Source organism: Sus scrofa, chromosome 1 (assembly GCF_054392235.1).
Source record: "Sus scrofa isolate SSC_HxYL_T2T_F1_AM1 chromosome 1, Sscrofa_HxYL_maternal_Yorkshire_Landrace_v2.0, whole genome shotgun sequence".
Taxonomy (NCBI): Eukaryota; Metazoa; Chordata; class Mammalia; order Artiodactyla; family Suidae; genus Sus; species Sus scrofa.
In genome coordinates, this window is record NC_139383.1 from 130,129,070 (window position 1) to 130,389,757 (window position 260,688).

Sequence of the window (260,688 nt, forward strand, 5' to 3'; positions counted from 1 at the left end):
AAAAACATTTTGAAATTGTTCGATCTAAATTCCTCACTGGGCCATCAGAGATTAAGGAGTGCAAAGAGAAAACACTAAATGGTGATTTTTCATAGGCTTTTCTCTTCCCAATTTCATTTTGCTCAGGTCAATAAAGCGAGTTTGTATTCCCTGCCCACAGTTTATATGGCGAAGAGCTGGCCTGAGGTTATGTAAACGTTGGAGGAGCCGATAATTCAGGGTGAACAAAAGACTGCGTGGATAATCGAGAATTAACAACAAAAGAACCCCTCTGGTCTTAATGCTCTGTGCATTTTCCCCCTATTTAGTCTCTGAATTACTAAATAAATATACAAATGCTTCTCTCGCTCTATTTTTTTTTTTTAAGAAAATGCAGGAAGGGGATATTGAGGAGTTTAGCACTTTGTGTTAAAGACAAAGCAAAGGTTTAAAAATCAATTCTTGCCCCTCAGGTCAGGGCTTGGAAGTGGCCAGGCTCCCGCCTTGGACAGCGGCTCCCCATCTCAGAACCAGCTCCCGCGCGGCCTTCCCAAACTGCTGCTCCCGCGTCCATGTCCGCGCGGGGGAGAACCACCCGCGTCAGCATTACCTGCTGCGCGTTGTTTACTTCCTCGTGGGGTGCCAGGCCTTGTTCTCGGCCCCTTACATGCATTATTTTTATACTCCTCTTACAACATATCGGACAAAAAGGAACTCTCATTTCTCCCATTTTCCAAGTGAGGAAACAGACACACGAAAAGTTAAGCCACTCTCCCAAGGACCAGGGCAGGAGACTCTAACTCGAGTTCCTGGACTCAGGACTCCCACTTGAACCTCTCCTTTTCCTACTTGAGTAGAGGCGCTTTTCAACCTAAGAAACCTCCAAACTTGGCCACAAGTGAAAGGGGTCCGCCCCGCCGACTCGCACGACCCCGCCGCGCTCTGCCAGTCCCGGGGTGCAGACGCCCGACTCCGGGCGCGGGTGGAGGAGCGGCACCGCCCTCGGGTATTTAACCCCAGTCCGGCGCACCCGGAGCGCCGGACGCTCCCGCTCCTCCCAGCTCGCGCCTCCCCGCCCTCCTCCCCGCGCTCTCCCAGCGCGCCCCACCCTCAGCCCCGCGCTCGCCTCGCGCGCAGGCACCGGCCGGGGAGCGCGGGGAGCCGGGCGCGGGCGGCGCTCGTCTCTGCCGAGCCGCCCCCTGGCCGAGGCCGCCGCGCACTGCCTGGCCCGAGCGAGACGCGGCAGCCCGAGCAGGACGCCGGCCCGAGCGCCCCGCGGACTGGCAGCTGTGGACTCCCAGCTGGCAGCCCGCAGCATGGATTCGGATTCGGGCGAGCAGAGCGAGGGCGAGCCCGGGACCGCTGCAGGTATGAGTGGTCGCAGCTTCCCGCGGGGAGGGCTAGGGCAAAGAAGAGGGGAGCCGGGCGGGAAATCGCGAGTATCTCCCGGAGATACCAAGCGGGAGGCCGATAACCAGCAGCCCGATCCCTTCCAGGCCGGGACTGGGATGGCTCTGCTTTCGGGCTTTCTCTCCATTGCACTTGGGCGCGGGAGCGAGTAGGTGCGTTTTCGGGTGGCCCTCCTCCCTGCACGAGCCCGTCCGTGGGCTCGGGTCCGGGGCTGGGTGGGGGTGGGGCGGGGTTCGGGAAATCCGCCTCTTGTAGTTTGCTGCAGCGAGGGTTGCAACACGTCTGCTTTTTGAAATAACTTTCCGAGCGCTGGCCGGGCCCTCGAACCCCGGGCGCCAGGGACGCTGCGGAACAGGTGACCCGCTCCGAGGGCATGGCAGGAGACTCCGGGAAGGAAAGGCCCCTGCGGGTGGGCGGGTAGGAGTCAAATCACAGCTTGTGGTTGCGGTTCCCGAGGCTGCTAGAGGAGCTGGTGCAGAAGCGTTCGCCCATCTCTGCTCAGCACACGCGGAGGAGGTCCCCGCAGAGAGTCCGTGAACACAGACCCGGCGGCTCGTGGGGGCCGGGCTTCTCCTTTAAGGGGCGCCGCCAGCTTTTCACAATCGATAGTGTATCGAAGCGATGGGTGGATGCTTACTTAGGAAAAAATGAATGTCCTCCCCCGCCTCTCCCTGATACTGAGCAACAGGAGGAAGCCACCCACAGCCTTGGGTCGATTTACCGCCAGGCTCTGCCCACCTCCATCCTCTACACCTCCCGCTCACCGGTCCACCGGCAGGAGACCTGATCGCCCTCCCACGTGCCTGTGGCTCCCCCGGTGCCCGTGCGGCCCTGAAAACTAGCCCTGGCCCGCCGACCTGAGACCTGAGAGTTGGGACCCTCAAGGTCCTGGACTAGTCCCCACTCTGCCCAGCGTCAGACCGGCGTCCTGAGGGTGGGGACCGAGTAACAGGAGGCACCATCAGCCCAGGCGTGGGTGCAGGAAAGGCAGGCTCAGGAATCAGGCAGGACAGTGCCAGGAGCTGTGCCAGGAGCCATACATATATTATTTCCCTTCATCATCACAGCACCTAGCCAGGTGGTTATTATCTCCATTTCACAGAGGTTTAGAAAGCCTAAGTGGCTTACCAGCAAATTTCAGCCAGGGAGTAGGAGCAAAGGGCAGAGTTACTCCTTTCTACTGCATCATACCCCTCAGCCTCTCTCAGCTGGGTGGAAAGGGATGAGGATGGCAGAAAAGAAAGATGGCATCATCAAGATGCCTGTGTGTGAGGATTCCTGTGTGTGTGCAAGGGCCACCTGCTTTGTGTAGATATGTGTGGACATAATAAACATGAAGCCCTTTGCCAAGCTGTATGTTTTTGTGACTATGAAGCACCAAGATTTTTTTTCCACAGGTGGCTTATGGATCTCTTCACATCATTTAAAAGTTGCAGTGGGTGTTTTGTGTGCATCTAAGTATATCTCCAGAGCTCAAAAGAAGAGGGGGGTGGTACATTGACACTGACACTTTACTCTCTCATAATCCCAGGAACTAACATGATCTCCCTGCCCCACTCTCACATCTCTTATGCCTGATGGAGAAGGAGAGGAGGAGAAGGAGGCTTTGACAAAGAGGAGGGGAGGAGGAGAAGGGGAGTGGAGGGATACACTCAGAAGAGTTGGTACTTGGGTGAAAGGGAAGGGAAGGAGTTCTTAAGGGCCAGGGTGCTTCTCCCCCAAATTTGCAAGCAAAGAGTATCCCAGGGTGTTCATGACCATTTGTGTCAAAAGACCTGGGCACAGCTAGGAGTGGATGTGACCACTGAGGTTGGATGGGTCTGATGAAGAATAGGGCAGCCAGCTCTGAGACTGGTCACCATTTGTTTGTGCCCTACTGTTTTCTATAGTCATTTCTTCTTCCTCTGTGTGCTTGAATCTTACAAGTTGAACATTTACTTGAGTGTCACAAGTTATTCTGCTACATGGCATTCAGTCTCACTCATTATTTTCAGTCTTAAAGTATTCTTCTTGACAAAGCTTCAGAATTAGATGCTACTTCATCATCTTACTGTGGCTGCATCCTACCAAACAGAAACTCTTGTTGCATCTTCATTTACAGGTTAAATTGTCCACATGGGTTGACCAGTGTCCCATTGTATCTGTGCAAACTGGATGGATTTGTAACTGAGGACCGCAGAGAAAGTGGGACTTCTGGGAGTATCCATGTGTGTGTCTGTGTGTGTACCTACCTCACAGGGATTTGAAATGAAGGGCTGCTTCCCTCTCAGTGCCCTCCCCTTACCTGAACTTGTGGAAAAGCCCTGTCATAAAACAGACCTTATTTAAGGTCCAGAGCCTGGACTCTGGAATCAGAAAGACCTGGGTCTCGATCTCTATCTGATGGCTAAATAACTTAAACTCTGTAAACCTCAGCTTCCTCCCCTAAAATAAAAATGGAGATAACACCACCACAAGGTAGGGGTGGGGGTGGTGTAAAGATTAAATAACTCATAAAAAGTGTTCAGTGTTCCTCCTGGTAATCATTCGATAAATGATAGCTGCTATTTTTATTATCACCTGATTGGATTATTTGCTGTAAGAATACTCCTAAATAATGTTCCCCAGGGCTTTGTAAAACATCAGTCACTAGGCATATGTAAAACAATTAGTTTTATTGTCATTACTATCACATTAATTTAACTGCCTAAGGAGATTTATTTTGAATTTTCTCCTTTTCACTCCCTCTTTCTCTCTCTGGGGGCCGGGGTGGGGGGTGGGGGGGAATACGCGCGTGCATGTGTGCACAAATGTGTTTGCTTGTTTCATTTTTTAAAGTTACCTCTTCTCATCCCCATCATCTTTGACATCAAGGCATAAAGATGGGAACATTCGAAACTAAGGCTTTCACCATCCTTTTCTTCCAGCTCTAGGGAAAGTTGCCCAAAGTAGAAGATCCCTTACCCAGCCGGCCTACTAACCTGGAGATTAGCCACTTTCAAGCCACTCCAATAGAAGAAGAGAGGTTAATCCCCTCCCACATACTGGTGCACCTTTTCCCTTCAAGGTAACAAAGGGGAGGCACTCACTGTTCTCCCCTCCATTTTTGCCCATCTGGTAGCCTTCCCAGTCAGAAATTGACAGAGGAATGAGGAAATCTCTGAGCACCGCATACTCTTTACTGTAGCCCTTTCGGGAGACTTTTCCAAAGATCTCCCCAGTATCTGCTGCGCAGCTTTCTCATCGAGCAATACCCTGCATAGGGAGGTAAAGGAGGAAGGATGAGATTTGTCTTAATCTGCATTCTCTGTTTTTCGTGAAGCACAGGATGGTGCTGCTATATCATCCTGCTGCCTGCAGTTCTCCTCTGCCTTTCTGTTGTTTTATGGTTCTTTCTATGTTTAGAAAAAAGGAGAGAGGATTTATGAAACACTGGATCCTTTCCAGAGACCCAGCTTGGCAGTCTCTCCTTTGACAAACCCACCATCCATCTCTCAGGGATCCCAGAGCTTAGTATATTAACTCGGCAATAATTGAATCTTTCCTAAGAAGCAACAAGCAACTCAACATTAGCGGTGACAGCTTTTCCCCTTTCTGTCTTATGAGACTGAGATAATACATCCAGCTGAAGGCAGACAAGATCCTTCCATTGGAGGGAAATGGTCTGGAGCAGTCAAGCTGATGGGGTGTCCCTGAGGCTGCATAGGTGCTACAGAAAAGCATTTCCATGTGATGGAGTCAGGAAATGGGAGGGGAACTTCAAGATAATAAAAGAAGTGGGAAAACAGCAGGCCCTTGACTTTGCCCTTCCTGTCCTTTCCATCTCCTAGGTGCTAAGCTTGGTCCATGTGGACAAAGTGGCAAGGAGTGGGAAGGATTCAGTTGGTGGCCAAGAGGAGAAAAGGCATTACAGAAGTCAGACACCACTTGAGCAAAGGCATAAATAAACAGGGAGGCGACTGGAGTGGAGGGCGCAACTAGGGAGTACTGGGTAATAAAGTTAGATGATGTGGGGAGGGCCGCTTAGTAGAGGAGGTCTTAATAACTTGGTTCTGATGGTGCCAAGGGAGCCCCCATTGAGCTGATAGTAGAGTGGAGACGTGATCCACTGAGAGGTGGGTTTTCAGAAGCCACATCCATCCAGCAGGACAGATGTAAAGTGCAGGGATGGCCTGGGCTTGGAGCCTCAGCTACCAGGGTGAGGCCACAATATCCAAGGGGGTGGTAGCACTAAGTGAGGCAGAAGAGGAAGGATGCAAGTGCCATTCCAGAGAAACAAACAACAGAAGCTGGTGACAGATTGTACAAAAGCAGTAAAAGGAGAGAGAGAGTGGAAGGAGACTGGTGTGTTGAGTTGGGCTGAGTCAGGGAAATGCAGGAGATAGGTTTTCCCACCCCACCAGTGCTTCCTCTCTTTCCATCAGAAACTTAGTGATCACATAAATTTTGCTTCAAGGTGCTTTTCCCTTGTAGATTGTAAATCATGCTGGGGCATTGGTTTCCAGGGATCTTGAAGTTCTGAAATTTATTGATTCTCCTTTTAGGTAATTTGTGGAGGCTGCTCAGTAACCTTGGCTGACTGACAGATTGAGAGTTGATGGACTGGCTGACCAAGCTCAGGGACCACCTGGGGATGATTACTCATAGCCCCAGGTCTTGTTCTTGCTTGTGGACCTTTTCAGGGGCCTCTGCCTTATCCATACAGTGGGCCATAGCTGCTTGGAGGGTCTGGACCATGTGCTTTCACATTCCCAAGATTTTAAGCGCATAATGGATGAATGAGCATTTTGAGAAGCCTCCTGAGGACTCTGCACTAAAAGGCCAGACAGGGAGCCAGAAACCTGTGTGTGCTATAAACTAGAACTGCCAACACTTTCTTCCAGTGTTTAGTTTTGCTTCAGTGTTTTAAGATTTCTTGCACTGTCTGGGACTCTGTGTTGGGAAGTACGGGGAATGCAAAGAGAGATATAGACACAGTCCATCCTGTCCCCCAGGGCTTGGGATCAGATGGGGAGATAGGACACATATATCTAGGGCCAGAACTTAAGCCAGTGCAGACTCTGACCCTCTTGCCCTGGGATTATACCTTGGCCAGGTCTCTGTTTAAATGTTCCCTCTCTCCCTCTTTTTTTTTTTTTTTTGCTTTTTAAGGCCACACCTGCGGCATATGGAAGTTCCCAGGCTAGGGATCAAACTGGAGCTGCAGCTGGTAACCTACACCACAGGCACAGCAAAGCATGCTCCAAGCCACATCTGCAACCTATACCACAGCTCATGACAATGCCAGATTCTTAACCCACTGAGTGAGGCCAGAGATCAAACCTGCATCCTCATGGATACTAGTCAGGTTCATAACCCATTAAGCCACAAGAAGAACTCCTATATGTTCTCTCTTGACACCAGCATCTTTCCATTGTGTACATGTCTCATTTTTTATACTGGCCTTAGCTCCCTAAGGGCAAAGCTTAGGTCTTTTTCACCTCCCGCCAATACCATCTGTGTGCCCTAAAGACAGTAGTATGCTGCTGGCTGGCTGGCTAAATAGATGGATGGATGGGAGATGTTGTGGGTTGGTTCTCCAGGAAGCAGACTGTGAGGTGGAGGTTAGCATGCAGTGTGTTTATTTGGGGATGCTCCTGGGATAAATATATGGAGAAAATAATTGGGAGGAGAGACATACCAGACAAAGCAGAACAAGAAGCTGGGCTTCAGTGCATACCCAGCAATAGCCTCAACCTCTGGAGCTGGAAAACCCTTCAGAAATGAGTTGGGGTGAGGGGTCTGGCCTTTATATCTCCTAAAATCATGATCAGTCATTAGATTCAGGCCCTCCCTGCATCTTGGGCAAAGCTAGTCCCTTCAGCTGAGAGCTATCTGCAGGCAGCATTCCCAGCAGCTGGTGGAGTGCCTGGTCCAGGAAGGGGAACCTGGGCAGAACACCACAGCATCCACCGCAGGTGGCTTCCAAAGTTCTTCAGGAATGTTTCATGAGGGATGACAGCCCTATCTAGTGGCAGAGTTCAGGGGATAGTTGTTAAGCTATAAACTCTATTTAGACCTCATGAGGACAGTTTAACTTGCCAGATGAAAGCAGCCATTCTAGACCTCAAAGATCTATACCCAGCTGTTCAGTCCATGCAATCCAATAGATATTGACTGGTCACCTGTTTTTGGAGTGCTGTGGTAGCAAACAGAAATGGAATTAGATGTGATCCTGCTCTCAAGAGGCTTGCAGCCATGTTAGGAAGACAAAACACCCACCCAAAACTGAATTGCAAGACTAGGAGGCATCAGCAGTAAACAGGGTAGGATTTGGAGCACAGGGTGTTGTGGTTTGGTGTTCTGGCTGGAAGGCTTCTGAGAGGAGATGGGCCTGGAGGAGAGCCTTGAAGGGGTGAAGGATTTAGATGAGGGAGAAAAAGACCCAGAGGAAACAGAGAAGGTGGCAAGGACAGGAGCCTGTAAGAAGCCTGGCCTGGCCTGACCTAGCGGGGCTCCCTCAGAATGATAGAGAGAGAAGAGGGTGGACATACTCAAAATGTAAACTGAGTGTTGTGGTGGTTGTGGCCAACATGTAAGTTTCTGGAAATGGAGGGAGAATGTGTATGAATATGTAAATATAAAGCTCTATCTCCTACGTTGTTTTCTCTTAAAATATATGGCACCTGCTTTTTTATTTGTCAGCAAAACTGAATTATAGTCACACTTTGTATTAGCACTTTTCTCTAACTGGTTCGTTTTCCCCCAAGTTATCATTGGCTCCTGTTCGAATTCACATGTAAATTTCTATAAAGACACCATATACATCATTTTGTTTTGTTTTTCAGTCATTTGGCTTCCAACTCTTTTTTCTGTAAAATGCCTTTGTAGGTGGGTGTTTATACTGTATTCTGTACAAGTATGGAAATAAAGGATAGACAAGACAAATTTTAAAAATAAGTTTCCTTTGATAACCCAATCCAAGAAAACATATAAGGAAAGTGAATATACTTTTCCCCTCACATGTATTAAGACATACCCAAAAAACATACTTTTTTTTTTTAAACATCAGAAATGGTCTTTTTGGCAACTGCATGGCACAGATTCTGAAATTACTTCAGAACAGTCTTCACATTCATATTGGGTTTCCTAAACATCATTGCCTGGGAATAAATTTGAGCCTGCTCATGGAAAATCTAGTGTGCAGACGATAAAAATGGAAGGCTTGGCAGCACAGAAAGTGCTAGACACACCCTAATAGAAACCAGTATTTTGTAATTCAGTTCTCCAGGAAAAAAAAGGAAAAAAGGAAAAAGACACTTCGATGGTGTCCAATACTGGTTTAAACAGTTGAAAAACCACAAGAGCAGCCGCTAGCTTCTAGGTTGTCTTCTTGAAAGTAAAATATGCTTTCTGGGAAACTTTTCTAGCCCTGAAAGGAAACATTTTGGTGATACGAAGCTTTATGAAGACTCTCACTTGATATTTTTACAGTTGAGGCATCCGGTTTCCCGTGCAGGAGGAAAGTCTGTAAAGGGTTGTTCTGGTGGGTACCCCCAGGTGGGGCCTGGGGGTTATGCTGGGAAAGTACACACATTTTCAGAGAAGAATATGGGTGGGGAGTGATGGGGGTTCCTGCAGGGCATCTCTTTCCTCTGCAGCATCTCTTTCCTACCACGTTTGATCTGGTCCCTTGGTTTCCTTGGAATAATACTAAGAAAGGCAGGGAAAGAAGATTGGGGTTTGGGTTACAGGGTAGAGAAAGTAGGCTGAAGAAGTTGTGGCAAATATCAAACAAGAGAAATTATGAGGATGGTCCTGCCCCAGAGGGATAGTACTGAATGTAAAATAATAGTGCTGTTTTGAATTTTTACTTATTTATGTATTTATATTAATTAAGCACAGGTATTTGAGGCTGGGTTAACTGTTTATATGATACTTAAGTCTTATACAGGTCTTCTGGACCAGGTACTATAAATAGCCCCATTTTATAGACCAGGCACAGAGAGGTTAAGTAACTTGCTCGGGGATTTACAGCTTGTCAGGGGATATGAAGCCAGACTAACTCCAAAAATGGTGCTCTTGTACCAGGCAGACTGTGTAATTAGATGGATGGATGCCACACACTCCTTTACATCCCCCACCAGCTCCCACAGGGCCCTCTGACCCTTAGGTTCCTTCATTAGGCTCCTTCTGGTAGGTTAGGACATTACATCTCCAGAAGGCTCTGTTTTCAGCTGCAGACATTACCTGCATTAGCCCGATAACACATGTACAAGGATGGGCTGTCATGGGCTCCATTTGAGGGGCTGGTGAGGGTGGTTTGGGAGGGAAGATGAGGAGAGCAGCACAAAGTAGCTGTCAGGGAAAGAAGGTTCTGGAAGGATCCTGCAGTCACATGCATGTTTAGGGTCCTAGAGACCTGGTGGGTGGTGAATGTGGCAACACCAAGAGGAGAGAAGGACTGAAAAGCAGGGTCAAGAGAGCTGCTGAAGACAAACAAATGTTCCTTCTATCAGAGTGTACTTAAGCTGGGTCCTAAGGCAGTTCCCCCCCTCCACCCACTCCAGCATTTAAGTTCATTTCAAATACAGAATCCCCAGGACATGGTGACCAGTTAGATTCAAGGGCGAGAGAAAACTCAAAGATGAGACTGCAGCACGGTGACTGCAGCACTTGAGATTCTGAGCTCGACGAGATGGGTTGGGGTTTCTGGCACTGGCTCTTACTTACTGCTTTTTAGTAACGTTATTTTCCAACCAAAGGAATGCAAGCTAGAATATATGAAAGCAGGACAAAGAAGAAAAGTAGATCAAGCCCTTAGACTTAGATGTGCTTTTCTCAAAGAAAGAGTGCAGTCCAAAAGCAATCCTGAAAAGATGCAGAGGGCTTTATTTAGGGAGGGAGGGGGATTTATAAGAGAATAAGAATCCCCCTCCTGAAATGTTTACTTGTGGACTCTAAAAACATTGGACACCACCAGGCAGCATCCGAATCAGAATTGGAGCCAGACCCTCTGGCTCCTCTATTGTTCCCCAAAAACATATGTAATTTTTAAAAAGGATCCGAGTTATTCTGGGTTTGGGGATATCTAAAGGACCTCCTGCTGGATTTCCTTCCAACACCATCCAGTGTGTTCTTGCTGCCTCCGACCCCTTTTCCTCCTGAGCTTTCTCCCTCCTGGCACAGCTGCCCAGAGGTCAGACACCACAGGCCCGCACCAGGCCCTTCCCTGTGCCTGGCCCACCTTCCCAGTCAGGAGAGCCCTACGCAGAGCCCTCCGAAGATCTGTACATTTTTTAATACCCCAGAGGAATTTGGTAGGTTTTACAGATACTCAGTGACAACTGCAAAGGTTAATTTACTTTGAGTTCAATAGCTTTCAGCTTCAGGAATAGATTTATTGGCTTCTAGATCCCCAATTATGTGTTCAATCTTTGTTTAGATTGACTTTTTATTTTTGTAAGGAAATGGGGGAATTTGTTCATCTGTGTTAGCCTCGCTTACCCCTGGGATTTAGAATTCAGTGATCTGATCTCAGTCAAATGAAGCAGGTAGAGCTAAGATAATACTGAATCAACTTTTAGAGCGCCCAGAGCAGTATCTGAGGAATCAAACCTGAAGTTTCTTGACCTTTTTTTCTTTTTGATTTCTCTGACTGTACATAATCCTGGTTTCCCAGCAGCCTTCCTCAGGTCACCTCCCACATCCCTCATTAATACGTTTTCCCTACCTGTGTCTCCTAAGGCCAAGTTCTTGGCCTTGTTCTTTTCTGACAGTACACTTTCATCTGGAAAAGACCACTGATTTTTATAGCATGAAGCTAGCATCCCCCAAGGCTGTGGTTTAACCCCTTCCTCTCTCCAGAACAAGAATCCTGCCTTTCAAGGTCCTTTAGACTTCACCTCCTCACTGTCCAGAAACACCTCAACTCAGCACAGTCACACCCAGACTGTTACCTTTCTGTCACCTTCTTTCTACTCTTCAGGTGGTCTCGACAGCGACCACGTCATTTAGAGTTAAACTGTGAAGTCATTAAGAACAATGAAATATCCTACATATGTGATTGCATAGCAAAACCAGGACATGGACAAAGCAGTATTATTATTCATAATTTTCAGATGAAGAAACAGACTCAGAGATATCAGATTACCCCCAATCACAAAGTAAGTAGTGGATTTTACTGTTTAAAGCTGTTCCCAGAAGTTCCTGTTATGGCTCAGTGGGTTAAGAACCTGACATAATGTCTGTGAGGATACGGGTTCAATCCCTGGCCTCACTCAGTGGGTTACGGATTCTGCATTGCCACAAGCTGTGGTGTGGGTCGCAGAAGTGGGTTTGGATCCTATTTTGCTGTGGCTCTGGCGTAGGCTTGGCAGCTACAAATCTGATTCTACCCCTAGCACGGGAACTTCCATATGCTGCAGGTGTGGGCATAAAAAGAAAAAAAAGCTTTTCCCAGGACTCCCCTCGTGGGTCAGGAGGTTTGGGATCTGGCATTGTCACTGCTGTGGCTTGGGTTACTGCTGGGGTGTGAGTCACTGCTGTGGTGTGGGTTTGATCCCTGGCCTGAGAACCGCTGCATGCTGCAGGCATGGCCATAAATAAATAAATAAATAAATAAATAAATAAATAAATAAATGTGTTTCCCCCAAAAGGGGGCAGAAACAAACCCAAATATCCAACTTAGACAATTAAATACCCAATCAAATAGTTATTGAGTGATTTGACGCATAACGATACCTCTGCACAGTGGAATATTATTCAGCTGTTAAGAAAAATTAATTTGAAAAACATATAATGATACAAGTGTTTGCATTATAATGTATAAAGAAAGCCTAGTAATCTGTGATCCCAATTATGTAATATACATATATGCATATACATTTATATATACATACACATACACCCCTATAACATACATATAGACACTCTTTTTTTTAATAGAGAAGGGGGGGAAACTTGATCCCTCAATCACACACATGAACTCTTTTTTTTTAATGCTGGAGCAGAATTAACAATGCTATAGGATGAGTTTACACGTGATTTTAATTGCCTTCTATGTACTCTCCTTGCAATTTTCTCCTCAGTGGGTATGTCTAACTTTCAGCAGTATGTATTGTTACTGTAAAACAATAAATGAGATCCAGTGGCCTTGTCCACTGCTCATCCTTCTGATGTTCTTGCAGTTTTGTCCCAGGTCCCGATCTTTTTTCCTTAAAACTCGTTCTTTCCTTCATTCCCCAGATCCTCTGCCCCCTCAGACCAGCCCTCCATGGGTGCTTCTCCTGGCCCCCAGCTGGCCCACTGGTGGGAGCAACTCCAGGCTTCCCTCCTCAGTCCTCTTCCTACTCACGCATTGCCCTGGCCCTGGCTCTGTCCTCTCTGTGGTGTCCCATCAACACCCTTCCCTCTGAGCCCACCCAGCCTGGGCCTCAGGGGTCCTCATGCCAGGATGAGGAAGTGTAAATAGTCAGGGAAGATAAGGAGCTTATAGATTTGAAGCCAAGGGCACCAGAGTCTCACAGGCCACATGGACCTGCAGAATGAGCCTGTTGGCTCAGCCATTTAGCTCTAGACTGTGGCCTTGCTGACGCTCGCTTACTAGCAGCATGTGCAGCTGGCACCAGTGACCCCCATCCCAAACATGAATGGCTTTCACTTTCCACTTGTTCATCTACACATTGATTTTGTGTCTTTATTATTCTCGCAATCCAAAAAAAAGAGGAGGCATTTAAAATTATTACAGGGTATTAGCTTTAAGGAAGTATTGGTCTGCCACTCCCAAGTGTGGTCTGTCTTTTCTTTCTTTCTTTTTTTTTTTTTGCCTTTTTCTAGGGCTGCACCTGCGGCATATGGAGGTTCCCAGGCTGGGGGTCTAATTGGAGCTGTAGCCACCAGCCTACGCCACAGCCACAGCAACGTGGGATCTGAGCCACATCTGCGACCTACACCACAGCTCACGGCAATGCCGGATCCTGAACCCACTGAGCAAGGCCAGGGATCGAACCCGAAACCTCATGGTTCCTAGTTGGATTCGTTAACCACTGAGCCACAATGGGAACTCCTGGTCTGTCTTTTCAAAAAAATTCATTATTGAAAGGTTGTCTGATATTAAACATTATATGTATTTCTGAAGGAATTAGAAATGTATTGAGAATTTCTTATGCATCATGGAGCTGAAAATAAGAGATGTCATGGCTCTGATATTCTTTGCTTCTTTCCTATCTCCACCTTATTTTATGCTAGTCCATTAAATAGGGGTAGCCCAGTCAGGAAGGTTGTAGGAAATAGAAGTGCTCACCCTCTAGACTCACGTTTATCACAGTTTTTTTAACCTAGTTTTTTGTTTGTTTATTTAAAATTGCATATATCGGAGTTCTCGTTGTGGCACAGTGGGTAACAAATCCGACTAGGAACCATGAGGTTGCGGGTTCGATCCCTGGCCTTGTTCAGTGGGTTAAGGATCCGGCGTTGCTGTGAGCTGTGGTGCATGTAGGTCACAGACGCAGCTCGGATCTGGCATTGCTGGTGCTGTGGTGCAGCTGTAGCTCCGATTCGACCCCTAGCCTGGGAGCCTCCATATGCCACAGGAGCGGCCCTAGAAAAGGCAAAAAGACAATAAATAAATAAATAAATAAAATTGCATATATGGAAGTTCCTGGGTTGGGGACTGAACCCACACCACCACAACAACCCAAAACACTACAGTGAAAACACCAGATCCTTAACCTACTGCACCACGAGAGAATTCCTAACCTAGTTTTAAATTAGCCCCAACCATCCTTAATGATTGGTATCCTCCATCAGCCAGGATTTTGTCTATCTTTATTTTCTTGGTTTATATTATAAAAATTACTATTTTGGAGTTCCCATCGTGGCTCAGTGGAAACCAGTCTGACTAGGAACCATGAGGTTGTAGGTTCAATCCCTGGCCTTACTTAGTGGGTTAAGGATCCAGCGTTGCCATGAGCTGTGCTGTAGGTCGCAGACACAGCTCGGATCCTGCCCTGCTATAGCTGTGGTGTAGGCTGGCAGCAATAGCTCCGATTGGACCCCTAGCCCGGGAACCTCCATATGCTGCTGGTGCAGCCCTCAAAAAACCAAAGACAAAAAAAAAATATTATTTTATCCCCTTTCAAATATAAAAAGATAAAATATATTAATGATGCATTTTCACTCCCCCAGAAAAGTTCCTCCTTCCATTAAAGAAAATCACCTTGGAGTTCCCGTCATGGCGCAGCGGTTAACGAAGCTGACTAGGAACCATGAGGTTGCGGGTTCGATCCCTGGCCTTGCTCAGTGGGTTAAGGATCCCGTGTTGCTGTGGCTCTGGTGTAGGCTGGCAGCTACAGCTCCAATTAGATCCCCTACCCTGGGAACTCCATATGCCGCGGGAGCGGCCCTAGAAAAGGCAAAAAGACAAAACAAACAAAAAACCAAAAAAATCACCTTAATGTTCAATGGAAAGTAGCATCAATTTCCTTATTAAAGCAGCCATATGTTCTTATTACAAGTGACTATAACTACTGTGATTTTTAAAGGAGAGATGAGAAAATAAGAGAGGCAGAATGATCGAGATGGAAGTGAATTCTTAGAGATTGCAGATGTTTATGTGGAGAATGATGGATGGTACATCCTAAGACCAGAAAGTGTAGTAACCACACAAGCATTATCTCTAGAGAGCCATCACCTGGCTTTCCCTTCACCTGAGGAGCTAAGTTAGTGACGGACCAAGGCTCATGGGTGAAGAAGTCCAGTTCCAGTCATCCGTGGTTTTCTTTGTTGGTTTCATTTTCATTAAAAAAACAAATGTCTCCACATAAAAAAAATACCTCTGCCAAATGATTATATCCCAATGACAGGTCTGAGGCAAGTCTGAAGTGGGGTGAAGGTTGGTGACCATTAGGGGCTGAGACTGTCATGCAGGCAGAATGGAGGCCAGAAAAGGACTGAGAACAGCTGGTTAGGTGGTCAGGGTGTCAAGCCATGTGGCTGGGAAACCAGAGGGACGTGAGGCCATCCTCTTGAGAGTCACTTGACCTGCACAGGTCTGCCAGTCATGGCTACCCTGCCTTCTTGGGCCTTTCCACCTGGAGAGTAGCCCCTTTTAACATTAGAGTCCAAAACTTTGAGGAGAGATGACTTCCAGTGATGGCCTACTGACCTCTCGCCTTCACCTCAGAAGCAAGTCCTCCTCCTGACCTACCTTCTAGCCATGGCCCCAGAGCTCTGCCCCATCCTTGATGCTTCCCTTCCCTACAGCCCCTCCCCCCCAGGTGCTCCTCTGCATTTCCTCTGCCTTGGTCCTCCTCACCCACCCCACAAGCCCTCCTGAGTGCTGGAGGGACTAAGGAGTGGGAACTCTGAGATGTGTGGCTGTGACTGGAGACTTGTCTAGAAGCAGAGATCTTAAAGGTTTCCAGAGAGAAAAACCAGGCCTTTAGCCATGCAGTGCTTTTCTAAATAACAACACTGAGGCCTAAACAACTGTGGTGCAATGTTTTGAATTCTCAAAGTGAATAATTGCCGATGTAGCGTTCTGAACCTACTCAAATGGGCAGGTAGACTAAAGTCATTTTAAGGTAAGTTAGATTTCAAAAAACTTACCTCACCATGTTCCCTTCCTTAGGGAGATGCTCCATCAGGAGTCCACCAACTGAGGCCTCCAGGTGGTCTAGCCTGTCAGCTGTTTTTGTGTGTCCCACAAGCTAAAAGCATTTTTCTTTTTTTAATGGTTACGCTGTAAATGGTTATATAGCTACCTTTGGTACTTTCAGCCTTTTATTCTCTGACCCTTTAAGGTAGTTAGCTGACACCTGTGCTGGACGAAATGTTTCCCCTGACATGGGGAGCAAGTTAAGAAAGAGGAAGCCATGAATCCCAAGAAACAGGAGATGGACACAGGAGGGAAGTGATGAAGAATGAAAGGAGAACTGGGCCAGCAGCCTGGACCAGGCTAAGAGGGAAATGTACCCAGATTTAAGCCAGGGCACAGGGCACTCCCAGAAGCATCTCCAAGAAAGACAACTGAAGTGATAGATTAGTTGATGTGTCTGAACCTCTTGAGGAGACCTTTATACTGTGCTAAGAACTTTGAGAGTGAATTAGTGCTAGATAGATAGAAAACAAATGAAAAGAAAAACAAGGCAGGAGTTCCCTGGCAATGCAAGCGGCTTAAGGATCTGGTGTTGTCACTGCTACGCACAGGTTCAACCCCTGGCCTGGGAACTTCCAGGTGCTGTAGGTGTGGCCAAAAAGAAAGAAAGAAAAAGAAAAACAGGGCAGTGTTTCACTCCTGGGAAAACAAGATTAATAAGAAAGGAAATGCAGTCATGGAAGTGATGGAACATACATGACTCAGTTATGAATGGCATTTCAATCACAGCAATAAAATCACTGAAGTTTGATTTAACCAAATATTGAAACAGAACCAAATTGGAAGGTAGAATGGAAAATGGATGGAGAAGAGAGCTATATGAATGGCATTTCAATCACAGCAGTAGAATCACTAAAGTTTGATTTAACCAAATATTGAAACAGAACCAAATTGGAAGGTAGAATGGAAAATGGATGGAGAAGAGAGCTATATTCTCACCTTCCATGATAGGAAATTAAAAGCAAATAAAATCAAGGACTAACAGTATAAAAGCATGTAATTTAGAGAGGGCTCTTACAGGAGTTCCCATTGTGGCACAGTGGTTAACGAATCCCACTAGGAACCATGAGGTTTTGGGTTCAATCCCTGGCCTTGCTCAATGGGTTAAGGATCTGGCATTGCCGTGAGCTGTGGTGTAGGCCAGCAGTTGTAGCTCCATTTGACCCCTAGCCTGGGAACCTCCATATGTCTCAGGTGTAGCCCTAAAAGGCCAAAAAAAAAAAAAAAAAAAAAAGAAGAAGTGGGGCCAGAGGATGCTACATTTTGTTATAAGCCTTATAGAATGATTTGACTTTTAAAATAATGTACCTGTATTACTTTGAAAATAGAGTTTAAAAAATAAAATGAAAAGGAAAAGTGACCAGGGCAACCATGCCCAGGTTGGGAAGATGCACAGTGGGGGTGACCTTGGGCTCCCGTGTTGAGGAAGCAGACTTGAAGTGTCCCAAGGCCCCACCTGCTCTTGTATCATTGTTGTTCCTGACATGAGAATGAGTAAATTTCAATAACATGGCAAGACTGTTAGCATTCACTCATGCAACAAACATTCTCTGTTTCAAATCCCTGAAGAAACCATGATTCCTGCCTTCAAGGAATTCACAGACTTGTGAGATATAAAGTCACTCCACCAGCTAATGGATGATCAATCTCCATGGTGATAAGAATATACTAGAGGGAGAGGTAGTTGTGGAGAAAAGTCACGCAGAGATCAGAAGTCCTTCAGGGAAGTCCTGGAGGTTGAATAGGAAGTGGAGGTGAGGAGGGAGATGTCCAGGCACAGGGGAACAGAATATGCAAAGGCACAGAGGGGTCCCAGGTATAATGGAACAAGACAGGTGACACCTATATATGACCTGGAGTCAGGAGCTCAGAATTTGTAGAGGATGAAGCTGGGGAGGTGAGGAGAAAAGATTGATCATCAGGGAGTTTCTTGGTGGCCTAGCAGTTAAGGATCTGGCATTGTCACTGTGATGTGGCATAGGTTCAGTCCCTGGCCCAGGAACTTCTGTATGCCACAGGCGTGGCCAAATAAATAACTTAATTAAAGTTATAAATTAAAGAAAGAAGATCATGCAGTTTAGCGACCAGCATGCCATGCCCAAGAGCCTGGACTTTGTCCTCAAGGTTATGGAAAGCCAGTCACTGTTCTCCCTAGAGGCACAGCATCATCAAAGCCAAGTTTCAGTGCAGCGTGGAAAATAGAAGGGAAGCCAAGGTAGAGAGATGAGTGAGGAGATGGATGGTCATTTGGATGAGAAATGATGAAGGTTGGTACTAAGATGGAATCAGTGAGACAGAGAAGTCGGATATATTTGAAGATGTTATGATGGAAACTAATGCCCCATTTGATGTAGAAGGAGAGGGAGATAAAGAAGGCAGGGGGGGCCCCAGGTTCTTGTCTGGATACTGGGCAGGTTGCAGGGCCACATGTAATACAAGGAGAAAGGTGAAGGGGGTGGGATAAAGGGGATGAGGGAAGTTTTGAACCCGTGGAGTGTAAGAGGTCTGTGGAAATCAAGGCGGAGAGGTCTTGGAGGCAGTAACATGTGGGTGGGGGGCCTCAGCAGAGACTCTTGGGCTGGGAGACATTTCAGGAAGGGCAAGGGGTGACATCTCACACTCAGGGAGAGTGAGTGGCAAGGGGAAAAGGGCCCTGAGTAAACTCAGAACACTAGACTTCAGGCATGGGCAGAGGAAAGGGGGCCCTGGAAGAGGGTGAGAAGGCCCAAGAGGGGGATGAGGAAAGCAGAGACCGACCCTGGGAGGCTCACTTGTTACTAGGGGTCAGGTGATCAGAGGACCAAGGACTGTGTGTCCCAGGGGGTACCACTGGCATTTCCTGTCCCAGAAATGACAGGGAAGTTGGCATATCTGGCCCCACCTACTAATACCTATAGAGCCTTCTGAGCTATGACAACCAAAATGGCTTCCCATGTTTCCAAACAGTTGTCCTTGGGGACAATTAGAAGGTCGCTTGGTGACCTTGTGAGGGCCATTGCCATTGAGTTTGGGGTGAAAGCCAGGGAAGGACAAAACTACCTCTGTCCTTCTGTGGCCACCTCTCCTCAGGCCTCTTCCTGGCCCCCATCTCTCCTCTCCTCAGTCCTCACCCTCTTCCCCATGACATCCCTTGCTGGGATAATCAGTGTTGGGTTTTGAGGTTTAAAGCTATTACTAAGCTCCTTCTATGTGCCAGGGTCACCATGGTGGACACACCTCTCCTAGAACTTCAGTGAACACACAGGTGACATCAGGTGGAAGGTCCTTGAACGGGCCCTGCATAAAGCATTTGTTCAGGAGAGGGCTTGGAAGGAGGACAGAAGGGGGTGCTTGGATTTGGGGAGAAGATGCACCCAGCAAAACAGGTGAGGCTGGCGAAAGGATGACCACTTTCTCTTGGGCACAGAGAAGTGGGATGCCAGGGACTTGAGGCCTGGAGGGAAGAACTAGTCCTGGGGTTTTGGATGCAACTCCGGTTTGCAGCTGCGTCAGCACAGGGCAGCCTGCTGGGGCTGGCTGTCTGCGGCTTGGTCTGTGGGCGCTGAGGTCAGCACAGGGAGAAGCCTTGGGCAGAGCCTGCTGACCACTGCTCTGTGGCAAGCACAGGCTGACGCCTGGCAGAGGAGTCGAGGGCCCCAGGAAACGGGGCGGGGGGAGGCATTTTGGAGAAAAGTCACAGAAAAGGAAAGCTGGAGGCTCCAAGGTCAATGCCCCAAATTTTCAGAGGGAGGGAAAAGCAGGAGGCATTCTAGTGCTGAAGCACTGACAGATGCAGAGCTGGGAGAGAGCTTGGTGGACAGAGGGGAATCCGTGTGAGAGGAGAAGAGCTGAGAATCCCTCCCACCCACGTGGGCTCTCAGGAATGCCCAGGGCTGGCTTTCTATGGACTTAAAAACTCAGTTTCTGATTCTGAAGAGGCTGTCATTAAATTGAGAATTTAGGAATTTGTTTAATGTTTGTTTTATATATAACAACTTAGCAGAATCATCTAGTCCAGCTCCCTCATATAGTAGAAGAAAGCAGGGCGGAGAAGACCTGGGCCCACACAAACAGCAAGTGCCTGGGGGTGTGGGGGCAGCATGGGCAGGCCTGGGGGCCCAGCTCTCTTCACACCCTGCTGCAGGTTCAGTTCCTAGAGTCAGGAGCAGGGCTGAGTTCTCTGGTTTTCCCTGTATTTGGGGACTGACTCCATGGTTATAGCCCTGACAATTTGACACCCTACCCCCACCCCCCGGAGATCCTTTATCAGCACCTTAGAGTGACTGTGCCCAGTGACATGATTTGAAGCAATGAAACTTTTTGCTGATACAGTTTTACATGAAGCATATATAATTTTATTTGGAAGCTTTGATTGTCTTTGAGATAAGTATGGGGAAAGTTTAATTTGGAAAGGAAACCTCAGGAGTTCCCGTAGTGGCGCAGAAACAAATGGTTCCTAGAAACAAATCCATCTAGGAACCATGAGGTTGCGGGTTCCATCCTTGGTCTCACTCAGTGGGTTAAGGGCCCAGCGTTGCTGTGAGCTGTGGTGTAGGTCACAGACACATCTCGGATCTGGTGTTGCTGTGGTTCTGGCATAAGCCGGCGGCTGTAGCTCCAATTAGACTTCTAGCCTGGGAGCCTCCATATGCCGTGGGTATGGCCCTAAAAAGAAAAAAAGAAAGAAAGAAAGTAGAGGAAGAGAGGGAGAGGGAGAGGGGGAGAGGGAGAGAGAGAGAGAGAGAAAGAAAGAGAAAGAAAGAAAGAGAGAGAAAGAAAAAGAAAGGAAGCCTCAGAGAAAGGCACATTTATGAGTAACTTCCAGAAAGGCAAGTCTCCACAGCTCTGCCTCTGTTCAGGGTGATTCCATTGGACTAGGGTTCTCAGCAGAACTAAGGAGCCCAGCCCCAGGGGACCTTGCAGGAGCGCATGCTGTCCACCATCCCACCTCTCATCCACAAACTACACGCCTCAACATCACTAATCCACTGGGACAGATATGACCCTGTTACCAGTGATAGCCAAAATGTTTCTTGACTCACATATCAGATCTCAAAACCATGAATAAAAACCCGGTTACTACAGAATACATGTAAGAGGTATTGTAAGCAATATATTACATGTGCCCCTTTCCTGCTGTTTCACTCTCAAATTGAAATCCAAAAATGTCATTGTACGAAATTCATATTTCACTAAAAGTTATTAAGTAGAACATTGAGCAAGGCATAGTGCTGTCTGCCAGATCCTCTCCCATCCGGAAGTACCTTCTGGTTTCTTCTCCCTTTTGTGTTCCAACCCCTCTAGTATAGCTAACCATTTATCTTTTTTTTTTTAAGCTCACTAAACTGAGGGTGAATATATTACTCTATTAATCTAATTACAGCATCTTCTAAGAACCTCAGTTCTTTAGGCTTAAATATCACTGTCTCAGGCCATATTTTGTTTAATTTTTTCCCAGTATAGATTGGAGTTTGTTCCATTTTATTGTCTACTTTTTTAAAAAAATGTTTTAGGTTTTATATCTATCCAAAAATTGGAGAATTCCAAAGACTGACATTTTTATTGCATCAGTCTATTTACTAATTTCGCATATTACCAAGTTGGCATCCTCCCACAGCTCTGAATGTGGTGTCCTACTGGTGTCCTTGTTAGCAGTCTGGTGGCCTCTGAGCCTGGGTTTTTGAGCGCCTGCCGTGGTGAACAATTTGCCAGCAGAGAGAGAGGATCACCCAGAGAGACAGACGTGGCCTGTACTATTCTGATCCCCAACAGCTCCTGTGTATTAAAATAGCTTGTGAGCATGAAGGGACGTGAATGGGGAGGCTCTGGGGGTGGAAGGAGGGATGAGTGCTGCTGCCTGGGAGAGAGGGTTCCTGCTGGGGTTGAACACTGAGGATGTGGTGGGGTGATGCATCTGGGTCCCCCAGGTGATGGTGCTGCTTGTGGGGTGCAGACAGACAGAGCCTGACTGGCCAGGCAGGCAGCTCTGTGTGAAAGGCAGGGCATGGACCTCATGCTGAGTTCAGCACATCTTGGGTTTGTTTTTTTGTTTTTTGTTTTTGTTTTTTTTTTTTTAGTGCCTTTGGTTTAGCCTACAGTTTGTGAATACACACCTCGTTCCAGTATACATTCTGAACAGATAGAATCTGGGCCATCAAGAATGAGAAAGGAACAGGCCAAATCATTCAGTCACTCATTTAACAGAGATTTGTTGGACTACTTCTACACGCTGGATGCCACCTTCACTGTGAGGGTTCATAGGTCCTCTGAGCATCAGTCCTATAAGAACACAATGACGGTCACAGCACAGCATGGGGAAAGGAGTGTGCTGGAGTTGGGGGCAAGGGCTACCCTTCCCAGGAAGGAGTGAGAGGTGGCCATGGGCTGACAGTGTAAAGAGGCCTTCAGTTGGAACAGACAAGCCAACTGGATTGCTGGTACTTGTTTGGCTCTCTTCCAGTTGACTGTCTTCAGCCAGTTGGGCTAGGGCTCAGCCTTCCTCTTGAAGGGGTGAGCCGCCCTTTGGCTTCTGATCTCAGTAAGACTTCTGACTGACGTGGACAAGCAGGCCTCCAGTGGGAGGGCAGGGATGAGGGGAGGTGGAGCCAGGGGGTCTCTTTGTGGGGCTCCCCCTTAGCGTCACCTGCCACCTCCTTGCTCAGGAAGGAGCACTGGGAGGGAATACTGCCATGTGCCAAGAGAGACCTTAGACATTCTTTCCCTCTACATGCAGCCTGGTGCTGGATCATTTGTTACTTTCCACAGACCCTTTATAGCACAAACTGGGAACAGATTGGAGTCTATGAGGAGGGAACTGGGAGAGGAAGGGGTGGCACTCTCTGTCATCACATGTAGTCTCTGTCTGATGTAGGCTGTTTATTGACATAGAAAGATATCCTCAGAGTGTTGAGTGAAAATGCAGACTAGAAAACAGTGTTCATTGATCCCATGTCTGTGACTATTAAAGAGCACATTTACTTTATATGTACTTGGGAAAATGTTTGGAAGAATATGTACATACTAACCATGGTGCGTGGTGGAATTGTGAGGAACTGGTTTTCTTCCTTTAGCTTATGTCTTTTCTGACTCTTCTCAGTGCTCATGTATCATTTTTTATAACGAAATTATTAAAGAAAAAATAGTTTGAGAAATAGCTCCTCGGTCTCCCCCTCTTAAAATAAAACTAGGAGACTAGTATTAAAAATTATACCAATGGATGATGTTTATCTCTTTATTCCTGAGAGTGATCTACCATTCAAAATGACTGCTTATTTATAAGTGGCTGCTTTAGGGAAAGAAAGAAAAATCTAAAGAGCTTTAAATAGTTGTTAAATAAAACATTGTAAGTGTGTGTTGTTTTAGGGGATTTTTGCTCTTCTACACCTGAATAAACATTAAAGAAATTGATTCTCCACTCATCCCCACTCTCGTAATACACACAAATCACAAGTGGCATTATGGGCAAGTTTTACTAAACCTTAAAAAAACTGTAAATCCTTGTCTGACACATAAAGTCTCAGAGAATAGAAAAAGAGAAAGAAACTCAATCCCTTTTATGAGGCTAGTTTACTCTGACATCAAAATCAGACGAACTGTACTAGGAAGAAGCTATAGACCAATATAACCTTTGAGCATAGTTGCAAAATGCTACTAGAATTCTAGTAGTTTATTAATTACATGTGCATCATGACTAAGTAGGACTTATCCTGGGAATGCAGTGATGTTTTAAAGTCTTTTAATAATTGGTTATAAATTCACATATTAAGAGAGTCAAACCCTCCCAAGGGAATGGAAATAAAAGCAAAAATAAACAAATAGGAAATAAAACTTAAAAGTTTTGCACAGCAAAGGAAACCATAAACAAAATGAAAAGACAACCTAAGAACTGGGAAAAAAAATATTTGCAAATTATGCAACCAAAAGGGCTTAATTTCCAAAATATACAAATAGCTCATATAACTCAATAATAAAAAAAGCAAACAACCCAATCAAAAAATGGGCAAGAGATCTAAATAGATATTTCTCCAAAAAAGACATACAGATGGCCAATTGGCACACGAAAAGATGCTCGACATCGCTAATTATTAGAGAAATGCAAATTAAATTACAATGAAGCAAGTTCCCATTGTGGCCCAGTGGGCTAAGAACCTGACATGGTGACCATGAAGATGCAGGTTCCATCCCTAGCCTCACTCAGTGGGTAAAGGATCTGGTGTTGCAACAAACTATAGCATAGGTCACAGATGTGGCTCAGATCCTGTGTTGCTGTGGCTGTGATGTAGTCCTACAGCCACAGCTCCAATTCGATCCCTTGCCCAGAAACTTCCATATGCCACAGATGCAACTGTTAAGGAAAAAAAAAAAAAACCAACAATGAGGTACCACCCCCACATTGGTCAGAATGGCCATCATTAATAAGTCTACAAGTAACAAATACTGGAGAAGGTGTGAGGAAAAGGGAACTTTCCTGCACTATTGGTGGGAATGTAAATTGGTATAGCCACTATGGAGAACGGTATGGAGGTTCTTTAAAAAACTAAATACATACAGAAGTCCCATACGATCCAGCAGTCCCACTCCTGGGCATATACCCAGACAAAACTATAATTCAAAAAGATACATGCACTCCTGTGTTCATAGCAGCACTATTCACAATAGCCAAGACATGGAAACAACCTAAATGTCCATCAACAGACGAATGGATTAAGATGTAGTACATATGTAGAATGGAATATTATTCAGCCATAAAAATGAATGAAATAATGCCATTTGCAGCAACATGGATACAACTAGAAATGATCATACTAAGTGAAGTAAGTCAGAAAGAAAAAGACAAATAGCACATCATTTACATGTGGAATCTAAAATATGGCATAGATGAACCTATCTACAAAACAGAAACAGACTCATAGACATAGAGAACAGACTTGTGGTTGCCAAGGGGGAGGAGAGCGGGAGTGGGATGGACTGGGAGTTTGGGGTAGCATATGCAAACTATGACATTTAGAAAGGATAAGCAATGAGATCCCACCATATACCACAGGGAACTACATCCAATCTCTTAGGATAGAACATGATGGAAGATGATATAAGAAAGGCAATGTATTTCTATGTATGATTGGTTCACTTTGCTGTACAGCATAAATTAAAAATTATAAATCAACTATACTTCAATAAAAAATTTTAAGATAAACCATATGATCATTTCAATAGGTACAAAGAAAGTGTTTTATAAATAGATACACATGTTTACCTTAAGACAAACCTGGAACCTTAGCCAACTAGGAACAGAAAGAAGATTCCTTTTTTTTTGGCCACATCCCAGACATGCAAAAGTTCCCAAAGGCCAGGGATCAATCACACCACAGAAGCCACCCAAGCTTCAGCAGTGACAATGCCAGGTCCTTCACTCTCTAGGCCATCAGAAGATTTCTTAGCTTGATACTACTATCCATTAAAATCCACAGCATATACTATGTGTGGTGGGGAAATTTTAGAAGCAACCCTATTAAAGTCAGAAACAAGTCAGGGATGCCAAATAGCACCCTTACTATTCAACATTGTGCTAGAGTTTCCCACCAGTGCAATAAGACAAGAAAAAGATAGAGGGGGTCGAAGGAAACAATCATTTTGTGCAGGCAATGATTGTCCACATAAAACAATCCAAGCAATGCCACGTAAAATCTATTAGAACTAATAAAAGAACTCAGGAAAGTTTTTTGTTTTTGTCTTTTGTCTTTTTGAGGGCTGCACCCGTGGCATATGGAGGTTCCTAGGCTAGGGGTCTAATTGGAGCTGTAGCTTCCGGCCTATGCCACAGCCACAGCAATGGCAGATCCGAGCTGAGTCTGTGACCTACCCCACAGCTCAGGCAACACCGGATTTTTAACCCACTGAATGAGGCCAGGGATCGAACCCCAACCTCATGGTTCCTAGTTTCAAAACTGCGCCACAACAGGAACGCCTCAGGAAAGTTTTTCAATTGAAGATAAATATAAAAGAATCAGTTGGGTTCCTATATATCTTTAATAACCATTTAGAAACTAATAGAAAAAAATTATACCTACAGTAGCAACCAAAACCATATAGTACCTAGAAGTAGGCTTAGTGAAAGACATGCAAGAGCTTTACAGAGGTGACTATAAAACATTACTGAAGGACAGAGGAGATATTCTAACTAAATGGAGAGATAGATTATGTTAATGGATAGGAAGTTCACCATCATAAAGATACCAGGTTACCTCAGATTAATACAAAGTGTTAATGGCATTTGGTCAAATGATCCTAAAATTCATTTGGAAGAATAAAGGCAAGAATAATCAAGACAATTTCTAAGAAGAATAAAATAGGAGGAACTCTCCATGGCCAATCAAGACTTATTATGAGTTACAGTAATTAAGATAGTGTGATATTGGTACTAAAATAGACAAATCGATCAACAGAATAGACAAACTCAGACCCATACAATATGGAAACTTGATAAGAAAAAGATTGTCTAGGAGTTCCCGTTGTGGCACAGCAGAAACAAATCCAACCAGGAACCATGAGGTTGCGGGTTCGATCCCTGGCTTCGCTTAGTGGGTTAAGGATCCAGCTTTGCCATGAGTTGTGTTGTAGGTCACAGACACGGCTCGGATCTGGCACTGCTGTGGCTGTGGCAGTGGCTGGCAGCTGTAGCTCTGATTCGACCCCTAGCCGGGGAACATCCATATGCTGCAGGTGCAGACCTAAAAAGCAAAAAAAAAAAAAAAAAAAAAAAAAAAAAGAAAGAAAGAAAGAAAAAAAGGCTGTCTAACAGATCAGTAGGAGAAAGATGAACTATTCAATAAATTGAAAAATTAAGAGTTCCTATCATGGCTCAGTGGTTAACGAATCCAACTAGGAACCATGAGGTTTTGAGTTCGATCCCTGACCTTGCTCAGTGGGTTAACGATCCGGTGTTGCCGTGAGCTGTGGTGCAGGTCGCAGACGCGGCTTGGATCTGGCACTGCTGTGGCTCTGGTGTAGGCCGGTGGCTACAGCTCCGATTCGACCCCTAGACTGGGAACCTCCATATGCTGCGAGAGCAGCCCAAGAAAATGGCAAAAAGACCAAAAAAAAGGAAAAGAAAAGAAAAGAAAAATTATGAGAAAAATGTATATAACACAATATTCATAAATAAGTTTCAGATGGATTAAAGACCTGAATGTAAAAAGCAAAATCTTTAAGACTTTTGGAAAACATTTAAGACTCACTTATTACTTCATGGCAGGAAAGGCTTTTTTAACACAAAATACAAAAACAACTAACCATAAAGGGAAAGACTGATAATTATTTTAATGATGGTAAAAATTTTAATTTCTATACAGCTAAAGACAGCATAAAGTTATAAGGTAATGCTACAGACTGGGAGGAAACTTTTGCAACACATGTGATCCACAGAGGATTAGAATCCATAAAACATAAAACTTTCTACAAATTAACAAGAAAAAAACATACAGTACAATTTTGGGGAAAATGAGTATATGAATAAGCAATTCACAGATGAGAAAGATCTGAATGCTCACTATACACACAAGCATATTGAATCTCAGTAGCAATCAGAAATGCATATTAAAACAAGATAACCATTTTGTACCTATCAAATTGGCAAAAATTTAAAAAGTGGATTAGCTGAAGTGTTGATGAGGAGGTGGATCCACAGGAACTCATACACTGCTGCTGGGAGTGAAAATTAGTGTAATGTTGCTGAAAGCATCTGGCAGTCTGTGGTACAGGATCTGGCAGTCATGTTTCTAGGTGTGGAACCTTGGAGGCTATTGTGTGTGTGCATAAGGAGACACTACTGTGGACTTTTTTGTTTGCAGAAAGTGGAAATAATGTAAATGCCCATCAACAGAAAACATGGGTATAGAATATAAGCAGGAGTTCCCGTCGTGGCGCAGTGGTTAACGAATCCGACTAGGAACCATGAGGTTGCGGGTTCGGTCCCTGCCCTTGTTCAGTGGGTTAACGATCCGGCGTTGCTGTGAGCTGTGGTGTAGGTTGCAGACGCGGCTCGGATCCCGCGTTGCTGTGGCTCTGGCGTAGGCCGGTGGCTACAGCTCCGATTCGACCCCTAGCCTGGGAACCTCCATATGCCGCAGGAGCGGCCCAAGAAATAGCAACAACAAAAAAAAAGACCAAAAAAAAAAAAATAGAACATAAGCAACAGGGAGTTCCTGTCATGGCGCAGTGAAAGCAAATCTGACTAGCATCCATAAGGATGCAAGTTCAATCCCTGGCCTTGCTCAGTGGTTAAGGATCTGGCACTGCCATGAACTGTAGGTTGCAGACGAGGCTTGGATCCAGTGTTGCTGTGACTGCGGTGTAGGCCAGCAGCTACAGCTCCAATTTTTTTTTTTTTTTTTTTTTTTTTGTCTTTTTGCCTTTTCTAGGGCCGTTTCCTGCGGCATATGGAGGTTCCCAGGCGAGGGGTCTAATCAGAGCTGTAGCCACCAGCCTATGCCAGAGCCACAGCTCGGATCATCTGTGTGGGTCACAGATGATCCGAGCCTCATCTGTGACCTACACCACAGCTCACGGCAACACCAGATCGTTAACCCACTGAGCAAGACCAGGGATCAAACCCGCAACCTCATGGTTCCTAGTCGATTTCGTTAACCACTGAGCCACAACAGGAACTCCTACAGCTCCCATTTGACCCCGACCTGGGAACCTACATATGCCACAGGTGCAGCCCTAAAAAGACAGACAGACAGACAGACAGACAGACAGAAAGAAAGAAAGAAAGAAAAAGAATATAAGCAACAAAATGCCTAAGTAGATAAATCTTGCAAGAGTGATGTTGAATGAAGGGATACAAAAGGATTTGTGCAATGTGACACCTTTATCTGAAATTTAAAAACACTTTGAACAATATAGTGCTGATGCAGGCATACTCACAAAGCAAATGTATAAAAACAGGGATGAGACTAAGACACTTCAACTTCTGAAGTGCTGTTAGATCTGAAGAGAAAGAAGGGAAAGAGATGGAGCTGAAAACAAAGAGGGCTTCACTTCCCACTCCTCTGTCTTTGAGGGCGGAATATTAAGATTTGTTCCATCTGGGTGGTGGCCACACAAGTAGAGTTTGTTAAATTATCTTCTCTTTTGTCTATATATTTAGAACATTTTATGGGTTTTTTTTTAATTAATTCTTCTGAGGAAAAAACCCACTTAATCTCCATGTTAAAGTGGGCAGTAATTCAAAGAAGCATTTAAACTAATTGATGTTTATCCTCCCATGAATGGCAATTTAGTGTGTAGGGCTGAAGCATAGGACTCTGGAGCAGCCTGCCTGGTCTATATCCCTCTCTGCCACTTCCTACATGGTAGCTCTAAATGAGCTACTTAATCTTCCTTTGCTGTAGTTTCCTTGGATGTAAAATGGTGCTGCTGTTAATGGTGGTGGTGGAGGTGATATTAGTGCCTGCACGTTGAGTTGTTGCAAGGAAACGATGCATAATGCACTAAATACATAGACTCTATTATTGTTATTGTGTCTGAGTATGACCTGCTATTCAGAGAGACACTAGTTACTTGTTGATGCAGGAGAGCTGGGGGAGGGGATGAATAAGCTTTGCTTATTAAAGAAATCATGTAAGTAGATGGTGTTTTTAGCGATGGTTGCTCTTCTACTGCAGTGAGACAAAAATATCTCTCAGATCTCCAAAATTAACCTGTTGAGTTGGAGATGATTCACACACACACACACACACACTCTCACACACACACACACCCCCCGCCGGAGTGACTTCACAATTATTTGCTTCAGTTAGCTCTGTGTCTTAGTCTCATCCCTGTTTCTAAGTAAAATTATTACTCATTCATTTTTCAGAGCTAGCTGTCAAATCAGTACGAAAGACAAAACCAATATGCAACTCTGTTGAAATATATAGCATGCCCTCTAAATATGAAGCTCCATCTACCTTCAAGTTTTGATGAATAGGTGGTATTGTTCTATCACATCATAAGACTGGCTTTTTTTGTATTTTAAAAAAAGGCTGAAATATAAATCTCATTGGTAGATGTGGATTTTAATTGAGGCCTACTTAATGTCTCAAATAAGTGATAAATCAGTCATTAGGGAGCCAGGGATAATTTTCTATAAGCAGAAGCAGGAAGGCAAAGATTGCAGGCTTTGTCTAGAGTTAATTTGAACTTTGGCCCAACTGCACCTCTCTTCCTTAGCCTCCTAGCTTTGAATGAATTATTTAAATCTGCTGTGCCTCAGTTTCTTCCTCTATAAAATGGGACTCACAGTCCTTCTCTTGCAGAAATCTTGTGAGGATCAAATAAATAGTATACACTACTTAGGGTACATAATCTGTGCCTAGTAGTTAACATTATCTCTAACATGATCATTACTGAATTATGAATTCCTCAGTGCTGATGGATGAGTGGATTGAGGGCATCTAAGATGAGATAATGAGCTGGAAAATCTTACAGCTGATCCTGCTAATGTTTCTTCACTTCACCCAAAACAATAAGTTATTGAAAGGCACGGGAATTTTTTTGAAATGTAAAAAAATACGTGGTCTTCATCTTGAAGATAATCAAACGCTGCTTTTAAAGTGTAATTATTCAAAGCGAGGTGTTGCAGCGATCTGAATCTGCTTTCCTACAAGAAGCACCCTATTTTGCCTACCACTGCCTTTGTATATCCTTGCTTAGCACCCTGAAACATCCAACACAGCTGTGAAATTTCATTATGTCTGGTCCCTGCAATGTCGAATCCTCACTCCTGACTGCAGGATGAACGAACCTCTAGGATTGAGCTGCCACCCAGACCAAAGCAGAACTCTGAGCCTGCTCCCAGGCCTAAGCCAAAGACAAGATTTCAGGGGCACTCAAGCCTGAACCAGAGACAGAGGGGAGGCAAAGGGGATGAAGACTGGCTAATGCGACATCCCTCCTTTGTGCTTGTCTCTGGTAATTCAGTCCTTCCTCCTTTTGCCTTCCACCCCAGCCAGTCCTACTGTACCCAGTCTACCTCGCACTTCCTACCTTCATTTTTTTTTTTTTGAAAAGAAAGATAAATTTATTGAGATAAAGGATAAAAGACACTGCTAGTGCAAGTGAATGACTTCCTGATTATCAGGGAGAGCAGACTCAGAGCACGTGTTAGTGTCTGTTTTTCTAGCCCAGGGACAGAGTTGAGAGGAGAGGTCTTACTAAACATTTGCTGGTTGGTTGGGGGATGGGTACAATGTCCCTATAGGGGCAGGATGAGGAGTGGGCCAAATACCGACCCTCGTTTTAAAATAATCCATTCTCCTGGGAGGGAAGGAGAGGTAATTTGGTGGTGGGCCCCGGAACTGGGAGAGAATCTCTAGGAGGTGTGGCTCTGACTAATAGAGACTACACTTTAACCAGCTAAATGGAAATTTGCATTTTAAAGGAAGAACCTATTTACTGCTCAGGATCTTTAATTGGCTAATTACTTAGGGAAGATCGATTTTTTCACATCTCTTGCTTGATGGCTTGGGACAGGGTCTGAACAAGGAAATGGGAAGCTTAGGGAAGGACCTGTTGCCTTGGAGGTGCCCACTATACAGGCTCATATGAGCATCTCCATCCACCCAGAGGCCCCGGGGCACCTGGAACTCAGCATGCCCAGGACTGAAGCCATCTTCCCCACACACCTTCCAGATGCCTATTTCATTTGGTGGGGCTTACTGCCCCCAACCCCACTCATTTCTCAAGCTAGAGGAAGCACTCAGCATCAGCCCTGACTCATCCCTCTTCCCCAAAGTCACCCAGGCTGTTCGTTAATGCCTCTCCCCCTCACCCATAGGACAAGCTCAAATGAAAATCACAGTGTGTCTAACCATCTTGCTAACTGCCATGGCTTCCTACTGCCTTGGGGAATATCTTGAGGCAAGTAAAAATGTGTGAAATCCGTACTTCAAATCATCTTATTAGAATTTTTGAAATTTTTATGGCCCATTTCTTGTCAGATCTAATTAGATCATTACTTTTACCTTATAATTTGCCTGCAGAAAAGCTCTTAATGATGAGGAGGCTTATCATCAGCTCTGCCATTTTCTTGCTCTTCCTTTGGGCTGGCATGATTAGCATATTGTCTTCGGCCTCAGTTTTATTTCTTGCAGGAACCTTTTGAAATCATTGGTCCATTTCATAAGGGTTAGTTTAGTTAGAACTAAATAATAATAATGAGTGAGTCTATTTAACCAAGCACACATGTAAACATACGTCAAAATAAATCAAAACTGCTGAAAGGGAACAAACAAATGAGAGATACACACTAAATACTCCCTGACCCCCAGGGAGCAGGGGGATCTTTCCCTCTTCCATTAGAATGCCACATACCAGTGGGTGCCAGGGTCAGCCTGTATGTTAAACATTAGTAAAGCTTAATCCATCTCATTAGGAAACAAGAAAATGGGGAGCTCCTGTTGTGGCCCAGTGGTTAACAAACTCAACTAGTATCCATGAGGATACTGGTTTGGTCCCTGGCCTTGCTCAGTGGGTTAAGAATCCGGCATTGCCGTGAGGTGTGGTAGAGGTTGCAGATGAGTCTTGGATCCCTCGTTGCTGTGGCTATGGTGTAGGCCAGTGGTTACAGCTCCGATTCGACCCCTAGCCTGAGAACTTCCAAATGTTGCAGGAGGGGCCCCCAAAAGACAAAAAAAGAAAACAAGGAAACGGAATTAAGGGTTCTAATGTTTTCATTTTTCCCATCCCCTCGTGGTGGCTGGGAGGCAGCTGCCCTTCAAGTTTTGGTGACCCACCCGCAGAACCCACAAGCTGCTTGCTTCTTATTGCTGGTGGTGGAAATTTTGGGACCTCAAGTCTTCTCACCAGCAAGGGTGAGCCCATTGGATATGTCTTCAAGGCAAGCACTCTCTTTTGGAAGGTGGGGAAGGGGCTAGACCTAAGAAGGCCTCAAGGATGTGCTGGATTAACTGGCAGTCAGAAAAGTCTATGTTTTAGCCCTCCTAGGTCATCTAAGTTTTACTGTGATGCTTTTAAAGTATCCCAAAATAACTTAAGCCTGAGAAATGCCATCTCATTCAAGTATGAAAGGGATTACACCTAACAGGGCATTTTTCATGAGCTACTAAGCTTTGATCATTTTCTGTGAGGAGAGAAGGGGAATCAAGATTTTTGCTTGTCTCTAACTCAAAGGCTTCATCATCCCTTGACCATGTCATTTCAGTGTACCTCCTCCAGTGCCATGTTTTTTCTTTAATATCTCAGCAGTATGCAAACCACAGTTTTATACAAAGAAGGAAAATATTTTTCAGTTTGACTCCACTAGAAATCAACAGTTCCATTAGTCTTTCTGAAAACCATAAAAGTGTTAGGTTTGCATTTCAAAAACCTACTAAATGTTCCTTAATAGTTTTGTCCCCACAGCTACATAGGGCCCCAGAACTTAAGCAGAGGCAATGTCTTCTCTAGAAGGTATTTATTGTTGTCATGAATATCCCTCCTGCAGACCACAGCCAACTCCCTCTTATCACTCACTCAGAGACCAGATAAGGAAGCAGGAAGGAAGAGGGTGGTATCCACCTGGTGCCTGGCCCCTCATTGGTTGTGAAGGATGGAGAGTGAGGAACAGGACTGGTCCAGTCAGCCTTGCTGGTGCAGGAGCAGGTGAGCGGAAGAATGGTGCTCATCGTGAAAGTTCACAAAATAGTTTGTGAGGCTGCTCTGTCTCAGGGAGGCCTGCTTGAGCTTTACATCCAACATGTAAGTATAAGGGATTGAGTCCCAGAAACTTGGACTACCACAAATCACCCTCTGCCCAGGTCTTACCTCTCCCCATGCCCTGGGGAGCCCCCAGCTTTCCTTGTACTCTGGGCCTCCTGCGTTGACAGGTGGTACTTATTAAGCACCACAGATTGTTTTTCTCAGGGTACCATCTCCACCCCTAGCTTCTACTTAATATTTTTAGCTAACTCTCTTCCTTGCCATTATCCTAAGCTGTTTACCAAAGTGAATGATAGCACATGAGTGGGGGCTATTACAGATAGTTTTATAGTTCTGAGAGCTATCCATACTCACATATATATTTTCCACACACCCTTTAACCAGAAGTAGAGAAGTTACCGAACTCAAAGAGAAGAAGAAAAGAGCTAAGTCTGTCCCCCAGCCCCTCTTCCACACTACATCCTGGGTTGATGCTCAGAGCTCTTCCCTGGGCTGTAGCTGACAGCTGAGAGCCTGTCATCTTTCATAACCATCATTTATTTTTCCCACAATGTATTACCTTGCTCTTACCATGCTGAAGCTCATCTGCCTCTTTTCTACCCACTCATCCTTGGCTTGGTGAGATCTTCCTGCTGTGTATCACCACCAGCTTGGCATTTCACCATCTGGGAGAGATTATGTTTTCTAGAAATGTGGAAACATCACTTATGCTATGGCTGCACATCATTTACAGAAGCATCAGCTCAGACTGGCCCTGACACGTTACTATGCAGCGACAGACCCACTTGAATTCTCTTTTGCTTTCTCTTTCCACACTAGTTGACTCCCATTGTCATGCTATTTTACCAGCATAGTTCTGGTACTTCTCCTTTCTTTGTATATGTTGCAAGCATGCTTATTCTCAGAGCACTTACTTTATAATCCTTCCATTTGAGCTCTTCCATCAATTTTGGTTTAAAGAAGACCCGGTTTCTTTTCTACAAAGATGAACTCTGCAGCTTCCTCAGTCTCGTCTCATTGTGCCAGTCAGGTAAGCTGCATAATAATAGCTGCATAATCATATCTTATTTCCATTCTCAGGTACTGTAAACAATCCATTATTTTTCATGGCTAGAATGAGAACTTTTGCTCAAACCTAGTTAAGAGAATCATGGCTGACTAGAAGAGCCTTCTTAAGGCTCTTGGGAAAAAGAACAGTTTTTGCCATGACCTATTCTAGATCTCTTGGTGTTTCCCCCAAACAAACATGTGCATGCTAGTTAGGGCTGCTTCCCCAGAACTCCCAAGTGCACCCTTGACCTTGGCTTTTAAAGTTCACATCTTTCTCTTAGCCTGCAATGTTCCTCCCTAGTGGGTCACCAACATGGTTCTTCTGCAGAAGGAGGAGACAGAAGGATTGGGTGGAAGGAAACAAGCCCAAGATTTCCACCTGCAAAAGGTCTACCTCATCCAGCTCTCCCTTAGTACATGCACTCTCCCTTAAATCTTGCATGCATGTTGGAAATAGTAGTGTCTCCACACCCCTCCCCACAGATCCCTGGGAATTGTCAGAGTGGATCAGATTGATGTTATTTCTCTGAATCCTATCCTGGCATTTCCTATACCATAGGATGTTATAGGGAATATATATATATATGTGTGTGTGTGTGTGTGTGTGTGTGTGTATATACATATATATATATATATATATATATATATAAATATGTGTGTGTGTGTATTTTCTAACATCCAGTACGTTTGAGAAGGGGTAGACTAAACAAAACTACACAGGTATCTTTACTGTAGGGCCTCTCAAAGCCTTTAATAAACTACCTGGTATGGCACATCATCAAAAGCCAACCACAGGGCATAGTCATCTACAAACTCATTTAGCTGATCACAAAACCTTCTCTCTTGGAGCATCTGAGAGGACTAGTATTCTATGAGATACACGCTGGGGCATGCTGTGATCAGTGGGTCCTACATTCATGGTGTGAGAAACACTTAGGGAGCTCGTGATTACTGGCCATACTCCTAAAGATTTTAATTTAATAGCAATGGTTTGGGTTAGAGTGTGGGAATCTACTTGTTTGTTGTTTTTTCTTAAAGCTTCCTTTATCATTTTGATGATACATAATTCCTTTACCCCAGCATCTTGATCATTAAGACTTCAGAGATTGCATACCCATGACCCTCCTGAGCCCTCACCATAGCAGTTTGTACCACAAGTCCCTTTAAACATAAATAACACATTCTTTTACAAGGGAGATGGCTGAAAACGTATGAGGGAAACCATCAAAGTCCTTTGTGATTTGGGGGAAATTACTGGCTTGTTTCAATGACTTTAGAAACCACTTCCTGACAATGTAGCCTATCCACATTCAAGTCCACCTTCACAGCCCATAGAGCTTCCCCCCAGCTGTTCTCAATCATGCCAATTTGGGCTGTTTCATATACCTAAGTGTTTTGTTTCATTTGTCTACATCTTGCCTCCCTGCAGGACCATATTCAGAGTAGGACCCAATTAAATATTGGGGGGAGCAGGAAGGATATTCTTCATAGCACTTCATACAGAGTTGAACAAATTGTAAATGCTCAGTAATTGCAGAGAAAGCAAGGGACAAAAGACACCTTGGTCCCAAAAGGACAAAAAAGAGTGAAGATTGACTTTAGAATTAAAAAGCAAGTAGAGAATGATTTTAAGTGTCGCAACAAGAGTAAACAAACAGCTTAGGAGAGTTCCTGGTGATCTAGTGTTTGGGATTCTGCCCTTTCACCACTGCAGCCCAGATTCAATCCCTGGTCTGGGAACTGAGATCCTACATCAAGCTATTGCACATTGCGACCAGAAATAAATAAAAGAGTGTACATACAGCTTACCCTGCTAAGATGGTATTATCTTCAATATTAAGTATGTATTATTTTCTTCCTTCTTCTGGAATTCTTCCTTTGTTGCTTCCCTGTTTTTCATTTTTTAGGTCAATGACATATACATCACTAGTAGCTCAGGAATAGGGTGACCAAATTTTCCCAATTTGCCTGGACTTTTCCAATTTTAGTACTGGAAGTCCACCATACAGGAAACCCCTCAATCCTGGCGAATCAAGGCAGTTAGTCACTCTACTCAGCATGAAGTGTTTCCTGAGCAGATAAAACTGGGAAATGCTTTACCACATTCCACTCACCTGAATTAATTCCCTATAGCTGCTATAAGAAGTTACCACAAACCTAGTGATTTAAAAACATCAATAGTGGGGAGTTCTATAGTGGCGTAGTGGTTAAGGATTCATCATTGTCACTGCTTTGGCTTGGGTTTGATCCCTGGCCCAGGGACTTCTACAAGCCACAGGCGTGGCCAAAGCAAAAACAAAACAAAACAAAAAATCTACACAAATTTATCATCTCACAACTGTGGAGATCAGAAATCCTAAAATGGTTTTACATTTTAGAAATCCTAAAATGTGTAAACAGGACTGCATTTTTTTCCTAAAGTCTTCCTTTGCCTTTTTCAGCTTCTAGAGGCCACCCATATTCCTTGGCTCATGGTTCTCTCCTCCGTATTTGAAGCCAGCCATTGCATCCCTCTGACCCTCTGCTTTCATCATCACATCCCCTTTTCTGACTCTCTTTCTCCTTTCACTTACAAATAAAGACCCTTGTGATTACCTCATGTGCACTGGATAATCCAGGGTAATTTCTCCATCCCCAAGTACTTAACTGAGTCATATCCCCAGAGAATGGATATAGTTCTCAGTGCTATACAGCAGGACCTCATTGCTTATCCATTCTACATGTAACAGTGTGCATCTACCCAAACTCCCAGTCCTCCCACTCCCTCCTCCCTCACCCTTGGCAGCCACAAATCTGTTCTCTATGTCTGTGAGTCTGTTTCTGTTTGTAGATAGGTTCATTTATGCTACATTTTAGATTCCACATATAAGTGATATATTTGTTTTTCTCTTTCTGACTTACTTCACTTAGTATCTCTAATAATCTCTAGCTGTATCCATGTTGCTGCAACTGGCATTATTTTGTTCTTTTTTACAGCTGAGTAGTTCATTGTATATATGTACCTCATCTTCTGAATCCATTAATTGGCCAGTGGACATTTAGGTTGTTTTCGTGTCTTGGCTATTGTGAATAGTTATGCAAAGAACAAAAGATACATAGGGGTGCATTCATCTTTTTGAATTATAGTTCTGTCTGAATGTATGTCCAGGAGTGGGACTGCTAGATCATATGGTAATTTTATTTTTAGTTTTCTGAGGAATCTCCATACTGTTATCCATACTGTATCAATTTACATTCCCACCAACAGTGTAGGAGGGTTCCCTTTTCTCCACATCCTCTCCAGCATTTGTTATTTGCAGACTTACTAATGATGGCCATTCTGATTGGTGTGAGGTGGTGTCTCATTCTTGTTTTGATTTGGATTTCCAGATGAGGAGAGTTTTGATGGATCAGTTTATAAGTCCAATTCCTCTTTTTCACCTCAGTAGTCTTCTCTAACTCACCTGCCTGAGAAACAACCTGAGGTCAAGACATGGAGACCTCCCTTCTTTCTACTGTTTCAGTAATGGATTTCCCACCCCCCAAAAAAATCATATTGGGGAGTTCCCATTGTGGCTCAGCGGAAACAAACCCAATAGTATTCATGAGGATGCCAGTTCAATCCCTGGCCTCGCTTTGTGGGTTAAGGATCTGGCATTACCGTGAGCTATGGTGTAGGTTGCAGATGCAGCTCAGATCTGGCATTGCTATGGCTGTGGCCTAGGCCGGCAGCTGCAGCTGCAGATCTGATTTGACCCCTAGCCTAGGAATTTCCATATGCCACAGTGCAGCCGTAAAAAGAAAGGGGGGGGGGAAATATTCTTACTGGGACAAATTACCTTGGGGTGTAAAATCTCCTAGTCAAACAAAGGGATGATGTGAAACTCTGGTGTTGGTGATGGCTCTTTTAATCAAAGCACCATTATCTGCCCCTACCCATCTCATTTGGAGGTGCATTTACTTTTTATGTTTAGTAAGTACTTATCAAAAGCTTAATACTTGTACTGCAAATAATTAGAATGATAACTCACTCCAGAAGGAATTTTTTAAAGATTGGAGATTTGGGTCACTAGGATCTTCTTTTAATTTAAACTTCAATTTGTGGAGTTCCCATTGTGGCTCAGTGGAAATGAATCCAACTAGAAACCATATGGTTGCGGGTTCGATCCCTGGCCTCGCTCAGTGGGTTAAGGATCTGGCATTGTTGTGAGCTCTGGTGTAGGTTGCAGACGTGGCTTGGATCCTGCATTGTTGTGGCTATGGTGTAGGCAGGCAGCTGTAGCTTGGATTCGACCCCTAGCCTGGGAACCTCCATATGCCATGGGTGTGGCCCTAAAAAGAAAAAAGAAAAAAAATAAACTTCAATTTATATGGATCCTTTGGTTATAGAGAATTATGACTGATAGACCAAATTTTTTCAAGCAGAAAAACATAAAGTTCTCTGGATGTTATAGAAGAGAGACACAACCTCAAGGAATAAAAAAGAACAATGTAACAGTTCTAATTTTTAAAGGAGAGCTTGCTCCTGTCATTTTAAAATGGACAATAATGAATGTTATATCACTGAGGTATGTAGGTTACATTGGACATTTTTAAAAGAACAATTTAACATGTTAACTTTAAAGTATTTACAATTTAGAATATCTAGACATTTATCTATTTAGAAATTATAACTATTTAACCATTAGGTGAAAATACTTACTGTCAGGTTAAAAAGTATTCAAGTAGATACATAGCTTTTGAAAATTATTTTGGGGAAATAAGAGCAAAAGGTGTGATGACCACTGCTCTGCAGAAAACTGCTGGGAATGCTGATGGTGAAAAGAGCAGGGTTTGGAATCCAGCTAGCCAGGGAAGCCTTGGTAAAAACTCCAGCTTTCCCCAGCTCTTAAGGTTAAAGCCATGAAGTGGCTGCCCCAGAGCCAGTGTTCCCACATCCCAAAGTAGCTGCTATGGGCCCCCAGTGCATTAGGCTCAGAGTCCACTGGAGCTTGGACACAAGTCCCTGCTCCCCCAGAGCTTACATTCTAGTGGACACTGAGTCAGTTGATCCATTACTTCTGCATAAATGTATGTGTGCTGCATTTCTAGAGAGCCTCTTAAAATACCTGTTCAGGCAGTTTTTGGTGTTGACAAAGAAATTACTGCTTTTTTGATATTCCAGAACCGATCCATCTAGATTCCACTTTTCTTGTCAGAATAATCATCTGAGGAGGAATACAGGGTCAAAGATCACAAGTCTTTAAGTTTCTCCTGTGGAGCTGACTTCAAAGCATATGGCACAGTCTTTTGAACAATGCTGTTAAATATTTGGGGAAGACAGATTTGATGTTTTTGGAACAAAGGTTATTTACATAAAGGTCTGATGACCATGGTAGATGATCAGTCTGAGCAGGAATATTACTTGTTTCAAACTCTGGAGGGGCATAAATCTCATGGTAAAGAATCAAGCATCACCATTTATTCCCTTCACACTGAGGCTGAAGGGGAAATCCTGGTCTTATCAGGGTCACTTGCTATGAAGTTGCTTGAAGAGTCTACCCTCTCAGTCTTTTGGGAGAGAGTTTCCTAGGGCTATGGGAGACCCATGCTGCCCACTGCGTTAGTTTTGCTGATCCTACTTTAGTGACCTCACTCCAGGCCATGACCATGGAGGCCTGCACCTGGAAGAGGTCCATGAGCAGAAGTGACTGTTGTGGAAAGACCCAGGGCTGGGCTGGGAGGGAGGGAGCCAGACCATGAGGGGACATGCTGGAGGAGGAAGCACTGGGGCCTTTGTCTAAATTGTGCTTGAGTGTTAACTGAATTTGTGTCTATGAGACCTAAGCACTCAGGGATTAATGACGTTCCACTGAGGGGATGAGTCTGGAGTGGGTAGAAGGGGTGGAATATGAGATGGGGAGGGACTGGACAGAATAGCAGAAGCTGGCATGTATGGCCATCTGTCTGTCCATGCTGCCTATCCCATCTGTCACTTCCATGTAGCCAGAGGACTGGACAAAAGGATCCTAGAGGGCCCTCAGTTTTCAAAGAAAAATTCATTCTTCTGCAGTATTTTCCTGGTCTTTACCTTAACAGACATCATCCCATCCCTGTGCTCAGAACTGAGCTAGGTGCTGAGGAAGACATTATCTTTGTCCTCCAGGAACTTGAATCCCCTTCAGAAAATAAGAATTATACACATACATACTGTCATAGTGAGGGTGGCCAGTGGGCTTCATTTCAAATGTCAGCTCCAGCTAATTGGTGACTTCATGGAGTATTTCATCCCACCTAAGACACTACTGATTCTAAGATACCTTTTCATGTGCTCTTAAAAAAAAAAAAATGCTGCCAATTAAATTGCAAATGATTGCTTTTTTATTGCTTAATATTGTATACTTATTGAAAGATCCTGTTTTAGAATTACTTAGACATAGTGTTATTTCTTTTAACATATGTTGTTCTCATTCCTTCATAAAATGGAAAGTAACAGGGAAATAAGTTGGCTTTGGTTTTCCTACACTTTCTCACATTCAGGGTACTACGCATCTGGAGACACCTTTGCTTGGAGCTGTTGATGTCTGTATTCCTACACAGGGTGGTTCTCTGTGCCATTGATAGCACTGGAGAGGCAACATTTCTTGTAAGAGTACACTTCACTTTTTTTCCAAATCTCTGTCTCATATTGTTTACGTTAATACACACATAGGTAATGCAACCAAAGCAAAACGGCCACCTGACCACAGTGACTATAAGACACATCCCAATTTTGAAGATATCAAACATGAAAAAAAATTCACCTTAGTAAAATATGGATTCTGAGACTCAGTCAAAAACACTACAGTGATCAAACATTTAGGTCTATACTGGGAATGGGGTTGGCATGGGTGCTGCATTCTTATCATTAAGCAATGATTTCCTTCATTGCAAAACTTGCAAATTTGCAAAACTTGAATGGTTCCAGTGCAGTAGTCATTGTAGAGAGTTCTTTGTGAATGAATAGAGTCAAGAAGGCTTTCTGCATAAAGTAGGTCTAAAAGTGTGAGATTTGGCTTGGGTGTGAGGAAACCTTGTTCAGAGAGGAAAGAGCACAATTTAAAAGATTCAAGAGGGTAAACAAGCATGTAATGTGGAGAGGACAGTATGGTAACCAGGCTGGGGTGGGGTTTCATTAAAGAGTTGTGGGGTATGAAGGCATGAATTTTTGCTGTAAAAATGTGAGTTCAAATTAGTATGTTTCACTTGTAGAAACAAAATAAATGGTTCTCATATTTCTGTAACTCTTCCCTCTTCTCTTACCAAAGGTCCTGATGTTTTTAGTTCAAAGAGCCTTGCCCTTCAAGCCCAGAAGAAGATTCTGAGCAAAATAGCCAGCAAAACTGTGGCCAACATGCTGATTGATGACACCAGCAGCGAGATCTTTGATGAGCTCTACAAAGTCACCAAAGAGCACACCCACAGCAAGAAGGAAGCACACAAGATCATGAAAGACCTAATCAAGGTGGCGATCAAAATTGGGATCCTCTACCGGAACAACCAGTTCAGCCAGGAGGAGGTGATTATTGTGGAGAAGTTCAGGAAGAAGCTGAATCAGACTGCCATGACCATTGTTAGCTTCTACGAGGTGGAATACACCTTCGATAGGAATGTGCTCTCCAAGCTCCTACACGAATGCAAGGACCTGGTACATGAACTGGTACAGCGACATCTGACGCCCAGGAGCCATGGGCGCATCAACCACGTCTTCAACCACTTTGCTGACATGGAGTTCCTCTCCACCCTTTATAGTCTGGATGGGGACTGTAGGCCAAACCTCAAGAAGATTTGTGAAGGAATCAATAAATTGCTAGACGAGAAGGTCCTTTGAATGTCCTCCCTCTTCCTGGACTTGGCTGCATTCATGTTACAGCACCCAGCGTGTCCCGGGTGAGAATCAGGAAAACGAGAAGAAGCCCTTGTCAAAGATGCTTGTGTTCTGTCCTCGTCATCTCTCTGATGTTGATGCTGGAATAAGCACAGATGTGCTTATCCCCTGAGCTTCTGATGAGGTCTGTACTCAAAAGCCCCTTTGTTTGCAAGCTCAAAGGACATTTCACCTGTTCTATGCAGAAAAGCTGCCCTGCTCATCAAGGTGGGCAGGGTCATCTTGTAAAGTGGAAGGAGCCCTGGTCCAAGGGTCAGAGGACATGGATTTGGTTCCCAGCTCCACCAGTTACAATTCCGTCCTCGTTCTCTAGATCCTGAAACCATCATGCCTGCCTGCCTACCTCCCAGGGCTGCTGTGAGGATTGAATGAAACTATGTATGTTCTCACTTTTAAAAACTCGAATATAAGGTCCTGCTAGTTTCTCTGTGGGTTGTGGCAGGGATCAACCCGGAATCTAGACTATTAAGCAGCAGAGATAAGAACAATAGTTTCTAATGGGCTGGGTTTGCAGTCTGTCTCTAGATGCGCTATTTCAAACAAAATAAAAATGAACTCAAAGGTTTGAAAAACTACAGCTGCAAATGGGAAAGAATGTTTTTTGAGAGTTGTGTTTTTAGGTCTTAGATGTGCAGGTTTATGGTCCTGCAGAGGGAAACTTTCCAGGGGTTGAGGGAGTGGAGAGAGAGTTTCCCACCCATCACATAGAGGCAGAGAATTGTGCACCCCTACCCTGCCCCTATCTGAGGCGTACCCTCCATGAGGTATAGGGGGTAGGGGGGTTTTATTCCAGTATGCACAGGAGGTTTGGGCAGAGTGAACCCCTATCCGTCTTTCATGGTCTTTCACAGTCATTTTGTGCTGTTTTCTTTGGTTTGTTAATAAATTCAAACAACCCTTCAAACAAGATGTTTTGGAGTTGTGATTCAAAAATCAAATTCCTTGGAGTTGGATTCAGTGTTAAAAGGAAGAAGAAAATGAGGAGCAAGAGCTCTGCACTCAGACCCTAAGGGAAAGTAGCCCCAGAGGGAGTATATATAGGGTGGTGCCTGTGCAGAGCTGGTCCATGGACACGGTGACCGCTTCTCTGAACGTCTCAAAGCCTCACTTTGACACAAAGTAGTTAGTGCTTTATTTGCCTGGAGGACATCACCTCTGTCCTTCTATGCTTCCCTTTTACCTGAGGATAAGGTAAAAATACCACATCAGGTCAGCCCCAGGTTTCATTGCACTCCGTGGTCTCTCTAGCAGGAGCATCAATAGATGGTTTGGGGGAGGCTGTGAAACAATGCCAGTGAACCTACTATGGCTGTTTGACCCCAGCTGACTCCCAAGTCAACATTATATAAAGCATCTGGTTAAGTTTTTCAGCCACCAGCACTCAAAATTAGTTCACAGGAAGGATGTCCAGGGGTAACAGGGACTAATGAAGTTAGCCCCTGTCTCCATGTTTGACAAACGGGGCCCAGCCCCTCCCCACGGTCCTGAGGAGTGAGCAGATGCCCAGGGCCCGTCTGGACTGAGGAGGTCATTGGTCATTTGGGCAGTGCCAGTGGAAGCTGTCCGGGATAGGTTCCTTCCTTCCTACCTGCCCACTAGGCAATGAGTGGCCCAGAAGTAGCCAAATTACAGAGCCCTCAATGCCTGCCTTCATGTACTCATCTGATTAAGGACCACTTCCTGGTATAACAGATGGTTCTTCTTTTTTCACTAAGCAGGTGGACCTACTCAGAGAAGTCAGCTCCGCCAAAAGGAATGGGTGCAACTGTCTTCTATCTACCTAAAACAGATAGGGAAGAAGGCAGGTTCCCCAGCCAAAGAGGGTTGCAGGTTCTCCCCTCTCCACAGGCCACAGCCCACAGCACAGTGAGGGCAAAGCCCACGAGCTTCTGAAGGAACAAGGTCCTTTTTGTTCTGATCAGAAAAGGATTAGCACTTCCACCAGCAATTCTCAGCAAATGCAATAGCAGTGTGGGTGGAAACATTCTACCACCTCAGGCTTCCCCACTGTCTCCAGCTTATCAACAGTAGCCAGGGGCAGTTGGGCACAAGTAACCCATCACTCCTCTAAAAAGAGCCACAACCTATAGCATGTATGCATTTCAAACACACCACTGACATGTAAATTCAAGTGACAAATGAGTTTCATCCAACAACTGAAAAGTTTACAAATTTCAAACATTTAACCAACAGCCTGGTAGCCAAAGAAAGAATCTCATTATTGGTTTATCCTGAGGACTCTAACTACATCTGCTCAGAAACTCTGTACTAAATTTTCAATAGTGAGAATCCACAAAAGCCAAGTTAAAGTATCTACATTCAGGTGGCACCCTAAAGAAAACTGATTTCAAAAGAAGAAACGGTACAAAAACACTCAATTGATCAATTTCCATGCAAACTTCAGAGAGCAATGCCTGGCTAAGCAAGTCAAGGGCAGAGATGGGACTCCCTCTTTAAGGGGAGTGGGGTGGTATGGCAGGAGCAGTTTTACCTGGAAACATCACTGAGTCTTCAACTATCCCTTGGCACTCAACTCTGTCCCCACAGGAGGACAGCAGGGACTTGTACTGAAGTTTCCACCCACCCCTGACTGTGTCCTCCATGTGTCTGAACCCTGCAGAAACACATTCCCTGCCGGCTGTGCCCACCATGTGTCTGTATCACTTTTCCTCCCTGTGTTTGCATCTGTGAATCTCGACACCCTCAGCAACTCCAGGTCTCTGCTCAGTGACAAATCAAAATGAAAAGACTTTTCCATCTGTGCTTCTCCTCCCAACTCCCATCTCCCCCATATGTACATTTTTCAGAAGCAAATCAGTACATTCCCTGGCTGCTCCAATGCAATGAACTTTTTGTGTGGGTATATATATACATATACAAAATAAATACATGAGTTCTCAAATCAGGCCTACATATGCTCTGCCCAATATCTTTGGCGCTTGTTTGTTTGTTTGTTTTAATTTAACATGGTCCCAGATGTCAAGAGCAAAAATAATCAGTAAAAATTCTAGACCAACCAATTTCCGGCTGCAAAGACACTGAGTTAGTAGGAACTGTCCAGCAATGGAATATGTTGACAATAAAGTTATGAATCAGATGGCCTTGGAGGAGAAGATTGTGAAGGCTCTCCCTACTTAAAACTGTGTGGTCAGTGAGTTCCTTTGTTTAGTCTGACCCTGTTACGGGGGCCACAAGTCAAACCAGGCCATCTCTTGCTCTTTCCTTAGAGGGAGGTCTATGCTTGATAGGGGAAAAACTCTTCTACAACGCTGTTTTTCAAAATGCATCTGGAAATCCCTGAAAGTTCTGGACAGGGTGCAGGAGACAGGGAGTGAGCTGGAGCAGGTAGAAGTCCATGAGTTCTAAAAGAAGTTTATAAATTTTGTTCCAGCAATGGGGTCAGGTTATCCTTACATGTATACATTGCAACAGTGGGAAAATAAAAAAAAGAAAAAAAAAAAAGAAAAACTCTATAGCAATCAAAAAAATAAATAAATAAATAAATAAATTTTGTTCCATTCTGACAACTTATAAAAAAAGTCAAAATCGATATCAGTACCTTCTGGGAGTTCCCACTGTGGCACATCAAAACGAATTTGACTCGTAACCATGAGGTTGCGGGTTTGATCCCTGGCCTAGCTCAGTGGGTTAAGGATCTAGCACTGCCGTGAGCTGTGGTATAGCTTGCAGACACGGCTTGGATATGGCGTTTCTATGGCTGTGTCTTAGGCCAGCATCTGTAGCTCCCTTTTGACCCCTAGCCTGAGAACCACCATATGCCACAGGTGCGGCCCTAAAAAGCAAAATATACATCAGTATCTTCTGCGTCACTAGGAATGACTACATTATAGCCAGATAATGCCATCTGCCTTCAGGGTCTGAGTTTGTATTTATATTGTTGTTCGTGCTGATGGATCAACTCAAGAGAAATAAAATAATTGAACTTAATGTGTTTCTCTAATGAGGCCAGGGCATCCCCAGGGGTCTGCAGTCATAGCTTGGGCATCTATGAGTTCTCCATTTTGAGAAATCCTGCTATGATGTATGAAAGTATAGGCTTGCAGAGAATGAATGAGTGTTACTCTGCCCTTGACGGTGACTCATTTGTGTTGGGCTCTCAGAGACTGAGGGGTAAACCTGTATCTGGGGGACACATAGGCCTTGCAAAGAAACACTGCAAATCCACTTGCACTTGCTCACACTCTCTCAGTTCCAGCAGTACCTGCTGGTGTGCAGAGGCCCAGGTGTCAGGAGTGTGGAACTCATTGCTTGTCTGAACTTAAGGCAGGTGACATTCAGATTTCCTCCCAGTCTCAGAAGGAGAAATGGTCAGCCAGAGCAAGCTCTCTCTCACATCCCACCCCCAGCAGTGGTACATTCTTATTACACTGGTATAGTGGTATGTTCACATATATCTCAGTGCCATTACTAACCTGTCCTTTCCTTGCCTTCTCCTTTCTTTGCTGAGCTGGGAAAGTCTCTACAGAGGAGGGGTCCTGGCCATACACCAAGGCAGCCAGAGTTTGGGCAGCCAGGGCCCCCCAGGCTGTGGTATAGAGTTCCTCCTTGCTGACTCTAAGACCTTTCTGGACCAGCTCCTGGGACAAGAGAGTCTGGGATTTGGCTCTGTCATAAGGACTGGATGGGAGCCAGAGCTTGGCACAGAGCAAGTGCCGAGACTAGCAGGAAAGCCACAACCAGGCTCTGTTGTGGAGGGAGAGAGCACTCTTCCAGCCTCTGTCACTTGTGAAGGAAGAGCTTACAGGCTTGTCCCTGGGGAGTAATTAGACTTCTTCTGCCTCTCAGAGCAGCAGCTTTCCTGCCGAGAGGGTCAAACTTCCTCAGTGATGGGATGCCCCTGCTCCATGATTCAGAAACAGTTACAACTTGATTTTAGAACTGGATTATTGAGTTTGGGTTAGGGGTGACCAGGGAGATGAGTATTTAGGGGGTTGTTTTCTTTTCAGCTTTCATAGGCAGCAGGAAATATACAATATGGAATGAGCCATGAGTCAGGAGGTTAAGTCTCAGCTTTCCCAATACATGGTGATTTCCTTATACCTCTCCTCTTTGGGCCTCAGTTTCCTCAACTGTAATAGCAGAGAGTTGCACAAGGTTTCTAAGAATCCTTCTGATTCCATAATACCACGTTCTGAGCATCATAGGAGGGAAGAAGCTCTGGGCATTTCTCTGTTGTTGATTTCTTAGAAGGGAGGTTACTCATTAGTCAAACAAAGCAATACTACCCAATGGACTATGAAACGCCACCTCAATGATTCCTTTCAAGATCTTTGAATGTGAAAAGCAAAAACAAACAAAACAAAACAAAACGAAAAACCCCACTTAAAACAAACAAACAAACAAAAAACCAGGAATAAACCTAACCAAGGAGGTGAAAGACCTATATGTGTAAAACTATAAAACACTGAAAAAGGAAATGGAAAATGATTTAAAGAAATGGAAAGATATCCCATGCTCTTGGACTTGAAGAATTAATATTGTTAAAATGGCTACACTACTCAAAGCAGTCAACAGATTTAATGAGATCCCTTTCAAAATACCCATAATGTTTTTCACAGAACTAGAATAAATAATCCTAAAATTTATATAAAACCACAAAAGAACCAAGCTGGAGGAATACCCCTTCCAGACTTCAGATTATACGACAAAGCTACAGTAATCAAAACAATGTGGTATTAGCAGAAAAAAAAAACAGACATATAGATCAATGGAACAAAAAAGTGAGCCCAGAAATAAAACCACATGCCTATGGTTAATAAATCTATGACAAAGAGAAAATAATATACAATGGATAAAAGACAGCCTCTTCAACAAGTGGTGTTGGGAAAACTGGACAGCTCCATGTAAATCAAACAAATTAGAATATTCCCTCATACCATAAACAAAAATAAACTCAACATGGTTTAAAGTCCTAAATATAAGACATGACAGCAGTACCCTGGTGGTCTAGTGGTTAGGATTTGGTGCTTTCACTTCTGCAGCCTAGGTTCAAACCCTGGTCTGGGAACTGAGATTCCACACCAAGCCACTGCATGACAGAAAAAAAAAAAAAAAAGACATGACACCATAAAACTCCTAGAAGAGAACATATGCAAAATATTCTCTGACATAAAACTGTAGCCACATTTTCTTAGATCAGTCTCCCAAGGCAAAATAAATTTTAAAAAAATAAACAAGTATGATATAATCAAGTTTACAAGCTTTTGCACAGTGAAGAAAACCATCAATAAAATGAAAAGACAACCTGTAGAACAGGAGAAAATATTTGCAAATGATGTGACCAACAGGGGGTTAATATTCAAAATTTACAAATAGCCCAAACAACTCAATATTGAAAAAACAACCACCCAAAAAAGGGGCAGAAGATCTAAATAGACATTTCTGCAAAGAATACAGATGACCAAAAAAAATACATGAAAAGATGCTCAACATAACTAATTATTATGGAAATGCAAATCAAAACTACAATGAGATATCATCTCACACCAGTCAGAATAATCATCATCAAAAAAAAATCTATAAACAATAAATGTTGGAGAATATGTAGAGGAAAGGCAACCCTCCCACACCCTTGGTAGGAATGAACATTGGTACAACCACTATGGAGAATGGTATGGAGACTCCTTAAAAAAACTAAAAGGGGAGCTACCATATGATCCAGTAATCCCACTCCTGGGCATCTATCCAGAGAAAACCATAATTCTAAAAGATACATGTACTCCAATGTTCACTGCAGCACTATTTACAATAGCTAAGACATGGAAGCAACCTAAATGTCCACCAACAGATGAATGGATAAAGAAGATATGGTACATATATACAAGGGAATATTACTCAGCCATTAAAAATGAAATCATGGTCATGTTCAGCAACATGGATGGACCTAGAGATTATCATACTAAGTGGGGTAAGTCAAACAGAGAAAGACAAATATATGATATCACTTACATGCTGCATCTAAAATATATATATATATATATATATATATATATATATATATATATATATGTACTTATTTATAAAACAAAAACAGACTCACAGACTTCTAAAACAAACATGGTTACCAAAGGGGAAACTTGGGGAGGGGAGGGATAAATAAGGAATTTGGGATTTACATATACACACTACTTTGTATAAAATAGATAACCAATAAAGACCTACTGTATTGCACAGGAAACTCTACTCAATATTCTACAATAACCTATATGGGAGAAGAATCTAAAAAAGAATGGATAAATGTATATGTACAACTGAAATCACTTTGCTGTACACCTGAAACTAACACAACATTGTAAATCAGCTATACTCCAATATGAAATAAATAATAAATTTTAAAAATAGGCAGAAGACATAAATAGACATTTCTCCAAAGAAGATATATAGATGGCCAATAGGCACATGAAGAATGCTCAACATTGCTAATTATTGGAAAAATGCAAATCAAAGCCACAATAAGATATCACCTCACACCAGTCAAAACAGCAGTCATCAAAAAGCCTACAAATATTAAATGCTTAAGAGGGTATAGAGAAAAGGGAACCTCCCTACATTGTTGGTGGGAGTGTAAATTGGTGCTGTCACTATGGAAAACAGTATGTAGATTCCTTAAAAAAAAGAAAAACAGTGCTACTATGTGATCCAGAAATCTTATTCCTGGGACTATATCCAGAAAAAAAAATTCAAAAAGATACATGCACCTCAATGTTCATAGAAGCACTATTTACAATAGCCAAGATATGGAAACAACCCAAGTGCCTGTCAACAGATGATTGAATTAAGAAAATATGGTACATATACACTATGGAATATTATTCAGCCATAAAAAAGGAATTAAATATTGCCATTTCAATGTGGATGGACCAGAGAATATTACTTAGTGAAGTAAGTCAGACAGAGAAAGAAAAATACTGTATGATACCACTCATATGTGGTATCTAAAATATAATACAAATGAATGTATATACAAACAGAAACAGACTCACAGACATAGAAAGCAAATTTGATTACCAAAGAGGAGAGAGAGAGGGCAAGATGAACAAATTAAGGGTCTGGGTTTAACAGATACAAACTACTATACATAATATAGATAAGTAAGAATGACTTACTGTATACTACAGTGAATTATATTCAACATCTTGCAATAATCTATAATGGAATATAATCTGCAAAACAGAAAAAAGCTGAATCACTATGCTATTCACCTGAAACTAACACAACACTGTAAATCAACTATGCTTCAATTAAAAAAAAAAATCTTTTAGTCTTTTTAGGGCCACACCCACGGCACATGGAGCTTCCCAGGCTAGGGGTTGAATCAGAGCTGTAGCCACTGACCTACACCACAGCCATAGCAACATCAGATCCGAGCCATGTCTGAAACCTACACCACAGCTCAAGGCAACGCCGGATCCTTAACCCACTGAGTGAGGCCAGGGATCGAACCTGCGTCCTCGTAGATGCTGGTCAGATTTGCTTCCACTGGGCCACGATGGGAACTCCCCCCCAACTCCAAATTTTTTTTTGAATGTAGATCTAAGTTCATGATTTCAGAAGGGAAAACTTTAAACCAGGAAATGTAAGGTTAAAAACCATAATGACCCACTGAACTAAACAATGTGGGCCCAGGTAGTTAGCTTAGCAAGGCCCCCTGGGATGCAATCCTAGGACTGATCTTTTACTAAGAATTACATTTCAAGTTGAAACATATCCAACTCTGGTAATGTAGCTCTGTAGAGATCTCAATAAGTCATTACTGATTTGAGTCAAATATCTTAGGAAATTAGCAGAATTATTTAAAAATGTATTAATAAAGCCATTCTCCCTTCAGCTGGTACATGTTATAGAATTCTCAAAATTTTTCCACCCACTAAATTGTCATCAAAGATTAATATATATCTTTACATAGTTTATTCTATTGCACCCCAGTGTTGTGAACTTACCTTTTTAAAAACAGCTTTATTAAGATAGAATTCACATAACATACAATTCACCTATTTAAAGCATACAATTCAGTGGATTTAGGTACATTTACAGATATGTGCAACCATAACCACAGTCAATTTTATAACATTTTCATCACCTCAAAAAGAAACCTGATACTCTTCAACTATTACCGCCCACCCCCAGTACAGACCTTACTCGCAACATAAAAATTGCTTTTCCTTCCCCCCTCCCTTGCCAAATGCCATAAATAATAATTTCTTAATATTGGAATTGCACTATGGTTGTAGTTTCAGAGCAAATAAATCCTGATGACATCCAGGACTAAGACTCATTATGCTGAACCCAATTGAACCTCAAGCATCTTCTGTGTTGTTCTATGAAAAAAAAGTCTCATTGCCCTCTCCATAGGGGTGTGTGGGGCATAGGGGGGGTAGATTCAGCTAAGTGTAGGTAAGAATGGATATTGAAGTCTCTAACTAGTATTGTAGAATCATCTGTTTCTCTATTTGATTCTATCAGGTTTTGCTTCATAGATTTTGATGGTCTGTTAAGGGCATAAATGTTTATATGTATCTTCTTGTTGTACTGAACTTTTTATTGATATACAATGTATTTCTTGAAACATTTTTGGATTTAAAGTCTATTTTGTCTGATATTAGTATAGCCACTCTTGCTCTGTTTTGGTTACTATCTGCATGAAGTATCTTTTTCCATCCTTTCACTTTTAATGTATGTGTGCCTTCAGATCTGAAGTGAGCCTTTTGCAAACAACATACAGTTGAAGCTTGTGTTTTTATCCATTCTGCCAATCTCTGTCTTTTGATTGGAGAGTTTAATCTACTTATGTTTAAAGTAATTGCTGATAAGGAGGGACTTAATTCTGTCCTGCTATTTGTTTTCTATATGCCTTAATAGTGTTCTGGCCCTCATTTCTCGCATTTCTTTCTTCTTTTGTGTTAAATTGATATTTTGTAGGGAAATGTTAAAACTTGATCATTTCCCTTTGTGAATATTCTATACTATTTTCTCTGTGGTTACCCTGCAGATTTCATTTGACATCCTAAATTATAATACTATAATTTGTATTTATACCAGTTTAACTTCAAAAACATACAACACCTCTGCTCCTTTACAGCTCTGACCCCACACTTTTCAGTTGTTGTTGTCTCAAAATTACATCTTTATGCATTATGTCCCCCAAAACATAAACTAATAATTCTTTTAAGTGCATTAGTTTCTTAAATCATGTAAAAAACAAAAAGTGGAGTTACAAGTTGTTACTTTAATACTAGCTTTTATAATTGCCCATGTATTTACTGCTATTGAGATATTTATTTCTTCATACTGCTTCATGTTACTGCCCAGTATCCTTTCATTTCATCCAACAAGACTGCCTTGAGCATTTCTTGTCAGGCAGGTATAGCAGTTACCAGTTCTCTCAGATTTTTTTTTTTTTCCTGGAAATGTCTTAATTTCTCCTTCACTTTTGAAGGACAGCTAAGCCTGAAGTAAGATTCTTGGATGATATTTTTTTGTTGACTCTAATACATCTAAATCTAATCATGTGGTAATTCTGGAAACCAGATACTTCTTCCCTGGATTTGCTGGATTTTGTTGTTTTTGCTGTTGTTATTATTGTTGTTTTATTGTCATAGGCTGTCTCTCTGCCAAGGTTGAGTTTTAAATCTAAGCTCTTCTCAGGTATTTTCTGAGTCTCACTTTTCCTTGGGCATATGCATAGTCACTTTCTAATTTTCACCATATATGCAGTTGCTTTTGAATGCCTGAGTCTTAAGATATCTGGCTTCCGAAAAGGAAAAAGTTGGGGGGGATATGAAGAGGGGAAGATGCTGGCTCTTTAAGTACCCTAGAAGTCAAATCAGCTAGAAGATGAAGGACTTGCAGCAATGGTGGGAGGTGCGACCATGATCAATTACACCTCTGTGATCAGAAACAGCAACAGTGACCAGCACACAGATCCTCCATGTTTGAAAGACAGGGACTCTGATGTCTAGGAGTTGTATATAAGGTGCTCCAGAAACATGCGTACTGCTAACTGCTATGTGGCTGGAGATAGGGGATCAGTAGCTGCTACTGTGCTAAGAAGCTGAAACTGACGAAAATAAAACATTCACATCTTCCCTTGGAAGTTACAAGACTTATTCAATAAACTTCAGAGTTCCAAAATAGTTAAGTAAGGCAAATTCTGCCAGTGCAGTTGTTGTTGTAAAAGGATCATGAATTGCCTAATTTTCTACCAATGCAATCAAATTCCTAAGAAAGAGATGGATCTTCATACTCTACGTAGTGTACATACATGTATAAATGTATAAGCATCTTCTTTTCTAACTCCCAAAATACGAACAAGGTGTTTTTTGTTTTTTTTTTTCATTTTTTAAATTCTGTTGATAAATTTCCTCTAAACTCTCTGAGTTAACTACAAACAACAGGATTGCTTGAAAGATTCTTGGCAAAAGTCAACACCTCCAAGAACTTGAAGAGGAAAACCAGCCCATGAGCATGCATGCTTGATGCCTCTGAGCCTGGAGTGTGTCCTCTGATCATGACTATTGGAGGGAAGAGATGGTGATATTTTGCTTCCCACCTCTCCCTTGCTGCCTCTCATCCACTGAATGATGTTGGTCTCATTTGTGGACTAATAATCACTGGGTTGATGGAAGGGAAGACTGTAGGCTTGACTGGGCTGCTGAACTGGGCTTTGTAAAGAAAAGGTTCCCCCCAGCTCTCCTCCCCCACCTTGTAAATGCCCAGGGAAAAAAGGCCCACAGGGGAGTGGATAACCCTCACATTTGTGGCTAGCCAATTCCTTGCCTGCCTGTGAGTTCCCAGAGGAAATGCAAACAAATCAGACTACACTTGGCTGCTGGCCAATGAATCTTTGAACTTCTTCAATAAAAAGTCTTTAAAACTTTGATTCTGACCCAAATCTTTTGCTCCAGCATAAAAAGTGCTAGGCTTCAAGTTTCTCTGTTGAGGGAAACAGTGTGTCTGTGGCATTTGAATAAGGATGTTGATCTCAGAAATGGTTTCTTGAGTTCCATCAGGTTCTATAATAAGCTCACTGTCCCTCACCCTCAGCTTTCAAGCCTTCCTGAATATCTGGTGTGCGTTTACCCAAATCCCTTACAGCAGTTGTTGGGTGAATTTACTTGTGAATGTTCCTAACTCTGCCTTCTTTCTTTGTAAGCCCCCAATTGTGCTTAGTATAAGGGCCCAGAGTTTGTTGAGTTTCCACTGAAACCAGGACAAGAGAGAACAAATGCTCGAGCAGGAGACCTTTAAAAGGTGTTGGTCACTTGTATTCACACTCAAAGTGGTCCTGAAGCTACCACAATACAAAAAAATTAAAAATAGAAATAAATTTAAGGAATTGCTGAGATATAAGGTATTCTTTTTTTCTTTTAGACTAAATGCACATTTGATTTTTTTTCATTTCCTCTTTGTTGCCGCTTACTTCCAAAGCAGATTATATCGCAGATATCCACTCTCCAAAGTCACATCTAACACTCTTATAAATAGAAGTCCCAGGAGGAGAAAGAACCAAGTTTTCCCAATCCAGGCATCTCTCCTAGTCTCAAATCAGTACCCTCATCTTCCACACCTTCCTGGAAATAATAAATGAGTTCACTTTGAGCCTTCGACAGGAAGCCTGGAAGAAGTTGTTATAGGCTTCAAGTACTCTTCAAGGAGATTAAACCCCAAAGCCTCTGACCATGTCTTGTTGCAATGCCCCTTCCTCCCCCTTGACCAGCCTGAGTTGCTCACTCCCTGCTAGAGAAGGAATGTCGCCCATTCCTCACCTGGCCACCACATAACCTGTTCCCCATGCAAATAAGGTATCTTGCCCAGGACAAATCTGAAGATCAAATTGAGTCTCCACTCAGGTCTCATTGTGGGGTATAAAGACTATGGCAGAGTGAGTCAGGTCCTCTTTTTTTAACCTGCAAGCACATGAGTTCTCTCACTTCCTCTCTGAAAATGTAGTTTCACCTCAATAAATTTGTAAAACGTCTTCAATTCCAATGCTTTGTTATAGTGAGACAGGGACTGAGGAAACTGATGGTATCAAAGTCAGTTGCCAGCAAACCACTAAGCAGTGGTTTTTAAACCCGTCCTATCACCAATTTACCTATATAACATGGACATTTAAACAGCAGCTGAACCCTCCCATGTGTCTTGTGGCCACTGGACTTAAACCTCCTCAACCTGAAATCTGCCAGCTCCAAATATGCAGCACATGTGGGAACCAAAGCCATCAAGAAAATTCCCCCAGAGTCTCAAATAGCTGGAAAAGTAACTGAGAGGAGGAGAGGATTCCAAACTCAAGGAAAGAAGAGAGAATCACAGATCAGACCCCAGGCATATTTTTCAGATAAATGGAGTGAGCAATAATTGTTAACCAATTTCTATATTGGCTCCCTTAATTAACACCTTCACAATCAATCCCAAATTGTTCATTTCCACCTAAAGATTTTTAGTGGCAATAGATGGGAACCAACTCCATTTCAGAATTAATTTCCTTTAATGGCACACTTCCAGACAAATCACAGGGTATTGAGTGTTGTAAAATAACATTTTTTTGTTCTTCTTAAAGTGACAGTTTAAATTTATATGTACATATCAAAAAAAAGAAAAAAAAGAAAAGAAAATAATAAAAAAAATAAAAAGATAAATTTATATGTACATAAATGTGCTGAGCCCAGTATGTTAGGTCACCACTAAATCATTTATAGAGATGAAGACTATTAATTAAAGGGGGTAAAAAGAGGTTCTAAGAATGCCTGCTCCTTGCATTTCCTATTTAGGCATCCTTTTTCTCTTTTCGGACTGGTGTCTATATACATATCATCTCCCTCCACCCCACCCCTGCCATTCCCACCCTTGCCATTCCCATCCCGCCTGTGCCCCCTCCAAAAGGTTTACTTTAGCCACCCATAAAACAATTCCATTCCATAATATTTGTGTATTAAATGCGATATTTAACCTCATTCTGTTATGTTTTCATTATCTTGTTAGCATTACACTCATATATTTACATGGAAACTTCTAAAATTGGCCAGAACTCTGTTGGGGCAGATAAATTATGATAGCAGATAAAATAACATATTCATAGATATTTATGATGTAACTTTCTAAAGCACTATGAAGTCAACTCCTCATGTGAAGATAATATTGAACTTGTTAGACAATATTGAACTTGTTAGATGCCTATCTGGGGTAAAAGCTGTTTTTAGGGACTTGGAAGAATCCCCCACTGTAGGTCACTTTGTTTGACACTCTGGGGAATCTCTAGATGGTTGTTTAAGGGGAGGCTGATCCAGGAGAAGGCAGCCGAGGCTGCATATAAAGGCGTGTGGTCACTGTTACCTGCCCAGGTAAAGAGTGGTTTCTGTGGTTCTCAGGTTGTAGAGAGTCCTATCTCAGGCTGCCTTGAGGCAGATGCAGATTGACAAAGCTGTACATTTGTTTCTGCTTCTTTCCTCACCTTTTGCTTCCTCTGCTTCTATACTTGTTCCCTACAAGAAGAACTAGAACATGACTGCTTTGGAGCTCCCCGTCATTTCTCCATCTCGCCATCACTGCCTTTTCCCAAACCATTAACCCAAATGCCTCCTCCAAGCTGTAGTTTTTCCCCTAGTTAATAGGACTTAGCTATTCTGCTGATTAGTAAACCTTGCTTGGAAACGCACTTCAGAGAAAAAGTAACACTCTCTGCTGTTTTCACAGCAGGGTTTATTTCCAGGTTCTCTATTCTGTTCCATTGGTCTGTCTGTCTGTTTTGATACCAGTACCACACTGTTTTGATGACTGTGGCTTTGTAGGATTTCTTGAAGGCTGGGAGAGTTATGCCTCCTGCTTGGTTTTTGTTTCTCAGGATTGCTTAGGCGATTCTGGGTCTTTTGTTGTTCTATATAAATGTTTGGATTGTTTGTTCTAGTTCTGTGAAAAATGTCATGGGTAATTTGATAGGGATTGCATTCAATCTGTAGATTGCTTTGGGTAGTATGGCCATTTTTACAATGTTGATTTTCCCAATCCAGGAACATGGAATATCTTTCCATTTCTTTACATCTTCTTTGATTTCTTTGATTAAAGTTTTATAGTTCTCGGCATATAGGTCCTTTACCTCCTTGGTCAGGTGTATTCCGAGGTATTTGATTTTTTGAGGTGCAATTTTAAAAGGTATCGTATTTTTGTATTCCTTTTCTAATGTTTCATTGCTGGTATACAGAAATGCAACTGACTTCTGAATGTTAATCTTATATCCTGCTACTTTGCTGAATTTATGAATCAGTTCAAGTAGTTTTGGGGTTGAGTCCTTAGGGTTTTCTAGGTATAGTATCATGTCATCTGCATACAGTGACAGTTTGATCTCTTCTCTTCCTATATGGATGCCTTTTATTTCTTTTGTTTGTCTAATTGCTGTTGCTAGGACTTCCAAAACTATGCTGAAGAGCAGTAGTGAGAGTGGGCATCCCTGTCTTGTTCCAGATTTGAGTGAGAAGGCTTTCAGTTTTTCCCCATTGAGTATTATATTTGCCGTGGGTTTATCATAAATGGCTTTGATTATGTTCAGGAATGTTCCCTCTGTACCCACTTTGGCGAGGGTCTTGATCATGAATGGATGTTGGACTTTGTCAAATGCTTTTTCTGCATCTATTGAGATGATCATATGGTTTTTGACTTTTCTTTTGTTAATATGGTGTATGACGTTGATTGATTTGTGTATGTTGAACCGTCCTTGTGAACCTGGGATGAACCCTACCTCGTCATGGTGAATGATTTTTTTTGATATGTTGTTGGATTCGGTTGGCTAAAATTTTGAGAATTTTTGCGTCTATATTCATCAAAGATATTGGCCGATAGTTTTCCTTTTTGGTGGTATCTTTGGTTTTGGAATTAGGGTGATGGTGGCATCATAGAATGTCTTTGGGAGTGTTCCTTCTTCTTCAACCTTTTGAAAAAGTTTAAGGAGGACGGGCATCAGATCTTCTTTATATGTTTGGTAGAATTCACCTGTGAAGCCATCTGGTCCTGGACTTTTATTTGCAGGGAGTGTTTTTATGACATATTCAATTTCATTTCTAGTGATTAGTCTGTTCAATTGGTCGGTTTCCAAATAGGAAGAGAAGAGATAAAACTGTCACTGAACGCAGATGACATGATACTATACATAGAAAACCCTAAGGACTCAACCCAAAAACTACTTGAACTGATTAATAAATTCAGCAAAGTAGCAGGATATAAGATTAACATTCAGAAATCAGTCGCATTTCTGTAAACCAACAATAAAATATTAGAAAAGGAATACAAAAATACGATACCTTTTAAAAATTGCACCTCAAAAAATCAAATACCTTGGAATACGCCTGACCAAGGAGGTAAAGGACTTATATGCTGAGAACTATAAAACTTTAATCAAAGAAATTAAAGAAGATATAAAGAAATGGAAAGTTATTCCATGTTCCTGGATTGGAAACATCAACATTGTAAAAATGGTCATACTACCCAAAGCAATCCACAGATTGAATGCAATCCCTATCAAATTACCCATGATATTTTTCATAGAACTAGAACAAACAATCCAAAAACTTATATGGAACAACAAAAGACCCAGAATTGCCAAAGCAATCCTGAGAAACAAAAACCAAGCAGGGGGCATAACTCTCCCAGACTTAAGAAATCCTACAAAGCCACAGTCATCAAAACAGTGTGGTACTGGTATCAAAACAGACAGACAGACCAATGGAACAGAATAGAGAACCCAGAAATAAACCCTGACACCTATGGTCAATTAATCTTTGACAAAGGAGGCAAGAGCATAATATGGGAAAATCAAAGTCTATTCAGTAAGCATTGCTGGGAAACCTGGACAGCTGCATGCAAAGCAATGAAACCAGAACACACCCTCACACCATGCACAAAAAAAACTCAAAATGGCTGAAAGAATTAAATATAAGACAAGACACCATCAAAGTCCTAGAAGAGAACATAGGCAAAACACTCTCTGACACCAACCTCATGAATATTTTCTCAGGTCAGTCTCCCAAAGCAACAGAAATAAGAGCAAAAATAAACCCATGGGACTTAATCAAACTAACAAGTTTTGGCACAGCAAAGGAAACCCAAAAGAAAACAAAAATACAACTTACAGAATGGGAAAAAAAATAGTTTCAAACGATGCAACCGATAAGGGCTTAATCTCTAGAATATACAAGCAACTTATATAACTCAACAGCAAAAAAGCCAATCACCCAATGGAAAAATGGGCAAAAGACCTGATTAGACCGTTCTCCAAGGAAGATATACAGATGGCCAACCAACACATGAAAAAATGCTCAACATCTCTGATTATTAGAGAAATGCAAATCAAAACTACCATGAGATACCACCTCACACCAGTCAGAATGGCCATCATTCACAAGTCCACAAATAACAAGTGCTGGAGGGGGTGTGGAGAAAAGGGAACCCTCCTACACTGCTGGTGGGAATGTAAACTGGTACAGCCACTATGGAGAACAGTTTGGAGATACCTTAGAAATCTATACATAGAACTACCATATGACCCCACAATCCCACTTGGGCATATATCCAGACAAAATTTCCTTGAAAAAGACACATGCACCCGCACGTTGATTGCAGCACTATTCACAGTAGCCAAGACATGGAAACAATCCAAATGTCCATCGACAGATGATTGAATTAGGAAGATGTGGTATACATACACAATGGAATACTACCCAGCCATAAAAAAGAACAAAATAATGCCATTTACAGCAACATGGATGGAACCAGAGACTCTCATACTGAGTGAAATAAGTCAGAAAGACAAAGACAAATACCATATGATATCAGTTATAACTGGAATCTAATATACAGCACAAATGAACATTTCCACAGAAAAGATAATCATGGACTTGGAGAACAGACTTGTGGCTGCCCAGGGGGAGAGGGAGGAAGTGGGAGGGATCAGGAGCTTGGGGTTATCGGGTGCAACTTTGAATGGATTTACAATGAGATCCTGCTGAGTAGCATTGAGAACTATGTCTAGAACTATGTCTAGACATACATCGCAACAGAACAAAGGGTGGGAAAAAAATGTATACATGTAAGTGTAACTTGGTCCCCGTGCTGTACAGTGGAAAAAAAATTTTTTTTAATTTTTTTCATCAATGAATATTTCAAAAATATAAGTGAAATTATATTTAAGCCCTCATTCACTTTCAAAAATGTCATCATTTCTACCATAGATTATATGGTCCCCCCACTTGAGAGAAATAATCCAGAGTAACACGTAATAGCTACTCTGTACGTTGAGGAACCAGGACAGTGAACATCCTTACTGAGGAGATCCCCTCCACACATCTCATGGGGCTCCTGAAGTTACCTCTGTTTCTATCCCCACTGCACTCTGCTACCTGGATATTTCCTCCAAACCGAGAACTCCTTAAGGGCAAAGACCCAGGCTTATTCCCCAATAACTAGCAACGTGACTGACATATAAAAGGTGTCTCCCCTCTGTTCTCTAGTGTGGGGTCCAGGGAGAAGTGTGGGAAACCTAGTGTGATAACTGGCACTTGCCCTCTCTCCTCCACTGGGCTTCTGGGATGGGCAGCAGCACTCCCCTGGACCACATGCAGTAGAGCCTCACATCCAGCCTCAGACTGCCCTGCCCCAGAGAGAGATATGCATTGCATCTCCTGACCTCTGGTCTTGAGGCCCTGGGCTTGCTCCCAGCACTCTGGACAGGAGCTAGTGGCCACATGATTCTATACTATGCCCTGTTGAGAGCAGTCAGGGAACCCTGGCTGAGAAACTTAATACTCAGAGTATCTCAAGTTGATGTGGCTAAAATACTTTATTTCATTAAATAATTATATATGTACCTGTGGGGGTGTATCTGTGGATGTATGCTAAGTTAATATACTTATAATTTATTTTTGGTGATGACTGGTCTTCTACTATAAAACAAAACCCACCCCAAAAATGCCAGTGAATAATCAATCATTAATGATTGACTTGTTAGTTTTCCTCTGGCTTCACAATTACCTGCTTCAATTAAACAAAATAATCACAGCATTATAAAATTTCCTGACCCAACTGCCAAATTAATCTAAAATAAAAAGAAATTATTGTTCCTGTCGTGGCACAGTGGAAACGAATCTGACTAGTCTCCAACTAGGATCCATGAGGATGCGGGTTCAATCCCTGGCCTCATTCAGTGGGTTAACGATCCAGTGTTGCCGTGAGCTGTGGTGTAGATTGCAGACGCGGCTCTGATCTGGCATTGGTGTGGCTGTGGCGTAAGCCAGCAGCTGTAGCTCCAATTCGACCCCTGGCATGGAAACTTCTATATGCCTCAGGTACAACCTTTAAAAAAAACAAAAACAAAAAAAATTATTTTAATTTCTCAATTTTCTTTAGACTAACTGGACTTTTGTCATTCAGAATGGCTTCAAATCTGGAAGAAACCAAGAAGATAAAAAGTAAAATGCGTCTCTCCCTCTAGTAGAAAAAGAAGAAACTTCACAGTGACAGGCTCGTCAATCTGATCACAGAAGTTAGGCTCCCTCATTCTGGCAGAACTCCCAAAGGGCCAGCTGCTCCTCACCAAAGCCAAGAGGTGTAGAAGAAAAAAGAGAAAACAGGAAATAAGAAAATAGGCAGAGGATAACAATCATAAAATCACAGTGCAACTCCTAACTTTACTGCTAGACCTTAGGCAAGTCACTTAAACTCTCTGAGCCTCGGTTTCCTCATAAGTAAAATAGGAAAATATCTGCCTTCAAAGATTTGGGAAGATTAAGCTCATGATAGTATTTGGAACAAGCTTCTGGCCCAGTGGCACTCAATAAAAATTTCCTTGTTGTTGTGATGACAAATTAATTTTTTCTTGGAGGCCTTTTGGATCTAATTAGGGGTAGACAGTCATCCAAGAGAGCAGATAAATTATAGCGAGAGGTAAGGCTGAGAGGTGCTTGCAGAGTATGAGTTGGAAACCACCTAACGTGAGGGTATTTTAAACCAACTTTATACTCTTAAGACAGAGAGGACAAACAACTTTCATTTTTAGCGGCGACTCAAGACTAACTAGCAGTGGATGCCTGAAGTGCTATGGTAGAAAGGATTCTGAAGTTGGGTGTGGACTCCAGGGCAGGAGGGATATGACAAATTTCAATGTCTGCCCTGCTATCAGGAGAGGAAGTGATGGCACGTGCCATTCCTGATCCTCTAGGCACAAGAGACAAAACTGCAATAACTTTTGGCCAACTTCACAAGAGAAACTCAGACAAGTAATAGTACTTCTTCTTCTTCTTTTTTTTTTTTTTTTTTTTTTTGGTCTTTTTGCCTTTTCTAGGACCGCTCCCGTGGCATATGGAGGTTCCCAGGCTAGGGGTTGAATGGGAGCCGTAGCCACTGGCCTACACCAGAGCCACAGCAAGGTGGGATCCAAGCCACGTCTGCAACTTACACCACAGCTCACGGCAACACCAGATCGTTAACCCACTGAGCAAGGCCAGGGACCGAACCCTCAACCTCCTGGTTCCCAGTCGGATTCGTTAACCACTGTGCCACGATGGGAACTCTGTAATAGTAATTCTTAAACCAAGAGAGATTCACTTTATTAAAAAACAAACAAAAATGCCAACACTGATAAGATCTATGGCATTACAGTGCCAACCCTTCAGGGATATCCTATTTTATTGACTTCTGCCCTTGAAACTGGAGGAAGAGGTTAAGGGATATTCTATGGGACACCCCAGGTACTGATAACACTTTCAACATGTATAAGCTTCATAGCCTTGGAAGGAAACTTTAAGAAACAATAACCCTCTCCCCTGCTCCCTCACTCCCCACAAAATCTATTATGCACTAACAAATCACTAGTTCAGTCCACAGTGGTCTCCCACCAAAAACATTCCCAAATACCAGTGTCAATACTAAAAAAGTTTGGCTCAGACTGTCCTGCCAAGGAGTTTTTAGCCTGGAGCTGCTCTAGCAAAGGCCTCTGCTTGTGCCTCCTGGCCTGTCTGGAAGTGTCTAATGATGCTAATTGCACTCTCTAATTATGGGTTCATTACCTGGCAAGACCTAAAACACATACAGGTTTCTCTGTCTACACAGAGTGACACATGCCTCTTCCTTCCAAATTCTACACTTAATGTAATCAAGTGCCTCAGAAATTCCTAGAATAGGGTCGGACTGTAGACTTCATGAAATTAAAAACTGGTTAGGGCACTACCTCTTCTGGCCAAGAGTAACAAGGACCGGATTTACCCTCCTGCCTTAAACAACTAGAAAACTGGAGATATATGAAATTATGATTAAAAACAAAAAACACTGAAAAACAACCAGCACAAGACTCTAATCCTCCTGAGAGAAGGGAAACAAAATCAAGGCAAGCCTTCTGATTCTTGTACCTGACTGCCTGGAAGCAGCTTACAGGGCACAGGACAAGAAGGAAAAATTCTAAGAGTTCCAGGAGGCCAGGATGGCCAAAACTGGGGATGCAAATGGTTTATGTTTCCACCAGCCAAAGTACCCTCATGATATAGAGTTAGAAAGGTGTTGTCTTATGGGGGATAAATTAACCCTAGACTAAAGACTGCTCTGGACCAAGCCTAATACAGCTTAAAGGCACGTCTTAAAATGATCAATCTGATCCAAGCAACTTAACCAAGTACCAGAACAAACTCCAACATTATGTAGAAGAATACACTAAAATGCAGCACCCAATAAGCTAAAATTCACAATGTCTGGCATCTAGTAAAAAATTACCAGGCATGCAAAAAGGCAAAAAACTATGACCAATAAAAGGAGAAAATACAATCAACAGAAACAGTCACAGGTCCCATGTGTAATGGTTAGTTAGCACTCTGGACTCTGAAACAGATACAAAGACATTATAACAGCTATTAAAAACACACACCATGTGTTTAAGAAAATAAAACATGAACATGATGAAGACAAAATATGAAGATATTTAAAAAACCTGAATGGAACCTCTAAAGAGATGAAAAACACTATGTCTGAATTGAAAAACACTTTAATAGCAGTTTAGACAAAAATAAGTTAGATATAGGATGGAGACAAAGACAAGAAAAAATAGAAGACAAAAGATACCACATTCTTCCAGAGGTTGAGGGAACTTTTTTTTTTATTTCTTCCTTTTAAGAAGACATAATTCTCTTAAAATTGCCATTAATGTTTAAGGACAATGGATTTAATGTCAGGATTAGCAGGAAGGAAGGAATATAATAATCACTGATGATTTTTTCTAGACTTGATCTTTGCAGGTCTATAAATTGAGGTCTTGGTTGAATGTTAGTTCCAAGACACCACTATCCAAAAGAACTATAATGCAGTCTCATATATGAATTTAAACTTTCCTTGTAGCTACATTAAAAAGAAACAGGTGAAATTTTAATTTGATTAATATATTTCAGCAATGTTAATATAAAATTTTAATATTTTACATTTTTGTACTAAATCTTTAAAATCCAATGTTTATTTTGTGCTTAAAACACAGTTCAGTTCTGACTAGTCACATTTCAAGGGCTCAGTTACCACATGTGGCTAGTGGTTAACATAATGGGCAGCATAAGTCTAAGTGGTTGCATCAGTCAGGGTAATGCTAGGTGTTGTAACAAACCCCAAAATCTCAGTGGCTTAACACAGCCCAAGACTTATTTCCAATTTGGGTTACAGCCCACGAAGGTTGATGGGGAAAAAAAGCTGCCTCACTCAAGCTGCTTTTAACCAGTGGCTCCACTGTCTCCTTTCGGAGACTTTCAGTGGATTCTCTTTATCCAGCCACCTAATAGCAAAAAGTAAGAGTGTGCCTCTGATTGAGTAGCAGCTACTACTGCATAGTCTCCTCGTGGCAAGTCATCATCATACAAGAGGCCAGTAAAACCACATACACTTAATAACTCTGCTTGTATTAAACTGGCTAACATTCCATTGGCTGTGCCAACAAAATGGTAGGAGAAAGAGATGGGGAATGAAATGTGCTGAACAAAGAACCATCACATCTCATCATGTCTTTGGAAAAGGAGAAACTAAAGTTTAGCAACTGGTGTGTTTCCCTCTCCACAATCAGTGGTAGTAGCTTTGTTACTCCCATAGTCTCCAAGGAAGATACAGCATAGATTAGTAAGCAAAAACAAGGTATGAAAACACTGATAATTATAGACTATGGCTCAAACTTCATCACTAGGGGCTTTTAAAGACCTAGAACTTTTTTTCCCTTTTTTAGAAAACTTAAAAAAAAAAACTTAAAAAAAAATAATAATAAATAAAAATGGAGTTCCCATCGTGGCGCAGTGGTTAACGAATCCGACTAGGAACCATGATGTTGCGGGTTCGGGTCCCTGGCCTTGCTCGGTGGGTTAAGGATCCGGCATCCATGAGCTGTGGTGTGGGCTGCAGATGTGGCTCAGATCCAACATTGCTGTGGCTCTGGCACAGACCGGCAGCTACAGCTCCCATTCAACCCCTAGCCTGGGAACCTCCATATGCCAAGGGAACAGCCCTAGAAAAGGCAAAAAGACAAAAACAAACAAACAACTTGTAAAATAAAGCACAGATACAGAAAGCTGTAATACACAAATGGATAGCTTCATAAATTATTAGTAAGTGGAAAACCACTGAAATACTAGCCAGATCAAGAAATAATGCTATACGAACCACCCCAAAAGCCCCTCAGTGGGCCCAATTCCAATTACAATCTCCTCTTTGACCCAAAGTAACACTACTCTATATTTATTACAATCACTTCTTTGCATTTCTTTTAGTTTTAATACCCAACTGTGCATCCCTAGACACTATAATTTAGTCTTGCCCGTTTTTAAGAAACTTCATATGTCTCTTTTAATCTTAAGATTCTGTTCCACCCCTTTCTTTTCCTTATCTGTTGAAGGCCTCTAGGGTTTTCCAGTTTGGATTTTGCTGACTGCAAACTTGTAACTTATTCCTCTCTCCTCTGTATTTTGAGTTACAAGCTGACAACTTGATCCAGAGACTCGAACAAACTCAGATTAGAATCACTTTGGTAAAGATCGTAAGTAATTTGTATTCTTTCACTGGAAGGCACAAAATATCTAGTTGCCTTTCTTTGTAGTATTACCAGTCTTTGGTGTTGAATACCTAAATCCACTAACTCACTGAAGGTTGCAAAGTGTAGAAATTCTATCATTTGTTTTTCATTTATCAGCAGGAATAGTTTATTAAAAGATGCTTGTCTTTACCTGTTCAGTTATCCAATGGTTTAATCTCTTTATTTGCTAGTTTTCAAGACAATTTATTTCCTACAGTTCTCCATTATGAACTCAAGGATTTAAGCATATTTAGATTTTAATGCCTACCTACACTAAAGCTTAAATTATCTCATTTTTGGCTAGTGGGAGCCTCTTGAGTTAGCTGCTATACTTTTTGTTTAGTACTTCAGTGGTCTTTGATAGATTCTTTGTTCCCTCATATAAAAGATTATTTTGGGTTCATCTTATGTAATTTCTACCCCTGACAAGGAATCATCAATCAGTTCTTCAAGAAGCCGTGGTTTCTTTTAGTGGGCAATACTGTTATAATATTTCAGGACCAAAATCTGGGCAGTAGGAGTGTATGTGTGTGTGTGTATCCTCAACACAAAACGATAACTACAAAATTTACTCACCCTCTTCTAATCATATCTCTATTTACTTTCCTCCATTCCAAGAATTCAAGTCTCAAGGATAGAGACTATGCTAAAATAGAAATATCCCAAAATTAGCCATTTGTTTTATCCTGTATTACACAGTCTCAGATAATACTACCACTACTGATATAATTACAAACAATATTTTTAATTTTGCAAGTACTTTTCCTATTCCCCCTCTTTCGGTTGTACTATATCTGCATTATCAGTGTAGATAGCCATTACATACCATACCTTCTCCCTTTTAATTCTCATTTATCCCTAGTTCTAGGAACAATCATATATTTAATGCTTACAACCAGTCTTTATGAATCTTTCTAGTAACGTCCTCAGGAAGAGTTCATAGGAACAATATTCCTTGACTATGTGCATATTGACAGTTTATGCTCTTCATACTTGAAGATCAGTTTTACTAAGCATAAAATCCTTGGTTAACATCTTCCTTTGCGTTATCTAAAATAAATTATCCTATTTTTGTCTGGCATAAAGCATGTGTACAAAAGTCTGATAATAATCTAACTTCTTTTCCTTAGAAGTCATTATTTTTTCTTACATGGGCAACAATTTTTTTTCTATTTTTAAAACTTTAGTGACCTTACTATAATGTCTTGTCTTGGTATTTATCAGTTGGTAGTCTCAAGTAATTTTTTTTTAAATTGTACTTTCGGGAATGTCCCCTCAAATTATCACATTTAGTATTTGTTTTGATTTTTTCTATGCTTTTGATTTTTTTCTTCAGAGCTCCTATAATGCGTATGTTGGACCTTCTTTGCCTATCTTCAGTATTTGGAACTTTCTCTTGAATATTATCCTCACATTCATTCTCTATTTCCCGTAGGTCATTATTTTTTATTTATTCACACTTTTTTTTTGTCTTTATAGGGCCACGCCCACAGCATATGGAGGTTCCCAGGCTAGGGTTCAAATCAGAGCTAAAGCTGCTAGTCTATACCACAGCCACAGCAATATGGGATCTGAGCCACATCTGTGACCTACACCACAGCCACGGCAATGCCAGATCCTTAACCCACTGAGCAAGGCCAGGGATGGAAGCTGCATCCTCATGGATACTAGCTGGGTTCGTTAACCACTGAGCCACCACAGGAACTCCTGTTTATTCACATTTGTGTTTTCTAGTTTAGTTTTCAGTTCTGAAATTTTTTAAAATTTCCATTACTTAATTTCTGAGTTTATATCACACTAATTTATGCTGTTCTTTCACATCTTAAATAATTTTTTAAATTTCATTTAGCTTGTTTTGAAGCAGTAGGTCAACAGTTTTGATCAACTCTGTGAGCATGTTATACTAGCGTGCTTTTTTTCCCTGTAGTAATATTAATACTCTTCTTAATCTCTCCCTCTCTCTCTCTCATGTTTATTTGGAATTTGACCATAGGAATTTTCCTGTTGCTTACATTTTTATAAAACTATTTTCCTACATATTTGGGAGAGATGGTTGAGAATGCTTTTCTAACTTCACTAAGCTTTTTTCAGTTTTTTCCTATAATGTTAAAAAATACATCAACCTGCTTTCCGATTTTCTGTTTAGGGCCACACATGTGGCATATTGAGGTTCCCAGGCTAGGGGTCAAATTGGAGCCACAGCTGCTGGCCTACACCACAACCACAGCATCATGGGATCCAAGCCGAGTCTGCAACCTACACCACAGCTCACAGCAGGCCAGATCGTTAAACCACTGAGCGAGGCCAGGGATTGAACCTGCATCCTCATGCATACTAGTCAGGTTCATTACTGCTGAGCCACAATGGGAACTCCGCTTTCTGATGTCTTCTGACTGTACTAAATTTCCTTTCATCTGGACCCCCTCTTTCCTTCATCTTTACTGCTCCCCTCTTTTTTTCCATAATGATGGTAATAAAATGATAGATCATGATCACATGAACCACTATGCACAATACCTCATTTCACAGTAGTCCTACAGAGTAGATATTGTTATCATCCCTATTATGCAGATGAGAAACTGGGACACAGAGTGTTTAAATAATTTTCCCAAAGGCACAAATTAGTAATTTGGAGCCAGAATTAAAATTTGACAATCTGACATCAATCTGAAAGTTACCCCTAATTATTTTTACAGTACTTCCCACTCGGACTTGATGGATCTTCATCTATCAGATCCTACCACACTATTGTCTTAAGAGCAGGACTGTGTATTTCTTTGAAGTCAGGTTATGAAATTATATGCAAAACAACCAGTCCTGGCAATTAACGAAAAAGGGGAAGTTGAAAAAGACAGATAGGCTCAGATTCAATCATTGCTCACCTTTACTAGCAACTTAAGAAAACAAAGCTCTTCAAGAATGACCAGCTAGTGTCTCTCATTGGCACCATGGAAGGATTCCAGAGAAAAACTGGTGACTATAGGAAAGCAACCAGATCCCAAACGGTCCTGACTCTCAGTGTTTTTCTTGTTTTGTTTTGTTTTGAAGTTAGCACTTCTATAAGATCCCTAGAGTAGTAAGATTCGTAGAAACAGAAGGTAGAAAGGGGGTTGCCAGGGCCTGGAGAGAGGAGGGATGGGAAGTCAGTATGTAATGGGTAGAGAGTTGCAGTTTTTTAAGATGAAGAGTTCTGGAGATCTATTGTACAAGGATGTAAACACACTTAAAACAACTGATCTGTACACTTCAAAATGGTTAAGATGGTAAAGTTTATATTAAGTCTATTGTCCTACAATTTTAAAAAGGAGAAAATAAAATTTAACAACCTGACATCAGAGCTTATGTATCCTGCTCCATTTTGATACCTCACCAAGCAGTTTCTCCTTGGTATGTTCCCCTAGTCTGAAAGGGAGCCATGACCAGTTGGATTTCAAGAATTCATAGGGGTTAGACTGCTCCAGATCTTACTATGCCTTTCGCTCACTCCCTGTAAACTGTAAAAAACATCCAGTTTCAGATGCTAATTTCTAATTGACCCATTGTCCTTTCCAGATACTGTTCATTATTTTGGAGTTGTCCTGTTCTCAGGTCTATTATATGATTTGCTTCCGCCTACAGACAAATGATACATACATACTTTGGCTACAATGACTTGTCTCTACCTGCTTGTATTCTGGGGCTCATGAGTACACTGTTGCTTAGTTTTGCTGTAAAAATTGAATTATTGAATGTGGGTTTTTGTTACGCTATCTAGTTGCTTTGCTCATTTTTATGTGGAGATTCAGGGAAATTCAAACACTAAGCTGCCTCTGCCATAGGACCTACAATTTTTTATATACTCATACAAGAGTCTTCTCTCGTACCTACCTAATCTTTCCAAATAATGCCATTACTTACCTCCTACTCAATAGCTAATTACTTCTAATCAAACTCCATTACAGGAAGGAGTCTGGGGAAAACACAACCAAAAGCAATCCCCTTGAGGAAGAGTGGGGTGAGAAAACATCTGAAACAGTGGTTCTCAAACTTGGCTGAACATTACAATTACCTGCGGAGTTTAAAAATTATTGAAGCATAGATCAGACTTCTCAGATTATCTGACTATGGCCTAGAGTATTGGATTTTAAAAAGGCCCCCTGTCTCATGGACAGCATAGTGATTATAATTAGTAATTTCACACTGTACATTTGATAGTGTACAATATGATACTACTTAAATGTTCTCACCACACACACACAAAAGTAACTATGTGAAGTGATGGGTGTGTTAATTAACTTGATAGTGGTAATCATTTCACAAGATATATTACATCATCATGTTGGACAACTTAAAAAAAATCACACTGTACAACCTAAATATGTAGAATTTTTATTTGTCAATTGATGTGGTTTTTTTTCCCACACCATGAAGCAGTTCCAATTCTGGGTGGACACACACTGGCTATCCTACAAATTAACTCAATTCTGACACTGTCTACCTGGAGACAGCATTAGATCTTACAAGTCAAAGGCTCAGTCCCACAAAAGTGCCCCACCTCAGACACCAATCACAAGTCTAGGTTGTCACTTGTGCTGCTGACACACTGACTATAAACTGGAAGTTCCCACAATTCACTTCTCAGTTTCACTTAACTTGCTAAAGTGGCTCAAAGAAATCTGAAAAACATTTAATTACGTTTACCACTTTATTACAAAGGAAATTATAAATGGTATGGATGAACAGCCAGATGAAGAGGTACAAAGGCTGAGAAACAGAAGGGTCCCAAGCACAGGAACTTCTTTCCTAATGGAACTGGCATGTGTCAAACCACTCCCCAGGATGTGGATGCATTCACCAACACTGAAGCTGATCAAATCCCTTTGTTCAAGAATGTTTACAGAATTTAATCTCCAAACCCCAAACCTTCCCCTTGCTTGAAGTCAGTGGGTAGAGCTGAAAGTTCTAAATCGAACGACTTGGGGTCTCTGGTGACCAGCCCCTTTTTGAGGCTACATGGGGGCCCCATCCCAAAGTCATCATATCAGCATTAACTCAGGTGTGCTCAAAAAAGGCTCCCTATGAGTAACAAAAGATAGTCCCATCACTTTTGCAGATGAAGACTGGTCCAGTATTTGGGTTCAATGATTTCATCTCTCCCATATCTCACAAAAACTATTCTATTTAAACCCATCAACCATATTAGTCAATAAAGATGAAAAAACTAAATTCTTTTATCTTGGTATCATCATGAGGACCAGCTCATTCTGGTCACTGATTTTGCCCTTACCTTCATTAAATTATGTGGTAGCAAATAATTTGTTATGTTATTTGTCACATAACATAAGGTGTAGAGAAGATATGCAATTAAATATATTTCTAATTACTTTTCGCTAACTGAAACACAAATATCCATTTGGCATAACTTCCGCCAGATACCATCAGGCTAGGCATTTAGTTACATTGGCAATTTATTGCTTTAAGGAAGGAAAACACACTTATCCACTCAGAAAAAGTTTAAAATAACTAAAGGAGGAGAGCCTGTCGTGGCGCAGCAGAAACGAATCTGACTAGGAACCATGAGGTTGTGGGTTCAATCCCTGTCCTTGCTTAGTGGGTTAAGGATCTGGCGTTGCCGTGAGCTACAGTATAGGTTGCAGACGTGGCTCAATTCTGCATTGCTGTGTCTGTGGTGTAGGCCAGCAAGTGTAGCTCTGATTAGAACCCTAGCCTGGGAACCTCCATATGCTGCAGGTGCAGCCCTAAAAAACAAAACAAAACAAAATTAAAATAACTAAAGGAAATTGATTCCTTCTCTTGTAAAAAAAACAAAAAACAAAGAAACAAACAAACAAAAAAAACCCCACAATCTAGCTATAACCACTTCCAAGGACTCACTATTTTTTTAGCATGACAGGTGTTCCAATAAACTTGTTTGACTTTCCCCACCCCTACCCCATTTCCTCTGTATCCAGGCCATAATCTTCAAGTTCTCATGGTTCTCAGGGATTCATTTTTGGAGGTATCTTCCTGTCTTTCATCCATACACCTACCATAAAATTTCCCATGTAATGCAAATGAAACATTTCCTTTTAAGTAACTTCTTTTGCTGTGTCCTTTTAAGTAACTTCTTTTGCTTCTTTTGTGTGTTCTTTTTTGTTTGGATTGTTCTAACCCAACTTTCCTGACACTATCGATCTAATTAATATCAATATAGTTGTCTCTCCCATTATCAAATTTCTCACTTTTCTAAAGAAATAGGTGATACTAATTTAGCCAGTAAATCTGCCTACATTCATTAGCTTCCTAGCTTTAACTTCACTAACCTAATGTCTAGTGCTTTCTGTCTTAGAACAAATTCTTCTAGACCAGTAAGAATTCATGGACATCTGATATATTACAGTAAATTTCCCCTTTGACAAGTCATAACTTCTCTCTGTAATCACACTGCATTTTCACAGTGATCTCTTAAACAGCATAGCAAGTTCTCATGGGACTTAGTCGTAGGCTGGTTAAGAGTCTCATCAAGGCACTATTATTTCTTCTCTACCATCTCAAACAAATTGGCACAAGCTATTTTCACTAGAACCCTTTTCTGCTGACTTATATCTATAAACCAGATCAGATCACTTTTATTTCTGGGCGAATCATAAGATTACTAAAATAAATCCCTGGATATTACTGGTTTCAGATTACTTATTTTGAAGGAGCAGGTCACTTTAGTCATTCATTCAATAAAATGAGTGACAGTTATGTACCAGGCAAAAGGGACATAAAAATATACACCTGGGCTCTAACTACCTGGTTTCTTGTAGTCTCTCATTACACATACATGTAAACAAGTAACTTTCATGTAATCATTAGTCCTGGCCCATCCATTTGGCAACAGGCCACCCTTTCTTTTTAATTCCTGCAGTGGCTGTGAGACATTTAAACCTCCTTTGGTGCCCCAAAGATGGGGTTTTAAGTCTCAGAACATTTTCCTATTACACATTATAGAAAACAAGAGGCAGATCAGTGAGATTTAAACACCATTTCTGATTTAGCTTTGTGTTTTAGGATACATAATCAGAGACAGTCAGGAGATTCAGAGTCTTTGGACACTAAGTCACCACCTGACTTACCATGTTTCTTGCATCTTGAGGAGAGGCAATATAGAAACAAAACACTCTGCTCTGAATGTTCTGGTCAGCCTAGGATGAAAGCATGGAACATGAACAGGCACCTGAGTATTGATCCATGCTCCAACCTGCTGGAAGCCCATAAAGTTTTTTCTCAACATTGTAGAGAAACAGTAGTATCTTTACTTTTAACCAATTCAATGAGATTCTTTGGAGCTATAATAAGTAAATTACTCTTTTCATTCCATTCCAATTGTTTCTGCTCTTTTTAGCTAATGCCTATCAAATTACTGAGTAGTTTTACTTATTATTCAGCTATTTATATAATAAGGAATATACAGACCAAAGAACAATATAGATCACTTTGCATTTATTACATGTTTAACTGAATTTTTTCAAATTACAGAATAAGATAATTAATGCTTGGTAAGTTGTTATTCACTTGCATTTTTCGCTCCTAAAATTTTAACACAGAAAAACACCTTAAAAGACACGTGAATAGGTTCAGTGCACTTCTGGTCGCTCAAAATCATGAGACAAAGAACACGATCATGAGACAAAGACCACATTTACCCACAGGGGAAAAAAAGCTCAATATTTTAAAATATTAGTGATATAAACTATAATAAAGGAAAAAAATACTGCATTTTCACAATTGTTTCAGTAAATGATAGAATATTTTTTTTAAACAATCCTACTTTGCAGAGCATATGCTGTGCTTGGCATGCTTGGCACATCAGCACTTTGTATCTCAACTTCTATCTGCAGTTTTTTCAGGAGGACACTTACTCAGAGCCCACGTTACCCTGAGACTAATCTGCCTTGACTCCACAGGGACTATTCTGGTGGGAGCTTGATCCTTCTTCCTCCACCTGCTCTTAAGGCTCTCCTGTCTTCCCTTCATTCTCCTCAGATTCACACTTCCTGTCACCTGGATTCCCAGCAAAGATGTCTGGCACTTAACTCACACAACTGGGTCTTTCTCTCCTCCACCCCTCTCCCCAACAGCTGTTATCCCAGATGCTGCCCCTTTATTTGATTAAATTATGACTATAAGGTAAAGAGACGATTTATTAAGAAAAATTGTTCTTCCTACTTCAGGTATATCTCTTACAATGCCAAAAAGATTGGTGATGCCTGATCTAGAACTTAAAATATTGAATTAGTTTAGGCAGAATATACTCTGCTCTGAAATTCTTTAAAATTTACTCCTTCCTATAACTGTTTTTAAAACCACAAAATATAAAAATGTAAATATTTCACTAAAAATTTCAGTAGAAACCCTGTTATCCCATTTTTTTATGTAGTCAGCTCAAAAAGAACAAAAGTGACACCATGTTCCCAGCACACCCAAAATCATGCTCCCAGCCCTAACCTACCATTACACATTTCCCATGGTGAGACAGCGTTTCAGACCAAGCATGGCTCTCATGAAAACTGCTGTTGCCACCAATGAACACCCTTGTAACAAAGCAGCCCAGCAGCTCAATGTAATCTCTCCCAGCTACTTGTTCATCTGCTTTCTGGGCTCCTTATGTCCACTGCTCTACACTCAACCCAGCCTTGGTGATCATGAAATCACATGGAAGGAGAGACACAAAAAATTGAAGCACCTCTTTTGCCACACTCTACATTCCTCTGCAAAGTGACAGGACACTTCCTATCTCTTAGAGTAACAGCAGAACCTGGTGGGTAGGGTGGTTGCTGCTGACAGAGGTAGAAATAAAGAAAAAGCTGATGAGTCTAGCCACCAGAGTACACCAAACCCCAACATTCACATTCCCTTCATGACAGTCTGGGAGCTTGAAGATGAATCTGAAGTATTCTACTCAATGGGAGAAACCTATGGAGGAAATTCTAGCCACTTTTCACTGCTCTTATAGGAAGGTTTTACTGTTACATTTTTTAAAAGCATGAAATTAAAAAGTGTTTTTTTAATAAGTTGAAAATTAATTTTTTAAACTGTTGCTTTCACTTTTAGGGAGATACATGCTAAGCACAAATGACTAATGAAATCTCTCAGCTTTGGGGAATTCCCTTAGCATCTTTATAGCTATGATTAATGAGAAAACCTAAAACCACAATTCCACACCTGGGTGATAAACAATACCAATTAACCAGATATTAACTGCAACGACTTAAAACTACATTACCTGAATAGTTTCCATGGTGAAGTACCAGAAAAAGTGAAATAATAAATATTTTCTGTAGCACCATAAGGTTTTATAAAATGTTATTTCAGCTTTTAACATTAATGTACAATCTCAAAGTTCTGGTCTATCATTCATATCACGCTTAACCTCTTCAACTGATTAATAGTTCTGCCAGAGGCCATATAGGCACAACTATAACCTGAAAATGATATATTTTACTGAAGAACCTGTATGATATACTTAGTCACTCTTCTGGTTGTATCACTGAGTACTAGTAGATTCAAAGCCCAGGAAAGGTGTTTTGCTGTTTACACTCTAATCACAAATTTTAATTTGCCAAAAAAAAAACCCAAGTGGTAACTAAGATATTTGCCATAACTATAAAGTCCTTTTATAACCTGTTTACTTTAGTACTGTGTGCTCTTATAGGTTTTTTCTATCTGATATTTTATAAATGGCTCTGAATTTTTAAAACTAGAATACAGTGATTCACTTTGAATTTTAAAAATAAATGCAAGTTGAAAACAAATTTTGTAGTCAAACTGTCTGCAATTACGTATAACTAGTTATCTATAATAAAAACTGTATCACAGACTGGATCCCCCTCCAATATCCAACATGCTCATGGATCTCCCTCAATTACTAGTGTGTGCTGTGCCAATTTAGTTCAATACTGATCTAAGCAAAACATAACTGAAAGCAATGACTTGCCTACCAAAAAGCATACACTGCACTCCAAAGCCAAATATGAATTAGGTTTGGGATTATCAAGTTCATGCCTCCTCTCCATTAATGCAGAGAACGGAGACTTGGCTTTACCACAAATCAGCTAGCACTGGAGTAAATTTGCTATAAAATTATTTATAACAAAATAAATATTTTCAGTCCTCCTACCCTAAGTGATATACAAATCATTAGCAGTTTATAACATTAGCTTAGGTCACTTTTTTGGAACCTAAACATACTGTACAATCCTGAGTAAAAGGTTGGGATACAGTTTCTTGGGGATCTTTCTTGATCAGGAATTCATAAAGAAAACATAAAACCACAACATGAATAATCCCCACTTTCATTAGAAGTACCATGAGTCCTTTTTACTTTGGTAAATACGTTTATCTATGTAAACCATTTATTTTGATGGGGTAAAATATAAGCAGAACTTCTGCTAGGATCCCTCCATCACCTTTTGACACTGATAGAGTAAATAGTCAGGAAGAGTAGAGCAGGAGGATCTGAACCACAGGGCTAATATGTCACCATGAACTCGGAAATGCAGCAAGCAGGGGCTGGATGGGAGCAGCTGACAGGCCAAAAGCCCTTCACTGCCTACAACAAAACAAAATTAGAAACTCTTTTAATAAAAAAGACTTCAACAGACATTTTTCCAAAGAAGATATACAAATGGTCAAAAAGCATATGAAAAGATATTCAACATCACTAATCATTAGGAAATGCAAATCAAAACCATAATACATTACTACTTGACACCCACACCCATTAGGATGGCAACTATCAAGATAAATAAATAAGCATTGGTGAGGATGTGAAGAAATGGAAACACTAGAGCATTCTTGGTGAGAATAGCACAGTTGCTTTGGAAAACAATGTGACAGTTTTTCCAAAAACTATATATAGAATTACCATATGACCTAGCAATTCTACTTTTGGGTATATAACCAAAAGAATTGAAAGCAGGGACTTAAACACAGATATCTATTTACCTGTGTTCAAAGCAGCATTATTCATAAAAACCAAAAGGTGGAAGCAACCTAAGTGTACATCAAAGGATTAATGGATAAACAAACTGTGACACAGTCGTATAAAGAAACAGTATTCAGGCTTAAAAACGAAGGAAACTTTGATACATGCTATAACATGGACGAATCTTGAAGATACTATGATAAGTGAAATCAGTCACAAAAGAACAAATATTGCATGATTCCAATTTGATGAGGTAACTAGAGTAGTCATATTTACACAGACAGAAAAGAGAATGGTGACTGCCAGGGGCTGGAGAGGGAGGGACAGTGGGTGTTTAATGGGTACAGAGTTTTAGTAAAGAAAGAGGAGCAAGTTTTGGAGATGATGGTGGCAATGGCTACACAACAACATGAATGCATTTAATGCCACTAACTTGTACACTTAAACATGGTTAAAATGGTAAACTGTTATATATATTATACCACACAAAAAATTATTTAATAAAGTCTGAACAACACACTCATCTGAAAGATATGTGAAAGATACTGAGTATCTGAAAAATATTCCTAACAGGAAATGTAGCTCTAAATCTTGACACTTACTAAGAGTTGATTTGTTTTCTGATTGTAAGAAAGCCCCTATAAACATAAGACTGCCTTTTCAGAACTCTACAAACCTATAATGTCAACAACATGAAGTCTTAGTTCCTGCTGCAGGGTCTTCAGAGTAGAAGGCAGAGCAGCTTGAGATTCTGACATCTTTACATTTTGTTTCACATCATTTGCGAAGGATAACCAAAGTTTACCAAAGTCTTCAGTAGAAATTTTTAATGGTCTGCAAATAAGTTTTAAAATTAGATTTATGTCCATAAGAATGAAATTATTCCAAACAAATACATTTCAAATGACTCATGGAAATTTAAAGGAAAAAATCACTGTAAATCTAGATTCCACAAAATTTATACAGGATCAATACTTACCATCATCCTCCAACCTGAAGAAAATGCTGAAAGCAGATGTTATTAAAGAACAAATGTCTTTTTCAATAAATCACCCAGTTCTCTCTTTTTCTACGTTATTAGTCATTTCAGTAAAATTTCACCAAGTAAGTCCATGAATCATTCAAATATAAAACTTTTCTTTCATGTATACTTTAGATTTGCAGACGAGACAGTCTATCAAAGTCACATACAAGAGTATGAATAGAAACCAGCACCTTCCGCAAACTGGACCAAGAGAAAGGATATTAATAAATATACTGTGGTGCAGTGGGCCAGCTTGTGTCTTAGTGGAGGCAAGCCCTGACCCAGCACAGTGGGTGAAGGATCCAGCACTGCTGCAGCTGTGGCGAAGGTCACAGCTCAGGCTCAGATTTGATCCCTGATCTGAGAACTTCCGTATGCCACAGGTGTAGCAAAAAGAGGAAAAAAAAAAAAGATACACTGAAAGTGGTTCAGGTGGAGTTCCTACTGTGGCTCAGCAGGTTAAGCACCCGACATTGTCTCTGTGAGGATGCAGGTTTGATCTCTGGTCTCTCTCAGCAGGTTAAGGATCTGGTGTTGCTGCAAGCTGTGGCACAGGTCACAGATGTGGCTCGAATTCGACCCCTAGCCCTGGAACTTCCACATGCTGCAGGTGCAGCTGCAAAAAAAATAAAATAAAATGGTTCAGGCAATTGAAGATCAAACAGTTTACGCTATTTACGTAAACTGAAAGGAGTTATAGGAAATTTTCATATTCGAATTATATTTTTATATAACATTTAATTTTTATAATAAGTATGTGCTGATTTTATAATTAAGAAAAAATATTTTAACATATAAATATTTTTATTAATAAGCAAAAGAGAACTGTTTATGTCATATATGTTGTGCTTCCTCAGGTTACTAACACGCATCATGGATATACCGTTACAGTCACAGAACATAAGTTTTGTTGGTTTTTTTTTTTTGTCTTTTTGCCATTTCTTGGGCCGCTCCCGCGGCATATTGAGTTTCCCAGGCTAGGGGTCAAATCGGAGCTGTAGTCACTGGCCTACGCCAGAGCCACAGCAACGAGGGATCCGAGCCGTGTCTGCAACCTACACCACAGCTCACAGCAACGCCGGATCCTTAACCCACTGAGCAAGGCCAGGGACCGAACCCACAACCTCATGGTTCCTAGTCAGATTCGTTAACCACTGTGCCATGACGGGAACTCCACAGAATATAAGTTTTTTGAAGGCTGAATTCTATCTTTTTGGTACCATGGTATAAATAAATAAATACTCTGTGACAGACTGATAAACATGTTCTTACTAAAGAACTTTAAAGAGGAGTTCTCTTGTGGCTCAGCGGGTTAAGGATGTGGCAGTTGTCACTGCTGTGGCTCAGGCTGCTGCTGTCACCTGGGTTTGATCCCTACCCCAGGAACTTCCACAGGCCACTTCCACTTCTTTAAATTAAATAACTTTAAAGAATAGGCAAAAATTATAGTAGTCTAATATAGGTGATGTGTAAAGGTTTAAAAAATATTTTTTACAGATAGTCACTGGTATTCTTCATTCCTTTTTTTGTCTTTGTAAGGGCCGCACCCACAGCATATGGAGGTTCCCAGGCTGGGGTCAAATCGCAGCTGTAGCTGTCAGCCTATACCACAGCCACAGCAATGCCAGATCTGAGCTGTGTCTGTGATCTACACCACAGCTCACGGCAATGCCGGATCCTTAACCCACTGAGCGAGGCCAGGGATGGAACCTGCATCTTTATGAATATTAGTATGGTTCGTTTCCGCTGAGTCACGACAGGAACTGCACATTTAGACTGTAATTATTTGGGCAACAGTGCACAGTGCCTAGTATAATACTAAATACTATTGTATGTCTAATGTAAGTTTAATAACTTTGCTGAGTAACTTACTTGCAGATCTTTAAAACTTAATGAAAAGACTTTATGAAAAAATTAATCTAATAAATGAAATACAAATGAGAGAAACTTTAAAAGCTTTTTAAAAAGTCGGGCAAGGAGTTCTCTTGTGGCTCAGTTTTCCATGATCACTAGCCAACCCCAATCTAGAATGGGTCCCACATTATAATCACCCATCCTACCATTTACTTTCTCTTCATAGCACAATTCACAATTACACATGCATTTATATGACTGTTCGATGTCTCCTCCCTAGAGGTAGGGGTGTGTAGTTTTGAACTGCTCTCCATCCAGAGAAGAGGCTTAGTAAATATTTGCTGAATGAATGAATAATTTGAATTAATTTTATAGAAAATATTTACCTAATGAAATCTAATAGTGATAAGGTTACTGAAAATTCAAGCTGAACAGAATGAGTATCCATCACTTGATAATTTATAAAACCAGAAAGAGTCCCTTCTATAAAAGGTTTTTCCATCTGCATACTGTACTGAAAATTTTTGGTGCTTTCTGCTTCTATTACAGGCAAGCAGCATCCAGGTTGCTCGGTGATCTGTAAATAAAAGTAACATAAGTATTAAAAAAGGAATCAACACAGACTACCATATGAAAACCAATTTTCTATGCAATTTAAGTAGTACAAAAGCATACTATTGTGAGACATTAAGAACAAGGCAAATTATGAAGATAACTGACAACTTCATTTGAGAAAAATTCACTAGCACAGATAGTTAATAAATAATAGTACATGGGTACTAATAATACATGGGTCGAAATTATGTAGCAAATGTAATTACAATGAAAACGTCTATGGAATTTAACAATAAAAAACAGATTAAACTCTAGTCATTTGGCTCTCAATACCAGCTAGCACCAGATTTTTAAAGCCAGGAGAGTTAAAAAAAATAATTCAGGTATCTTCCCCTCTCATTCTCCACCCTTACTCAAACTCTGGTGGTAAGACTCGGACAACTGAATTGGGTTTTGGTTTGTGGGGTTTTTTGTTTGTTTGTTTGTTTGTTTTAAGGGTCATACCTGTGCCATATGGAAGTTCCCAGGCAAGGGGTCAAATAAGAGCTACAGCTGCTGGCCTATACCACAGCCACAGCAATGCAAGATCCAAGCTGCATCTGCAACCTACGTCACAGCTTGCAGCAATGCCAGATCCTTAACCCACTGAGCAAGGACAGGAATCGAACCTGCACCCTTATGGATACTAGCTGGGTTCCTAACCTGCTAAGCCACAATGGGAACTCCAGTTTGTGTTTTTAAGTTCCACAGGTGATTATAATCTATAATCAGGAACTTCTGCCCAGCTCAGGCCCAGGTAATATACCACACAATGCATTCTAGTCCATAGAAGAAAAAAGAGTCAGTTTCCTCATTATAACTTCACCAAAGACATTCCCACATTAATGCAATTAGGATGTTTCTAGAAATCACAACGGTAATGTCTGAGAGCTAGGGAAGAAACAGAATTGACACCTGAGTACTCAGTACAGTGCAAAGGCACACATTATTTATATTTTCATTTTTGGAGTTCCTATTGTGGCTCAGTGATTAATGAACCCAAGTAGTATCCATGAGGAAGTGGGTTCGATCCCTGGCCTTGCTCAGTAGGTTGCCATGAGCTGTGGTGTAAGTCACAGATGCGACTCAGATCTGGCATTGCTGTGGCTGTGGTATAGGCTGGCAGCTACAGCTCCGATTAGACCCCTAGTCTGGGAACCTCCATATGCCACAGGGGTGTTCCTAAATAGACAAAAGACAAAAAAAAAAAAAAAATTTCACTTTAAATGTGAGGAAACTGAGGCAAAAACAGTTATATAGCTTGACTGTGTAAAACAGCTAATAAGCAACAGAAGCAAGATCCAAAGCCAAGCAGTCTGAGTCAAGAGCCTACATTCTAAACTACTGTGCTCTATTGAAACTCACTTTGCATTTACGGTTTCCCCCCATAAAATCTTTATTATGTTTGTCTCTTTTGAATAATTCATCCCTACTTAAAATAATAAAAAACTCTGTCACATCTTTCATGTTTCTGCTAAAGAGGAAAGAAGGATGTGGGAGAAATTTATAAGCCATCAAAAGCATCAACAGCAGAAACACTAAGCATTGTCTATTTAAGGTAGAAATAATGAACCATTCATTGTCTTACCTTGAAATTTTCTGCAGGAGCAATTTCCAAGTTAGCACTTTTTAGTTCCAAACCACTCTTATTAAAAACGGACCAGACCAGCAACAAACAATCATCTTGCCAAATTTTGTAAAAAGACACTGATACGGTTTCATCATTACAGACTTCCATAAGATCTGAATGCATGTGTTCAGTAGTTTCTTCTAACAAAGAGGAAGCTAAAGAGATTTCATTGGCAACTGAGGCTGCAGTAGATTGAGGAGGGTGAAAAACTTCCATGTTGTTATCAGCAAACAAAGAGGGTGTAGACAGCCTGCAATTTGAGAGTTTCTCAACCAAGGGAAGTTCTGTGAGTGGCTCAGAATCCAAAAGTTTTGAATTGAGAGAAAATTTATTTAATTCTTTGTCTCCTCGGTCCTGCAAGTTATCCAAATAATAATCGTCTTCATAATTCATATTTGATGAAGAACTAAAGGAAGAATGGGTCGTATGTTGAGCACTCGTTGTTTCCCCACTTTTGGTTTCCTTAACTTTTGATTTCCTTCTGAACTTGTGAGAAATAGCATCTGCTTTCCCTAGCTGCAAAAATAAAATACAATAATATTATAAAAAGAAAGCATTCAACTAAGTCACAAGTTTTAAACATTTTTCTATAATTTCAAATGAGCAACTTACTACCTTGCTAAAGTTCTATCTATAAACCATGGATTAACAAAGACTTGGAGAAGAATAAAATGTTAAGCCCTAAAATTCTGACAGCTACATAACTCTGAACTATTAAGCAAAATCTATTCCTTACCAAAAATACACAAAATGAGAAAAAGAAATAAAGTCAAAAAGTCAATTATGAACAATTCTAAAAACCTATTTGATTTCAGAATACTAAAGTACAAATTACACAAATTAAAAACAGTGAGAAAGCTAGCCATTTTCGAGCTTCCCAAGTTGGTTTATAGAAGTAAAGGAACAGGGATGCCTCAAACTTTGGTTCCATGATTTATAATTATGTTTTCATGACCTATGAGTCAATAAACAGGAGAAAACCTGATTTTACCTTAAGAATCAACTAGCAGTGGCTAACTATAACACATACCAGGAAAGAATTCTATAAGTTTTTAGCAATGTTTGTGACAGACTTGGGATGGGAACAGCAAACTTACCATCCTTGAGCTAAGCCTCTCAAAGAAATATCTATAAATCTATGTAAGAGTGATGGCTCAAAGAGCCCCCTTACACAAAGTTCCATCTAGAATCAGTGCAGCAGATGGTGCTATTTAAAGTCTTTCCTTCTGGGGGCTTTAACATTTAACACTACATGGCCACTTTTGGCAAGATTCTAGTTAACTAGAATTCGAATTCCCTTTTCTTATCCTCTCATCCCCTCACATCCCAACATCTCTGCCAACTCCTAGCAAATAAGTTTGTCTCCTACCTTTCAATTCAGAAGTCATGATACAAGAATTAACATCATAGTAACAGAAAAATGAAAACAAGTTGGGATATGGGGGGAGTGGAGGAATTCCATTTCCTGTAGCCATGGGACTCAAATTTGACATACATTAGACTGCTCGATATTATTCCTCAGGTCACTGATATTTTGGGGTTTTTGTTTTTTCTTTTCTTTCTGTGTTTTATTTTGGATAGTTTCTATTTGTCTTCCAGTGTAATGATCTTTTCTTCTGCACTGTGTAATTTGCTGTTAGTTAAAAGCTACACAAACCAGAAGACACTGGAGTGACCTTTGTTAAACTACTTAAAGAAAAGAAACAGTCAACCTCCAACTCATAGCCCAAAGAAAATACTTTTTTAAATTAACAGTGAAATAAAAGGAAAAGGTGGGAAAAAACTTTGACCCCTATAGTGAACCATGTAAAAAAATTAACTCAAAACAGACCACAGACTTAAAAACAAAAGATAGTTAAGGAGTTCTCCTGTGGCACAGTGGGTTAAGGATCCAGCATTGTCACTGATGTGGCTCAGGTTCAATCCCCAGCCCAGGAACTTCTGCGTGCTGCAAACACGGACAGAAAAAAAAAAAAAAAAAGTCAAAATGAAATGCTCAATATAGCCTTGACCTATGTAACTGAGAACTTTAAACATAAGAAAAATTCAAAGAGAGAATAAGATTGCTACAGAAAAGCAGCCATCCAAAGGGACTTATGATATAGATGGAGCATATCCAGTGACATAGTGAGAGAGGAAAAAATTGGGGCTGAGAAGTAAGAGAATACATGCTAATTTTATACAATTATTTGCTTATTTGCTTCTCCTCTTTTTTGCATGATGCCATCTGAATTGTAACCTAGTTCCTCACAGAATTCAGGGTTCCATTAAACAGGGAAATATACTCTTTTTACACATTTTTAAAAACAATTCTAGTGATAGCTGAGGGGAAAGCGTAATAGGTAACCCACAAAGGAATTAACCTAACAAAGGAATTAACCTAACTTAAATAGAAAAACATCCTAATTACATTTGTGATTTCAAGCCCACCACAAAAACGTTTGGCGATTAATTTGAATGTTCTCCTAAGAAAGATTTTAACTGAAAACTATGCACTTCGTTGAGAAGGCAGGAATCCTTCAATACCAGCAATGAAGTTCACAAATCAGGGCTTCATAAGCCTGGGTGCACTCTGACCACTGAGAACTTGCCCCATCAGCACCAGATCATTTACTGGCACCCTCACCATGGCCTGCTGGAACAGCTCAAAGACCCAAGATCAGTTACTCTGCTGTTGAAATACAAATGCTAACGGAAGCATTAAGATATGTTACTTACTAATACTTTGGGGCTGAATTTATTTTTTCTTAGAAAGGAAAAGAAAGAAATACAGGCAAAGAGTGTAGCCTAGAGTCTGGTCTAGTGTTGACAGAGACGTAGGAAAAATTCCACCAAGGAAGGAGGATGATAGAGCTGTAATGATATAAAACTGAAGAAAATATAACATCACAATTTTGTACTAGGTGGGATCATCTGCCCACAAAATGGAAAATTACAAATGGAATTCTCAGACACTCAAAAATAGCACCTGTACTTCCCTCTAATTTTTCAACCTTTCACTATGACAATAATATGTCAACATAAAAAGTTTTAAAAATCATTATCACTATAATGTCTGAATATAATTTTCATTTTTGTATAATTCCAACTTCAATACTTTTATCTTAACAGTTATAAGTAAGGTACAAGTAACTTTATATTCTGCTTTTTTTGCTTAACATTATCAAGAGTATTTTAAATTTTACAATTCAGTATTTATCATTTTTAACTTTTTAGTAATATTTGGAGCTAATATAATTAATGTATCCATTCTCCTATTAGACATCTAAATTGATTCCTATTTTTCACTATTAAAAATGACATTTTTGGAGTTCCTGTTGTGGCTCAGTGGTAACGAACCCGACTAATATCTGTGAGGACATGTGTTTGGTCCCTGGCCTCACTCAGTGGGTTAAGGATCCGGCGTTGCCATGAACTGTGGTGTAGGTCACAGATGCAGCTCAGATTCCCTGTTGCTGTGGCTATGGTATAGACTGGTAGCTGCAGCTCCAATTGGACCCTAGCCTGGAAACTTCCACATGCCATGGGTGTGGCCCTAAAAAGAAAAGGAAAAAAAAAAAAAAAAAAAAGCCATTTTAAGAAGTACTTTTTCCAAAGACATATCAATATTGTTGAACTATTATTATTGACAATACTTCCATCAAGTCTCCTTCCCATTACAACCTGTCCTCTCTGCCCATGGGGGTGAGTTTACACGTGGTCACCTCTGTACACTTACCCTTGCCCTAACTGACTGCATTAAAAAGAATACCTGACTCAAGCTGAGCCAATTAGACTTTCTCTTTCAGAATATAAAGGGTATGTCACTGGTGGCTCTGGAGCTGGGGAAGCCATTCATACCATGTGTATAGGTAATAGCCAAAAGTTTTTGTAGGGCCAATTTTTTGGTACATCACAGGGGACACAGATTCTCAGTGGAATATAACTGACTACTTACCAAATTGATTGTACTTTCTGATCCTAGCCCGACAAATAATGATGATGCCAGCAATTGCTTTTCTTTTTCCTCTTTAGACTGGGTAATGACTTGAGATTGATCCTTTTTTGTTATAGGTTGATCTACATTCTCCACTATTATACTGTCTTGAGGAACTGGAAGAGCTTCTGTTTCATCACCAGTTTTGCTTTCCTTCTTGGGAAGATAGCCCTCTTTCCCCCACAATTTCTTTATACCTTCCAGCTTCAAGCTATTTGCCCTGGGGAGATTGATAATGACATCAAGTCAAGTTAAATAATTTACCTTCTTGAGGCATTTTTAAAAACACATCATTGCCACGATCTTTTACAAATAGCTTTCATATTATATTCTATGTGCCAGAAATAATACCTAGATCTCTAGATTTTATTTTGGTTATAACCAACCTTCCCCAGCTCTCCAGATGAAAGATTTAAGGCAATAGAACTCTAGACTTAGTTAAAATTTCAGATTATTTAATCTTCATTTAACTGCTTGAATAAGTTGTCCAAAAATAGTACTGTAAATTAGTTCCTTTCACCCATTGACTTTGCAAAACTATCTTCAATTATGATGAGTTAAAGATCAGAAATGATGCAAGTTTCATAGCTATAATCACTCAATAAAGGAATTAACGCTACATAGATTCCCTATATAAAATCCTATTGAGGAAAAAAAATCATTGAAATCCACTATGTGTAAATTTACCTTTAATTCAAAATGTTTTCTTAATGTGAACACTACCTACATTTTCAACTGTTACAAATGTACATTTATAAATATGAAATGAGGTTTGATCTAGAAAAGAAAATAGTTATTAATATTTCTGGAAAAAGCATGAAGGTTATTAGTTTTTTATACCTAAGCTAAAGAACAGTAAAGCAGGGATAGAATTTGGACTCACCTACTGTTGTCCCAAAAGCTACAGCTGTAAATCTGGAGTAACTAATGTAATCATAAGTGCTAGCTGAAATAGCCAAAACTGCCTCTATTGTTTTCATATAAGAACTATGCTTTCTTGGCACTGGCTCATTTAAGTAACCCTGTCATGATCCCAATATGCATTTTTAAAATTTGTATTACAAGACAAGCAGATCATGAAATAAATCTAAAAGAGAGACTCAAAAATATCTATACTGAGGAGTTCCCGTCATGGCTCAGTGGTTAACGAACCAGACTAGCATCCATGAGGAGGTGGGTTTGATCCCTGGCCTCGCTCAGTGGGTTAAGGATTCAGCATTGCCGTGAGCTGTGGTGTTGGCCAGCAGCCACAGCTCTGATTGGATCCCTAGCCTAGGAACCTCCATATGCCACAGGTGCAGCCCTAAAAGATCAAAAAAAAAAAAAAAAAAAGAAGAAGCTATGAAGAAAAATATCTGTACTGATTATTATTCCATTTTAATTTGTTGAAATCATCAGTTTGATTTTCTGTAGTATGTCAGAAGGAAAAACAGGTCATTATGCTTCATACTGAGGGAAGAACTAATGCTATTCAGGACCAAATGATTTAAAGAAAATTTAATATAAATAAAAAATGCCCTATAGGGAATTAATCCATTCCTTCTCAATGAATTTTACTGCTGAATGTTCCTTTATGAATATCTTCATTTGTTCCTTTTTTTCAGGTACCAAAAGAGTTTTCTAAAAAGTTTAAAGGAAAAAAACAAACAAACCTGTTATCTATCAAACTTCTTCGAAGAAAAATGGTTGATATTGTGCAAGCAGACAAAAAAAGTGGTTATGGGAACCCTAAAATGAGTGCCAGCATTTCTAGGATACTCAACAACTCAAATGGACTCATGAATGCCCACAGCAGGATTACAGTGTTTCTGTAACCCTGTTTACCAAAACATATTCTTTAATTATTAAGGGGGAAAAAAAAGAGCAATTCCCCAAATGATTCAAATATTAGTTTAACTAAAAATAGGGAGGTATGGTGGACACACTGGGATGCTCCATCCAGATATCCCTTCAATTAAGGTCTTGTTGCCCCAGCTGCTGGGAGCATATCACCTTTAGGAATTTATGCCTCAGTCCCAGTCACCTCACTAGAGACCATGCCCCCTTCCAGGCAGCCCACATCTGATCACTGATGAACAGAAGCAGAGTCCTGGCTACCCATTTTAGTCCATCTCAGAACAGCTCTCACAGGCCAATCTAGTTCTAAAGCTTCCTGTGGGGTCAGAAGATACTGCTGCTGACACTGCATTGCTTCTTAACTTCTTTCGCCCAAACCGTCTTCTTTCCCCTTCCTTCCACAGCTGTTGGAAGTCAAGGGCACTCCTTATTATTCTGCATGCTAAAATTCTATCTCAGAATGCACTTCCCAGGGAATTCAACCCACAATAACAGGCAAAGTGGGAAAGGGGAGGAAAAAGGAGCCTCAAGCTTTTAAAAAATTTTTCTGGTTTACAATCATCTGTAAACGTACTGATTGTTAATATAAATTTTCTGTCATGTATTGTATTTAGAAAGTCTAAAAAGCAGGAAAATAAGAGAGCAACATAAAACCATTTCACACACAAAATATGCTTCTTTATGATATGAAACATAATGTAAAAGAATTTTTTCAACATGAGGCATCTTTGCTTGAATTTTGACAAAAAGTAATAATATCATCCATAATTTTATATGGTATACCTTTATATTGTTTTTAAACAGACCAAACAGAGATGTACATTATGGCCAAGCAACTTTCAAAAGATTAGGGATAAACTTTAACTCAGCTCTTAGAAATTCCCATTTGAAGTAGGGTACTGCCCTGTAATAGGGCTTAAGGTAAAAAATTCTAAATTGGGCTTGCTTTATTCTCAGCTTGCCAGAGACTGAAGAAGAATGATCATCTCCTCTCTAAAGCTGATTCATCTTGCCAATTACCACACAAAGTTCCTAATCTGAAATAATGTGTTAGCTGTGGTACTCTTTGGAAAGAAATTTTAAATCTATACTTCTTATTGCGTTGCCTTTCACGATAATACAGCGAATGTATAATTCCTTAGCAGCTTTGTAATTGAGCACCCTGTGAAGCTTTCCCAGAGTGGACCCCACTCGTGTCCTCCACTTGCCTTTTTATGTATAGAAAAATTTTACTCAAAGAATCAATTTAATCAGAGAAAAGAGAAAATACAGAGAAGAAGGAAAACAGTAAAGCAAGACAGAATAATGATAGTTCAGCCATTCAACAAAGTCAAGGACATTTCTTTAGTTTGAAAAGACTACAGATAATATTCTGAGCCTCAGTCCTATAGACTATAGATAATATTCAGTCCTTGGAGCTGTTTGGCAGGTGCTAAAGCTCCCATCAGGTGGAAAAAGTCAACTGTATGCTACCCACAAGCAGAGGCAAGAAGATATTTTGGCAACAGCTTTGTCAAATGTCATTATCTGGAAGTAGTACATTTACACAGGTAGGATTTACAAGGCCCTGCCAAGTCCTCCAGATCCTAGTTCAATACTAAAAAAACAGTTGCTGTCATCTATTGTGCAGGTAAGAGACCAAGGTTCCTCTCTTGGTTTGAAGGGTTTCAGTTCCCTTGCCACTCTATTTTCTGTTTGAGGTACTTAATTGCTATCACCACCACTATCACATGCCCACAAACCCAATCTGCTCCCCATGCTTGGAATACCAAAATTAAATGTCTGAGAAAGAAAAAGGTGTCAACAGAGCAGGAAAAAAGGCTAAGAAAGAGAATTTGAACTTATGCCATTTCATTCAGCAGATCATTCTACATTCCTTATAATCCATGTGCCATTCTTCTGATAAATACTTCCGACAACCATCTCACTGGAAGACTGACAAATGCAAAGATGAACATAAAATAAGGTGGCTGACTCTGTCCAAAAGTCATCTTTCAAAGCTGTCACCTATGAGATTTTATCACATTTTATTCCAATAATGCTGCAATTATTCAAAACATCTTTGAACTCTTTTAGAAGAAGCTCCTTCACAAACAAGAAAGCCATTTTCACTACTTTACGTCACATCAGTTCATAGACCAAAATTATCCAGATTGAGCACAAATTTTATGTGGTAAATTCATCTTTTGGATAATAATAATGATAGCAATGACATTATTAATTACAGCAGTTACCATTTATCACTTACTATGTCCTGGGCTGTATGAGACATTTTACATATATTATCTCATTTTATTAACTTAATCATGTTTCTAGTAATTTATTCATATTTCCAAAATCAAAATCTACCCAAAAAGGATGAAGATTTAGCTCCATGTTAAGACATCTAGAAAATCCTATCACCAATCTTCAAGGTGTCTAGAAAGAAGCTCTGAAAGCATTCTGAACAAAGTATATAGCTTTCTCAAATGAAGTCAGTGATTTATTTTATGTCTATCTATATATTCGTCAATCTTCCAATGAGATGGTTTATAAGAAGCAGATTATGAGGAATGCAGAATTATATGCTAAATACTCACCTAAGTATATAAGTTCTGATACACTTCTTTAAAAATATGAGTGTGTGTATGCACAACATGTAGTAATCTATTACTATGTGTAAAGCTTATATATACTCTACCCTGTCTTGGAAGTAAGCAAGCTCTCTTAAAGTACAAGGACAGACTGTACACTGTCAACACCTAGAGAGCAATAAATAGAAACAACTGAAACAACAACCCATATAGAACTTAGCTTTCAGGAATCTTTCAACATTTAAAGATATTTATATAGTAGAAAACTGACATAACACTATAAACCAACTATAATGGAAAAAATAAAAAATATTTCAAAAATAAATAACGATACTTCTATTGCAAAAAATTAAACTTATTTAAACACTATGTTCTCAATTTTAATAAGAAAGGAACTTACTCTTTTAGCCCTGTCTCTGTACTATTTCCAGATATATCTGAACCAAGAGAAATGCCAGCAGGAGACTGTCGTCCAGTGAAACCAGATGAAGAAAAGGAGAGTCCATATGGTTCAAAATTGAGAACTAGAATTTTAAGACAATAACAGAGGTTCATATTTAAAACAAAGCAAAAATTATGAAAAAAAGAAAAAATTATCAATGTTGCCATTCACTACTGAAATAAAACAATTGAAGACCTAGAACTCAGTGACAATTTTTAAACTAGAAGGGACTTTGGAAACAATCTAATCAAATATTTATAGTAATAATAATAAAGCAGCTATGATTTAATGAATGTCCACCTCAGTCTTCATACAATTAGTTGATCAAAGATAAACAATCCTTCATTTTTATCTTTTATTTCTCTTAAAAGCTAAAAAAGAATTAGGAAAGACAATTGATAAGCCAGGTCTATTGGTCACTGCTGTCATGTAAAAACATTTAATGAGCTATGAATGAAGAACTGATGGCTTTTTTTTTTTTTTTAACAAAATGCTTTTGGGCACATTCCTGTACCAAATGTACTGATTGGAACCCTCATATGATATCTCCCTTACTGACAAATAGGTTCATACTCCTTTGAGTCTGTATACCCAAATTAACTCAATTAGAGCCATAGAAATTCGTATTGTTACGGTGGTAGAGGAAATGACGGTATCCATGCCCTTCTTCCTTCTAAGTAACAGAACCCTCAATTCTTAGCTAGGTACATGGCCACCCAAAAAAGAGATTACATTTCCTGACTCCTTTATTATATGACTTAATTATGACCAGTGAAATTATTAACACATTTTGTGCACAACTTCTGGAAACAGTCATCCTGGAAGAAAAAACTTTCTCACACCCTTCTTCTTTTATATTCATGAAGCCATCATCAATCCTAGGCTGCCTACTTCTGAATTTCTTTAATGGGAGAGAGCAATAACCCTCTACCTTATTTAGGGCCCTGCTTTGTCTGTTTTCTAAAATGCTATTTAGCTAAACTTAATCCTAACTGGCACATTATCTTTTGGACTGTCTGGACCTTCTTAAATCATAAAAGGTATCTTAGAAAATAAAATGTGAACTTCCATTAAAATTATTATCCTCATTTTACAAGTGAAATTGTGGCAAAGGGAGTGCCATGAAGTTGCCCAAGACTACAAAGACAGGAAATGAAAGAGCCAGATAAGAAATCAGATACAATGGTTTCAGAGCTGCACTCTCAACCACTAGATTATACTGTCTCCTCCAAAGGAAAGAGCACCTAATCCAAAGAATACTACATAAATTAGCTTGTTTGTTAGCTAAATGATACAGAAGAGGAATAACTGTCCAACAGAAAAAAAAAAAAATAATGGGCTAATGAATAATCAGGAGAACCAGTTCTTGATGTGGGTTGGGTGTTAACTAGGTGTATAAATTAGACCTTTACTTCTTTGGTCTGTAAAGAGAAGGTTGGGCTAGATCAACAGTTTCCCAATGCCTATTTGATAACTAGGATAACCAAATCAAGCCAACTTCACAGAATTCACACAATCTCCCACATATCTTTTTATACACACAACCAAGCTTTCAGAGATACAAAAAAGAATAGGAGTAAGACTCAAAAATCTGTATCATTTATTAAAACTCTCCCTGTGATTCTGATTCTTAATCATGTCAGGAAATCACTTGTCTAAATCTTTCTAAGGTCCTTTTCAGTTAGAATATCCTCTCATTTTAAGCTCTCCACTCATCTATCTAGCTTAACCTTCTATCCCATATTGGCCTCTTTTAAATAGCATCTGTTACAGTCAATCATTCAGCCTCTGCATTAACACTTCCAGTAACAGAAAAGAGCTCAAGAAATGTTTCAAGAGTTTAAGCCAAAGAGCAAGTAAAGATAGGAGTTTAAGCAAAGAGCAGAAAGAATTCAAAATTAGAGAGATAAGACTAGATATGGAAGGGGACAATATCTGAAGACTAGATAAAACTCTAATCCTGAGACAAAAGAATTGTAGATTGTCATTTAAGAAAGGCCAAGAAGACCTCAACATGGGGAATGAAGTTCAAACCACATTATTTTCATTCTTTAGTGAGAATATCCCAAGACCCTTAACAGAGGTAAATGATGGGAAAGGACAAAAATTGAGGGGAGTTAACCAGATGAACAACTGTAAAAATGAGGAACAGGAAGAGAATAATGGTATGCAGAAAGAGTCAGGAGAAGGAAGAATATGGCTGAATTGCAACTTAATGAATATGTAGAAGTTAACCAGATGAAGAATAGGGACAAAGGGCAATTCATAAGGAGAAAGCATGAGCTGGAAAGAGAGTCTTTGGGAGTTGCGAGTTATTGAAAGTAATCCAGGTGGGAGATAAAAACCTAAATTATCCTGGGCTTAAGTGAGTAATTCAATATTTAATCTGTTTGTACCCTTCATGACTTCAGAGGCCTTGACTAAACGTACACTCCTTTACATTACCTTTTACTGCAGTTTTATACCTTGGTCATGTGGCTATATACGTCTCTGACCATCCCCAGCTGTTATTAACTTGTATCTTGAGAGACTAACAATCTTGGCCTGATGTGGTTTTTTTCTAAAAGCCACAGTTCTGTAGACAGGAGACTACACTGCTATTTCCCCTTACTATCTCTGATTTTAACTAACATGGGGGCTACAAAATATTTTAAAAATGTTGTAACAGAATAATCCACACTGATTCCTAAATGCTTTTTCTGAGTAGGAACTGGTAATAAAAATTTATTCCCCACTATCCCATCTATTTTTGCCAATATCTTACAGTATCTTCCAAGAAGTTTATTGTTAAGAACTTGGCATTTTTCTACCAAAGAGAGCTAAGTACTGTATCATTCATAAAAGTAACATTTAACTACTACTCTCTGCAAATGATTTATAAAAACCTCAAATAAGATCAGTAGCAGAACGAACTAATACTTGAAGGAGTCTAAAATTAATAGCCTTTTAGGCAGAAAATAGATATCTACTTTTCCCCTACTTTTTTTTCTGTCTTATCGCCATCCAATTATAAGATACATGATTTTGTAACTTATTCCTCAAGTATTTATTAAGCATTTGCTATGTCCTATCTCATAACTGATTTCCTTTCCCATGATATGAGTCTAAGCTCATGAAATTTCAATTTTACTTTAGAGAACTTTTGAAAAATAAATTTGGGAGGAGAGTGGAGGAGCCTAATTTGAGAGTTTAACCCCATTTATAATGATGATTCTATGATTTAAAAACGTACTTGGCAAAGGAATGCACTAGCCTGGTAAGTTTCAGGGCTATCATATTTGCATTAGCCACTTAACTTAAGGAAAGAAGGCAGGCAGAGCCAAGACTTAGACTCCTGTCTTACCTCCCTTCCCCTTCCCTGCTCTACCCTTCAATTGCAGTAATAACAGGAGCTGATGGCCACCGGACATTTGAAAACAAGGAAATATGGCAATTAGACCATGTCTCCCCCTTTGGAACTCCAAATTTTCACTCCATGCCCTAGATGAGATAAGGCCTTTATATGCACGACAGTCAGAAACTGGGCACTTGTAATTCTGAACTTTATTTTCCCCCCACATATTCTATCAATATATGAGGAGTTAAATAAGAAGGAAACTGATTACCCTTTGAAAAGAAATTAAATATTCTAGGCCACTAGGTATCACTGTGTTAAATAATATGTCAAAAACCTTAAAAGAGCAAATACTTTTGCAAAAAGATAACATTAAGCCTATAATTAGTATTTATACTCTTTGGTTTCATTTTAGGATCAACCATTCAGTTGTAATCACATGCCTAGCACAGAGCCTGGAAAATAGTAAATACTCAACAAAAGTCATTAGATAATGAATAAGGGAGGGGGGGAAGACCTTTCAGCATTGAACTTCTTGGTATTAATATTTTTTGAATTCCTATATAAATAAGTCAGTGGTCTCCCTTTATTCATATATATATATATATATATATGTCCCATCCACTATCAAATATCTCAATAATCTCCACTTTACTAAAATCATAACAGAAGTCTTTCCCTGACAGGATACATTCAAATGTAAAGTTGTTCTCTGCTTTCTTAGCTGTTCCTAAATTTACCCATCAGACATCTTCTTGGAGGAAGCATTTTAACACAAGCTATACAAGACTACTCAGGATGATAATGAAACTCACTACTCCACAGTAAACAGAGCTTTTTTCCCTGAAATTTTTCTGTAGATATGCTTTACACTAATATCTGTCAGCCCTTGAGCACAGTGACCAACATGATAATTCCACCTTCAAGTTCTTTTACAATTCCAGGATGGCTGCCAAATCTTAGGTACTTATGTACATGAAACCTATGACTTCAGGAATACCTCCAGGCTAACACTTCTTTTTTCTGTTTACACCAACAAGGTCAGGATGAACAGGTCACAAGCAGATTTAAAGAGGGAAAATAAAAGTAAAGATCCTCAGTTATTTACTTACATGACTATAAGTTGCATTAAAAATTGTATCTCTACAATCTAGTTTATCATAAATCCATGAACACTTACCTTTTTCCTGAGAAAGTTTTTCCTCCTGCCGTTGATGGTGAGGTTTATAAGGTGCTGCCCCCTGACCTAGTTGTTCAGCCACAAAACCATCCAGAAAAGATAACGAGGCATCTACCTACATTAAAGTAAAGCAAAAATTAGGAATTAAAAAAACTGACCCTCAACAGTAGACTGTACGTTCATTTAAGTAATTTCAGCTCACATTTCCTAAAAATAGTTTTTAAGTGAAAACCAGAACTTTAATTCTAAAATTGCTACTCAATTCTCTTGCTGTCTAAAACATCTATAACCAAGTCACCCAGCTAAGAACCTAACAATGTAAGTCAATTGCACTTATTAATTTCACTGCATTGCAGAACACATTTTTGAGCATCTAATATGTTAAGGCATCATGTTAGATGCTATGATTGAGACAAAGACCTGCCCTCATGCGACCTGTAACCTACTAGAGAAAAACATATGCCCTATGAGCTATAGTGTCTAGATTAGTTTCGTTCTGTTGGGGGCTAAAAACAAGGTGTTGGCAAAGGCTAGGTCCTTCTGGAGATGCCAAGGGAGAACAGGAATAAGTTCCTTGTCTCTTCTAGCTTCTAGTGGCTGCCAGCATTCCTCGGCTTGTGGCCACATCACTCCAATCTCTGCTTCTATTATAACTTTGCCTTCTTCTCTCTGATCTCTTGCCTCACTTTTGTAAGGACCCTGGTGATTACACTATGCCTACTCAGACAGTCCAGGATAATCTCCCCATTACAAAACCCTTAACTTAATCAAACCTACAGAGTCCCTTTTACCATAAAAGCTAATATAAGTTCAGGTTCCAGGGATTAAAATGTGACTATCCTGGGGAGGCCCATTATTTAGCCTCCCACAGTGCTCCTGATTTAACTATCCTATTCTCTTCTAACTAAAAATGCTTTTTCAGGAGTTCCTGTTGTGGTGCATCAGAAACAAATCCGACTAGTATCCATGAGGTTGCAGGTTTGATCCCTGGCCTCACTCAGTGGGTCAGGGATCCAGTGTTGCTGTGAGCTGGTGCAGGTCGCAGATGCGGGTCAGATCCCGCATTGCTGTGGCTGTGGCAAAGGCCAGCAGCTGTAGCTCCAATTCAACCCCTAACCTGGGAACTTCCATTTCCCATATGTATGGCCCTAAAAAGCAAAAAATTTAAAAATTAAAAAATAAAAATAAAAATGCTTTTCCACAAATCTGTGGAAAATTAATTTCAATAAAGTACAAGAATATAAATATACAAAAGAATGGTTATTTGAAAAGAAATAAGGAGATTAAGAAAGAATAAGGGGGAGTTCCCGTCGTGGCGCAGTGGTTAACGAATCCGACTAGGAACCATGAGGTTGCGGGTTCGATCCTTGCCCTTGCTCAGTGGGTTAACGATCCGGCGTTGCCATGAGCTGTGGTGTAGGTTGCAGACGCGGCTCGGATCCCGCGTTGCTGTGGCTCTGGTGTAGGCCGGTGGCTACAGCTCCGATTCAACCCCTAGCCTGGGAACCTCCATATGCCGCGAGAGCAGCCCAAGAAATAGCAACAATAACAACAATAACAACAACAACAACAACAACAACAACAACAACAACAACAACAAAAAGAAAAAAAAAGAAAGAATAAGGGGAAAGGAGAAAAGAAAAAGTGAGGAGAGAAAGAGAAACGAGATATACAAGAGGACATAGCAGTAATGACTTCAGAAACCACAGATTTGTTTCTTCTGATTTAGTCAAGTGTAAGCAAACAGCTCAGATAATTTAGAATAGCAGGTAATTCTCAAACATTTAAGTGGCATGTCACACTCTGAATCTGGAAAGGTTTCATTTCTATTAGACTTGTAAGAGATGAAGCTATGTCATCACTGTTATCTTTTACTGGAAGAAAGGGAAACAGAGTTACTAACTAGCTTAACTATATAGTGGAGTTTCCATCGTGATGCAGTGGAAACGAATCTGATTAGGAACCATGAGGTTGCAGGTTCGATCCCTGGGCTCACTCAGTGGGTTAAGGATCCGGCATTGCAGCCTGTGGTGTAGATTGCAGACGTGGCTTGGATCCTGCATTGCTGTGGCTGTGGTATAGGCCAGTAGCTGTAGTGTAGGTCCGATTCGACCCCTAGCCTCGAAACCTCAATATGTCGCAAGTGTGGTCCTAAAAAGAAAAAAAGAAGAAGAAAAAAAATACTATGTATAGCCTATTTAGTCATACAGTCTCCAGAATGTCTACCAAATGTTAAAGCAAGGGCTCTGTCCCTTGAGGAACTAATGAAAAAATTACTGAACAAAGGTTCAAAATGAATACAAGTCATGAAACTCTGAGTAAGAATTAATGGGAATACTACCCATCTTCTCCTCTTCCTCAATTATACAATGTCTAACATAAAAATTTATACAAATCTGAATTCCTTCTGGAAGTTTTCATATTTACAACAATCTGAGGGAGACACTAGTACAAACTCAGAGGTTAGCATTAACTAAGCATTTTGGTTAAAAGGGGCAGTGGCTGAAAGTAGATGAGAGAAGGGAAGGTGGGTGATCAGATTCTGAAGTGGTAAAGATTTAGATTCTGAAGTGGTAAAGATTTAGAGAGACAAAATAAAATAGAAAACTGCTTTCTTCCTACATTCTCAAGGAAAAGAGAACAATACTAAAACGGCATATTAGAGAAGTTCAAATGAGATAAAAATTTTAATCCTCAAATTATTATATATTAGGAGATTGTCACAGAATATAAATCCTTTCACTGCAGTTCACAAGAACAGATTAGTCCTCCTGACTATTTAGGATCACTACTGAATAGAAGTGCTTCAATTCTCTCTCACACTAATGTGAAAGAAACTCCAACCTCCATATTAAGGACTATAGAAACTATATTTTCATATATTCCAGATCTATCATAAATGCAAGAATTATTCTGCTTAAAGACAATGCAATTTTTTAAAAGGTGGAACACAGATGTCTTACCACCATGTCCTCACAACTCTTATTAACTGGAAGCAAGCTTTTCATAAATTTCACATTCCCATGCAAATGTTTTAATTCAAATGCATGCTGTCTCAAACAAGTATCCAAAGACGTGGTAAGTTCCTGGATTAATCTCTCAACTATATTAGAAGAGTGTGCTTGGGGTGTCAACTTGGTCACAGCAGCAATTATCCAGGCTTTTGTTTCTGAAGAAATGGAGTCACTCATAAGTAACTTGTAGAGCTTGGTTATAACTTCCTCTGGTGTTTCCTTATCTAAGAGGTAGGAATACTCCCCTAAAACCTGTAAGTAAAACAAAGAGATGTGTCTATGTACAAATATCAAACCATACAGCAACTATACTCAGAAATCTAAACAAAGTGCCTACTGCTGAAGTGAATTTTATCTACTTTAAACATATTCTTGGGAGTTCCCGTCATGGTGCAGTGGAAACAAATCCGACTAGGAACCATGAGGTTGCAGGTTCGATCCCTGGCCTCGCTCAGTGGGTTAAGGATCCGGTGTTGCTGTGAGCTGTGGTGTAGGTTACAGATGCGGCTTGGATCTTGCATTGCTGTGGCTCTGGTGTAGGCCAGCAGCTGTAGCTCTGATTGGACCCCTAGCCAGGGAATCCCCGTATGCCACAAATGCAGCCCTAAAAAGCAGAGGAAAAAAAAACAACAACCATATTCTCATGGTAAAAAATTATTAACGATACAACTGTATATTTTAGGTTCAAAATTACACTAAGAATTGGAACTGAATATAAAAAAGTTTTCCATATCTTTACCATTAACATAAAGCAGTATACCTTTACAAATTAGCTTTCTTCTGAACTTACAGGTTTGGATGTTGGTATTATAAGCACTTTCACATTCTGTTACTATTTTCCCATAAGCATTTAAACAAGTGGTTCTCACATGCTAGAATGCATAAGAGTCACCTGAGGTGTTGTGTAAAAATACAGATTTCCAGGCTTTACCCTCAAATAATCTGATTTAATATATCTACAGTGGGGATCTACAATATACATTCTGTATAAGCATCAGCTGATTCTGATGTAGATGGTCTATAAAAGAGACTCTGAGGAACAGTCATCTATGTTCCATATTCTCTTTCTTCATCTCACTTATTCAGGTGATGTATATAATCCCATTGGGCTAAGAATCATTAATAAACTCATCATTCATGGAGTTTGAGATCTTTCCTAAGTAGTACTTACACAGTATTTTCATGTCTTTGGTATAAAATTGGGACCAGAAAGAAGAAAAAGTGAGGTGAGGTGATAAGCAAAGGAAGTTTTATAGCTAGTTAACAAGAAGAGGAAAAAAAAGAAATAGGACTACATAAATTCAATCCTTAAATTGTAAGATAATTTTTTGACTGGTTTAATAAAAGACAGAAGATAGCTCTGGAAGAGCAGGTTACCTAAATCCCAGTTCAAAAATCAGTGGACTTAAGCTTCTGGGAAAAGGGAGTAGAAGAAGAATTTTTCCCCTGTTCTTCCTATTACGTTTACCTAAAAGCCCTTGATGTTATTTGTAAAACACATATTAAAATACTGAAAGGTGGAGAAAAGAAAGCAGATCACTAAAGACCTTGGGACCTAAAGAAAGCAGATCACTAAAGACCTTGGGACCTAAGGATACAGTAAGTTATCTGTTGCCTCAAATAAACCAGACTGGGTATTGGAGAACCAGCAAGCTAGAAATGCACAGACCAAAAAAGCCCCAAGAATAGCCTGCCCTCTAGCCAAAGAACAAGGAAGACAGAAAACTTTCACACAAGTACATGACATAGAAAAAAATGTAACCCCATCCATACCAGAACGCTCGAGTGGAGAATCAAGACTTCCACCCCTAACAGGCTGTAAGAGGCACCCCAACTCCCAAGCAAGAGTGGTGACAGAGAGGCCGAGTGAAAACCAAGAATTTCATCCCCACACCAACATGTAGAAAGAACCACTCCTCTGCTGTGTCTGTATAGATCACATAGGAAGCCAGCACTTAACTTTCACCCAAGTCTAAAGAAGGAGCCCACCCCCTCTTCCTTGGTGTCAGAGGAACACTTGCAGAGACTCAGGACTTTCACCACTGCTCAGCGATAATGAAGCCACCCCTTTGAAGTGTCAGTGGAGGTCACATAATTAGAGATCTCTACACTCTGTCTCAACACCATGACCGAAAGAATTTAATGGACATCTATAAAACACACCACCTGACAATAAGCAGAATATGCATTCTTTTCAAGCACCCACACCATGTAACAAGAGAGATCATATCTTGGGCCATAAAATAAACCTCAATAAACTTAAAACAACTAAAACTATAGAGTGCTTTCTCTGATAAAAATGGAATCAAACTAGATCAATAACAGGAAAGACAAAAGGAAATTTTCAAATCACTTATAAACTAAACAATACCTTTCCATACAATCCTCCCAGAAAATATAAGAGGAGAGAATACTCCCAAGCATTTTATGAAGCCAGTATAACCTTGATACCAAAACCAGAGTAGTGAAAAAATGAAAACTATAAACCACTATTCCATTTGAGCAGAGATGCAAAAATTCTTAACATGGGTTCAAGAAATCTACAAAAAAAAAAAAGTCTAGATTAATAAGTGAGGTCAGCAAGATTGCACAGTACAAGATCAAAATACAGAAATAAACCCATGCACTTAAGGTCCACTAATCTACAGAAAAGGAGGCTGGAGTAAACCATGGAGAAAAAAGACAGTCTCTTTAATAAGCAGTGCTGGGAAAACTGGACAGCTACATGTAAAACAATCAGATTACAACATTTCCTCACATCATACTAAAAACATAAACTCAAAATGGATTGAGTATCTAGATAAAAGACCTGAAACCATAAAACTCCTAGAAGAGAGTTTAGAAGAGAACATAAGCAGACATTCTTTAACATAAATTGCAGCATTATTTTCTTGGATCTCTCTCCTAAGGCGAAAAAAATAAAAGCAAAAATGTACAAATGGGACCTAATTAAACTTTAATGCTTTTGCACAGCAAAGGAAACAAAACAAAAAGACAACCTATGGAATGGGAGAAAACATTTGCAAATAATACATCCAATAAGGGCTTAATTTACAAAATATACAAATAGCTCATATAACTTGATATCAAAAAAACAAACAACCCAATCAAAAAATGGGCAGAACTGAAAAGACATTTTTCCAAAGAAGACATACAGCTGGCAAATAGGCACATGAAAAGATGTTCAACATTGCTAATTATTACAGAACTGCAAAACAAAGCTACAATGAGGTATCACTCACACCTGTGAGAATGACCATTATCAAAAAGTCTACCAAAAACAAATGTGAGGATGTAGAGAAAAGGGGACGCTTGTAAATGTTGGTGGGAATGTAAACTGACGTAGCCACTGTGGAAAACAGTACGGTGGTTTCTCAAAAACCTAAAAATAGAGTTGCCATATGATCCAGCAATCCCACTCCTGGGCATATATCTGGAGAAAACTATAATTCAAAAACACACATGCACCCCAATGTTCATAGCAGCACTATTCACAACAGCCGAGACATGGAAACAACCTAAATGTCCATCAACAGATGAATAGATAAAGAAGATGTGGTACCACATATACAATGGAATACTACCCAACCATAAAAAAGAATGAAATAATGCCATTTGCAGCAACATGGATGACCTAGAGATTCTCATACTAGGTGAAGTAAGTCAGAAAGAGAAAGACAAAAACCAGATGATACCACTTATATGTGGAATCTAAAATATGACACAAATGAACTTATCTACAAAACAGAAACAGACTCACAGATAGAACAAACTTGTGTCCTACTGTATAGCACAGGGAACTCTATTCAATATCCTGTAATAAACCATAATGGAAAAGAATATGAAAAAATGTACATATGTATAACTGAATCACTTTGCTGTACAGCAGAAGTCAATACAACACTATAAATCAACTATACTTCAATAAAATCAATTAAAAAAAATAAAATAGATTTTTTAAAAAATTAGCCAAGTGAGATGTCAGGGAGAATAAATAGACAAGTAAATAGTTAAATGACAGATGGTAATCACTGGGGAAACTGATAGCTGAAGGAGTTAACTGAGTAGAACTGAATGATTTCTGAGGAAACATATTGTTAGTATTTGATTTTTATAAAAAATAATGTTATAACCATTTATGATTCAATATACTTTGCTCACCCAACTCATAACTTGAAGAAATCTCTGTGGATAGAACACATTTTCCATATCAAGTAAAGAGAGATAAGACTGAACTGCATAAAGTCTTAATTGTTGATTTTCTGTTTCATCATCAAAACCTACAAAGAAATTGATATACCATTTTAATTTCCACTAAATCCCTAAGGACTCTGTAATGAAAACATTTAATTTTAAAATCTTTACTTTGTAGAATGCAATAGTTCACTAACCTTCTGCTAGCAGCCTTAGAAAGTTATTGGGAATATCAGGATGCATCACATCTCCTCCCACTGAAAACACAGCATTCATTGTCTGAATAAACCATGCATTATCAGGAGCATATGTGTCCACAGTGTTAAGAACAAGTGCACTTCTAAATGCCACTTATTAAAATTATCCTTTATGTATCAACCTTTAAAAAAATAACCCTCAGTTCATCCTAGTCTGACATTTATACCTTTAACCTTTACCAACAAATTGTTCAACAGTTCAGTTTTATATAAAATAGGTGCTCAATAAAAGCTTATTTAATAAACTTAATAAGCCAGTTCATGTTGCTTTTTCTAGTACTGTATCTTGCATGTAACAGGCATCCAATAAAGAAATGTGAAATAACTGAAAGAAATGTTCCAGTTAACTATGGACAAATACATAATAGAAAATGATATGCACTTCAGAGACATGTGTCATGTCTTCCTGAGCAAGTTGTTCACCCTCTTTCATAAACTGTTCCTCTTCAGTTCTAAATTCTTTCATTCTGCTGGCCAAAGCTATAGCACTGGCTAGGGCAAAACTATAGGTAAGCAATTTCCAAGATAATCTGATTAACATTATTCATTCATTCATTCATTCAATCATTCAATATTAGATTTAAACAACGGACATCTTAAAATGAATGATGAATATCCTTATAAACTGCAGAGTTCTTCTGACTTTTTAAAAACAAATAATAAGAAAAGTAACAAGTGAAAGGAGTTCCCAACAATTTCAAGTGACAATTTGAACTGAACAATAGTGTCAAGGGTAAGTTTTAACATCCTGATCCCTTCCCACTCCCCCAAAACTAGACCTTTTACACAGAAGAGAAACTGATTAGGAAATAGAGTCAAAGATAAGAAAGGACTGAAAGAGGAATCAGACGGAGATTCCTATGTCTTTCTGCTGACCAATGGAATAAAGAGAACCAGGAAAATTAGTCATCCCCTAGGAAGTCTATACAAATTCTTGTTTTTGACAAGAAAGGCTTGATTAGCAGAAATGGAAGTTACTGCTGGATCTCTGAACTCAGTCTGCAAGTGATCATGTCTATACTAATCATTTTAAAGTCACTGTGTAACTAAAGGTATTTTATGGCTCTCGGTCCAAACAAAGGATATTTCTCAGCCAGTTCAGCTATTTTGCCAACCAAATTGACAATAATATATTCTTCTTTGCTCTGTTGTAAATATTCAAGCATTTTCTGGACAATCACTGTTATATTCTGTGCATTAGTAATTCTGTAAAGAAGTTCCAGTGTCTATTTAAGAAAGAGAAATAAAAACAGTATTATGAAACTACAAATGAGAACATCAATAAATACTGTAATATACAAATTTATAACAGTTGATTCTTCCACTTTTAAGTAGCTCTACTAGGAAGTCAGTTAATATATACTCAAGAAATGAACATTTTAGCTGGAAGAGAACTTAAGAAAGGTAAAAACTATTATTTAAAAAAAAAAAAAAGAATTATAACCAATCCCAAAGTCCACATGCCTTCCATTGATATAATTATGATCTGGTATCACTACATGACAGGCTACACAAAGACTAAAAAGTTAAAAGGTTTATAATCTATTTTCTAAAAATGTAACAGCTTCCTAAACCTACATTACTTATGCTTGTGTGTGTACGTGTGCACACGCACATGTGTGTATACACACATACACATAACAAAAATCCAATCTTGCAAACTGCCTTTTCCGCACAACCCAAACAATAGAACACAACATTTGAGTGGTTTGTCAGCTAAGGGCAAGTGATGGACAGATGGACAAGGTAGCTCAAGTACTTCAAAGGCCAGGAAGGCCTACATTTAGAATCTTGGGTATCAAGGAAGAACTGTTTTATAGTTTCTTTCTCAGTGCTGAGGAATATACCTCTTGCTATTTCATCTAAGATCAAGGAAGACCAGTACCAGAGTAGGCTCCCATTGGGTTGGCTTTCTGAGGCCCCATGTTAAGGTTCTAAAATACTACAGTTCCTAGCAATCAGTATGAGACAAAGGACAATAATGAGAAAGTATTGTATGTATAGTGGAATTTCAAGATCAAAATCTTTGGTGCAAGAGAATTTCCACATACCCTATTTGTCAAACTTTTTTGAAAGGGTTCTTTCTCATTTTTCAATCCTTAGGTTCAGGGCTTCAAGTACAAAGGATAACGGATTTTGAATTTATTTTTGAACTGTTTCAGTTAATCCTTGACACAATTTAAAATCTATAAATACATACGTTTCCCCATCAATAGCTTTCAACTTATGAAGCTGCCTCAGACATGCTTCCTGTACACCCGACACTGTATGTCACATATTTTAAGATAATCTACACCAAATTTACTTCCTAGTCTTACTCTACAACCATGAAATTTAGTATTTTGGGGACTGAATGGGGTATGGTATCAGGAATGCACAGCTAGAAGTCTTTTCAGTTAGCTCCTTCTTGCCTTCTTTTCCCCTGTTATGAAAGAAAAGTAATAATTATCAGGTATAAGGAAATCCCAGCCCCAAGCAACAGGACACTCCATACCCAAGGACTAAAGTTCTCAAATAAAATTACTGATGGAGGGTTAGAAATGACAGTGGCATTAAGGAGATGGTACTACAGTGGCTTCTTAAGGCACCACTGATCCTCAGTACCTTCCCCAAAGAATTCAAACCACTTTTTCCACTTCAGGTAATAGATCAAATAGATCAGACTTGGTAATTGCAAAAGTTGTTTTGTTTCCCTCTGACTCTCATTTTTAAATAAGAGCCCCCAAATTAAATAGAGCAATAAAAAAAACTGTACCTAAGTTAATCCTGATCAATTTAGTACTTAACCACACAAAGAAAATGCATGCTCTATATCTGTTCAAAGTAGAAGAGCAATATAATTATTTATTACTGTCCCTTGGCACCTTCTCATTTTTGTACTATGTTTACACAAAGAAACTCTTATATCTATAAATTTCCTGGGTTCAAGAGCTCCCATCGTGGCGCAGCGAAAATGAATCCAACTAGGAACCATGAGGTTGCGGGTTCAATCCCTGGCCTTGCTCAGTGGGTTAAGAATCCGGCGTTGCTGTGAGCTATGGTGTAGGTCACAGACACGGCTCAGACCCCATGTTGCTGTGGCTGTGGTGCAGGCTGGCAGCAACAGCTCTGACTGGACCCCTAGCCTGGGAAGCTCCATATGCCTCAGGAGCAGCCCTGAAAAGACAAAAAATAATAATAATAATAATAATAATAATAATAATAATAATAATAATAATGAACAAATAAATAAACTTAAATAAATAAATAAATAAATAAATTTCCTGGGTTCATCCCAGGCAGGTAACAATTTTCAGAAGATTAAAAGTATGGATTATATATATATATATATATATATAAAATCCATATTTATATACATATATATACATAGATGGCAATTTCTCAAAATATTATTTCAAAACTAGTACCTTTTAAAATTCAAAATTCATAATCTTATCTTTTAAAAATTACAATTGTTTAATACCATATTCTCTCAATAAATTACTTTTAACTCATTGCTTTTAAGTAATTTAAATGTTAAGTAGATTCTTTTTATCTCTATTTTTTTTTTTTTGACTTTTTTTTGTCCTTTTTAGGGCTGCACCTATGGCACATGGCAGTTCCCAGGCTAGGGGTCTAATTGGAGCTACACCTGTCAGCCTACACCACAGCCACAGCAACACTGGATGCGAGCTGCATCTGTGACCTACACCACAGCTCATGGCAACACTGGATCCTTATAACCCACTGAGGGAGGCTAGGAATCAAACCCAAAACCTCATGGTTCCTAGTCAGATTCATTTCCCCTGTACCACCATGGGAACTCCTCTATTATTTTTAAAATTAGAAATAAAACTATCTACTTTTCTTAACTAGGTCCCATATACCTTTATTATTATTATTTTTTTTTTTTTTTTTTTTTTTTTGGCTGTTCCTGTGGCATGCAGAAGCTCCCAGGCCAGGGAATGAACCCAAGCCACAACTATAACCAGACCCACAGCAGTGACAACACCAGATTCTTAACCCACTGAACCATGAAGGGACACTCCATATACCATTTTAAATGAAGGTATAGAGTAATTTCTCTGTATCAGAATTAACGGACATATCTACACAGACATCCAAGTAGATACTAAAACAATTCTATAAAAGAAAAAAGTTGAAAAAAATCAAGTAAATTAGACACCTTTCCTTCTAAGAAGTTCAAACATTTCAGGAGTATATTTATTCATTTTTTTCAACATTCCTACATATTTAATAGGGAAGTATTGGCCCATTTTACAGGTGTTAAGGGGAAAAAAAAGGAAAAAACTCCAATAATAACAACAACAACAAAAAGACAAAAAAAAAAAAAAAAAAAAAATGGGAGTTCCCGTCGTGGCGCAGTGGTTAACGAATCCGACTAGGAACCATGAGGTTGCGGGTTCGGTCCCTGCCCTTGCTCAGTGGGTGAACGATCCGGCGTTGCCGTGAGCTGTGGTGTAGGTTGCAGACGCGGCTCGGATCCCGCGTTGCTGTGGCTCTGGCGTAGGCCGGTGGCTAAAGCTCCGATTCGACCCCTAGCCTGGGAACCTCCATATGCCGCAGGAGCGGCCCAAGAAATAGCAACAATAATAACAACAACAACAACAAAAAGACAAAAGACAAAAAAAAAAAAAAAAAGGAAAAAACTCAATTATCATAAATTACATGCTAAAATTTTACTAATAGGAAGATCTGGATATAGAATTTATGTTTCCAAATGAAACAATCCTGGACCAAAAAGATACTAATTAACCCAATACAGGTAAAAGGACCTAACTCCTCTGACTCATAATTTAAAACCATTCTTGTGGTTACTGACACAAGTGCTTTTTAGAAAAGTTCCTTTAACTTCAATAGAAAGGATAAAATGCATTCAAAAGTTAAAATACACATGTGTGTATATACACACTGCCCATCATTTTACTCTCTCTCCATAACACCAAATAAAAATTTGAAAACTGTTACATTTCACATACACTATTCAAAATACCAGTTTACCTCTCTTTTAATAATGGGATCAGGATGGTCTAAGCATTCAATTATTGTCATCTGGTGTTGAAGAGCCAGAGTGGGATCCTGTTGGATAACATAGGTAAGAGCCTTCAGTCCTAGAAACAAAAATAACATTATAGAAAGTGACTTAAAACAAATATCCAGGAGTTCTCGTCGTGGCGCAGTGGTTAATGAATCCGACTAGGAACCATGAGCTTGCAGGTTCGATCCCTGGCCTTGCTCAGTGGGTTAAGGATCCGGCATTGCCGTGAGCTGTGGCATAGGTCACAGATGCAGCTCGGATCCCGCGTTGCTGCGCCTCTGGCGTAGGCCAGTGGCTACAGCTCCGATTAGACCCCTAGCCTGGGAACCTACATATGCCTCTGGAAGCGGACCTAGAAAAGGCAAAAAAGACCAAAAAAAAAAAAAAAAAAAAAAATCCAGCAAATTTTAAAAAGCTCTTTTTGTAATTTTCATCAAAAGAACCAAATATCTGGGAGTGCTTGCTGTGGTGCAGTGGATTAAGAATCCGACTGCAGCCACGTGGGTCACCGCAGAGGTGTGGGTTTGATACCCAGCCCATCACAGTGGGTGAAGGGGATCTGACATTCCCTCAGCTGCAGCTTGGATTCAATCCCTGACCCAAGAATCTCCATATGCTGCAGATGCAGCCATTAAATAAACAAACAAACCAACTATCTTACCTAGATACTTGAGATTTATTTTAGGTGACAGAACGAATTTTCCAATGCACTTGGCAGCCTTCTCAAGTAATTCCGATTTAGGATAAATAGAATAGACTGTATGTACACATTCAAATAGAATAGCTAGAGAAATAAAATATTAAAATGTCAGGGATCATAGTAAGGCATAATAAATGTTACATTTGTGTAGAACTCATAACAAAACAAACTTATTCGAAGGACTGTTTTAGACAAAAATCTTATTTGTGGAAAATTTTCAAATATAAGAACCTTATTGTTTTCAGGCTCATACAGTTATTCGGATTATGTTACCACAGTACAATTTAAAGAGGACTGCATGTATTAATAGATAAGAATGATATATTCATTCATGCAACAAATATTTCATGAAACCTCCCACGAGCCATTGTTTTACTAGTATGGATAACAGCGATGACAAAAACCCCTGCCTTCAAGGAGCTCACATTCTAATGGACTCTAAGTGATATATTTGTTATTCCTATAAAACACAGAGTTTCCATTGTGGCTCAGCGGTAACAAACCTGACTAGTATCCAGGAGGATGCATGTTCGATCCCTGGCCTTACTCAGTGGGTTAAGGAACTGGCATTGCCATGAGCTGTAGTATAGGTTACAGACATGACTCAGATCCCACATTTCTGTGGCTATGGTGCAGACAGGCAGCTGCAGCTCCAATTCGACCCCTAGCCTGGGAAATTCCATATGCCACACATGAAGCCCTAATTAAGGGAGGAAAAAAAAAAAAAAAGATATCTCCAACACTCCTTGAATGCTTCAAAAGAATTTATTCTCAGGAAGTTTCTACCACTTTATACACAGAAACTGTATATGTAGTTTATTTCAATGTCATTTATTTCAGTATAATCAACATTATAGTGCTCTAACATTTATTACAAAATAGGGCCACTACTCAAAAATCCTCAAGTCACTTTTTAAAAATTAATCTCCAAGGATATAGAAAATCTACTAAACATCTTGATAGTGTCCAAATTTGATTTTCTAGTATAGTCAAAGATCTAATAGATGACCAAAGTCGACATTAAAAATTTTTTCAAACTCTTTTAAAGACCATGAGTCAAAGAGCTGGAGCTTTGTCATGGTAAAGAATCATCACTGAGGCACCATTAAGTCCTGCATGTCCTATGGAATCACAGTATGAGAAGTAAGACATAAAAACAATAGACTTAAAAACAGTTCTACTACAAGCTGAAGCATACTGTGTCTTTGACAGAATCACTCCTGCTCTTTTACATAACAAGCGAACATTTATTTGCGTACAAAATATAAGACAGATCATGAATATTCAACTAGCTTTGTTACACACTGCTAAGCTGCCTATCAATTAATATACATAAATTTTGGGTAAAGAGTTTTTTTTTTTTTTTTTAAAAAAAAACACTTTCTAAGAAAGGAGAGAAGAACTCAGAAATAAACATTTTTAAGAAATAAACATCTAAGAAGGGAACTGACTTTAATTAAAGGAAAACCGGAGTTCCCGTTGTGGCTCAGTAGTTAATGAATCCGACTAGCATCCATGAGGTTGCGGGTTCGATCCCTGGCCTCACTCACTGGGTTAAGGATCTGGTGTTGCCGTGAGCTGTGATGTAGGTCGAAGATGCGGCTCAGATCTCACATTGCTGTGTCTTTGGCATAGGCCAGCGGCTACAGCTCTGATTAGACCCCTAGCCTGGGAATCTCCATGTGCAAAAGGATAAAAGACAAAAAAAACAAAAAACAAAGGAAAACCTACCAAGTATCGAACCTAAAAAGATACTTCATATATCCAGATCTTTACTCTGTGCTACAAAAAAAAGTTAACTTTATGACTTCATGGACTAAACAGAGAAAGCCTAGTCAACTGACTCATCAGCTGGGGCAGAAGCAGACAAACTACCATGAAACCCAGCCCTCTGCCTATTTTTGTAAGCTGTGAACTAAGAATGATTTTTACATTTTTGAGATGTAATTAGCATATAAAATTATTAGTTTTAGGTGTACAATTACATTTTTAAAAACAAAGGCGAATATATGATAGAAACCTATATGACCTACACAAAACCTAAAATAGTTACTATCTGGCCCACTTTTCAGAAAAAGTTTGCCAAACTCTGAACTAACATGATAGTCCTAAGTAAGATTCAAAGTGATGATGTTCCATTTCTATCATAACCAACATATTTTCCTTGATAGCAGAACTCTCCTGCTATCAAGATGTTTTACTAACAGAAGCTTCTCATTGCCCATCTAAAAAGTAAACTTTTATATTTATATTTAAATGCTTAAGATTTCTGAAAAGCTAGTTAAGGTATAATTAACAGTTCAAAAGTTGTATATGTATTAGTCAACTATGGCATAAATGAGCTAAAATAAACTCAACAGGATTTTGTTTGTTTATTTCTGCTGTGTCCAGGGCATGCGGAACTTTCCAGGCCAGTGACTGAACCTGTGCCATAGGTCTCTTACAGCGCAGCAGGTTAAGGATCCTTGGGTCGCTGTTGTGGCACAGGTGCAATCCCTGGCCTGGGAACTTCCACTCGCCACAGGTGCAGCCAAAATATAATAATAATTTAGAAGCTAAGACCCTTTATTCTCCAGCTCCACAAAAATCTGAGTATAACTCCATAAATGAAAAAGTAAGTCATTCTGCTGTCTCCTCACTGGAGTGGTTAAAAGAAAAGTGTCTCTGAGAATTTTTAAAAGTAAAAATGCAATGTGGAGCTTGGTCTACTCTTCCAGAACAACCCAGGTCCTAATCAAAATATCATCAAGTAAAAATCACCAAATTAACGTTTAACATTTTTAACACTGTGGTTTTATCATAAATATTTTGAGTTGGATTATACACAAAATGTAGTGTTCTGCTGAAACTCTTTACTTTCATTTTAAATAAGTTATCTATTGTCACCATTCTGGTAGGGAGATGGGGGGTACCGTCCAATGAAGGTGGTAGTCCAGATTCTCCACTCTGCCTTTTTTAACACCTGGAGAGGGAGGGAATGCTGATTCCTTCTGGGTGGGGGATAGGAGTATCCTGCCTGGGAGAGGGAGGGGCACCCCATTACTGCTCCTTATGTGACCTCCACCTGTTCAGTGGTAAAAGCCCTAACTATCCACTAGGCTTCTTCTAACACCACCTCAGGAAAGATGAGAGGGGTACCTCATTATTACTCCTGGATAATGTGAAGTCCAGGCTTCCCACATTGTCTCCACTGACAATGCCAGGGAAGGCCCCCCTTAACATCTGGCAGGGATGAAAGTGCAGCTGCCTCTCTTGGGCTTCTCTACTACCAGTACCGTGTGGGGGTCAGGGACCTCATTATACCTGGTGAGGGTGGAAATCTTGCCTCTCCACTCAGCCTTTGCTACTATGGGTGATCCACAGTTTTTTCTGTGTGGTGCTTGACTGCAATAGAAAGGTTATTTTCTAAAGGTTTTCTATCTTGCTAGTCTGCCCTTTTCTCCTTAGTCCTTTGGGTAGAGAGTAGGCTGTTTTGGTGAGTTTTTGCCTGCACTTTTTGGCATTCTCAGGCTGCTGGCTCTCCAGTACCCAGTTTGGTGTATATGAGGCAAAAAGAAAACCCAGGGTACTCACCTTGGCTTCTTTCCTTGCATGCCAAAGTCCCTAACCAGCCTACCTTCATTTTTCTACCTTTCAAAGTCCTATGTTTATTTTACATATAATGTCCAGTTTTTTGGTGTACTTAGAGGAAAAACAGGACAAGCACTTCTGTCTAATTTTGATGGTTCTATCCCTTGTACTCCACTTGATATAATTCTCCCAATTTACTTAAGTTTACTTAAAATGTTATTCTCTTCTTATCAGTACCATGCCCAAAACTATTTCATACCTCCGGATTCATACAGTATGAAATCCAAACTCATTTGGCTGCCATGAGATGACCTCAGCAAATATAGTGTTCCCACTGCTCCTACTATGAATCGTCCAATTAGGCTGGCAAGGCACTATTCTCTAAAAGTGTTTAAAACATCCCCACTTCTGCACCTTCTCTAATGTTCCCTATGCCTACAACCCTCGTCAACCTCCCTTCTAGCTATCTTAATCCTATCTAGTTTTAGGGTCTTATTATATCAATAAATCCTTATGTAATAAATAAAGCCTACAGTGAACCCCACAGTGATATATATTGCCTCTGGACTTTTGTAATATTATTCCCTGTAGCTCCTCTTTGCATTCTGCCTTATACTTTAATAATTTATCTCTTTCATTATACTACAAACTCTTTGAAGGGAAAGATTATGTTTTATACTCCTTCATATCCTCTACATCACTTTATACAATAAGTGGCACATAGCAGATAATCAATAAATGCCTCTGGTGTGACCTATTTCTTTCTTTCTTTCTTTCTTTCTTTGGGGCCACATCAGCAGCATATGGAGGTTCCCAGGCTAGGAGTCCAAATCAGAGCTGTAGCAGCTGGCCTACACCACAGCCACAGCAACACCGGATCCGAGCCGTGTCTGCAAACTATACCACAGCTCACAGCAATGCTGGATCCTGAACCCACTAAGTGAGGCCAGGGATCAAAACTGCGTCCCCATGGTTACTGGTGAGATTCATTTCCACTGAGCCATGACGGTAACTCCTTATGTGATCTATTTCTTGATTTGAAACTTTCACAAAAACACCGTTTAGAAAGTATTAAGACTGAAACACCGTAACCGATAAAAAATAGCTTTCTTTTCTTTTAATTCAATTAAAACACATCACTCACTGATTAACGAAGTGCCAGATACTGGGGTATGCTGGCCAGTAAGACAGACACAGTCCCTGCCCTTATAAAGTTTATAATTTAAAATTCACATTATTAAACAATAAAATATTTATAGTAAGATTACTAGAGAATGCTCTGCCATTGATAAAATCAATGTAAGCTATAAACTGTATCAGTACAAATACGGGGGGAGGGGGAATGTACAACAATGGAAACATGAATAAAGGAAATAAACAAAACAACAGAAACTATAAGTTTCTGTGGCAAGGTGAAACACTAGACTGACAGCCTACAAAGAAACAAATTGTTGGCATTGGTCCCAGCAGTCTTAATAAAAGAAGAATGTCCTAATGGAGAACATTAAAAAATATTTCCTCAGGTATACAGTATTTTCTAAATTGAAAGGAACAGGCAACAGTGGTTATCTCCAGGAGGGGGACTGGGTGGTAGGTGATGAGGGTCGAAGGGACACTTACTGTTCACTGTATACCCTTTTGTATCTTTTGAATTTTGAACCATGTGCATATATTACCTATTCAAAAAAATAAAAAAATTAAAGCTGAAATGTCAATTACCAAAGGAAAAAAAAAAACTTTTTTTAAGGAAAAGAAAAGCAGACTCTTAACTTGATTTTACACTTGATCTTAGCCAAAAGGCCAAGAAGCGATTCTTAACTGATTTTAAACAGAATTCCTTGAGAGCTTTTCAAACCCTTATTCTAGACCACGACTAGATCTCAAGCAAAACTTCTTATACTTTAGCTGTCTGCAAAGATTCTGACACTACTCGGGATTTTCTGACACTTCCTAGACAAATCACCTGCCTCAATAAGGATCCCCCTTATTTCTGGCGTCTAATTTTCTCATTACATAGCAGGATCCTAGAAATTAACTATTCACTATACTATACACTCATAAGGGCAGAGCCTGTGTCTACCTTATTCTTCATCTCCCACACTTAGCATGGAGAAATGCATAAATCAATCAGTTCCTCAATCTATACTTTACAAATCAAGTTACTGTTTTGTAGGCATTCAATAAATATTGGTTGAACAAATGAATAAGACACTCTTATTGCCTTACTTACCATTTATACAGGCAAAACATAAACCTATCCTTCAAAATTTACTATCGCAATTCATTACCATGCGCATTATCTTTCCCATGTTAGTCTTGTACATGCAATCCTTTCTTCTAATGCCTATTGCATTTTTGTCAAGCACTTTTATTAGAGTTAAATCAGTTTAGTTTCTGCCCTCTAGTCTGCCCTACATTACTACAACCATTGTTCTTTAAAGACCCACAATTTAACACTGTCTGAATGAACAAGTAATGCTCTTCATCCCCTACTCACAGTATTTTACCAGATTAAGAAACGACTTGTGATTTGAGTTAAATCTCTCAATACCTCTTCTGCTCTTCTCCAAAGCATGCAAAATTCAAACTATTTTACTTCTATCTCTCTTTATTTTTTGGCCATGCCCACAGTATGCAGAAATTCCCAGGTCAGGGACTGAACCTGTGCCACAGCAGTGACCCAAGCCAGAGCAGTGACAACACTGGATCCTTAACCCATTGAGCCACCCACTTCTATCATTTAAATGTCTCCAAATGTTCCAATTTCTTCAATGGAGCTTTCTCAGGCTGATCAATAAAGAACTAAGAACTCTCCCCTCTGGCTATTAAAACTGGAAGTGTTTTTGGTTACTTTTTTCAGTTCTCCTTCCTCCTCCCCATCTCACTCTTGTCTCTTATCACTAAATTACCTTTTTAAATTGTATTTAATGTAAATAGCTAGTGTGTCTTCATAAAACAGAACATTACTCTACATCCATATATCCTTATTTGTACTGTACTCATCTTTCAGCTGTTTTCTTAAATACTATTTTTTTCAGAAAAGCCTTCCTTGTTCTCCCCCTCACCTAAGACTAGCTGCTATATTCTTCAAAGTACCTTATAAGTCTCCACTGAAGCATTTATAGTACCTGTCCTGTTCCATCTATCCAGGCTGTGAACTCAATGAGAACTATTTTATTCACAGCCATATTCCAAGCATCTTGCACAGGGCTTGATAAAAAACAAAAACTTAAGATCTGGTGACTAGATGACTAAATGCTTTATTTAAGAACTGTCTTCTTAAGTACGGAATAGATGAAGTGGATTATTCTTCATAGTCAATTAGATGTTTGATGAACATTTTTAATAAAGAGACAATTTTCTTTAAAAATTAAGTCTTAAAAAGATAGACAATTATAATGAATTTAGGTTAACTTGAAAACAATGCCATAGGCCCTGGTGGCCTAGTGGTTAAGGACCTGGCATTGTCACTGCTGTGGCTCAGGTTTCATCCCTAGCCCAGGAACTTCCACATGCTATGAGGGGAAGCCAAAAAAAAAAAAAAAAAAAAAAAGTCATAATTTTAAATCATTTCTATTACTTATTCAATGCTTCCAGTGAAAAATAATAACCCAAAAACTACCTTAAAATTAACATTTAAAATTATATTGGAATTTATACTTTCTAACACAGATTGAGCTACAATGCTGAAAACCTTATTAGTCATTAACCAGCATTTACATGTTACCTACCATATGTGACATTGTGGTTTAACTCAGCTCTTCGTAAGGATTCATCAAGAACATCATACATTAATTCACTTGTCCTGTTTAAAAGATATTTTATTTGCAGTAGAATTATAGTATTATAACCCAATAAAACAGTTTTTCAAACTTCTCTCTTTAAAACTGAGGATCTACAGAAAAGAAGTGAAAGAAATTCATTTTATGAAGTTATAGGAATTTCACTTCTTAAAGATTCCATTTCTTTTTCATGAGTTTAACATTCTGCTTTATCAAAGTTTCCTAGTCAATGAAGAGGTAAGTCAATCAACTCTTTCCTCACCTGTACCTAGTTTACAAATCAGGTTTTTGTTTGGTTGAATATACTTTTATAATTCTCTTTATTACTACAGTAATACGTCACATATTCAGATTATTCCAGACAGTATATTATCTGTATTTTGAATACTTAGTTTTTAAAAAGTATTCAAATATCAGTCTTTCTTTGAGCAGCACTAGGTTCCTCAGAAAGAAAATTTTAACCTTCATTTATATTAAATAATATATGTATAACTGATTCAGTTTGCTGTACACCTGAAACTAACACAACGTTGTAAGTCAACTGCGCTTCAGTTAAGTTTTTAAAAATAAAATTAATAAAATTATATTTTGTGTAACAGATTTGTACCATTCCTATGTCTTTATGGTCACTGATCACAATTATGGTAACAGGTTGGAGGCAGATACCATAACAGAAATGCAGTGCTTTATAGAGCCCCAGCACTCTGGAACCAAGACTTTTTTCCAAGGATAAGTCCCCTCCAAGAAGCCAATATGAAAACTTTGGATTCTCAGCTTTTTTTTTTTTTGTATGTTTTATTAACTCAAAAAGCACCAGTGGAGCTCCCGCTGTGGTGCAATGGGATTGGCACTGGGATGTGGGTTCAATCCCAGGCCCAGCACAGTGGGTTAAGGATCTGGTGCTGCCATAGCTGTGCCTTAGTTCACAGCTGTGGTTCAGATCTGATCCCTGGCCTGGCGGCTCCATTTACTGAGGGGCAGCCAAAAACAAAAAACACCATCAACATAGACTATAAACAAACAAAAAGATTAAAATAATCTGGGGCTACACAAATTATATATCATGTATGTTACATCCTTCTCAAAAAAGTCTTCTTTTTTTCAAATATACAGCTGCAAAATTCAATTTAAAGTACATGTACTTTTTTTAAAATTGAAGTATAGTTGATTTACAATATTATGTTAGTTTCAGGTATACAGCTCAGTGATTTCAGATTCTTTTCCATTGTAAGTTATTACAAAATACTGAGTACAGCTCCCTGGGCTAATACAGTACATGTACTTTTATTCCATCTTAACTATTAAAGTAGAAATATCTAGTAAGAATCCAGAACCATATTCTAAATTCCTTCATTTTATTATGTAAGCATTTCTTCCACAGATAACCACCATATAGTAGATACTACAAATCCTTCCCTCCCAAAATTTGTTAATACTACACTTATAGCATAGTTTCCCAATTTTAAAAGCCAATGTCTGGTATAAGAGTCATAATTAACCACATGAAATGTGGAAACATTTGCAGCCATGACTGAGCTAAACGTTAATAAACTAAGAAGCAGAATGCTATAAAACACAAGAAAATATTCAAACAATAGGTATAAAAGACCATAAATACTAGAGACTTTTCCAGTAAATTAATTTTTTCAACTAAATATATTAGAATCCTGTTATAAAATAACCTAACATTTTTTACTCCGCCACAGTGAGCTATTCTTATCTTAAGAAACATATGTTAACAAAAAATCTTGTTAGCATTGGGACAACAAAAGAAAAAACATTCTAAATTTCCTTAACACTATAAAAGAGTTCCACTCTTCACGTAATTAAGCCTAATTTCTATTCGGCTGAGTTCTCTGAACTCTATTCAACATTTTTGTATGCATTCGAAACTCATCCATGAAAAAAAGATAATGAATTAATTCACTAAACGCATCCAAAATTACTTCCTGACAACACATGATGGCATTAAATCTTCTTGGACCAGTGCAGTTTGAGTGCATTACTATGAAATCCTCAGTTTTGAAACGGAATTCCAGTGAACTCCAACTAGAGCTCCACAACAGGAAAAACATTTCTAATGTGTGTATATGCTCTATCACCTCCAGGTTTTCACCCTAGGTTTCAATTAAGGTTGAGATTCATCAACACAGAAAAAATAAAGATAGCAATACCAAGAGTGATACAGCCCAGGTAGTGCTCACCAAGAGCTCACTGAAGATGTGGATGCTGACATGACACTTAGGAGGCATTACTAGGAGCAAGGGCCTAGAGGACAATCCTTTAGTAAAGTGAGATTAAAAGATTAGCAGAATTAGCATATAAATGTACCTACTGCATAAAGCAGAACCATATCTCTAAAGTCAGAACCCAATTAATAATATTTTCTTAAGAAAGAAACACATCAGGGACTCAGCAATGGTCCTGGCTACTAGGGGTACTAAAATCTAGTTGGACTTGCCCTCAAACAATTCGGAAAAAAAATTTTAAATAAGAATAGTATGTGTGCACACATGCATATACAGGGAGAAAGAGAATGATAAAGCAAATATAAATGATTGATGAATCTATGTAGAGGGAGCTCCTGGTACTATTCTTGGAACTTTTCTGTAGGTATGAGAAACTAGCAAAATTAAAAGTTACAAAAAATATATGTAACTGGAAAGACACCCATTAAAATGCAATGAAATTACTGCTTAAAAAAGAGTAATTCAGGAATCTCCTGGTGGCTCAGTTGATTAAGGATCCAGTGTTGCCACTAGTATGGCTCAGGCTGCTGCCATGGCAAAGGCTCAATCCCTGGCCTGTGAACTCCCACATGCCTAGGCATGGCCAAAAAGAGAGTAATTCAGACAAATTAACTTCTCCAACTACAGCAACAGGGTCAGCAAAATACATAGTCTGTTTGCTTAATCTGTCCAGATGTCTGTTTTTTTTTATGGCTGCAGGCTAAGAATGGTTTTTACATTTTTGAATAGTTGAAAAAAAAACTCAAAAGAATAATATTTCATGATAAAGATTATATGAAATTCAAGGTTTTTTTTTGTTTTTGTTTGGTTTTGCTTTTCTTTTTTGGCTGCCCTGAAGCATATGGAGTTCCCAGGCCAGGGATCAGATCCAAGCCGCAGCTACAGCAACGCCAGATCCTTTAACCCACTGTGCCAGGCCAGGATCAAATCTGCATCCTGGCACTGCAGAGATGCTGTTGTGCCACAGAAGGAACTCTGTGAAATTCAAATTTTAATGTCCATAAAAAGTTTTCTTGGAATGTGGCTGTGCTCATTCATTTACATACTATCTATGGCTGCTGTTGAGCTATATGCAAAAGCAGAGTTAAATGGCTATAATACACAACGAATAGCTCACAAAGCCTAAAATATTTACTATCTGGTGTTTTACAAAAGTTTCTCAACTTCTAAACTAGAACAATTAAGAAAGTTTCACAGAAAATATGGAGCTTCAAATTATCTTTCACTAAGAGTCAGATTTAGATAAGCAGAGAGCCAGGATTATCCCAGCAAACTGAATTTATATCCTTTTACAGTGGTTTACTTATCACTATTAAGTCAATTAAGTAGGGGGGGAAATAAGGTTCATCATGAAACCTCTAGATGACTGAAGCCTAAGACTACCAAATTAGAATAGTTTACCTTTGATCATCTTTTCCTAGAAGTCCAAGTATTCTCAATAGCTGAATTTGTAACCATGGTGCTGGTACACTGTGGTAATTGAAATCTACTGGGAGCTTTCCTCCAACTACTTGCTTCAAAATGGTTACAAAACTCCCAGTCAAGTCTTTAAATGCAGATGAATTCTCCTACATCCAAAAAATAAAATAAAACAAAAAAACTTTGTTAATAATAACATCTTAAAACATACCTGATTGAAATACCATACAGACACTTAAGGCATGCTCACTTCGAAGTTTCATGTTCACATTTAATGAAACAGCCCTCTAATTCGTATAATTTCTTCCACTATGAAACTCCCTCTGGCTACCAGGTTCAGAGGTAAATCACTCCCAAAAGCTTCCACCACTCCCTATTTACCCCCAAACGCAGTTTAATCACACTTCCAAAGTTCTATAGTTATATCTTAGAACCTTTAATAGCTAATATCAGCAATTAAAGCAAAGTTTAAAAGATGTGGCATACTAAAAAAAAAAGCATTAATACCTCCAGTTTTGATGAAAATCAAAGCCTATGGGCAATCTCTGAACTTTGTTTGCAAAAAACTTCTCATGTAATTGAACTAAATGTGTTCCAGGTGGAAGAGCACAGCCAACATTACTCAGACATTCAAAACCCCCCAAATCAGTAAGCCTGCTTATTAAAAACTAATTAACCCTCTAGTATTTAAACATACTTATGATTCTGAATAACTGTGCCTTGATTATGTGACCAATCTCTTGGACTGGGGAAATTTTTTTCAAAATTTTTTTTTCTTTTGGCCACCTTTGCAGCATGAGGACATTCCTGGGCCAGGGAGAGAACCCATGCCACAGCTGTAGACCAGGGCTACAGCAGTGACAACACCAGATCTTTAACCTGCTGAGCCACGAGGGAACTCCCTCATTTTTTAAACTGAATAATAGTTGACATATGCTATGACATTATTTTCAGGTATAGAACATAGTGATTAGACATATATACATTATAAATTTATCACCAGTATAAGTCTAGTAACTCTCTGTCTAGACTGGGGAAATTTAATTTAATACACATTTCTCAAAATGAAAGTTAGAGTCTTCACTGTAATTTTTATTATATATCAAGGACAATTTTTGGAAGGGAAATAATAGCTCTTTCAAAGTTCAATAAATGTTAGGGGAAAAATAAGATTTAATATCAAATATCTATTTATGCCACACTATTTTGGAACACACAATGCATAAAAGTTAAGAAAACCTCCAGTTCTATCATTTTAAATTGATTTCAATAGAATGTTCCATTTCACTATGAGGTATGATGAAATCTCTCACAAACATATACTTAAGACACAAAGGGTTTCAGGCAATACACTGAGGTTGAATTAATGTAAACCCATATCATTATTTAGAAAAAAATTTTACCATACCATTCAACCCTCCTTCCTCCTCTAACACAGCGGGAATATATGGAGTCAACAATGTAGTCTATGCCTTGCACATGCCCACCAGCTCTACTCATTTCCATAAGCTGTTACATGCCTCCTATACGGTTGTATACAAGGGAGTCACTGCTTGAAAAGCCATAATCAGCAAATTTCAACCACCTTCTAGAGCAACCATTTTTCCATGTTTTTTTTTTTTTGTTGTTTTTTGTTTTTTTGTAACACGGAAAAACTTTAGGCATTAAAAAACAAACTAAATCTAAAATGTGTCTACAACTAACGCTATCAACAATGTGCAAAAATGGAGTTCCCGTCATGGCACAGTGGTTAACGAATCCAACTAGGAACCATGAGCTTACAGGTTCGGTTCCTGCCCTTGCTCAGTGGGTTAACGATCCGGCGTTGCCGTGAGCTGTGGTGTAGGTTGCAGATGTGGCTCGGATCCCACGTTGCTGTGGCTCTGGCGTAGACTGGTGGCTACAGCTCTGATTAGACCCCTAGCCTGGGAATCTCCATATGCCACGGAAGCGGCCCAAGAAATTCCAAGAAAAAAAAAATGTGCAAAAATGACTATTAAAAAGGTCAATAATACAAACTTAAAATGTTACTTAAGCATTTTACTGAAAAATCTGAGTTTCCTAATTCTATATTTTTCTAATGGTAGCTATTCAGTATCTGCTCAAATTTCCAACTTACCTTAATCATCCTTAAGTATATGTGCAAGGAAGCAGCCATGACTCCAACATCTCTGTCACAAAGCGCTTTCCGAAACTTAATATGGATATGCTGTACTTGATTAGGAGCAATGAGGTGGAATTTATATAATGCCAGAACAGCTTTTCTTCGTATAATCTCCCTAAAGATAAAAAATAAAATCTAAATAAACAAACCATCCAGCTCTCCCCTGCCAACACCAAGTCACACAGTGGAGGCCTGAGTGCATTCAAGATTTGGCTCCACCTGTAACCCACTGCCACAGCCAGAGCCAAGGAAGGCATTGCTGAGGTGTAATGGATGCTAACACTGCTCTATAAGAGGGGCTGAAGATTGCTCTCATCCATAATGGCCTAGAACATGGAATTTGCGAAGCTGCCAAAGCCTTAAACAAGTACCAAGGCCATCTTTGTGTGCTTGCATTCAACTGCAATGAGCCTGATGTATGTCAAGCTGGTGGAGGCCCTTTGTGTTGAGCATCAGTTCAACCTGATTAAGGTCGATGACAAGAAACTAGGGGAATGGGTAGGCCTCTGTAAAACTGACAGAGAGGGAAAACTCGTAGAGTGGTTGGTGGCAGTTGTGTGGTGGTTAAGGACTACTGCAGAGTCTCAGGCCAAGAAAGTTATCAAGGAGTACTTTAAATGCAAGAAATGATCAAATAACCTAAGTGGGCTTTTAAAAAAACACAAATAGGAGTTCCCGTCGTGGCACAGTGGTTAACGAATCTGACTAGGAACCATGAGGTTGCGGGTTTGATCCCTGGCCTTGCTCAGTGGGTTAACGATCCGGCGTTGCCGTGAGCTGTGGTGTAGGTTGCAAACTCGGCTCGGATCCTGAGTTGCTGTGTCTGTGGTGTAGGCCAGCGGCTACAGCTCCGATTTGACCCCTAGCCTGGGAAACTCCATATGCTATGGGAGCGGCCCTAGAAAATGCAAAGAAAGACCAAAAAAAAAAAAAAAAAACCACACAAACAAATAAACAAATAAACCATCTGAATTGACAGGCATTCAGTCTGAAAAGATTATGAACCAGCTCATTTAAAAATACTACCTATTATCTTAATCTTTAAAAAAGAGAGAATTATATATTTATTATTAATTTTTTATTCTACTCTGCCGAACTATAGAAAGTGGTTATCTCAGAAGTTTCCATTGTAGCTCAGCGGTAACAAGCCCGACTAGTATCTATGGGAATGCCGGTTCGATCCCTGATCTCACTCAGTGGGTTAAGGATCCAACGTTGCCATGAGCTGTGGTATAGGTCACAGACTCGGCGTGGATCCCACACTGCTGTGGCTGTGGCATAGGCCAGCAGCTGTAGCTCCTATTCAACCCCTGGCCTGGGATCTTCTATATGCCTCACATGCAGCCCTGTAATGCAAAAAAAAACCAAAAACAAAAACAAAAAAACAAAGTAGTTATCTCAAGTAAGACCTGAAGACACTTTAACTATCCATATTATATTATTTCTCTAGTTATAAATTTTTTTGGTAACAAGAATATATATTACTTTTGAAACCAGAACAAACCAAGAAAGATAATTTTTTTTTTTTTTTTTTTTTGTCTTTTTGCTATTTCTTGGGCCACTCCCATGGCATATGGAGGTTTCCAGGCTAGGGGTCTAATCGGAGCTGTAGCCACCGGCCTACGCCAGAGCCACAGCAACGCTGGATCCGAGCCTCATCTGCGACCTACACCACAGCTCACGGCAACGCTGGATCCTTAACCCACTGAGCAAGGGCAGGGACCGAACCAGCAACCTCATGGTTCCTAGTCGGATTCGTTAACCACTGCGCCACTACGGGAACTCCAAGATAAATTCTTTAATTCCCTAATTCCATTTTTGAAAGCCATATCTCTAGAAATTGGAAAATGAATCAACAGTTAAATTTAAATGAGTAAGAGGTAATTTCAGCTGGCAGTATTAAACAGTCTATTAATATTAAAAGAAGCTTTTCTTATTTCTTTTTTTATATCAAGGGCAAACATACTCTAAATATTTTAGGATGGCAGGAAAGCATAAGGGAGACAAATTAAGATATTACTCCTCTCCTTGCCCAGCTGAAGTTTCAGAAACCTCATAACAGGAGTTCCCATCATGGCTCAGTGGTAACAAATCAGACTAGTATCCAGGAGGACGCAGGTTCAATCTCTGGCCCTACTCAGTGGGTTAAGGATCCAGCATTGCCATGAGCTGTGGTGTAGGCTGTAGAATAGGCTCAGAGCCCATGTTGCTGTGGCTGTGGTGTAGGCTGGCAGCTACAGCTCCAATTTGACCACTAGCCTGGGAACCTCCATACACAGGTATGGCCCTAAAAAGACAAAAAAATTTAAAAAATCATAACAATGAAGAAAAAAGTATACACAAGCCTTGCACTTCATTTCTTTGTTTTTTAGCCATGCCCGAGGTATGTGGAAGTTCCCAGGCCAGGGATGGAATCTGTGCCACAGCGGCAACTTGAGCCATAGCAGTGACAATGCTGGATCCTTAACCCACTGGGCCACCACGGAACTCCCTCACATTTGTAACAGAAAATGTCGACTACACAAGAAGCAAAAATAAAAAGTTACTATCCCGTAAATATACTGTAGTTTCCAAGGAACTACATGTTTTTCTCTCATGCCTATTTTCACATAACATATCTCTGTAGACATGCTAGCAGTGCTCACAACAGCAGCAGTAATTACTTTTATGGTTCCTTAACATATATGTCTATAATCTAAAATCATAGAATCTCAAAACTGAGATTATTCAATACAATCTTCTGTGCTCTATCCAAGAATACCTTAAGCAACCTACTATCTTCTAGGCAAACCATGTCATGATGGAAAATTCTTTTCATGGAGTTTCCGTCGTGGAGCAGTGGTTAGTGAATCTGACTAGGAACCATGAGGTTGTGGGTTCAATCCCTGACCTTGCTCAATGGGTTAAGGATCCAGTGTTGCCATGAGCTGTGGTTAGGTCACAGACATGGCTTGGATCCTGTGTTGCTGTGGCTCTGGCATAGGCCAGTGGCTACAGCTCCAATTAGACCCCTAGCCTGGGAATCTCGATATGCTGCAGGAGCGGCCCTAGAAAAGGCAAAAAGACAAAAAAAAAAAAAAAAAAAAAAAAAGAAAAAAAGAAAGAAAATTCTTTTCACATAAAAGCAAAGCAGATTAACAAGAGATTTACCACCAGTATTAATACTATAGTGACAATAAACTACATTTCAATGTTTTGCTATTAAGTATTAACCAATATGACTTCTGGAAGATAGTAAGTAAAGGAGGTGAGGAAAAAGAACACAAACTCTGACCAAACTCAGGAATCCCTAGGTCTGGCCTAAAGTGGTTGTTATAAAATCAAAAAACCTAGATATGGGAGTTCCTGTTGTGGCTCAGCAGTTAGGAACCCAACTAGTATCTATGAGGATGCGGGTTTAATCCCTGGCCTCTCTCAGTGGGTTAAGGATCTGGTGTTGCCATGAGCTATGGTGTAAGTCACAGACATGGCTCAGATCTAGCGTTGCTGTGGCTGTGATGTAGGATGGCAGCTGCAGCTCCAATTCGACCCCTAGCCCAGGAACTTCCATATGCCACAGCTATGGCCCTAAAAAGCAAAAAAAAAAAAAAAAAAAAAAAAAATTTGGATATGGGCTGTGGGTCTGGCATGCTGAAATAAAACCAGGGATTCAAAAGTTGAGTCCAAGATCTTCTTTATGACATCTACTGGCCTATGTGGAGCTCTGTCCCATAATTCCATCTTTATCTTTTTACTTCACAGCATGGAGTTAGGTATAGTCATAACTGCAAAAGCAGAGTTTTGAAAAGTTTAAACTCTAGAAGAAAACAGGAAAAGCCAAGATTTGAAATTAGAGTAGATGTGAAGCAATAAGGAAAAAACTGAAAGCATTAAGGGGAAGCAACAAAGAAAAAATTTAATTTTCAGAAAGATTTTATACAAAGGGTAATTAAGTGTAGCTACCACAAAAAGTGATGGTATGAAAAATTTTCATAAACATATGCTCTGCTATGATCAGATCAATTTCTAATTACTAAGAAAGGCTAACATTTTATTTCTAATAATTAATTGTATACACCCTCATTTACTCTAAATATAGATCTGACATAAACAAAACATTATAACAAGTCTGAAAAATACATGAAGTTATTCTATTATTTTTAGTAAAAGCCATCATTTTACCTGGAAGATTAATGGTCCAAGATCTCTTAGAGCATACAAACCATAATACAAAATTTTATAATCTTAGAACACTAAAAATACCAACTTAAGGATACATCTCAAAGAAATATTATATGAATACAAAAAAAACTTTATCAAAAATGTATATATAATTAAAATACTGCAATCACAAAGAAAAATGGCAAGTGACTTTAAACTTTTTCCTAGCTTTTAAAGGTTATGAAGTTAAGGAGCTTGGTCAAAAACAAAATAATTCCAAGTGTGGTGAAAAAGTTATCAAGTTAAGGAGCAAGTTCAAGAATCTTAAAACTGTACAGTGGGAAAATAAAAAATAAAAAAAAAAAAAAAAGAATCTTAAAAGATTAGCAGAATACCACAAGTTAAAGTTTACTTGGATATCTTCTGCTATAAAATAGAATTTGAAAGCTGCAGTTTTAATAAAAAAAATTATCCCCAGTACACTGAAGTTCTGTATCCATAGCATTTGAACCATTTCCAAACGTGTTTCATTATTTCACTTTATCCTCACAACTCTGTGAGAACTAAGGAGCTTCAACCAACCCCATATAGCCAAGGGAAAAACAGGACCACTGCTGTTTAGTGGTAGAAGTGGGAAGAGAGCCAAGGATTCTTGATATTAAGCCTATCTCTAAGTTTAACTTTAGAAAGCTGACAAACATTTTTCTAAACCCACATAAAAATAAAGAACGATGCTATCAGGGATTTCTGCATTACACCTTTCTGCAATACAAAGGATACCCTGGCTGCATTAAGTTAAAGTTATAATAAGTTTTCTGAGTATAAATTTATCTTTTGACATATATAGTGTAGACATCTATCCAAAAGGAATTTACTTACTTAGAATGTTGAAGTTTATCTTCTATTAGTGGAAGAACAGCTGGAATCATTTCTCGAGGGAAAATCTGGCTGACGATAGTAAGTGCCATACATACTTCCACCAGGTTAGTGCTCTGCAAGTCCTAACATAATTATTAAGCAAAGAAAACATCAATTGCAAATTCTGAAACTACAGATAGTTCAATATTGCAATGGTCCTACACACTATATAACAGTTTTCTACCACATTTTTTTTTCCTTTTTACAGCTGTACCTGCAGCATATGAAAGTTCCTGGGCCAGAGGCTGAAGAGGAGCTGCAGCTGCAGGCATACACCAGTCATGGCAACACCAGATCTGAGCCACAGCTTGCGGCAACACCGGATCCTTAACCCACTGAGTGAGATCAGGGATCAAACAAAATCCTCATGGATACTATATCAGTTCTTAACCCAATGAGCCACAACAGGAACTCCTCTACTAACTTGATTAATTGTACACTTAGGCTTATCTCGTATTTTATGACTATCCCTGTTTCATTTGCCTTAATAGTCAATAGATAAAGATAGCCCAAAAGCAACCGATCTAAAGGAAATTGTATTTCTGTTCTGACACTGCCAAAGTAGTTTCCTTTATTATAGCCTTTAAAACTTTTCTAAACTAGTAACAAACAATTTTATGAATTCTTCTTGTTAATCATTAATATAAGTAGAATTTAAAAGGAAGCAATTCTTGAATATATACAATAAAACACATGCATTATACATACTTTCATAAGCACAAAGTTTATAAGCCATACTAACAGAACCTGAAAATATGTTTTTGAAAGTTTGTAAAAGTTTAAGCTACTAATACCTTAAGAGTATATAAGTTAAAATTCAGAAAGTACTACACACACACACACACACACACTCACCTAACAAAAGACAGACACATGATAAACATGAAAAAGCTCAACGATTCAATTATGCTTCATTACCAATTTTGCTTAAAAGGAAAAAATGTGAGTGTGGATTAAATTGTGTTTTTATTATCTGTACATTTTGGTTAGACAATTATACTCTATTCTCCTTTAAAATGACTTAGAATTTAAAATACTTCAATTACTCAGTTTATATCATATCCCTTTAGAATAGATCCTAGAGAAAAAGACATAGCATGGAAAGGGCATCTAACTAAGAGTCTGGAGACTGAATTATAATTCCAACTCTGAACTTTTATTTGTATTTCTTTTTCTAAAGTATAGCTATACTGTAGTAGTACAGCACAGTGATTTAGTATCTTTGCAGATTAAACTCCATTATAAGTTATTACAAGATAACGGGTATCCCTGTGCTACCCTTGTTGCTTATCTATTTTATACACAATAGTTTGTTATCTCTTAATCCCATACTATTTTGTCCCTTCCTTCATGTCTATCCCTCTGGTAACTACAAGTTTGTTTTCTGTTTTGCATAAACATTCATTTGTATTGTTTTTTAGATTCTACATATAAGTAATATCATACAGTATTTGTCTTCCTCTGATCTATTTCACTAAGAATAACATCCTCTAGGTCCTTCCATATTGTTACAAATGGCAGTACTTCATTCTTTTTTATGATGAGAAATATTCCACTGTATATACCACGTCTTCTTCATCCAATTGTCTGTTGATGGGCACCTGGGTTCCTTCCATTTCTTGGCTACTGTAAAGAATGCTGCTACGAACACTGGAATTATATATCTTTTTGAATTACTGTCTCATTTCCAGATATATATATCCACGAGTGGAAATGCTGCATCATACATATTTCTATTTTTAAGGAAACTTCATACTGTTTTCCATGGTAGCTGACCAATTTACATTCCCACCAATAGTATAAGGGTTCCCTTTTCTCCACATTCTCACCAACATTTGTTACTTATAGACTTTTTGATGATGGCCATACTTACAGGTGTAAAGTGATACCTCATTGTGGTTTTGATCTGCATTTCTCTAGTAATTAGCAATGCTGCACATCTCTTCATGTGCCAGTTAGCCATCTACATGTCTTCTCTGGAAAAATGCCTACTCCAGTCTTCTCCCCACTTTTTTTTTGGTCTTTTTAGGGCTGCACTTGGCATGTGGAGGTTCCCAGGCTAGGGGTCAAATTGGAGCTATAGCTGCTGGCCTACGCCACAGCAACATGGGATCCAAGCCTCCTCTAGGACCTACACCACAGCTCACTGGAAACAGCAAATCCTTAACCCACTGAGCAAGGCCAGGGATCTAACCCGTATCCTCATGGATACTAGTGGGGTTCATTGCCACTGAGCCATGACAGAAATGCCTTCTCCCCACTTTTTGATTGGGTTGTTCATCTTTTTGATGTTGAGTTGTATGAACTATCTGTATTTTTGGATATTAGCCTTTGTCAATTGCAAATATTTTCTCCCATTTCGTAGGCTGTCTTTTCCTTTTATCAGTGGTTTCCTTTGCTATGCAAAAGCCTTTAAGTTTAATTAGGTCCCATTAGTATATCTTTAATTTCTTCTGTCTTAGGAGACTAATTCAAGAAAATACTGCTAACCATTTATGTCTAAGCATGTTCCACCTATGTTCTCTTCTATGAGTTTTATGATTTCAAGTCTTACACATAGATACTAGACCATTTTGAGTCTATTTTTGTTCATTTCCTTTTTTTTTTTTCTGTCATGCCCATGACAAGTGGAAGGTCCTGGGCCAGGGATCAAACTTATGCCACAGCAGCAACCCGAGCTGCTTCAGTGACAACACCAGATCCTTAACTGTATGCCGCAAGGGAATTCCTAACTTGTTTTGTTTCGTTTTGTTTTTAATTGTCTTTTTAGGGCCGTACCCATGGCATATGGAAGTTCCCAGGCTGGGGATCCAAATCAGAGCTGTAGCTGCTGGCTTACACCGCAGCCACAGCAATGCAGAATCCAAACCATGTCTGCAACCTGCACCACAGCTCACGGTGGCAACATAGGATCCTTAACCCACTGAGTGAGGCCAGGGATCGAACCTTATTCCTCATGGATGGCAGTCAGATTTGTTTTCCACTGAGCCATGATGGGTACTCCATAACTCTTACTTTTTAAAATGAAACAGTAATAACAGCAGCAGTAGCAACTACTACTCTCTACAGTGTTTCATTTAACCCTCACAACTAGGTTAAATTCTATTATTACTCTCATTTTAAGGATAAAGAAACTGATCTAAAAATTTTTTCTAAGCCCATTCTGTAAGCCTACCTTCTAAAAATATCTAATTCAATACGACTGATTAGAAATATCAGATGCCTGAAGAAATAATTTAAGATTTCATATTAAAAAGCATATATTACAGTACCTTTACAACTGTATTCACAAGGAGAAGCAACAGTTCATGATTTTCGTGTAGAAATAAAGAAACAGCCAAATAACCTATAAAATTTAAGAGAAAAAGTCTCATTATTGCCTGCCAAAAATGAACATTTCCTAATAAGTTAAACAAAACAATAATACACTCCAAAATTTAAATGTCAAAGATACCAGTTACAGGTAAACATAAAAACAAATAATAAAATACAAGGTTCAAAAACTTCAGTAAAGAAGATTTCAGGTGTTCTTCATCCTAAAATCTTTTATAATTATGTATATCACAGGAAATAACTGAAATGGAAAAGAGGCTATGTGTACTGACTTAAAGTCCTAAAAATGGCATTGGAAATATATGCCTTTTATCTACTGTGCAAATCTCTACACAATCAAAACACATTCTGTCTTGTAGCCAAATATAATTATTTAAAAACTAATAGCTACTATAGTTAATAAATAGTGAGTTACTAGCTATTTGTATATTGAATGAGCTACCTAATACCAACCCATATGACATAATTCATATATCCAGCCACAAACAATATCTTATTTTCTCAATTTGAAGATGCACTACTGAATGAAGAGAAGTTTTTGAGGAAAGAAACACTATCTACCATTAAATGTACTCACTGACTTAAGCACTTTTACTTTAGTAATATCAAAACATTAAAAAGTACATCTTAAAATTGAGGAAATACATTAATAACTATGGCAAATACCATGCACATGGAATCTAAATGCTCCATGTCATTTTCCCATTCCCTTTCACAGTGATAACATTTGTAAGACAGTTACTATGGGTCAAATACATTATAAACTTTACCTTGTTTAACCCTCACAACACCTCCCTGAAGTAGATATTATTATTATCCCCAATATAATAATGAGGCCCCAAAAGGTTAACTGCCCAAGGTCTACAGCTACTATATGGTGGGAGCCAGGACTACAACCCAGACAGTAGGAGTTCATGTTTTGAACCCCTACACTATTCAGTCTCCCCACAAAAATCTATCTTGAGACTTTATTCCCTGACTCCCATTCCCATTGTTTTTCATTCTTCTCAATTCTTCCAGACCTTTTATTAGGAATTCTAATGTTAACTATCTTTATTACTACCCAGCATCCATACTGTCAGTGTCTACAGGGGAAGATGGGAAAACTATTAGAAATTTCCTATTCTCATAACCTAGGAATAGCAGCATGACCCACTGCACTATCGTCACTGAAGGTCAAGGAGCAGAGCTATCACTCTCACAATTTTATTAGACAGAAAAAAGAACAAACCAGGACTAAGAAAGAGGAAAACCCTAGAGAGCATTAAAACAGAGATTAGGTCTTATCAGATTGCTAAATACAGATTCCAACTGTTCAGCTAAGATATCACCCATATCCATGTAACTAATACCAAGATAGAAAAAGATCAACAAACTACTCCAAAGACTACCTTGAAACCTTATGAAATCTGACTTCTATCTGCTACAAATATCCTGTTTTGACAATCAGGGAAAAGAGGGAAACTGTTGTCACAACCAGGGATAAAGATATTCCATGACTCAAAAAATGAAAAAGGTTTCATGAAAACAAAGAATAACAGCTATGATTATAGTTATAAAGTGCATGTGATATGACTAAGAGTAAGGTATAGGATAAGAACACAGGTTTTGACTTATAGAAACTTGGGTTCATATTATGGCTCCACCATTCAGTAGCTCCACAACCTTTGACAAGTGATTTGACCTTTCTGAGCTCCAGTTTTCTCCACAGTAAAAAGAAATACCATCTCACAAGATTAAGCACCTAACATAATGCCTGACTTAATGGGTACTGAGATTTATTTGCTCAACAATATTCAGGTGAAAAATAAGAAGGCATTATCCATCAGAGAAAGCACCAAAGCTAGCCTTAGAGACCTCAAGAGAATGGATCAGGCAATGGTACCAGAGTAAAGATATAAAAGGTTTAAATGTTATCTTAAAAGCAAAACAAAACAAAAATATTCCAGTCATAAGCACACATAAACAATGTCTGAGGGGTTCCCTTATGGTGCAGTGGGTTAAAGACACAGCGTAATCACTGCAGCAACTTGTGTCTCTGGAGTAGCATGGGTTTAATCCCTGGCACAGGAACTTTCACATGCTATGGGTTCAGCGGAAAAAAAAAGGTCTGATACTCACAGACATGTCTCTCTAAGGGCAACAAAATATTTTCCTAAGGAAATCATAAATCTCAATAAAAACTACTCTGAGGTCTCCTTAGCTGCTGTAACTATGTCATTCACTGCAACATTATTTATGAGAGCAAAAATAAAAACAGCTCATATGTTCACCAAGAGGGACTTGGTTGAAAATACTATGGTATATCCATCCGCCCAATGAAAACCATGCTACTGAGTAAAAATATGAAGACTGTCAAAACAAGGTGTAGACCAATCTCTAGAGCACATCATCTTCTGAGTAAGAGACAGTATATAGGTGTGTACACATGCATTTGCTTGTTTTTTCAAAAAGAAACAATGGAAAGATTAATTCAGAACAAATGAAAATAGTTACCCTTGGGGTAAGGGACAAACCTGGTAGAGGGGGTAGAGATGAAAGTGAGATTTCTCTGATTATACCTTTTTATTAGGTCTTAACTTTTGAACTATGTAACATATGTAATTTTTACATATTTTAAAAACATAAAATGGAAAATTTACACTGAGAATATAGCAATATATGCACAAAGAATATAGCAATATATGTACAAAGTAGTGACTATCTACTAAACAGTCGATAGTCCCTGCTATTAGGAATCTTAGAATTAGTTTGGAAAAGACATGAAAAGATAAACACCATAAGACAACAAATGGTAGGAACCCCCTGAGTGAGCACAGAAGAGTTAAAGTTTGCTTTGGAATACAGAAAGAGAGACAGGATGCCAGAGGACACTCTACTTGGAGGGAATAATACAATGAAGATAGACAAGTATTTTGGGGGGAGTGAGGTTTAACAGGTGGAATATTGTGTGCATACAGTCTCGGAATCTTTACCAAGACATCTCCCACCCCCTCCCCATCAACTGACAGCAGAGGTCAAAATAACTTGAGACTGGTCCCTGACAACATGATGCTATCAATCTCTCTGAATAAAGAACATGTTCTACTTCTATATTATTCTAAGGTGTGTCTTTCTTAAATATCTGATAGAAAGCTGAACCCATATAAATACAAGATTTAAGTCCTTGAAAGGATTTTTCCTAATAGCCTTGAAAGTTAATTATAGAGACAAAATTTTTTTTAAAAAAGATACCTTAAACCCTCATAGTTGACATCTGTGAAAACTAAGAGCAGGATATCCAAAATTGTCAACTTCAGTTTATTCTATAAAAACCCATTTCTGATCATTAATCTAAGCAGTTGGACTTTTTAAAATCAGCTTTGCAGAGGTATAATTTACATACAAGAAAATTCACCTTTTTAAGTGCATAGTGCAATGAGTTTTGACAAATACATAAAGTAATCTAAACACCATTACAAGAACAGGCAACTTTTTTTTTTAAGCTGCCCTGAAGTATATGGAGTTTCCAGGCCAGGGATCACATCCAAGCCACAGCTGCCAGATCCTTAACCCACTGTGCCAGGCCGGGGATCAAACCTGTGTCCCAGTGCTCCCAAGACATTGCCCATCCAGATGTGCCACAGTGGGAACTCCAATTATAGGCAACTCTAAATCATCTCTATAACTCCAAAATGCTATGAATCAGGAAGACTGATTTCATTTTTAGGCTATGAGGGTTGTTTCTTTATTTCTTTTTTTTTTTTTTTTGTCTTTTTGCCTTTTCTAGGGCCGCTCCCACGGCATATGGAGGTTCCCAGGCTAGGGGTCTAATTGGAGCTATAGCCACTGGACTATGCCAGAGCCACAGCAACTCAGGATCCAAGCTGCGTCTGCGACCTACACCACAGCTCACGGCAACGCTGGATCCTTAACCCACTGAGCAGGGCCAGGGATAGAACCCACAACCTCATGATTCCTAGTCAGATTCGTTAACCACTGCACCATGATGAGAACTCCAAGGCTATGAGTTTTTAAGTGTAAGCTTTGGAAATCAAAAGGCATTGTTTTGAAAACGTACTATGTATCTGCCATCATTAATTTTATATAACAACCAGAACTTTAAGGACAACATTAAGTGCAACAGTCTTAAACACATACATACCTACTCTTTTTTCTAAAAGATTTCCTTGCTGTGCCAACTTGATTGCATGTATATAGCCAAAGGAAGCATCATATCCAAGCATTTCACAATATATAAGTCTCACCATACATTCCTTCATCATTTTCTGAAAAACAAAATATACAGTAATTGCATCAATAATTAAATGCTTCGATTTTTATATTATGTTGTAATGATTTAACAGAGGAATTCTTTAATCCTGCCACAGAAAAGATAACATATACCACAAATTAATCACCCAAAGTCAGACTTTATAAATAAAAGTTGCTCTCAAATTTAACTATCAACAGTATTCATTTTAACAAAATCATTGCATTATTTTTGTTAGTGGCAACAACATAAAATAAATCAACTGAAGCTATTACTAATTTTAGGTGCCCCTCCTATAAAATTTGGTTATAATGTGAGACACATGATCCTCAGACAAAATTTCACTTGTGGTTTTCTAACGTGGCTTCTAGAATGCAGGACATCACTTGAATGCATTTTGTCAAATGAAAACATCCATAAAACACCCACAAGTTGGTAATAATTTCTATAGCAAAAATACTTTTCTCATTTACAGAGCAAATTGGGAGTTCCATTTGTGGTGCAGTGGAAACAAATTTGACTAGTATCCATGAAGATGAAGGTTTGACCCCTGGGCTCACTCAGTGGGTCAGGAATCTGGCATTGCTATGATGTAGGTCACAGATGCAGCTCCAATCCCGCATGGCTACATGGCTGTGGCGTCGGCCAGCAGCTGTAACTCTGATTTGACCCCTATCTTGGGAATTTCCATATATTGTGGCTACAGCCCTAAAAAGAAAAAAAATTAAAAGGCCAAATTGCACCTGGAGTTTCTTCAGAATTATTATGCTGTATGAGACATGCGATTGCTTTATAATAGGCATTACTTTTTCAACAACTCTCACAATTACTATGATTTTATTAATGGTATAGTCATTCCAGTATTTAACTTAACTGGGTCTTTCAATACTTACAACACAAGCTAATAACTTGTTTTAGGATATTCTATAAATTCATGTTATTAGTATGAGAGTAGCTGCATTCTCAGTATTTATAGCAAATTTTAATCAAAACAAAAAAATGTGTTTCAAAATAAGCAAAGCTCAGACTATTTTTTAATTGGGGTTAATATGACACAGAGTTACTAAATCACAAAACACTTAAGAAACAGTAAAATTTTTAAGAATAATATTTAATATCTCATATATATTATAGACAGACATCGTGTGTGTCTGTGTGTCTGTGTGTATGTGTGTGTGCGTAAATATAAAGTTTAAAACTGGAGTTCCCATCCTGACTCAGCAGTAATGAACCCGACTAGTATCCATGAGGACGTGGGTTCGATCCCCGGCCTCGCTCAGTGGTTTAAGGATCCTACGTTGCCATGAGCTATGGTGTAGGTCACAGACATGGCTTGGATCTGGCATTGCTGTAGCCGTGGTATAGGCCAGCAGCTGTAGCTCTGATTGGACCCCTAGCCTGGGAACTTCCTTATGCCACAGGTGACAAAAAAAAAAAAGTTTAAAACCCATAGGAAAATCTTAAGGGAATAAGATTTAATTCAGGTGACTTGCATTTGTAGCAATAAAATTTAATTCATTACCACACTAATTAAATCACTAAAGAGAGTTCCTTTGTGGCACAGCAGGTTAAGGATTCGGTACCGTTACTGCTATGGCTGAGGCTGCTTCAGAGGCACAGGTTCAATATCTGGCCTGGGAACTCCCACATGCCACAGGCAAGGCCAAAAAAAAAAAAAAAAAAAAAAAACCCTACTAAATACTGGAGTTCCCCACTGTGGCACAATGGATTTAGAATCCAACTGTAGTAGCTCAGGTCGCTGCAGAGACATAGGTCAGATCCCCAGCTAGGCACAGTAGGTTAAAGGATTCGGCATTGCCACAGCTCTGGCACAGGTCAAAGCTGCAGCTCAAATTCAATCCCTGGCCCAGGAACTTCCATATGTCATGGGTGTGGCCATAAAAAAACAAAACAAAAAAAAACAGTAAAATTAGCACTGGAGTCCCAGGAGTATTGCTACATTTATGTAACTATCATCATGTTGGCACTGAATTGACATCAGTAAAGCAAGTCTTGCTCTGGTACAGCCAGTCAGTAACAAAAGGCTAATGTATGACTTGTTACCATCATAACTGATTTTGACTGTGATAAGTTAGATTTCAGCAACTGATCAAATAATGCCACTACTGAGTCCATAGTTGACCAAATTTCAAATTCAAAATGTGCTGGCACTGACTATGCAAACTCACCAGAGTTGTAGTAGGAGCAGAAACCATTGCTTTCAGGTTATTCAGTTCCTGCTGGATTAACTTCTCTTCCTCCTGAAAAAGGTAAAATATTTAAATGCATGAATAACTGTCTTTTTAAACTGTAACAGCATTTTTCATGGGAAAATAAAACATGATATTTTCCCATAAAAAAGAAAAATTATTTTTAAGGAGAGTTATAAAAATTATGTGCTTAAGATTTGCCTAAAGGCATTTCTCCAACCTTCAGAATCATTCCTGAAAAGAAAAAATATTTCCAGGCTAACCCACCATTCTTCTTTTCTTCACTCAGTTACTTTTCCCCTAAGGATGATTTAACAACAACAAAAAAAGGTTTCCAAAAAAAATTAACAACGGAGAGAAAGTAGAAAAGAAATTCTTCATGTAGTGGCCCAGGAAAAAGGTTCTCACACCTCCTTCTTCAGGGAAAAGAGAAAAAGGGTAAGATGACAGAAACAGAAACTGATCTTTTTCCATTAACCTGTATTTTTCTTCCCTTTTTCTTCTTATTCTTCACATACTTTCCCTCACTTCCCATCTCTCACACACACAGTAAATATATCTATATGGTCACCTCTCCTGTCTGCATTAACTATTGGCCACAAGTGTGGCCAATATAAATCTATCTTTAACTTACACGTCGGATTGGCAGATGCCCATTAGGTGACTAACCAAGATTACCAGTGAAGTACTGCCACACTTAGATACTTTATGTACAGTTTTAAGCTGCAATTTAAAACCAAAAATAGTAGTTCCCATAGTGGCGCAGCAGAAACAAATCTGACTAGTATCCATGAGGATGTGGGTTAGATCCCTGGCCTTGCTCAGTGGATGGGGAATCCAGCGTTGCCATGAGCTGTGGTGTAGGTCACAGACAGAGGCATAGCAGTTTGCTATGGCTGTGGCCGTGGCCAGCAGCCACAGCTCTGATTCAACCCCTAGCCTGGGCATTTCCATATGCTGCAGGTGCAGCCCTAAAAATCAAAATAAAGAAAGAAAGAAAAACAAAAATAACTTATCTCATTCGCTATCTCATAAAAATTAGCAAAGAACAAAATGTCAAGACAATATTGAGAGTTCCCTAGTGGCCTAGTGGTTAAGGATATAGTGTTGTCACTGCCGTGGCACAGGTTCGATCCTTGGCCTGGGAACTTCCACATGCTATGGGTGCAGCCAAAAAAAAAAAAGACCCCAAAGACAATTTTAAGTTCACAAATAATGTTTTTTGACAGTGAAGCAGACCCTCTCTAGTACAGTATCATCTAACTTCAGTTTAAAAAGGATATTTTAAAGCCTTAGAGCACTTTGAAGGAAAACCTTCTTTCCCTCTTTGTCTTTTCTTCTCTCCTGACACTTATATTTCATTGTATATTGCTTATACTTGTCTATGTGGAGATGAATGACCAATTCTTTGGGAAAAGGAAACATTTTTTACACTATTTTCTCAGGTTCTAACACATAGCCTCTTCCATAAATATCTTTTGAAGAAACTGGCATATCACATGATCTTTTAAGATACAAAATCCTTGAAGCTCTGAATCAGTATCTTACACAACCGGTGCAACTATCAAAAGTCTGTGGGAACTTAGTTACTTCCATTACAACCGCTCCTTTTCCATCTAAGCAGAGACTTACTCAGCAAATACTACACTTGAGGAGAATTATGCTTTTTATTTGCCCGACTTGTTGGTCTAACCTAAGAACTACAAGTTCCCCGAATATATTAAACAGCAGGTTCTCACAGAAGGGTCTGTTTTAGCGTATGACACGTAGCAGTTTGAAAGACCTGTAAGAGAAAAAGAACCTGAGTAGGAAAGAAACTTTATAGAAGAAAAATGCTGACACTTCCATGGCACCTGGTATTTTTCACACGCTTGATGTCTCATCTAATCCTCGAAACAATCTATGAAATAGGTATTTCTACTTTTCCACTTCAACGCTCAAGAAACATTTAGAGACTCAAAGATTACAGATTTGCTCCAGATAAAAAGTGTCAGGGCCAACCCTGGAAACCCAGCCTCCCAGCTGTCAGTCCGGGCAGGAAAATGACAGACAGACGCTCCTTGAGCCCCGTCTGAGGCCGTTCCTGGAGATTCGCCACCAGACTCGGGCCTTCCAGCGCGGGGGCCTCCTCCGGTCGCTCCTGACCTCCCGGCCCCGAGGGCACCTACGTGCTTAGAGGTGAGCGCGGTGATGCCGCGAACCAGGTTGCCCAGCCGGGAGGAGAATGACGCCTTGGCGGCCGCGGTCCCACCAACCGACTGGTTCTGCAAGAAGAGTCCCGGCAGCGCCGTCAGCGTCTTCTCCACAATGTCGCTCATCGCCGCCGCCCGCTCTCCAGTTGCCGCCCGGCCTCATGCCCAGCCCCGGCCCTGCCGCCCGCCCGGCCTCCGTAGGCACTTCCTGTTTGTTTGAAGAAAAAAGCTTTATTCGCGTCCCGAACGGACAAGCACAGTGTCGTTCTCGAGAGACGCCGCCGGGGGGCGCTGGAGTCCACGACGGAGAGGCCGCCCGTCGCGCCTGCGCAGATGTTGTCCTTCTGTGGAGAAATACGGGACTCTCCGGGTTTCGTTGGCAACCTCAGCGTCCCGTGTCTCATGGGGCCTCCTGAGGTAGCAGCTTCGGGCGGTCCCTCTTCTACTTAGTCTGCCAAAGTCTCGCTTTTCTTTTAGCAGTTTCCGCGCTGCCCGAGAGCTCACCGGGAGATGGACCTTCCTGGCCCTCTTTCGGTCCCTCACTGAGAGACCACCAGGCAGTCCGCCCACCTCCCTCTACCACACTTCCAGGGGCTGAGTGGACACGGGGACCCGGCGTCACGCGCAGCCCCTGGCCCTGGCGGTGCTGGGGACCCTGGTGGTGTTGAATGACAGCTCGACTGTCTTGGGGATTCATCCTGTCGGGTTCAGCGCTCGCCGTGCAGGGGCACTCTTGACCACTGTCCCGTCCCATCCGTGCATCTTCTCGTGGGATTTGGGGAGGCAGCGGAAAAAGGGAAGTGGTCGGGTGTCCACCCTTCGCCCCCGGACTGCTCCTGCTCGGTAGGTCGCAGCTTGAAGGAAACTCTCCCGACCTCACAGACAAGGATGGGTCTCCTGGTCGTATCCCCTCGCAATGCTCAGTTCTTTCCCATTTTAGAACTGAAACAGTTGCCACTACATAAAGATTTAGCTCACTAAACAGAGGATATCTTACTGCTGTTATTCCGGCTTCTATTTGAACGGAATCTAAGACAGTGGTTTTGAGAATGTGGTTTGATGATTTCTGAGAGTCTGTGGGTCCCTAACAGAGGATCCAAAAAGCCAAAACTATATTCATAATACTACCTAAACGTTACTTACAGTTTTCATTGTCATCCTTCTAAAGTGTACAGAGTTTTCAAGAGGATAGATGACTTACAACGGCTCTGTTGGCTGATGAAGTGTGAGCTTGAGCCCCACTCCTGCGTGTTATAGACCCTACTAAGGTTTATGGTATAGCAAGTGCGTTTTCAGAGATTAACTCAGTCTGTCCTCACTGCCTCTAGTGTGTTCTTACAGGCTATCTTCATGATTAAATAAAATCCATATTTTGAGGCAAGACAAATTTAAACATAAAAATTTTCTCTGGGAATTCTTGTTGTGGGTCAGATTTTATACAACTAGTATACATGAGGATATGAGTTTGATCCCTGGCCTCACTCAGTGGTGATTTGAAACAATTGGTCAAATATATAGTCTTATAAGATAATGATTGTAATAGTGTAACTCTAGGTATGGGAAGAAGCAACAAAAGGGTACCATTTCCTGTGTCATAACAGACTAGTATGACAGGCAATCCAGAGGCTTTTGGCTGCTGTTAACCAGGGCCAGTCCTATCCACAAAATAATTGTCTGACCTGGGAATGGATATTCCCAGCACCATGAGACAAATTGGTCACAAAATGACTCCCAAACCTTGGTTAAAATTAGGAACAAAGAGAAGGGATTGTGAAATAAAGAAATGTTGCCCACCACTCACTTCTACAAAAATTAAATCATTAGCCGCTATAATTGCTGACCTGTATTATACCCTGAAAGGAACTCAGGGCAAAGATCAGGATGAGGCATTTTTGCTCTGGAAAACTGACAGAACTGGCCTTCAGATAGTTATATATTTTCAGGAGAAAATTTTATGAACTCAGTTTATTTCATCTTCTTCACTTAGAAAAACACTAAAACCATTTACTAATATATCTGTTCCTTGCAAATGGCAGTAACCTTTTACCCAGATGAGTGCTTGGTTGCACATACCCCTTCACCAAAGTCTCATGTGTACTGGCCTCCCTCTTTACCTCTTTGGAACAGTTTCCAGAGCTCTATGACAGACTGTCTTCTAGGTTTTAATCCTCAGGTTGGCTGGAAAAAAATTCTCCATTTCTCTCTAAGCAAGAATTTTGTTGACATTCATTTATGCTAAATCAGTCCTCATTAATCATCCAATAAATGGTATTTTTGAAATCCTTGACTTTTGTCTATGCAGAAACACAAGAAGAAAGTTCATTTTGTTTACTTGTTTTGCAAGAATACTTTCTAATTTTTTTTTCTTTTTTGTCCATCCCATGGCATATGGAGTTCCTGGGCCAGGGATCAGATCCAAGCCAATAGTTGCAGCCTCTGCTGCAGCTGTGGCAACACCAAATCCTTTAACCCACTGTGCCCATCTGGGGATCAATCATATGTCCTGGTACTGCAGAGATGCCACCGATCCCGTTGCACCTCTGCAGGGACTCCTAATTTATTGAAAACTTTCTAAATAGTTAAATTTCACCTGAAACTGTTATTCTTTTAGAGTTAATATTTTATCCTAAAATAAAATTTTGCTTACAATGTTTTTTTAATTTTAGATTCTTTCGTTGGCTCACAAAAGGGAGATTAGAAGACATGCTCTCTCAATCTCCCACATCTAGAGATGCTGAAAAAGATAACATTAACATCAAAACAAAGGATTCTGACTCAGGTAAAGGGAATAATCTAGATGAGGCTGTAAATAAGAAAGGAAAGTATGACAAAAGCGTCTTTCTTTTCCTTGACTTTAAAAATGATGATTTACCTTGTTTTGTCTTACTCAACAGAACATTTTCAAATACTATTATGGTACAACTTTTCAAACTAGAAATGAAAAACCTCCTGAAGTACCTTACAGATTCAGTTACTATATTGCACTGACTGGAGAAGGGCATCTGATAACTGAGAGACTAGGAAAGGCTGTATATTACTGAGTGAGTGACTGCTAGATGAAAACTTAAATCATGGCAGTGCTGTTTTCCAAAAATGCAGTAACTCACCAAATTAGAAATTTGATTGCAAACGTAAAGACTGAGTTAACATTCTATCTGCAGAATTGCACTGCCTTTAAGATGGATAAAAATTATATATATATATGGAGTTCCCATCATGGTGCAGCAGAAACAAATCTGACTAGGAACCATGAGGTTGCGAGTTTGATCCCTGGCCTCACTCAGTGGGTTAAGGATCCGGTGTTGCCCTGAGCTGTGGTGTAGGTCAGTGGTGTGGGCCAGTGACTACAGCTTTGACTCGACCCCTAGCCTGGGAACTTCCATATGCCATGGGTGCAGCCCTAAAAAGACCAAAAAAAATTATATATGTAAGTATACATGTAGCTAGACTTGTTGCTTTGCTTGTGTCTATCAGGTGTCAGCACCAATGAATACTTGAAGATCATTTATATAAATTCTTGTCAATAAATTGAAGTGGTGTGAAATAAAGCATTATACAATTTTTTAAAAATCTCATAGACTGTGTTGATATTTTCACTAATGTATAAAAGCAATATTGAGCAAAACAGTTGACACCTTGGCACAAATCAAGGCAGGGGCTCCCAACTGTACTCTTTACCACCAAATCCTCACATTAAAAAGCAAACAAACAATTTAAAAAAACATAAGTTTCACAAAAGAATATATTTAATCAAGCAGTAAGAATTTTTAATTTTATTAAATCTAAACCCTTGAGAATATTTCTTTTAAATATTGTGTGTGACAAAATGGGAAGTACAGATAAAGCAGTTCTGATGCACAACCAAAGTTTCTTAAGGAAAAGCACAGGTGCTGTTTGACTTGAGAGCTGAGCCAGATTTTTCTTCATGTAATACAATTTTAATTGAAATAACAATTAACAGTGTTGTTTGTGAAAATGAACAGTGAGCCTGTCACTTTGAAGGAAAAAAATGAGAATATTCATTACTGCTGATAAATGTCAGGCTGTCAAGTGAAAATTAGAATTTTGGAAAATATGTATCTGCCACCAGGAGTTTGATAATTTCCCAATACATAAGAACTGTTCTTACTAGATCAGTGGTGATATTAATGAATGTCCTTTTTTGATATTGCATAACTAAATTTGTCAACTTTTGGAAGATTTTTATAATTCAATGAAGCAATATTTCCCAAATGATCAATGCATGATGTTATAAAATTATGCATAAACTGAAGATCTCTAAAATGCATATAACATTACAAAAAGTTCACCAATACCTATGTAACCCAATGATTTTAATGTAACCCAATACAAAAAGTTCACTGATATATTTTCAAATCCCACATTCCAACAAAGCTTTAAGGAACTATTGCTTGTTGGGTTTGGGTATTCAAATCCCACATTCCAACAAAGCTTTAAGGAACTATTGCTTGTTGGGTTTGGGTATTAAAAATTTTTCTCAGTTTTACTTTGGGTATTCTAAAAAGAATATCCACAATTATTTGAAAAGACTATTAGGAGTTTCCATCGTGGCTCAGTGGCAACAAACCCAACTAGTATCTATGAGGATGCAGGTTCAGTGTCTGGCCTTTTTCAGTGGATTAAGGATCTGGCATTGCCATGAGCTGTGGTGTAGGAAGCAAATGCAGCTCAGATCCCATGTGGCTGTGGCGTAGGCTGACAGCTGTAGCTCCGATTTGACCCCTAGCCTGGGAACTTCCATATGCCATGGGTGCGACCCTAAAAAGCAAAAAAAGAAAAAGGAAAAGGATATTAAAATATTCTCTTTTTTCCTAAACTACATATCTGTATGAGACCAGGATTTGTTCATAAACTTCAGACAACCTACCAACATGTGGTAGGATGATAATGTCTTCTGTTGTTTTGAGCCACCAAGGTAATTTGTTACAGCAGCCCCAGGAAATAACTACAAACCCCAAAGCAATAGCTTAAATCCAGAAGCAGACATGAGAATTCAGCTCTCTTATATTAAGCCTGATGGAAAGAGATTTGCAAATTTGTAAAATAATGCCACTCCTCCCACTATTTTTTTTCGTTTTGATATATAGCTGTTTTTTATTATTTTATTTAATGTTGTTAACATGAGATGGGTTTACTGTTGCTGTTTTAATATCAATTAATAGGTAAAATTTTTCTCAGTTTTACTTTCTAACTCATTAAAGATGTACAGATGGCCAACAAGCACATGAAAAAAATGCTCAACATCACTCATTATTAGAGAAATGCAAATCAAAACTATAATGAGGTACCACCTCACACCAGCCATTAATAAGTCCACAAATAACAAACACTGGAGGGGGTGTGGAGAAAAGGGAACCCTCCTTCACTGTTGTTGGGAAGGTAAGCTGGTACAACCACTATGGAGAACAGTATGGAGGTACCTTAGAAAACTATACATAGAACTACCATATGACCCAGCAAACCCACTCTTGGGCATATATCCAGACAAAACTTTCCTTAAAAAAGACACATGCACCTGTATGTTCATTGCAGCACTATTCACAATAGCCAAGACAGGGAAACAAGCCAAATATCCATGACAGATGATTGGATTAGGAAGATGTGGTATATATACACAATGGAATACTACTTGGCCATAAAAAAGAACAAAATAATGCCATTTGCACAACATGGATGGAACTAGAGATTCTCATACTGAGTGAAGTATGTCAGAAAGAGAAAGGCAGATACCATATGATATCACTTATATGTGGAATCTAATATATGGCACAAATGAACCTTTCCACAGAAAAGAAACTCATGGACTTGGAGAATAGACTTGTGGTTGCCAAAATTATCTCCAGTTGACCAGGTTATGAAGGAATAGTTGCTGTAACAGCAACCAGAGCTTCCTACCCTTTGACCTGGGCACAAAGATCATTGAATATCCATCGTTTCTTACTATTTCTCCTCTAGCTTCTACCTCCCAAAACTAAAAATTTAAAGTAGAGCTAAGAAACAAATGTCAAAAGCCCAGAAGTGAAATGCCTGGTAGGAAAATCTATAGAACTACATAGCAGGACCTACTAAGATTTAGAATTATAAGCTGTGGGAGCTAAAAGACTATTTGGAGTTCATCTACACATCCAAACACTTAATTTTGAAGAAGAGTATACTGATACTTAGACTGTTGAAGTCATTTGGCCGAGGTCACACCACCTTGAGGGTAGAACTGAAATTACAGCCCTAAATTGAGACTCCAAGCCTGGACCATTTCCCCTTTTCTTGCATGGTATTGACAGTGAAGAAGAGATTGCCTGTGGCTTCCTGTTCTGAGACTCTGGCTTCAAGTCCTGCCTTGAAATGAAGGGGATATGGATGTTCTCTTTTAAGCTTATAATTTTAGACTGCACATTTTTTCTGTAAATATGGTCTCTTCTATTCCTTTTCCCATCTCCACCTCTGCCTCAAGTAATTTCATTCAGAATGACATACTATCACAAGATTTGAACCGATTAAATTAAACCCTCCAGAATTGGATTTCCTCCATCTCTTCTTCCAGTCAGGGAGGAAGGTGGCTCTCATTGAGCTGCAAATAGAGCAGAGAAGTGATTTAGTACATTTTAAGAAGGTGCAGCAGTCCTAGGAGCAGGGGGAAAACTAGTTTATTCCCCACAAGAATATCATCAGCCTCACCACAAACTGTCCAGGCAGGACAGTCTCACTCGAAAATATATACAGATTTGTGGAAGGGTGATAAATATTTTTTTCCAGGGCATTTCTTCAGCTTCCTTTTTTAAAATTTTATTTTGAATAGATTTTAAATTCACTTTATTCAAAATTTAAAATGTACAAAAATTTATACTAAGAAAAGTCTTCCTCGGAGTTTTCACTGTGGCTCAGGGGAAACAAACCTGACTAGTATCCATGAGGACGCAGGTTCAATCCCTGGCCCCAGTCAGTGGGTTAAGGAGCCAGCATTGCCACAAGCTGTGGTGTGGGTCTCAGATTTGGCTTAGATCTGGCATTGCTGTGGCTGTGTTTTAGGCCCACAGCTGCAGCTCTGATTCAACCCCCAGCCCTGGAACTTCCATATGCGAAACCTGTGGCCTAAAAAAGAAAGTCTTCCTCCTTTACCATTCCCCAGCCATCCACTTCTTCCTAGAAGCAACTGCTGTGATATATTTCTTCAGAAATATTTTACACATAAACACATTTAGCTTTCACTTTAAAGGCCTTATATTCCACCCACATGTCCACAGAGAATTCAGCCCACTTTTTTTTTTGGGGGGGGGGGAACATATCTCTAAAGAATCATTTCTTCACCTAACATTTTTCTAAAAGTTTCTGCCCTCAGTTGATGGGACTGTGGAAGACAGACAACAGGTGTTCATGCGTTCTTACTCTAAGGTTGCCATGCTGTCCTGGGAATGTATGTAGGAATGACCTGAAAAAGAGTTCCAGGACAAACACATATCCTTAGGCCCAGTTCTCAGCCTCTGTTCTTGGCCAGTCTCTCATCTAGGCTCTAGGTCATCCAAGTCATCCATCCTAATCCCAACTCCCTCAACATTTTTTTTTTTTAATGGCTGCACCCACAGCATATGAATTTTCCAGGCCAGGAAGTGAATCTGAGTCACAGCTGCAAACAACACTGTAGCTGTGATTCCCACTGCAGAATTGAACTCGTGGCTCCACAGTGACCTGAGCCACTGCAGTTGGATTCTTAGCCCACTGCACCACAGCAGGAACTCCCCAACCCCCTCAACTTTTAATTCCATTAAGCTTTTTTCATCCCCTGGCTCTTTGCATTTAACCTCTGCCAATGTTTTCCCTTCAATGCCCTTGTCGGCTCTCATCAATAATTCTGATTTCCCATTCAAGCTAAATTCCCTCCATTTACCCCTTATAACATGCTTAAAACACTCCCGTTGCTCCATTTCTCCTGCCACCATCTTGTTTTAGTACCTCATCTCTGTCCTGAATTATTATAAAAAATTTCCTCTTTAGTCACCCACCGCCACTAATTCCTTCTCTTTTCAGCTATCCCTTCAGATAGAGCTATCTATATCAGAATATGATATTATTCTCAGTTCAAAATTGTCTTACGAACTCTTTGTCAGAGGATCTGGACATTGATAACTTTCCCATTGCCCATCTCTCTAACCTCTTCTCCTACCAGGCTTAAGTTTAGCATTTTGTTTGTTTGTTTGTTTTAGCCATATTGACCTGTCAATAGTTCTATGAACATGCCACACATTTTTTTTAGATTATTTTTTCCATTATAATTGATTTACAGTTCTGTCAATTTCTACTGTACAGCAAAGTGACCCAGTCACACACACATATATAGATTCTTTTTCTCACATTATCCTCCATCATGTTCCATCACAAGTGACTGGATATAGTTCACTGTGCCATACAGCAGGATCTCATTGCTTATTCACTCCAAATGCAGTTGTTTGCAAACTCCCAGTCTATCCCACTCCTCCCGCTTGGCAACTACAAGTCTGTTCTCCAAGTTGATGAGTTTCTTTTCAGTGGAAAGGTCCATTTGTGCCATAAGTTAGATTCTAGACATTTGTTATCATATAGTATATGTCTTTCTCTTTCGGACTTATTTCACTTACTATGAGAGTCCATCCTTGTTGCTACAAATTGCATTATTTTGTTCTTTTTTATGGCTGAGTAGGATTCCATTGTGTATATATACATCTTCTTAATCCATTAATTTGTCAATGGACATTTAGATTGTTTCCATGTCTTGGCTATTGTGAATAGTGATGCAGTGAACATAGGGGTGCATGTATTTTTTTCAATGAAAGTTTTATCTGGATATATGCCCAAGAGTGGGATTGCTGGATCATATGGTAGTTCTATAGTTAGTTTCCTGAGGTACCTCCAAACTGTTTTCCATAGTGGTTGTACCAATTTACATTCCCACCAACAGTGTAGGAGGGTTGCCTTTTTTCCACACCCCTTCCAGCATTTGTTATTTGTTGACTTGTTAATGATGGCCATTCTGACTGGCATGAGGTGGTGCCTCATTATAGTTTTGACTTGCATTTCTCTAATAATGAGTGATGTCGAGCATTTTTTCTTGTGCCTGTTGGCTATCTGTATATCTTCTTTAGAGAAATGTCTATTCAGGTCCTCTGGCCATTGGGTTGTTGGCTTTTTTTGCTGTTGAGTTGTATAAATTGTTTGTATAGTTTAGGGATTAAGGCCTTGTCAGTTGCATCGCTTGAAACTATTTTCTCCCATTCCATAGGCTGTCTTTTTGTTTATTTGTTTTTTTTTATGGTTTCATTTGCCATGCAAAAGCTTGTCAGTTTGATTATGTCCCATTGGTTTATTTTTGCTTTTATTTCTGTTGCCTTGGGAGGCTAACCTAAGAAAATATTTGTACAGTTGATGTCAGACAATGTTTTGCCTATGTTCAAGAGGACTTTTATGGTGTCTTGTCCTGCGTTTAAGTCTTTAAGCCATTTTTTTTTTTTTTTGTCTTTTTGCTATTTCTTGGGCCGCTCCTGCGGCATATGGAGGTTCCCAGGCTAGGGGTCTAATCGGAGCTGTGGCCACCAGCCTACGACAGAGCCACAGCAACGCAGGATCCGAGCCGCGTCTGCAACCTACACCACAGCTCACAGCAATGCCGGATCGTTAACCCACTGAGCAAGGGCAGGGAGCGAACCCGAACCCGCAACCTCATGGTTCCTAGTCGGATTCGTTAACCACTGCGCCACGACGGGAACTCCTTTAAGCCATTTTGAATTTTCTTTTGTGCATGGTGTGAGGGTGTGTTCCAGTTTCATTGATTTACATACAGCTGTCCAGTTTTCCCAGCACCACTTGCTGAAAAGACTTTTTCCCACTTTATGTTCTTGCCTCCTTTGTCAAAGATTAATTGATGTAGATGTCTGGGTTTATTTCTGGGTTCTATATTCTGTTCCATTGGTCTGTATGTCTGTTTTGGCAGCAGTACCACACTGTCTTGATTACTATAACTTTATAATATTGTTTGAAGTCAAGGAGAGTTATGCTTCCTGCTTGGTTTTTGTTCCTCAGGGTTGCTTTGGCAATTCTGGGTCTTTTATGATTCCATATAAATTTTTGGATTTTTTGTTGTAGTTCTGTAAAAAATGTCATGGGTAATTTGACAGCGATCTCACTGAATCTGTAGATTGCTTTGGGCGGTATGGCCATTTTTACAATATTAATTTTTTCCAACCCAGGAGCATGGAATATCTTTCCATTTCTTTACATCTTCTTTAATTTCCTTGATTAATGTTTTATAGTTCTCAGCATATAAGTCTTTTACCTCCTTAGACAGGTTTATTCCCAGGAATTTAATTTTTCAGGGTATGATTTTAAAAGGTATTATATATTTGGAGTTCCCGTCGTGGCGCAGTGGTTAACGAATCCGACTAAGAACCATGAGGTTGCAGGTTCAATCCCTGCCCTTGCTCAGTGGGTTAACAATCCGGCGTTGCCGTGAGCTGTGGTGTAGGTTGCAGACGCGGCTCGGATCCTGCGTTGCTGTGGCCCTGGCGTAGGCTGGCAGCCATAGCTCCGATTAGACCCCTAGCCTGGGAACCTCCATATGCCGCGAGAGCGGCCCACGAAATAGCAAAAAGACCAAAAAATAAATAAATAAATAAATAAAATAAAATAAAAGGTATTATATTTTTGTATTCCTTTTATAATGCTTCATTGTTAGTATACAGAAATGCAACTGATTACTGAATGTTTATCTTCCATCCTGCTGCTTTGTTGAATTCGTTGATCAGTTTGAGTAGTTTTTGTGTGGACTACTTAGGGTTTTCCATATAGAGTATCACGTCATTTGCATAGAGTGGCAGTTTTACCTCTTCTCTTCCAATTTGGATACATTTTATTTCTTTTGTTTGTCTTATTGCTGTGGCTAGGTCTTCCAATGCTATGTTGAATAACAGTGGTGAGAGTGGGCATCCTTTTCTTGTTCTAGATTTTAGTGGGAAGGCTTTCGGCTTTTCTCCATTGAGTATTATATTGGCTGTGGGTTTGTGGTAAATGGATTTTATTATGTTAAGGTATGTTCCCTCTATACCCACTTTGGTAATAGTTTTTACCATGAATGAATATTGGATTTTTGTCAAATGCTTTTTCTGAATCTGTTCAAATGATCATGTTGTTTTTGACTTTTCTTTTGTTAACGTGGTGTAGGACGTTGATTGATTTGCATATGTTGAGCCATCCTTGTGAACCTGGGATGAATCCCTCTTGGTCATGATGTATGATCTTTTTTATACGTTGTTGGATTCAGTTGGCTAACATTTTGTTGAGAATTTTTGCATCTATATTCATCAAAGATATTGGCCTATAGTTTTCTTTTTTGGTGGTATCTTTGTCTGGTTTTGGTATTAGGGTGATGGTAGCTTCATAGAATGTCTTTGGGAGTGTTTCTTCTTGAACCTTTTGGAAAAGCTTTAGGAGGATGTGTATAAGTTCTTCTTTTTATGTTTGATAGAATTCGTATGTGAAGCCATCTGGTCCTGGACTTCTGTTTGTAAGGAGTGTTTTTATTATATATTCAATTTCTCCTCCAGTGAGGTGTCTGTTCAATTAATCTATTTCTTCTTGATTCAGTTCTGGTAGGCTGTATGTCTCTAGAAGGTTGTCCATTTCTTCTAGGTTGTCAAATTTGTTGGCATATAATTATTCATAGTATTCTCTTATGTTTTTTTAATATATGCAGTATCTGTTGGTATTTCTCCTATTTCATTTCTTATTTTGTTTATTTGGGTTCTTTCTCTTCTCTTCTTGATGAGTCCGGCCAGAGGTTTGTCAGTTTTGTTTACCCTTTCAAAGAAAGAACCTGCTCTTGGTTTTATTTCTATTGTTTTTTGAATCTCTATTTTATTGATTTCCTCTCTGATCTTTCTGATTTCCTTGCTTCTGCTGACTTTAAGTTTTGTTCTTCTTTTTCTAATTCTTTTAGGTGGTAGGTTAAGTTGTTGATTTGAGATTTTTCTTTTTTGAGGAAGGCCTGTGTCACCATGAACTTCCTTCTAAGCACTGATTTTGAGGCATCCCATAGATTCTGAATGGTTGTGTTTTCATTTTCATTTATTTGTCTAAAGGTATTTTTTAATTTCCCTTTTGATTTCCTCACTGACCTATTGGCTTTTAGTAGCATGTTGTTTAGTCTGCATGTATTTTTCTTTCATTTCTTTTCCTGTGGTTGATTTCTAGTTTCATGCCATCTTGATCAGAGAAGGTACTTGAAATAATTTCTATACTCCTATATTTGTTGAGGTTAGTTTTGTGCCCCAGTATGTGGTCAGTCCTTGAGAATGTTCCATGAACACTTGAAAAAAATGTGTATTCTAATCTTTTTGGATGTAATGTCCTGAACATGTCTATTAAGTCTAACTTTTCTATTGTTTCCTTTAGGAACTCTGTTGCCTTATGATTTTCTGTCTAGAGGATCTGTCCATTGATGCGAGTGGGGTGTTAAAGTCTCCTAGTATTATTGTATTCCCATCAGTTTTTCCTTTTATGTCTCTTAGTGTCTGGTTGTATATTAGGGAGATATATATCTATATTGCTTTCCTAGGGCCTCACCCACGACATATGAAGGTTCTCAAGCTAGGGGTCTAATCAGAGCTACAGCTGCTGGCCTACGCCACAGCCACAGCAATGCCAGATCTGAGCCGCATCTGTGACCTACACCACAGCTCACAGCAATGCCAGATCCTTAACCCACTGAGCAAGGCCAGGGACCAAACCCACAACCTCATGGTTCCTATTTGGATTTGTTTCTGCCTCACCACAACAGGAACTCCTAGGGGCATATACATTGACAATTGCAATATCCTCTTCTTGAATGGATCCTTTTATCATTAAATAAGGCCCTTCTTTGTCTTTCTTTATGGCCTTTGTTTTAAAGTCCATTTTGTCTGATATGAGTATTGCAACTCCTGCTTTTCTGTCTTGTCCATTGGCATGAAATATCTTTTCCCATCCCCTCGCTTTCAATCTATATGTGTCCTTTGCCCTAAGGTGAGTCTCGTGTAGACAGCATATTGTAGGTTCTTGCTTTTTTATCCAATCTGCCACTCTGTGTCTTTTGATTGGAACATTGGGTCCATTGACATTTAAGGGAATTATTGATAAATATGTATTTATTGCCATTTTACATCTTGTTCTCCAGTTGATTCTGTGTTTCTCCTTTGTTCCCTTCTTTTTTTGGTTGGATGATTTCCTTTTACTTTATGCTCCTGTCCTTTTCTTTTTAATTTTTGTGAATGTCAGGTTTGGTTTTGATTTGTGGTTGCCCTGTTTTCAAGCATGTTAACCCCTTCCTAGATCTGCTTGCTTTAGCCTAATAGTCATATAAGCTCAAACACATTCTAGAAAAAAAAGAGTCTAGATTTTCTTAGTTTCCTTCCCCACATTTTAGGATTTTGAAGTCCTTCATGTTTGTCCTTTTGCTGTTCCTTGTGTTCATCTTCACTTTTACAGTAGTTTTTTTTTTTCCTTTTAGATCAGTATACTGGCTTATTTAAGTGATTACTTTCCAATTGTGATTTCCTCTATCCTATATCTTCTCACTTCTTTGTTATTTAGAGAAGCCCTTTCAGTATTTCTTTTAGAATGGGTTTCGCATTGCTATACTCTTTTAGTTTTTATTTGCTGGAGAAATTCTTTATTTCTCCTTCTATTTTGAATGATATCCTTGCTGGATAGATTATTCTAGGCTGCAAATTTTTCCCTTTTAGAACTTGCCACTCTCTTCTGGCCTATAGTGTTTCTGTAGAGAAATCAGCTGATAGCCTTATGGGGGTTCCCTTATAATTAACGCTTCATGTTTCTCTTGCTGCCTTTAGAATCCTCTCTTTAACTTTAACTTTTGCCACTTTTATTATAGTATGTCTTGGTTTGGGCCTGTTTGGGCTCAACTTGTTTGGGGCCCTCTGTGTTTCCTGTATCTTGATATCTATTTCCTTTAGATTTGGAACATTTCCAGCCATAATTTTTTTCAAATATATTATGTTTTCTTTTCTTTTTCCTCTCCTTCTGGAATCTCTATTATGCACAGATTGGTATTCTTTATATTATCCCATAGATGTCTAATATTGCTTTCATGTTTGTTCCTTTGGTTTTCTGTCTGCTGTCCTGATTGGGTGATTTCCATTAGTCTGTCTTCCAAGTCACTAATTCGTTTCTCTGCATTATTCATTCTACTCTTTAGTGCCTTTAACTCAGTTTACATCTCTGCAAATAAATTTTCTAATTTTTCTTGGATCCTCCTTATATTTTCTAGTTCCTTTCTAAAGTAATCAGATTACTGTTTATATCCACTCTTAATTCCTTCATATTTGCCTTGAATTCCTTCAGTATTTTCACTATCTCCTTTTTGAACTCTGTGTCTATTAGACTGCAGAGGTCTATTTTATTTTTTGCTCCTTCAGGTGAATTCTCCTGGTCTATTAACTGGGAATGGTTCCTGAGCTTCCTCATTTTGCTTGTATTTTTTTATTCTGTGAATTTAGTAAAATCAACTACTGTAGTCCTGAAGGGCTATTTCTATGCAAGAGCACCCCTTTGTATTTTGTGGGGGGGTTACTATTTATTTTTGGCATGGGAATCTGGATATTTGCTGTTTCTTTCCTCACTGTGAGCAGTGTGAATTATCTCCTTGATAGGGTACTGTGTGTTTCCAGGGAGAAGGAGGAAATGGGCAGGGCTAGTAGTCAGTGCCTAGTTTCTGGGCTCTTGACAGCAGCAAGGATCCACTGGAAAGTGGTGCAGCCTACTCCTAGTTGCAGGGCCCTGGGAAGTGGTAATGAGCATCAGGCAGATTTAGGTGGTACCCAGAGCATTTGGCAGTGGCAGCAGCAGGGTGTGTGAGTTCCCAAGGGAGTGAGAGCAACTACGGGTGTTGTTTGGTCACAGTGCTCTCCTCTGTGGTGCCCTATGAGGTGACTGAGGCCACAAGTGATGTCTGTTCAAGGAGCCCTAGTGGTGGCAAGCCCTGCCCACCTCTGAAGTCAGAGATAACTGTGGTAGTTTGCCCACTCCACTTATTGACTATGTAAGAAACACCCTGGCCCACTTAGCCCATGCAGGAGGTGCTGCACAGGCTGCTCCTAGTTTCAGGGTCCTAGGAAGTGACTGTGGTCAGGCATGTATAGGCAGTGCCATAGCATTTGGTAGTAGCAGCAACAAGGTGGGTGTGTTCCCATGGGAGTGAGAGCAACAGAAGGTGGTGCTTGGTTGCTGTGCCTTCTTTTTTGCCAACCTCTGAAGTGACTGGGGCCACAGGTGGAACCTGTTCACGGCTCCCTCTGGTTTCTGAGATGACTGCTATGGTTTGTTCCCACAGCCTGTAGATCACACAGGAGGTGCCATGTCACACTTAGCCCCCCACTGCCCTTTGCCCACATAAGAGGTGCATGGCCACCTATATCCCACACAAAGAGGTACCTGGTCTCTTTACCCAAGCAAGTGGTACCTGCACCAGAAGTCCACCTGTGTGCAGGGAAAGAGATTCCTATGGCAGACTGCCCTCCTCTCACCCTCACCAACAATGGCACTTTGCTTCTCCTGTGGACCCAGACCTCCTCCCAGGTTCCCTCAGCTGTGGTGTTCCACGCCCAAGCCCATGGGGTACTGCTCCCTAGGCCCTCATGCTGTCTCCACACAGCCAGTCCTAGTCATCTCCCTGGAACTCACCTTCAGAGCCTGAGTCTCAGTGCCCAGCCCCCACTGGAACATCTCAGGCTGTGGTGTCAGGGCAGTGTTGCAGATGATCTCATTTTGCTTTGCCCTCATCAGTCCAGCTGCTGCACTTTTCTCTGTGACTTTGAGGTCCCTCCCTCTTGGCTGATATCCCCATGAGTTAGGTAGTTCTCCAGGTTTAACAGCTCCCTCTCAGGATTTCTAGTCCTGTCCTGATTCCTTTTCTCTCTCTTTCTCCCTCTCTCTCTCTCTTTTTTTTCTTTTGTTCTATCCAGTTATGTGGAGGGTTTCTTGCCCTTTTTGGAGGTTTGAGGTCTTCTACCAGCATTCAGTAGATGTTCTGTGTGAATCGTTCTACATGAATTTTTTTTTTTTTTAATTTTTGATCTTTTGTGGGAGAAGGTGAGCATGACGCCACACTTTTAACTCCCAGTGTGTTTTGTTTTTTAGGGCTGCACCTGTGGCATATGGAATTTCCCAGGCTAGGGATTGAATCAGAGCTACAGCTGCCAGCCTATGCCACAGCCACAACATTGCCAGGTCCACTTACCCTTAACCTACTAAGTGAGGCCAGGATTTGAATCCACATCCTCATGGATACTAGTGAGGTTAGTTTCCACTGAGCCACAATAAGAACTCCATTGCTCGTGTTTTTCCATGTACTTAATAACTGGAATATTCTTCCATTCTTTACTTAACTGGATAATTGGTATTTATCCTTAAAACAGAGCTCAGGCATCACTTCCTCTATGATACCTTCCCTGCACCATATTCGTGCCTTATACAACCTCTACTAAAATTGAATTGAAATAATCTATTTTATGTCTTTCTCCCCTGTTAGAATTGAACCCTCAAGGATAGAGAGCATGTTTTTATTATTCTCAATTCTAGAATCTATATTGTCATGGAAAGATATTCATGCTATGCTGATATAGCTCCAAAAATATAGTAAATAACAGAGTAATTAAAATGGGATACAAAAATATTTATTAAACATAAAAGACAATTAAAGAAGAGCAGAAAAAAGCATGTAGTGCATAGAGAACAAATAGCAAAGTGGCTTACATGAATCCAACCATATTCATAATTATATTAAATCTAAATGAGCTACTTCCTCAAATGTTAAGGTGGTATTTTTCATTGATTTGATTTTTGTATGTTGAATCATCCTTACATTCCAAAAATTAAGTGGGCTTGGTCATGGTGTATAATCCTTTTAATGTACTATTGAATTCTCTTTGCTAGTATTTTGTTGAAGATTTTACATCAGTATTCATTAGGAATATTGATATGTGCTTTTTTCACTTGTAGTGTCTTAGTCTGACTTTGGTATCAGGTCAATACTAGCTTCATAGAATAAGTTTGGAAGTGTTCCCTCCTCTTCAGTTCTTTGGAAGAATTTGAGGAGGATTCATAGTCATTCTTCTTTAAATGTTTAGTAGATTTACTAATGAAATCATCTGGTCCTATGCTTTTCTTTGTTGGGGGTCGATTACTGATTCAATCCCCTTACTAATTATGGATCTGTTCAGATTTTTCTCTCTTCATAATTCAGTTTGGTAGGTTGTATGTTACTAGGAATTATTTATTTCTTCTGGGTTATCCAATTTGTTGGCTCACAACTGTTCATAGTAATCTCATAACCTCTTTCATTTCTGTGACATCACTTGTAATGTCTCATCTTTCATTTCTGATTTTAGTTATTTATCTATATTGTTGGTCTTTTTGAAGACCAAATTTTGGATTCATTGAATTTTTTTCTATTGTTTTTCTGTTCTCTACTACATTTATCTCTGCTCAGATCTTTATTATTTCCTTAATTCTATTAGCTTTGGGTTTAGATGTCTTTTATTTTTGTAGCCCTTTAACGGACACAGTTATGTTATTTGAAATTCTTTTTCTTTTTTAATGTGTACATTTACAGTTTTAAGTTTCCCTCTTAGCAGTATTTTGTCATATCCTGAAATTTTGCTTGTTGTGTTTTGTTTTCATTCATCTCAAGGTGTTGTTTTGTTTTGTTTTGTTCTTGTCTTTTTAGGGCCACACCCAAGGCATACAGAAGTTTCCAGGCTAGGGGTCGAATTGGAGCTGCTGGCTTACACCACAGCCACAGCAACGCCAGATCTGAGCCAAATCTGAAACCAACAGCACAGCTCACGGCAATGTTAGATCCTTAACCCACTGAGCAAAGCCAGGGATTGAACCTGCATTCTCACTGATGTTAGTCAGATTCTTTTCTGCTGAGCCACGATGGGAACTCCATCTCAAGGTATTTTTAAATCTCCCTTCTGATTTCTTCTTTGAACTATTTGTTAAGAGTATGTTGTTTAATAATTTCCACATATTTCCAGTTTTCTTTCTGTTATTGATTTCTACTTTCATTCCATTGTGGTCAGAAAAGATATCTTGCATGCATGTATGATTTAAGCCTTTTTAAATGTATTAAGATTTTGGTTGTAGCCTAGCATATACTCTCTCCTAGAGACTATTCTGTCTGTACTTGAGAAGAATGTGTATTCTGCTGTTGTTGGATACAGTGTTCTGTATATGTCTGGTAATTCAAATTGTGTATAGCATTGTTAAAAATCTTCTGTCTGATTTTTAATCAACTGTTGAAAGTGGATATTGAAGTTCCCATCTATTATTGGGCACTGTATTTCTCTTTTAAATTTCATCAATTTTTATTTGTTGATAGGTAGGAAATAAAAGATGTTCATGGATTGGAAAGAATCAGTATTCTCAAGATTGCAATTCTCCCCAAGTTGATCTATAGATTCTATGCAAAACTACAACAGCCTTTGGCACAACAGACCGATCCTAAATTTTATGTAGACTATCCAAAATAATTTGTTTTTGTCTTTTTAGAGCCATGCCCAAGGCATATGGAGGTTCCCAGGCTAGGGGTCAAATCAGAGCTGCAGCTTCTGGCCTATAATACAGCCACAGCAATGCAGGATCCAAGCCATATCTGCAACCCATACCACAGCTCATGGCAACACCAGATCCTTAACTCACTGAGTGAGGCCAGGGATCAAACCTATGTCCTCATACATACTAGTCAGATTCATTCCACTGAGCCATGATGGAAACTCCTCCAAAACAGTTTTTGAAAAGAAGAAAAATGCTGGATGACTTACAATAGCCTATTTTCAAAACTTAACATAAACCTATAGTAATCAAGACAGTGTGCTATTGGTATATGGATAGACATATGTTAATGGGACAGTATTGAGAGTCAGGAGTAAATTTGCAGTTAATTGATTTTCAGTGAAGTAGCCAAGACTGTTGAATAGAGAAAGAACAATCTTCTCAACGAATGACACCATGATACTGGGACAATTGGACAGCCATGTGCAAAAAAAAAAAAAGAAAAGGTTAACTTAGACCTTTATCTCACACTGCACACAAAAATTAATTCAAAATGGATCTTATACCTAAATGTAAATGTAAAAAATAAATAAATAAACTAAAACTATAAAAGTTCTAGAAGAAAATATAAGATAAAATCTTCATGAGTTAGGCTAGGCAAAATTCTTAAATATGACATCAAAAGTGCAATCCACAAAAGATAAATTGGACTTAATCAAAATGAAAATTGTGTGCTTCAAAAGATAATCTTGTATGAGTGGGTCACTTTGCTGTACAGCAGTAATTGACAGAATATTGTAAATCAACTGTAATTTAAAAATTTTTTAATAAAAAAGATAATCTTAATGAGTTGAAAAGACAAGATATAGGCTGAGAGAAAATACTACAAATCATATATCTGATAAAGGACTTGTACCCCAAATACACAAGGAACTCTTATAACTTAGTAATAAGAAGACTAACAACCCAATTAAAAAATGGGGGAGTTCCAGTCATGGCTCAGTGGTTAACGAACCTGAGTAGTATCCATGAGGACATGGGTTTGATCTCAGGCCCCACTCAGTGGGTTAAGGATCTGACGTTGCCATGAGCTGTGGTGTAGGTCGCAGACATGGCTCAGATCTTGCATTGCTGTGGCTGTGGCATAGGCCAGCAGCTATAGCTCTGATTGGACCCCTAGCCTGGGAACCTCCATATGCTGCACACACAGCCCTAAAAAGACAAATAAATAAATAATAATAAATGGGGGAAATATTTGAATACACATTTTACCGGAGGATATATGAATGAGTAAAAGACACTTGAAAAGATATTCAACACTATTAGGCATTTGTTAAAAGCAAATTAAAAACACAATAACATAGGATCTGGTATTGTCATTGCTGTGGTGCTGTTTCAATCCCTGGCCTAGGAATTTCCCCATGCTGCAGGCACAGCCAGAAACAAAAGCAAAAACAAACATGGCATCACATACCTACTAGGGCTATAATCCAAAGGACAGACAATACCAAGTATTGGACAGGATGTGGGAAAATCTTCATATATTCCTGGTAAGAAAGTAAAATGGAAGAGCCACATTGTAAACAGCTTGATAGTTTTTTTTTAAAGCTAAACAAATTTCCCAGAAATTCTACTACTAGGTATCTACTCAAGAGAAATGAAAATATATGTTCACAAAGACTTGTACATAAATGTTCATGTGACATTATTCATAATAGCCAAAAGCTGGAAACAACCCCAATGTCCATCAACTGATAATGGATAAACAAAAGGTAGTATATCCATACAATGGACTATTTTTCAGCCATAAAAATAAATGAAGCAAATGGTATGTGGTTGAGCCTTGAAAACATTATGCTCAGTAAAAGAAGCCAGTTACAAAACACTACATATTATATGATTTCATTTACATGATATGATCAGAAAAGGAAATTTTATAGAGATAGAAGTCAAATCAGTAGTTTCCTGAAACTGGAGATGAAATTGAGGATTGACTGCAAATACTCATGAGGGAACTTTATGGGGTTTTAGACATGTTCTAAATCTAGATTTTAACAGTGGTTGCACAACACTATAAATTTACTAAAAATTTTTGACTCCACATTTATCGTGAGTGATTTTTATGATATTTAGGCTATATCCCAATAAAACTATAAAACATTCAAATGAATTTTAGAAATGTTCATTCATTATTGATTGACAGTTTGCTACAGGGTCTTTCTAGGACTTAATGACCAGAGATGCATGCCAAATGGAAAGAAAGAATTTGTTAGTAAATTGAAGTAAAAGGAAGGTCTATAATAGGGAGTGGCCAGAAAAAAACTTCATGAGACAAACCTTGGGAATGGCCAAAATTTGGTCAGGAAACCACACTGAGAGGCAAGGACTAGAAGAGGAGACATGCTGAGTGGAGTTCTGGTAACTCCCAACAGTGGGGATTTAGGCAACTTTAAAGAACACAGTTCCACCCTCATGCCCAAGAGGGCACCAGAGGAGCAAGTCCCAGTTGTGACTGCAGACATTCTCAGCTAAGGGAGGAGGGCACTCTCCCGGATTCATTCAAAATCCCACCCAGATTCTTCAGAGACCAGTACTCTCAATTTCCTTTTATTTTACTTCTTGAGAGGAGGGGGGAATTTATCTGAAGGTGGCTTCCTTTTAAGTCTGAAAATGGGGCAGGAAGAGCCAACTGAGGCCCTGTGACTCTCTCCAGGGGAGAGGCAGCTATTACAGCCAAAAGAAACTGCCCTAAGAGGAGCTTTTTTCAGAATGACACATTCTATTTTCTTCCTCTCCCTCTGTGACTCAGATTCACATTTCGCACAGACCTTTCCCTGTGTTTTCTTTCCTCTGCCTTGACCACTAGCCAGCAGACTGTATCCACAGTGTTTTCCCACTCCTATTCCCCAGACTGAATCAGCCTGGTGAAAACATTAGCTGGAAGAGATCTATGTTTACCAGGTAAATCCCTCTACAACAAATACCTTAGCAATGAATATCTCTGTTTAACTAAGAGTCTCCCATAGCACAGCTTATGTCTAACCTAATTCAAGCCATAGTCAATGAAACAAAATTCTAATCCATATCACATATTTGGACCATCCAGTGGAGCTTTCTTGTAAAAAAGGTTTGACCTGTAATGCTCTCTTTTCCCCAAGGAGCTTGAGAAATAAGTAAAGGCAAAAACAGAGCCCCTTCATACTTGGAGAGTATTTTCCCACAGACACTTGTTTTTAAAATCCAGTTCCCAGGAAATCTCTGTAAGCATGTTTCCCAATAGTCTGCAAAATCCTGGACAAGAAAGAGAGATAGACTCTAAATCTGATAAGCAGTATCTCAGAGAGAAACCATGGGAAATTTCTCAGTCTTCAAGCAGGTTCTGACCCAGAGCATTGTAGAAAATGATCAAGGGATCAGAAATGAATCAAGGTAAAGGAAAGAAAAGTAGCATTCCTATTGAGGCCTGAGGCTATACTAATGCACTAATGAGAGTCAAGTTGTTAAAAATACAGTCGGGGAGTTCCCGTCTTGGCGAAGCGGAAACGAATCCTACTAGGAACCATGAGGTTGCGGGTATGATTCCTGGCCTTGCACAGTGGGTTAAGGATCTGGCATTGCTGTCAGCTGTGGTGTAGGTTGCAGACGCAGCTCAGATCTGATGTTGTTGTGGCTGTGGAGCTGCAGCTCCAATTCTACTCCTAGCCTGGGAACTTCCATATGCCACAGGTGCAGCCCTAAAAATACAAAAGACTAAATAAACAAACAAATAATAAAAAATAAAACCCAACCAACCAATAAAAAAAGCAGAATCAGCCTTAAAAAAAAATACACTCCGTAGATCATATGAGAGAATTAATTATATCAACTGTTCTTACTGCTAAGAGCAAGATGTTCCTCAAAGGGAATTACTGTGGAGAGAAGTCATCTTCTCTCTCTCCCCTAGCTCCATAAAATAGAAACTCTACTTCTTCAAAATTGTGAAGGGTATTTGCCTTCCTGCTATTCCCCACTCAGTTCTCCCCAATTTTGAAGAACTCAGCTGACTGGGCTACTGGAGAGGAACTGAGCACTTTTGGCCCCTTCTGCACCTTCTCCCAGGACTACCCTGCCTGCCAGACAGGTGCCTCCAGTCCTGAGCACCCACTCTTTCCTCCCCAGAAGGTCTAGAGGAAAAGTAGTCGGAATTCTGGTTGAAAGCCCTGACCTGCAGGGCTCTTCCATGTTGGCCTCACCCATGTCAAAGCTGACACTTTTATCCCTTTGTGTCTGGTTCCTATGTCTTTCTGAAAAGGTTCTGAACACAGCGGGGGTAAGAGCTGGGGTTTATTGGCCTCCTCAAAGCCCCCAGATTAAGACTTTAGGTAGCTCTGCCACTGAAGAGTTTAAAGAATCAGTGAATTATCCAAAGAAATGACTTCAGCAGGAGACTATATTCACTATATGCCTTGAGCAAGAGCTGAGCTCCTCAGTCAGGAAGGGAGCAACCTCTTCTAGAAGAGGATGCATCTTGAGGGGCTTGCCATGGGACAGCAAAAGATGCAGAGGCAGTTTCCCAGGAGTCTGAAGTGGGGTGACTGGCATCACTGTGATTCCATCATGTATGAGGTGTGAAGTGGTGGCGAGAGCCATGAATTGGGAGACAGAAAACTTGTGTTGAAGGCCCAGCTCTTATCAAATGTGCAGCCTTTACTGTTTTGAGCCTTAGTTTCTGCATTTGTAAATGAGCATAAATATCATTCCCACCTACCCTATCCGGTTACTGTGAGAAACATACTATATTTTCAGAGGGAATTGGAGAGGGGGCTATTTGGCTTCTTGGACTAGATTCCCCTGGTCTCCTCCCTGGTGTCTCCTCAGGTTGGCTGCATCTCTTTAGGCAGGGCACAGCTTGAGTCAAACTGCCTTTTCCACACAGTTTTCTCTCCAGACCAGCAGCATTGGCATCACCTGGGATTTTGTGAAAAATCCAAATATTCCAGTCCTACCCCAAACCTACTAAAGCAGAAACTCCAGTGTGAGGCCCAGCAATCTATATTTCACAAGCCCTCCAGCTAATTCATACCATAGTTTGAGAACTACTGCTGTAACTGCTCCTTTTTTCTCTGCTCACAGCTACTAACCCTGGAATACTGTCCAATCCCTTGTTGCTTCCCCCAAACCCTGTTTATTTTTGTAAATAGTCCTCTCCTCAAATTACTCATTTTGAGTGTGCCATCATTTCCTGCAGAACCCTAACATGTCTACAAAAGGCTTCTTGGGATCCAAAAATAAGATAACTAACTGCTTTGTCCCCCACCTGTTAAAAGAACAGACCCACTGACCAAGGTGAAAGAAAAAACCTGCAATGAAATAGCTAAGTAAGGAAATCTAGGTATAGCTCACCCCCAAATTTTTAGGTGAGAGCTTGGAGTGGGTCTCTATGTTTCAGGAAATGTCTGTTTGTTAAACTAAGAAATGAAGTAATATCCTTGTGAGACATATGACTAAAATCTGAGGTTTTTGTGTGGGCTTGGGCTGTAATGTTGGTTTCCATCAAGGGCTTTAGTCTGAAGAGGGAAAATGCTAAAATAAGTTGCTACTTGCAAAAGGAAGCTGTTGCTATTTCTTTCCTTTGACTAAGGCCAAAGCTATAGCAAACTAAATTCATACTATTTATTTTTCATCCAATATGAAAGCTGTATGGGCCAAGACAACATTTGAGCAGCAATAGCAAGTAAACAAGTTCAAAGGGTCAGTCTGACTAGAATGTATAATGCCTAAGACAAAGACTGTTTCTAGGTGTTTGTTCCTCAAGTCTCTTGTCACGGGGACTTGCTTTGTTTCCAAGGAATAAATCTGAGGTAGAAATATTCAACAGAGGTCAGAAAGGCAGTCTTGAGTAAAACTGAGAAGCCCTATTCCAGGAGTTCTTATGATTCAGCAGTAATGAACCCGATGAGGATCCGGGTTCAATCCCTAGCCTTTCTCAGTGGGTTAAGGATCCTGCGTTGCTGTGTGCTGTGTGTATGTCACAGATTCAGCTTAGATCCTGCATTGCTGTGGCTGTGGTGTAGGCCGGCAGCTGCAGCTCCATTTCCACCCCTAGCCTGGGAACTTTCATATGCTACAAGTGTGGCCCTAAAAAGAAAAAAACAAAAAACAGAAAACAAAAAACACTCCAGCAAGTCATTTCCTTTGGAAATGTAAAGGTTTATAAGGCTAGAGTCAGGATAAGAAAGAGCCTTTGGGAAAACTTTGCCCAAAGTATGAAAGTAATTCAAGTTTTTCTTGCCTTTGTGGATTCAATCTATTGCTTTTTCTACAAATGAAGAATTTGGTTTTGAGAGTAGCATCTCTTATTGATGCCTTGTAATTTATTAATTTGGCCAATAATAACTAGAACATGAAAAATGTTGACACAGGCTAAGTTTGTCCTCAAATTTTGTCCTTAATCCACTTTTAAAAAGTTCCCCCTGCCATCTGCTCTTTCCCTTCTCCCCTTTCCTCCCTCCCTCATCCTTCCCAGAGATCCTTGGTATTCTCAAACTGTAACCTGTCTGTTTTACAGCCCACCACTTAAATACCTTCCCAGGTTTCCCCCTCTTTGAACTTTTCTAGAGCATACTCAGAATTTAAAGGAACAGGGCCCTATCCCTCAGGGTCTAATGCAGTTGGTGGTTATCTAATTATTGATGGGTAATGGCTTGCCTAGTAACCCTCTTGCCTGAGGCTGCCTGCTGGAGTGAACTGATCTCAGGGACAGAAGGCCTTGCCACTTAGATGCTGCATGATCTTGGGAAAATTCCGAAGAAAGATACAGAGTGACCAATGTTTGAATACATAGTCTAACACCTTACAGAAGTATTATCCACCTTCTACTTAATTTTTTTTACTGAAAATAACCTCTGTCACTTATTGAGCACCTCCTCTGGGCCAAGGCCTGAACTAATCATTTTGTATACATTATCACTAATCCTGAAAATAACTCAGCAAGGTAGTTAGCACTAGCTCCATTTTACAAATGTGAAACTGAAACTCAATAGAGTGACATAGTCCAAGCAAGTGGCAAAGCCAGTGTTTGTACCCATTGCAGCTCACCCCAAAGTCAGTGCTCATTATGCTTGACTGTGTGATCTCCTAAGAGATCTCATTCTAACTCTACAACTGAAGCATCATTTATCATGGGCTGAATTTGTCTTATATTACCTCTCACCCAGCACTACTTCCAAGTTCAACCCCTCTGAGTATAGCAAAGGAAATTGACTTCCTCTTCCACATGCCACTCCTTCAGGTATTTGAAGACTACAAACTACTTTGTCCATCCTGAATTTTTTTTTTTTGTCCTTTTTACAGCTGCACATGCAGCATATGGAAGATCCCAGGCTAGGGGTCGAAACAAAGCTGCAGCTGCAGGCCCACACCACATCCACATCAACATCAGACTCAAGCTGCATCTGTGACCTTCACCACAGCTTGCAGCAATGCCAGATCCTTAACCCACTGAGGCCAGTGATCAAACCCACATCCTCATGGAAACTGTGTTAGATTCTTAACCCACTGAACCCCAAGGTGAACTCCCATCCTGAAAATATTCAAACTTTCCACCTATGAAAGTTTAAAGTCCCTTCATTCCTCAGTTTGGCTGTGTACCATAAATCAACAACAAAAACCTGAGGCTTAGTTTCCATCCACTAACAATGAAAGATCAGAAAGAGAAATCAAGGAAACAATCTCATTTACTATCACATCTAAAAGTACAAAGTACCTAGGAATAAACCTACCTAAAGAGGCAAAGGACCCGTGCTCCAAAAACTATAAGATGCTGATGAAAGAAATCAAAGATGACACAAGTAGGTGGAAAGATACGCCATGTTCTTGGATTGGAAGAATCAATATTGTCAAAATGACTGTACTACCCAAAGTAATCTACAGATTCAATGCAATCCCTTTCAAATTACCAGTGGCCTTTTTTTTTTTTTTCCTGTGGCATATGGAAGTGCTCAGGCCAGGTACTGAATCCAAGCCACAGCTGTGACCTGTGCCACCATGCAGCAATCCTGGATCCTTAACCCACTGTGCCATAGTGGAAACTATACCAGTGGCATTTTTCTAGAACAAAATCTTTTAAAATTTGTATGGACGGGAGTTCCTGTCGTGGCTCAGTGGTTAATGAATACTTCTAGGAACCATGAGGTTGCGGGTTTGATCCCTGGTCTTGCTCAGTGGGTTAAGGATCCAGAATTGCCGTGAGCTGTGGTATAGGTCGCAGACGCAGCTCAGATCCTGCATTGTTGTGGCTGTGGTGTAGGCTGGCGGCAACAGCTCTGATTGGACCCCTAGCCTGGGAACCTGCATATGTCGTGGGTGTGGCCCTAGAAAAGACAAAAAAAAAAAAAAGAAGGTGATCCAAATAGACACTTATCCACAGAAGACAGACAGATGGCCAAAAAACACATGAAAAGATGGTCAACATCACTAATTATTAGAAAAATATAAATCAAAACTACAATGAGGTATCACCTCACACTGGTCAGAATCACCATCATCAAATATGAACAATCAATAAATGCTGGAGAGGGCGTGGAGAAGAAGGAACCCTCTGTTGCTGGGAATGTAATTTGGGGCAGCCACTATGAAAAATAGTATGGAGCTTCCTTAAAAAACTAAAAATAGACGTTCCTGTCGTGGTGCAGCAGAAACGAATCTGACTAGGAACCATGAAGTTGCAGGTTTGATCCCTGGCCTTGCTCAGTGGGTTAGGGATCTGGCATTGTCGTGAGCTGTGGTGTAGGTCACAGACGCGGCTCAGATCCCACGTTGCTGTGGCTGTGGCTATGGCCAGCAGCTGTAGCTCCAATTTGAGCTCTAGCCTGGGAGCCTCCATATGCCATGGGTGTGGCCCTAAAAAGCAAAAAAAAAAAAAGGAAGAAAGAAAGAAAGAAACTAAAAACAGCACTACCATATGATCCAGAAATCCTACTCTTGGGCATATATATATATCTGGAAAAAAAACATAATTTGAAAATGTACATACACTCCAGTGGCCATTGTAGCACTATTTACATAGTCAAGACATGGAAGCAACCTAAATATCCACTAAAACAGAGGAATGGATAAAGATGTGGTACATATATATGATGGAATATTACTCATCTGTAAAAAAATGAAATAATACCATTTGCAGCAACGTGGATGGACCTAGAGAATATCATAATAAGTGAAGTAAGTCAGACAAAGACAAATATATGATGTCAGTTGTATGTAGAATCTAAAAAAAAAATTGATACAAACGAACTTAATTACAAAACAGAAATGAACTCACAGAGTTAGAAAACACATTTATGGTTACCAAAAAGGAAAGATGGGGGGGAGGGATAACTCAGGAGTTTGGGATTAATATCTACACACTACTCTGTATAAAATAGACAATCAACAAGGCCTACTGTGTAACACAGGGAACTCTACTCAATATTCTAAATAACCTATAAGGGAAAAGAATCTAGAACAGAATGTATATATGTATATGTAAACTGAATCACTTTGCTATACACCTGAAACTAACACAACATTATAAATCAACCTATGCTCCAATATGAAATAAAAATTAAATTAAAAAAAAAAACCTGGGAGTTCCCATTGTGGCTCAGTGGGTTAATAGTGTTCGAGAGGATACATGTTCCATCACTGGCCTCACTCAATGGGTTAATGATCCAGTGTTCCTGCAAGCTGTGGCATGGGTTGCAGATGCAGCTTGGATCTAGTGTTGCCATGGCTCTGATATAGGCCTGCAGCTGCCTCTCTAATTCCACCCCTAGCCCAGGAGCTTCTATATGCTGCAGGTGCATCCATAAAAAGGGAGGAAAAAAAACCCTGATGCTTAATACATGGACAGAAAATTGCATAGATTATATGTATACAGTGCAATTAATTTTTTCAAAACCACTTTTTTTTTTGTCTATGTCTTTTTAGGGCTGCACCCATGGCATATGGAGGTTCCCAGGCTAAGGGTCGAATCGGCGCTGTAGCTGCTGGCCTACACCAGAGCCATAGCAACTCGGGATCCAAGCCATGTCTTTGACCTACACCACAGCTCACGGCGGCGCTGGATCCTTAACCCACTGACTGAGGCCAGGGATGAAACCTGCAACCATGTGGTTCCTAGTAGGATTCGTTTCCACTGTGTCACAATGGGAACTCCTCTGCCTCATTTTAATGCATGAATTATATAGCGGGAAGCACACATTCTGGATCCTTTTGTGTCTGCCTTCATTTGCTCAGCATTGTGAGAGTTTCTTGTCATATCGTGTGGAGCTAGAATTGGTTCATTCTCATTCATTTCATTTTTTAAAATCCCAGTAAAATATGTATAACATAAAATTCACCATTGTAACCATTTTTATATGTGCAGTTCAGTGGTATCAAGTAGTTTTGTGTAACAGTCACCACCATCCATCTCCAAAACTTTTTCATCTACCCAAACTGAAACTTTGTGTCATTAAACTCTCAACTGCTGGAGGGTCTTCCTCTAGCCCCTGGCAAACATTCTACTTTCTGTCTCTTGACTATAACTACTCTAGGTTCCTCATATAAGAGGAATCATATAGTATTTGTCCTTTTATGACTGGCTTATTTCACTTAGCATAATGTTCTTAAGATTCATCCCTTTTGTTGCACATGTCAGAATTTCCTACTTTTAAAGCAAAATAATATTCCATTGTATAGATATACCATTTTTAAAATTCCACGTGCTTTATAAAATGTGTTTCCTTATATGGGACCCAGTGTCCCCAGTGGATCTGGCATAGGCGTGTCCTTTACACAGCTCTAACACTGCATTCCCATTCTCTTTTTTCTTGATTTTGATTCTGGCTTCCCTCTAGATGGAATGCTTCTCCTTCCTTATCCATCTTTGCTTCCCCAGCACCTAATTCCATGTAGAAATTCAATGAACAATATCTGTTAATAAATGAATGAAAGTAGAAAACCCCATGAAGTCCTTCCTCATTACCTCTCTGAGCCTCAGTTTCCTCATTCTTGAAAGGAGACATTGGGCTGTTGATTTCTCAAATCTTGCCTGGCTTGACATTCCTGATTTTGTGACAGATTGACATTTAACAAGGCACTTTGCTGACCTATTCCAAGGGTTTAACAAAAAACCACAACAGTAATTTTTTAAACTACATATATATGTTTCAGTTTATGTAATTTCAGCTTATCCTTTTGGTAACCTTGTTAGGTAATGTTAGATTTTAAGGCTCTGTGAGAGATACTTTTTTTTTTCCTTTTTTTGCCACCCTATGGCATATGGAGCTCCTGGGCCAGGGATCAGATCTGAGCTACAGTCACAACCTAAGCCAAAGCTGGGGCAACCCTGGATCCTTAACCCACTGTGCTGGCCAGGGATGGAACCTGGGTCTCAGCGCTCCCAAGATGCCACGAATCCCATTGTGCCACAGTGGGAGCTCCTGTGAGAAATACATCTGTACAAGGAAACAGACTCACAAAGTGGGTCATTAAGGTGGTCTCTGTTAGGGAGAGGTTTGCTGAGCTAATTTCTTTCATTGTAACGTGACTTGAAAAGCTTCCCCAGGGCCTTAGAGAAGCTGCAATTCCCAACTCAGTCACTAGGTGGCCACTTAACTGCATCCAGAGGGAACAGATGAGATAGACAACTCCAGCCCCAGAACCAGGCTGGTCCCAAAGTGGCAGTAAACCAAATTAGACTTTTTCTAGGAGACTTTGAGTATGTAAAATGGCTAGGAGGCCCTACGTATTCTGAAATGCACTATCACTGGCATCAGACTTAGAATGCTCCTTGCTCTCTTCCCAGATATGTTGAAATGCAACAACTATATTTTATCCTCCATCTTGTGACTTCTGGTTCTTATTCTCTCCCCTTTCTTTCTTGTTCAATTTCTGAGAGAGGCATGAAGCCAAATTTTGATGGGCCCATGACTAAAACATACGGACTTAGAATGTCTCAAGGGACAGAAGTTTATATGCAGATCAGTAGCTCTCCAGCTGAAATTGTTTTAAGGATACTGAGCTTACTGTTTCATGAAAGAGAACACTCACATATATTTGAGAACATTGGGAAACTTCTGTGTCAAATCGGATCAAGATCCATACAAGTCAATATTCTCTTCTTGACAATTGCTGCTAATAAAGGGGTATACATGCCCCCAGACTTTTTTTCCCTAAGAACATGCTAGCATATGTTCCTTCTTAGAAAAAGAAAATTAGCACTTTCAGATAATCTTTAAAACTTTATTATAAAAAGGAGTATTGATTAAACCATGACACCTATCTGTTAACCTCACTCCCTGTTCTCTTATTTTGAACATTCATGAATAAAGCTGTGTTCAATTATTTCTTATTTTAGCTCTTAAAAATAATTAGCATTAATTTACTTTGGCTTCCTTCTGAATTCTTAATTGTTATAGGCATTTCTGCTACAAAGGTATTTTTGCCAGTTCTTCCCAGCTTTCTCTTATACTTTAAAATTGCAAATTTGATGACTATATTTTTAGATTGATTCATAACTTTTGAAATATGTGTTGCTCTATTTTATTATTGTTACTTCCTTAGTTTCAAGCACTGCTAACTTCAGGTGGGATTAGCACACATAACTGTTCTTCATTCTTTTATCTTCATGAAAGTTCTGTGACCCTCATGTTCTACTCATTCTTTAGCATTTGTAATGCTCTGGAGTTCCCATCATGGTGAACTAGGAAATGAAGTCAACTAGGAACCATGAGGTTTTGGGTTCAATCCCTGCCTTGCTCAGGGGGTTAAGGATCTGGCATTGCCATGAGCTGTGGTCTAGGTCACAGACGTGGCTCAGATCTGGCATTGCTGTGGCTGTGGTGTAGGCCGGCAGCTGTAGCTCTGATTGGACCCCTAGCCTGTGAACCTCCATATGCCGTGGGTGTGGCCCTAAAAAAACAAAACAAAACAAACAAAAAACACATTTGTAATGCCCCAGTCGGTTAAAGCAGAGAGAAAACCAGAGACTAAATAAATAGCTATTTTGGGCGACCACAGAGAACAACTTCTATCTTCACTTTAGTGTTATATCAGGATAAAGCAAGGTAATGAACATGAAAGCCCTTTGAAAAATACAAAAGCTTGTCATACACATGTAATATTTGGCTTGACTTCAAGAGGAAACCAAGGTCTGCTGAAATAATGACTTCTTAGGATTTACCAAATTCCTGGTGTTAAATATCTGAGGAAAGAGTTTGGAGACACATAACTAGCATTATTTCTTAAACTAGTTGAATACTGTACAGTGTTTACTTACAAGTGTTCTGGCTACAGTTGTTACTTAACACATTTTAGTAACAGAGCAATGGGAGGATGCAATTTTTTTTTACAGTAACCTAGAGATACCAACAAATATCAGAGGATATAAATCAGCACAAAGATTTAAAAGTGGCTAGTCTGACAAGAAGGAGCCAGTGTAATGTGACTTTTCTATTACCTTGACTATAAAGTTGGCTATTAACTTAGCACTTAATTGGATCCTCCTACAGTTGAATCATAAAAGCATTCAGTCCTGCAGGCTAGAGAACATGTTGTGCTTGCTGAATAGTGTTTAAGGTACTCTAAAAGTCTGGTTAGAATTGAGTAATGACTAAACACAAATTTATCATATTGGACATTTAGAGGTGGTGGGCATGGTGTCTGCCTCTACAGAATTGTGTCTGAAGGGCCATATCTGTATCTTAGCTCTACCATTTACAAACTGCATGACTTCGGTCATTTTTTTAGCCTTTATGAGCCTAGGTTTCTTAATCTATATGATGAGGGTAACAGCGTCTGTCCTTTTTACTTCATAGAGTTAAAAGAATTGTTACACCATGAACAGAAAAGAGCTTTAGAGACTTAAGACACACACATTAGTTACAATTACCAAATGTAATGCTTATGTTTGACCAATGAGTAAACTGAGTCCCAGAGAAGCTAAATGATTTGATGAAGGACACAGAGTGGCAGAGTTAGATCTAGAACATACATCTCCAAGGGCTCTCATCTTTGCAGTGTATCAGTCAGTATGTTTTTTGACATTGTCTATAAACAAAGGTCTCTATCTGTGACTCATTTACATATAATTTACTGCCCAGCTATAAAAGGTCATTAAAATTTAACTAAGTTTGTTAGAAACTACATTTAATTACCATGTATGTGTAGATGCATTACTGAACTTCCAACTAAAACTATAGTTACGCTAGCCCCTGAAGGAAAACATTGTTTTTTTTTCTCACGTCAGTTCTTGGCTAAAACTTCTGTTTTTACAAGAGAGTCACATGATATAATCTAAACCCTAAATCTAATTACAAAGAAGAATCTACAAAACAAATTCAAATCTTGTATGAACGCCAAAGCTGTCATTGTACTTTCATGGTCTTTGTAAAATAGCTTTTTTCACTTTCACCATAACATATATATTTTAAACCTGAAATTTTGCCATTAAGGACCAGTCACGTGGCCTCAGAGGTAGCTTATTCTAGTATGATTTTTGTCTCAAGAGGTTAATTTATCCATAATGCGTATGTGAAAAAGCATTTTATTTTAAAGGTACTTTTTTGTTTTAAATAAGGCTATTCTGGGTTTTCCCTTATACTTAAATTTATGATGGATTTGAACTAAATAGTGCCTAAAATTTGTTTACAACTTTAAACTCTTATGATCTAGAATTTGGAATTATAGAAAGAAATGAGATCAATATTTATTTTTCTAGCTATAGTCACATGGGGACTTGAGACCAGTTTGTTTTCTACAGAAAAAAAAAAAAAAAACAAACTACATAGTGGCATGTTCAACCCTGGGAACTTGTTAAGGAATATCTTTCAGATTCTTTGTGAGTTTATCATAGATTAATTTTACAGTGTTCTTCAATAGAAACACATGGAATTTATATCTAAAATTCAGGCACATGTCTCACCTGATCTTGAGCGAGATATTAAGCCTTTCTAGATCTCCATTTCCTAATCTTTTAAACAGGGTGTTTCAGCAGGATGCCCAGAACTTAGAAGATTTTTTTTAAGTGGCAAGAGTGTTGGCAGGTGACTGAAAAACCTAGAAAAGCATTGTTTCAAAGCTACAGAGTTTTTGGTTTAGAAAAAGGTAAAAACTTGACTACTCATTGTTGTCTCCCTTTGTCCTGGTGAAATGACCAAACTAAGCCCTTTACAAAAAGCAAAACTCATAGCTGCCTGGGTCATGGAGAGCACTTTGAGGAAACCTAAACACAGATGTTCACAGTGGAGAACTTGGCTAAGTATTCTCATTGGTAACGCAATTGCCGTTGGCTTCGAAGCCTGTGCTTCTCTTTGCCTGCTTTGTTGCTTCTGAGGTGGAGACAATGGCTCTTTTCTTTTCATATGAATCTAAAAGGATCTGGGCACCTCTATTTCTTGTGCCTGGGGAAATGTGTATTCTTGCCAGAAAAGGTGCTATCCAGAAATCTGAAACTGAGGCCTTGGAGACAGCAGGGTGTTTACATCCAGAAAGTGAGGACAATGAAATTTACCTTGGAATGGGATTGAGAGAATTAAGTGAGCTAATGCCTGTAAGGTTCCTGGCACATACTCAATAAATAGTAGCTATTATGAGAATGCTCAATATTGTTTTCCAAGTCCTACCAAGGTCTCTTCCTCTGACATACATAAGAGGAAGTGGCAAAAAGCAGGGCAGCACTGTACAGGTGCTGGCCTGTGTGGTCCCACTCTAACCTGGGACATGCACCTGCATACCTTGAGCAGGGCTCTGGGTGACAATTGGGCAAGGTTCACAGCAGTGAGAACCAAAGGCAGTCTGTACAGTTAGCATCCTCCCAGGGCTGGCACAGGGAGACATGTCGCCTGGAGTTCAGCTGAAATGTAGGCAGGGGTCATATACTGGGTCCCTAGTTTACATAGGCTTGCATTCACTATTGAAACTTCAAACAGAAGAAACACAGTAATACAAGGCAAAGGGACACTGTTACCAGGGAGCACACCCAGGATATGCTATCTTGATGCTCTCTGATTGTTTTAATCTCCAGTAAATATCTGCTTTCAAGTAAATGATAACTAGATAAGGGGCATGAATTCAGTGCTGAGCACCGTCTTCCAGGGGTTTAACAAATATGAGTCATGGGGGAATTAGGGTAATGGGAGCACATGGAAGTTTCCTCTGATTTTTCATATAAGGAAATAGTAAGCAAGGCGACCTGCAGAGTAAAAAGTGGCATGTGTGAACTAGATGTCTAGGGGAGTGGGCAATGTGACAGAATAATAGGCAGCATAGATAAAGGGCCATGGGATGGCCATGACCACAAATTTAAATTGAGTCCTGTTAGCATGTTTGTGTGTTTCTTCCCAACACTTTTAAGTGTGAAGTAGGCAGAAGTAGTTTTAAATAAAGTTAGGATGGAGTTCCTGTTGTGGCTCAGTGGTTAACAAATCCAACTAGGAACCATGAGGTTTCTGGTTCGATCCCTGGCCTTGCTTGGCGGGTTGAGGATCTGGCATTGCTGTGAGCTGTGATGTAGGTTGCAGACGCAGCTCTGATCTAGCATTGCTCTGGCTCTGGCGTAGGCCAGCAGCAACGACTCTGATTAGACCCCTAACCTGGGAACCTCCATATGTCTTGGGTGCAGCTCTATAAAGACAAAAAGACAAAAAATATATATATAAATATAAATAAATAAATAAAGTTAGGAGGTTGCCAGGAGCTATGAAAGCAGAATGGGGCAAAGAAATGGGGGTTATAGGCAAGGACTATGAATGGAAGTTAGGTAAGGAGGGAAGTAAGGACACAAGGGAGGGAGCGGGGAATGAAGGGATCAAGATCAATGGATTCTAGGTCCTAGTGGGCTTGAGGAAATTCTTCAAGCAAATCTTGGAATTATTTTTAGGTATTTTAAGAGTGGAATATTTCCTTAGCATACTCCTACTTTACCTTCTTTATTCCCACTTTTTTCTTTTCCTTTCTGTAGTTTAAAAAGTAAGTTCAAGAAGTGTTGCTTTGCTGAGAGATACATTTTTCCCAGCAGATTCTTGTACTTCTGGCACAGAAGGAGTTAAGTTGTGTTATTTGGAAGTATTTTAATATTATCCAAATTTGGCTTAGAGATAGTATTATGCTGATGTCCTTTATTTTTCTCCTTAATTTACAAAGAGCTCTTTTATCTCAGTATTCTGGTGTTTTATTGGAATTTTCTAAGCAACGCAGCCTATCGCAGAGCAATTTTTTGGGAGAACTGCAATCTAACCCTTAAATTGAGGCAGGATTCTAGCAAAATAGAGGCCTCCTGGCCAGAGTTTCTGCTCAGGTTCCTGACAGGAATATATTTCTCTCAGAATGGCTGCAGGAGATTGGATGACAGAGGCCTTTTATCAGTTTGTTGCACTGGTCTTTCACCTACCTGAAAACTATCTTAAAATGATTGCTCTCCAAAGGCAATGACACAGCAGTCTGTTTTCTAAAGACCTTTCACTCAATAAGTTCCTTGCTCTGAATGTTTGCCCTGGAGATTCCAGAGGTGATTTTAAGGTAGAACAAGCAGTTCACAAAGGCACAGAAACGATGGCGTATAATAGCAGCTACAACATCCTGAAATCAGGAAAAGTGAAAATGGCCCACTAATATGCTGGAAGGTACCCTGAATGGTCTCCACATCCATCTTCCTGCATCTACATGGGACTTCAGTGAAGCTGTTCCAGAAAGAGAGCTTTCTGCCCACTTGGAAATTAGATCTATAATGCTCTGTAAATACCTCAGGAATTTTTTTTTTTTTTTTTTTTTTTTTTTTTTTTTTTTGTCTTTTTGTCTTTTGTTGTTGCTGTTGTTGCTATTTCTTGGGCCGCTCCCACGGCATATGGAGGTTCCCAGGCTAGGGGTCCAATCGGAGCTGTAGCCACCGGCCTACGCCAGAGCCACAGCAACGTGGGATCTGAGCCGCGTCTGCAACCTACACCACAGCTCATGGCAACGCTGGATCGTTAACCCACTGAGCAAGGGCAGGGACCGAACCCGCAACCTCATGGTTCCTAGTCGGATTCGTTAACCACTGCGCCACGACGGGAACTCCACCTCAGGAATTTTTTAACGTTGATCTTACATTTATCTTTAAGCAGATTTACTCTTCCATACTTTTACTCATTCTTCTGTTGCCTATAAAGGGATATCTGCAATTTGAAAGGTAATTTACTCTTTGTTTCTATAACGAATACACCTAATTTTTTAATTACCTTGTTACCCCAAGAAAAATTAATCATGGCAATCTAGGGTTTAAGTCTTGACTTTTTTCTTTTTTTTCTTTTTTTTCTTTTTTTTTTTTTTTCTTTTTAGGGCCATATCTGTGGCATATGGAAGTTCCCAGACTAGGGGTGGAATCAGAACTGCAGCTCCTTGCCACAGCCACAGCCACAGCAATGCCAGATCTACAATCTATGCCACAGCTCACAGCAACACTGGATCCTTAACCCACTGAACAAGGCCAGGAATCAAACCTGCATCCTCATGGATACTAGTCAGGTTCTTAACCTGCTGAGCCACAGTAGGAACTCCAACTTTTTGCTTTTTCTAACTTGTAAAAAGTATAACCTTTTATAAGGTGACTTGAATTCTCCTTGAGTTCACCCCCCTCACCTTTCCTGGCATTGTGGAATGATGGACAGAGAAATAGAGCTAAAATCAAAAGCCTCAAACCCTAATTCTGCTATTACAAGCTGCATCATCACAGTTTCTATGATTCTTAATTTATAGCCACAATTTCCTCACCTGCAAAATTTGAAAGACACCTATGCCCCCAGATAATCAGGTAACAAAAGTAAAAAACACTTTGTAAATGGTAAAATAACATAAAAATGTATATATTTTTAGGGTTTACTCCCAAATCCTCCATATTCGCTTGTTTGAGGGCCCCTGTCCTTCCCTTCTCTCTTTGCCTGACTTCCCCTCTCCCTTTTCTAGTGTCCAGCTGTCCTCCATAAATGCTGCTGAAGCAGACTACACAAAAGCTAAAAATCCAGCCATAGAAGAAATTAATACCAGTGTACAGAAACCTTTTTCTTGATAAACCCATTTCTCAGAGAGGGCAATAAGATGGGGCAAAGGAGGAGAGAGAGGAAAAAGCAGATAGGAGACACCAGTGGCAAAAGAACAGTAAAGGAGAGAAGAGTAAAGGAGGCAGGAAAGAATCCATTAGAAATGGAGGACCACAGCACTCACATCCTCCCAGGCCTCTGAACCCAGCTGGGAAAGGAGGGGAGAATGACAGCATTATTCCAGCAAACATGAAGCTATATCAAAGGAGTTTGTACAGAAAAGGGCAAAGTAAGCACACGAGAAGAAAATTATTTTCAGGGAGGAGAGTAACAGGTAGCATTGCAGGTAGGCACTGTGATAAACTGAATTATATTATAAACTGCTGAGAATAGTTTAATAAGAGTATGTAATTCCTTGGAGTTCCCTGGTGGCTCAGTGGGTTAAGAATCTGGTGTTGTCACTGCTGTGGCTTAGGTTTGAGCCCAGGAACTTCTGCATGGGAAAAGCACAGCCAAAAAAAATATATATATGTATATGTATATGTGTATATATATATATATATATATATATGGAGTTCCCATTGTGGTGCAGCAGAAACAAATCTGACTAGGAACCATGAGGCTGCGGGTTCGATCCCTGGCCTTGCTCAGTGGGTTAGGGATCTGGCGTTGCTGTGAGCTGTGGTGAATGTTGCAGACGTGGTTTAGATCCTGGCTTGCTGTGGCTGTGGTGTAGGCCAGCAGCTGTAGCTCCAATTCAAACTCTAGCCTGGGAACCTCCATATGAAGTGGGCCATAAAAAAGAAAAAAAAAAGTATGTGATTCCTACAAATTACTGGGAGGAAATATAAATCAGTATTATATTTCATGTTGCAAGTAAAATTATACTATGGCCAATAAAATATAGAAAAGAGATTTGCTTAAAATCTGGTTAGGACTCATACTTTACTTTCTATCCACATGGTAGAGAGAAGGTGGGAGATGAACTTGGAACAGCACACGTTCCCATCTGCATGCTTCCTACACCAAAGGGATCAAGTGACACTGTACAATAACTTAGCAGTAGGAAGATAGGTTTTCGATGGAAGCCAGGTGTAGGAGTTGGAAGAATAAAGGAATTGGAGGAGGAATCACAACTAAGGTGTGAGCTGGGATTCACAGAGGGAATAATAGAGTAGCCTAGATGGAGCATCAACCCTACTAGGGACTAGTCTCTTTCTAGTGGAATTTCTTGAGCTGAGAAACTGCTAATACCTAGCCTGCCTTGTAATTAAAGGGAGCTACATAAATCCATTTGCAGACCTATGTTCCTATGGAAACATCACCACCCAATCCTCAGTTTCTTCTACAACATGTATAAAATGTCTTTCCCTGAGCCTAGGTAAGGACAATAGCAGTCCATACATTTCCCAGCCCCACCAAGACTAACATTAGGAGTAGCAACCAGGATAGTGAGCTACGTATGGGAGAATTATACCCTCCATCTTTAAAGTCTCCAGGGAACAAAACAAAACTGCATAGGTAAACTATTTCTGTTTCACGTTCCAAAAGTACCCCATGACTCATCCCATTCTTCCTTCATTAGTCCTTTTCTTTCTGATCACATTTCAGGCAAATCTAACCTTTGTGAGCCTTCTGTAAGCATGAATATAGGTTACCCATACGGTGTTGTTTTGAGATACATCAGGTTAATTTCACTCCTGCTTTGGCTGCTCTGAAATTACCCACCTTATGCAAAATTGAATGTAGTTGCCTTATCTAAGTTGAATAAGGTGTCAGTGAAAAGTAAGGCCATCTTTTGTTGGCTGGAGAGGCTGGACTTTCTTTCCCATATGGTCCAGGTAAATAAATACCCCTTGCCACCAGCCCTCTAGGCAGTTTTCACAGACATAGGTTATCTGCTTATGCTCAGAAAGAGAGAAAAAAATTGTAGGCTACTCCATTTGCCTGAAAACTAGGACTTGATGATTCGCAGGGGCTTTGGAGGGGAAGCAGAGATGTTAAAAGGGCACTGTTAGGGCATTTTGCCCTGTGATGTACCCCCTCCTCTATAACTACCCAAAATCATCAGTAAGAATCTACATTACTGGAAAACAAAAATAAAAACAAAATGAGGACTTGATGACTACTGAGGTCTAACCTCACTTACAGCTTCAGCATTCTAAAGCGTGACTTCTACCTTCATATCCACTCAGACAAGTTAAACAACATTCAAGTCTCCACTTTCTAGGTCTTCATGTAAGAGAAAGCACAGAATAAGAACTAAACCTTTTGCATGGAGGGCAAAACCCTTCAACTTCCACTTTGAATAGAACTAATGAGGCTGAGCAGAGAATATCTTCCATTGCTCCCTGCCAGGTATCATGACTAGAAAAGGCAGGGACAGTTCCTTTGTACAAATCAGAATCATTCTGGTTCTTGAGATGGGAAAGCAAAATTAGGAGAGCCAATTTTACACTTATAAACACTCAAGTTCAGAATAGCTAGTACACAGTGTCCCTCTATGTTATGGGACTAAGGTGGGTTTATCCTTTTATTTGTATGGAAAAATTAAAGAATACCAAATTATATTTTGTGTACATATCAACTAGTAAATAATATTACCTAAACACCACCCATTATACTTCTCTTGATTTTTTGAAATACGCATTATTTCAACAAGTTTCATAAGTTTCATTTTCAGTAGCTTCCGTTAGCACAAATATGTTCCTGGCATTAAAGCCATACTTCATTATTTGACACTTACCTTTTCTCCCTTTTTTTAATTTTTCTTTTTAGGGCCACACCCATAGCATATAGAAGTTCCCAGTCTAAGGATTGAATTGGAGCTGCAGCTGTTGGCCTACACCACAGCCACAATCACAGCAACACCAGATCTGAGCCACATCTGCAACCTACACTGCAGCTCAGATCCTTAACCCACTGAGCAGGGCAAGGATCAAACCCACATCCTCATGGATACTAGTCAGGTTCATTACCACTGAGCCACAATGGGCACTCCATCTTTTTGCTCTTAACGTAATAGGTTATATTTTAACTGTTCCTGTTTTTTTAATTATAACCCTATTTTTTTTTATTATAACCTTCCACCCATCTAAACTGGGAAGAATAAGGATTATACAGAAGAGGCATTATTTTAAAATAGCCATAAAGATCATAACTTCCAGTCAATGAAAAAAACCACTCCTCCCATTCCAAACATATAGAAATAAAACATGCATAACAACAAAAAAATTAAATACAATACATAGATAAGTTCAAAAGTAAGAGAGAGAAAACAGTCACATTTATAGAGACAGAAAGTAAAAAGGTCATTTCCAGGGGTTTAGGGGAGGTAGAAATGGGGAGTTATTGTTTAAAGGGATGGAATTTCACTTGGGGACAATGAAAGTTTAGAGATGGATAATGGTGATGGCAGCATAATGATGTGAACATATTTAATGACCTGTACAATTAAAAGTAGTTAAGATGGCAAAATTTTGTTTATTTAATCACAACTTTTTAAAAAATAAAAATCATTTAAAAATAAAGACAATTTAAAAAATAAAGCTATAATATAAATTAATGAAAGTCAGGGAGCTGAAACATAAGTCCCTACATAATGCCAGGAGTCAAAAAGGGTTATCCTTGAAGTAAATCATTAAGCATCTTGGACTTCAAACAGAAGTAACAAGGAATCCTGGTGTGAACTTGTGCCATAAATCAAAAGAAATCAGAAACCTAGGTCTCTGCCACTTTTGGATATAAGGTCTGGATTCACACTATCTGCATTGAAAGAACTACTAAGCTTTCTTATTTGGGAAAAATAAAATAAAAAACTTGAAGAAGCTCCCATTGGCAAAATGTAGAAAAAAAGTAAGCATCAAATGAAATATCGACTTAGATTAAAACACATTAAATATATAAAAATCCCCAAGATTCATAATTTTAAAGAACCAAAAAGCAAACAACAACGAAAAGGCCAGAACACACCATTTGCATATATTGGTCACTACTGAAACCTAGGGTACAAATATTTATTTTGAAAATAAGCAATTAAAAATAATTAAGGATTTATGCTACCTTTCCTGAATAAGCTATGTCTCGGTAACCAAATATTTGATGAGAGAAACTTATTTACAAAATAACTTCAGTTAATATAAAGCAAAAATGGTATTAGAAAATCTTCAGTTTTCAATCTAATCAAATAGTTGATGCAGGCAAACTCATCAAGGTATAAAACCACTAAACAAAAGGTTGATGGAGAACTTTACAGTAAAGGGATCAGACTATCATAATTTGAACCCACTGATCAATCTTAGCATTGCTAAAAATGACACAATCAGATACGCTAAGCCTCCTGATTTGATACAATATGAATTTCAGTATACGGTACCAACTCTGAAGTATTTCTGTCAAAAATATTTAGCCTAACTTTTCTCCTCTTAACCTAGTTTCCAAAGACAGGAATAAGGGATCATGGAATAAGTTGGATGATCCCATAAGGGAGCAGACAAATTCAGAATGTATAAGACAACTCATCTAATTTATTATTTAAGTCAATATCATATAAAAAAGAGAAGGAGGGGAGTTCTTGTTGTGGCTCAGCAGAAATGAATCAGCCTATTATCTATGAGGATGTGTGTTCCATCCCTGGCCTCACTCAATGGGTTAACGATCCAGTGTTGCCATGAGCTGTGGTGTAGTTTGAAGGTGTGGCCCGGATCCAGCATTGCTGTGGCTGTGGTATAGGCTGGCAGCTGCAGCTCCAATTTGACCACCTAGCCTGGGAACTTCCATATGCTGTGCGTGCAGCCCTAAAAAAAAAAAAGGAGAGAGAGAGGAAGGTTTATACTAAATCAGTTTTCTCAATCAGAGATGATTTTGTCCTCAGGGGGATATTTAACAGTGTCTGAAGAAATTTTTGATTGTCACAATGTGAAAGGTGCTTCTGGAATCTAGGGAGTAGAAGCCAACAATGCTGCTATACATCTTACGATGTACAAGATATATACATTGGACAGCCCCACCCCTCACCCTCACAAGAATTATTTGGTCAGCAGTACCACTGCTGAAAACTCCTGTACGGAAGGAGACTGAAAAGACACAACAATCTAATTTAGTATGTGGACCTTGTTGAGATCCTGGTTTAAACAAACCCAAACCACAAAAGGATATTTTTGAAACAATCAGGGAAATTGGAATATAGACTGAGTATTAGATGCTGAAGAATTATTGTTGGCTATGATACTAGTATTGTTATGGTATGTAAGAAAATGTCTATAATTTTTAGAGATGGATACCAAAGTATGTAGGGATAAAAGGGCAGGATGTCTACAATATTCTTTAAAATATCTCTTTAAAAAAGAGAGATAATAGATAGATTACATAAGTATGATAAGACATTTATAATTCTAGAATCTTGGTGATGACTTTGTGAGAGTTCCCTGTATATTTGATAAAATTTTTCATTTAAACCCAAAGGATATTCTTCAGAAAGAAGGAACTTAGCAATAAACAATGAGGTTTTTTTCATGGAGGAATCCTATTGGACTGTAAGGACTAACACAGTTCTATTGGACTGGACTAATAGGTTCCAATTCAGCCAGACTGGTTTTGGTCAGCAGCTGGTGCCCATACAAATTCTGAGCATGATTAATGCACAGTAGCCAGGCACTTTGAACTGCAATTGTGAGTGAGAAGAAGCAAAACTTCCATGCTCACCAAAGGTACTATATCTGAAAAAAAAAAAAAAAAAGTATTATGATGGGTTCATTCCAGTTCAGAAGCTATGGTTATACATATTTGCTGAAGAATAGATTTTTTTCACTTTGTTTTTGTAGCAGAGGCTTTTGAGAAATTTGAATACTCTAAAAAAAAAAAATATCAACATCAGGGGGAAAAAAAAATCACTGAGCTGACAAGGAAGGAATCTTCTAGTGTGCCTCTTATTTCTCTGTGTTTTCAAAGACACTGTCACTTTTCACATCTCAATTTATTAGGTGACCATACCTCTCAGAGTATTAAGGACAGATGATTTTTCTACTTGTGATTTCCCTTGGCTTGTTATCATGTCCAGACACCTAAAATGACCTCATTAGTGTGGGTTCAGTGATGAGTATGTTCCTCATGATTGAGGATGACATTGGTGGAGAGTCAAGGCCACACTTTGACACTTTTGGCCTGCTGAAAAAAATGTTCACTTGCATTGCAAAACACAAGCATGGATCATAGTATAAGTGATTTTAACTGGTATAGTGGATTGGATAATTGCCCCCAAAATGAGATTTCCAAGTTGTAACTCCAGTACCTGTGAATGCAATGGTTGGAGGATGAAGAGAATGAAAAGCACCCACAAAACTGAGAAACTATCTTGATTCCAAAAAAGGAGGAAGGCAGCTCCATATAATCAAGGGATCAGTTTATGATAGAGTAATTTACAGGGTAGAATTGAGTGGACAACGATCTGAAGCATTTGCAGCTGCATCCTGTACTGCAAGGGACCGATGAGGCAACTTTTCTTTTTAGGGCCACACCTGTGGCATATAGAAGTTGCCAGGCTAGGGGTCGAATTGGAGCTGCAACCACCAGCCTATACCACAGCCACAGCAACACCAGACTTACGCTGCACCTTGCGGCAACCCCAATTCCTTAACCCACTGAGCAAAGCCAGGGATTGAACCTGCAACCTCATGGATACTAGTCAGGTTCTTAACCCACTGAGACACATCAGGAACTCTGTGGAACAATTTTGTAGTTAACCTAGGGTATGGGGGTGCATGCTTGGAAATAGGAAGTGCATTCCTGAGTCAAGATGACTAAAAGAGTAACTAGTTTCATGGGCACCTGGAACACGTCAACAAAAGTCTTCATCATTGTTTGAAAACTAACAGAGCATAGAAGCTGCCTAGTCCTAATGATTATTAAACAGTATCTATTAACTACAAAGCCCTTGACAACAGGGGAGTGATTTACCACACAGTGTAGTCCTGAGTAGGGTCAGCGGAAGGATAGGAGGAACTGTATGAGACCAAGATGGTGTCAGTTATGCTCATTGCCATATAGAAACCTTATTTGGAAATAGTGTCGTCACAGATGTAATTAAGAATCTTGGGGTAAGATCACCCTTGATTTAGGGTGAACCCTAAATGCAATTTTTGTGTCCTTATAAAAGAGGAGATTTGAGTCATGAAGGGCATGGCAAAAGCTGTGTGAAGATGGAAGCAAAAATTGGAGTTATGCAGCTACAGGCCAATGAAGTCTAAGGATTGCCAGCCACCATTAAGAGTTGTTAGTAGAGGATAGGACTGTGGCATGAAATGTATTCTCCCTCAGAGCCTCCAATTGGAACCAATGTTCCAACACCTTGATTTTGGACCTCTGGTCCCAAGAACTCTGAGAGTAAATTTCTGTTTTTTAAGCTGTCCAGTTTGTGGTAGATAATTAAGAAACTAATATAACTGGTATGAGGCAGATTCTTACAAAAATAAATGACTCAGATTCTTAGATGATCTCCATTTAGTCATTCATTCACTTATTTTCTCATTCATTCATCAGATATCTATTATGTTCTTGGCTCTAAAATCTGACTGGGACTTTTTAGATTCTTTGGCACTTTTTTTTTGTTTGTTTTTTTAAAGAGCTGCCCCTGGGCATATTGAAGTTCCCAGGCTAGGGGTGGAATCAGAGCTGCATCTGCTAGTCTATGCCACAGCCATGGCAACACTGGATTCAAACTGCACCTCTGACCTATGCTGCAGCTTGAGACAAGACCAGATCCTTAACCCATTGAGTGAGGCCAGGGATCAAACCCACATCCTCGTGGACCCTATGTTGGGTTCTTAACCTGATGAGCCACAACAAGAACTCCAACATTCTTATCTAGGGTAAATCTGGTTACTGCTAACTCTGTCAGTGGGGGAAATCTTACTGTAAATATTTTATATTTCAAAAGCACTGTTATATTCTGGGTTCTTCATAAGTTACCTTTGCATTCTATTGGTTAACAAATGGCAATACCAGGAAGTAAAATGAGATTTTTCTGTTTTCTTAGAATCTCACCTAAGGCCATAAAGTTAAAAACAAAGGGCAGTCAACACTCCCATTTTGGGAGGAAAGGTGCTAGATATATCTGTGCAGGATTTATGAAAATGTAAAACCCTTACCACATATAATCTAAATATAAGAGAAAAAAAGAAACTTCTTGTTAGAAAAGAAGTCATTGAAAGAAATTCATAGAAGCTAAGGATGTGGAGGTTTTTCTTCCTGGGAACACTCCTTACAGCTGGGTTAAGTGTACGGTGCACAACTACAGGGGGCACCATTCACTCCACAGTCATTGGAGATTTGTATAGTGTAATATCAGTTTTCCAGCAGATGGCAGTAAAGTATCTTGAGGAGTAAGGTAACCTTTCCTAATTCACACAAGGTCATTTTCCTTCCTCTCCTGTACACCCCCCTAAGCCAAGTATGTAGAGTTCCAAGAGAACATTCAAAGTTATTCGGTAGCCTGCAAAAAGAGATACTAACATCTCAGTCCCTGAATGAATGCTGGCTGAGTCATAGAAACTCTTAGGCCTGCACCAAGCTATTTACTATCAGAGCAGAGCCTCGGAGTCCTGGATAAGACTGATAAGCGTCCCAAGAATCTTAGACTTGATGCTTGCTCTTTATCTGGAGAAGTCTTGAGGGCAGGAAACTGGCTAGAGTTTCCATGACAGTAAGACAAGGAGAGAGAAATCAGAACCGGTCAAACTTGGAGTTCCTGTTGTGGCTCAGTGAGTTAATGTGAGGCTGCAGGTTCCATCCCTGGCTTAAGGATCCTCAGAGGGTTAAGGATCCAGCATTGCTTCACGCTGTGGTATAGGTGGCAGATGCAGCTCAGAACTGCTGTTGTTGCGGCTGTGGCATAGGCCAGTAGCTGCAGCTCCAATTCGACCCTTAGTCCAGGAACTTCTATATGCTGCAGGAATGGCCCTAAAAATAAAAAAAAATCTAGTGTAGAACTGGTCAAACTGCTCTTCCACCACTTGGCATGGCAAGAATACATGAATTCCCTGGGCCAAGAGGACACCCTGGCTGCAGTAGCCAGGTGTAAGCTGTCCAAAAGAACCTTATCTGTGAGAACTGATCTCTGAGTGACAGCCCCCACCTTACCAAAAAGAAGGAATGTACAACAAGAGGACAGAAAACATGAGGGGAGATCCCCAAAGGTCACCCGGAGAGAGGATCACCTTTGGCAAACAAAGGTCTATCACAAGTTTTCCAAAGAACCCATAAACGTGCCCCACAAACATTTGGTCACCTGCTTTTATAGAGGGCATTCCACAGCCAAGAGAAAACTATAAATATCACCAGCATTTGTTTGTCATCCACTTATTCCTCCCTACCCCAGAGAAGTCAGAAACTGCAAGGGTAGGAGCAAGAAAAGTAAAAAATAAACATGTCCTCTGCTCCCCTTCCTCAGGGTGGGTTCCCAAGGCACCAGTCAAGCCTAAGGAATTACTTCTTACTGTATACCTTTTTGTTACATCTGAAGAAAATCTGGATTCTTATTTGTTAATTTCCTCTCCTCCAGGCAATTCATGTGCACTAGGGGAAGCCAAACAGCCTACTAACAACAATAACCTATTCTCCACCATCCTAGCACTAGTTCTTATACTCTGAAAACTATGAAACATTGTTAAAATAAATTTTAAAGTTCTAATTAAATGAAAAAACATCTCATGTCTATAGATAGAAGACTTAATACTGTTAAAAGTAAGCAATTCTCCTCAAACAGATCTACAGATGGAACACAATTCTTATCAAAATCAAAGTAGGATTTTTTTGCAGAAGTTAACAAGCTGATCCAAAATTTCACATAAAAATGTAAGGATCCAGAATCACCGCAAGAATCTCAAAGAACAAAGTTGGAGAGTTCCCTGGTGGCCCAAAGTTAAGGATTCAGTGTCGTCACTGCTGTGGCTTGTCACTGCAAAGCCCCACATATTGTATGATTCCATTTATATCAACTGCCAAAATAGACAAATCTTTAGAGATAGGAAGTAGTTTAATTATTGCCTAGGACTAGTGGCTTAGGGGGAATGGAGAATGACTAGTAATGAGTAAAGAGTTTTCGAAGGTGATGAAAATGTTCTAAAACTGACCATGGTGATGGTTATGTAACTCTGTAAATATTCTTACTAGGAACCACTTGATTGTTCACTTTAAATAGGTGAATTGGGGCGTTCCATGGCGCAGTGGAAACAAATCCGACTAAGAACCATGAGGTTTCAGGTTCGATCCCTGGCCTTGCTCAGTGGGTTTAGGATTTGCCATTGCCGTGAGATGTGATGTAGGTTGTAGCTGTGGTGTACACTTGCAGCTGTAGCTCCAATTTGACCTGTAGCCTGGGAACCTCCATATGCTGTGGGTGCAGCCCTCAAAAAAAAAAAAAAAAAAAAAAGAAAGCAAAAATAAAAATAAATAATAATAAAATAAATAAATAGGTGGATTATTTCTTCATAAAACTGCTATGTATACTTTTTTTGAATTATTGGGTCCATCCCTAGAGATTGTAATTTAATTGGATTGGGACATATGAGGACTTTTAAAAACTTTTTTGCATTCAGTGAATTTTATTACATTTATAGTTTTACAACCATCATCACAACTTAATTTTACAACATTTCCATCCCAAACCTCCAGTCCATTTCTTCCCCTCAACCTGTCTCCTTTGGTAACCATAAGTTTTTCAAAGCCTATGAGTTATTTTCTGTTCTGCAAATAAATTCATTGTATCCTTTTTTTAATTTCACTTTATTTATTTATTTATTTTGGTGTTTTTTTTTGTTTTTTGTTTTTTGTTTTTTTTTTTTTTTGCCTTTTCTAGGGCCACTCCCATGGCGTATGGAGGTTTCCAGGCTAGGGGTGGAATCGGAGCTACAGCTGCCAGTCTATGCCAGAGCCACAGCAACATGGGATCCAAGCCGCATCTGCAACCTACACCACAGCTCACGACAATGCCGGATCTTCAACCCACTGAGCAAGGCCAGGGACCGAACTCGCAATTTCATGGTTCCTAGTCAGATTCATTAACCACTGAGCCACAATGGGAACTCCCATTGTATCCTTTTTTTAGATTTCACATATAGGTGATAGCATATGATGTTTGTGCCTCACTGTCTGACCAACTTCACTTACTATAATAATTTTTACGTCTATCCATGTTGCTGCAAATACCATTATTTCATTCCTTTTATGGCTGAGTAATATTCCATTGTGTATATGTACCACTACTTCTTTATCTATTCCTCTGTCGATGGATATTTAGGTTGTTTCCATGTCTTGTATAGTGCTGCAATGAACACTGGGGTACATGTATCTTTTTGAGTCATGGTTTTCTCTGGATAGATGCCCAGGAGTAGGATTGCTGGATCAAATGAAAATTCTATTTTTAGTTTTTTGAGGAATCTCCATACTGTTTTCCATAGTGGTTTCACCAATTTACATTTCTGCCAACATTATAAGAGGGTTCCCTTTTTTCCACACCCTCTCCAGCATTTATTATTTGTAGACTTTTTGATGATGGCAATTCTGGCCAGTGTAAGGTGGTACCTCAGAGTGGTTTTGATTTGCATTTATCTAATAATTAGTGATGTTGAACTTCTTTTGTGTGCTTTTGGGCCATCTGCATGTCTTCTTTGGAGAATTGTCTGTTTAGATCTTCTGCCCATTTTTTGACGGGGTTGTTTGTTTTATTTTGGTATTGAGATGTAGGAGGTATCTACATATTTTGGAGATGAATCTCTTGTCAGTTACTTCATTTGCAAATATTTTTTCCCATTCTGTGTGTTGTCTTTTTGTTTTGTTTAGGGTTTCCTTTGCTGTGCAGAAACTTTTAAGTTTAATCAAGTCCCTTTTATTTTTGTTTTTATCATCATTACTCTACGAGGTGGATCTGAGATGTTGCTGTAGTTTATGTCAGAGAGTGTTTGGTCTATTTTCCTCTAAGAATTTTATAGTATCCGGTCTTATATTTAGGTGTTTAATCCATTTTGAGTTTATTTTTGAGTATGGTGTTAGGGAGTGTTCTAATTTCATTCCTTTACATGTAGCTGTCCAGTTTTCCCAGCACCACTTATTGAAGAGGCTGTCTTTTCTCCATTGTATTTTCTTGCTTCTTTGTTATAGATTTGTTGACCATAGGTATATGGGTTTAATTCTAGACTTTCTATCTTGTTCCACTGATCTCTATTTATGTTTTTTGTGCCAGTACCATACTGTTTTGATGACTATAGCTTTAGTCTGAAGTCAGCGAGCCTGATTCATCTAGCTCCATTTTTCTTTCTCAGGATTGCTTTGGCTATTCTGGATCTTTTGTGCTTCCAAACAAATTTTACAATATTTTGTTCTAATTCTATGAAAAATTCCATTGGTAATTTGAATGGGATTGCATTGAACTGGTAGACTGCATTGGGTAGTATAGTCATTTTGACTATTTGACAATTCTTCCAATCCAGGAGCATGGTATATATATCCATCTATTTGTGTCATCTTTGATTTATTTCATCATCGTCTTATAGCTTTCAGAGTACAGGTCCTTTTTAGGTGCTTTATTCCTAGATATGTTATGATCTTTCTTTCCACCAGTCTGTCTTCCACTTCACTTATTCATCCTTCCTCCTGTATTCTGCTGTCGGTTCCTTCTAGTGAATTTTTATTTCAGTTATTTTATTTTAAATCTCTGCTTGCTTAATCTTTAAATCTTCTGTTTCTTTGCTCAGTGTTTCTTAAAATGTATCAGTCTTTGCTTCCAGTTTATTTCTGAGATCTTGAATTGACTTTACTATCATTTGTCTGAAGTCTTTTTCATAGAGATTGGTAATCTCCAGGTCACCTAGCTTTTTTTCTGGGTTTTATTTCTTGTTCCTTTATCTGAGTCATAATTCTCTGCCTTTTCATTTTGTGTAGATTTTGGGTGTGGTCTCCACTTGCAGGCAATAGGGTTGTAGCCTCTCTTGCTTCTGATGTCTGCCCCTTTTGTGACTGAAATTGGTATAGGGGCTTGCTACAGGCTTCCTGATGGGAGGGACTGGTGCCTGCCCACTGGTAGGCGGAACTGATTCTTATCACCCTGATGGGTGGGGCTTTGTCTCTGGTGTGATTAGAAGCAGCTGTGTGCCTGGAAGGTCTTTGGGCAGCCTGTTTGCTGATGGGTGGTGCTGTGTTCCCACCCAGTTTGGCCTGGGCTTCTCAGCCCTGATGGGTGGGACTAGATTTTTTCCAAAATGGCCACCTCCAGAGGAACACACACTGATGATTATTCCCAAGACCTCTTCCTCCAATGTCCTTCCCCCATGACAAAACACAGTCACCCCCCTATTTTCCAAGGAGCTCCTCCAAGAACTGCAGGAATGTCTGACCCCAATTCCTATGGAGTCTCTGCTTTGCCCTGGGACCCACTGCGCATGAAACCCTGTGTGAGCCTTTCAAGAGTGGAGTCTCCATTTTCCCCAGTTCCATGGAGCTCCTGTACACAAACCCACTGGCCCTCAATGCCAAATGCTCCAAGGACTTCTCCTCCCAATACCAAATCCCCAGGCATGGGAACCTGATGTAGGGCTCAGAGCTCTCCCTCCTGTGGGTGAGCCTCTGTGATATAGTTCTTTCCAGTCTGTGGGCCACCCACCTGGTGGGTATGTGGTTGTTTATATCAGGTAATCATCTCTCCTACTGTCTCAATGTGGCCTCCTCTTTGTCTTTTGGAGTAGGATATCTTTTTTTATTGTTTCCAGTTTATTTTATTGAAGGTTGTTCAGAAGTTGGTTGTAATTTTGTTGTTTTTTTTTCTTAAATACTTCTTAGCTGATCCAAATGTGCTGCAAAGTTTTATAACCACTGAGCTGAGCTAATCATGGTTACTTTTCCAGGGGTTGGTTTCCACATGGGCAGGTGTGCAACTCTGGCTAATGAAATGTAAGAAGTTTGCCTGTGATTTCTAGGACAGTTTGCTATGAATTATGGGAAAATAAACTTCTTTTTCTTTCTTTTAAATTTTTTTAATAGTTGGGAGTTCCCTTTGTGGCTCAGTGGTTAACAAACCCAACTAGGATCCACAAGGATGTGGGTTCAATCCCTGGCCTCACTCAGTGGGTTAAGAATCTGGCATTTTCATGAGCTGTGGTGTAGGTCACAGAGGCAGCTTGGATTTCACATTACTGTAGCTGTGGCATAGGCTGGCAGCTGGGAACTGCCATATGCTATGGGTGTGGCCCTAAAAAGGGAAAAACGAAATGAAAAATGAGAAACCTCAACTAATACTGCAGAAATACACAAAAATCATAAGAGAATACTATGAACAATTATATGCCAATGAATTTGACAACCTAGAAAAAATGGACAACTTTCTAGAAACACACAGCCCACCAAAACTGAATCAAGAAGAAATAGATTGTTTGAACAGACCAGTGACTAGAAATGACATTGAATATGTAATCAAAAAGAAAAAAAACTCCAAACAGAAGCCTGGGACCAGATAGTTTCACAGGAAAATACTACCAAACATACAAAGAAGAATTTTTACCCATCCTTTAAAAATTTCTCCAAAAGATTGAAGAAGGAACACTCCCAAAGACATTCTATGAAGCCACCATCACTCTAATACCAAAACCAAAAAAGAAAATTTTATATTTATTATATATTTATCTATAAATATATATATAAATCAGTATGTTTATGACTATAAATTTTAACAAAGCGAACTCAACTACTCATAAAAAAGATCATTCACCACAACCAAGTGGCATCCATCCCGAGTTCACAAGGGTGGTTCAGCTTATGCAAATCATTGTCATACACCACATTAACAAAAGTCAAAAACTACAATGATCATCTCAATAGATGCAGAAAAAGCATTTGACAAAATTCAACATCCATTCATGATTAAAAAAAAAAAAAAACTGTTACCAAAGTTGGTATAGCAGGAACATAGCTCAACATCATAAAAGCCATTTATGACAAACCCACTACCAATAAAATACTCAACAGAGAAAAGCTGAAAGCCTTCCCACTAAAATCTGTAACAAGATGAGGATGCCCGATCTCACCACTTTTATTCAATATAGTATTGGAAGTCCTAGCCACAGTAGTCATACAAACAAAAGAAATAAATGTTATCCACATTGAAAGAGAAGAGGTAAAATTGTCAATCTGTGCAGGTGACATGATGCTATATAAAGAAAACCCTAAGGACTCCACACAAAAACTATTTGAATTGATTAACAAATTGAGCAAAGGAGCAGGACACAAAATTAACATTCAGAAATTGGTATAGTAACAAAGAAATATTAGAAAAGGAATATTGGAGTTCCTGTCATGGCTCAGTGGCTAACAAACTTGACTGGTATTCATGAAGATGCAGGTTTGATTCCTGGCCCCGTTCAGTGGGTTAAGGATCCAGCATTGCTGTGAGCCGTGATGTAGGTTGCAGATGCAGCTCAAACCCTGAGTTGCTGTGGCTGTGGCCGGCAGCTATAGCTTCGATTCGACCCCTAGCTTGGGAAGAATCTCCATATGCCATGAGTGCAGCCCTAAAAAGACAAAAAGACAAAAAGAAAAAGAAAAGAAAAGGAATATTAAAAAATATGTTCTAGGAGTTCCCATCATGGCACAGTGGTTAACAAATCCAACTAGGAACCATGAGGTTGTGGGTTCGATCCCTGGCCTTGCTCAGTGGGTTGGGGACCCAGCATTGCCGTGAGCTGTGGTGTAGGTCGCAGACGCAGCTCGGATCCTGCATTGCTGTGGCTCTGGTATAGGCTGGCAGCTACAGCTCCGATTTGACTCCTAGCCTGGGAACCTCCACATGCCGCGGGAGGCGCCCTAGAAAAGGCAAAAAGACAAAAAAAAAAAAAAAAAAAAAAAAAAAAAGTTCTAATATCACACCCCCCAAAATTAAATACTAGGAATAAACCTGACTAAAGAGATAAAAGACATATGCTGAGAGCCACAAAACATTCATCAAATTGAATAAGGATGATTCAAAGAAATGGAAAGATACCCCATGCTCCTGGATTGGAAGAACCAATATTGTTAAATGGCCATAATACCCAAAGTAATCTATAGATTTAATGTGATCCCTTTCAAATTACCCATGACATTTTTCACAGAACTAGAATAATCCAAAAATTTATGTAGAACCATAAAATACACAGGATCACCAAAGAAATCCTGAGGCGGGGCCAGGGAGCGGGAAGCAGGAGGCATATCTCTACATGATTTCAGACAATATTACAATCCTACAGTGATCAAGACAATGTGATACTGGTTCAAAAACAGACATATGGATTAATGGAAAAGAATAGAGAGCCCAGAAATAAACCCAGACAACTACAGTAATTAATCTTCAACAAAGGAGGCAAGAATATAAAACGGGGAAAAGACAGTCTCCTTAGCAAGGAGTGCTGGGAAAACTGGACAGCTGCAAGTAAATCAATGAAATTAGAACATACCCTCACACCATGCATAAAAATAAACTCAAAATGGCTTAAAGACTTAATCACAAGACATGACACCATCAAACTCCTCGAAGAGAACATAGGCAAAACAAACTCTGATGTAAACCATATAAATGTTTTCTTAGGTCAGTCTCCCAAGTCAAGATAAAGAAAAACAAAAACAAGTGGGACCTAATCAAACTTACAAGCTTTTTGCATAGCAAAGGAAAACATGAAAAAATGCAAAGACAACCCACAGAATGGGAGGAAATAGTTGCAAATGATGTTAACTGACAAGGGCTTAACCTCCAAAATATACAAACAACACATACAACTCAACAACAAAAAAACAAACAACCCAATTGAAAAATGGGAAGAAGACCTAAATAGATATTTTTCCAAAGAAGACATACAGATGGCCAGCAGGCTCATGAAAATATGCTCATTATCACAAATTATTAGATAAATGCAAATCAAAACTACAATGAGGTACCACCTCACACCAGTTAGAGTGGCCATCTTTAACAAGTCAACAAACAACAAACACTGGAGAGGATGTGGAGAAAAGGGAACCCTCCTTCACTGCTGGTGGGAATGTAAACTGGTACAACCACTATGGAAAACAGTATGGAGATACCTCAGAAAACTAAATATAGAATTACCATATGATCTAGTAATCCCACTCCTGGGCATATATCCAGACAAAACTACAATTCAAAAAAAAATACATGCACACTTATGTTCATAGCAGTACTAGTCATGATAACCAAAGTATGGAAGCAACCTAAATGTTCATGGACAGATGAATGGACTAAGACGATGTGGTACATATATACAATGGAATACTACTTAGCCATAAAAAACAGAAATTCTCATACTAAGTGAAGTCAAAAAGAGAAAGCCAAACACTATTTGATGTAATTCATATGGGGAAGCTAAAATATGGTAAAACAGAAACAGACATACAGAACAGATTTGTGGTTCCAGGGGGTGGGGGAGGGAGTGGAATGGACTGGGAGTTTGGGGTTAGTAGATGCAAACTATTACATTTAGAATGGATAAACAATGAGGTCGTATGGAATAGCACAGGGAAATATATCCAATCTCTTGGGATAGAACATGATGGAAGATAATATAAGAGAATGTGTAATGTTTGACTGGGTCACTATACTGTATAGCAGAAACTGGAACAGCAATGTAAATCAACTACACTTTAATAAAAAAAATTTTGTTCTAGTTTTTTGAAAAATGCCGTTGGTAATTTGATAGGGATTGCATTGACTCTGTAGATTGCCTTGAGTAGTGTATTCATTTTGACAATATTGATTCTTCCAATACAAAAACATAGCATATCTCTCCATCTGTTTGTGTCATCTTTGATTCCTTCCATCAGCATCTTTTAATTTCCAGAGCACAGGTCTTTTGCCTCTTTAGTTAGGAGAAACCTCCTCTTCTTTTGAACATTATGTCTGGAATTGTAGCAGTTGTCTTGCAACAAAGGATGGCAGAGAATAAGAAATATGTAAGATAATCTGGAATTTCAGTTACTTAACTGAGCTGCTGAGTTAAGCAACTCTTGAGTCACCTGAGTTCTGGAACTCTTGTCATATGAGATACATTTCCTTATTTTTCAAATCTCTGAGTTGGGTTTCTGTTGCTTGCAGACCAAAGTATCCTCACATACGGAGGAACGTTTAAGGGGAAAGTGAATAATACAGCCTACAAAAGAGAATGAAATGGAATGGACGGAGAAGCAGGGGTAAAACCAGAAGAGTGTAGTATTAAATGCCAAATACAAAAAAAAATAGTTTAAGAAGAAAGGAATAGTCAACAGTATAAAATATTTCAAAGCAGTTAAGATGAAGTTGAGAATGCTGTGAAATCCGATTCATTTTAGCTTCTGTCCAGCTGCAATAGTACATTGGCATAGCTGACCTCTGCATGTAGACCTGCATTATCCAATACAGTATCTCTAAGCCATGAGTGTATCTTTAAGTTTAAATTAATTGGAATTAAATGAAATTTAAAATTTACATAGCAACATTACTTAGATTTCAGTTTCGCAACATTCATAGAATTGGACAGATATAAAACTTTTTTGTCATCATCATCAAAAAGTTTTGTTGGACAGCATTGATCTAAACAGTTTGGAGCCCCTGACTCTTAGCCATTTTGAATCCCAAGGTCAAGTTTGTTATTCCTTCTGTTCACCTTTCTCTTCCCAAAGCCTGATCTTTGGAGAGAAACTACTATTCTATCCACCTTATTTTTCAGAGATAAATGTATTATTTATTCTTTCTGTCTATGCTGGGTAGTTTTTATTTGTTCTTCGGATATACTCTCCACTTTTTTTCACCCTGCTCTGTAACCTAGGAGGTTCTGTCCTCACAATTTCCTTCCTTCCTTCCCATTGGCCAATGAAAAGCACCTGCAGAAGGTCAGAGGGATGAGGTAGAGAAACATCAGGATATTTACGCCCAGGCCCACTCCCTGAGGGATTGCTGTGCATTAGGTATGACCCTCCATCTAAGGTCTCAGACAGTCCAGTGGACCTCTTCATCTGTCCCTCTATCTCCAAGACCATCTATCTCCAGATCTTCTCACTCACCACTTTAAGCCTTCAAGTGGTATAGGGAACCCTGTTGTTACCAGCCTAGAGTATTGCACTTTCCCTTGTGATTTTCCTGTAAAATTCCCATATCTTTTAAAATAATACCTTTATTAAACTCTCCTCCAATTATTATAATTTGAGTTACAATGGGGCCTTCAGTCACAGACTTTCTTATAATCATTAACTCTTCAAGAAAATTGGCCTGTAAGTATGGTGAGCACCCCTCTCAGTTTGCCACAATTGAATACTTTCTCAATACAGGTGATTTTCCTTTTTTAAATTTAATTTTATTTAAAAAATTTTTATGGCCACATTTGTGGCATATGGAAGCTTCCAGGACAAGGACTGAATCTGAGTCACAACTGTGATCTATACCACAGCTGAATCCTTTAGCCCACTGAGCCATGGCAGGAACTCCCAATACAGGGGATTTTTCAGTGCCATAATCAGGACAGTCCTAATAAAACTGAGATGGTTAATTATCCTACTTATAAATATATTTTCATCTGTTATTTATCTACATGCTAGTCTTTAACAATTCCTGGATACAAATAATTTTCACTCCCTTATAGAACTACTTAATTTTTGCTCTTCTCTATTCTGATTTTATCTTGAGAGTTTATTGGTTTTTCTCAGATTTTTTTTCATCTACTTATATTCAATACCTTTGTACCTTGCTGTTTTGTGCCTTCACGCCCCAGTGGTGTCTTCTTTCCAGTGTGGGAAGAAGTCATACACAGTAACTGTTTGCAGATACAAAGTGTGTTACATTTTAAATTTTCTTTCATTTTTTAAATTTTAAAATTTTAAATTTTTATTTTTATTTTTTGCTTTTTTAGGGACACACCTCCAGCATATGGAAATTTCCAGGCTAGGGTTCAAATCAGAGCTACAGCTGCTGGCCTAGCCACAGCTGCAGCAACTCAGGATCCAAGCCATGTCTGCGACCTACAACACAGCTGTTGCAATGCTGGATCCTTAACCCACTGAGTGAGGCCAGGGGTCGAATCTGCATCCTCATGAATCCTAGTCAGGTTCATTAAACACTGAGCCATGAAGGGAACTCCCTAAAAATCTTTTTAAATTAAAGTATAGCTGACTTACAGCATACCTTCAATTTCTTCTGGACAGCAAAGTGATCCAAGCACCCATACACACATTATTTTTTTATTTTTCCATTTTCCATCATGTTCTAACCCAAGACTTCATGCACATTTCCTGTGCTATACAGCAGGACCCCTTCTCCCATCTACTCTAAATGTAGGCAGTCTGCATCTCCCAACCCCAAACTCCCCATCCGTTCTCCTCTCTCCCCCTCCCCGCTAGAAAATACAAGTCTGCCCTCCATGTCCGTGATCTTTATCTATTTTGTAGATAGATCATTTGTGCCATATCTTAAACTCCACATATAAGTGATATCATATGGTGTTTGTCTTTCTCTTTCTGACTTACTTCACTTAGTATGAGAATCTCTAGTTCCAACCATGTTGCTACACATAGCATTATTTTGTCCTTTTTAATTGCTGAATAGTATTCCATGGTATATATGTACCATATCTTAATCCATTCATCTGTCGATGGATATTTGTGTTGTTTCCATGTCTCGTCTATTGTGAATAGTGCTACAATGAACATGGGGCTGCGTGTATCTTTTTCAATGAAAGTTTTGTCTGGATATATGCCCAGGAGTGGGATTACTAGATCATATGGTAATTCTATATTTAGTTTTCTGAGGTATCTCCATACTGTTTTCCATAGTGGTTGTACCAGTTTACATTCCCACCAGCAGTGAAGGAGGGTTCCCTTTTCTCCACATCCTCTCCAGTGTTTGTTGTTTGTTGACTTGTTAAAGATGGCCACTCTAACTGGTGTGAGGTGGTACCTCATTGTAGTTTTGATTTGCATTTATCTAATAATTTGTGATAATGAGCATATTTTCATGAGCCTGCTGGCCATCTGTATGTCTTCTTTGGAAAAATATCTATTTAGGTCTTCTTCCCATTTTTCAATTGGGTTGTTTGTTTTTTTGTTGTTGAGTTGTATGTGTTGTTTGTATATTTTGGAGGTTAAGCCCTTGTCAGTTACATCATTTGCAACTATTTCCTCCCATTCTGTGGGTTGTCTTTACATTTTTTTTTGAAAAAAAAAAATGGCCACAGCTATGGCATATGGAAGTTCCTGGGCCAGGGATTGAATCTGAGCCACAGCTGGGACCTACACTGCAGCTGCAGCATCTCTGGATCCTTTAACTCACTGTGCTGGGCCAGGGGATGGAATCTGCCCCTCCATAGTGACCCGATCTGCTGCATTTGGGTTCTTAACCCACTGCATGACAGCAGGAACTCTACTGTGTTACATTTTATGATGTTTCCTTAAGTCTATAATATTTATGGAAGTAAAATCTAGGTTATTTTCTTGCTGCCACCCTTGTTGAGATCAGTAAGTGACCCTTCATCCAGGGTGATCAGTGTCTAAAATTTGCTCCATTATTTCTGGTGTAGATTAAGAGAATACCAAACTTGTTTTAAAGGTTAGTATTAATATAAAGTGACTTCAGCCCACTCAACTTGTGCCCTCCAGGGTATAGGCTCCTAGTTAAAAGATAAATATCCTCTAAACGAATGCCATGTTTTCTAGGGGCTAGTCTCAGGTTCTGAGTTTGGTCCCATGGTCTAAGATGTCAGAATTATAAGCAGGAGCTGCGCTTGCATGCATTACTTCTTTAGCCCTGAAGGTGAATATGGGATTAAATAGAATTTATGGAGGCCCTGGGAATGACAATTGTCCCCTTTCCTGGGAAGATTGCACAACCTCCCGGACTCTTTCCGACACTAATGGCTATTGTCTATTCGAAAGATCAAGTCATACTACTTTATGGAATTTCCCTTGGGAAGAAAATCTTGAATTTTTGCTCTGTGAAACCTACTTTTATTTTTTTTCTCCCATCCCCAAAATAGAGGCTTTTTGTTTCCTGTCTCTTCTGTTTTCTGACTGCTGATACTTCTCAATATCTATCAGGCCAGTTGATCAACCAACATCTGTGTATGTGGCCCTTTGCTGGAAGGATGTCTAAAAAATCAAGAAGTTGGAAGGAGTTCCCTGGTGACTCAGTGGGTTAAGGATCTGGTGATGTCACTACTTGTGGCTCCAGTCACTGCTATGGTGCAGGTTCCAACCCTGGCCCAGGAAATTCTTCATGCCAGGGGCATGGCCAAAAAATTTTGAAAATAAGTTGTAAAAATTCAAGGAATTGGAAACCCTTCTGATAGGGCAAAGTTGCAAGGAAGGAGAAACATTTCTTCCCAGAAATTTAGTAAAGCTTAACTTCATTCACAGTTCACATTGCCCTCCCACTCTATGATTTTTTTTTTCTTTTTAGGGCTGCACCTGTGGCAGATCAAAGTTCCCAGGCTAGGGGTCAAATCAGAGCTGCAGCTGCCAGCCTACACCACAGCCACAGCAACACCAGATATGAGCTGCAACTGTGACATGCACCACAGCCTGGGGCAGTGCCATATCCTTAACCCATTGAGCAAGGCCAGGAATCGAACCCACATCCTCATGGATAGTTGGGTTCTTAACCTACCAAGCCACAATGTGAACTCCTCACTCTCTGATTCTTAACCCTGATTCCATATTACAATCACCTGAAAAATCTTCTCACAACAAGTGAGTCAGGCTATGTAGACTTTGAAACCCCCAGGGTGGTTTTTTTGTTTGTTTGGTTGGTTGGGTTTTTTTGGCTGTACACACGGCTTGCGGAAGTTCCCGGGCCAGGGATTGAACCCATGCCAAAGCAGTGACAATGCCAGATCCTTGACTCCTAGGTCACCAAGGAGTACTAGTGATTATTTTTTAAAGCTCTCCAAATGATTCCAATGTGAAGACAGGGTTAATAATCCTAGGCTTACATATAAAAACATATGTGCATGTGCATATTATAACTGTCTCTACTATGTAAGCAGAAATCATTGATCACCCTAAGAAACACATGGAGAGACTTTCATTCTGTTTCTCACAATATTAACAAACAAACAAACAAACAAACAAAAAACTACCCAAACCAACACTGCTGAGCATGACAACAGCTAACTGATACAGCACATTCCTCACAACCATATCCTGAGGTCCCAGGTTTTTTCAGTTAGTCCTATTCGCCTTTCCACATGCAGGCATGGGAGCAGCTGTCTACATTAAAATAAACAGCGGATTTAGGAGACAGAAGACATGGATTCCAATCTCACACTGCCCCTAATTACTTGTGGGGCATAAGGGAGGTCATTTAATATTTCTGAGACTTTATAAAATGGGATAATATAACTGTCTGGCCTATTTCACAGACTTGGATGAAGATCAAATGAAATGTCAAAGCAGTCATAAACTATAAATTGCCATATCAAAATAGCAACACGCCTGTGTACCTCAGAGCCCCTGCAACACAGTAGAGACTTTCCTCCCCTTATTTTCTCTAGGTAGCTTCTTAGGAGGTTTTCTTATATTCTCATGTAGAAAAAGGTGGAAAAAAGAGACATCGTAGAAGGATGCATTTTTGCAGTGTTTACAAAGAAAATCATGTAACCATTGCAAAAATGAGATAGCTCTATACAACACATATGGAATGATGTTAATGATACTGTTAGATGAATAAACAAAGTTGCAGCACAGTGTGCAGGGTATGAGCCCATCTAAAAATTATGTAAGAATATTTTTTGGTACATGAAAAAATGTCTAGAAGGACACATTCCAATCTATTAATACCAGGATCGACTGGGGAGACTTTTATTTTTCCTTTATACATTTCCATAATATTTGAATAGTTTTATGATGAGTACATATCATTTTCATGATTTTAAATAATATACTAAAGTGAAAATCAAGGGAAAAAAGAGGTGGTCAGAGTATTACAGCCTAAGGTTAGAAAAGAGTTAGAGAAAATGCAATTGCCTTAAGTTGTTCTGATGCCTGCACCTAGAAAAAGCATGCTCCAAAATGAGGAGCAGTCAAAAAATGTGCAGTTCTCACCATCTATTATCAACATCAGGAATTCACAGAGAATATAAGAGGTAGCAGAAGGCTGAAAACAGTCAAGTGTTCTGATTTCCAAGTTGCAAAACATAAAGCTTAAGCCTGATCAGTAAAAGTCTGTAATGGATTATTAAATAGTTGGTTTGTGAATATTTAAAAAAAGCATGTGGCATTTATCAGCAGCCTACATGGACTCACAAAGAACAAACCAAGACAAAATAATCTATTTTCTTTTTGTCAGGTAGCTGAATTAGTAGCTTGGAGAAATATCACAGACTTAGTATACCTTGAAGCAAAGCTTTTCACAAAGTTTTTCACAACATCATTTTGGAAAATACATGAAATGCAAATTATTAAGTCATTCATAGCTAGATGAATATCATAATTCATATATCTGGACATATGTATCCAATAGAGTGCTGGTCTTTAGCCCCGTTCTCTTTCACAACCTAGAGACACTGAAAGCAGCCTTACTATGTTCTCCTATGGCTCAAAGATGGAAGGACTAGCCACCAGGTAAAGAATCTATATTCACGGTATTCTTAGTTTGGAATGTCAAACTGAAGTGAACAAAGGAATTAATGGGTTATAGGATGAGAATTTTCAGTTCCATGTAGGAGAGACTTTTTTTTTTTTTTTTTTTTTTTTTTTGCACCCACAGCACATGGAAGTTCCCAGGCCAGGGATTGACCCCACACTGCAGCTGCATCCCGAGCAGCTGCAGTGACAGTGCCAGATCCTTAACCCACTAGGCCACATGGGAACTCCAAAGAGAGACTTTTTAATTACTGTTGTGCAACAATGAATTAGGCAATAGGTTCTCAGTCAAAAACATTTGGGGGAGGGTAGGAGATTTGACCACCAAATGTTCCTAAAAATACAAAATTTATTTTTTCCAACTAGAAAATTAATAACAAAAATTAATAACTAAGCACTGATGGATTTCAAAGATTGGAGAAGACAATATAGGGCATAATATTTGTTTTCATAGAGAAAACAAATCCTAAGCAGAGCCTTGAAAAGTCAGTGAATGGATATAGATGCATGAAATAGAGTAGGTCATTTCAGGATATCATAAAGCATGAAAGCAAGACTAACATGGCATTTTCCAGAGTTGGAAAGTGACTGACCTGGCTAAGGCTTTGGTAAGAGGAAACAGGCCAAGGCAGAATCATGAAGAATCTGAAACCAGGGAAGAAGTTTATACTTTGTACAATAGAGAAGGAATCAGCAGTAAGTTTCTGCTTACACACACCAGAAACCAATTCTGGCAAACTTCAATAGGGAAGTTTTTTGGAAAGATGCCAGGAGTTCCCAGAATCAATGAGAGGGCTGGAAAATCAGGTTTGGAAACATTAGAAAGCAAGGTGGCCTCCAAGGGCTAAAAAGCAGGAAACAGAAGAGTAGCCTTAAAGCATGCCAGAGCACCATGCTAGTGTGAATGAATACCCACTTATGTTTGATCTCTTTATCACACTGCTAACAAATCAAATAGAGGGATATACTGTTCCGAAGCTCTAGTTTGGGTCACATGCCCTTCTCATAGCTGAAGAAGATGAATACTGGATTAACAATTTTTCCAAACTATATCCCCAAAATGAGAACAGACAACTCCCCAAAAGGTGTTGAGGTGTGAAAGAGAAACAAATGCTGAGCAGCCAAAAAACAATGAAAGCTCATTATTAGCACCACTGGAGGTTTGGAGCAAGGTAGCATTGTGATGAAAATAGTGTTACAGAAAGATTTGGCAATTTGCAAATGGACTAGAGGAATGAAAATCTAAAGTGGGTGGATGGTGAATAGGTGGGGCACAGATGATTTTTAAAGCAGTGTAATACTCTTCATGATATTATAATGACAAATACATGTCGTTATGCACTCATCTAAACCTATAAAATATACACCACCAAGAATGAACCCTAATGTAAACTATGGACTTTGGGTGAATATGATGTGTCAGTGTAGGTCATCAGTTGTAAACAAACAACCAAACAAGCAAAAATACCAATCTGGTAGGGGATGTTGATAATGGGGGAGGCTATGTATGTGTGGAACCAGAGAATATATGGGAAATCTGTATCTTCCTCTCAATTTTTCTGTGAACCTAAAACTACTCTTTAAAAAATAGTCTTTACAAATAATCTAATGGCTGTTGGTGAGTTCTCCAGATTTAGAGTGTGGCAATCAGAATAATATAGCAATGATGGTCAAAGTAAAAGCATTAAGTTGTTTTTGGGAGGTTTTATTTGTTTGTTTGTTTTGGCTGCACCCACACTGCAGTTCCAACCTGCACTACCACAGCTGCAGCAATGCTGGATCCTTAACCCCGGCACCACAAGGAAAATTCCAGCAGTACGTCTTGATAATTGCCTGCTTATTAAGGGATAGGAGAGAAAAGATTCAAAGATGGCTATATATTCCTGTTAGAGACTGAAAGAATGATGGTAGGATAAATAAGAAATCTTGGAAAAAGCAGAATCTAGTTTGGAGGTGAAGATAATACTCATGGTGTTGAGTTTAATTGATGGTAAAAGTGTGTGATATGAAATGAGAAGAGTAGGTAGTACAAGAGGATTTGGTTGGAAATGGAGGATTTGGCATGGAGAAAATGATTGAAGTCAAATCAGGCTCTCTTAGAGAATAAAATGGTAAGCATAAATGGTAAAAATTCTCCTCCAAATAGTAGGGAAAAAGAGAACCTCCCCCCCAAAAAAGGAATCAGTAGAGGAGATTTTGGAATTTTTTTTTTTTTTTTTTTTTTTTTGTCTTTTGTCTTTTTGTCGTTGTTGTTGTTGTTGTTGCTATTTCTTGGGCCGCTCCCACGGCATATGGAGGTTCCCAGGCTAGGGGTCCAATCGGAGCTGTAGCCACCGGCCTACGCCAGAGCCACAGCAACGCAGGATCCAAGCCGCGTCTGCAACCTACACCACAGCTCACGGCAACGCAGGATAGTTAACCCACTGAGCAAGGGCAGGGACCGAACCCGCAACCTCATGGTTCCTAGTCGGATTCGTTAACCACTGCTCCACGACGGGAACTCCCAGATTTTGGAAATTTTGAATGAGAACTTCTGTATTGTGAATTTTTACTATAAGTGGTATTACATTTTCCCATTTTTATTCCTGATCCAATTTTCTCCATCTACCCCAGACATCCACTCTAATCATATATCCTTAAATATGTATATATTCCTATAAAATAGGTGGGATCTTGTAGAATTGTGTGTTTGAATGAAAATAAATAGCATTGTACTGTAGAACTTGTGTTATACTTATTGTATTTTTTTTTCTTTTTGCCTTTTCTAGGGCTGCTCCCAGAGCATATGGAGGTTCCCAGGGTAAGGGTTTAATCGGAGCTATAGCCACCGGCCTACACCAGAGTCACAGCAATGTAGGATCTGAGCTGTGTCTGCAACCTGTACCACAGCTCACAGCAAAGCTGGATCCTTAACCCACTGAGCAAGGCCAGGGATTGAACCCAAAACCTCATGGTTCTCAGTTGGATTAGTTAACCACTGAGCCACGACGGGAACTCTTACTACTCATTGTATTTTTTCCTCCCACACATCATGTTGATGTAAGCATAAAAATTGATATGTACTGTAAGTGTAAAATACATACCAAATTTCAACATGCCAGAAAAACAATGTAAAATATCTAAATAATTTTTGTATTGATTATATGTTGAAATGATAATATTTTAGATACATTGTGTTAAAATATTTTGTTAGAATTAACTTTACCTGTTCATTTTTATTTTTCATGATATGGCTACTAGAAAAGTTAAAATTAATAAATGGCTCGTATTTGTGGCTATATTACTATTGGACATGTTATACTAGATATTAATTTTTTCGATTTAATTTTTATTTTATTTTATGTTGGAGTATAGGTGATTTACACTGTTGTGTTAATGTCAGGTATGTAGCAGAGTGATTCAGTTTACATATACATTTTCCCATTCTTTTTCAGATTCTTTCCCTATATAGGTTGTTACAGAATAGAATAGAGCTCCCTGTTCTATACAGTAGATCCTTGTTGATTATCTATTTTTATATAGAGCAGTGTATATATATATATGTTAATCCCAACTCATAATTTACTCCCCTGTCCAACATCTCCCCTTTGGTAACCCTAAGTTTGGTTTTTAAATCTATGAGTTCATTTCTGTTTTGTAAATAAATTCATATTTTTTAGATTTTACATGTAAGTGATATCATATGATATTTGTCTTTCTCTGTCTGGTAATCTCTAGGTTCATCCATGTTGCTGTACATAGCATTATTTCACTCTTTTTTATGGCTGAGTAATATTCCATTGTATATATGTCCTATATCTTCCTTATCCATTCATCTATTGATAGATATTTAGGTGGCTTCTATGTCTTGGCTATTATGAAAAGTGCTGCAATGAACATTAGGGTGTATGTATCTTTTCAAATTATGATTTTCTCTAGATATATACCCCAAAGTGGCATTGCAAGGTCATACGACAACTATTTTTTTAAGGAACCTCCATACTGTTCTTCATAGTGGTTGCGCCAATTTATATTCCCACCCACAATGTAGGAGGGTTCCCTTTCCCCCACACCCTCTCCAGTATTTATTGTTTGATGACTTTTTGATGATGGTAATTCTAACCAATGTGAGGTAATACTTCATCATAGTTTTCATTTGTATTTCTCTAATAATTAGTGATGTCAAGCATCTTTTCATGTGCTTTTTGGCCATCTGTCTGTCTTCACTGGAGAAATGTCTATTTAGATCTTCTGCCCATTTTTTTGTTGATTTGTTTGGTTTTTTATACTGAACTATATGAGCTGTTTGTATATTTTGGAGGTTAATCCTCTGCAGGTTTCCTAATATGCAAATATTTTCTCCCATTCTGTGGGTTATCTTTTCATTTTGTTTATGGTTTACTTTGCTGTGCAAAAGCTTTTGAGTTTAGTTAGGTCTCATTTGTATATTTTTTAAGCAATTTTTATTTTTTTCCATAATAGTTGGCTTACAGTGTTCCGTCAGTTTTCTACTTTACAGCAAAGTGACCCAGTCACACATGTATATACATTATTTTTCTCACATTATCCTCCATCATGCTCCATCACAAGTGACCAGATATAGTTCCCTTTACTATACAGTAGGATCTCATTGCTTATCCACTCCAAATGCAACAGTTTGCATATATTAACCCCAGATTCCCAGTCCATCCCACTCCCTCCCCCTCCCCCTCGGCAACCACAAGTCTGTTCTCCAAGTCCATGAATTTCTTTCCTTTGGAAAGGTTCATTTGTGCCATATATTAGATTCCAGATATAATTGATATCATATGGTATTTGTTTTTCTCTTTCTGACATACTTCACTTAGTATGAGTTTCTAGTTCCATCCATCTTGCTGTGAGTGGCATTATTTGGTTCTTCTTTATGGCTGAGTAGTATTCCATTGTGTATATATACCACTTCTTCTTAATCCATTCATATGTGGATGGACATTTAGATTGTTTCTATGTCTTGGCTATTGTGAATAGTGCTGCAATGAGCATAAGTGTGCATGTATCTTTTTCAAGGAAAATCTTGTCTGGATATATGCCCAAGAGTGGGATTTCTGGGTCACATGGTAGTTCTGTATTTAGTTTTCTGAGGTACCTCCATAGTGTTTTCCACAGTGTTTGTACCAGTTTATATTCCCACCAAGAGCATAGGAGGGTACCCTTTTCTCCACACCCTCTCCAGCATTTGTTATTTATTGACTTGTTAATGCTGGCCATTTTGACCTGTATGAGGTGGTACCTCATCATAGTTATGATTTGAATTTCTCTAATAATTAGCAATGTTGAGCATTTTTTCATGTGCCTGTGCCATCTGTTTGTCTTCTGCCAAATGTCTATTCTGGTCTTTTGCCCATTTTTCAATTGGGTTGTTGGTTTTCTTTGCTGTTGAGTTGTATAAGTTGTTTGTATATTTTAGAGAGTAAGCCCTTGTCATTTGCATCATTTGAAACTATTTTCTCCCATTCTGTAGGTTGCCTTTTTGGTTTTTTTATGGTTTTTATTTTTGGCTTTATTTCCGTTAATCTAGGAGGTGAATCAAAAAAATATTGCTGTGATTCATAGGGTATTCCATCTCTTTTCCTCTAAGAGTTTTACAGTATCTGATCTTACATTTAGGTCTTTGATCCATTTTGAGTTTATTTTTGTGTATGGTGTTAGAGAATGTTCTAACTTCGTTCTTTTCCCCAGCACCACTTATTGAAGAGACTGAGTTTTCTCCATTGTACATTCTTGGCAGTTTTGTTATAGATTGGTTGACCATAGGTGAATGGGTTTATTTCTGGACTTTCTATCCTAGTCTATTTATCTATGTATCTGTTTCCATGCCAGTACCATACTGTTTTGATGACTATAGCTTTGTATTGTAGTCTGAAGTCAGGGAGCATGATTACCCCAGCTCTGTTTATCTTTCTCAAGATTGCTTTGGCTATGCATGGTCTTTTGCGTTTCCATACAACAACAAATTTGAAATATTTTGTTCTAGTTCTGTGAAATATGCCAATCGTAATTTGATAGTGATCACATTAAATCTTTAGATTGGCTTGGGTAGTACAGTCATTTTGACAATACTGATTCTTCTGATCCAAGAACATGGCGCATCTTTCCATCTATTTACGTCATCTTTGATTTCTTTCATCAGTGTCTTATAATTTTTAGAATACAAGTCTTTTGACTCCTTAGGTAGATTTATTCCTAGGTATTTCATTCCATTTGATGTGATGGTAAATGGGATTGTTGCCTTAATTTCTCCTTCTGACCTTTCATTATTAGTGTATAGAAATGCAAGAGATTTATATGTATCAATTTCATATCCTGCAAATATAATGAATTCATTGATGAGCTCTAGTAGTTTTCTAGTAGCATCTTTAGGATTTTCTATGTATAGTATCATGTCATCTGCAAACAATGACAGTTTTACTACTTCTTTTCCAATTTGGATTCCTTTTATTTCTTTTTCTTCTCTCATTGCCATGGCTAGGACTTCCAAAACTATGTTGAATAAAAGTGGTGAAACATCCTTGCCCTGAAATGCTTTCAGCTTTTCACTACTGAGTATGTTAGCTGTGGGTTTGTAATATTTGGCCTTAATTATGTTGATGAAATTTCCCTCTATGCCCACTTTCTGGAGAGGTTTTTTTTTTTAGAAAATCATAAACAGGTGTTGAATTTTATCAAAAGCCTTTTCTGCATCTATTGAGATGATCATATGGTTTTTACTCTTCAATTTGCTAATGTGGTGTATCACATTGATTCATTCGTGGATATTGAAAATTCCTTGCATCCCTGGGATAAATCCCACTAGATCATTGTTTATGACCTTTTCAACATATTGTTGGATTTGGTTTGCATCTATGTTCATTGGCAATATTGGCTTGTAATTTTTTTCTTGTGGCATCTTTGCCTGGTTTTGGTATCAGGGTAATGGTGGCCTCATAGAATGAGTTTGAGAGTGTTCCTTCCTCTGAAATTTTTGGAATAGTTTCAGAAATTCAGAGTTTGGGAGTTCTTGTCATGGCACAGTAGAAACAAATCCGACTAGGAACCATGAGGTTGCAGGTTCGATCCATGACTTCACTCAGTGGGTTAAGGATCCAGCATTGCTGTGAGCTATGGTGTAGGTCACAGACGCAGCTTGGATCCTGCATTGCTGTGTCTGTGGTGTAGGCTGGCAGTTGCAGCTCCGATTTGACCCTTAGCCTGGGAACTTCCATATGCCACAGGTGTGCCCCCCCCCAAAAAAAAGAAAAAAGTAAAAGAAAGGAAAAAAGAAAAGAAATTTAGGGTTTTTTTTCCCCTCTCTTCTTTTCTTTTTTTTTTTCAGGGCTGCACCTGTGGCATAGGGAGTTCCCAGACTAGGGGTCAGATTGGAACTGCAACTGCTGGCCTACACCACAGACACAACAAGGGATCTGAGCCACATCCACAAGCTACACTGCAGCATGTGGCAATGTCAGATCCTTAACCCACCGAGCAAGGCCATAGATCAAACCCACATCCTCATGGATACTAGTCAGGTTCTTAACCCACTGAGCCACAATGGGAACTCCCAGAAATTTAGGTGCTAACTCTTCTCTAAATGTTTGATAAAATTTGCCTGTGAAGTCCATTTAGTTCTGGACTTTTGTTTGCTGTAAGATGTTTAATCACAGTTTCAATTTCAGTATTTATGATTGGTCTCTTCATAATTTCCTTTTTTTTTTAATTCTTTTTTTTTTTTTTTTTTTTTTTTTGGCCATGCCCATGGCATGCAGAAGTTCCAGGAACAGAGATTGAATCCATGCCACAGACAAAGAAAAAAAATATTAAAAGCAATAAGGGAAAAGCAACAAATAACATACAAGGGAATCCCTGTAAGTTTATCAGCTGATTTTTCAGCAGAAATTGCAGGCTAGAAGAAAGTGACAGGATATATTTAAAGCAATGAAAGGGAAAAACCTACAACCAGGAATATGCTACCCAGTAAGGCTCTCATTCAGATTCAAAAGAGAAATCAAAAGTTTTACAAATACACAAAAGCTAAGAGAACTGAGCACCACCAAACCAGCTTTACAACAAATGCTAAAGGAAATTCTCTAAGCAGAAAAGAAAAGACCAAATTTAGAAACAAGTAAATTATGAATGGGAAAGCTCATTGGTAAAGACAAACATGCAGTAAAGGTAAGAAATCATCCACATACAATAGGATATCAAAACCATAAATGGTGAGGAGAGGGAGTTCCCATTGTCACTTAGTGGGTTATACACCCAACCCACTGTAAGTATTCAGGTTTGATCCCTGGCCTCACTCAGTGGGTTAGGAATCTGGCATTGCTGCAAGCTCTGGTGTAGGTCGCAGATGTGGTTTGTATCTGGTGTTGCCCTGGTTGTGGTGTAGGCCTCAGCTGCAGCTCTGATTCAACCTGTGGCCTGGGAACTTCCATACACCACAGGTTCAGCCATAAAAAGAAAAAGAAAATAAATGGTGAGGAGAGTACCAATTCAGGATATTGGAAATGCATTTGAAATTAAGAGACCAGCAACTTAAAACACTCTTTTTTAAAATAGACTGTTAAATCAAAACCACATGGTAACCACAAACCAAAAATCTACAATAGATATGCAAAAAAGAAAAAGCAATCCAAACACAACAGTGAAGATAGTCAGCAAATCACAAGAGAATGAAAAAAGGAAGGGAAGAAAAAAGACCTACAAAAACAAATCCAAAACAACAAAATGGCAATGAGAACATATATACATAATTACCTTGAATGTAAATGGATTAAAGCTTCAAGCAAAAGTCATAGAATAACTGAATGTATACAAAAATAAGACCCATATATGCTGTCTACAAGAGACACACTTCATATATAGGGACACATACAGACTAAAAGTGAAGGAATTTAAAAATGAAAATGAAAATTAAAAAAAAAGGTGGAGTAGCAATTCTCACATCAGACAAAATAGACTTTAAAATAAAGACTGTTATGAGACAAAGGAAGAGACTATATAATGATCAAGTAATCAAACCAAGAAGGAGAGATAACAATTATAAATATATATGCATCCAACATGGGAGAACCTCAGCATATAAGGCAAATGCTGAGAGCCATATAAAGAGAAATTGACAGTAACACAATAATATTAGGGGACTTTAATACCCCACTTACATCAATAGACAGATAAACTAGACAGAAAATCAATGAAGTTTCCTGGTGGGAAGGTCTGGTGCCTGCCCACTGGTTGGTAGAGCTGGGGCTTGTCCCTCTGATGGGCAGGGCCATGTTAAGAGGTGTGTTTAGAGCTGGCTGTGGGCTCAGGAAGATTTTAGGCAACCTGTCTGCTGATGGGTGGGGCTGTGTTCTTACCCCATTTGTTGTTTGGTCTGAAGCATCCTAGTACTAGAACCTGCAGACTGTTAGGTGGGGCTATGTCTCAGTACCAGAATGGTGACCTGTAGGAGAACTCACACCAATCAATATTCCCTGGGGCCTCTGCCACCAGTTCCCACAGTGAGCCACAGCCTACCCCTCCCTCCCCAAAAGATCCTCCAGGATCAACAAATAGGTCTGGTCAAGGATCCTGTGGAGTCATTGCTTTGCTCTGGGTCCCAGTAAACTTTGTGTCAGCCCTCCAATAATGGGGTCTTTCTTTCCCCAAGTCCTGTGGAGCTCCAGCACTCAAGCCCCACCGGCCTTCAAAGCCAAATGTTCTGGGGGCTCCTTCTCCCAGTGCTAAGGCCCAAGCCTAGGGAGCCTGATGTGGGACTCAGAACTCTCACTCCTCTGGGGGAACCTCTGCAATATAATTATTTTTCAGTTTGTGGGTCACCCAACTGGCAGGTATGGATTTGCTTATATTGTGAAAGGGCCCTTCTTACTGTCTCTTTGTGGCTTCTTTGTCTTTGTATGTAGAATATATTTTTTGGTAGGTTTCAGTCTTTTTTGTTGATGGTTTTCTGCAATAAGTTGTGGGGTTTGTGTTTTCATGAGAGGAGGTGAGCTCAAGTCTTTCTATTCCATCATCTTGTCCTGCTTTATTTGATTTTTAAAAAGGCACCATGAGCTGCTGCACTGTCAGGGCTTTTACCTTCTGAGCTCCTGGATTAAGATCCTTGGTTACCTTGGCCATCCTCTTCTGGAGTGGAGAATCCACACTTGTCCTCTCAGGCAGAGGTGCAAGGGCGCACAGCAAGGACAGTGGTGGCTAAATGGCCAGATTGTGGGCCCAGGGGGAACTCTGCCTAGATATTAATTTTTTTTGTCATTTTAAGGGCTGCACCTGCATTGTATGGAGGTTCCCAGGCTAGGGGTCAAATCGGAGCCACAGCCACAGCAACAGCAACACTAGATCAGAGCCACATCTGTGACCTACGCTACACCAGATCTTTAACCCACTGAGTGATGCCAGGGATCAAACCTGCATCCTCATGGGTACTAGTCAGATTTGTTTCTGCTGAGCCACAATGGGAACTCCCCTAGATATTAATTTTAATTTGTTTTATTTATTGCTTCTCACTCCATCCTCCATCTTAAGTTTGCTTAGAGTGTCTTTCAGGAAATCCATCCATTTTTCACCAGACTACTGCATTATATAAGTGTGAGAGGGGCATTCACATGAAGATCTATGTAAATGGTCCCTTTGGAGTTGTGCAATGAATAACATATGCAGCCATATACATAGCCTGATTTTTTGCCTTGTGAATTGCACTTGGTATATTTTTTAAGAAGCCCTTCCCCGCAAATAGATCACATGATATTTTCCTGGTATTGTTTCTGAGCAAACTTGGATCTACTTGCCCATGCACATTAAAGCCAATCTACTGATAATGTTTTGTGATGAAGGAAATGGCAGCAATTATTGTAGGGCACCAAGCAAAGAGCCCATGGCAGCTAGTTCTTAAAATACCGGAACTCATCAAAGACTTTCAGGGAAAGGTTTATAAAGACAAGGTGAAGGAGGGGGTTTTTGTGGTGTGTGATCAGCTCATGGACATTATTCTGACTGACTGGCCATGAAGTAATTGGGAATCAATACCAACCTTCTGGTTCCAACTGGTCTGGTGTCTATGTGTTTGTGGGTAGCATATGGTTAACTTCTTCCACCTGGTGGGGGTTTCAGTATCTGCAAAAAACTCAAAGTTCATGGCTTGTAATATTATCTATCGTCCTTGAGAAAGAACTAAAGGTCCTTGATTTTGTTTAATGGATAAAATATTATTAGTTTGTCTTGCTTGACTCTTTTCCTTTCTTTAGGAGTCAGTCATTTTCTGACTTCTCTGATTAAATTTATTCTTTGACTAAAGTTTTTCCACAGATAAAAGACAGGCAGAGAACATGAGAGGGGGTCCATTCTGAGAAGGCCCCACAGGGTCCTGCTTAGTTATGGTATTATTTTTATAATAAAAAAAGAAAAACAAGGAGTTCCCTCTGTGGTGAAGTGGGTTAAGAATCTGACTATAGTGGCTTGGGTCACTGCAGAGGTACAGGTTCCATCTCTGACCTGGTGCAGTGAGTTAAAGGATCCAGCATTGCTGCAGCTATGGTTCATGTTGCAGGTGTGGCTCAGATTCAATCCCTGGCCTAGGAACTTCCACGTGCTGGCGGTGTGAACACAAAATTTAAAAAAAAAAGAAAAGAAAAGAAAAACAAGATGATGTTGTATTATAAAGAAGCCATAAAGAGTAGTTTATAATGCAAAAAAAATGTAGATTTTAGCCAAAAAGGATGACTATAGTGGATATAATTTATATTAGATTTTGTGATTTTGACAGCAGTGTTATCTTTCAAATTATGTTTTAAATAGGCAAATGTTAAAATTTGCATTCTAAAGGGCATGTGAACAGATGGTGAGGAATACAGGCCACAAGCATGCTACATGGCAAGCTGGCTAATTCCAGTTTTTAGTCTAAATATCTGCTGATGTTAATTCTCACAATAAGTAGATAACCTTGATATGGACCATAAATAACTAGAAGCAATTGTGAGGATCATAAAGTAGTGTTTGTACTTATATCAGTCTGAAACATCTTTTTTTTTCGTTTTGTTTCTTTTTCTTTTTCTTTTTCTTTTTTTTGGACACACCTGCAGCACGTGTAAGATCACAGACCAGGGATCAAACCTATACTGCAGTTGTGACCTGTGCCACAGCTGCAACAATGCCAGATCCCTAACCCACTGCATCACAAGGGAACTTCCTGAAACATCATTTTCAGTATATCACTTGCTTACTCTGAAAAGTCAACAGGTCTCCATTCCCTATCAGATCAAAGGCAACTGCTCAAGTCTGTCAGTTGAGATGCCTATAAATTGGCCTCCTTCAGTTTCCCCCTTCTCATCGCCCCAGCAGTTTGTATATTCCATAGACAGATACTATGTCTTACACTTAGACCTCCTCATCAACATTCTGGGACTTGTCATGATTAAAAACTGCAGCACCAGGCAAATAGAACACCATGTTTCTTAAGTCAACTAAAATTCATTAAATTATTTGAGTAAATGCTCTATGCTTAGCATGAAATGGCTAAAATTCATTTGAGCAACTGTTTTCACCTTGAAATAACCCACCTGACCTCATAGAAAGAAAAATACTAATGGTAGAAGCAAGTAGAAAATAACATGTTCAAGATGAGGTATCAAATGATAAGGTTTTTAAAAGTTGAGGTCAACCTCAGAACTGCTAATAAGCCCGTTACAACCACAGAAATACAGGTTTACAGTAATAAGTATTGTACTCTTCTTCAAACCCTTTAATTCAAGAAAGAAGTTGAAAGGTTACAAAAATTCAAACGTAAGAGGATAGACTCACCTCAGATCAAGTTTAGGATGTTTAGGGATTGACGTCACTTATTCCTGATTAATACCGGGAATTCCATCTCACTATAAGTATTAACACTTACTGGAATTTATAACAGTTAAATGCAAATTATAATCTGACCCTTCTTTTTACTCAGCCCCTGGCTATAGGCTTAATTATGACTATGCGAATGTATAATTTTCATTTTTAAAAGTTTGTGATACTTCTGGTACAAGTCTGGGCATTATGTTAGGATAACCAAGTGTTTTCAATCCATCTGATGACGGTCATAACTTCAGTGTCTACTGGAAAAATTTGCAGAAGCAAGAATTTGTCTTTCAACATTATATTTGACATTGAATAGAATATATTTCCCAAGGCAAAATTGAAGGTTACATACTTTTTAAAATTCAACTGTAATTTTTTTCCCAAGTTCAGTGCTTCTCCAGGTCGACCCCTTCTGGATTCATTCTCCTTGCTGAAGTACATTCTTTGGTAGTTCTTTCATTAAGTATCTATGGATAATAAACTCTTAATATTTATACATCTGCAAAAGTCTTTTGCCCTTGCTCTTCAATGATAATTAATCATGGTATATAGATTTTTATTTTGAACAATTATAAAAAGTGAAATTATACAATCACGTAATCATAATGAAGTCTCAGCACCTTCAAGATACTATTCTACTGTTTTCTGCATTTATTTTTGCTAATGAGAAATCTGATTGTTTTTCCTCTCTAATCAATCTCCTCTTAGATTTATAAGACTTTTTCCTTTGTCATTGATGTTCCTCCATTTCACTAGCAAGTATCTGGGTATTAATTTGTTTTTTAATCCAGCTCAAACATAAATGTGCTCTTTTCAAATTTTAATCTTTTGTCTGAGACTTTCTCTTCAGCTAGAATTACATGGTGGCCCACTAGTAGCAGGGTAATGGAAGCCTCCCTGTGGATGGTTTCACTGCTACTTATGCCTGAGTACTAAGGATTTCACACATTTTATATTTGTTTCTGACAGTCCAAATTTAGAATAACTCCCATTCTGGAGTTCCCTTCATGGCGCAGCTAAAACAAATCTGACTAGAATCCATGAGGTTGTGGGTTCGATCCCTGACCTTGCTCAGTGGGTCTGGGATCTGGTTGCCGTGAGCTATGATGTAGGTTACAGATGCCGCTCAGATCTCCCCATTGCTGTGGCTGTGGCATAGGCTGGCAGCTATAGCTCTGATTTGACCCCTAGCCTGGGAAATTCCATATGCTCCAGTGCAGCCCTAAAAAATAAAAACAAAAACAAAAAAACAAAACCTCCCACTCTGAGTAGTCTCTGAGGTCTGCATCACTTGCGTGTCATCCTGTTTTCATCCACGATGACATCTGCAACTACTCTGAGTCCTTGGACTTTCCTGGTTCCTACTCTTGTACAGTGTAGTAACTTTACAACTCCCCACAGGTGCAAGGCCAGCAGCTTCAGGTTATGTGCCTAGATTTGTCCAATCCAAAGTCACAGATAAGTTTGGTTCCTCCTACGGGCAGCGAAGTTTCAACTCCTTCTCCCTGCTCTGTCTATAGTTTTCAGAATTTTTTCCCCATAGTTTGAGCTTAAGTATATATTTCTTAAATTTTCTTTTTCTTTTTGCTTTTTTAGGGCTGCGCCTGCAACGTATGGAAGTTCCCAGGCTAGGGATCGAATCAGAGCTACAGCCGCTGGCATATACACCGCAGCCACAGCAACTCAGGATCCAAGCCACGTCTTTGACCTATACCACAGCTCGTGACAACACCGAATCCTTAACCCACAGAGTGAGGCCAGAGATCAAACCTGCATCCTCATGGATCCTAGTCGGGTTCATTAACCACTGAACCACAAAGGGAACTCCCCTTAAATTATTTTTTAATTTAACATTTCTTTATGTTGAATAGGCTGAATTCCTCCTCATTACCTCTTTTACTTTGGTACTGATGATCTTGAGAAATTAGAGGGTAGATCCAAAAGCAGATTTTAACTGCGGCTTTTTTGTTTGTTTGTTTTGGTTGTGTCCACAGTGCCATGAAGAAGTTCCCAGGCTAAGGATTGAACCTGCACCACAGCAGGTGACCCGAGCCATGGGTCTTAAAACTAGTTAACCTGCTAGGCTACCAGTGAACTCCTTGACTGTGCTTTCTGTCTCTTTGCCTTTCCATGCTGAAAGTTCTTAGTCATCAAAACTATCAAAATGAAATTAGAAGTATTTTATTTTATTCAGAGTAGGTAATTTCAGGACCATGATGCAATCTAAAGATGTCCTATTAAAAGTGACAGCTATATAATAGTAGAAGCATATAAAAGCTTTAGTTTGGCAAAATAGCTAAGTTCAAGTGGAAATCTGAGGACACAAAATTTCTGAGATCAGTCATTTCATTTTGATTAGTCCTGTTAGTTAAGACCAAAAGGAAAGAGAATAAAAGCCAATCCTCACATCAAAATTAAGGCAGTGAATAGTGATCTTTTGTTGAAATACTAATGAGATCATGTCTAGTCCAAGCAGAAGCCTGTCAATCTCATATTGTGGTCTATATTTAATCAGGTCTTTGTTTCCAAGAGCACAAATACTAGAATCTAATCTAAGGTTTACACACTGCTGACTCAAATGTCATCAAATTGCAGCTTTGAAGGTCTGTCCACTGATCCATAGGGCATGTGGACTCTGGTGTCTTCACAAAGTATATCAAAACTTTCTCAACAATATTTGATATAAACCAAAGAAATAAAAACTAAGAAAGTGTAGAGGCACAATTGTATACCTACAAAATTAGCACACAAACAGACAGTAGTAAAGTCCATGTTCAAGTCTTGCTGATAAATTCCTACAATACTTTTGGAAAGTAATATGACAACAGTGGTAGCAAAAAATTGTAGTATTTATTTCTTAAAACCATGAAGGTCACTTCTGGGAATTTATAGTATGGAAGTAATTCAACCTAAGATCAAAATTATCTGCATGATGCTGTTTGTTTATAGTAATAAAAATTCAGAAAAAAGTTACAAGTTATACTATTTTAAGTTTCAAGCCATGTTAAGTAATGATGATTTATTAAAAGATAATTGCATGTCTTATTGGAATGACACAATTCCAGAACTGGAAAGTTTTATAGTGTCAGATGTTAAATTGTTTGGTCGTCATCAAGCAGTATAAACCTCTCAATCCCAACTCTGCTTTTAAGGAGATTTGGGTACTCTTTAGCTCTGCTTCTACTATTCCTACTACTACCCAACTATTTCTCTTATGTTTCAAGTTCGAATTACCTCAAAAAAGCATCTGATTGTTTTGGACATTCCCTGTGTAATATTGGGTCAGGGTAGGGGGCAGGGGAGGGGTTTTGTTTAGTAGAACTCTTATGTAGTCTGTATCATAGATCTCTGACCAGGATCCAATGCCAATGTCAGCTCTAGCCTCACTGGTGGTAGCAAGGACTGCAAGGTCATATGATACTTTTTTTTTGGTTTATTCTTGAGGTTGCATTATTTTTACAACCTGAAAGACAAAATTTTAAATTTCTTAATGAACATTACTTAGTTATACACTTAATACAAATTGCCCTTACTTGTCCATTAAAAAAAAAAAACTTTTGGGCCATGCATGAGGCATGTGGAAGTTCCCAAGCCAGGGATCAAACCTGAGCTACAGCTCTAACCTGAGACACAGGAGTGACAACACCAGGTCCTTAACCTGCTGAGCCACAAGGGAACTCCTAATTGTACATTTTAAAACTAAAAACATGACCACACTCTGTTCAGCATGATTCTTTTTTTTTTTCTTTTTTTGATCTTTTTGCTTTTTTCTAGGGCCGCTCTTGCAGTGTATGGAGATTCCCAGGCTAGGGGTCTAATCGGAGCCGTAGCCACCAGCCTACACCAGAGCCACAGCAACATGGGATCCGAGCCGTGTCTGCAACCTACACCACAGCTCACGGCAACACCGGATCCTTAACCCACTGAGCAAGGCCAGGGATCGAACCCAAAACCTCATGGTTCCTAGTCAGATTCGTTAACCACTGTGCTATGACAGGAACTCCCCATGATTCATATTTGCAGAGACTTCTGAAATTAGAAAAAGCAGCACTATTTAAAATAGCCAAAACATGGAAACAACCTAAAAGTCCATCAACACAGGAGTGGATCAAGAAGATGAGGTACAGGGAGTTCCCGTCGTGGCGCAGTGGTTAACGAATCCGACTAGGAACCGTGAGGTTGCGGGTTCGGTCCCTGCCCTTGCTCAGTGGGTTGACGATCCGGCGTTGCCGAGAGCTGTGGTGTAGGTCACAGACACGGCTCGGATCCCGCGTTGCTGTGGCTCTGGCGTAGGCCAGTGGCTACAGCTCTGATTGGACCCCTAGCCTGGGAACCTCCATATGCCGTGGGAGCAGCCCAAAGAAATAGCAAAAAAAAAAAAAAAAAAAAAAAAAGATGTGGTACATATATACAATGGAATATTACTCAGCCATTAAAAAGAATGAAATACCAGCATTTTTAGCAACATGGATGGACCTAGAAATTATCATGCTAAGTGAAGTCAGCCATACAATGAGACACCAACATCAAATGCTTTCACGGACATGTGGAATCTGAAAAAAGGACAGACTGAACTTCTTTGCAGAACAGATGCTGACTCACAGACATTGAAAAACTTATGGTCTCTGGAGGAGACAATTTGGGGGGTAGGGGGATGTGCTTGGGCTGTGGGATGGAAATCCTGTGAAATCAGATTGTGATGATCATTATACAACTGCAGATGTGATAAATTCATTTGAGTAATAAAAAATTAAAATTAAAAATAAAAAATAAAAGTTTTATTGAAGTAAAAAAAAAAGAAAGAAAAAGTCATAGCCCAGTAGAGAAAGATTACATTATGTAACAATTACTGTGATCCAATAATAAAAAAATACAGTATATTTATTTCTCATTTCTTAGGTCTCACTAAATCTCTACCTGATATGAATCCTCAAGCTGTAACTATAGGAAAAGACAAACACATGTCAGTTAGGAAGGAAGGATGCCAAGGGAATTTTACCTATACTGTGTTAGAGCAAAACTTGTCTATAAAAGAGTTGCCCATATTATGCAAGAGCGAAATGAAAGAAAACACATAGCAACTATGCAAATGTACTCAGAAAAACAAAACAAAACAAAACAGCAACAAGGAAAGGAACACAGCATACAATGCAGTCTGGAAAACATAACACAAAGAATAGAAAAAAATGTTAAAGAGTTCTTTGTGCTGGCATTTTATGATAAAATAAGAACTTATAAAATGATAAAACAATAAAATGAGATTTTTCAAAGAGATCACAGAATTTAAGAAACAAATTAAGACAATGTTAGGGTCCAGTCAAGATCCAGAAAACGTACACCTATTTTTAACCAAGGGAGTTAAAGAATCGTTAACTAAGTACTGAAGAATAGAAAAGGGGAAAAGAGCGCTAAGATTGTAAATAAAAATACAGATTGCAAGAAGGAGCTTCCACCCTTGTGACTGGGGAACAAAGGGAAGAGGTTAGAAAAATTAAAACTTAGAAGATTTGAAGAGGGGACCTGAGAAATGGAGTACCAGACTTTTGAGAAGGGAGTGTTGCCTAGCTGGTCCTGGGGCACCTTAGCTCAGAAGAGCCCAATAGAACTGTTGCCCAGACCTCTGACCAGCTTGGGCTGAAGTCTTTTAGGGGCTGCGATGAGGCGGGTTCTGCAAGTGTCAAACAAATTGACTTAAATTGGATTTACAGCTGAGTGTACTTCTCTTGGATCAGAACAACATAGCCCTGGTGTAGAAGTGAGACTAGAGTGCCACTGAAAAGAGCAGGAAACCTTTAAGTCTTTAAGTCTTTGACATTTCCTATTATAGAAGCACCTAAAAGAGAGAAGCTGGCAAAGTAGAAATTTTATTTGCATGGTCCCAGTTTCAGCATCACAAAACAAGAGTATTAAGTGTGGATGTGGAACTGAGAGATGATTTTTATCAATTGGCACAAGGGCCAAAACAGTGTTGTTACAACACTAATAAATAAATTTATAACAGCAAAAACAGATCTAAGGACAGGGCCAGTTTATTTTGCTTGCCACTCTATACCCAGTGTCTTGCCCATAGCAGGTACCCAAAAAATGTTGAAATAATGAATGAATGAATGAGTCCTCACTGCCACCAAGGACCCAACTCACATGTGTTTTGTTAAGGCACAATTGATTCTAACTATGAATTGTTCGAATTGCTTTTCTACTGTTGCCTTTGAGAATGGCTTCTTATATTGTGCTGGTGGACATTATAGCCAGCAGAATAGCTAGCAGTTGTAGTCTGACCCTGAATAGCCAAAATAGACCATTTGAGAAATTTAGAATCATCATCCTAAGGGAGACATGGAAAAAATGAAGTGCACAGTCTCTGACAATAACCTGTGAAGGGCTCACATTCTATGTTGTCAGTCATGAATCTTAACTGGTCCTATAGAATGTATTTCAAAATTTTTTCTTTGGGGTTCTTTACCTTAATTTTTTTTAGTAGTTATTTCCCCAATACCATTTTTTATTACCTTTATTCTAATACAATACTATCCTCTTTTTTTCTCTGCAGTGGGATTTGCACCATTTTTTACTATCAATGATTCCTCCTTTTTATTATGCGTAACAGTAGTGTATCTTCCAGGAGAAACAATAAGCAATCAAGGGCTTCATTTATGGATTTCTGTATGTGTATTTTAGGCCTTTGGAGGTTTCTGTATCATTCCATTACATTTCCTATGGTCAGGTTCAAGACTGACCTTCATTGGAGTATATAAACTTTCACAATGAAGGTAGTGCTTTATTGTTTTATAGTGGTATCTTTTCTTTTTTCTTTTTCTTTTTGTCTTTTCTAGGGCTGCACCCAAGGCACATGGAGCTTCCCAGGCGAGGGGTCTAACTGGAGCTGTAGCCACCAGCCTACGCCAGAGCCACAGCAACGTGGGATCCAAGCTGCGTCTGTGATCTACACCACAGTTCACAGCAACGCCGGATCCTTAACCCACTGAATGCGGCCAGGGATCGAACCTGCAACCTCATGGTTACCAGTCGGGTTCATTAACCACTGTTCCACTACAGGAACTCCCATAATGGTATCTTTTCATAGTATAGAATCTTTTGAGTGTTGGTATCTGTTTCTCACCTGTTCAGAAAAATGCCTAATCAGAAGTCTTGGTTTTCATACTTGATTGTTTTTTCACCTTCCTGGAAATTATAAAATCCTGTTGACTTTGCACTTAAACAAATATAAATCAATCTTATTGGTATTTTTTTACTTTAAAGTTCTTCTGTGGCAAATCTATTTTGATCTAGGATATTTTGATGGGCACTTATAGAAGAATATGTGCACCAAAAAAAGTCATTGCACTCTAATATACAATTGCACATTGGCAATTGATAATTTGAGGAGAAAAGAAAGTTACTGAAGAAAAATGGGGGAAGAAGAAGGAATAATTACCATAATTATCAAATAAAGATGCCATTTCTGCTGTGAACACAATACTACTTAGCCACAGAACTCCTTGAAGGAGAGGTGGGCAGTCCATTAAGCCCATTCTATTCCCCAGCTGCCCAGATCTTGGAGAGTAAGTCACAGCTTAGGTACCTAAGGACCACCAGGCTTAAAGGTAGAGGGAGCATAAACATATCCTGAACCACTGCCCACTCCTTCCCTCTGACAAGTTTTCTCTTTTCTTTATCCTCTCCTCTTCCTTCTGTTTTTTCTAGAAAAACTTCTAAAAACTTCTCTGGCCTTTGGAGTTCTGGGTTGTTGGCAAGCGTATCTATTTAACATTTTATCTGTCTCCTCTGAATTCTTGGGTGGGAAATTCATGCTACTGGGACTGTCTCTCAAGGCTGATTAGTGTTTCACCACTCTTGAAGGATAGACACTGTCATGATGATTTACTGTTAATTTTTCCAACAGCTCCCAGACCACCTGAAGGTACAATGATCATTCATGGTCTGAGGGTCACTATTTCAGAATATTTGTGATAAACTCTAGCTCATTTTTGAGGGAAAGGATTCCATCATGTTCACTGCTTGTATCCCCAATACCTAAAGCTGTATCTGAAACATGCTCAGTGCCCAATAAATATTATTTCTTCTCTCTTTATTCTTTTACTAGTGGAATTTAACTTACATGTTCTAATTTAGTTTGAGAGTTCCTTGAAAGTAAGGGCTATGAGAAACCTATCTTCCAGAGAATTCATAATTCTTTACACTGTATATCAGATCCACGGAATTTTAGTCACTGGACAAAATCTAATGAAAATAAAAATATACATTAAAAACAATCTATTTTAAAACTTTTAGCAGGAAATGAGTAGTGGGAATTCCTGTCTTGGCTCAGTGGTTAACGAATCTGATAAGGAACCATGAGGTTGTGGGTTCGATCCCTGGCCTTGCTCAGTGGGTTAAGGATCTGGTATTGCAGTGAGCTGTGGTGTAGGTCGCAGACGTGGCTTGAATCCCGCGTTGCTGTGGCTCTAATGTAGGCCGGTGGCTACAGCTTGGATTCAACCCCTAGCCTGGGAACCTCCATATGCCACGGGAGCGGCCCAAGAAATAGCAAAAAAAGACAAAAAAAAAAGAAAAAAGAAAAAAAGAAATGAATAGCGTTTAAAATACTGACATAGGAAAACTATTTGCTGGTTCCTCACAAAATTAAACATAAAACTACCATATGATTCAGCAATTCCACTTCTGGGTATATACCCAAAAGAACTGAAAGCAGAGACATGAATAGATATTTGTACATCTATGCTCATAGCAGCATTATCCACAATAGCCAAAATGTGAAAACAGTCCAAATGTCTATCAATGAATGAATGGAGATTTTACATATGTGGTATATACAAACAATGGACTATTATTCAGCTTTAAAAAGAAATGAAATTCTGACACATGCTTTAGTATGGTTGACAGGTGTTGGGGAAAGGGGAAGTAGGGAGTTACAGTTTAATGAGTACTAAGTTTCAGTTTGGGAAGACCAGAAAATTCTGGAAATGAATGGTAGTAATTGTTCACAATAATGTGAAAATATTTAATACCACTGAACTAAACACTTAGAAATGGTTAGAATGATAAATTTTGTGTAATATGTATTTTACCACCATAAAAAAGAAAAAATTTGTAAAGAATATTGGTCATTAGAAAGTGTCTGATCTTGGAGTTCCTGTTGTGGCACAGCGGGTTATGAACCCGACTAGTAGCCATGAAGATGTGGGTTCGACCGCTGGCCTCACTCGGTGGGTCGGGGATCTGATGTTGCTGTGAGCTGTGGTGTAGGCCAGCAACTGCAGCTCTGATTTGACCCTTAGCCTGGGAACTTCCATATGTGGTGAGTGTGACCCTAAAAAACAACAATAAAAAGAAAGTATCTGATCTTGTTTTATCTCTTTATTTTGTAGCTTTGAACCATGAGTAACCCATTTTTCCAGTTCTGTGGTTCTTAGGGCATAATCTGGGGATCCTTCAAGGTCTCTAGTACCTTTACAGGAAACTCATAAAGTGAAGATTATTTTCATAATAATACTAAAATGTTATTTGTGTGTTTTTTTTTTCTTTGTTTGTTTGTTAACCTTCATTCTCTCGTGAGTAAATAACGGAGTTCTGCAGAGTTCACATGATGTGTATTATCACAAGAGACTGAATTCAGAATAGGAGGATTCAACTCTCTTCTATTAAGTCGGACATTAGAGAGATCTCTTAAATGTGAAACAATGCCACTCTTCTGTAAAAATGTGAAACAAAATTTTTTTGTTTTAGAAAATATAGTTCTTTTATAAAATATGTTAACATGTAACAGAATTATTATTATTTTAAGTGAATTAAATAGTTTAAAGTTTTTTCCATTTTAATTTCTAATATGGAAAATAGTGATAGATAAAATCAACATAAACAAAATCTCTTTGGGGATCTTAGTACTTTTAAGAATGTAAAAGGGTCTTGAGACCCCCAAAATTTGAGAATTGCTGGTCCAGTTTATAGGGTGATCAGACTAAACACATTAAGAAGCTAGGAAACTGACATTTCTATCCTAAAATTACACCTATTATCTCAGGTTAATCAGGCTAATTGCCAACCTCTACTAAATTCAGATAACCCCAAATTGTCTATAAACATAAACAGTTTTTTCAAATGTGGGTTAGGTAATACTGGATGATAAATAATTCTAAATCTGCAAACCTCTGGGCTTGATTTCATTGCTACTGGATCAAAATTCATGCCTGCACATAGAGGATGGTAATTGAATATTCTAACACAAATTAGGGGTTTGGAAGAAATGTACTCTTTAATTGTGCACCTTATCTATTTTGTGGTCACTTAAATATAACCCACTAACTATAGAGTTCTTAGTCTACTTAGACATGCAATTTAAAATTCATTATCCAGCAGTATAATTCGCAAAGTCTGTATAAAGACTAGTTATGCAAGCGTGACATCAGAAACATGGTCATAGTTTAAGATAGGTCACTCCGTCTTCTCTTAGTCTGGATAACCATGTTTGCTTTCTAAAAGATCCTTGAGAAAAGATGTTTATGGTAAATGCTGAGTAAAATGAAATGTCCTCATTCTTTTCCTTCACCGGAAATCAAGTCCTATCAAATCATCTACGGGCATAGTAGTTAAAAATTTAAACTTGAGTGGCAGACAGACAGACCCGCATTCCATCCTCAGCTCAGACATTCAGCTGTGTGACCTCGGGCAAATTGTTTACCCTCTTTAAATCTCAGCTTACTTATCAGTAAAATAGAGATATTAATACCTTTACCTAGTGAATTAGGTAAGAATTAATTAAGTAATGGGTAAGAAGCAATTAGTCCAGTGCTAGATCCATACTAAGCATCTAATCTATATTAACTACTATTTTAAATACTACTGTTGGCCTTCATTTCCCTATCAAGTTAATTCTAATTAAAAGTGATAGAAACCAAGGCCTTGATGTTATCATTTTTCCTCTGTGCAGAAACAACACTAAGGGAGTTCCCGTCGTGGTGCAGTGGTTAACGAATCCGACTAGGAACCATGAGGTTGCGGGTTCGGTCCCTGCCCTTGCTCAGTGGGTTAACGATCCGGCGTTGCCGTGAGCTGTGGTGTAGGTTGCAGACAAGGCTCGGATCCCGCGTTGCTGTGGCTCTGGCGTAGGCCGGTGGCTACAGCTCCGATTCAACCGCTAGCCTGGGAACCTCCATATGCCGCGGGAGCGGCCCAAGAAATAGCAACAACAACAACAACAAAAGACAAAAAGACAAAAGACAAAAAAAAAAAAAAAAAAAAAAGAAACAACACGAAGAACTACAGGAAGGGAAAATTGGGCACTCTTCTGTTTGTCCTTTGAAAGCAAAGGATAGCCAGGGAAAAGAATTAAGCCAAAGCCATGTCTCCTGTAGCCCCATTTCATCAACTCTAAAATGAACATTTATTTCATGTACTACTTCTGCAATCACGATATGTCTTGTATTGCTTAACAGGCAGGGTTTATCTCTTTCTTAATGCTAAATAAAATATTAGCAAATCTTAACAATTCATGGCATCTTAGATTCAATGAATTAGAGTAATTGAACTTACTGCTAAAAAATACTAATAAATAAAAAAATAAAATACAATAAAAAATACTAATAACACCCAAATAATCCCCAAAGTATAGACTTTATCACTGTGCTTATCACAGTGTCTTATGATCTGTTTCTCTAGCCATAACTTGCTTATCATCTGGCACAAAGACGTCACTCAGATTGATTGAATCACTGCATGTATGGGCTTGATTTGACCTTATTCACTGCTCATACACTGAGTCTCTAAAAAAGTGTAGCCAAAGGGAATCTATTTCTCTTTTCTCGTAATTCAACAGTCTTTAATTACATAGTGTTGGTGTTGCTCGTGCTTGTTTCATGCATGTGAATTGTATTTACCCAACTATAGTGTAAGCATCTTGAGGTAAGGACTGAGTCAGATAAATGTTTTGCCTTCGCTACAGGGCTGGTGAAATGGTATATACTTAGTGATCAATTGCTTAAAGGCTTTTTTTTTTTTTTTTACACTACACAAGGATATATGACCATATCCTGCCAATCTGACTCCTTTAGAATTTTGAGTAGGGGATTTTTTTTAATTCCTTCCACTGCTCAAACAATTCAAATCACTTAAAATTTCTTCCTCCACTACTATTGGTTGTTAATGGACCTTTTGTCTCTTGATTAGATAAGTCAACATACAGTGACAGAATTATAAACTACATAATAAATGGTCAATGTCACTGGCATAGCCATTGCTGTTGGTCTATCACTCATAGCCTCGCTGATCATTTTTTATCAGTTCTGCTGTCTGTCTCCTAACTTCTGTTTGCTTTATTTCCAAAGAAGCTGTTTGGTCAGTATTTGCAGAAATTCAGAATTGCTCTGGGGGAACCACAGCCATTGATTGATTGATGCCTGAATGTGAAAGTGCAGTTCCTTTGCCTCAAGGCTGGATAAACCCTGAGGTATAATTTGTGCTACAGAGTACCTCACAGGATCAAGCCAAGAGCAGGACTTTATAAAATGGTACCATGCTTGACTCCTTTCCCCCATCTGTACCCTACTTCCTCTACTCCCTTTTTAAGGGACAAAATTAGGATATGGATTTGATATTGTCTGAGTTTTTGCATAAAAACAATGGGAGAAAAAGTTTTGCATTCCATGATTTGAAAGTTTACAGTATACTTAATCCTTATTCTTCATCCTGGGTGTATATTCTTGAAACTCACAATTAACAATTAAAATCCTCAACAAAACCAGACCTGGGGAGTTTTTCTGCCTCGCTCTTTAGGGGGACACATTCTGCCCTGAGCTGGATGATAGGTATAAGGAAACAAGAGGACAGCAAACAGTAAGAACTCACCAAATTGCATTTCACAATCAATTCTATTTTATTTACAAGTGATATCAACCAAATTTTATGTTTGATGATTATCTGTTTTTTTTTTTTTTCTGATCTTTTTAGTGTCTTTTTGGAACTAAAATAATGCAAAATGAAGGGGAAGGGAGTGGGATGGACTGGAAGTTTGGGGTTAGTAGATGCAAACTATTCATTTAGAATGAATAAGCAATGAGGTCCTACTGAGTAACACAGGGAACTATATCCAGCCTCTTGGGATAGACTGTGATGGAAGATAATATAAGAAAGGGAATGTATATTTTATATTTTATATATATTTATATTTTATATTTTACTTCCTTAAGTCTGTAATAAAGAAATGAATGAGATAATATATGTTTGGTAGGGTAACTGTTTGAGATATTAATTTATATCTTGTTCAGGCTGCTATAGGTATTTCTGCCTCCCTCATCCAAAGAAAGCAACCATGTCTGCCTTCGGGAGTAGTTCATGGCATTAATTTTGTAGGGCCAAAATTAAAAGTTGTCTTACACTCAAAACATGACTTTTAGTCTAGACTTGAAAGTGATATAGCTAGATTGTTCCAGGTGGCAGAAGACACTAAGGATTGGGAGAACAAGAAGTGGGTTAACACTTGAGAGAAAGCCATTTGGGAAACATCTCATCTTTAGAGGGGATGCATTTATGGATTTCAAGGGAGTCAGGGACCTGTGCCCTACTCTGCCACAATAGCTGGATCCAGGGCCTCTGATGGTGATGGCTGATTTGGCAGTGTGCTATATCTCAGGGGGCAATGTGGGTGGCTACTAAATTTCAGACTCAATTTTAGTTCCCTGGCCCAGGATTTGCTCAGAAGTAGTGGAATCACCCGCTCACAAGGACAGTAAGCACTGCAGACATGGACAAGATGAGCTCCCACACTTCTCCTCCTAACCACTGGTATCTCTTGTCACCTGGACTGATCTGGCTGTATTACCTTCAAGACTAGACCAAAGTGGGGGGGTAAACTAGAGGGTTGAGATTGACATATACATACTACTATGTATAAAATAGATGGGTAACAAGAGCCTACTGTATAGCACAGGGAAATCTACTCGATACTGTGTAATAACCTATATGGTAAAAGAATCTGAAAAGGAATGGATATGTGTATGTATATGACTGATTTAATTTGCTGTGTGCCTGAAACTAATACAACTTTGTAAGTCAACTCTGCTCCAGTAAAATTAATTTAAAAAAAAAGACTGGATCCAAGGTTGTGTTCTGAATGTCAGACCACTCATTTTATGGGTCCCACACTTCAGAGGATCCTGCTTTTACCCTCCATGGGCTACACCCCTCCATATGAGCAAGAAGTCTGCAAGGGACATGTACCCCTAAAGCCTATACATCACCCTTTTAGATCATGCTCCTCATATTTGAGACCCCAGAATCTCAGCCCAAATGATCCTGAAATGCTTCCAAGTCCTGCACCAAACCCTTTCCAGGATCTATCTGTTTGAAGTCAGCCATACCCATGTGTGCATAATGTCCAAAAATGTGACCTTTTTAGCAAGGGTTGGGGGATTGGTGAACAGAACTTGGATGTGCCAGCTGGACTATACATCAGATGCATGGACATTCCCTTATTGTGCTGGACAGAGCCAGGGTGGAAGAAGAAAGAGGGAAGCACCTTAGACTAGGGGCCACCTCTCCTCACACTGCCACATTCACAACTCCAAGTTCCCAAATTCTAAATTCAAATCAGATTTTACAGAGTTGTATGTGTCAAAATAGAATGATAGAACCCATTTTATTCAACAATTTTCCAGCTTGGTTTATAACTTTAAGATATTTAATATATGTTATATAAACCTCTAATTGTATGCTTATCCTAGGCCCTGTAAATATTAGGGTGGCCTAGACAAGGGACCATAAGGACTTGGATCACCCAAGTACAGTGGTAGCTAATGTGGTCTGAAGACCAGAGGGCAGAATATTCTAGTGTGTATGATCTTAGAACGGTACAAATACCCCAATACATTTTCTACCCCTAAACGTAAACATGACAAATCTTGAGTTTCTTTTTTCTTTTCTTCTTCTTTTTTTTTTTTTTTTTTTTTTTTTTTGTCTTTTGGGGCCACAGTGGCACATGGAGATTCCCAGGCTAGGGGTTGAATCAGAGCTGTAGCCACCGGCCTACACCACAGCCACAGCAATGCTAGATCCGAGCCACATCTGCAACCTACACCATAGCTCACAGCAATGCCAGATCCTTAACCCACTGAGCCAGGCCAGAGATCGAATCCATGTCCTCATGGATGCTAGTTGGGTTTGCCAACCCCTGAGCCACGACGGGAACTCCAACAAATCTTGAGTTTCTCACCTCTCTTGACCTAGGTGACTCAGAGCCAGATTTAACTTCATTTAGAGCAAAATAGGGCAGGGATTTTTGTCTTTCTTATTCACTGCTTTATCCCTAGCTCCTACAGCAGTGCCAGTACATTTTGTTGAATGAATGGATTCTTGCTTCCTGTGCTAAAGACCTAACTCACACCTGCCACATTGTATAATGCTCATGATTTTGTGTTGTCACATATTAGTGTCAGGTACTCATCTTTGCTAATTACCATGTGATACCTATTTGTATCTAAATTGTCAGATGAGCCTAGAACACCCTGTTTACTGAATTGTTTTGGCACCTTAGCACTGTCTGCTACAGCTAGACTACTAAGTACTTTTGCCTGCCAGGTTTCCTCACTTCTTTACTGCCGTAAGTCCTCATCTCATTTTTCTTATGGAGCCCCTATCTCTTAAAAATCCCGAGTTTCTTGGGCCCTGTACGTAGAACCAATTCTGTTTCAGAAACCACAGCCTTAGAATTCTAGATGATTTTCCATCTACATGTGACTTTTCTGCCCTCCATGACATAGTTCTGTTCATTGGTCGTCCCCACATTTAACATAGTACTGAATCTTCCTTTTTCTTTGCAGAATTTTTATGGTTTTATTTAACACAAATAAAACTTGCACATGAGCTGTCTATTCATTTTCTTCACTGTGCATCCTGGCGCTGGGATTGGTGACTCATGGCCAGTGAGGCTACTCTTTCCATGGTGGCTTTGAGGTTCTTGGAGGAAACATGAGCCATCGCAGCACAGTAAGATTTGCTGCACATCAGTAGCACTTCCAGCTTTTTGATGCTATAGACCAGAGACTTCTAGAAGCCACTAGACAGCATGTGTTTCATTTTCTTGTTGCAGCTATGACCAATACTGGGCATCAAGATATGGCACTTGGATCTTCTCTGCATCCTATTGTCATTGTCTCTGGGTTTCTGCCAGTTATGCTTACTTTGACATATTAGATTTGTACTGGATGAACTTCTTGGTCTTCTTTTTGATGATCATGAACTTCATGAGGTATCTGAGAATAGTCATGATCCCAAGTTGCAGATGCCTGCCTCCTCCCCCAAATCTTTTATAATGGACATGCCTGCCCTTTACTTCTGAGGGACACGCTATTGCCATCCTTGAAAAGGTAGTCTGGAGCGAGGTGCAATCTGTTCCTTATTTGCAAGACATTCAGAAATATGAGGGGCCTATGGAGAAATGTCTCAACTTTTAAACTGAAGTGAGGCAGAGGTGGCAGCAGCATGAAGTTCACTTGCCTCTGCCCACCCCAACCTCAGAAACCTCCAAGGACAAGTAGTTTTTTCAGTGTTTCACAAGTACTCTGCTCCTTCCAGCTTCTACTTGTTTGGTGAGGCAATACTTCCTGCCTTGAATGCCTTTTCCTTATTTTTCTTACTATGTAAATATTATTCATCCCTCCAGATCAGATGCAAATTCCATCTTTCCCATAAAGTACTCCCTAACCAGTCCAACTCACCAGGATTCCTTCTTCTTCAGTGTTATAGAGTGATTATTATCTGTATCACTCACACTGACACTTAGAAAGTTACAATAATAACATCAACAACTACTGACATTTGTGCATCATTTTACCTTTTACAAAGTATTTTTACACAAACTATCCCCTTTGACTCTCATAGCAATCTGTGAGATGCATGAAGATAAATATTATTTTTAATTTGTATGTAAGGAAAAGCAGAAATTTAGAAATGTGCCAAGGAGGTCATCAGATTCAGCTTTAGTTCTCAGGCTCACAATGGGTGCACTATGCCAGTCCTTCTTACTATTTAAACTCCTAAATGGATTTATGCCATCTAGTGTTAAGTCTGAGAGACTTGGTAGTTTCTCTCTGGTCAAAGATTAGGGGAGAAGATTGGAGTCTAGTGGTTAAGAGTCCTGATTCAGACAAACCTTCTCTGGAGAGATTTCTTGACTTTCCAATATACAGTTTGTCTCTCCTTCCAGAACATGGAGTCAAACCACATTTTCCAGATTCCCTTGCAACCCAGATTCTTAGGTGACTGAGTTGTAGTCAATGGAATGTGGGCAGAAGTGACATCACTACTTCCAGGTCTGACTTGAAGCATCCTATTCCATCTTCCATGCTCTCTTTCCATGGCTGATTGATGATGGGAGATCTTGAGGCTACAACATGCTTAAGCCACAAGATGGAAGGGGTCTTTGTACATGAGTCACTGCTTAGAGGTGAGGTGCAAAGAGAGCCACCTGATGAGGACCATCCATGCTGCACCTTGCCCAGCAAGAAACACAGTTATATTGTTACATTTCTACAATTTGGGGATTACTAAACCAGTTACTCCACCCTAATACATTTGAGATTAAAATCCAGCCCTGCAATCTACCAGTCTGGCATAACCTTCTGTGTAGTACTTAGCCTCTATTTATCCATTTTTAAGATGGAAATAATACTACCTATCTCATAGAATGCTTGCGAGGTTTTAATGAGATAACATATACACAAAGGACTTAGCACAGTGTCTGGCACATAGTATAAGTGCTATTTAATCAATAAATATCAATTCTTTGTTATTTTTTCTAACACATTTTTTGCTGGTTCCAAACAAAATTTCTGATTTCTGTTTTTCCAACTTGTGTTGAACAGCATACAGAGTGCTTTCTCTCACTGTGATTACCTTACGAGAATGAGAATAGTTCAGGGTTAGTCAGGATTAGAGTCAGTCTGAACACAGACCTTGTTTTCTGGGAGCCCTGCCAATTCATTCTTTCTTGCCCCTGTAGATTTAAAACCAGGGGGAATAAATCACAAAAATTATAAAGCTATTTCCACTGCAAAAAAAAAAAAATCAAAATCTTCTAAAACTTTCTGAATATCTTACTGGAATGTCTCTAACTTGAGTTCACATTTGATAATGCTTAGTCTTAATAGTCTTAATAGTCTTAATAGTCACAACGAGTTTATCTGTTATGTGGTTGTGTCATTTGAAATGACACATCTAGATCTTTCATGGAAAAAAATTCTGTTCTCATGGTGATAAAGATGTATAAATATAATTTCAACCATTGTAGCAAATGTATAATTCTTTTTTTTTTGTCTTTTTTTTTTTTAGGGCCACACCTGAGGCATGTGGAGGTTCCCAGGCTAGGGGTGCAATTGGAACTGTAGCCACTGGCCTACTCCAGAGCCACAGCAACGCCAGATCCAAACCACGTCTGCGACCTACAACACAGCTCATGGCAATACTGGATCCTTAACCCAGTGAGTGAGGCCAGGGATCAAACCTGCATCCTCATGGATGCTAGCCAGGGTTCATTAACCGCTGAGCCACAACGGGAACTCCACAAATGTATAATTCTGATGAGAGATGTTGATAAGAGGAGATGCTATTCATGTGTGGAGGTGGAAGTATATAGGAACTCTGTACTTTCCACTCAATTGCACTATGAACATAAAACTGCTCTAAAAAAATTGTCTATTAAAATTTTTTTTAAAATGAAGACTCCAGAGTTCCCATTGTGGCACAGTGGAAATGAATCCGATTTGGAATCATGAGGTTGTGGGTTCGATTCCTGGCCTCGCTTACTGGGTTAAGGATTCAGCGTTGCCATGAGCTGTGGTGTAGGTCACAGATGCAGCTTGGATCTGGTGTTGCTGTGGCTCTGGGTAGGCCAGCGGCTACAGCTCCAAATGGACTCCTAGCCTGGGAACCTCCATTTGCTGCACACGTGGCCCTAAAAAGACAAAAAGACCCCCCCCCCAAAAAATTCTATTCACCATTACTGACTTGAATTTAGCATTGTAAATTTTTCTCTAATGGGATAATTACATTATTAAAAAGGAATTAAGAGAGTTTTATCTTGAAATGATTGGCACAGAGTATCCCCAGTACATTCCCAGCCCATAAACTGAAGTACAGACTGAGCCACTTCCCTGACACTTAGGAATCTGATGACAGGCCAGAGAAAGACCTGTCACGGATGATTTCACGTTATGACTTGTTAATGTGTCCAGCCCACCCACAGTGGTTCACAGAATTAAAAGAGTATCCCAAGGGTATGCAGCAAGAACATTTCATGAGCAGATTGGGAAAATAAATAGCGTTTCTTTGAAAATGTTGCTTGATGGCCCAGGTTTAAATATAGGCCATAGGATAAAGAACACTTTTTATTCACCCTCTTGTCAATTACCCCGCTGCTTGCTCTCTCTTGTCTACTGAACAAATAAATGTGTAAAAAGATACATGCTCTGAAATCAGTCAACCAGGATTCAAATTCCAGTTTGAGGAGTTGCGATTGTGGTGCAGCAGAAACAAATCTGACTAGCATCCCTGAGGATGAAGGATGAGGCCTTTCTCAGTGGGTCAGGGATCTAGTGTTCCTGTAAACTGTGGTGTAGGTCACAAATGCAGCTTGTATCCTGCGTCGATGTAGCTAGGGCATAAACCAGCAGCTGTAGTTCATATTCGACCCCTAGCCTGGAAACTTCCCCAGGTTTGGCCCTAAAAAGAAAAAAAAAAATCCAACTTGATGCCTTGGCCAGGCTATTTAACTTTTCAGGTATTTGCTTTCCTTATCTGTAAAATGAGAATACAACACCACAGACCAATGGTGAGCCCCTAGGAATTATTTCGTGCTTTGCTGTTAAAATCAGATTAAGAACCAAATTTTGATACAAATTTGGAGTAAAGATAACATACCAACCTAAAAACAGAGAGATTAATCACATGACCAGTAAGAGAAGATTTTAATACAAATAATCTATTTATTAATCTTCCCAACCTTTCACTAATCTCTTCACTCTTTTAATACAAAAATTACACACACAATTTTTGAATATGAAATATTGTTTCAAAATATACTTAAGTAACTTATTATTAAAGAAATATAATCTTGAAATTGCTTGCGTTTTTTCTAATTGTTTATCATTAAACAGAAAGCCTATTGAGAGATTTATAAACACATGAAAATGAAAAATCATTTCTATTTTCATTTTAAAACTGATTTATCACACAGTCATACTATGAAGAAGATTTTCAATGAAATTATATAAAATACTCTAAAGTTATAATTTAATACTCTTTTTTCTGATTCAAGTGCCAAGAGGTTTGGTCCAGCCCAGATTAATCTGTGTTCCACAGAGCATAGTGGTTTAGTTCTAGACATAAAGAAGATTTGACTGAAAGTTTGATCCTTCCTACCAGCTCAGAGAGATGCAAAACCTTGGTTTGGCCTAGAATTGATCTAGTCTCTCCAGAAATCATCCAATGAGAATTTATCTGAAACAAGCTAAAATTAGACCAGTCACAAAGGTCTAAATTAGGAATCAGAATTTTTCACTTTGATGCATTCAATCTTCATTATAAAAAAAAAATCTAAACTAAAAAATATTGTTTAAATAAATACAAACTGCAGCAGACAATAACACTTACACAATATTCATTTACTCCCATACGCTTTCTTCCATTTCTGCCCAGCTTACAGCAAGTAGTTGAAGCCATGTGGTCAGTTTTGGTCAATAAGCTGTGAGGAGAATTGATGTATGTCACTTCTAGGCTGAGGCAGAAAAAAGCCTGTGCATGATTCTCCAGATTTCCTTCTTTCTCCACTTTGACTCGAGTGGCCTCATGATCCTTGAGCAGCAATGTGGAGCAAAACCCACTGCCTACCTGCCTAAAACACTACATCAGTAAGAAATAAATTTTTGGAGTTCCTGTTGTGGCTCAGAGGTTTAATAATCCGACTAGTAGTCCATGAGGATGTGGGTTCAATCTCTTGCCTCATTTATGGGTTAAGGATCCGGTGTTGCCATGAGCTGTGCTGTATGTAGGTCACAAACATGGCTTGGATCTGGCATTATTGTGGCTGTGGAATAGGCTGGCAGCTACAGCTCCGATTTGACCCCTAGCCTGGGAACCTCCATAGGCCGTGAGTGTAGCCCTTAAAAAAAGACAAAGTAAATAAATAAATAAATAAATAAATAAATAAATAAAATGTTATTTTAAAAAAATCAGAACAGATTCCTAAATACAACCTGTTGTTTCTCCCCTCAATGCTTTTGTACACATTGTTCACAATACCTGAACGATCATAGTCAATCCACCTTCTGTTTGTATTTCAGAATCCAACCCCAGTATCTTCTTATGTCTAATGAAAGGCAGCATAGCATATAGAGAAAAGACTATGGGTTTCAGAATTCACTAGGCTTCAGTTCACATGTTGATTCCATTTCTTACAAGCTAAGCAACTTAGAGAAAATTATTTAACCCTTCTCTGCTCTGGTTTGAAAATAACTTCATTGGGTATTTCATTGGAGATTAAATAACACTGGGGACATAGATTGCTTAGTGCAATGTTTGGCACATAGAAAAAAGTGTTAGCTGTATTATTATTTCCTGCCTTACCCACCTCAGCTAAAGTCAGAAGAATTTTCCTCCCAGATCCCACAGCACCTCTATTATAATACTTACTGTCTTCTATTACATTTTTTTGCATCCATATGTATACCCCCATTAACGTTGAAGCTAGAAGTCAGTGGCATTGTCTGATTTTGTTTGCAGTTCTAGTCCCAGCACCTAGAATACTACTAGGCAATAATAAATGTCCCAAAAATATTTGTTAAATAAACTCTTCTTGGTGTGCTCAGCCCACTCAATCCTTAATAAATTTGTATTGATTGGATGGATAGAGCAATGAATAAATCAATGAATATCTCTTGCCTTTCCCCACAAGTAAACTAACTTTTCAAAGAGAAAACTTTTTGTTTTTTTTTTTTGCATATGGAGTTCTAGTTCCAGGGATCAGATCTGAGCCATTGTTGTGACCTAAGCTGCAGTTGCAGCTGCAACAACACCAGATCCTAAACCCACTGTGCTGGGCCCAGAATCAAACCTGTGTCCCAGTGCTCCCAAGATGCTGCTGATTCAGTTGTACCCCAGTGGGAACTCACAAAGGGAAACCATTTTAAGCTACTTCCTACAAATCTCATCTCATTCCTCCTGCCACCTCTGCTTTGTTCTATCTTGGCAGACTGGCTCCCTATTTAGTGCTATTGTATCCTTTTCTGGAAAACATTTATCAGTCATCTTGCAACTAGGAAGGGCTTTGCAACTGATTCTCACCAATGGAAATTAAGCAGAAATGATGTACCTACCTACAAACCTAGCCAATAAAATACCTGCCTTGAGGTCCTCCCTCACCGTTTGTCCCTTTTATTGTATGCAGAGAAACCAGTGGAGGAAGCCAAGACCTCACAAGATGCTGGAGCCACCAAGTGGAAAGTGCTTGGAGCTTGAGCACCTAAATGACTGTGTGGAACAAACTTCTACTTACTTCATTTACTTCATCCCAACCAATCCAGTTGGACTATGAGATTGGTAAGAAATAATTATCATGTTTAGTCATTGGGATTTGAGATTGTTAATTACATTCAAAGCCTTATATTTGTCCCTGCAGGGCTGGGATATAGAGCACTTAGGCAGCTTCATACACCCCAGTCATCATCCCCAATCTGTAAGTGCTTGTAAGGAGCAGGTCCTCTTGTTAGTGCTGATCCCGGGCTCCTGTGTTTTCCACCACTTCCTCCTTGACTGAGATCTAGCATACCTGGTCACTGCTGCCACAGAACTAAGGAGTTGCCGTTCCATATGCTCACGAGGTGCCCTGTGCTAGTAATGGGCACTGCTTCTTGAACCTAAGTTCCAATACTGTTTATAAAGCTTAATCCTATTTTTGGAGGTTTCAGCTTAATATCCCAGGTGCTCCTAAAAATGAGACCTTGCTTTGATTTTGCTGGGTCCTGCACTAGAGCCATCCCCCCCTAATCCAGAGGCCATTAATTACACGTTATTTAACCATGATGAGCATGGTCAATAGGCTTTCTGTCTGTTTGTAGTCTTGAGTCTTGCCTGCTCCCTTCATACCCTGCCACCCCCAGTCATATTGGGGAACCTCACTCTTCTCTGATGCCCTAGTTGGCAGACCAAGCATTTGCTTCAACTATGTCCATTTCTCCTGAGGTTCACTGAGGTCCCTTTGCTCTGCTGAGCTTTCAGGGTCTGCTGGGCCCACATCTACCTTTCACCACCAGGGGTGGGTGGGTCTAGAGCAAAGTGTCTTCCTGACCTTCCTCTCCAGCCAAGAGTAAGCAGTCCAGCCTCACAGAGGCGTTCCGAGATAGCACAATTCAGACGTCATCAGGTACTTTGTTTTTCCATTGGCATTTAGTATTTCAGTGAATGCTTTTTATTGTGACAAATATACTTTAATTATAGAGTACCATAAATAGGTTAAACTTTATAGGGCCTTATATTTTTATGAGCTATGGACACACTACATTTAGTGTATGCTTGGCATGCACACATTATTTTATTGTCCTAAATCAAGTCTACTGGAACCTCAGCTTGACATCTGATGACTTACTCTGCAAGTTTACTAAAGTCCCAACCAGTTGTCCTATTGCACAGTCATCATGTACACAAGCACTTAAGTGCCTTCCTCCTTTAATCTCATTTTTGTCCTACAGTCTTTCCTAATATTCCTTGCTTTAATTTTCTGGCCTGTATCTTTACTCCAGCTAAATAGACCAAGTCATTTCTAAACAATGACTTTTATTATTGAGCTTAAGGAAGTTCAAAAATAAAATCAAACCTGCTGCATGTAGGTATAAGTTGCCTATAGTCAATTCTCAGGAAAGCAGCATCTAGACGTAGTCTGTTCTATACTCCTGGCAGCAAGAATGACAATAAAACCTCACCCCACAGATATCCTGGAAACACCCAGTTTCCATCCTGGAAGGGCAGAGAATTGCATTTTTCCTCAAATTTACTATCTACACCAAGAATGTTTACAGAATTCAGTAAGATACCTAACATTGAGCGTTAAATACGTGCCAGACATTGTGCAGCACGTTTTATGTACTCCTTTACTTATTGTAGCATTTTTACAAGGTAGGTACTATTATTATTATTATTCATAATTTACAGATAAAGAAACTGAGGTTTAGCTGCATTAGGTAATTTGGCCAAGGTCACAGTGTATGACTTAGGATGAATTCAGCTTCAAGAAATAAAAACCTATGAGGGGGGTAGCTAATACCAGTGCCTCTCAAATTTTAATGTACATAAGAACCACCTAGGATCTTGTTAAACTGCAGGTTCTAATTTAGTAGGTTGGGAATTGCGGGTGATAGTCTGCATTCTCAATAAGTAACCAAGTGAGGCCAGTACTGGTCTGTAGACCATATTTTGAGTAACAAGTGTTTAACCACAAGAACAGTTACTGTTTACTTAATGAGAGGCTTGGAGGTAGGCAGTTCCAGGATTGATTCAGCAGCTCTACAATGTTCTTCAGGACACAGACTCTTTCCATCTGTCTGGTGTGCCATTATAAATAAGCTGACATTTATTTTAGGCTATTTCCACATGGTCACAAGATGGCCATCTCTGCTCCAAGTGTCACACTATATGTGACTAGAAACACAATTCATTCCTCCTGAGACTAGGCATGATGCCACCTCAAAAAACAAAATCTAGCAAGGAAGACATGGATGTGGGTGGGAATGGAAGTAGGAAAAGTGGATGGTGGGCATTAAATGTATACTAAGAAAGTATATCCAGAATTCAAACCCATCTGTTTCCAAAGCTACACTGCCTCCCATCTGTTGAGTTAACTGTAGCTAAATTGACTTGAATTCATCTCAGAAGGCAAAATTGGAAGGCAGTTGTTCTAAACATGCTTAACTCTGATGACTTACACCATGGCAGCCTGAAGCATGAATGTGCAATAAAAAAGGGAAAGCATTTGTTTGGAGCCTAGAGATGAAGAGACAAATAAGTACAAGTAAGTTACAAAGATTCTACTCAGCAGAGAAATGTTCTTCTTTAGGGCAGAGATTGTTCATCTGAATTAGATGTACACACAAAGTATCCCCTAAAATGATTTATCTTGGGAGTACCCATTGTGGCTTAGCGGTAACGAACCCAACTAGGATCCATGAGGATGCAGGTTCAATCCCTAGCCTCACTCAGTGGGTTAAGGATCCTGCGTTGCCATGAGCTGTGGTGTAGGTGGCAGACTCAGCTCGGATCCTGTGTTGCTGTAGCTTCGGTGTAGGCCAGCAGCTGTAGTCCAATTTGACCCCTAGCCTGGGAACCTCCATATGCTGTGGGTGCAGCTCTAAAATAGCAAAAATAAATAAATAAATAAATAAGTGGTGAAACTGGGCATCCTTATCTTGTTCCAGATTTTAGCAGGAAGGCTTTCAGCTTTTCTCCATTGAGTATTATATTGGCTGTGGGTTTGTCATAAATGGCTTTCATTATGTTAAGGTATGTTCCTTCTATACCCACTTTGATAAGAGTTTTTATCATGAATAGATATTGGACTTTGACAAATGCTTTTGCTGCATCTATTGAGAAGGTCATGTGGTTTTTTTACTTTTCTTTTGTTAATGTGATTTACTATGTCGATTGATTTGCATATGTTGACCCATCCTTGTGAACCTGGGATGAATCACACTTGGTCGTGGTGTACGATCTTTTTTATTCCAGGAAAATTTCTGGTTCTTCACTTGACCTGCCAAGTAATCAGAAACCAGAAAGAGAGAGGGTGTTTCCCTGATGAGTCTACACAAGTTATTGTTTCTCTGAGAGTGCATAGTTCCCACTAGAAATAAATACTTGGACTTGGACAGAGAGAAGAGCACAGAGACATACCCACGTCCAGCTTGAAACTTCTTATGCAATAAAAGTGGAACCACAAACCACTGCAAAAGGAACAAGTTATTTGGGAGATGTTGGGAAAACTGGCTCCCCATTTGGGAGAAACTTTTTTAAAAAAATTTCACAAAGACAATGAGATACCAAGTGTACATCAGTTAGACTGGTCTCTCAGGGAACACGCAGGAGGGTGTTCACTGGAGCTTTGTTTGTGGTGTTAGGGAGTGGAAGGTAACCTGGGTGGCTATCACTGAGAGAGTGAAGTGAATAGGTTGGATGCACATAGAGGTACCACATAACAACAAGGATAGATCTTTAAATCATAGTGCTTAATGATAAAAGATATAGAAAGAAATGCTATTCATGTAAACTAAAGCTACAAGCACATAATATAATACACAGTTGGTATAACACATACAAATAAAAAGGTACACATTAAATACATGAAATTCCCTATGGCAATAGGAGAGTGGGAGTTCAGTATGATTATCAAAAGGAATGAATGGATAAAAGGATAGATAGATATATAAGTAGGACAGAAGATTCTTGGTGGGACCAATAATGATAACATACCAGTAACTTGCCAGTAACTGAAGAATGTCATTAACTGAACCTCTGCACCCGAGATCCAAATAAATAAATTAACACATGCAGGCAAGCATATACTCAGACATAGTTATTATATATACATATACAGATACAAATTATTAATATTTAAAATGAACACATGAAGATTCTCGGTTTACTCATTACCTTTCTTGTGATTTCTTATAAATCTCCTGACAAAAATGAATCTCAGTGTGCTCTGAGTCAGAACCCAGGCCTGAAGATCCATCATAGTAAGCTCCCCAAAGTAATCCACCTTCCTAGTCTACAACCAGCATGTAGAGACTCTAACTACAATCATAAGTTTGGATATTCTAATAATTAAAGTTGGATATCATCTTGCTGTCTAGTTAGAATGCATCCTTCCTTTCCTTCATTCAGATAGAAAGTTCATTCTCATTTCTGTTCGATTACTGTTTCTTTGTCTAATTAAGTTCTTCAGTTAATGGAATGAGTTAGACTGTTAATATCTTCTCATTTGCCCTAATAGTTTCATACTGTCACAGCTATTACTCCACACATAATTTTCTTGGCCAATGTAGATTTTTTTGTTGTGAAAGTAGATATCCCTTTTTTGTGTTTTAGAAATAAATCTTGATACTATTTGATGTGTAACATTTAAGGCGATGACGCAATAAATAGAAAACTAGCTCAGTGAATTGCAAACAGGCATTTGAAATGGAAAAACAAACAAACAAAAAAGAGTGTTCCTAAAAGGAGAAGAGAATGTATACACAAGAGGCCAACTGTTGTTTTAAGTCAAACTTGATGCTAAGATTTAACCTTTTGCCCTCAAGGACATTAAATAGGTTAATTTTCAACCAACTGGAATTCCAAGGGTTACAGGGGCAAAATTATGAAAAAATTCTTAGGTGATGATCGAATTTGGAAATTTTATTATCTAAAGTACTAGGCAAAATATCAATACAAACCCTTTTTGGCCTTCCTTTTCATAAAGGTAAGTTGTAAGATATATACTGGAATGTTTAAGGAAAGCAGCTGCACAACCAAAAAGAAAAGTCTATCTACCTGATATTAAAATCCAAATGAATATACACAAACTTTGATAATAACCAACAGAGAACTTAGAACAGCTGAAAATGTAAGTGCCTACCTGGTGTGTTTTTATAGCTACAGTCTGGCTCTAAAGAAACATTATGACTTTGTGGCTTTATGCTTTCTTCTTCTTAAAATGTCATTTATATGCATGCAGGTGTAACTCATGCTAGTGACTGGTGTTCTAGTTTGCCTCTAGGCTAGTCTAGCTGGGAATGAATTTTGCAGTTGCCAGATACTCCAGGCTCTTATCTCAGATAAGACGTAGGGCCTAAAGGCAAGATCATAACACATTCTAATTGTGTGCCTTCCAGACAAAAATCTGTGAATAAAATCACTGCAATTCTTAAAATAGAAAGTGGAATCAATCCAATCAAACTGCCAGTGTGAGGAAATAATTCAATCAAGAGATTTCTTAGAGGAAGCATGTTTTCCTAGACAAACAAAAAGAAAATATTTGAAATCAAGATTACTAAATTAATAAAGAGCAGCCTTGAAAAGATGCACTCCATTAGGGTTTTATTCAAAGATCAAGATTTATTACATTATTTAACCACTTGCTGAAAAAAAATAAAGCTCTCATCTGTTTACTGATACTTTCCAATTTGAGAATGAAATTTTAAAAAGGAGAGAAAGCCATAGAGATTATTAGGAGCAGCCAACTTAAGGGAGTAACTTTGAGAAGATTTTGCCTTACATCTATTCTCCAGGCATTTAGCAAAAGATGGGGTTATAAACAATATGACTACCTAATGTATCATACAGATATTTTGAGAGTAAAAGGGAACATTGTTAATAAATATGCAAGAGTGATAGGTATAAATCAGGGCTGATCCAAGCATAGACTGGATGTATAGTGGCTCAGTTTCCATAAAATTCCTCCTGGGAGGAGATATAGACATATTTTTTTTTCTTTTTTTTTCCCCCATGCCCATGGCATATGGAAGTTCTCAGGCTAGGGGTTGAATCAGAGCTACAGCTGCTGGCCTACATCACAGCCATAGCAATGCCAGATCTAAGCCACATCTGTGACCTACAACACAGCTTGCAGCAACACCAGATCCTTAACCCACTGAGCAAGGCCAGGGATCAAACCTGCATCTCCATGGATACTAGTCAGGTTCTTAACCTGCTGAACCACAATGGGAACTCCATGAAATTTATATTTTAACATGAATAAACCTTTCAGATTTTTCCCAGAGGACAAGTTTGGAGCAAGAGGAAAAGCCAGTCTGTAGAATTCTAGACTGTGTTTAGCTGAGGGAAAAGGAAAAGGACACTGCATGAGAGAAGCTGGAAAAGTCTGAGGATGATACTGACCATAAGACCCAACCTCACCTCAGAGAAATACCTGCAAGGAACCACAGAGCCCAGCAAAGCCTCGTTGGCCCAAAAGATCTACGCTTACCTAGTCCTAGAAGACACATCTCTAGCAAAATATAAAGATGTTATTTCTAGCAGAATATAAAGAATGAGCTCCCAGATGCTTATGAAGCACCTTGCTCCAAATAAGCCAGCTCACAGAATAACTACCATTCATATGAAGTTCAGAGACTGCTTTCCCTTCATCACACAGAACCAGGTAGAGAAAAGTCCCTAGTCAGACTACTACATTTTGATGGTCCCACACCCCATTCAGGGAGCACTGTAGAAGTACGTGAAGAACCTTCAATTAACCTTGCAAAGCATCCTTTCTTTCAAAAAAGCTTAAGGAATTGTTTTGCATTTTTGACTCTGAGCAATTTAAATCTTAGATTGAATCACTGTTTAATATGAATCCTCAGTACTGAAAACAACCACAAAATAAATAAATGAATAAATTAAAGTCTCTAGGCTATAATTTGGGCCATTTTTGACCAGTAATTTGCATCTACGTCATCTTTGCTTTTCACAACAACATGTTATACAAGCCAGGAAATAGCCAGGGACCACTCACTTTTTATGAATATATAAATGAACTACAGGATGTTTCTGAAGAAGATTACAGGTTTTACCTAAAGCAGCTTTCAGAAATAAGGCCCTGAAATAGAAACTTACAATCTGAGCAGGAATCAAATGGCTCCAGGATGCCGGTACAAAATTGTCCTTGCCAAGGAGTCTGCTAGGGCAAATACACCATCCATAAGTCACAGGCAAAATCAAAGAGGAAATCAAAAAATACCTGAAGAAAAATAAAGATGAAAACCTAACAATCCAAAATCTATGGGATGCAGGAAAAGCTGTACCCAAGAGGGAAGTTTATAGTGATACAAACCTATCTCAGGAAACAGAAAAATCTTAAATAAAAAATGTCACACCTAAAGGAACTAGAAAAAGAACAAACAGAATTCAAAGTTAGTAGAAGGAAAGAAAAAATAAAAATCAGGGCTGAAATAAAGACTTTAAAAAAAAATAGAAAAATCAGTAAAACTAAGAGCTTGTTCTTTGAAAAGATAAAATTGATAAGCCTCTAGCTAGATTCATCAAGGAAAAAAGAGAGAGGCCTAACTCAATAAAAGTAGAAATGAAAGAGTGGAAGTTACAACCAATACCACAGAAATACCAAGGATCATAAGAGATTACTATGAAGCAATTGTATGCCAATAAAATGGACAAACTAGAAGAAATGAATAAATTCCTAGAAATGTAAAATCTCCCAAGACTAAATTAGAAAGAAATAGAAAATATGAAGAGACTAATTACCAGTAAAGAAACTGAATTATTAATTTTAAAAAACTCCTAATAAGTAAAAGTCCAGGGCCAGACAGCTTCACAGATGAATCCTACCAAACATTGAAAGAAAAGTTAGGGAGTTCCTGTTGTGGTGTAACAGAAATGAATCCAACTAGTATCAATGAAGATGTGGGGTTTGATCCCTGGCCTTGCTCAGTGGGTTGGGATCTACCGTTGCTGTGAGCTGTGGTGAAGGCTGGCAGCTATAGTTCTGATTCACCCCCTAGCCTGGGAACTTCCATATGCCACAGGTGCGGCCCTAAAAAAAAAAAAAAAAAAAAAAGAAAGAAAGAAAGAAAAAAGAAAAGAAAAGAAGTTAACATCTATCCTTCTCAAACTACTCCAAAAAATTGAAGAGGAAGGAACATTTCCAAACTCATTCTATGAGGCCAACACCACCCTAATACCAAAACTAGACAAGGACACTATAAAAAAAGAAAACTATAGGCCAATATTCCTGATGAACATAGACGAAAAAATCCTCAACAAAATATTAGCAAACCAAATTTAACAGTACATGCAAGGATCATTACACTGGTATGATTAAGTAGAATCTATACCAGGGAATTAAGGATAGTTCAATATTTGCAAATCAACATGGCACCTGACACTAACAAATTGAAGAATAAAAATCATATCGGAGTTCCAGTCATGGCTCAGTGGTTAACAAATCTGAGGTTTGATCCCTGGCCTCACTCAGTGGGTTAAGCTATCCAGCATTGTCATGAGCTGTGGTGTAGGTTGCAGACTTGGCTCAGATCCTGTGTTGCTGTGGCTGTGGCATAGGCCAGCAACTATAGCTTCGATTTGACTCCTGGCCTGGGAACCTCCATATGCTATGGGTGCGGCCCTAAAAAAGCAAAAAAAAATATATATATATATATAGATAGATCTATAGATATATCTATAGATCTATAGATATATCTATAGATCTATAGATATATCTATAGATCTATATATATCTCATCTTAATAGATACAGAAAAAGCATTTGATGAAATTCAACATCCATTTATGATAAAAACTCTTCACAAAGCACATATATGTGCAACATACTTTAACATAAAAAAGGCCATGTAGGAGTTCCCTTGTGGCACAGCAAGTTAAGGATCTGGCATTGTCACTGCAGCAGCTCAGCTTGCTGCTGTGGTATGTGTTCCATCTCTGGTCCAGGAACGTCTATAAGTTGCAATGGCCGTATATGACAAACCCACAGCCAACATCATACTCAGTGGTGGAAAATCTTAGAGCATTTCCTCTAAGATCAGCAATAAAACAAGAATGTCTGCCCTCACCACTTTATTCAACACAGTATTAGTAGTCACAGCAATCATAAGAGAAAAAAAATAAAATTATTTCAGAATAGAGAGCCCAGAAATAAACCCACAATACACATGGTCAGTTAATATAAAATAGGAACAAAACGTAGGCAGTATGCTCTTTGACATTGGTCTTAGCAATATTTTTTTGGATATATCTCTCTTAAGACAAGGGAAACAAAAGTAAAAATAAACAAATGGTACTACATCAAACTAAAAAGCTTTTGCACAATGAAGGAACCTATCAATAAGGTGAAAAGGCAGCCCACTGAAAGGGAGAAGATATTTGCCAATGATATATCTGATGAGCAGTTAATATCCAAATATACAAAGAACTCATACAACTCAACATCAAAAAACCCCAAATAACTCAATTAAAAATGGGCAGAGGACCTAAATAGACATATTTCCAAGGACGTATAGAATAGATGGCCAACAGACATGTGAAAGCAACCTAAATGTCCATCGATATGTGGATAGAAAAAGAAATTGTGGTATGTATGTACACACACACACACTGGAATATTACTCATCCATAAACAAAAAAATCTTGCCATTTATGACAGTATTGCTGGATCTAGAGGGTATTATGCTAAGTGAAAAAAGTCAAACAGAGAAAGACAATAATGCACAATTCCATTTATATGTGGAATCTAAAAAACAAAACAGGAGTGCCTACTGTGGTGTAATGGGATTAGCAGTGTCTCTGCAGCACTAGGACACAGGTTGGACCCCCTGTCAAGCACAGTGGGTTAAAGGATCTGGCATTGCTGCAGCTATGGTGTAGGTTACAACTGCAGCTTGGATCTGATCCCTGGCTCAGGAGCTCCATATGCCACAGGGTGGCCAAAAAATAAAAATAAGAAGCAAAACAAACAAACTAAAGGAAAACAGATTCACAGACCCAGAGAACAAATGAGTGATTACCAGTGGAAGAGGGTGGGGAGTGGGCAAACTAAGTGAAAGGAATTAAAACATATGAATCTCCAGTTATATAATAAATAAGTCACAGGGATATAATATACAGCATAAGAAACATAGTCAATAATATTGTAATAACTTCATATGGGGACATATTTGTCATGGCAATCATTTCATAATGTATGCAAATGTCAAATCATTATATAGTACACCTGAAACTAACATAACATGGTATGTCTACTATATTTCAATTAAAAAATACACCCTCCATAAAAAGCCTAAGAACCAGGGCCCAAACTATAGTTAACTCCACCAAGTTTACTGCCTAGAGCAGCCCTGTCCAATAGAACCTTCTGCAATCATGGGCATGTTATAGGTCTGTGCTTTCCCACATGGTAGCTATTAGCTGCATGTGGCTAAAGAACTCTTGAAATTTGACCTCTGCAGCTAAGGAACTAAATTCTCAGTTTTATTTTATTTTAATAATTTAATTGTATTTAACTTCAATACATTTAAATTAAAATTTTATTTTTAAGTTAATTCAGATTTTAAATAGCCATCTGTGGCTAATGGCTACCAAGATAAGCCTCAAGATTAAACCAGCTGAAAGAAAACAATTTGGAAGTCATTTTTGAATTCAGCAGGGACTCTAAGTTAACATTTGGAGTTCCTGTTGTGGTGCAGTGGTTAAAGAATCCGACTAGCATCCATGAGGTTGCAGGTTCGATCCCTGGCCTTGCTCAGTGGGTTAAGGATCCGGCGTTGCCGTGAGCTGTGGTGTAGGTTACAGACACGGCTCGGATCCCGCGTTGCTGTGGCTCTGGCGTAGGCCAGCGGCTACGGCTCCGATTGGACCCCTAGCCTGGGAACCTCCATATGCCGTGAGAAGCGGTCCTAGAAAAGGCAAAACAACAACAACAATATCAACAACAACAACAACAAAAGAAGTTAACATTTGATAACTTACATTTTAACTCTGTAAAACACTGCAATTGCTTATGTTAATTTCTCTCAAGCCTTCATAGTGGCCTTCTAGACCTTTCATAGTTTGGCCTTCTACCCCTCCCCTGCTTCGTCCATTACCTCTAGGATTTCAGCTCCTTGGACTCTACCCCTTCCTCACTTGGCTCCAGCTCTATTGGCACTCCTGTCTAGCCTTTGCACTGACTCTTCTCTCTGTCTAGACCACTCTTCTCTTAGATATATGCATGGCTTCCTCTCTCCTCTCGTTCAAATTAATGCTAAAATATTACGTTCTCAGTGAGGATCTTTCTTTACTTAAAATTGCAGTGCCCACCACCAGCCATAACTTCTGATTGCTTTCTGCAACTTTGTCTCTTTAGTATTTATCTCCTTCTAATATATTTCTAACATAACTCACTTATTTTGTCTGTCTCTTCAATTAGAATGTGAGTTCCATGAGGGCAAAGATTTTCATTTGTTTTTTCATTTCTATAGTCAGTGGTGTAATCATAAATGTTTAACAACTTGCTCTTTGGGTGGGGAAATGCCCCGATTTGTTGCATTCACCAATTTCTGTGGTATAAATACTCCTACTATGGCCAATTTCAGTTTATCAACATGGATCTGGGAAGGGATAGTCACAATTAGCTTACAAGCCAGCTCTAACACACACTATCTATACCCCAGTTCCTGAAACACTTGGAATTTCTCAAACATATTTCCCATGATTTGCTCTTCATAAGAATCACCTGAGGCTCTTAAATCCTAGGTAATACCCTCCCCTGGAGATCCTGATTAAGCAGCTTTGGGTGGGGGCTGGAATTTTTTTTTTAAAGATTTTATTTTATTAATTAATTATTTATTTGTCTTTTTATCTTTTCCAGAGACCCACCTGCAGCATATGGAAGTTCCCAGGCTAGGGGTCTAATCAGAGCTGTAGTCGCCAGCCTATGCCACAGTCACAGCAACTCAGGATCTGAGCCATGTCTGCGACCTATACCACAGCTCACAGCGATGCTGGATCTTTAACTCACTAAGTGAGGCCAGGTATCGAACCTGCAACCTCATGGTTCCTAGTCGTATTGGTTAACCACTGAGCCATGATGGGAACTCCGGAATTTTTTTTTTTTTTTAATGATGCCAACCATGGCATATGGAAGTTTCTGGGCTAGGGATTGAATCCAAGCCACAGCTTCAAATTATACCACAGCTGCAGCAACACCGGATCCTTTAACCCACTCCACCAAGCCAGGGATTGAACCTGAACCTCGACAGTGACCCAAGCTACTGCAATCAGATTCTTAACCCACTGAGCCATGGTGGGAACTCCTAATTTTTTTTAAATTGAAGTATAGTTGTGTTAGTTTCAGGTATACAGCATAGCAATTTGGGTTTTTTTGCAGATTACTCTCCATCATAGGTTATTACAAGATAATGGATATAATTCCCTGTGCTGTAACTGTATATTGCTGTTGCTTATCTGTTTTATACATGGTGGTTTGTATCTGTTAATCCTATACTCCTAATTTGTCTCTTCCACCTCCCCCTCCCCTTTTGTAATCACAAGTTTGTTTTCTGTCTGTGTGTCTGTTTCTGTTTTGCATATACATTTACTTATACTATTTTTTAGATTCTGCATCTAAGTAATTTCATATAGTATTGTCTTTACTGACTTATTTCACTAAGCATAAAATTCCACTGCTTAGATATAGATCTAGATATCTTAATCCAATCATATTTTGATGAACATTTACTTGGTTTCCACGTCTTGGCTGTTGTAAACAGTGCTGCTGTGAACATCGGGGTGCATGTATCTTTTCAAATTAGAAGTTTTTGCTTTTTCTGGATATGTACCCAGGAGTAGAATTGCTGGATCATATGATAGTTCTACTTTAGGTTTTTTAAGGAACCCCATACTATTTTCTGTAGTGATTGTGCCAGTTTACATTAGGAATTTATATTTTTCCTGTATTTTTAAACTAATACCCTAAGTGTTTCTTATCATCAAAGTAGCCCAATCCATATACACCTTTCAACTGCAGCTAGTCCCTCCAAAGCTGAGGACCAGCCTGAGCCAGAGGATTTGGAGAAACCAGCCTACCAGCCAAAGAAAGGTAAAGAGACTTATGTAGGAAAACTCTTGGCAACCCTTCAATACACCTCTTTTTGCCTCTTTTCCCAGAGGACATGGAGGCATGAGAGCACTGCAGACAAATTTTGAATCTGGCTTCACAATGATCCCAATTATCTAACCTAACAAGTATAAAATACCATTGAAACAGTAGGATATATAGAAAGATATATTTCTAAAAAGATGTTTGAAAAGAAACATATTTTCCTTCTGAAAATGTGCATATTCTGTCTTTATCAAAACTGAGGAGAGGGAATTCCCTGGTAGCCTAGTGGTTAGGGTTTGGCACTTTCACCACTGTGGCTAGGGTTCAATCCCTGCTCTGGGAACTGAGATCCCACATCAAGCCACTGCACGCTGTGGCCAAAATAAATAAACAAAAATAAAACTGAAAAATTACAAAATAACCAAATCGTGTCCTATTTCTATGAAAGTTTACTAAGTCTTAGAATGATGAGTGTGTGTCACTGGATTAATTACTTATTAGATTGTAAAAAATAAATGTATTCAGCAAATCCGTGCCCACTCTGCACTAAGCACCAGGGATAGAATACAAAGAGAGTAAGACACAGCCTCTGCCCTCAGTCTCCTGGGGACACATTTGAGCAAACAGGCAGTAAAGAAGGATAACCTTACTAGTAGTTTAGAGGAAGTGGTTGTTTTCTAGAGGAAAGTGCATTCGAACTGAGGCCCAACAGAGGAGTGTTATCCAGGTTAAGGCATAGGTGATGGGAAACAGGTATTCCAGGAAGAGAGAACAGAATGTTCAAAGGCCAGGAGATAAGTGAGAAATGGATTCCACAACAGAGTTCAGTATGACTGGAACTTTCAGTGAGATCACGGAAATGATAAGACCTGAGACTGGAGGAGTGAGTGCAGGCCAAGTCACCAGGGCCTTGAAAAATCAAGTTTTTCATCATTTAAAATATATGTTCTGGAGTTCCCGTCGTGGCGCAGTGGTTAACGAATCCGACTAGGAACCATGAGGTTGCGGGTTCGGTCCCTGCCCTTGCTCAGTGGGTTAATGATCCGGCGTTGCCGTGAGCTGTGGTGTAGGTTGCAGACGCGGCTCGGATCCTGCGTTGCTGTGGCTCTGGCGTAGGCCGGTGGCTACAGCTCCGATTCAACCCCTAGCCTGGGAACCTCCATATGCCACGGGAGCAGCCCAAGAAATAGCAACAACAACAACAACAACAACAACAAAAAAGACAAAAGACAAAAAAAAAAAAAAAAAATGTTCTTCCTGTTTGTACTAACCAAAAGTAAAGAACTACTCAAATACCCATAAGCAAAGAATGGATAAAAAAAATCATATATTCATAAAATGGAATACTATACAGCAGTGAAGATGACCAAACTATAACCATATGCAACAATATGGCTGAATTTCAAAACATAATGTTGAAAGAAAAGCTAATCACAAAAGAAAACAAATTGTATAATTTTGATTCATTGAAGTTTGAGAAGAGACAAAACTAATATGCTGTGATAGAAATTAGAAAGCAATTCTAACAGGTACATGAGAAGGTGTACAACATCACTAATCATCAGGGAAATGCAAATCAAAACTACAATGAGGAGTTCCCATCGTGGCTCAGCAGAAATGAATCTGACTAGGATCCATGAGGACTCAGATTCAATCCCTGGCCTCGCTCAGTAGGTTAAGGATCTGGCATGGCTGTGAGCTGTGGTGTAAGTCACAGACGCAGCCCAGATCTGGCATTGCTGTGGCTGTGGTATAGGCCAGTGGCTATAGCTCCAATTCAACCTCTAGCCTGGGAACTTCCATATCCCGCAGGTGCAGCCCTAAAAAAACAAACAAACAACAACACAATGAAATATTGACTCATACTTGTTAGCATTGTTATTATCAAAAAACCAAAAGATCACAACTCTAGGCAAGGATGTGAGAAAAGGGAACCCTTGTGCACTGCTAGTTGGAATGTAAACTGGTACAGCCATTGTGGAAAATAGTATAGAGGGTCCTCAAGAAATTAGAAGTTGAAGTACCAATTGACTTAGCAATCACATTTATGAATACATACCTTAAGGAAATGAAATCAGGATTTTGAAAAGATATCCCCTATGTTCATAGCAGCACTATTCACAATAGCTAAGACATGGAAACAACAAAAATGTCCATCGACAGATGAAAGACTTAAGAATATGTGATACATATATACAATAGAATACTACTCACCCATAAAAAAGAACAAAATAATGCCATTTTCGGCAACAAGGATGCAACTAAAGATTGTCATACTAGGTAAAATAAGTCAGAAATAGAATGCCAAATACCATATGATGTCACTTATATGTGGAATTTAAAACATCGCACAAATGAACCTATCTGCAAAATAGTTAACAGACTCACAGACATACGGAACAAACTGGTTGCCAAGGGGAAGGGGGATGGTTTGGGGTTAGTAGATGCAAACTATCACATTTAGAATGGATAAGCAATGAGGTCCTACTGTATAGCAGACGGAACTATATCCAATCTCTTGAGATAGACCATGATGGAAGATAATATAAGAAATGGAATGCATATATATATATATGACTGTGTCATTTTGCTGTACAGCAGAAATTGGCACAACACTGTAAATCAACTATAATAAAAATTTTTAAGAATATGGTGTGCATACATATATATATACACACACACATATATATACACCTATATATATATAAAATATAGTGTAATATTATCCAACCATAAGAAAAGAAGGAAATCCTGCCATTGGTGATAACATGGATGAATCTTGAGGGAATTATGCTAAGTGAAAGAAGTCAAGCAGAGAAATACAAATTATGTATGATCTAACTTATACGTGGAATCTAAAAAAGTAGTTTGGTGATTGCCATAGGCTGGAGGGTGGGAGAATTGTGGAGATGTTGGTCAAAGGGGACAAACTTTCAGTTATAAAATGAATTAATTCTGGGGGTCTAAAATTCAGCGTGGTGACTATAGTTAACAGCACTGTATTATATACTTTAAAATGCTGAGAGAAGATCTTAAATGTTCTCACCAACAAAAAAAACAAACAACAAAAACAAACAAATAAAAACTTTAAGATAACCATGTAAGGTAATGTATATGTTAATCAACTATGTTGTGGAAATTATTTCACAATATACATAAATGTCAAGCCATCACATTGTATACCTTAAAGGTAAACAATGCTATATGTCAATTATACCTCAATAATGCTGGGGAAATAAAGTCAGAAAGTAGTTACTTGGGAGCAAATACTAGCTGAAAGGAAACACAAGCGGGATTTCTGAGGAGTTAGTAATGCTCAGTTTCTGGATTAGGTGCTAGATACACAGATATGTGGGAATGAGGTGTACATTTACAAAATGTGCACTTTCCTGCCTGTATATTATACTTGAAAAAGTTAGAGAGTACTCTTTTTTCTTCATAAATGGTAAAATACTTCTCACATTCTTCCCTGTTTCCTGTGCTCTACCCTTTCATGATTGAATTTTAAACTCCTGGCCTTAAGTCTGTATCTCGTGACAGTGGGTCACCGCCTTAAATATAGTTTCATTTAAATTGATGTTCTCGTCTCAGCTGATCCAAGCGGCTGGAAACAACCGGCTGCAATTGCTGACTGGGTTACACACTAATGCCTAGACAGGGCTGTTGATATCACACGGCCCTATCATCCCGATCTCTGGTATGTACACAGAATGCCAGGTGTAGGTTAATGAGAAACAGGGAAAGGTGGGGAGAAAGCTTAAATTACTGTCAAGGCCTGTTACTGAGAAAATATAATTACATACTTTGCATTTTCAGCAATTAACTCATGGAGGTCAGCCTACACACTGGGATAAACATAATAATCTTCCTGCTAAATCAGACAGTTGATAAAACATCAAATTAAGATGTTAATTCCTTTTTGTGAATTTCTGTCATCCTTTATCTGGCAGTAGGAAGGGCACTGGTTTATGGTCAAAAATATCTCTTAATCATCTCGCACAATATAGTTTTGTTGAACTGCACTATTGGACAATAAAATCTTGAGTCTTTTTTCCCCTGAGCAGATAATAGTTCATAGAATCACAACAAAATAGAGCTAGAAAGGTCATGTGGAAAGTACTCAGTTGTATAATAAATGGCACCTTAGAGGCTTGAGGTATCTGTGTGCATCAAAAAGCATCTGATTGTAGGAGTTCCCACTGTAGCTCAGTGGATTAAGAACTCTTGACATAGTCTCCGTGAGGATTCGGGTTCGATCCTTGGCATTGTCCAGTGGGTTAAGGATCCAGAGTTGCCACAACCTGTGGTGTAGGTCACAGATGCAACTTAGATCCAGGGTTGCTGTGCCTGTGGTGTAGGTGGCAGTGGCAGCTCTAAATCGACCTATAGCCTGAAAACTTCCATATGACACAGGTGTAGCCTTAAAAAAAAAAAAAAAAAAAAAAGCATCCTGAGTTAAGGATCAGGCCTTTCTGTATAGGTCACAGGTCACAGATGTGGCTCAGATCGTGCATTGCTGTGGCTGTGGTGCATTTACTTGCTGAAGGTGATAGATTATTAATCTGGAAGTTCCTGTAAATGAGAAACTTTGGTTTTAAAAGCCCAGAGTAGTCTCAACATGCCAACAGATAATACTGTAGTGCCCAAGCAAGATTACCATGTCAATTAATTCTTCTGGAGCCAGAGAGGGATTTTAGTAACATGTGAGTCAATCTGCTATGCCTGGGAAACTTGGAAATGGGCTAGGCTTTGCCTTTCCCAGAAACATCTAAAATCAGCCACTGCTCCTCACAGTCCCACTGATTTATACAGACAGATAACACCTCTTGTTATGCCTCAACTCCAAGAACAATATAACTCTAGTTTATAAAACAATGGGGTATCACTTTTAGAAGTTTTATTGTAAAACAATTCATTCACACAAACAAATATATTAAAAAGCATATCTATACATACATATGTATGTATTATTTTACATAAATTTTACATGTAATATATAACCTTATATTATTTTAATATTGTATATTTTAATAAATATATTAAATATTATATATTTATATAGTACATGTTATTGTATTATTATAATACTATATTAATTATTATAATATTATGTATCATTACCTTCTCATTTTTACTGTGGAAATACGTCCTAAAATGAAAAAAAAAAAATCCAAGCAAAGATCAGGAACTCACTTGGTAAATTTAAACTGTTCAGAAAGTTGCATAATTAAAGAAAATATTTCTGGAGTTCCCGTCGTGGCGCAGTGGTTAACGAATCCGACTAGGAACCATGAGGTTGCGGGTTCGGTCCCTGCCCTTGCTCAGTGGGTTGACGATCCGGCGTTGAGGTGAGCTGTGTGTGGTGCAGGTTGCAGACGTGACTCGGATCACGCGTTGCTGTGGCTCTGGTGTAGTCTGGTGGCTACGGCTCTGATTCGACCCCTAGCTTGGGAATCTCCATATGCCGCGGGAGCGGCCCAAGAAATAGCAAAAAAAAAAAAAAAGACAAAAAAAAATATTTCTGAGGTTTATGGAGTTCCCATTGTAACTCGGTAGGTTAAGAATCCAACATAGTCTCCAGGTTTGATCCCTGACCTCACTCAGTGAGTTAAGGATCAGGCCTTTCTATATAGGTCACAGATGTTGCTCAGATTGTGTATTGCTGTAGCTGTGGTGTAGGCTGGCAGCTGCAGCTTTGATTCGACCCCTAGACTGGGAACTGCAATATGCCTCAAATAGGGCCCTAAGAAAGAAAAATAAGGTTTTTCTGAGATTTAATAAGTCCTGGGGCCAAAATGATTCATCTTAATAGCGAAGCTGCAACTTAAGTTTCTTATTCCTTTTTATCAGTGAGGAGACTCTCAGATTTTCTAGGCAAATCAAAATCCAAAGAATTGATCTTGTTTGAAAAATTAGCTATGACTATTCCTCAAAAGACTAGATTTCTTTAAAATTAAGAAAATACTTCAGGAGTTCCCAACATGGTGCAGTGGTTAACAAACCCAACTAGGAACCATGAGGTTGCGGGTTCGTCCCTGGGTTGCAGCCTCACTCAGTGGGTTAAGGATCTGGCATTGCCGTGGGCTGTGGTGTAGGTCGCAGATTGGCTTGGATCCTGCGTTGCTGTGGCTGTGGCCTAGGCCGGCAGCTGCAGCTTGGATTCAACCCCTAGCCTGGGAACCTCCATATGCTGCGGATGCAGTCCTAGAAAAGACAAAAAAAAAGAAAAAGAGAAAAGAAAAGAAAATACTTCAGAAGTAATTAGTTACACCCCAAAATATTTAAAACCACATTACAGGTTTCTTAATTATTGGCAAATTTTATTCTCTTAGGACACATTTATTGAGAACCTACAATGATATACATGGGGATCCAATGGCAGATTTATGGTGCTTCCTATTCTTCCATCTTTCAGAATCCTACATGACCATTGTTTAAACTCCTGCTACTTATCTTGATGGGAGATTTCCTATACATAAATTAATGTCTAAATTTCCTCATCTGCAAAATGGCAGCAATAATTTCCTCTTAAAATCGCTTCAAATGAATTAACTTAATGATATAAAGTTCTTAGCACAGAAGTAAATATGAGCTTTAAAATGATAATAGGAGTTCCCCTCGTGGTGCAGCAGAAGCGAATCCAACTAGGAACCATGAGATTGCGGGTTCAATCCCTGGCCTCAATCAGTGGGTTAAGGATCCAGAGTTTCCATGAGCTATGGTATAGGTCGCAGACATGGCTCACACAGCCTGGATTTGGCATTGCTATGGCTCAGGCATAGGCCGGCAGCAACAGCTCCGATTCGACCCCTAGCTTGGGAACCTCCATATGTCACGGGTGTGGCCCTAAAAGGACAAAAGACAAAATAAATAAATAAAATGATAATAAAAATAGTGTACAAGACATTATTATTAAATAACTTTGCATTCAAGAAGTTCCCTTGCTAAGAGCTTACAACGATATCCTAAGAGAAGATGCCAGAGCCTGAGTTTTGTTCTGTCACCTTGGGTTGAATGTTCCCCCAAGACTGTGAACTTCCTGAATTACTTCTCAGAATATTTCAATCTATCGAATACTTCTCTTTACCTGCCATGAGATTTGAGTTAATATGTAAACTCACCTCTCATGCAGGAAGTGTCAACTGTGTTTCACTTACCGACAAAATTCCAACTGGGATTGTCAAGAACAGTAATATATTGTACAGGTAAACAGAAAATACAGTGATGAAACCATAACTGATAGCTTCTCTCTCTGCTCCTAGTCACCTCTGGTGACCCAGGAAGCATTCAAATCACACATTCCACTCAAGGATAAATGGCTCATAAACAGGTATTAGAGGAGGAAAGTATGTAACCAAAGGCAGTAGAAAAACAATACTGAGAATCTCTAAGCAGCTGGCTCGCTCACTCTATCTGTGTGTGTGTGTGTGTGTGTGTGTGTGTGTGTGTGTGTGTGTGTGTGTGTGTGTGTGTGCGCGCGCGCGCGCGCGCACATGCAGCTTTTGGCCACTCCGAGGCATGTGAAGTTCCCAGAGATTGGATCCAAGCCATAGCTGCAACCTATGAGCTGGGGTGACACCAGATCCTTAGCCCACTGTGCCAGGTCGGGATTGAATTTGCCTCCCACTGCTCCAGAGATGCTGCCAATCCCAGTGCACCACAGAAGGAACTTCTCTTACCATCTTTTTAATCTGTGGACAAGATTATTAGGGAGACTAAGTGGTAACATTGATTATTTCTATGAAAAGGGTAATAAGCACAAAAATAAAGTCAGTGGATTAAAGACTTAAACATATGACCTGAAACTGTTTTCTCTTAAAACACAGGGGAAAAGCTTCAAGACACTGGGCTTGGTGATGATTTCATAGATATGACAGCAAAACCACATGTAATAAAAACAAATGAGACTACAACAAAATGAAAATTTTTCTGCACAGCAAAGGAAATAACAAAGTGAAAAGCAACCTATGGAATGGGAAAAAATATTTGCAAACTATATCTGATAAATGGTTAATCTCTAAAATGTACTTCAATTAAAAAAACTATAAAAGAACTTCTATAACTCTATAGTTAAAAAAGCTAATTTAAAAATGGGCAAAGGACTTGCCAAAGAAGATATACAAATGGCCTAGAGCTATACGAAAAGATATTCAACATCATTATCATTAGATAAATAAAAATAAAAACCACAGTGATATATTAGTTTATATCTGTTATGACTATTATTGAAAAAAAAAGCCCCAAAATGTGTATGTAAAACATGTAAAATCACTTTCTTGGCTATGTCTAGGAATGAAATGAAATCATATATAGGAATATGTTTATAAGAAATTGTCAGTTTCCAAAGTCATTGTATTATTTTACATTCCCACCAGCAGTATATGAGAATTCTATTTTACCCATACCATTGCCCATGCATAAAAAATTGTATGGCCAATTTATTTATTTATTTATTTTTTTGCACCTACAGCATCTGGAAGTTCTGGGGCAAGGGATGGAACCAGAGCTATAGCAGTGACAATGCCACATAGTTGTGCTGTAGTCCACTAGGGAAGTCTTATGTGACCAATTTTTAAATTTTACACATACTAGTAGGTATAGTATGGTATAACCATACTCAACTACCATTACTGTCTGTAGCTTTAAAAAAGTCTTGAAATTGGGTCTTTAAGTCCTCAGTTTGGTTCTTTTTTTTCCCTCAAAATTATTTTGGTTACTCTAGTTTTTTTATGTTTCCACATAAATTTGCAATTGGCATCCTAGTTTCAACACTAACAACAACAAAAATCTGGCTGTGATTTTGTTTGGAACTGCATTATTTTTTAGATCAATTTAGAAAGAACTGACATCTTAACAGTATTGACTTTCCCAATCCAAGAGCATAGTAAATCTCCCTATTTATTTAGGTCCCTCTTTAATATTTCACAGTGATGTTTTATAGTTTTTCAATATTTCAGTCATGTATATGTTTTGACAAATTTGTCTCTAAGTATTTTTTTTTTCTTTTGTCTTTTTAGGGCTGCACCCACGGCATATGGAGGTTCCCAGGCTAGGGGTTGAATTCCGAGCTGAAGCTGCTGGCCTAGGCCACAGCCACATCAATGCAGGATCCGAGCCACATCTGCAACCTACACCACAGCTCACGGCAACGCCAGATCCTTAACCCACTGAGCAAGAGCAAGGATCGAACCCGCAACCTCATGGTCCCTAGTCGGATTCTTTACTGCTGCATCACGAAGGGAACTCCAAAGGGAATATTTAGAGATGAATTCATCTAAGCACAATCTTTTTTTTTTTTTTTTCTGGCCACACCCACAGCATGCGGAAGTTCCAGGGCCAGGGATCAAACCCATGCCACAGCTGCAACCCAAGCCATAGCAGTGACAACACCAGATCCTTAATCTGCTGCAACACCAAGGGAAATCCAAAGCACAGCCATTTTACAAAAGGGAAGTCTGGCTTGCCCTAAGCCACTAGAAAATGTGGAAACAGTCTCAGATTGACAAGCAGGAGACCTGAGTTCTGGCCTCACTATGCCAGTAAGTTTCAGACCAACCCACTTAGCCACCAACCTACAGACATTTGCAATTGCATGTCCCATAAGCCTTTCAAACTCAGGCCCAAAATTATTTCCCTTTCCTCACATATCTTCTGCCTCCCCCATCTCCTGTGGTGATCATCTCAATTAAGAACCCAGGGCAGGATCCTGGGATTCATCCCTCTCCTTCTTCTCCCATTTCCCCTCAGGTATACCAAATTCTGCAATAAACCTTCAGATCTACTATCTCCTCCTCTCCATTTCTTCTGCCACTGTCTCAGCTCAGGCCCTCACTATCCCTGCCTGGGTTAGGTTACTGCAGTTGTCTAACAGGTCTCCTGGTTTCTACTCTTGCCCTGTTGCAATCCATCTGCCACACTGCTTGCCACCACAGAAAACTTCCTAAAGCAGAAATTGTCTGTCACTGCACTTTGCACCACTAATCATAAGTCTAAAGTCCCTAGCAGGACGCCCCAATCTATCTGTGATTTGGCCTCTGCCTTCTTCTCTCACTTCATCTATCATCACTCATACCTTCAGCCAAGCCCAAGTTTTGCAATTCCTCCAGTGTCACCTTTGGTTTTGACACTGATAGTTCTATCTTCCTGGAAGTCTTCCCCCCCCTCTTCCCCTACCCACTGCCTGGCTAAAATTAACTCAGCCTTCTAGACTGGAGTTAGGTTGAAATGTTTCCTGGCACCCCTTTAAATGTCTTATTGATACTCCCATAGCATCTTGTGCAAGCAAAAGGGTCACTAATCACCTTGAACTGTGTTTGCTCACACATCTGTTTCCTTCACAAAACCCTGAGCTGTGAGATGGCAGGGACAGAGTTCTATTCAGTGTTTGGTGTTGAATATTCATCCAATAAGGATTTGGGGACCAACTTTATGCCAAATGTTATAATGGATACA

General features: G+C 39.3%; 3 protein-coding genes and 2 pseudogenes across 13 annotated transcripts; 3 read left to right on the top strand and 2 right to left on the bottom strand.

Moving 5' to 3' along the window:
- The first annotated feature begins 1,075 nt into the window (after positions 1 to 1,075).
- TNFAIP8L3 (TNF alpha induced protein 8 like 3) lies at positions 1,076 to 43,527 on the top strand. Of its 5 annotated transcripts, XM_084970307.1 has the most exons (5): positions 1,076 to 1,347; positions 4,296 to 4,435; positions 33,471 to 33,628; positions 34,621 to 34,715; positions 42,001 to 43,527. In XM_084970307.1, exons 3-5 carry the CDS (start codon positions 33,576 to 33,578, stop codon positions 42,561 to 42,563), a joined length of 711 nt encoding a protein of 236 aa, XP_084826433.1. In that variant the 5' UTR covers positions 1,076 to 1,347; positions 4,296 to 4,435; positions 33,471 to 33,575; the 3' UTR covers positions 42,564 to 43,527. The 5 variants fall into 5 exon arrangements, with proteins under 5 accessions (XP_084826433.1, XP_020951162.1, XP_084826439.1 ...); XM_021095503.2 differs by lacking the exon at positions 4,296 to 4,435; XM_013992998.3 differs by lacking the exon at positions 4,296 to 4,435 and having other exon boundaries at positions 1,212 to 1,347; positions 33,504 to 33,628.
- A 30,630-nt stretch (positions 43,528 to 74,157) lies between these two features.
- AP4E1 (adaptor related protein complex 4 subunit epsilon 1) lies at positions 74,158 to 139,710 on the bottom strand. 7 transcript variants are annotated; one of them, XM_084970292.1, is made up of 22 exons: positions 139,508 to 139,710; positions 137,319 to 137,390; positions 135,022 to 135,145; positions 130,817 to 130,890; positions 127,506 to 127,627; positions 122,442 to 122,601; positions 120,305 to 120,471; positions 116,604 to 116,677; positions 114,493 to 114,548; positions 109,264 to 109,386; positions 108,566 to 108,675; positions 104,651 to 104,790; positions 103,505 to 103,617; positions 103,275 to 103,393; positions 99,063 to 99,365; positions 96,100 to 96,214; positions 91,544 to 91,667; positions 86,696 to 86,954; positions 82,717 to 83,274; positions 80,921 to 81,111; positions 78,333 to 78,490; positions 74,158 to 77,281 (listed from the first exon to the last, which is right to left on the bottom strand). In XM_084970292.1, the coding sequence occupies exons 9-22, from the start codon at positions 114,539 to 114,541 to the stop codon at positions 77,121 to 77,123; spliced, it is 2,523 nt and encodes an 840-aa protein (XP_084826418.1). In that variant the 5' UTR covers positions 114,542 to 114,548; positions 116,604 to 116,677; positions 120,305 to 120,471; positions 122,442 to 122,601; positions 127,506 to 127,627; positions 130,817 to 130,890; positions 135,022 to 135,145; positions 137,319 to 137,390; positions 139,508 to 139,710; the 3' UTR covers positions 74,158 to 77,120. The 7 variants fall into 7 exon arrangements, with proteins under 7 accessions (XP_084826418.1, XP_001924906.4, XP_013848453.1 ...); XM_001924871.8 differs by lacking the exon at positions 114,493 to 114,548; XM_013992999.3 differs by lacking the exons at positions 99,063 to 99,365; positions 114,493 to 114,548.
- LOC106508530 (small ribosomal subunit protein eS12 pseudogene) lies at positions 122,756 to 123,116 on the top strand (annotated as a pseudogene).
- Positions 139,693 to 240,591, top strand: LOC146406365 (uncharacterized). Its single transcript, XM_085013850.1, has 5 exons — positions 139,693 to 139,745; positions 139,787 to 139,948; positions 142,198 to 142,310; positions 237,050 to 237,201; positions 240,376 to 240,591. Exons 1-4 carry the CDS (start codon positions 139,693 to 139,695, stop codon positions 237,118 to 237,120), a joined length of 399 nt encoding a protein of 132 aa, XP_084869976.1. The 3' UTR covers positions 237,121 to 237,201; positions 240,376 to 240,591.
- On the bottom strand, positions 230,478 to 230,875 carry LOC106508999 (large ribosomal subunit protein eL32 pseudogene; annotated as a pseudogene).
- Positions 240,592 to 260,688: the final 20,097 nt, after the last annotated feature.

Coding starts and splice junctions, on each gene's coding strand:
- AP4E1 (XM_001924871.8), bottom strand. CDS start 139,657: ATGAGCGACATTGTGGAGAAGACGCTGACGGCGCTGCCGGGACTCTTC. Junction 81,112..82,716: donor CTCCTGCAGAAAATTTCAAG/GTAAGACAATGA, acceptor TTTTATTTACAG/ATCACCGAGCAACCTGGATG. Junction 78,491..80,920: donor TCACTATTAGATTTCATTAG/GTAAATATTTTC, acceptor ACTTATTTGCAG/ACCATTAAAAATTTCTACTG.
- TNFAIP8L3 (XM_084970307.1), top strand. CDS start 33,576: ATGGAGAGTGAGGAACAGGACTGGTCCAGTCAGCCTTGCTGGTGCAGG. Junction 33,629..34,620: donor CCTTGCTGGTGCAGGAGCAG/GTGAGCGGAAGA, acceptor CTTCCATTTGAG/CTCTTCCATCAATTTTGGTT. Junction 34,716..42,000: donor CGTCTCATTGTGCCAGTCAG/GTAAGCTGCATA, acceptor CTCTTACCAAAG/GTCCTGATGTTTTTAGTTCA.
- LOC146406365 (XM_085013850.1), top strand. CDS start 139,693: ATGCCCAGCCCCGGCCCTGCCGCCCGCCCGGCCTCCGTAGGCACTTCC. Junction 139,746..139,786: donor TCCGTAGGCACTTCCTGTTT/GTTTGAAGAAAA, acceptor CGAACGGACAAG/CACAGTGTCGTTCTCGAGAG. Junction 142,311..237,049: donor AACAAAGGATTCTGACTCAG/GTAAAGGGAATA, acceptor TATTGTATGCAG/AGAAACCAGTGGAGGAAGCC.